The 276,943-nt window shown below is 38.8% G+C and overlaps 5 protein-coding genes and 1 long non-coding RNA gene across 11 annotated transcripts; 2 read left to right on the forward strand and 4 right to left on the reverse strand.

The window, feature by feature from the left end:
* The first annotated feature begins 35,720 nt into the window (after positions 1–35,720).
* On the forward strand, positions 35,721–169,432 carry LOC110965142 (spermatid perinuclear RNA-binding protein-like). 2 transcript variants are annotated; one of them, XM_022214079.2, is made up of 18 exons: positions 35,721–35,911; positions 74,134–74,247; positions 83,162–83,391; positions 87,279–87,444; positions 93,448–93,595; positions 102,502–102,632; positions 111,063–111,158; positions 111,263–111,374; positions 117,246–117,343; positions 121,245–121,338; positions 122,730–122,798; positions 146,771–146,979; positions 148,909–149,061; positions 152,427–152,561; positions 154,268–154,408; positions 154,615–154,738; positions 158,503–158,553; positions 158,647–164,200. In XM_022214079.2, exons 2-18 carry the CDS (start codon positions 74,245–74,247, stop codon positions 158,730–158,732), a joined length of 2,046 nt encoding a protein of 681 aa, XP_022069771.2. In that variant the 5' UTR covers positions 35,721–35,911; positions 74,134–74,244; the 3' UTR covers positions 158,733–164,200. The 2 variants fall into 2 exon arrangements, with proteins under 2 accessions (XP_022069771.2, XP_022069770.2); XM_022214078.2 differs by lacking the exon at positions 158,647–164,200 and adding an exon at positions 164,787–169,432 and having other exon boundaries at positions 35,723–35,911.
* A 27,138-nt stretch (positions 169,433–196,570) lies between these two features.
* Positions 196,571–203,613, reverse strand: LOC110965143 (probable G-protein coupled receptor 21). The gene has a single exon (XM_022214080.2). It carries the CDS (start codon positions 202,710–202,712, stop codon positions 201,651–201,653), a length of 1,062 nt encoding a protein of 353 aa, XP_022069772.1. The 5' UTR covers positions 202,713–203,613; the 3' UTR covers positions 196,571–201,650.
* Positions 203,614–219,252: 15,639 nt separating this feature from the next.
* LOC127534774 (P2X purinoceptor 7-like) lies at positions 219,253–229,366 on the reverse strand. Of its 2 annotated transcripts, XM_051950825.1 has the most exons (4): positions 227,968–229,366; positions 224,996–225,132; positions 224,449–224,556; positions 219,253–223,659 (listed from the first exon to the last, which is right to left on the reverse strand). In XM_051950825.1, exons 3-4 carry the CDS (start codon positions 224,467–224,469, stop codon positions 223,171–223,173), a joined length of 510 nt encoding a protein of 169 aa, XP_051806785.1. In that variant the 5' UTR covers positions 224,470–224,556; positions 224,996–225,132; positions 227,968–229,366; the 3' UTR covers positions 219,253–223,170. The 2 variants fall into 2 exon arrangements, with proteins under 2 accessions (XP_051806785.1, XP_051806786.1); XM_051950826.1 differs by lacking the exon at positions 224,449–224,556.
* A 117-nt stretch (positions 229,367–229,483) lies between these two features.
* Positions 229,484–245,038, reverse strand: LOC110972870 (glutathione S-transferase theta-3-like). Of its 3 annotated transcripts, none has more exons than XM_051950822.1 (5): positions 244,845–245,038; positions 236,452–236,539; positions 235,396–235,546; positions 231,281–231,457; positions 229,484–229,867 (listed from the first exon to the last, which is right to left on the reverse strand). In XM_051950822.1, the coding sequence occupies exons 1-5, from the start codon at positions 244,948–244,950 to the stop codon at positions 229,667–229,669; spliced, it is 723 nt and encodes a 240-aa protein (XP_051806782.1). In that variant the 5' UTR covers positions 244,951–245,038; the 3' UTR covers positions 229,484–229,666. The 3 variants fall into 3 exon arrangements, with proteins under 3 accessions (XP_051806782.1, XP_051806781.1, XP_051806780.1); XM_051950821.1 differs by lacking the exon at positions 244,845–245,038 and adding an exon at positions 237,140–237,320; XM_051950820.1 differs by lacking the exons at positions 229,484–229,867; positions 231,281–231,457; positions 235,396–235,546; positions 236,452–236,539 and adding exons at positions 240,376–240,758; positions 241,983–242,159; positions 243,161–243,311; positions 244,151–244,238 and having other exon boundaries at positions 244,845–245,032.
* Positions 229,484–260,866, reverse strand: gstt1a (glutathione S-transferase theta 1a). 2 transcript variants are annotated; one of them, XM_051950824.1, is made up of 6 exons: positions 260,746–260,866; positions 260,388–260,475; positions 254,235–254,385; positions 251,023–251,199; positions 247,509–247,687; positions 229,484–229,688 (listed from the first exon to the last, which is right to left on the reverse strand). In XM_051950824.1, the coding sequence occupies exons 1-6, from the start codon at positions 260,849–260,851 to the stop codon at positions 229,667–229,669; spliced, it is 723 nt and encodes a 240-aa protein (XP_051806784.1). In that variant the 5' UTR covers positions 260,852–260,866; the 3' UTR covers positions 229,484–229,666. The 2 variants fall into 2 exon arrangements, with proteins under 2 accessions (XP_051806784.1, XP_051806783.1); XM_051950823.1 differs by lacking the exon at positions 229,484–229,688 and adding an exon at positions 240,376–240,579.
* LOC127534775 (uncharacterized) lies at positions 240,480–247,654 on the forward strand. Its single transcript, XR_007943213.1, has 2 exons — positions 240,480–240,629; positions 247,559–247,654. It is a non-coding gene; the product is annotated as an uncharacterized LOC127534775 (long non-coding RNA).
* Positions 260,867–276,943: the final 16,077 nt, after the last annotated feature.

Here is a 276,943-nt window from a genome sequence, read left to right on the forward strand (position 1 = left end):
CTATACTCTCTAACTCTGTATGTGCGCTTTCTTTAGATCATGAATGATCTCTATACATGGAATTATGTCTCTGGACTGAAATGACGGAATGACTGAGTCCTCTGTCAGAGTTTTATTATTAAACTGTTTGATAACACAATGCTGTTGCTGTCAATGTGGAGTAGTTCAGATAAACACTTCCAGCAACTCTGAACAGGAAACTTTGGTTCTTGCTTCCAGGGTCAATCAACACAACGATCACGTTTTTAAAACTCCACAAATATCAACTAACAGACACCATTAGGGCTGCATGATATCAAAAAAATATCGTTTTTCCAATAATGGTAAGTGCGATATCCATATCACAAAGTTGCGCGACAATTTTATGATTATTTAGATGTATAAATCATGCTTTTTGCATGCATAGACGTTTATTTGTGACCAATTGAGCACGACCTTAAACCCACCTCCCCCCACCCCGAATAGCACTTTTGCTACCAGCGCCACAACACAACATGGCAGGACATGAGAAAGACGACTGTTAACGAAAAACTTCTGCCTAAAAAAACAGCACACCTCCAAAATTTGGGAGTATTATGGCTTTAGGAGACAGGATGAGTCACAGACGCAAGAAACTTTGCAAGTCATGTCGAAAACTTGTGGCTACGTTGTGAGGAAACACTACAAATCTGCACAGCCACCTCGAACACAACCACAAGGAACTGCATGCTGTTTTCTTCCAATCTAAAACACCACGAGCTACTCCACGAAGGCAGACAAACGAAAGGCAAGCACATAGACAACAATTGGTGAAAGTTTTTCTTCTGTTACACCATATGAAAAAACTTCCAAGCGCCACCAAGGTTTAACTGCGGCCATTACATGTTATATCGTGAAATGCACACTCTCCATTAATTTCGTGTGCAAAGAAGGTTTTTTGGATATGCTGAAAGAATTTGACCGCAGATACCAAGTGCCATCACAGAACTATTTTCCAAGTCACCATTCCACAGATGTACGAGGCATGCTTGGGGTCTGTAAAAGCAGAGCTTAATAATGTGGATTTCTTTGCAAGCACCACAGATTTATGGTCCAGTCATACTACTGAGCCCTACATCAGTTTTACTGTTCACTTTCTCACAAATGACTTTGAACTGAAAACACGCTGCTTAGAAGTCTCCCACTTTCCAGACTCCCACACCGGTGAAAATATAGCGGCTGCCCTGTGGGATGTGTTGACAAACTGGGGGTTGCAAGAAGAGAAACAAGTGGCTATCACATCGGACAACGGCACTAATATCCAATATCGCAATATATATCGATATCACAGTTCTGGACACCCATATCGCATATCGCACATATTTCCAACATTGTGCAGCCCTAGACACCATATTATGAGCCCATCCTCTCTTCCTCACAATGTGTCTCAGTTCACCGTTAACTATTCACCTGAACACTTCATGATGTTCTACATGTGTAGCGGAGTTAATGATTCCATTTGCCATCTCATATTACATATTTGGTTCCCACGGTGACCACCGGATATGGCGTGGACGCACAACGTCCGGGCCCCTGCAGACTTGGGGTGTGTTCCATAGATATGAAGAGTAGATACGACACGCCCCTCTGAGCGGCGTGCCTGCGGAGACACTAAGCTAGTTGGAGCAAAGTTTCAGTGTTTTCCATTGAAGTGTACGGCACGAAAACTAAAACAAGAAGAATGTCGGCTCACTGTGCTGCATACAGTTGCACACTACGTCGCACGATCAAGACAAGGAAACTTGGAATAACTTTTTGCAGGTAATAATAGTTTTTGGCTCTTTTTTCATTATTAAATCTTGTTGAGAGCTTCCAGTCTATGAGAGCTAGCTAGTTAGCCACTAGCAAAACACCAACACGGGCTAACAGCTGGACAACCAAATACCAGATGATTAATAGTAGCTGCAGTATAGTTGTACAAGCAGCAGTAGTAATACTAAAATTACAAGCAGCAGTAGTAGTAATACTATAAGTTCAAGCAGCAGTAGTAGTAATACTAAAATTACAAGCAACAGCAGTAGTAATACTAAAAGTTCAAGCAGCAGTAGTAGTAATAATAGTAGTAAATTGTAGTAGTAGTAAATTTATATAGCGCTTTTTGGGCACTCAAAGACGCTTTGCAAGACAGATAAGCAGACAGATAGTAGTCGCATTACCATTAATACCACTAATACTACCAATAGTAGTTATAAAGCCTAACTCATATATATCCAGATTACCATCTACAGTGCCTTGTGAAAGTATTCGGCCCCCTTGAACTTTTCAACCTTTCGCCACATTTCAGGCTTCAAACATAAAGATATAAAATTTTAATTTTTTGTGAAGAATCAACAAGTGGGACACAATCGTGAAGTGGAACGAAATTTATTGGATATTTTAAACTTTTTTAACAAATAAAAACCTGAAAAGTGGGGCGTACAATATTATTCGGGCCTCTTGCATTAATACTTTGTAGCACCACGTTTTGCTGCAATTACAGCTGCAAGTCGCTTGGGGTATGTCTCTATCAGTTTTGCACATCGAGAGACTGAAATTCTTGCCCATTCTTCCTTGCAAAACAGCTCGAGCTCAGTGAGGTTGGATGGAGAGCGTTTGTGAACAGCAGTCTTCAGCTCTGCCCACAGATTCTCCATTGGATTCAGGTCTGGACTTGAATTGGCCATTCTAACACCTGGATACGTTTATTTGTGAACCATTCCATTGTAGATTTGACTTTATGTTTTGGATCATTGTCCTGTTAGAAGATAAATCTCCGTCCCAGTCTCAGGTCTTTTGCAGACTCCAACAGGTTTTCTTCCAGAATGCTCCTGTATTTGGCTCCATTCATCGTCCCATCAATTTGAACCATCTTCCCTGTCCCTGCTGAAGAAAAGCAGGCCCAAACCATGAGGCTGCCACCACATAGAACACAAAATTAAAGGTATTTTTTCGATTTCGAAAGAGGTAGAACAATAATAGAGACGATTATATTTAGTCTACAAAACCTTAACGAGCCCACCCTTGAACTATATAGCTAGCTGCTGTTTCAAACAAGATCTCACAACTCAAGACGTGAAACAATAAAATAAGAATGTATAAAAACAGACCAAATAAGATCATCTTGTTGAATTGTTCCACGCCAAGTTCCTTCTGCAGATTTCCCTCTCAGACTAAAAACTGCCTCTTCACTGAACACCTTTACACTTATATATACTTATGACTACCAATAGCTGTGAATAAATGTTTTTTTTTCCTTTTTATTATCTGTATTTGACAGGTAAGTAGAGAGACGGACGGAAAAGTAGGGAGAAAACTTACAGTAGAAAGCCATGAGCTGGAGTTGAACCCGGGCCACTGCGTCGGGTTTATCTTCCTGTTTATAGAGCTCCTGTTCAGTCACCTGAGCTAATGCCCCAGTATATGTGATATATTGAAAGGAATTGGTGTCTTTTCTCAGTGACATGTCAGTTTAGAGCAGTATGACACAACAAAGTTCTGCTGCTGGTTTGGACATGAATGTCCTGTGAATTTTGCTAAATTGCTGCATTTCAAATCCAATACGTTAAATACAGCTGGGTTGTTTAAGTAAAATTTTGACGTTTGTGTTATTTAAATAAGACAGTGTAGCTACAATGTGAGCTAAACCTGCCAATACTGTATCAATATATTAATGTTATACTGCAACACTTCGGCATTCTGTTATCACACGGCTTGGTGAACTTCTTGTTAAATAACGTGCACACCGTGTCCTGGTCTCCTGTCTGCTGCTTTGACAGGAGTAAACAGTAAACTGCAGTAAACAGAGATCGCAGCTCCACTCGTCCCAACCGCGTTTACGTAGTTTTTCTTTCATGTAGCCTGACAGCGCATGACTTTTAAAATGAGAACGCCTCTTATTTCCAGTTATTTTGTTAAGACCGAAATGTATAGAACAGCAGAAATCTCATTTTATAGATGAAGTTGTCCCACTGTTCATTTCCTGGTCAGTAGGTAAGGAGTCCTGAAAAGCCACGCCTATGAAACATCTGTCTCAGAAACCCTGCTATCACCAGTTAATCTTGAACACCGGTTGCTACAGCGCGCTGGCGTATCTACTCTTCATATCTATAGTGTGTTCCAAGGGGGTGCAGCTCTATCTTTTTATCTCGACCTAAGAGAGGATCACGATTTTGTTTGTCCGTTTTGTTTGTGTTTTTAAGTCCTTAGTCTAGTCATGTCTATTTCTGTTTTGTCCATAAATTCGAGGGGGATGAGAACTGAGTTAAAAAGGAAAGGCGTGTTTTTGTTTTGTCAGGGGAAACCAGCAGAGTTTTACTTCATCCAAGAAACGCATGCCGAAAAGCCAGACAATTTATTTTGGAAAGATCAATGGGGGAAAGACAGCTGGGTCTCATTTGGAACAAACAAGTCAGCAGGGGTCGCTGTCCTAAAGGGAAACTTCAAAGGCCAAAGCATTAAACACCTTTCACATGATAAGGAATGGTGGATTGAGTTGTTACTAAACACAGATCACTCACAATCCACCTCCCTGGATTTTTTCATTAATCTTGTTCTATGTGTTCGACGGTCCAGCTAAAAACTGACATTTCTTTTTTTTCCTTTTAACACAAGGGAACTTAAAAACTCTGTCAAGCACAAAGCTATCTTTTTGTACTGCAAGGGGGGGACAAAATTCTGTTCAGTCATTGGACAAATCGTTCGGCTGGAGTTGCCATCTGTTTCAACAGATGTCCTGGTAAAATACTGTGTAATAAGGCAGACGAAAACAGACATTGGGTTGCTTGTGTTTTGAATATCAAAAACATTATTATTATCCTGGTCAACATTTATGGGTATAACAGCGATCAAAAAAACAGAAGCATGTTACATCAAATTTCATTCATTATAAAAGAACTACAGGCAAAATTCCCCACTGATTATATGGTGGCCTTCAAGATGTTCAGGGGAATTCTGGAACCCATTAACGGAAAATTTTATTAACAACAAATTAATAGATATCTGGAGAACCTTGAACAAAGATGCTAGACAATTTACTTGGCACAAACCTAATGGTCAAGTCAGATCTAGGGATGGGAATTTCGACTAATTTCCAAACCGACTAGTCACCAATAAAATTAGCGACTAGTCGGTTCGGAAATTAGTCGAAAAACTTGCAATTTAACCCTTTAAGCGCCAAAGTCGCAATATTGCGACAAGCAACATTGCTGAACATAACAAGCCATAGCTTCAGATATACTGCCTCGTGTGCCTCATGTACTGTACACCAGGAGATGGCGGACATCTGGAACTTCAATCTGAGCATCAGTTGTGGGCGTGTTTTCATTCAAAGTTTTGGAGTTTACAGAGTTTGAAAACCGAGGAGACGAGACTCGCCGTCGGAGCGTATCAGAGCGCAAGACGGCACATTTTAGAGTGAGAAAACTCACCGTACCGAGAGGTCTGCTCAACGCTGACCAAGTACTTTGTCAAGTAATGGCTTACTCATATTCCGAAGAGGAATATTCACCCTCTGATGAAGATGTTCAGTCGTCCACTGAGACAGAAAGTGCCGCAGCGTCTGTGCGTAATGGCAGTCGGTGTGTCATGACAGTCCACGAGCAGCACATACTGGAGCCGATGCTTTGCTTCGGGGTGGCAGGAAGGGACGTGGTGGGTGTAGCTGGAGTGGTCAAAACACCGCTAATGATGAGGGGGATAGCAGGGGTTGAAAAAAGAGACAAGCATATGCTACTGGCAGGATCAACCAGGTAGCCCAGACGGGACGAGCGTGCGGCGCACGGCCGAGCGTAGAGCTGCATGGCGGCGCACGGTCGGGGACAAGGTGCATGATGCTTAACGCAGCGTTTAACCGACTAGTAAAATACTAAACGTTTTATAAATGAGTAGGCGGTTAAACGATTAAATGGCTAGTCGCGCACATCCCTAGTCAGATCACGTATTGATTATTGGTTGAGTTCAAGATCAATCTCAGAACATGTTGCGGAAACAACGATTTCTAATTCTCCCTTAAGTGATCACTGTACCATTAGTTTAAAAAATTTTTAAAAAAGGGATACAAATAATAACTTTAAAGATTATTGGAAACTTAACTCTCAGTTATTAAAGAATGTGGAATACTGCAACTATATTAAAACATTATAGATATTAAAAATGGCGTCACAATAAGTACATCGATATTAAAATGGGAGTATCTAAAATTCAGTGTCAGAAAATACTCAATTGCATTTGGTAAAAAGAAAAGGAAAGGAGAGCAGAAGAAACAAACGTAGTTAAAGAACTCATGGATCTTTACAGCAGATTGAATTATACTGAGGCAGAAAAAGAAAGAATTAATAACTTGCAATCCAAACTTGATGTAATGTATTTGAATAAGGCCAAGGGTGCATATGTGAGGTCCAGAGCCAGGTGGATAGAAGGGGAAAAAAACACGGCTTACTTCTGCAATTTAGAAAAACGCAGACAAGAATATAATTCAATATGTAGTCAACTAATTAATGGAGAGCAGTGTACAGATCCCAAACGCATAAAGCAAGAAGTCTTTGAATTTTACAGTAACTTATATAAATCTTCGTATTCAGAACAAAATGTCACAGCCTTTTTTGATAAAATCAGTAACTTGATTCCGATAATTGATGATAATTTTAGAGAAGCTTGTGACGAGGAGTTATTAATTGCAGAATTTGACTGTGCAATTAAAAACATGGCACCTGACCGCTCACCAGCGCCAGATGGATTAACAACAAATTTCTATAAACATTTCTGGGAAGATATAAAACTCCTGTTGTTCCAAGCTTTAATTGAATGCTTTAATCAAAAAGAACTAATTGAAACAATGAAACAAGGTGTGATAAAACTGATACCAAAACCTGGAAAAGATAAGAAAATTCTCAGTAACCTAAGACCTATAACACTTTTAAACACGGACTACAAGATCCTTACAAAAGTCCTGGCAACTAGATTAAAAACAGGGATCTCTAAAATAATTAGTTCAACACAATCAGGATTTCTTAAAGGAAGGTCAATTCATAATAATATCCGCCTGGATAAACCAGAGTCTTATTGTGCTGGTCCCAAGCCCGGATAAATACAGAGGGTTGTGTCAGGAAGGGCATCCGACGTAAAACTTTAGCCAAATCAATCATGCAAATCAAATGCATGACTTCCATACCGGATCGGTCGAGGCCCGGGTTAACAATGACCGCCATCGGTGCTGTCGACCTACAGGGTGCCAGTGGAAAATTGACGACTGTTGGTCGAAGAAGGAGGGGAGGAAGGTGTGTTCGTAGGAAGAGAGAGAAGAGGAACACCAAGAGTCCAGGACTGAGAGTAGGGACTTTGAATGTTGGAACTATGACAGGAAAAAGTAGGGAACTGGTTGACATGATGCAGAGGAGGAAGGTGGACATACTGTGTGTCCAGGAGACCAGGTGGAAAGGTAGTAAAGCTAGAAGTTTAGGAGCAGGGTTCAAGTTGTTCTATCATGGTGTAGATAGGAAGAGAAATGGAGTAGGAGTTATCTTGAAGGAGGAGTTTGTTAGGAATGTCCTGGAGGTAAAAAGAGTGTCAGATCGAGTGATGAGCCTGAAGCTAGAAATCGAAGGTGTGATGTTCAATGTTGTTAGTGGGTATGCTCCACAGGTAGGATGTGAGCTGGAGGAGAAGCAGAAATGAGGGAGTCGTCATTGGTGCAGACTTCAATGGACATGTTGGTGCAGGAAACAGAGATGATGAGAAGGTCATGGGCAGGTTTGGTATCCAGGAGAGGAACGCAGAAGGACAGATGGTGGTAGACTTTGCAAAAAGGATGGAAATGGCTGTAGTGAATACTTTCTTCCAGAAGAGGCAGGGACATAGGGTGACCTATAAGAGTGGAGGTAGGAGCACACAGGTAGACTACATCTTGTGTAGATGGTGTAATCTGAAGGAGATCAGTGACTGCAAAGTAGTGGTAGGTGAGAGTGTAGCCAGACAGCACAGGATGGTGGTGTGTAGGATGACCCTGGTGGTGAAGAAGATGAAGAGGGCAAAGGCAGAGCAGAGGACCAAATGGTGGAAGCTGAAAAAGGAAGAGTGTTGTATGACTTTCAGGAAAGAGCTAAGGCAGGCTTTGGATGGTCAGGAGGTGCTTCCAGATGACTGGACAACTACAGCAAATGTGATCAGGGAGACAGGTCGGAGAGTACTTGGTGTGTCATCTGGAAGGAAAGGAGATAAGGAGACTTGGTGGTGGAATGAGGAGGTGCAGGAGTGGATCCAGAGAAAGAGGTTAGCTAAGAAGAAGTGGGACACTGAGAGGACTGAAGAGAGTAGACAGGAGTACAGGGAGATGCAGCGTACGGTGAAAGTAGAGGTGGCAAAGGCCAAACAAGGGGCTTACGATGACTTGTATGCTAGGTTGGACAGTAAGGAGGGAGAGACTGATCTGTACAGGTTGGCAAGGCAGAGAGACAGAGATGGGAAGGACGTGCAGCAGGTTAGGGTGATAAAGGATAAGGATGGAAGTGTGTTGACAGGTGCCCATAGTGTGATGGGAAGATGGAAAGAGTACTTTGAAGAGTTGATGAATGAGGAAAATGAGAGAGAATGAAGAGAAGAAGAGGTGAGTGTTGTGGACCAGGAAGTAGCAAAGATTAGTAAGGATGAAGTGAGGAGGGCATTGAAGAGGATGAAGAGTGGAAAGGCACTTGGTCCTGGTGATATACCTGTGGAGGTATGGAAGTGTCTCGGAGAGGTAGCAGTAGAGTTTCTGACTGGGTTGTTCAACAGGATCTTAGATAGTGAGAAGATGCCCGAGGAATGTAGGAGAAGTGTGCTGGTGCCCATCTTTAAGAACAAGGGAGATGTGCAGAGTTGTGGCAACTACAGAGGAATAAAGCTGATGAGCCACACGATGAAGCTATGGGAAACAGTAGTTGAAGCTAGACTAAGGGCAGAGGTGAACATCTGTGAGCAGCAGTATGGTTTCATGCCAAGAAAGAGTACAACAGATGCAATATTTGCTTTGAGGATGTTGATAGAGAAGTACAGAGAAGGTCAGAAGGAGCTGCATTGTGTCTTTGTAGATCTGGAGAAAGCTTCTGACAGGGTGCCCAGAGAGGAACTGTGGTTTTGTATGAGGAAGTCTGGAGTGGCAGAGAAGTATGTTAGAGTGGTGCAGGACATGTATGAGGACTGTAAGACAGTGGTGAGGTGTGCTGTAGGTATTACAGAGGAGTTCAAGGTGGAGGTGGGAGTACATCAGGGATCAGCTCTGAGCCCCTTCTTGTTTGCTATGGTGATGGACAGGATGACAGACGAGGTTATACAGGAGTCTCCATGGACTATGATGTTTGCAGATGACATTGTGATCTGTAGTGAGAGCAGGGAACAGGTGGAGGAGAAGCTAGAGGCGTGGAGGTTTGCCCTGGAAAGGAGAGGAATGAAGGTTAGCCGCAGCAAGACGGAGTATCTGTGTGTGAATGAGAGGGACCCAAGTGGAAGAGTGAGGTTACAGGGAGAAGAGATCAAGAAGGTGGAGGATTTTAAGTACTTAGGATCAACAGTCCAGAGCAATGGAGAGTGTGGAAAAGAGGTGAAGAAGCGTGTACAGGCAGGCTGGAATGGCTGGAGAAAAGTGTCAGGTGTGATGTGTGATAGAAGAGTTTCAGCTAAAATGAATGGAAAGGTTTACAAAACTGTGGCGAGACCAGCCATGTTGTTTGGTCTGGAGACAGTGTCCCTGAGGAAAAGACAGGAGGCAGAGCTGGAGGTAGCAGAACTGAAGATGCTGAGGTTCTCTTTGGGAGTGACCAGGATGGATAGGATCAGGAATGAGTACATCAGAGGGACAGCACATGTTAGAGGCTTTGGAGATAAAGTCAGAGAGGCCAGACTGAGATGGTTCAGAAATGTCCAGAGGAGAGAGAGTGAATATATTGGTAGAAGGATGCTGAGTTTCCCACTGCCAGGCAGGAGGCCTAGAGGAAGATCAAAGAGGAAGTTTATGGATGTGGTTAAAGAGGACATGAAGGTAGTTGGTGTGAGAGAAGAAGATGCAGCAGACAGGGTTAGATGGAGGCAATTGATTCGCTGTGACGACCCCTGAAGGGAAAAGCCGAAAGGAAAAGAAGATTATATTTTTTATTATTATTTTCTTTTCTTTTTTCCTTTATGCAATCTTAATTTAATAGGAGATGTAACTGTTTTCAATTTTTGATGTACTTATGTATACATTTGAGTTTGTCGTGTTCTTGTTAAATAAAGTAAAAAAAAATCTATGGTGTGTTCCTCCACATTGCGGTCTCAGTCTGCTGTGTCCGGTTGCCGTGGTAAGATGACCAGTTTAAGCTCCGCTAGCAAAATGCTAATTAAGTTTAACCTCCGTGCTGAATAAATTGTTTTGTGTTTTTAGCATTATCTGGATGCTACCACGTGCACGACTGTGAGAGTAATATCAGTGTGTTTTACCAGCTCCTGCAAATAAACAGCGGATTTGATGCCAATAGGGAGGATGCTCCCAGTTTGATTATCTACACAATGCAAGAGAGAGTACACAACCACTACACATGCTATAACTGGAATTATTCACCATCAAAACAAATACACACCTATGGGCTGTAAGGAGATCTGTGGTTTCCAGATGACATCCAGCAGTCTGCGCTGACGATCGATCTCCTCCTGGTACTGGACGATGGTTTTTTCAAACTCTGAATATTTCTCCAGCAGCAGCAGTTAGTCTGTCGCTGATCAACTCTCTCAGATACTCAACTGAACACATCGTTACAGTATCGCTGTGATATTTCTAATTCATATTATAATACAGCCGTTTTATAGCTCAGTCCACACAGCAGTGAAGCTAACTCTGCTCATGCTTCTTTGTTTGCATCCGCCGGGTGAAGTTCCGGCAGAAACACTGAGTTACTTTCTTCTTCCTCATTGAATTAGGCGGACTAGACTCATCACTGGCGTATTGCTGCCACCTACTGGATGTTACTCACAGTCCTTAGAGAATCCTCGATATTTTCTTATGCAGTCCTGTGGTCATGAGACAGTTCAGAAGTTTCTTCATATTTGTCCACTCCTCCATGTTAAGTAGAAAGCAAAGATTAAAAACAGTTCGTCCAGCTGCTTCTAGTCTCTAATGTTTCTTCTGTTGGCGTGAGTAGAGCTTACACTTAAGAAGAACATTTCTCACAGTTTCGAGTTCACCACACTCACAGTTCCTATCTCTGTGCTTCCCAATCAAAGCCAGTCCACTTTTCAGACTGCAGTGTCTGAGTCTTAGCCAGGTGAGAACAATTGAGTCTCTTCTTGCACCACTGAAGTGCCTTCTTACTTTTCCCATTTTACCTTGAATAGCAAAATCAGTCCCCCTCTTCTTTTGTTTCCTGAAGCCTCTGCCATATTTCTTTGACTAGTTTGTTCATGACAGAGTCATAATCTGACTTTCCGTGTGCTAAATCAAATTCTATTCTTTCCTCCTTGGTTGCTCTTTGTGCCAAGTTATCTGCTTCCTCATTGCCCTCCACACCCATATGTGCTGGAACCCAAATAAAACCACCTCACACCCTGCTCTGTGGATTTGAAACAGTGCTTGAAATATTTCTAATAGAAAATTGGGTCTGGATTTGGAGTTTGCTTCTTTATTGATGTCAACACGGCTGATGAATCGCTACATAAGACTGACTTGACCAGTTTGTTGTCCATCACCCATCAAAGTGCCAAAATGATCCCTGATATCTCTGCAGTGAATGCTGTCATCTGGAATTCTAAAGCCTTTTCTGATCTTGAAAACTGGAAAGAATAAACCAACAGTGACTTCATCCTCATCAGCGTTGTTAGATCCATCTGAGTAAATTTGTATATGAGAACCCCATTCTTCTTCAGTATGGGCCTTGACGATGTTATTCATGAATTCTGACTCCTTCTGAATTTTGATTCCATTTATATGCTTAATGTGATCATAATACTTTGTACTTTCTTCTTTGTACTTTCGGGCTACCACCATGACTGAAACTTTTCCCGCAGGCTTTACAAGAGTACGGCTTCTCACCTGTGTGACATCTCATATGAAGCACCAGTTTGTCCTGACGACAGAAACATTTCCCACATATTCCACAAGAATATGGCTTGTCCTCTTTGTGAATTGTCCTGTGCTTATAAAGTGTCGATGCGCAAGAAAATCTTTTTCCGCAAGTGTTACAAACATATGGCTTCTCACCTGTGTGACATCTCATGTGGTCAGTCAAACGGATCCGCTGACTGAAGCTTTTTCCACAGGTTTCACAAGAATACAGCTTCTCACCTGTGTGGATTCTGTGATGTATGATTAAATCTGGCTTTTTCCTGGGTTTGGATTTAAGATGCACATATTTACTCGTTTTTCTCATTTTGCAGCAGATAAACTGAGATATTGACTTTTCAGACTAATAGATAACAGGTAAATTCTGCACAGAAACACTCTTTTATGGATAGATTTGTTGTTTTTTCAACATTAAATTTGTTTAAAGACACACTTTCCTTGCAGGTTGTGAGAGTTCATATTATGTTTTCCTGGTTTCGACCACCAGGTGGCAGCAGAAGTCCGGAAAAAAGAGACGTGGTGAAATTGGCTCCTTTTAATTCAAGTTAGTAGAAAATGCATTGCAATTTCAAAATAAAAGCTCAGTTCTGGTGGCTTAATCCCAGTTTAAGCTATAGAGGTGTTTTCTACCTTTCTGGTACTGAGTTCTACTAGCAGAACATACTTTAGACGCACTGTGACACCTGGAGTGGACGTAAAACTGAGTCGGTCGTGGTTTTTAACAGAGCTCAGATGTGTTTTTCATCAAAAATGGGTGAAATAAACATTTAAGTTAACATAATTACAACAAAACATGTCCCAAAGTTCTCAAAATTTCTCCAAAACGACTCGCAAATTGTTCAAAAAGACACAAAAACATTAAAAAATTATTATAAAACTGTTGAAAGCTACTCAAAAAACAATAAAAAAAATGCAGAATTTGTAGAGATCTTTTTGTTGTTTTGTCTCATTTTTGTCATTTTTGTCAATACATGTTTTATTTTCTCTTGTACTTGTGGCTCATTTCAGATTTTTTTTTCATCTTCGGAACAGTTTTGTCCATTTATATTCACTTTGTGTCTCCTTTTTGTTGCTTTGTTCTTCATTGTTTGTATTTTGTGCATTGTTTTCGTTATTGCGTGCATTATTGGCGCCATGTTGTGGTGGTTTTATCTCCACATATTACAGATATTTGACTATTTCCATGTTTCCTCTCCAAACTTTTCCTCTCTGCTCTGCTCATCATCAGTAGAAAGATGTTTCACCATGCTGGATGGATCTCCAACAACTTGTTCCTCTGTTCACTGTTTCTGAGCCATGCCGACTTAATTTTATTCATCCAGTAGATTTCAGGACATCTTTTGTGTTTGTTTTTGGCCGTTTTGTGTTTTGTTTTTGTTGTTTCGTACCTTGCTTTTCTTGTTTTGTGTCCAATTTGTGTCTCATTTCCATCATTTTGTGTCTTTTTTGGGAATTTGTGTCTCGGCTCTGTCGCTTACTTTTTTTTGTTTTCTGTCTCGTTTGTGTCATTTTGTGTCTGCGTGTGTGTCTCGTTATAGTTGTCTCGCACCTCGCTTTTATTGTTTTGTGTCCAGTTTGGGTCTCGTTTCTGTAGTTTTGTGTCTTTTTGTCTAATTTGTGTTTCGTTTGTGTTGTTTTGTGAGTTTTATCTCCACATATTACAGATATTTGACTATTTCCATGTTTCCTCTCCAGACTTGTTCTCTCTACTCTGCTCATCATCAGTAGAAAGATGTTTCTCCATGCTGGATGTATCTCCAACAGCTTTCTCCTCTATCTTCTCATAGATAAACAATATTTTTTTTCCTCCTAATCTCTCTCGTCTTAAATATTCCAACCGAATATTTCCATAATTTTAACTGGTTGCAGCTGAGTCGGTCATTGCTTCTCAGTTGCAGAATTTTTTAGTTTTTTACAGATTCTGAGCAAAAATTCTGAATTTTTTGTCATGTGACTGTTGTCCAAAGCTGAGTCAGTCATGACTTCTTGGTTGCATCAAGGAGTGCAGAATTTTTATCTTTTCAAAGTGTACGGTTAAGGCCAACGGTTTACGTTTGACGGATATTAAAGGATACACTGCCTGCAGTTCATCCGAGAATTTTCTGAATTTTTTTTGGTCCATCGTGACTTTTTGGTTGTGTCAAGGAGTGCAGAATTTGTTTAGTTCTTTAATCAAATTTAGTTTCTGTAAATTATTTATTATGTGGTTTATTTTTATTTTTTCTACACGTGTAAAATGAAAAGAAGAACAATCATAGTTTCTACAACACAAACTTGACTCAGTGCTCGTCCAGCTCTGTTCCAGTCGCTTTCATCAAGAACACAAAAGGCAGCTGACGCTATTTTTTCATCCCTGTTGGGACAAAATCACGCTTCTAAGATCTGTTCAGATCAAGTGTCGAAGTCTCTGCAAAACTCGTCCCTGAAACAATTTTCCAGCCGCCGCCATCTGGCAGCAGAGAAACATGACGTCTGACGTGATGCTGTCGAGGTCTCTTCACCGCAAATAAACAGGAAGAACACGAGGACATCTGGTGGATCAAAATTAAAACGTGTCCCTCAACCGACGACGCCATCTGGCCCGCCGAGCTGCAAACGCGCTAATTTATGATGCTTTATTTCTTTTTTATTTATTTATATTCCTCACGCCGCTCCACAGTGAATAAATCGCTCTGCATTAACTAAACTCACGTCGCCTCTCTGCTGTGGCGAAAGTGATTCTGAATGGAGGATCAGATCCGGATCAATCAGGGAGGATAAAGGAGTGAAAGGAACATTTTTCATGGCTTGGTTCCGTCCTGATCCACTCACTGTGATTAAGATGTGAGCTGAAACAGGGAAAAAAAATACATTTGCATTTAGATTCTTCTCGGTTTTTAAACCTTTAACACATTTTTAACAATCTGACAGGTCATGTTTGCTCTGCAGAAACAGATTTTCAGTCGGTGCCGCCCCAAACCGGGTCAATCAGAACCATTGATGGCTCCTGCTGATCACATGGATGAAGAAAAGGCCTTCTGGAGGAAAATTCTGTGGTCAGATGAAAGACAAATTGAGCATAAATATGTGTGTAGGAGAGAAGGTAAGGCCTTTAACCCCAAGAACACCAAACCTACCATCAAGCATGGTGGTGGCAGCATCATGCTCTGTGGAACTGGAGCTTTACACAAAGTAAATGGAATAATGAAGAAGGAGGATCACCTCCACGTTCTTCAGGAAAACCTAAAACCATCAGCAGAAGGTTGATCTTGGACACAGTTGGATGTTTGAACAGGACAATGAGTCCAAACACTCATCAGACGTGGTAAAGAAATGGTTCCATCAGGATAGAATGAAGGTTCTAGACTGGTCTCCAAAAAGTCCTGACTTAAACCCATCAAGAACCTGAAGAACCAAGCCTGAATCAGAAAGATGACAAATTTAGATGAATTCTGTCCAGAGTTGTCGAAGATAAACTACAGGGTGACCCAAAAGTTTGGAAACAAAGTTTAACTGCAGTGTCTGTTTGAGTTGGGGGTGCATGAATTCACTCTTATTTTACCCATTTTTGTTCTAGCATAATAAAATAACTTAAAAGCATAGTATTTGCCGAGTGCAATAACTCGGAAGAAAATGAATAGAACCATAAGGTCCAGGTATGCTGGAGCAGAACTTCAAAATGCAGGCCATCAGTGTCAAATTTCAAAACTCTTGATGGTAAAGTATCTGACAGTTTTAATTTTTTTTTAAACATCAAAAAGTACTATGAGGGAACATTTACTGACCAGTTTGAGGAACCTTCACAAGCATGAATGAAGATACATTCCAGAAGATACCAGTGTAACCAGGTGGTGGAAACGTTCACAACTTTGTACAAGAAACAAACATGAACATGTCAAAATATGTTTGTTTTACACTAATCTGTTACTCCTCTGAATATATCTGTGGTACTGATTTATTGAAATAACATTATATTATTTGGATTATAGACTTTTCATTTGTTTCCAAACTTTTGGGTCACCCTGTAGAAGATTGGGACTAGAAGAACCAAACTGAGGTGGAAATGGACAGTTATCTTTTCTGTATGTATATTTTTGACCCAGCAGATTTTGTCATATTTCCAGAAGACCTTCAAAATCTATGAAAGATCCAACATTTGTGGTAGTATTTTGTGATATAGATTCACTTTTCAGTGATTCCACCAAAGAAAAGTATACGGACAGTCAATAGAAACTTTGAGGTAGAAATGTAGGCAGAATTCTACTTGTAGGGGGGTTGTAATGATTCATTGTGGATTTACTGATGATCTAGTGCCCTGGTAGTTGAGATAATGATGAGTTGTCATTTTGTCATGATTCATTGCACATGGGTTGGTCACTTTGCAAAAGTGAACCAAATACACACCAAGCAATACTCAGTATCTGCACAATGTGAGAATGGGTTTTGAAGGCCTATATAAAGGCCCAAAAAAGGCCACCATTGTTAGTCCAGTGAGCAGCATCATGCCGCGTCTATCACATGAGCAACGTCTCCGGGCACTGGGTATGGTGGAGGCCGCTTTGAGCTACAGTGATGTATCCAGGCGTATGGGCTGTTCCCAACCCACAATCAGAAGCCTGGTCCAAAGCATGCGCTGACCGATTGCTGCCTGCATCGAAGCAAATGGAGGCCATACTCGGTATTGACTGTTGTGACTTTGTGTTTGGCAGGTGCCGTTTTCTTTTGTGAAATTCTTTATTTTGAAATCATTCTTGAAACTTTAGATTTTTGTTTCTGTATGCTAATATGCTAAACAAGTGATTCATATGAAGAAAATCCAGTTTCGGGCTTCAAAATAAAAATTATGTTGAAAAATATGGTCTCAGAGTTTTTAATGGCTGTCAGTATACAACATAAACCCAAACCAGGATGAGACAACTGTAGTTCTTAGACAAACACTTCAATCAATACTTGGCTGAATCTTTCTGAACACGTAATTCTTATTTTTTCTTTTCTTTTTGGACTCGGCAAAAGCTCAGAAAGTTGGGATCCATCTGAGAGAATGATGCAATTTTTCTGGCTGGTGACAGTTCGTGATTTACGGTGTTCATCGGAGGCCTTCGGGCTGTAAATGTGAAGTGACTGAAGATGTGATTACTTCAATACGTCCATGAAACATTAACTTCTCCTTCAGCTGCTCTTTCTGGGATGAGTTTTTGTAAAAAGCTGCGAGGTTGTGGTACAACTTTATCTGACACTGAGCTGTATTCAGAACTGTTTGCTTGTTTGTCTTCTACAACCTGTTTTCATTACCAGCCTGTTAAACTCTGTGATTTTGTCAAAGCCACTGGTGTCTCCGAGATGCACACAAGGCATCAATATTCAGCGAAGTTTCTCGATATATAGACATACAGACGAGTTGCAAATTCCTTTTAACTACTTTTTTCTTAGTTTCTGAACCTCATAGTGTCATAAAACAGGAGATAGACACGTGATAGTTAGGTTCAAAGGTTGTTCAACATCTGATTAGTGCCTTCCTTTGGAGGATTTTTGGGGTTATCCAGCTGGAAGGTTAAAGCAAGTTTGACCCAAAACTTGACGGACAGGTTATATATCTTATCTGGTCTGGAATTACCTCAGGCCAGATGAGATAGACAACCTATGGTGGACCGAAAACGTGCTGAAGGAGTTATGTATCTCATCTGACCTTGAAATATATCAATCCAGAGGGCATATAGAACCCAGGCTAAACCCAAGACTTGCCAGAGGGGGCATATGTGTCATCTGCCAAGTTTTGGCTTTTGGTCTACCCTGTGTGCTTTATCTTACCTGGCCTGAGATTTTTCCATGCTGTATTTAGCAAACTCAGCAGGGTATTCCCTCGACTTTCCAGATCCTCCTGGGGGAACCCAAGGGGTTTCTAGGCCAGATGACATACATAACTCCTCCAGCAAGCTTTAGGACTGTACAATAGTTTTACTTATTTAACCGACAATTCGAAAAGAGTTGTTTTTACCTTGCTAACATGTTTCGACAGCTTCTGCTGTCTTCCTCAGAGTGTCATCTGATGTTTGGTGACGTGTCCTTTTTATCACGTGGTCGGCTTGACAGATCCGTCAGAATCTGTCAAAACCGACCACGCCTCCCACCATCCGGTGGTCCCAGGTATGCGAAAGGATGTAGGCCGACCACGTGATAAAAAGGACACATCACCAAACGTCAGATGACGCTCTGAGGAAGACAGCAGAAGCTGTCGAAACATGTCAGCAAGGTAAAAACAACTCTTTTCGAATTGTCAGTTAAATAAGTAAAACTATTGTATAGTATACAACGACAAAATGAACCTAATCCAACTAAGCTTTAGGACTACCCTGGGTTCGCTATCTCAACTGACCTGAGATGTTTTCAAGCTTTATTTAGGCTCCAAAGAAGATCCAAAACTTGATGGATGGGTTATATATCTCCTCTGGCCTGGAAACACCTCAGACCAGATGAGATAGAGAACCCAGAATAAACAAAATAGCCCAAAACATTTTCATTAAGAGTCATTAATTTCCTGAAATAGCAGGTGACTGTAGTTTTTATGTAACAAGGAAGTTCCCTGAGGACTATTTTCAAGGGCGGAATAATACTTTTACCTTGTTCTCAGCGTCTTTTTAAAGGATTTTGTCCTGCATATTTGTGTACTGTGCAGCCCAATGCTTGATTTTTTTTGTCCCTGTTGCGTTTACGCCCCGGAGCGTTAATGAACGGTGCCGAGCTCGTTGTGAATAATGACACAGAAACGTCAGCGTAAAGCCACTGGCCTCCTTTTTGTTATCGCTCGCTCTGAAATATTGATGAGGCTTTTTCCCTTCTCGCCGTCTCAGACGTTCGCCTCTGACGGATGAACGCTCGCTTATGTTTTCCCGCCAGATAAAACGGGGACTGTTTACTGTTAACAAACACCGCAGTGCAGGCCGTGTCTTTAAAAAGCAACTATGATGCTGAGCAGTTTGTCACTGTTTTCATCTCAACGCCACTCGTGCCCATTTTTTTCTTTTTTGTTTCTTACCTTCTGCTGCTAATTCCTTCCCCTCCCCTCCTCACTCCTGAGCTTCATTTGCTGTGATTTATCGCCGTTCGGTGGCATCCTGGGTAATTCCCAGGTGATGCTACCTGTCTCAGCGACCGTCCAAAATAGCCGACCAGAAGTGGGCCACAGAGGAGATGTGAGCAGGAAACCTGTGATTCACTAAAAGCTTCCTGAGACAAATGAGTTGGAGGCGGATTAAAGAGGCGTAATCACCTCCAGTGTGATATGAAAAGCCTGTCGACGGTCAGAGCTGCACCTCCATCAGACCAGGTTTTATCATCAGTAATAAAAGGTTTTTCTTCCACCTGGTTTTATTTTCAATTTGTGGCTGAAAAAGATCCAGAGTGGAAACAAGAAAAGCACTCGGAGAGCAGTACTCCACCAAGTAGTCGTTTAATTTCCGATGGATGAAATCTGAAACACCAAACACACAAACATACCAGTTATCAGCGGTTGAACATTTATTTTGATATATTTTTGTGCTCTGAGAATTCCTTTAACCCTTAACCTCCTGATGCTCTGATTCTCCAAACAACACAGAATGTTTAAAGGTAGATTTTGCAGCCGTTAAATCTCCAAACCGACCATTCAGAGCTGCTTCCTGTTTTCCCTCCGTCAGTTTACTGACTTGCCAGCGAACATGCAGACTGTCGATGTTTGCAGCAGATGGATGACTGACAGCGACTTGATTCAGCACAGATGGACCGAAGCCAGGAGCGAGACTGAGGCCGAGACTCTCACTGAGCTGCTTTAAATGCAGCGGAGTCGAGTATCGACGATGCTTTAATCCCAAATCCTACTGATGGATTGATCAGCTGATGTTCCAACGAGCTGCAGATTCTCCATACACCAGTCAAACTATAATAACTACAATCTGCTGCGGCTGGTTTTTCATTCATGCATTGTTATTTAAAAGCTTTTCTCTATTAAAGCTTGCCACATGGGTTACATATCTCATCTGGCCTGGTCCACCCTGAGGTGTTTCCAGGCCAGGCGAACTATACAATCCATCCATCAAGTTTTGGGTCTGCTTCGGCGTCTATCTCATTTGGTCTAAGGTGTTCCCAGGCCAGGTGAGATATGTAAGTCCTCTGGAATTTTCAGTCTATCTTGGATTCTTGATCTCATATGGTGTGTGCCCAGGCCAGATTAGGCAGAGAAACCAGGATGGATCACAAATTTACTTGATGGGTTACAAATCTCGTCTGATGTGGAAACATCTCAGGTCAGATGAGATAGAGAACCCAGCGTGGATCAAAACATGCTGGAGGGGTTATATATCTCGTCTGGCCTGGGAACAACTCAGACCAGATGAGATCCACAGAAAAGATAGAACCAAGGGTAGACCGAAAACTTGCTGGAGGAATTATATGTCTCATCTGGCCAGGAAACACCTCAGACCAGATGAGATACAGAAACCAGGGTAGATCCAAGACTTGCCACATGGGTTATAAATCTCATCTGACCTGGTCTATCATGAGCTGTTTCCAATGCAGATGAGATATATACCTCCACTGGTAGATTTTGGGTCTATCCTGGGTTCTCTATCTCATGTGTTGTGTTGTGTTCCCAGGCCAGACAAGATAAAGAATCCAGTGCGGATCAAAAACCTGATTGACAGGTTATATATCTCATTTGGTCTTGGAACACAACACAATCAATAATTTCCGCATTTATTCATTTCAATCTTACATTTATTATGTTTATCTGAATTTCTACATTTATTTCTAAATTTCAGTTGCTTGATTTGTTTCTACATTTATTTTTTTTCAAAATTTCTATTTATTAATTTCTTTTTTTTTTACATTTCTCTATTTACTTGGTTGTTTCTACAGCAGTTGTTTTTATATATTGATGAATTTCAAATTTTTATCTGACTTTACACTTCTTATTTCTAAATTTAAACATTTATGTCTGAAATTATAAATTTATTTATTTATCAATTTAAACACTTATTTACAGATTTTTATTCTATTTTTTCATATACTTCTATTTTTTCGTTTATTTGACTATTTCTACATCTAACAATTTTGAGAATTTCCACATTTATTGATTTATTCTTAGATTTATTGTGTTTTTCTAAATTTCTACATTTATTTATACATTTCTACTTGATATCTGAACTCCTACATACATATATTTCCAAATTTACACCTTTATGTATTCTACATGTAAGTATTTATTGAAATATATTTATTTCTGTCGTGTGTGTATATTAATAAGAGCAGAGGTTTTAAGCCGAATAATAATAACAATAATCCTGTTTTGGACTGAGATCACGACCACAAATAAATAAAATTAAGAGACAAATTAGAACACATAAAGATCCAGAAATGACCTAAATTTCAGTCGATGTGTGGAAATTAAATTGACGTTAAGGTTTGACTTCAGCGTTTAGGGAACGTCTGATGTCTGAAACACGACTCCAGCAGCAGCAGTGGGTTGGTGTTTGTGAACCTGGTTGTGTTTGTGCTGCAGAGTCTCGTGACCTTGGACGACCATGGAGTTGCTGGAGACGTGCAGCAGCTCATCAAATATTTACGGCTTCATGTGGTCTTTTCTTCCTCTGGCCTCGGGCTGTTGGCCGCCGGCTGCTGGAGAAGAAGGAAAACCACTCTGACACTAGATAAAGCTCCGTTCACACGAGGGTTTCAGGGTTAAAGCTGCAAACCGCCGTCCAGCTTCTGTAATTATAGTTCAATAAAACAATGATATTTTAATACAGACATTATTTCTGCAGCAGAATCTTTCGACCTCGTAGACCTGAGGGAGAAAAAACGAAACTGAGGAAAATCTAGACTTCGGCTGCTTTTAGCCCAATAAGACTCTTTGATTCTTGAGTTTCAGTGATTAAAGATGGTGACAGGAGGAAACAGGAAGTAGAAGTTGAAAGAAAAACCATGTTGATTAGCTTTTAGCATTTAATTCTGGTCAATTATTTTGGTTGTTTTGACAAGCGAAAAGATTCAAAAAACAGTAATCAGATCTTTACTGAAGAAAAATAGAAAATATGTGACCCATGTCATGATGCTGCCACCACCGTGCTTCATGTCATGATGCTGTCACCGCCGTGCTTCACGTCATGATGCTGCCACCGCCATGCTTCATGTCATGATGCTGTCACCGCCGTGCTTCACGTCATGATGCTGCCACCGCCATGCTTCATGTCATGATGCTGTCACCGCCGTGCTTCACGTCATGATGCTGCCACCGCCATGCTTCATGTCATGATGCTGTCACCGCCGTGCTTCACGTCATGATGCTGCCACCGCCATGCTTCATCATGATGCTGCCACCACCATCCTTCACATCATGATGCTGCCACCACCGTGCTTCACACCATGATGCTGCCACCACCGTGCTTCACACCATGATGCTGCCACCACCGTGCTTCACACCATGATGCTGCCACCACCATCCTTCACATCATGATGCTGCCACCACCGTGCTTCACACCATGATGCTGCCACCACCGTGCTTCACACCATGATGCTGCCACCACCGTGCTTCACACCATGATGCTGCCACCACCATCCTTCACATCATGATGCTGCCACCACCGTGCTTCACACCATGATGCTGCCACCACCGTGCTTCACACCATGATGCTGCCACCACCGTGCTTCACACCATGATGCTGCCACCACCATCCTTCACATCATGATGCTGCCACCACCGTGCTTCACACCATGATGCTGCCACCACCGTGCTTCACACCATGATGCTGCCACCACCATCCTTCACATCATGATGCTGCCACCACCGTGCTTCACACCATGATGCTGCCACCACCGTGCTTCACACCATGATGCTGCCACCACCATACTTCACATCATGATGCTGCCAATGCATCAGAGCTCCGTCTAAAAGTTATTTTAACCACTGTCTGCTCAGGAGTTAGTGTATGGGCTTTACAAAAATCATTCTCTGGCTCAAATGTGTAAAGTTTCATGAGACTCTAGCAGTAAAAGTTTTCACTGCTCACGTCTGACTTTACCTTAAACTTCGTGTAATTAATGAAACCTGCTGCACATAGTTTGTTTTTGTCAAAAGCAGCGTTCGGGACATAATGTAGTGTTGACCGTTATTTATCACCTGATAATTCATTGAAGCCTAATTCCCACTTGGCTGTGAAATTATGCTTCAGAATGCATAGATGTAGGAGGGATGTAAACAGTGAGTGTGAAGAAACAGAAGGAACTCATGTAAATAATGCAAACTGGAGAAGACGTACAGTAACTGCTATCTGGAAGCTTTAACAGAATTAGAAGGAATTTATCTTCTATTACTGCAAGTGGTTTGTGCTGCAGTTCTGAGTTTAAATGAATAGAAACAGGAAAGAAGTGCAACAAGGCAGGGCAACAAGTAGTCCGATGACAGAAGAGAAAAAACGAGAAACTTCACATGGTATCTACCATAAAATGCTGTTTTCATGCTAAAAACCTTCAGAAAACTCCTACTGGATGTGCATGAAGGACATGATGCTGCCACCACCGTGCTTCACATCATGATGCTACCACCACCGTGCTTCACATCATGATGCTACCACCACCGTGCTTCACACCATGATGCTGCCTCATCCTGCCACCAAACATCCAATTCTACTGATGTTTGACCCTCAAAAGTCAGTGAAATGTCATCTAAAGACTGTATTTTAGTAGAAATATGGTGGTGACAGCATCATTAGTGAACCATGGTGGAGCACATTCACATACAGATCCTAGAAACAGAGAAACTGATGATAATTCAACACACCATGAATCTCACATTTATTAAAAAAGCAGCTAAATTCCTCCACATTATGTAAAACTGTATATAACACCCAGAGTGTTGAAGGAAAAGGTGTAAAGCAGAGCTCATTCCTTCCGCCTACTTCTCACATATATCGTCTTATATGAATTCATAAAGAAACAGTCTCTCTGTTTTAGCAGCATTTTAGAGATATTTTATCATTTCTACTCTGTTTTTATTGTATTTTAAACTTCTAACTGTACTTTTAATGTCCAAGGTGCAGTTTATGTTCACTGTTTACATCCATCAGCTTTGCAACCAAGTGGAACATAAAGGTGAGGAGCTTGGGGCGGTGGAGGGGTTATGTAGTAAATGCTAAATTACCTTTTTATTATTGTAATCTTTTTCTGATCTTTCCCAGATTGTAGCATTTATGGACAGATGCATGGACTGTATTTACAGACAGATATTGCTAATAAAGCCCAACATGATTCAGAATATCCCAAAAATGACTCGAAGTTTGCCCAAGATGGCTTAAGACATGCCTAAAATGATGCAAAATTTACCCAAAATTATCCAGAACTTGTCCAAAAAAACTCAAAACTTGCCCAGCATGACTCAAAACATGCTAAAAATTACTCTAAATTTGCCCAAAATGACCCAAAAATTGCCCAAAATGAGCCAAAATTCACCCAGCATGACTCAAAACATGGCTAAAATGACAAAAGAATTACCCCAAATTATCCAAAACTTGTCCAAAATAACTCAAAACTCGCCCAGCATGACTCAAAACATGTTCAAAATGACTCTAAATTTGCACAAAATAACCCAAAATTTGCCGTCAATGACTCGAAATTTGCCCAAAATGACTCAAAACATGCCCAACATGAAAGTTGAAAATTAGTTCATTTATGGTGAAACATTATAAAAAACAACAAAAACGACCAGAGTATAAATGTACAGATTTTTCAAGGATACATTATGACCTCTTTTGACTTGTTTTCCATTTGTTTATTTGATCTACAGCCACCTTGTAAGCTTACATTTTTATGTATTTATTAGATTCTATCTGTAATTTAACAAAAGAGGAAGAATCTATATATTAACAGTGAGTTCTTCTGAAAACGTTAAAAACGTTCATTTCTACCATTTACATGCAGCAGCAGAATGAGGAAACATCGACTCATCACCTCTGGTTCATTTCTTGATGTTTCTGCTGTTTTTTTCTCTTCCTGATCCGGTGATTGTGATTCAGCTGGAGGTGAAGATGGAGGCAGATCTGAGGTGATTAATGCTGAGGCTGAAGGTGACGCTGGCAGAAATAAAGAAACCGAGAGAGCATTTTGTGTGATAGAGGAAGAAAAATCCTGTTTTTCTATACGTGGACGAGTTCAGACATCAGAGCCGAGCCGCCCTGCAGGAAATTATTTTTGCTTTATTGTGAGTTTTGTGACCAAGAAGGATGGAGGTCAAACAATCTGTGGAGTAAAATGATTTAGTCTTCTTCAGATTCCAGCGTTTGAGCTGAATGTGAGCAGCTTCATCTGGATTCTTCAGCTTCATCTCGTGGAATTAGATTTTTAGTGTCATTTTTGCATTTTTTTGCAACAGTTTTGCATCTCTTCGTGTCACTTTTGCAGCTTTTTGGTAATTTGGCATCTTTTAATCTCATTTTTGTATCTTTTAGTGTCATTTTTGCATCTTTTAGCATCATTTTTTAAATTTGTAGCAACATTTTTGCATCTCTTGTGATCTTTTGGGTCATTTTTGTATCTTACTGTGTCATTTTTTTTTCATTTTTAGCAACATTTTTCATGTTTTAGTGTCATATTGCATCTTTTAGCAACATTTTTTGCATTTTTAGCAACATTTTTTTCCTGTTTTAGTGTCATTTCTACATCTTTTAGCAACATTTTTTTCCTGTTTTAGTGTCATTTTTGCATCTTTTAGCAACATTTTTTGCATTTTTAGCAACATTTTTTCCTGTTTTAGTGTCATTTTTGCATCTTTTAGCAACATTTTTTTCATGTTTTAGTGTCATTTTGCATCTTTTAGCAACATTTTTGCATCTTTAAGTGTCATTTTTGAAATTTTTAGCAACATTTTTGCATCATTTTTGAAATTTTTTGGGTCATATTTGCATTTTGTTGTGTCATTTTTTTGCATTTTAGACATTTTTTCATGTTTTAGTGTCATTTTTGGATTTTTTGTGTTACCAGTTATGTTGGAAAGTCGAGCAAAATTAAATCAAACTAGTCCAATTAATGACACCAAATTTAGCAACAAATGAGTCAGACACATTTCCATTTTCAAGGTTTCTTCTTTACCCTCAGAATCCCAAAACCAGATCTGAAAAGTGTGTTAAACATCAGGTTTCAATTTTTTGCTATTTTGACAAGAACTCTGTGCAGAATGGTTCAAAATCATCCAAATTTACTAAAGATTTGTTTGAAATCAGAGAAGGATTGTCCAACGTGACTCAAGGTTTCTTTTTTGGTTCCTTTAAGTGCAGTTTAAAATACTCAGAAACCTCAGATTTGGTTCATTTAAAAGCAAAAATCTGCTGTTTTCTTGGAGCATAAAAACTAAAAGCTGCCTCTGATGTTTGGTTTTGACTTTGGGGACAGAAAGTCGACCTGAGATGTGAAATATATTCGGGCAGTAAAGCGTTCAGCTCTGCACAAACATTAAAGAGGTTATTCTTTGAACAGACTGAAGATAAATCACGGTGTCTTGACTCTGCAGGGATAATATGAAATGAGAAAACCTGATCTACAGGAGAATAAACATCTAGAGTCCTTTATATTCTGAATTTGTCACTTGGTGCCTGAATTTGGAGTTTTTCTTTACATAAATAAAGTCATCCATCCATCCATCCATCCATCCATCATCCATCCATCATCCATCCATCCATCCATCCATCCATCTATCATCCATCCATCCATCCATCCATCCATCCATCCATCCATCATCCATCCATCCATCCATCCATCCATCTATCATCCATCCATCATCCATCCATCCATGCATCCATCCATCCATCCATCCATCCATCCATCCATCCATCATCCATCCATCATCCATCCATCCATCCATCCATCCATCTATCATCCATCCATCATCCATCCATCCATCTATCATCCATCATCATCCATCCATCATCCATCCATCATCCATCCATCCATCCATCCATCCATCTATCATCCATCCATCATCCATCCATCATCCATCCATCCATCCATCCATCCATCCATCCATCTATCATCCATCCATCATCCATCCATCCATGCATCCATCCATCCATCCATCCATCATCCATCCATCATCCATCCATCCATCATCCATCCATCCATCTATCATCCATCCATCATCCATCCATCCATGCATCCATCCATCCATCCATCATCCATCCATCATCCATCCATCCATCCATCCATCCATCCATCTATCATCCATCCATCATCCATCCATCCATGCATCCATCCATCCATCCATCCATCCATCATCCATCCATCATCCATCCATCCATCCATCCATCCATCCATCTATCATCCATCCATCATCCATCCATCCATGCATCCAACCATCCATCATCCATCCATCCATCCATCCATCATCCATCCATCCATCCATCCATCATCCATCCATCATCCATCCATCCATCCATCCATCCATCTATCATCCATCCATCATCCATCCATCCATGCATCCATCCATCCATCCATCAATCCATCCATCCATCCATCATCCATCCATCCATCCATCCATCCATCCATCCATCATCCATCCATCCATCCATCCATCATCCATCATCCATCATCCATCCATCCATCCATCATCCATCCATCCATCCATCCATCCATCCATCCATCCATCATCCATCCATCCATCCATCCATCCATCCATCCATTTTCTTCTGCTTATCTTGGGTTGGATCAGCAGGTGGAGCAGGTTATTCCAGACGTCCCTCCTCCCAGCGACGCTTTCTAGCTCTTCCTGGGGGATCCCGAGGCGTTCCTAGGCCAGATGAGATACATAATCCTTCCAGCGGGTTCTGGGTGTGCCTGAGGGTCTCCTCCAGGATGGATGTGTTCAGAATCCTCCAAAGGTAGTCTCTCTGGAGGTATCTGAATCAGGCTGAGTTCAGCCACCCTACAGAGGAAGCTCATTTCAGCCGCTTGTATCCACTATCTCATTCTTTGGGTCACTACTCAGAGCTCATGACCATAGGTTAGGGTTGGAACATGGATGGTAAATGGAGAGCTTTGCCTTGTGGCCCATCTCCCTCTTCACCACGACGGTTCAGTACAATGCCTTCATTACTGCTGACGCTGCACCAATCCACGTGTCCATCTCACGCTCCATTTTCCCATCACTCTTGAACAAGATCCTGAGATACTTGGTTTCCATCAGAGAGCCATGGTCTCGGACATGAAGGTTCTGGTCCACATCCCCGCTGCTTCACACTCGGCTGCAAACCACTCCAGTGCTGCTGAAGGTCTGATGTGAAATATTGTAGCGGATCTAAAATATTGTAGATGAAACTGAAATACTGAACATGACATTGAAACGTTCTACATAGTAAAATGATGTTTCATGTAGTAATTAAACAGTTTACATGAAATTGAAGTATTTCTTTTCAGCTCTAAATAAATCTAACCTCTATAAATAAACTCTGCTAAACCCAGAGGAAGTAATCAGTGTTAAAAACATTAAATCTGGAGTGTTTGTCTGAAAACAGGCTGCTGCTGCAGAGGGAGGATCTCTGAATACACCGTCCACCTGCTGCTACGTGACGCAGACACACAACAACACATAAACACAACAACACATAAACACAAACAAACACACACTGTGTCTCTGTAACCCAGCACTTTGCTGATGCAGCAGAACAACAACAGGCTACTTGAGCATTCAGAGCTCAGAGTGGAGAAACCTGATAAACAGCAACTTCCTGTTTCTACTGATGGAAGGACGGATGAGGGACAACCTGAGGTCTGAGGACCAACTGAGGACATTTAGAGGGACAGCCTGAGGTCTGTGGACCAATGGAGGACATTTAAAGGGGAAACCTGAGGTCTGTGGACCAACGGAGGACGTTAGAGAGACAACCTGAGGTCTGTGGACCAACGGAGGACGTTAGGGTGACAACCTGAGGTCTGTGGACCAACGGAGGATGTTTAGAGGGGAAACCTGAGGTCTGTGGACCAACTGAGGACGTTAGAGAGACAACCTGAGGTCTGTGGACCAATGGAGGATGTTTAGAGGGACAACCTGAGGTCTGTGGACCAACGGAGGATGTTTAGAGGGACAACCTGAGGTCTGTGGACCAACTGAGGACGTTAGAGAGACAACCTGAGGTCTGTGGACCAACTGAGGACGTTAGAGGGACAACCTGAGGTCTGTGGACCAATGGAGGATGTTTAGAGGGACAACCTGAGGTCTGTGGACCAACGGAGGACGTTAGGGTGACAACCTGAGGTCTGTGGACCAACGGAGGACGTTTAGAGGGGAAACCTGAGGTCTGTGGACCAACAGAGGACGTTCAGAGGGACAACCTGAGGTCTGTGGACCAATGGAGGATGTTTAGAGGGACAACCTGAGGTCTGTGGACCAACGGAGGACATTTAGAGGGACAACCTGAGGTCTGTGGACCAACAGAGGATGTTGAGAGGGACAACCTGAGGTCTGTGGACCAACGGAGGACGTTTAGAGGGGAAACCTGAGGTCTGTGGACCAACAGAGGACATTCAGAGGGGAAGCCTGAGGTCTGTGGACCAATGGAGGACGTTTAGAGGGGAAACCTGAGGTCCGAGGACCAACAGAGGATGTTGAGAGGGACAACCTGAGGTCTGTGGACCAATGGGGGATGTTTAGAGGGACAACCTGAGGTCTGTGGACCAACGGAGGACATTTAGAGGGACAACCTGAGGTCTGTGGACCAATGGAGGACGTTTAGAGGGGAAACCTGAGGTCCGAGGACCAACAGAGGATGTTGAGAGGGACAACCTGAGGTCTGTGGACCAACGGGGGATGTTTAGAGGGACAACCTGAGGTCTGTGGACCAACGGGGGATGTTTAGAGGGACAACCTGAGGTCTGTGGACCAACGGAGGACATTTAGAGGGACAACCTGAGGTCTGTGGACCAACGGAGGACGTTTAGAGGGAAAACCTGAGGTCTGTGGACCAACGGAGGACGTTTAGAGGGGAAACCTGAGGTCTGTGGACCAATGGAGGACATTTAGAGGGGAAACCTGAGGTCTGTGGACCAATGGAGGACGTTTAGAGGGACAACCTGAGGTCTGTGGACCAATGGAGGACATTTAGAGGGGAAACCTGAGGTCTGTGGACCAATGGAGGACATTTAGAGGGAAAACCTGAGGTCTGTGGACCAACGGAGGACGTTTAGAGGGGAAATCTGAGGTCTGTGGACCAATGGAGGACGTTTAGAGGGAAAACCTGAGGTCTGTGGACCAATGGAGGACGTTTAAAGAGACAACCTGAGGTCCGAGGGCCAACGGAGGATGTTTAGAGAGACAACCTGAGGTCTGTGGACCCCATGGAGGACATCACATTGAGAGAGTGTGTGAAAGAGGGAAAACAGAATCTTCAGCATCTTTAGTTGTTAGTTTGTGTCTCTTTTCAGTTATTTTGAATCACTTTGTGGCCATTTTGTGTCTCTTTGTTGTTATTTTGTCTCTCTTTGTAGCCATTTTTTTTAATCTCTGTTATTATATTGTGTCAGTTTGTTGTTACTTTCTGTCTCTGTGTGACTATTTTGTCTCCTTGTAGCCATTTAATGTCTCTTTGTAGTTGTTTTAAGGTGTATTTGAGAATATTTTGTCTTTTTGTATTTAATTTGGGCCTCATTGTTGTTATTTTTTTGTCTCAGTTTGGTCATTTTGTGTGTCTTTTCACTCACTGTGCTCCTCTTTCTGGTCTCTATGTGCTGTGATCTATTCTTTGATGTCTCTTTGTGGTCAGTTTGTGTTTCTTTGTGGTCATTTTGTGTCTCTTTGTAGGTATTTTCTGCATTTTTGTGGTCATTTTGTACCTTTCAGTGGTCATTTTGTGTCAGTTTTCAGTCATCGTCGCCCCATGTAAAATAGAAGCCACAGGAGACTAAATAACTCCAACTTTGAGCTGTTTCTCCTCATAATTAAAGAGGAGAAGCTGTGGTGGTGGTTCCTGACGGGGCCAGGCTGAGCTGGGGTAGCAAAGCATCGGTTAATGCGGGAGGCTGAATGTGGTGCATGTCTCAGTGCATTAATCTGCTCCGTGGCGGTGACTCACCAGCAGGATTACTTGGTGTTACCTGAATTGCTTCGCCTTCTGCTGTGGGAGATTCTGAGCTTTTCACCTGAGAGGAGCTGAAAACACAGAGAGGCGTCACTCTGCTGCAGATTCCAGACACCAGAATCACACCTCAGGCCTGGAGGGACTTAGACTGAAGGACATGCAGAGTCTTACAATGAGACTTTTCTGTTTCTGTGTGGTTATTTCATGTCTATCTAGAGTTGATTTGTTTCTCTGTAATTATTTTATGTAATTTCCGGGTTATTTTGCATCTATGTTGGTATTTTGCATCTCTTTGTTGTTATGTTGTGTCTCTTTTTGGCCTTTTTGTGTCTCTTTGTTCTTTTAGTGTCTCTTTCTGGTCATTTTGCATCCTTTTGTAGTCATTTTCTGTCTCTTTGTTGTCTTTTAGTGTCTCTTTGTGGTCATTTTGTGTCTTTGTGGTCTTTTTGTGTCTATTTTTGGACATTTTGTGTCTTTTTTGGTAAATTTTGATCCTTTTGTAGTCGTTTTGCATCTCTTTGTGGTCTTTTTGTGCGTCTTTGCGGTAATTTTTGCGTCTTTTGTAGTTGTTTTGTGTCTGCAGTCATTTTGTATCTCTGTGAAGTTTTTGTGTCTTTTTTGTCATTTTCCATCCATTTGTGGTAATTTTGTGTCTTTTTCTGTCTTTTTGTATCTCTGTGGTCTTTTTGTCTCTTTTTGGCATTTTCCATCCTTTTATTGTCATTTTGTGTCTCTTTTCGGGTCTTCTTGTGTCTCTTTGCAATCTTTTCGTGCGTCTTTGTGATAATTTTACGTCCTTTTGTAGTCATGTTGTGTCTCTTTGTAGTTGTTTTGTGTCTCTGCGATCTTTTTGTGTCTACAGTTATTTTGCATCTCTTTTTGGCCATTTTGGGTCTTTGATCTTTTTGTGTCTCTTTCTAGTCGTTCTGTGTCCCTTTGTGGTCTTTTTATGTGTCTTTTCTGTCTTTTTGTGTCCTTTTTTAGTCATTTTGTGTCTTTGTAGTTGGTGTATATTAAAGACGTCTAACATATGAAACAGTCAATAGCTAATCTCATAGCTAAATGTTAATTAAATGGACGTTTTAACATCAAACAACCAAACAGACCCTCTTTGTCTCTCGTTAGAATGAATAATTCCATGTCAGGATGCAAACCAAACACATGCTTCTCCTTCGTCTGTAAACCTCTAATAGTTGCTGTGAAAATGAAACTTGAACAATCTTCACACCTCGACTGTGAATCTTCACAGTGAACCTGCTGTTCTTTTTCTCTATTTAAATGAGCTCCACAGAGCAGAACAAAGAGACGGTAACGGATGACCTCCACAGTGGATTATTTTATGCTACAGCTGCATATTTATTACTCTGCACTCGCTCTAAGACTTTCATCTGCTGGTTTTCTTCATAGAAACCTGATGCAGATAAATGAGGCAAATCCTCCTAAACACACATAGATGGATGGATGGATGGATGGATGGATGGATGGATGGATGGATGGATGGATGGATGATAGATGGATGGACGATGGATGGATAGATGGATAGATGGATGGATGGATAGATGATGGATGATAGATGGATGATGGATGGATGGATAGATGGATGGATGGATGGATGGATGGATGGATGGATGGATGGATGGATGGATGATGGATGGATGGATGGATGGATGGATGGATGGATGGATGGATGGATTGATTGATTGATTGATTGATTGATTGATGGATGGATGGATGGATGGATGGATGGATGGATGGATGGATGGATGGATGGATGGATGGATGGATGGATGGATAGCTAGATGGATAGATAGATGGATAGATGGATGGATAGATGGATGGATGGATGGATAGATGGATGGATGGATGAGATGGATGGATGGATGGCTAGATGGATGTATGGATGTATGGATGGATGATAGATAGATGGATGGATGGATGGATGGATGGATGGATGGATGGATGGATGGATGGATGGATGGATAGATGGATGGATGGCTGCAGTCACCAGAAACAATGGTTATGAATCAGTACTAACTCCTGTGTGAATCATGGGACTAAAACCAACAGAAAAGAAAACTTAGAATCCTAAAAGCTGTTTTTATCAGAACAATGGCATAGCTACTGGTGGAAGAACTTCACTGATTCTGGTTATTATCAAGAAAACCATGAAAAATGTCTGATATCAGCTCTTAAATTAAATTCTTATATTTGTCCAAACAAATGGACCTCTAGTGGTACCAGACATTAAAATGAACAGAAATAGAAGAAACAAGGCTGGTCTAATCATTTTTTCCATGACTGTAAACGCAAAGATCAAACAGCAGACAAACTTCCTGAGGACTCCTCCATCTGAAAATGAATCAAATCAATAATAAAATAACCAAAAATATTGTGTTAAAAAGTCCAATGTTAGTATTTACAGCGTACTTTTAGTAAAAATTGAAATGTAATTGTAATATTTTTCTGCTGTTCTTCAGGTGAAAATCCATTTTCGACCATAATTTGCTTTTAAATTAACGATGGTTACTATTGTAGAAGTGATGTTTTTTCCATGAAATTACAGTGAGAAAGTGAGTAAATTAACAGCTATTTATTGTGTTTTGACAGTTTTTATTGTACTTTTTGGAACATATTTTTTCAGACACTCTTGCTGCCAGATTTGAACTTTTTTATGAGTCTTATTGCAGTTTTTTTTAAAATTCATCTTTGGCTTATAAAGTATGAAGAAAGCCCTCACTGCTTTGTGGAAACACCTAAACCTGCAGCCCTGAAGCTGTTTTCCCAAACACTCGTCACGTCTGAATGTTCCGCCTCGTTTTCTGCAGACGGTTCAGCGTCTCACTGAGTCACAGAGGTGGTTCTGTTGTGGTCTGGAGTCAAATTAGAGCTGAAACCTCGACACCGTGAGGAGGTCTCAGAGGTCGGTCTGAACACCGTTTAGAAGCAAACGGCAAAACCACAGCGGTTTTCAGATTAAAGGCTGTGTTTCAGCGTAAAAGCCTCGTGTACACAGTGGAGACCCTTTAAATGCATTAAAGTTGTAATTTTGAGCCTGTTTTTAGCACAAAGACGTCATCTGCAGTAAAACTCACCTCTGATTCAGCGACAGGCAGCAACGTGTTCAACAAATCTGACTTCTCTTTCAGTTTAACAGACTTTAAAAGCACAAAATTACCAACAAAACTACGAAAAATAAGGATGTAAAGGGCATAAAATGAATCATAAAAGATTTGTGGATCCCAAAATAAAAGACTGGAGGAAGAAGGCCAGTAAATCTGGTAGAATATATGTAGAAAATATGTAGATTTTTCAGACTAATTGGAACAAACGTGCAGGTTTTAGACATATTTGTAAAATGAGAAATATAGAAAACAAAATCAATCATTAGACGAAAAAGTTAAAAAAAATCATAAAAATGAAAAATATATCATAAAATATAAATGATGAAGATGCAATACACCTAAAAAATATGTACATTTTAGGCAAAAAGCTAAATAGCTGAATAACTAAAATAGTAACAATGATATTAATAATAAATAATATTTTGCCCAGCTGGTCAGCTCAAGGAGGAAATTAAATTAAATATTAATAAAAAAATGATAAAAAATAAAATAAAGCAAGAAGCAAAAAATAAATTTAAAAAATTGTCTATTTTATATTTGTTTGCAATTTTTAAAAATCATTTTATTATTTTTAGAACCAACATGCAGGTTTTAGACTCGAGCCTCGGTCACCTGTTGGACTCATGAAAGGACAAAATTAAAGATCAGGAAAAAGTAAAACAAAAAAAAAAAAAAAAAAATTAAATGAAAAAAAATTTCAATACCCAAATATAATGAGTGGACACAAGGTAAAAATAAAAAAACACACACATATATATAGTTATTCATATATTTAATATTACAACATAATCAAAAGACACACAAATAAATTAAAGAAAATTCTAAAAAATATATTATTTCTAAAAATCTGTTTATTTTGGATATAAACTATAAAATTAGTAAATATCTCTGTCCAGTTTTCTCCGGGCACTCCGGCTTCCTCCCACAGTCCAAAAACATGCTGAGGTTAATTGGTTACTCTAAATTGTCCGTAGGTGTGAATGTGAGTGTGATTGTGTGTCTGTATATGTAGCCCTGTGACAGACTGGTGACCTGTCCAGGGTGTCCCCTGCCTTCACCGAGTCAGCTGGGATAGACTCCAGCACCCCCATGACCCTAATGAGGATAAAGCGAAGTATGGAGAATGGATGGATCTCTGTCCAGCTAGTGATAATGATCATAATGTATCATTATAAAAAATAATAATTATTCCATTGTTGTTAAAAATAATGTTATAAATTATTATAAAATATTAATTATTGTTATTCTTATTGCTATTTAATAATAATCTATTACTATTTAATAATTACCACAACAATAATAAAAAAATAAAATGTGTATATTTTATGTATAAACTATGAAGTTGGTGAACTCTTGACTGGATCAAACTGTGTCTCCATCATTGTCTCCAGATTTCCCCTCGGAGTGATTCACCTCCACTTTATACGATCTGTGTTTTTGCAGTAGCAGCGGCGGTGCGCATGCGCGGCCGCAGCCTCCGCTCCCTCCGCTGCTCCCCTCCCCGCAGACCGATTCCGCCGCCGCTTCAGTCCGCGCTGCGAGCCGCCGTCCGGACAACCGGAGCGGGACTTTAATCCTCTGTTACCGGACACACACGCAGCAGCGGCGAACCGGCCTCCGGACGCCCCTCCGCCCTCCTGCCGGTGCTCCGCGGACAGTCGCTGGAGGTAAGTGGCCGCTTTTGGTGGTAGTTCTCTGGGCTCTGCGGCGCCGCTGTCCCGCTGGGCTCGGAGAACTTCAGCCGGTGTTTGTTGTCGGTCTGCTCCGGGACGGTGTGCTGTGTTCACGGTGTGTTTTAAGTGTTTTTGACCGGAGCCGTTAAGTTTTCCTCCGGTGGACGCACCGCGTGGAGCGGGGTCCTGAGCGAAGCTTCAGCGGAAACAAAGTGCCTGATTCACGGCTGATGGAGCTCCGGTGTGCCGCTGCAGGTGCAGTCCGTCCAGGTGGATGAAGTTTCAGCTGTGCACCTGTTAGCTGGAGGGACAAGTGGACAGGTAGATAGACAGACATGGAGACAGGTCGGCCCTCAGTGCGCAGCCGCAGATTCATCATGTCTCACCTGTTTCCACTGATCATAGTCAGTACTGATCAGCTCCACCTGCTCAGGTTCTCTCTGCTGCTGGAAACTGAAAATGGAGGAAAATCTGATTCTCTACCAGAATATTTACACAAATCAACCACAGTGGAAGAGGATAATTAAATTTATTTGACTTTGCTCTTCAAATTAAAGCTGAAATATTCGTGGAAAATGTTTAAATATTAATTTTTCCAACAAATATTGTGATTCTGTGATATATGTTTTTTAAAGTTTTAGTTCCATTTCTGTTGTTTTTATTGTGCAATAGGAGTAAAACATTAAAATATCTGTATTCTAATGCAAGGAACAAGATAAAAACTGCTTAAAATATGTATTTGTAAATAGTATTCAAGAGACAATGATTAAAACAAAAGCTGTGATTGGGTTAAATTGAAGATAAAAAATAATCATAATAAACACTACAGTGTCAATTAAAAAAAAATCATTTTTACAGAATTTTTCTGTTTCCTGTGAAATTATATATATTAACTGGAAAAATGACCAAAAAATTAGAAAGTTCACATGTTTTCTGTAAATACAAATCAGGTCAAAAACTGTAAATAACATCCAAAATTGATCTTTTTACAAATAATGATTTTTATTTTTGCAACATTTTACTGTACAGTTCCTAACTTTTTATGATATATAAATCAGCAGAAAATATAATTTTACACATATTTACTGTTAATTTAAGGAAAAATTATGTGCATTAAGGATTGAAAAATTATACCTTTAAGTGGCATTTTACAAATTTTCCTCTTTTTGCTCAGTATTTATTTACATGTTTGTTCTTTTACAATGATTGACTGTAAAACTACAGAGCTTTTTATTCTGTATAAACTAGGTGTTTGCTGTTTTTTCAAATAAATATATATTTATATGAATATATTCTATTATCATTGGAAAATCGTACTTGTTAGAAAACTGTTCTGATATTTTACAAATTTAAGTTGTAAAAAAAAAACTTACTTTATGTACTAAAAAAGCCCAAAACTGTAAATAACGTCCACATCAGAAATCTGTGATGTTAGAATGACTGTTACTGTCTTTAAATCTGCTAAAAATAATCAGTATTGTGCAGATATTTGTTGTTTTTCAGTGTTCAGCTTTTGAATGTTAGTGTTGTAAAATTTTAAAATTAAAATAATAATTTTTATTTTTCTGACAGTGTGTGTATATTTTAAACTAGGGCTGCAACTAACGACGCGTCGACGAATCACCTGAGCACGATACGTCATCAAAAGCGGAAGTGAGCGCGAAATGCAACAGAAATCAGTGTTCGACCGGAGCGTGGAACACGGACGGACATCGGCGCTGCATCGTGCATGTATTATGTATGCACGATGCAGCGCGGACATCTGCGATCTATCGTAAACGCGGACGTCAGTGTTTACTATACAGCTGTATCTAAACGCGGACATTGTTCCATTTGCGGCCACAGTTCCAGGACAAAGAGGGAGGTTTGCACGGAAAGACAGAATAGATATTGTAATTTGTGGTATCATTTATGTATATTTTTAAACCCATAGCTTAACATCTATTGTTGTATTTTGTAATATCTGCGAATTTAGCGAGCAAAAGATCACCATGACAAAGACTTCTGTGGTGATTAATGATAACGCCATCATCTTTATGTGCAATGGAGTCAATTTTGTGCCTGAAATTATTTGTCCATCGACTGAAACAGTAATTGTAGCTCTTTAACGTTCATATAGCCAAGGGGCACCATGACAGAGACTTCTGTAACGCTTAATGACTTCCAGTATCCCAATACATCATTCGGACAAAAGTATGTGTCTGCGAACTAAAATGGTAATATTAGCCGAGGACAAAACAGTAACTGTGCTCAAAGTGTGTTACTAATTAATTGATTATTGATTAGGAAAGGAACAGAGAACATTATGGATGTTAGCTTTTTAAGGGGCACCATGAAGAGACTTCTGTGGTGATAAATGACTTCCAGACCAGAGCTAGCGTCATATTATTACATGTGCGGAGCAATTTAGCTTTGGGTGTAAACGGTAATATCAGCTTGATAAAATGTTAACTGTGCCCAATTTGTGGTATTGATTAATTGATTAGTGACTGATAATGTGACCAATTATTCAAATTAGCATCTCTAGCTTCCTGTGTCAAAGTAAACAAAGGACGAATTTAGGTTAAGCCGACACTGATCAGCTAAAAATGCCTTTATTGATCGATTGGATCAGAAGTCCTTATATGGGCATGCGGCCTAGCACCAGAAACCCTTTACTGCTGCGTAGATTTTGAATGCAGGATTGAAGTGTTTTTGAAACTTTTTTCTCATTCTCCACTTCGTCAATCGCTGCGTATTATTGCAGTTTGACAAAGTTCGATTTAAATTATGAATTACTGTTGCTCATTTCTATTTTTTTATTAGTTTTTTCTTCACATCCGTGCATCCACAGAAAGAAAGATCGGTCATTGTAGTGATTTTTCTTCGTCTGTGAAAATATCTTATAAAGACGCAGTAAGAAGAACTCAGTCGTCCGTCTGCAAATGAAATCAGCCGCTCAACTCAGCCATTCATCCGGAGGAACTCATGAGGAATCAGGACATTTTACTGGCATAATAAATACCTTAAATCGTCACGTTAATGAGCAATAAACTTCCATCTTCAGGATAAACATGCTGACGTTGTTTCTGGACGTTTTTCGACTCTAGAAATATCCTAAAAAGTCGAGCGTGTGGTCGTCCTGGGAGATAACTTTGACATGTTTGCTGACGGTAAACAGCAGCTGAAGTGAGTGAAAGCACAGACGCCGAAACGCCCCACGTCGTCAAGGGGGATTTTGAACGCACCATGAATAAGAAAGCTGATTTGGAAGATTTGCATTTAAACTGAGGCAGGTAGTTTTCCTACTGTGTATCAAACAGAAATATGAAGAATATTCAGAACGTGCGGAGGAATTTGGACATGAGCTTTTAAAGGCTTATAAATTAATTAAAACGACAACCGCCGATGCACATTTAACAAGGTTGCTTCTCCAAACAAAAGACACAAAAGCAGACAGGAGAGTAGATCGAGGCCTTATGTGCGTGTTGACTAGCAGGGATAATATTAAATGAGAAAAATGATCCGCGGGAGAATAAATATTTGAAAGCAACACAGAATGTCTGAGAGCCCTCTGTGTTTCGATTCCGTTATATTTGGAACTGTCACCTGGTGTTGTTTTTCCCTCTCTATAAATAAGACGTTTCCACCGTGAATTAGTGCAGGAAAGGAACAAAGTGGTGGATAAGGATGGACCAGAATGCAGGAAATAAGCTTTTAAAACTCAAAATGTCTTGGAGGAAAATGCACAGTCATATCTGCTACTGGAGCAAAACAAAACAGCTCACAGCTCAATAAATACAGTGTTCCTGTGGAATATAATAGATAAAATCTTATTAAAACATATAGGAATACCTCTGGGTTGTTGCCTCTGAGCTGAGTCGTTTAGTATTTCCAACATAATACATACATTAACTTATTTAAAACAATCAAGTGTAGCTGCTGGACAACTTATTACAAAAAAATCTCCATTTCCATTCCGTTAACGCTCTGTAGTTGGTCATAAACTGTCGTAAAAACTCCAAAGATGGAGAAAACCTGTATTCTCAGATGTATTTTAGATCAGCTGTAGTACCTGGTTGTTCCACCAGTGGAGCCTCTTACTGTTTAATCCTGTAGAGACCCAGAGAAGGCGTCGCTCAGGATGACAGGAAGTTCATGTTGGAAAGCAAAGAACAGTGTTGGGGTTGGCTAGCAATGGGCATCATGACAAAGACTTCTGGATGGTTATTTACTGCAGTCACTGCTCAAATTTTGCAATACTAGCTTCTGTTGCCAAGGCGCTAGCGTAGCTGAGCCATTGTAAGGATTTAGATAGCAACGGGGGCACCATGACAACGACATCTGCGATGGTTAACAAATGTCAATGCATACATTTGATAACTTGCTAAAGCTGATTGGGACGACGCTTCTGTAGCTGAATTGCTGGTAGAACTGAGCATTGTTGGGGTTTAGCTCGTAAAGGGACGCCATGACAAAAGACTTCAGACGCTGCTCACATTTTTGAAAACTAGCTTCCGTAGCCAATTTGCTGGTGTAATTTGGCATTGCAGGGTTTAGCTAATGAAGGGGCATCATGACAACAAATTCTGAAATGCTTAATGACCTCTGACCACAACTTTATTTCATATTTATCGGTTTTTCAACGTAAATCATTTGCCCGCTGACTTACATTTTAAATTCTGATGTGATATTAGTTTGTGTTTGGAGGTTTATTTGGTTTATTTACTTTGGACGCCGTATTATTATGTGTGTGTTGCAACAGTTGCAGAAATTCTCAATTTGAGTTCTTTGAAACAGCATTGACTGGTTTGTGGCCACATTTCTGCTGCTGATTTTGATTCTGAGTGGCTGTTGTAATTGGAGACACGTTTAAAGACTTAAAACGTGAACTCTGGTGCCGCTATGTTACGGTCAAACCAGCCGATAACGACTCATGCTGGCAGGCTGTTTACATGACGGTCGGAGATAATCTATGGGTAAAATGAAAGCGGATCCGTCGGTCGGTTCAGCTGCAGAGGCTCTCGGGTGTCACCAGAACCGAGCTGCTCCGATTAGCTGCTCTGGACCTGCAGCCCCTTGAAGCCTGAAGTCTGTATTTGCATTTCCTGCATCAGCCTGAATCCGATAAACAGGTTTCCGGTTTCATCCGAGGTGAGTCCAGTCCGGAGCAGGTGCCTCCTCCGGGCCTTGAGAATGTAAATAGAGCCGGTAACCGGATCTTAATGTCGAAGCCGGGCTAAAAGTGTTGACGGGGGCTTCAGCGCCGGTCTTGTAATTGAGGATCGAGCATGACATTTTGATTTTAGATTAGAGGGGTGCTGGGGCGCGAGTAAAAGTTTACACAAGAGTAAATCCTCAACAGGACCGGAGACACAGGACGGAGCACCGAGTTCTGGTCCAAACACCAAAGAAATATCCGGGTTTTCCTGCTCAGTCTGACCAATAAGTCCAACAGGTAACAGTTTACTCTGTTTCTCCAGCCTGCAAAGTGAAATTAGTAATATGATAATATTAAAAAACGATGTACTTGGTTGTATTTCGACACCTTCTTTAATTAGGCCACCAATATTTTAATTGATCTGCTCAATCAGTGATGAAAATTCTGTTGTGGATAAGTGCAGTAACAGAGGAAAAGCACTTAGTTACTTTTCGCCACTTACTTCCATTAATGCAGCAGTTAGCCAGTTTGTGCGTTTTCAGCAGTTAATTGGGATCGTCTCTGATAAAGGTTCAATAAATTACACACGTGGACAAAATTGTTGGTACCCCTCAGTTAAAGAAGGAAAAACCCACAATTCTCACTGAAATCACTTGAAACTCACAAAAGTAACAATAAATAAAAATGTATTGAAAATTAAATAATCAAAATCACCATCACTTTTGAATTGTTGATTAACATAATTATTTTAAAAAACAAACTAATGAAATAGGGCTGGACAAAAATGATGGTACCCATAACTTAATATTTTGTTGCACAACCTTTTGAGGCAATCACTGCAATTAAACGATTTCTGTATTTGTCAATGAGCGTTCTGCAGCTGTCAACAGGTATTTTGGCCCACTCCTCATGAGCAAACAGCTCCAGTTGTCTCAGGTTTGATGGGTGTCTTCTCCAAATGGCATGTTTCAGCTCCTTCCACATATGTTCAATGGGATTCAGATCTGGGCTCATAGAAGGCCACTTTAGAATAGTCCAACGCTTTTCTCTCAGCCATTCTTGGGTGTTTTTGGCTGTGTGTTTTGGATCGTTGTCCTGTTGGAAGACCCATGACCTGCGACTGAGACCAAGCTTTCTGACACTAGGCAGCACATTTCTCTCCAGAATGCCTTGATAGTCTTCAGATTTCATCGTACCTTGCACACTTTCAAGACACCCTGTGCCAGATGCAGCAAAGCAGCCCCAAAACATTACTGAGCCTCCTCCATGTTTCACCGTAGGGACAGTGTTCTTTTCTTCGTATGCTTGGTTTTTGAGTCTATGAACATAGATTTGATGTGCCTTACCAAAAAGCTCCAGTTTGGTCTCATCGTCCAAAGGAACATTCTCCCAGAAGCTTTGTGGCTTGTTCATTCATGCAATTTTTTGCAAATTTCCAGTCTGGCTGTTTTTATGAGTTTTTTTCAGGCAGTGGTGTCCCCTTGGTCGTCTCCCATGAGGTCCACTTTGGCTCAAACAACGACGAATGGGCGATCTGAACACTGATGTACCTTGGGCCTTGGAGTTCACCTTTTTAATTTCTTTGGAGGTTGCTCTGGGCTCTTTGGATACAATTTCCGACGATCCCGTCTTTCAATTTTGGTTCATCAATTTTCCTCTTGGCGGACCACGTCCAGGAGAGGTTGGCTTACTGTACCCGTGGGTCTTGAACTCTGAAAATATGAGCCACGTTGTCACAGGGAATTCCAAGCTGTTTAGAGATGGTCTTATAGCCTTTACCTTTAAGATGTTTGTCTATAATTTTTTTCGGTTGTCCTGGGGGACAATTCTCTCCTTCGCTTTCTGTTGTCCATGTTCAGTGTGGTACACACCTTTTCACCAAACAGCAGGGTGACTACTTGTCTCCCTTTAAATAGGCAGACTGACTGATTATGAGTTTGGAAACACCTGTGATGTCAATTAAATGACACACCTGAGTTAATCATGTCACTCTGGTCAAATAGTTTTCAATCTTTTATAGAGGTACCATCATTTTTGTCCAGGCCTGTTTCATTAGTTTGTTTTTTTAAATAATTATGTTAATCAACAATTCAAAAGTAATGGCTGTTTTTGATTATTTAATTTTCAATAAATTTTTATTTATTGTTACTTTTGTGAGTTTCAAGTGATTTCAGTGAGAATTGTGGGTTTTTCCTTCTTTAACTGAGGGGTACCAACAATTTTGTCCACGTGTGTAAATTAATAACGAAGCTAATCGTTAATTACTTCCCTGCTGCTGAGCTTCTTGGTCTCCAGAGTTTCACTTTTAATCACCGTCTGACGTCTCGTTTTTTACAAATCGTCCTCAGAACTTGGTGACTCTCCTGTTAGCATTAGCAGATGTTAGCTTAGGCATGCTAGCAGACAGCGGTTCTGCTGCTCCTTCTCTCGGTGTTTTAAATAAACCTCTGCGGTCCTCGCGCAGCGTTTCCATGGCAGATCTGTCTGAGAATATCTCTTATTCCCAGGAAGATTCTCCTCGCAGCTTCTTGAAAATAAAACTTCTACCTGATGTCTTCTGTTCGTGGCTGCAGTTTTGAAAACACATCCAGGTCGTTCTGTGCTCAGAGTTTCTTCAGAGTTTACCTTTTTGGGATCGAAAACAAAGTTCTGTAAAGTGTTCTTGGAAGGACTTTAAGAGTTTCTTATGTTTTCAGGCTTGGGAATTTCAGTATTTTTATGCTTCGGGCCATTTTATGGGTTCAATAACTTCAGAAATTTACCTTCACAGTCATGGAATTTGGTGAAGACACAGACAGAATAGTTTACAGGCTGATTTAAATGACTAACTCCAGTAAAGGACAAACTTTATTTATTGGACCTTGAAAACGGAATAAAGTGCAAAATTTTGAATTGATTCTGGCATTATGTCCCCATTAAGTTCCTATGAGTGTATCCTATATGGATGGATCCATATTTTTACTAAAATGCAGTCCTTGATCAACATTTCACCCAACTTTTGAGGCTCTAACATCAATAGATTTTGATGTGTGTAAAGTCTGACAAGGAAAGATTCCAGTTTTTCAACATTTTGCCATGAAATCTGTCCAGAATGTGTCATAACTGTCCAACATGACAATAAATGATTATCTATTGGCTCCTAAAAAAAAACAAAACATGGAAAAATTTTCAAACAATGGTGATATTGTTTCCTCATAAAAATCCTGTAAGTGTATGGATCCATATTTCTACTAAATACAGTCTTTGGTTGACATTTTCACCAACTTTAGAGGCTCTAACATCAATAGAATCTGATGTTTTGGCAAGACTAATTCCAGTTTTTCACCATTTTGTCACGAAACCAGTCAAGATTTCTCAAAACTGTGGAAACTTACTCAAAGATATTTCAAAATAAGTGAATGATAGTTCAAATTACTTAAAGTTTGTCTTAAATAACTTGAAATTTGCCAAAAATGGACTCCAAATGTTAGTATTTTCACCTACAGGTACACATATTTAAAGCTCAGGTTTACTGTGAGATTTACCTGCAGCTTCATCATTTTAAAGTCCGACTCTGCAGCTTCCAGCTTCGACTTCCTTTATGTCTGTTGGAACAGAGACACAATGTGTGGCACTTGTAATGCAAATGTGCTACCATTTGGTGGGCTAAGGACTAAGCTATGGAAAAGGTTCGGCTCTGGGAGTTGTGTGAAAATTAATGAACACAAGACTCAGAAACTAGGTTACCGGTAAGGTATTAAAAATACATCAAGGCAAAACAATGACCAAAATAATAGAACAGAAAATCGGAGTGAGAATGAATCAAACATTCACCTGTAATTCACTTTTAACAATTAAAAGCGACAATGCTATGTCCAGTTCAACGACAGTTCTAAATTCAGGTGAACGTGGTTCCACTGTTGCCAGTGGTGTTAATCAAACAAGTCCATGAACAAATCCTAACAAAATGAAAACAAATCTAAACAGGGTGAATCAATCTAAGCAAGTCCTACCACACCATTGGGGAAGGGATGAGGCTGTGAGGCTTGATGCCTGCCAGTGAGTGGGGTGGTGAAGGGGTGAATCTAGCCAACTGTTTTCCAGTTCGTTCCTCGGTGGCTCGCCATCAATTCATCCACAGGAGCCTAACCTGTTCAGCAGACAGGCTTCATTATCATCAACATCACCGTCATCAATCATCACATTTTCCATTAGTTTCTCACCAACGTTCAGCACAGTATGGGTTCAGGTGGGCGGCATCCAGAAATCCAGAAGCATGGTTCCAGTGGTGAAGGCCTGTTAGCATTAGCATGATACTAAACAGCTTCCAACATGCTTAGCAAGAGTTTGAACTCACTTCCTCTTTGATGAGTGGTGTGGGGTGATCCTGCTGTGTGATATGCTTCAAACAAAGGAATGGGGTGGATTCCAGGTGGGAGAGAGACTGCTGGTGATTGGTTCAGGTGTTGTGACTGACAGTGAGGAGGTCCAGTAATGTGGAAGTGACTGATTGTGACTGACAGGTGTCTGTTCATGTTGGGAATCTTGGTGGCCAACATGAACTGTTACAGAGTGACTATTGCAGAGTGAGTGCTACAAATGCATGAATAAAACATGCAGGGTAAATAAACCTTTGCTTTTCACGTGTTCGGTCTGTATTTGCTGTCCTCTGTGGCAGCATTAATTAGTGACGACTACATCAGCATCCTGTTGACTCAACCAGCTGCCAGAACTCCTGTTTGTCCTCCTGAGCTGGATTCTGGCTGCAGAATCTGTGAAACCTGAGAGAAGATTTTCAGACTTTCCGGCTCCATCTCGTCTTATTTCATCTCGTTTCACCTGCTTTCGTCTGCAGCGTTAGAGCCTCAGAAATCACCACTCCGAGCAGGAACCCGTCGTCTTTTCGACTTCGCTCCGCCGAAATAAACTCGTCTCCGTCCAGGACTCGGTGTTTTTCTTTTCCCGGCGTCCCTGAGGACATGGGAGCCGTTTGATGTGCTGAAAACAGAAAGCCTGCAGCGGTCTGGATGTGTGAAGTGTTGAAGCTGCCAGGCGGTTTCTTCTGCCAGCGCCGGGACTCGTTTACCATGAAAAAAAAAAACCCTCGTGGACTTTCATCACGAGGCCATCAGCTCGTATTTTCCTCCTAATCCCTCAATGAGCTGCACCAAACGCTCGGCCTTTTACGCTGTTTGTCTGCAGTCATTTGCTAAAAAAACACAAGAATTCTCGCAGATTTTTTGCAAAATAGTGGAGAAAAAAGGCTGAATTTGCAGACGAGTTCTGAGTATCCAACTAATGATTGTTTCCAACTCGTTCAGATTATAATCTATGAAGTGTTTGGTCAATAAATGTCAGAAAATGGTGATAAATGTTCATCACTTTTGAATGTTTTATACCCAAAATGACACAAATTTGATGGTTGCATCGTATCAAATGTGCAAATTTGCTGATTTTTCTTTGTTTCCATTATAGTAAAGTGAATTTGCAGCTTCCAGACATTTAATGATGTTATTTGCACGTTTTTCTGTCCTTCAAGCAGCTGCAACCAAACCAAACAGATCTTAATCCTCAATGGGCTGCAGCTGATGAGCAGAGTAAAGGGAAAAGTGCTGTGGTAAAAATGTAAATGCTTATGTTTCTGTAGTATGTGGGGACACCTTTTTTCCCAGTATTGGGAACAAAACTGTCAAAAAAAGCCACAAAACAACAAAAACAAGAGAAGAAACGACTAAACTAATCCTAACGCGAACAAAAAATGATAAAAACAAGATAAAGAATTACAAAAATTATATATAAATGACATAAGACAAAAAATGACAAAAAATGACAAACAGGAGACACAAAAGACAAAGCAAAAAATGACACTAAATGAGATCAAAACAACACAAAAGGACAAAAACAAGCAAAAAATGACAAAAATGAGACCAACAACACAAAAGGACAAAAACAAGGCAAAAAATGATACCAAATGACAAAAAATATGCATAAATGTCATAAACAAGACAAAACGACCAAAACAACACAAAAACAACACTAAAATGACAAACAGAAGACATAAAATGACAAAAACAACGCAAAATTGAGACAAAAATGCCAAAAAACAAGACACAAAAGGACAAAAACAAGGCAAGAAAATGATACCAAATGACAAAAACAAAAATACAGACAAAAAATTATTCACAAATGACGTAAAGACAAAACGACCAAACGACAAAACAAAATGACAAAAACAAGACAAACATGGGAAAAAAATGACAAAATGAGACAAAATAAAAAAAAGGGCAAAAAATAAGACACAAAACGACAAAAACAAGGCAAAAAAACTTGGGAAAAAAATGACCAAAATGTAGACGACAGTAGAAACAGAATAAATGAAAGCTACTGGATGAATAAAATAAATGCAGCTTGGCTAAGAAGCATTGAACAGAGGAGAAAGTTGTTGTTGATCCATTCAGCATGGTGAAACATCTTTCTACTGATGAATAAACTCAGAGTGAAGCTGGTAAAGCTGCTGATAAATCACTCTTCCACATTAGACACTTAACGTTGTTTAATCCTGATATGAAAGTATTGATCGACGGAGCTGTAGGAGTCAGCAACAGATCAGACGGTCCTGTTGGATTAATAAATAAAGAAGCGTTAGTGCTCCTGTTATTTATTATTTAACAGGATATGTGCTGATGCTGCACAGACCATCCAGTCCTGGCTTTAGCAAACTTTAAACAGCTTCCAGGACATTAGAGAGCCACGTTTAGTTCAGATTTATATCACATTCTGCTGGAAAAAGACACAAAATTAATCCAAAAACTATTTACAGAAAATGACTGTGGATGTTTGGAGTCATTTTTGGCAAATTCTGAATCATTTTAGGTCATTTTGAGTGTTCTGTCCTGCCCAGAGTCGGTACGTTTCAGATTAAACCTTCAAACTTCACTCAAAGCTGATGGTGATTCTCCAATATGCAAATTTTCAGTCATTTTGGAGAGATTTGGAGTCATTTTGAGCATGCTTGGAGTCATTTTGGTAAGGTTTTGAGTGATTTTTGGTTAAATTTTGAGTTATTTTAGGAAACTTTTGAGTCATGTTGGGCAGATTTTTGGTCATTTCAGGCAAATTTTAGTCATTTTTGGGCAGATTTTTGGTCATTTCAGGCAAATTTTAGTCATTTTTGGGCATGCTTTGGATCATTTGGGTTTAATTTTGTGTCATTTTAGGCAAATTTTGAGACATTTTGGGGATATCTTGAGTCACATTGGGTCTAGTTTGTGTAACTTTGGGCAAATTTGGAGCCATTTTGGCCAAGCTTTGGTTAATTTTGTGTAACTTTGGGCAAATTTGGAGCCATTTTGGCCAAGTTTTGGTTAATTTTTGGTCATTTCAGATATATTTTGAATAATTTTGGGCATGTTTTGGGTAAATTTTGGCATGTTTTGGGTCATTTAGGTCATGTTTTCAGTCATTTTGGGCATATTTTAGTTAATTCTGCCAAATATGGAGTAATTTTGTGCAAATTTTCAGTCTTTTTTGGGCATATTTTGAGTAATTTTCGGGATGTTTTGGGTCAGGCTGCGAAAGTTTTGTAGTAATTTTGGCCAAATTTTGGGCAAATTTTGAGTCATTTTGGCCAAGTTTTGGTTAATTTTGAGTAACTTTGGGCAAATTTGGAGCCATTTTGGCGAAGTTTTGGTTAATTTTAGGTCATTTTGGATGTATTTTGAATAATTGTGCTCATGTTTTGGGTCATTTAGGAGATGTTTTGGGTCATTTTGGGAATATTTCCGTCCTGCCCAGAGTCGGTACGTCTCGGATTAAACCTTCCAAACTTCATTAACTGCTGAACTGTTTCTCCTGGAGGCTGTTTTCGTCAGTCGGACACCTGATTGGGTTGAAAAAATGGGTCCCGTCGCTGTCGCTTCCCTCAGATATCCTGGAACGTCTTCAAGCTTCTCTCGGCTTGTGGGAGGACGAACGCTGTAAAAAAAAATGAAGAAAAGAAGCTCCCGCAGAGCAGCAGAGCGCTTTGCCAGCAGTTTCACAGGGACTGAAATATTCACGGCGCATGAAAGGACAGTTTTCTCATTCGACCGACTCCCCCAGGTGAAGAACGGACTCTGGATGAGCATAAAAATGGATTCAGGGCCTGCACTGATATATCGAGCCATAACTGGCTTTAATTTGGCACCGTGCTGCCAAATGTCCCGCAACGCAGCGTGAAGACGGACGAAACCCGCCATGAATCGTCCTCCCCGCTCACTTCGGGCTAATTTATTCTCAACGCAGGAGTGAAACGTCAATTATGGGTTGATTTAAAGAGAAAAGTGTCACCGTTTCCTCTACAGTTCACTGATTATTGACTGTCGAGGAGCTGGAGGCCAAAATTTCACCACTTCCTCCTCCAGACTTTGTCCGGTCTGGAGACGTCAAAATGAAAATCCTCAGCGTCGGAGTTTCTCTTTTAAAACGCCGTCTTTGCTTCACTAATAAACGGTTTGATTCTGGTTAAAACAGGTTTTTTCGAGGAGCAATGAAGATTATAAACCATCTGCTGTCGTTTTGTGTAATTTTGAATATTTTTTCGGCAAATTTGGATTCACTTTTGGCATGTTCTGCGTCACGTTGGGTGAGCTTTGAGGAATTTTGGGAAAGTTCTTGGGATCATATTGGGTCAAGTATGCGCAATTTTAGGCATGTTTTAGTTAATTTTGGGCAAATTTCAAAGTCATTTTTTAGCCAGTTTGGGTAAATTTGGAGTCTTTTCGGCAAGTTTTGGGGTCATGTTGGACAGGTTTTGGGTAATTTCTGGCAAATTTTGAGACATTTTGGGGCAAATTTTGAGGTCATAATCGACAAGTTTTGGTAATTTCAGGCAAAATTTAAGTCCTTTTGGACATGTTTTGAATCATTTTAGGCAAATTTTGGGCAAATATGGAGTCATTTTGAGCATGAGACAGTTTAAACGAGCTTGACACAATTTAAAGCTTAGATTTGGTCATTTTCCTCAGTGGAACTTCCCATCAAACATAATGCGTTCGTAGACCGTTGGAAAGTTGACAGTGGTGATCCATTGTGCAGTTCTATTGGTCAAAATTAACCCAAATCTAAGCATAGAAAGGGTTTTGAAAATCATTTGCAATTGGCACTTTTGAGAAAAGGCATATAAAGTTTTTTTTTTTTAACAACAGTTTGAGTCATTTTAGGCATATTTTGGGCAAGTTTTTGGGTCATATAACAGTCAATTTGGACATGTTTTGAGCCATGTTGGGCAAATTTTAAACTCATTTTGGACATGCTTTGGGTAATTTTGGGCATGTTTTGGGTCATTGTAGGCAAATCTTATGTCATTTTGGACATTGGGTAATTTGGGCATGCTTTGGATAATTTTGGACATGTTTTGGGTTATTGTAGGCAAATTTTAAGTCATTTTGGACATACTTTAGGTCATATGGAGTCATTTGGGGTCAATTTGGACGTGTTTTGAGTCATGTTGGACCATGTTTTGAGTCATGTTGGGCATGTTTGAGTCGTTTTGGGCATGTTTTGGGTCATGTTTGGGCATGTTTTGAGTCATGTTGGACATGTTTTGAGTCGTTTTGGACATGTTTGAGTCGTTTTGGACATATTTTGAGTCATGTTTGGGCTTGTTTTGAGTCGTTTTGGACAGGTTTTGAGTCATTTTGGGCATGTTTTGAGTCATGTTGGGCATGTTTGATTCGTTTGGGCATGTTTTGAGTCGTTTTGGACATGTTTGAGTCATGTTGAACATATTTTGAGTCATGTTGGGCTTGTTTTGAGTCATGTTGGGCGTGTTTTTGAGTCGTTTTGGGACATGTTTTGAGTCGTTTTGGACATGTTTTGAGTCATTTTTGGGCATGTTTTGGGTCAGTTTGGATAGGTTTTTGTTGAAAGTGATTTCAACAAGAGTTCGAGCCATTTGACTCGAAGTTTTTTAATGGTTGGAAGGGCCATTTTTTGTTGAAGTAGGTGAACTGTCTTCCCCAAACGACTAACAAACATCCGCCAAAGCCGACAGGAGAAGAAAAAAAACCCCATAAAGATGAGCTTCATGTTCTCAGTAAAGAATACTAGAGGTGCATGTACAGATATAAGCTGACCTACATGCTCCCTTTAACTTATTTCCAGTCTTATGATAATAGTATTTCCATCCTGTGAGAACCCTTCAGGAATCCCCTCGGTAAACATCATTATTGCTGGTTCATCGTTCATTAAATTTTAACGCCCAACTGATTCAAATTCCTGTCTTTGTGACCGAGGAGCTCTTCAGACCTTCTGTCTTCTCTGCTGCAGGACTCCCGTTCTTTTTTTAGCGCCGCTGTACGTATTTCTGAGGATGTGCACAGAATGAAATTCCTTTCCCAGACTTTCCCGGTGAACCCTGAATAAAGTCCCAGTGTGAGAGGCTAATTATAATAAGCAGCAGCAGCAGCAGCAGCGTAGTATCGGGCAGCAGTCCAGGCAGCCTTCATGGACCGAAGCCCGATTCTCTCCGTCCATTCAGCTCGTCCAGCGCTGGCCGGGGAGTTATCTCTCCGCCAGACTTTTCACCTCGCGGCCCTGCTGCCACAAAACCTGACGCTGCAGATAAAGCTGCTCTTTGAAATCCACTTTCCTCACTGTGGGCTCATTTTTCACTGAAATATAAAGTCCTGGACCTCCGTGGAAACAGAGCAACCACGAGGAAGGAGATAAAACTCAGGATGACTCCAGAAAGACCAAAAAACATTGAAATAAAACAAGCCGTTTGAGCCATTTTGGGCAATTTTGAGCAATGTTTGGACAAGTTTTGGGTCATTTTGAGCAAATTTGAGTGATTTTGTGCATAGTTTTGGTCATTCTGGACAAGTTTTAAGCAGTTTTTGAGTCATTTATAGGCATGTTTGGGTCATTTTGGCAAGTTTGGAGTCTTTTTGAGCAGTTTTTGAGTCATTTTGGGCAAATTTTGAGTCATTTTTTGGTATGCTTTGGGTCATTTTGGGCAAGTGACTAGTCTAAAATGAGTTCAACAATGGTTTGAGTCGTCTTGGGCAAGGTGTGAGTCATTTTGGGCATATTTTGAGTGATGTTGCACAAGTTTTGGTCATTTTGGACAATTTTTAGTCATTTTGGGAACATTTGAAGTCATTTGGTGGCAGATTTTGAGTCCTTTTGGTCAAATGTTGCACAAGTCTTGGGTCATTTTGAGTAAATTTTGAGTCATTTTGACCAGTTTTGAGTCATTTGGGGCAAATTTTGAGTGATGCTGGACAAATGGTGGTAATTTTTGGCAAATTTTGAGTGATATTAGGCATTTTTGTCTGGTTGGTTTTGGGGTTCAGAGGGTTAATATCATCACAAATAAAAACTTTAGTGCTTTGGACCGCTCAAAGAAACTGTAATTTTACTGCAATTTACTGCAATTAATCAATGGATTTTACAAGCAGGAAAATCTGAAAACCAGCGTAATAAAGAAATGGAGGAACCCTTTAGTAATTATGTAGAACTTTAAGCTGTCATTAAATTTCATTTTGTGAGTTATTTGCAAATTAGCTTCTTTCTAGTTGTCATAATTGTAAATATGAGATGTAGAAACCAAAATACTGTTTTGTTTCAAGCTGTAAATGTGTTTGTTTGTGCCATGAAGTCGGACGTTTTTACATGGAGGTCTATAAGGATTGACTTGAGCCTCTGGTGGCCATTTGAGGAACTGCAGCTTCATTCTTTCAGCCCTGCAGGCTACATCTTTCCATAAACCCTCTGTCCTCTAAAATGTCTGGTTGCTCTGAGGAATAAAGCGTAATCAGAGGGCAGTATGTGGAGCCATTTCTTCAAATCAGAAGCCTTCCATCCACACGGAGCTGCAGGAGCCACCAGGGAGGTTAGAAATGTTCTGTAAACCCGTCCAGTCGGTGACCTCTGATTGGTCGGTCGTGCTCGGACACATGATGCCTCCATTACCTGGTTAAAGACGCTCCGACATGAATCCCACCTGCTGCCTGTTCACACCGCAGGCGACTCGCTTCGCGTCCGATAGCAGCTGAAATTGCATCCAGGAGATGATTTGCAGCAGCAGATATATAAGGTCCTTATTTGTTCTGGTCTAATCAGTGGACGGTGGGAGGGCTTCTGGACGTTATAACAACAGACCCCTCAGCTCGCTTCTTATTGCAGCTGAACGCCTCACAGTTTGACTTACTGGAGAATCATGTGGAGGAAAACTTCCTCGTCTCTGAAGGAAATAAATGGACTTCAGAGTGGTAGAGATGGTGTTAGTCTCTGTTTAGGTTGATTTTACTGGGGAAAAAAAGGTGAAAATGTGGCAAAAGCATACAATAAAACCAATGGGAAACTGTACAAAAATTGTTAAAAAACAACTAAAAAACTGTAAATATCTGTAAATTAAATACCGGAAAATAGTGTAATTTTATGGTCACACATTGTACAAGAGCTGATTCTGGAGTAAATTTGGTCCAGTTTCAGTCATTTTGGGTATATTTTGAGTAATTTTTGTCATGTTTTGGGTCATTTGGGGTACGTTTTTAGTCATTTTGGGTTTTTTTTGTCGTTTTGTACGTATATTGGTTTATTTTGGCAAGTTTTGAGTCATTTTGGGCATGTTTTGGGTAATCATGGGAATATTTTTAGTCATTTTGGAAGAATCTGGTCAATTTGAACATGTTTTTTTAGTTATTTTGGACTAGTTTAAATTCATTTGGGGCAAATTTTTGTGTCTTTTTGGGCATGTTTTTGAGTCATTTTAAACATATATTGGGTCATTTGGCAGTTTTGAGTCATTTTGGACAAATTTAGAGCCACATTAAACCAATCTCGAGTCATGTTGGACATATTTTTACTGATTGTGAACCAGTTTTGGGTCTTTTGGGACCAGTTTGTGTTATTTTGGACAAGCTTTGAGTCATTTTTGGGCAGATTTCAGGTGATTTTGCACAAGATCCAAGTCATTTTGGACTAATTTTGAATCATTTTCAACAACCTTTCTGTCATTTTGAGGAAATTGTGAGTCATGTAGGACAAATCTTTAGTCCATTTGGCCAATTTTGAGTAATGAGTAATTTTGGACAGACTTTCAGTCATTTTGGTCACATTTTGAGTTAACGGAGTAAATTTTGAATCATTTTGGGCAAAACTTGAGTCATTTTGGACACATTTTGAATCATTTTTGACAAAATTTTAGTAATTTTGGACAGATTTGAGCCATTTTGAATAAATCTTGAGTCATTTTGGACAGATTCAAGTCATGTTGGAAAAAATTGGGGTCATTCTGACAGGTTTTGGACAAGATTTGAGTCATTTTGGACATGTTTGAGGTCATTTTGTACTAGTTTTGACTCAATTTGGGCAAAGTGAGTCAGAATAAACAAATCTTGGGTCATGCTGGACAAATTTGGGGTCATTTTGGGTTATTTCAGACATATTTTGAGTAATTTTGGACAAACTTTTAGTCATTCCGTACACGACTGGACCTGCTCCTGCATTTCACTAAATATAAATACTTCCAGGAAGCTTTAATTTATAAAATCTGCCGGTGAACTCCTCATGCATGTTCTCTGTGACATAGAAAAGCGGTAGACGTCACAGAAAAGTCTCCTGGACTGAAACAGCGAGCAGACATTAGGTGTTAACACGATGCCGACGCAGCAGAGAGCTCCTTTCAGATATTTCAGCTGATGAGCCGAACGTCCACGGTGGAAATTTACCTGCTCATCTCCCGCGGCGACGCTGGCAAACACAAACACGGGCATGAAATGTAAAGTTAATGTGCTGCGTATAGAAGTTTCCAGCGCCGAGCCCAAAGTGCTTCACAACACTGTAAGGACAATAAAGGAGACGGAACGGTGAGCAATAAAAATGCAAGGCGAGCTTCCTTCTGTGGACGGAATAATAAAGCAGCTCTCTGTTCTTTCTCATAATTTCCAGGCAGAGCTTCTCCTTTGAGCCGCCATCGATACAGACGAGGTTTTTATCTGGGAGACGTAGCTTCGTGGCAATATCCTGACATTCACACTTTAAAAAGAGGAACTTTTAAACGCTACGGAGGAAAGTTTGGCTTTAATTCATTAGAAACCTGCACTGCAGGACGAGACTGTGGTTTTCTGGAGGGTTACTAGTTCAAATCCCAACACCTGAGTGGTTTTTAGAGATGAATCTTCAACTTTTAGGGACACTTTGAGAGGAAATCCTGAAAAAACTCAGACAAAAGTCTTAGAAAGTCCTTCTGACCATCTGCACCGATTGGACTGTACGCATAGTTTAGTTTCAGACCATAACTTTGTTAATAATTTGGTAAATTTTTGACAAAACTTTAGTTATTTGGGCAAGTTTTGGGTCATTCTGGACAGGTTCTGATCCATTTTGGGCAAATTTTGACTCAAAATAAACAAATCTTGGGTCATTTTGGACAAATTTTGGATCATTTAAAGACATTTTTCTGTCTTTTTGAGCAGGTTTTGAGTCAAATTATGAGTTAATTTGGGTAAGCTTAGAGTCATTTTGGGCATGTTTGCTCATTTTGGGTTTGATTTTGTGCAAAATTTGGATCATTTTGGTTAATTTTGAGTCATGTTGGACAAGTTTGAGTGAAACAAATGTTGAGTCATACAGGACAAATTTGGAGTCATTTTAGACAAATTGTCGATAATTTGGGACATTTTATTGCCATTTTGGACAAATTTTGAATTATTTCTAGGATGTTTTGAGTCATTCTGGACATGTTTTGACCCATTTTAGGCAAACTTTGAGTCATTTTGGGCAGATCTTAAGTCATATTAAACAAATCTTGGGTCATGCAGGACAAATCTGGAGTTATTTTAGACAAATTTTGGTTCATTATGGGCAACTTTTGAGTCATTTTGAGTGTGTTTTGAGTCATTTTGGACATGTTTTGAGTCCTAAAAAAACAAATCTTGGGTCTTTTTGGGCAGATTCTGGCTCATTTGGGACAATTTTTTGTCATTTTGGGCAGATTTTAAATATTTTTGGACCAGCTTTGATTAATTTTAGCCAAGACTGGATCAATTTTGGACAAACTTTGAGTCATTTTGGACGTGTTGTGAGTCATTCATTGTACTTCCTCTCAGTTCCTCTCATTATTGATTACTCTAACTCAATATGTATAATAGCAACAGACGCTGGGATGCTCTCTGTTTACTGTGAGATTGATGTTTATCAGTCAATCAGACTTTACTTGTATTCTTTTCATACAAACGTAATGGTACACAAGGTGCTTCACAGAACAAAAGCAATAAAAAACGGGTACTAAAAACAAACCCTCCATCGCTCAAAGCACTACATTATGAATGAAGGACTCAATAAAACAGGAATCATGGTCATAAATAAATGCAACGAGGAAACACCGGAGGCAGGATCTGGATTCGTAAAGGCAAAATAAATCGACAACATCGGTTTCTAACCATAATAACAAAATGCTGCCTCATTTTGGGGTTTGCTGAGGCCACTAATGGAAGATCTGAAGGTTTATTGGATAAATGGGCCAGACCAAGAGCTTTAAACACCAACTAAAGGATCTTAAAATCAAAGCAGAGATTTTAAAGTCAACAATCTGCTGTTCAGTTTTGAGGAAAACCAAACAGCAGACCATTACAATCCTAATAGTCCTAAGAAGAGCTTGTATCAGTGTCTCTGCATTGACTTTAATAAGAACCGGCCTTTGGCTTCAAATGTTTTAGTCGTTTAGATGTGTTTTGAGCCATTTTGGACAGTTTTTGTGTCGGATTGAACAAATATTAAGTAATTTTGGACACTGAATGAGCCATTTTGGATAAATGTTGTGTTATATCGAACAAATATTAAGTAATTTTTAATTAACTATTCACGTTTCAAGTAATTTGCGGACAATTTTGAGTAATTTTAGATAAGTTTCAAGTCATTTGGTTGCACTTTTGAGTTATTTTAGACGTGTCTTGAGTCATTTTGGACAGTTTACGAATCATTTTATAGAAATTTTAAATCACACTGAGTTGAATTTCACATCAATTGGACAAGTTTTGAGTAATTGTGGACATACTTTGAGTCATTTCAGACAAATTTTGAGTCATCTTGGTCAAGTTTTTATTCATTTTGGGCACATTTGAAGTCATTTTTGGCAAATTTGGAGTCATTTTGGGCATGTTTTGGGTCATTATGGGCAGATTTTGACTCAATTAGGGCATGTTTTGAGTCATTTTTGACATACTTGAATTATTTTTGACAGTTTTGGAATAATTTTGGACCACCTTGAGTCATTCTGGACAGTTTCTGAATCATTTTGGACACATTTTGAACCATACTGAAGAAATTTCACGTCAAATGGATACGTTTTGGGTATTTGTGGACATGCTTTGAGTCAGTTAGGCCGAATTTTGAGTCATTTTGGACAGTTTTTTTATGTCATATTATGAAAGTTTGAATCATTTTTGGACAGTTTATGAATCATTTTATATAAATTTTGAGTCTTACTGGGTATACTTCGTGTCACATGGACAAGTTCTGATGACAAGTCTCTTGAAAAGTTCTTCCAGTTTGAAATAAACCAGACTTTTCCTTAGACGTATTTTAGCCTGCAACTCTTCAGCTCAAACCAAACTCCCAGCTGTTTATATAAAGTCATGGTTCAAGTAAAGTTTATTTTAAAAAAACTGCATCCTCAATCTGGGCAAAAAGATGAAAAATGAAAACATGCATCAAGAAATGTCTGTTCTGCTGTTCAGTTTAAGTCTTATCAGTTGGAAAGCTTCAGTTTTAGGCAGCACATGTTAAACACTAAATCGGTGAAATCATGACGGATCTTTTATAACTGCCACGAGGGAAGTGGAGCTGCTGCACGACAGTCAACCCAAACTTCACATCGATTCCTGGCACGCCATTATTCCCAAACTGCACATCAAACGACGTCGAGGTGTCAGAAATTCATCCCCGCTCTAAAATTAGTCGCCTGAGTTGAGAGTGAAACTGGGCCAAACAGAAACTGATAAGTAAGACATGAGTGTGGTTTTTTTTGTAATGTGAGAAAGCATATCTTCTCATTTTATTTTAATTTTACAGGAGCAAAATATGATTAAACGGCATGAAAGAAGAGATAAAGAGCGAATGGAATCCAAGCAGAACAAAACGGCTGGTGGAGAGTTGAAAAGTTGACGTGACTGAGCCTCTGTTTGACAATTTCCTCAAGATTATAATCTCAGGAGTCACAGTCAATGAATATTACTGCAGTAATACCTTGTTTCATACCACGGGCCACTTGTGTTGAGCTGTTGTAGCGTGAATTTACCCAGTGAGGGATCAATAAATCAAATCTTGACTTATCTTAAATATGCAGCACTCCCATTGCAAACAATTAAAGACTTCAAAAACACAACCTCACATCAGGACACACCCTTTTAGTGCAACAACAGACCAAATATTTCAACTTCTTTTTGCACGTAAAGCTTCCAAAAAGTCAATAAATCCACAAAAAACAGATGCACTTTGTTGCACTGCTGGCATTGTTGGCGTTCTCTTAATATGAAATCGTGATTCTTGCAATGCTTCTGTTGTATCTAGCTGCTGTAATGTGAATTTATCCAATAAAAAAATCAATAAATCTTATCTTAAATATGCAGCATCCATTGCTAACAACTGAAAAACTACGCTAGAATTAGCAAAAAACACAACGTCACATTAAGACACACTGTTTTAGCGCAACAACTAATCGATTTTTCCATTATTAAAACTTCTTTATATATATATAAAGCTTCTAAAAAGGTGTAATTCAGCGTTGTGAGAGCTTAGCTAGCAAAAGTGCACCGTGACAAGGATTAATGACTTTTCAAAACTAGTTTCTGTAGCCAAGTTACTGGTGTAATTGGGCATTGTGCGAGTTTAGCTCGTAAAGCGGCACCATGACAAAGACTTCTGTGACCATTAATGACTTCAAAAGACACATCTTTACATCAGACATCGTTTCAGTGCAACAAACCCGTTATTTAAGCTTCTTTTTCAATATGAAGCTTCCAAAACGTCCATAAATCCCCCAAAGCAAAATTATTTTTTTTAATGAATATTATCTTCACGACTAAAACCGCTGCGGTCCAAGTGCAGGTTCCAGTCTTGTGGATGATCTACGGGTTTATTCGCGTTCTGCTTTTGTTCGAGCTGAAGCCACCGGGATGCTGTTTTATTTCCAAACCGACAGACAACTGTTTAAATCTAGAAAAGCTTCCTGATGCACAACAGCGGCCGACTGAAACGCTAAATGTCAGCCTTCCCTCCATCCCCCTCGTGGACTGGCTGCTGCTGCTTTTAGCGGCAGAAAGGGATGAGAGTGTTGTGCTTACTTGGATGTTTTCAGGCCCTCAGCTCGTCCATTAATGCATTAATGAAGGCCTAATCCTCGGCTGGGAGAAAAAATAATAAATAAAAGAGCTGCCGTTTCATAACAAAGCAGCTGGTCCTTCCTGAGCATCCGTGTGGGCGTCGCTCGGCTTCGTCGACCCTCCACCCAAACTTCACCGTCCTGCAGAAAATCAGGCTCGTTGCAGGTCAACCAGCCTGGAAACCTGCTGCCGGTCGTCAGCCGGCGGCTTTATGTTGCTCGGTTTATGGGGTTTATGTGTGCGATGAACCTGCAAAGATTAAAATTATTATTCATCCAGTGATTGACACACACAGTGCAGCTTTTCAGGCAGTTATATCAGCATCTCGGCTGCAGAATCACAGCCACAAATCTGCTTAGAAACCACAGAAAAGACACAACCGCTGCCTCAGGTACATAAAAATAGACGACTGTTTCAATCTCAGTTGTCCAGCTGATTGTTGTCTGACTTTAGAGTAAATGGAAACTTTCAAGGTGCAGATAAAGAACTTTAAATTCAACAGTAACAGGATTGAAGGCTGAAATGTACAGCGTTTTATTTCCTGTAAACTCACCTCAAGTGAACAGTTCTGGAGTTCTACCTTATTTTAAACATCAAGTAGCTCATTTAGAAATTTAATAACTGCTACAAGGAATAACGTACACATTAAACATGGAAATGACTGTAAAACTGCAAGTTTTTTATTTACAGAAGGAAAATTGCGAATTCACATTTCATTTTTTTAAAAATATTTTATGCATCATTGTGCTTCCCTGCACCTTCATCTTTCAGAAAATCATCCAAAATACACATTTAGGTGTTTATTTGCTACACATCTTGTGGATAAAACACCCTTCTTGTGTCATAGACCAGTTGTAGTACCTGGTTGTTCCACCAGGTGGAGCCTCTTACTGTTTAAAACTGTAGAGACCAGAGGAGGCGTCACTCAGAATGTTGTGGGGATTTAGCGAGCAAAGAGGCACCACGATAGAGTTATGTGATGATTAACGACTTCAGTCAGTGCTCACATTTTGAAAACTAGCTTCTGTGGCCAGGTTGCTGGTGTAATCGACCATTGTGGGGGTTTAGCTAGTAAAGGGGCACCATGACAAAGACTTTGGTGACGGTTATTTCCCTCAATGCTTACAGTTTGACAACTTGTTGATGGGGACAACGCTTCTGTAGCATTGTGGAGGTTTAGCTAATAAAGGGGCACCATTACAAAGAGTAATAACTTTTTAAAGCTAGCTTCTGTAGGTGCATTGTTTCTGTTGTCAGACATTGGAACAAGTATGTAACAATACAATAACGCAGCCTATGAAGATTAGAATCCTGATTTTTTTTTAAACCCTGCTTTGTTTCCTGGCTCTTTTCTTTCCCTGTGAAAATCTTGGACTAGCTGCCTTTTAACTGCCGTTTGCTTTCACACGTTAAGATGCTTGATAGAAACTTCTTTGGAGTTCAAAAAGTCTTTTTTTTAAACTTTTGATAGGTTTCAAGTTTAGCTCTACATTTTCCGCTTTATTATGGAGACGACTGTTTCTATTTCGTACAGTTTGATAAAATTTTGCTTTCTTTTGGATTAAAATAGTGTTTGGATTGATTCATTAACGAGTTAACGGCCACTCTAGACGCTCAGATTGTGCTTTTTGCGACCTAACGACTGGTTGAAGGGTAGGTTTTCATTGGTTGCCTGCAGTCCTGATTAGTACACCTGCTTTTCCTGCTGCGACAAGTGAAAATGTGACAGGAAAAAGGTATTTTTAAACTTTACCTCTCGGGGTTTTTCAGTCAGATAAAGGAGGCGACAGTCTGGTGGCTGATCTGTCGCGTTACACAGTGAAAACAGGCGTTAGAACTTCTGCCTTTTACCCCGCTCCGTCTCCAATTAGCGCTTTTCCAGGATGTTTAACACAAACATGAAGATGTAACATCCCGGCTTAATTTGACGATATTTATCACCTTATTTTCACTTTTTTCCCCCCTTTTTCTTCTTCTCTTCATGTTATCTTGACTTTTGAGGGTTTCTGACGCTGCTTTGCTTCTAAAATGCAGATTTTAAAGCACTGCTGCTCTCAGATTCCTCCCTCTTCAACATCCGGCTGTAAAAATCGGAGCTTGCACAGATTCCAGAGGTCTTTGTTGGAGGTAAACACAACCTCCAGCCTTCCTATTGGTGTGTCGCTGCTCCCCGCCAGCTGTGGCTCGCTTATATAATGTTTGTAGTCGGTTTTACGGGCTCTGCAGCAGTCGGACGTCTCCACGAGGAGATCAATCTGAGGTGTGTCTTAACGTTCGGGGTTTTCTTCCAACCTGAAACACTCAATTATCGGCCGCCGTCAAAGCAGGAAAAGCTGCAGAGATTCTGAGTTTATCGGGTCGAGAGCAGCCTTGTTCTTGACGTTAAGCGGACAGGAAGACATCCTCGTATTGCTGACCTGAATTAACCTGAAGTCACACCGAAACCCTGCAAACAGCATGTTTTAGGGCAAATATCGGGTTTTAAAGTCAAAATAAACTGACTTGTTGTGTTCTTCCTGCTCAAATGAGACTTTTGTTGTTTTTTTTTGTCAGTTTATAATAAAAGCAGTGAATCATTATAAGAGGTTTGAGTATTTTTAAATAGATTTTTTGACAATTTACTGTTATTTCTACAGATTTTCCCTGTTTTGCAGCAGTAAAATTACAGCAAATAAGTAGTATTATATGTGCTAACTGTAAAAAACAAACAAACTGGATGTAAGTTCACATCAAAATTTGTATTTTTATCAAATATAATTTGCTCTTTTACAGTGACTGTAAAATACCATTGTATTTGCTTGATTTATATCCGCTTAAAATAGAATAGTTTTTATATAATTGTGTTTTTTTTGGAAGAAAAATAATCCACATAATTTTTAAAAAATATGTAAAATAATTTAACTTTTTTTTAAAATTACGTATCGTATCTAGTATACAATAATATAAAACAAATATTACTATGTATGCTAACTTAAAAACAAAACAAAAAACAAAAATAACCCTGTAAAAAATCTACATTAAAAAATACTGTTTTGTAAATTATATTTTGCTTTTTTACAGTGTAAAATAAAACTGTAATTACCTGATTTATATCTGCTTAGAAGAGAATTATTTTTTTAGATGAAAATGAAAAAAATCTGTATCAATTTTTCATTTAAAAATGTCATCATTTTTTGACTGTTAATTTTTACAGATTTTTCCCGTTTTGTAGAAATAAAGTAGTAGAAAAGAAATATTTTTATGTGCTAACTGTATAAAATCAAACAAAAGAAAAACAAACAGGAAATAAAATCCACATAGAAACTTTTCATGTTTATAAATTATAATTTGCTCTTTTACAGTGACTATATAATAACACTGTACTGCTTGATTTATGTCTGCTTAAAATAGATTTTTTTGAAGAAAAGCAAGTTGTTTAATTTTTTAAATTAAAAATGTTAAATAATTTTTTGACTGTTATTTTACTGATTTTTTAAAATTTCTGATGATATCTAGAAAAACTATATCCTTATTATTCATAGTTTTTCAAAACCAGCAGATATCTGTAAAATATTTTTGGTCATTTAAATGCATTAAAATAGTGTAATATTATGGTCCAAATATTGTAAAGTAATAAAGAATCATTCATAAAATTACAAATAAGAATAGATGTGGTCATTATTTACAAAAACATGTAAATTATTCCTTTTTTATTTTACTATATATTATTTATAAATAGTAATTTAACAAAACAGGGAAAATCTGTAAAACTTGTGATTTAGTTGTTTTTTTTTTTAATTTAAGGGGCCTAATCTCTGTTTTATTGATGCACCTACCTGTGTTTTTGTGTTTTTCTGTTATTTTCTGTTGTGACTGCAGAACAATCCATCCAGTGCGTTTCCTAAAATCCTAAAAACCATTTTAAACAGTTTCTCCTGATTCTCTCCAGCTCTGCTCAGCCTGAGTAATGTGTTCATAATGGAGGATGTTTCAGACGCTCTGCTACAGAGGAGTGTAAAATAATATCTGCTTGGCTAACAACACCCTCAGACGTGTGATCCAGAGTGTTCTGGATGTGCTGCAGACCATAATCTCAGGTTTCTGTCGCTGTTTAGATCCTCTGCAGGTGGATTTCTTGTTATTTTCTATCTGATGCAGAAAAGATAAAACTTCAGGGAGCTGCAAACGAGCTTTAGGCTTTAACTTTCAGTGAGCATCTTTTCACTAATCAGTCAGTAAGAAAACCTGCCAACACCAGAAAACAAAAAACTTTAACTTGCTAACCTTAATTTGCTAACTTTAGCCCACTAACATCTGCTTGCCAGTTTTAGCTCAATCACTTTATCTCGCTAATTTAAGCCTGCTAACTTTGACTCACTCACTTTAGTTTGCTATCTTAAGCTTGCTAACATAAGCTCACTAACTTTTGCTTGCTAACATTAGCTTGCAAACTTTAACTTGCTAACTTTAATTCGCTAACTTAAGCCTGCTCACTTTGACTTACGAACCTTAGCTTGCTAACTTTAGCCCATTAATATTTGCTTGCCAGTTTTAACTCAATCACTTTAGATGGGTAACTTTGACATTCTAACTTTAACTCGCTAACTTAAGCCTGCCTCACTCACTTTAGCTTGCTAACATATGTTCATTAACTTTAGCTTGCTAACCTTAGCTTGTTAACTTTAGCTTGCTAACCTTGGCTTCCCTTAGCTTGCTAACCTTGGCTTGTTAACTTTTATTCCCTAGCTTTAGCCTGCTAACTTTGACTCACTCTCTTTAGCTTGCTAATGTAAGCTTGCTAACTTGGGCTCACTAACTTTAGCTTGCTTCCCTTAGCTTGCTAACTTTAACCTGGTAACCTTGGCTTGCTAATTTTAACTTGCTAACTAAATCCTGCTAACTTTGACTCACTCACTTTAACTTGCTAACTTAAGATGCTAACATAGGCTTACTAACTTAAGCTTGTTAACCTTAGCTTGCAATTTTTAACTTGCTAACCTTGGCTTTATAACTTTAATTCGCTAACTTAAGCCTGCTAACTTTGACTCACTCACTTTAGCTTGCTAACTTAAGATGCTAATATAGACTCACTAACTTTAGCTTGCTAACGTTAGCTTGCTCACCTTAGCCCGCTAACATTTGTTTGTCAGTTTTAGCTGAATCACTCTAAATGGCTAACTTTTGCTTGCTCACTTTACCTCGCTAATTTAAGCCTGCTAAATTTGAGTCAATCATTTTAGCTTGCTTAGTTGAACTTGCTAACTTGAGCTAGCTAATATTGCCTCACTCACTATCATTTGCTAACTTTAGCTTGGTAACTTTGACTCACTCACTTTAACTTGCTAACTTAAGCTTACTAACATAGGCTCACTCACTTTAGCTTGCTACCTTCAACTTGCTAAGCTTATCTTGCTAACTTTAACCCAGTAACATTTGCTTACCAATTTTAGCTCAATCTCTGCCGTTTCAATCAGCAGCGGAAACAAAATGACATTACTACTGATGTTAACTGATGTCATTTTGCTCAGCAGCTGCTAAAGTTCACGGGATTCTCCAGAGTTCTTCCACCAGAGAGCACCAACAACTTTATTTAATTCATTTATACCTCAGGTTTTGAAGTTTAACGCTGGATTACCTTTAGATATACAGTCATCTCTGGGCTGTTTTAACCTCGAAGAATGAGCTGCAGATTAAGAATTAGATGTTTTGTTGGAATGAAACCCGTCACACTGTCTAATTTACCAAGAATATCTCCCCTGCTGTTCACGTTCAGATACACCGAATTCCTGCACCTCGTAGAGCCTTAATGTGCAAGGCGAGGCAGCGTCGCGCTGCACATAAATTGGGTAGTTTCCCAAAATGTGTGTCCATTTTGGAGGAAAGATCTCATTACCTGAAGGTCGGGGAGGAACTCTGCGAACCTGCGTCTCGTGATTCCAGCTCCGTCCAATCAATTTGTTCTGATTTAGCTGCTCGTTTGCAAGTTTCTGTGCACATTTCAGAGCAAAAAGCGGCTGAAACTGTGCCGCTGAGTGTTCCCTTTTGTTGTCAGATCAAATGTTAGTCACAGGAGCTTTGTATCAGAGAACAAGGCGGGTTTTTTTCTGTCTTATTTCCCATCCCGCCTGCTGCTGCTGCTGCACTCTCAGAGCGTTATTTGCAGCATCGTGTGAACATAAAAGCCACCTCATAAAAGTTCCCCCCACAGTGAAAACGACCTAAATAAACACAGCTCTGAAATATAATAAAAAAAGAAAAAAGCCTCCCTGGGTTCGTGTAACCTTCCTGCAAAATGGAGGATGGGGACCGGAGAGGCATTTCGGGCAGCGAACACCTGAGGATGGCGAGGTTTTCTGGCGGTGGATGCTGTCCGGAGAAGCTGCATTCTTTGACCTCTGACTCCTCCGGTGTTTCAGCCCCACCGGAGCTAATGACGCTTCCTGCAAAAAGCCTGTCGGAGGACGTTTTTTTCACATTTCAGTCACATTTCCAGACACATCCCCAAGCAGAGAGGCTGTTTGTTTGCCTGAAAACGTCGTTCATACCTGACTAGCTGCTCATGCAACACTGGCAATCTCTTACAGAGTCTCCAAATTTCTACCTGACAGGAGGGTTACTGCAGCTCCTTGAGAAAATATCCAGTATTTTCAATGTCAAACCATCAGTTGATCTTTTAAGGGATTAGTAGAGTTCATAAAATGTCAGAAAAATGCTGAAAAGATGTTGATAAATGTAGTGTTAGAGGGTACATGTAGTATTAGAGGGTAAATGTAACATTAGAGGGTAAATGTAGTGTCAGAGGGTAAATGTAGTATTAGAGGGTAAATGTAGTGTCAGAGGGTAAATGTAGTGTTAGAGGGTAAATGTAGTGTTAGAGGGTAAATAGAGTGTTAGAGGGTAAATGTAGCGTTTGAGGGTAAATGTAGCATTAGAGGGTAAATGTAGCGTTAGAGGGTAAATGTAACATTAGAGGGTAAATGTAGTGTTAGAGGGTAAATGTAGTGTTAGAGGGCAAATGTAGCGTTAGAGGGTAAATGTAGTGTTAGAGGGTAAATGCAGCGTTTGAGGGTAAATGTAGTGTTAGAGGGTAAATGTAGTGTTAGAGGGTAAATGTAGCGTTTGAGGGTAAATGTAGCATTAGAGGGTAAATGTAGCGTTAGAGGGTAAATGTAGTGTTAGAGGGTAAATAGAGTGTTAGAGGGTAAATGTAGCGTTAGAGGGTAAATGTAGTGTTAGAGGGTAAATAGAGTGTTAGAGGGTAAATGTAGCGTTTGAGGGTAAATGTAGCATTAGAGGGTAAATGTAGCGTTAGAGGGTAAATGTAACATTAGAGGGTAAATGTAGTGTTAGAGGGTAAATGTAGTGTTAGAGGGCAAATGTAGCGTTAGAGGGTAAATGTAGTGTTAGAGGGTAAATGCAGCGTTTGAGGGTAAATGTAGCGTTAGAGGGTAAATGTAGTGTTAGAGGGTAAATGTAGTGTTAGAGGGTAAATGTAGCGTTTGAGGGTAAATGTAGCATTAGAGGGTAAATGTAGCGTTTGAGGGTAAATGTAGCGTTTGAGGGTAAATGTAGCATTAGAGGGTAAATGTAGCATTAGAGGGTAAATGTAGCGTTAGAGGGTAAATGTAGTCTTAGAGGGTAAATAGAGTGTTAGAGGGTAAATGTAGCATTAGAGGGTAAATGTAGCGTTAGAGAGTAAATGTTGCGTTAGAGGGTAAATGTAGCATTAGAGGGTAAATAGAGTGTTAGAGGGTAAATGTAGCATTAGAGGGTAAATGTAGCGTTAGAGGGTAAATATAGCGTTAGAGGGTAAGTTTAGTCTAATTTGTGTTGCAGACGTTTGTCTTTGACTGGAGTTTAATGATGTTAATTGCTGTTTGGTGGAAATAAAAAGCCCTCGCAGGTTTTATGTTTTTGTTCTCGTTGAGGAGTTTTCATTTCTCATAACGTGGGCGTCGCAAAGCCCTTTGAGACCGAAGCTGTGATTAAAGCCGATGCAAATAAACTCGACTCGCGGGAAGCAGGTGTGTTTAAAGTAGGGTCTCAAACATGAGGCCCATGGGCCAAAACCGGCCCTCCAGAGGGTCCAATCCGGCCCCCAAAGTGTAAAAATTACAGAGAAGACTAACTGCAGTTTGTAAAACTATGAATGTAGAATAATTTCTCAAGCAAGACAAATTGTTTTAATCAAATGTTTGGTAACATTTTAGTTGGTAATTATTTTGTCTTGTTTCATTTTTTTGTCTTTTTTTGTCTGACTTTTGATGTTTATCTCATGTTTTTGTGACTCATTTTTGTAATATTTTGTCTCATTTTTGTCTTTTTTGTCAGACTTTTGTCATTTGTCCATTTTTTGTTGCTTTGTGTCTTGTCTTTATTGTTTTTTGTCTTGTTTTTTGTCTGACTTTTGTCGTTTGTCTCATGTTTTTGTCATTTTGTTTCTCTTATTTGTCATTTTCTGTTTGTCTTGCTTGTGTTTTTTGTCGTTTTGTCATTTTGTGTTTCTTTATTCGTTTGTCTCACTTTGTGCCTCGTTTTTGTCTCACTTGTGTCATTTGTCCATTTTTTGTCGCATAGTTTCTTGTTTTTGTAACATTTTGTCTTGTCTTTATTGTTTTTTTTCAGATTTTTGTCATTTGTCTCATGTTTTTCATGTTCTTATGCTCTGATTTTACCGTCCGGCCCATTGGTTTAAAGCATCCGTGTTGTCGGTATAAAGTGCCGTCGGATGGGGTTTTTGAACATCTATTTTTATAAAAAGCACTCTCCTCCTGTGTGCTCTCGCTGTCTGGCTTGCTTCTTTTTTTTATTTAATTGAGCATTGTCTTTTGCTCATGCTGAGCGCACCATCTGCCGCTACTGCAGCACCGTCAACGTCCTCAAAAAGTCATTGCTGTATTCTTAATTATCTCGCTTTAATCACCTCCCCTCTTCAGGGAGATGAAAGGTTATTAGAAAGTGAGCCCACTCGGGGAATTTATTAAATCTGCGGCACTATACTGTATGCTGCTGGTGTGTATATAAATATATATGCAGCCACAGATGTAGGTCCTGTTGTCCTTGTGCCATGTGTTACTGTATTTACAGTTTTTTAATGGCGTTTTCGCTGCATCCCTCCTTGCCCACACTCTCCTCTCTCTATAATTTATAAATTTCTGTCTCCATTTTCCTGTTTAACTTGTCCCCGTCCTTCTCCCGTCTGTCACGTCTTGTTTGTTTGCACAGATTTCTGGACTGTGTTTGATCACTTTGCGCGTTTAATCATGGAAGAAAAATGAAAGAGAGCTGCAGTCAATGTCACCTCACCACTTTAAAGAGAGACAGCACAATAAATATATATATAAAAAATTGCCTTTTGATTGTGTTTTTGAAGTTTCAGTTTCAAACAGAAGCAAACTTTTGAAATGTAGGAGAAACTTTGGCTGCAAAGTGTCGTCAGTAGGTGGCGCTGTTGGCTTCGTTACACTCAGAGTAGAAGAAGAAGCCGGAAACATAAGTAGTTCTTGCCAAATAACCCAGAAAAGAGAAAGAAATGAACAAAACTCCAAGAGAACAATGGACCAACAGTTGAAGTGTTTTTTCTCCCGTAACGCTCATTAGCTTGTTAGAGAAAGTTAAAAACCACCTCAAGCGAGTGTTAAAACCTTTTTGTGTAATTGAGTTGCAGTTCCCATTAACTTTTTTTGAAGCAAGGCATCAAAATGCACATAAAACACTTAATGGAAGCAGTAAAACACGGGAAAATACTTGAGTATTCTTAAAGATTTGTAGCTGAATAATCTGTTTTGTGCATTTATGTTTTCAGTCCTTTAAAAAGCCGTTTTCCGATCTAAAAAGACTAGCATTTGTTGAATGTTTTACTTCATCTAAATGTGTTTTTGTTTATTTTGCATGAGACAAAAACTGACATACACCTCTGCAAAAATATGAAACAGAAATATATAAGGACTTTCTTAGTCAGTAAAAATACAAATACAGCGAGAAAGAAGATAAAAGGTAAAAATCAGATCTGGTATCATAGTCACAGTAGACGCTATTAGACGACTGTGCACAGAGAAGCTAAGTGCATTTATCTATCTGGTCATACAGATTTTATAATACCGACTTGATATGCGACTTGACTGGTTTTTGGTTGTTTTGGATTTTAATGTGCACCCAAAATGGTTGTAGCATTGTTTGTAAACATATTTTTTTGAGTACACTAAGTTGTAAAATCTTGTGACGCTGTAATTTACAAATGTCTCCTAAAGGTCTCACATGCATCAATAGACTTTATTAGGTGACACAGAGAAGCCTCTAGTCTCCACTCAGTTACTGAAGCCCTGTAGATCAGACAGCCATAAGACCAATATTTGTTTAAAAAGATTGAAATAAGATGTTCTAATGTCACGCTTACCTCAGCTGCAACCAGGTGATTTTATCTACCTGGACAGGTTGACCAGATGGACACAGATGGACCTGTTGAATGTGAGGTGAAACCGATGAAAATTTGTAGTAGCACTCGACTGATTTTTGTCTGCATGTGCAACTAAAGTAGTCACACACTTGTTGTAAACACAATTCTTTAATCTATAATATGGAGTACTTCTTTTTCTGAAGCTACAATTTACGGATGGTCCCTAAATGCCTCACATGGATCAGTATTGGACGGCTATGCCCAGAGAAGCTTCTAGTCTCCACTTGGACAGGTGTCAGTCAAAAATTAATTAGAAACGAGTGAAATAAGCTGCTCTAATATCAGATTTATCAAAGTTCAAACTGAGTACGTCTACCCACATGAAAAAGACACAGATAAACTTGCAATATGAAGATGTTTAGTCACACTTGACAGATTTTTAGTTGCACCCTGGAGGCTTCTTAGAAGATTAAAGAATCCAAAAAGTATTGAAGAAGCCACACACACAGGAGTTTTGCTGATTTACAGCAGACAATCAGCATCTTAAAGGTTAATCAGCTTTAGTAAGGATTTGATGAAGGTAAAATGAGGTTATTTCATGGAGAAAAGGGTTTTTGTGTTGGTTTTGGTGATTCACAGCTGAAGAAGTTGTTCGTTTTGGCTGAAATGGTTAATTTTCGTCCAATTATAACTTAATATTTCCCAACTTGTAATTTGCCTTCAGTGACTCAGACTTGTTCCAAATGAGTCAAAATTTGATGAAAGCCATTAAATGTCTGTCTAAAGGGACTCAAATTATGACAAAAGGGGCTGAACATTTGTCTTAAATGACTCAAAAACTGTCCAAGATGTCTCTAAATTTTGACCAAAATTACATTATATATGTCAAAAATTACTCCAAATCTGACCAAAATAACACACAAACGCCATATTTGTCTTTAGTGACTCAAACTTGTTCAAAATAACTCTAAATTTAACTAAAAATCTGTCTACGGGAACTCAAACTTTGACCACAATGACTCAAAAATTGTTCACAGATGTAAGTTGCACATTTCATCCCCCACAAATAACAGCTGTTTGTTTACATCTGTTAAGTTAGAATTTCTCCGTTATTTATTGTCCGAATTCTGATGCTTGACTGAAGAAAATCCACGACCTGCAATCGAAACCACATCACCTTCGTCCGACCTCCATCCCCTCGCCGACGGTCAATCAAGTCACATTTTCCTGGCAGGAAACGAGTGAAGCAGATCAGAGACGCTGCAGAAATTTGGAGTGCAGAGGTGATGCATCATCAGCCTGTATCGGAGGCTTTTTTCCTTCTCTCTCTCTCGGCGTGAGAAGAAGCCTCGTTAGCATTCATGTGTAGCCTCCCTGGTCTCCGGCACGTAGCAGCATCCTCCATTATTGAGCAGTAGTAAACGCTTTGAAGTTGCTGTTTGGGGAGTTGTTCCAAAACAGAGTTGCGTCGGGGACACGAGGCTTTGAAAAGGCAGAAATCTCAACTAGCTATTGTGTCATATCGATCTCCCTCCCTTTTATTCTCACGGTTGCAGCTTCTGTGCTCATTCCTCTGCTAGCTGCAGCGCCGTCATTGAAAACCAGGTCAAGGTGGCAGAGGATCTAATTGACGCCGGAGCTCGACCCCTTCAGGTTCCCCTGGGACGCCCCGCCGCCGCGTAGCTCCACCACCTTCTCTCATTAGCATTTGACCGCGTGGGCAAAAAGCTGCAGCTCCGTCTTAATGCGTTTAGCGGCGGGAATATACTCAGGAGTAATTTGATTAATGTGCGAGTCCACAGTCAGATAAGATTAAAACAAATTTCACAGTGGCATCGGTATCAAAGTGGTCTGGAAAAAATATAGCAAAGAAAGCGAGAGAGCGGCTAGTTAGCGGCTGGTTTATCTTTACTGGAGATGCTTTAGATTAATGCAGCTCAGTGATACGACACATGACTGAAATGTAATAAATAATCTACAAACTGAATTTGTTGGACACAAAGGATTCAGTTTGAATGAACAAACTCAACGTGAAAGCATGAAAACAGTAATGAAGTATTATTCTTTTGAAGATTTCCCCCACTTAAATTTTAAGACCATCAAACTAATTTAAAAATCAGACAAAGATAATCGAAGTAAACACAAAATGCAGTTTTTAGATGAAGATTTAATGTTATAAGGGGGAAAAAAAGCTATCCAGACCTACCTGGCTCTGTGTGAAAAAGTAATTGCCTCCCTTGTTAAATCATGAATTAACGGTGGCTAATCACATTTCTTGGAAAACGACCACACCCAAGCCGGATTACCTCCAGACCTGTTCAAGAAATCACTTCAGTAGAACCGCACTGACTAAGTGAAATTGATCCAAAAGCTGCAACAAAATGGGAATTGGAGAAGGGGGTGAATACTTTTTCATGGCACTAAAACTTGTGCCAGAAATTGCTCAGTAAAAAAATAACAAAATGACATAACAAATGCAGTGTCTAAAAAGGATAAGGAGTACAATGTAATAATGCTGAAATGCAGTAAGGAAACTAAAATTCGGCTGGAATAGAACCACAAAAGTAATACTGAGATATACCAAAGCACTTACAGAAGTCAGTTTGAACCTTCCTCAGCCGAACTGTTGGCAGTTGAGTTGCATTGTTGGTAATGTAGACACTAAGTTATGACATAAAAATAGTAGGGCTGTCCCGAATAGTGGTTTCTGGCCTCCGAATATTCGGGCACTATTAAAGACGAATATTCGAATATTCGTTCCGCCCCGTAACGTCCAACGAGGGGGGGGGGGGGTTTGTGGCGAATATTCGGATCCGTTCTGAAAAATTGCCAAACAGCGGAGGTCTTCCGCATCTTGTCTTGGGTTTATGCAATGAAGTGAAGCGTGACGTCAGAGTCCACAGCCACCCGGTCATTCGGGTGGTGGTAAGAAACACGAATGGAGGAGCCGAGATGAGCCGAACACAGCGGGATGAGCTGAAGTGGGCCGAAGGCGGAGGGAACGTCCGACGGGTGGGGGGGCCGGGGGTAAATATTCGGATACCAAAATTAATATCCGGATACCGCCGTAGTGAACGAATATTCGGATATTCGAGATGTTCGGGTCCAGCCCTAAAAAATAGACAAAATGACTGGTTCTGCTCAGCATATACAGCAATCACATTTGTAGATAAAGTGATTCTAAATATGTTAAATGAGTTCTAAATTTGCATAAAAATAGTGTTTGTAGCTTATTAAATCACTTTATAGTGAAATCAGAAGAACATAACCAAACCAGAAGTTGTTGTTGCAGCTTGAACTTGAACGTTCAGCTGAATTTTCCCAGTCAGAAACTAATTTTTTGGATTATTTCGACACCAGATAAATGCAGTATAATTATTTTAGACCATAGAGTTACATGTTCACTGGTCGGAGGTCATTAAGCACCACATGAGTCTCTGTCATGGTGCCCCTTGACTACTTGCCTTATCCTGAATAATTCCAAATGAATGTAAAAAGCTGGCATCTGTGGTTTATTAAATCACTTTATACTGAAATAATAAGAAGACAACCACAATAAAAAGACTTAAAAGGGGCGTTCAGGTGATTTTTTTTTTCATTTGGAAGCAAATTTTTTGGATTATTTTGACCCCACATAAGTGCAGTATTAAAACTTCAGTAAAATGAGATGTGATTTTATACCATAAATACCTATGTGCTTTGGTCGGAGGTCATTAAACACCACATGAGTCTGTGTCATGGTGCCCCTTTGCTAGCTAAACCCCCACAGTTTATCTTCAGTACTTGAATACTCGCCTCATTACACTAAATAATTCCAAATGAATGTAAAAAGCTGGTATTTGTGGTTTAATAAATCACTTTACACTGAAATAATTAATTGTTTTTCTAACTTAAATGGCCATTCAAGTGAATTTTCCCAATTTTTTGTTTTATTCCGACACCACATGAATGCAGTATAAACAAATGTGATATGATTTTGGACCACAGTTCTTTGTGTAGCCCGTTTGTGAGTATTTAATGTCTACTATTTTAGCTTCCGCTGTAGTGTTGCAGCTGCTGAGATAAAAAACGTGCCAGATGTTCGTGATTAGAAGCTGTGAAACATTCGGCACAATGGCCTGAAGTCTGACGTTCAGGATTATCAGTCGGGCCTCGATAATGCAGCCGTGCATTTAAAGCATTTAGTCCATGTTTATTCAGAGCGGCTTAGAATAAGCTCTAAATCCTGGATCACCCACATCATAAGCAGCGAATTGTACAAATACAACGACCAAAGCCGTATCACCGAGGCCACGTGCACTAAGCGCCGTCCACAGATGTGTTGAAGGTTTGTCGTCTTTTCTTTCTGTTCCAGCGACGCTCTGAGCGACGAGCCGACAGCCGAGCGGCATTGGACTGCATGAGGAGGCCGAGAGACGGGACCCTGGTCCTCAGCTAGACCCTCCTGACCCCCGACTGCCTGGACATGGTGAGGATCTGCTCGTTTTATTGCATTACCAGCTTCTTTAGACTTCTGCTGCATGGTCCGATCACTGGTGCTTCATCCAGCAGCTCATTAGTGAAGCTTCCTGGAAAGAAGCAACAGGGAAAATATGTGGAGGTAAATTCATTTTTTAAAATCTTTAAATACTGTACAGCCACACATATAAGACTGCAACCTGGTTATTCGATGAATTCTTTGTAAAGGTTCTCTCAAGACTTTCTAAATTTTATTCTGATGCCCTTTAGGCATTAAATAAACCTGGTAATAAATAATAATAATATAAAACCAGTTAATAAATAATAATAATATAAAACCTGGTAATAAATAATAATAATATTAAACCTGGTAATAAATAATAATAATATAAAACCTGGTAATAAATAATAATAATATAAAACCTGGTAATAAATAATAATGATATTAAACCTGGTAATAAATAATAATAATAATATTAAACCTGGTAATAAATAATAATAATAATAATATTAAACCTGGTAATAAATAATAATAATATAAAACCTGGTAATAAATAATAATAATGTTAAACCTGGTAATAAATAATAATAATATAAAACCTGGTAAATAATAATAATATTAAACCTGGTAATAAATAATAATAATATAAAACCTGGTAATAAATAATAATAATATAAAACCTGGTAATAAATAATAATAATATTAAACCTGGTAATAAATAATAATAATAATATTAAACCTGGTAATACATAATAATAATATTAAACCTTGTAATAAATAATAATAATATAAAACCTGGTAATACATAATAATAATATTAAACCTGGTAATAAATAATAATAATAATATAAAACCTGGTAATAAATAATAATAATATAAAACCTGGTAATACATAATAATAATATTAAACCTTGTAATAAATAATAATAATATAAAACCTGGTAATAAATAATAATAATAATATTAAACCTGGTAATAAATAATAATAATATAAAACCTGGTAATAATAATAATATAAAACCTGGTAATAAATAATAATAATAATATTAAACCTGGTAATAAATAATAATAATATAAAACCTGGTAATAAATAATAATAATAATATTAAACCTGGTAATAAATAATAATAATATAAGACCTGGTAATAAATAATAATAATAATATTAAACCTGGTAATAAATAATAATAATATTAAACCTGGTAATAAATAATAATAATATTAAATCTGGTAATAAATAATAATAATAATAAACCTGGTAATGAATACTAATAATGTTATACCTGGTAATAAATACTATTAATATAAAACCTGCTAATGAATAATGATTTCAAAGCTCAGGTGAGGTTTCGCTGAATCTAGCCGCTGGTCATCTTCATCTTCTCCTCCTCCTCGTTTCTCAGAGTTGCATCAGAAAGTCTCTAATCATCGTCACTTTCTGCAGCGTCTGATGACGTTTGAAGGATGAATTGAGAATCTGGAGTAACTAAAACATTTCTGAAGTCTTTTCCACAACTTTGATTGCAGCTGATCTCTAACTGGAACTCAGATTTTCAGACGACCGGAGAGAAAACTGGAAATGAATCCAAAAAGAAAAAAAGAAATAGACCAGTCGTGTTTTATTTAGTTTCAGATTTTCACATTGAAAGTTTTGTGTTTTTGTCGATTAAACCTGCAGGAGCGTTTGTACAGAGAAACCCGGTTCATTTCTGCTCGTGGCCTTTGGTCGAGGTTAAAACCTGTTTCCACAGATTCACGCTGAAGGTCTTCGGCTGAGAATCGATGTTTGTCACGGCGACGCTGCTCTTTAGTTTCCACCAAGGTCACATTTTAGAAAAGAATCCGAGGTTCTCACCACATAAAGTCGACTTTTACGCCTCCGGAGCCAAACTCAATTTAAGCTTTCAGGACGCATCGGAGGAAAATGTTTAATATTTATTGGAGTAGAGTTTCAGGATGACCTTCTGAGGAGCTTATTAAAGCATCATCACAGCACAGACGCTGATTATTTACAGGCCGATACACCAGGACTGATATTTACTCTGTTATTCACTGGAATGAATGAAACCCTGCACCTCTGTGGAAACAGAACGACCACGAATAGAAGCAGAAAAACACTGAAACATGGAGTCTGCAGCATGAGACAGTTGGAGTGTCATAAATCCTGAAAAATGAAAAACTGAAGCTAAATTTTTAAATTTATTTTACAACTTTCACATCATCAGTAGAAAGCTGTTTCTCCATGCTGATTGTATCTCCAACAATTTCCTCCTCTGTTCACTGTTTCTGAACCGTGCTGCATTTATTTTATTCATCCAGTAGCTTTGATTTCCCCCTCTGCTCTGTGGAATTTCTGAATTTTTATCATGTAACTGTTGGTCACAGCTGAACCACTTATGGCTTCACAGCTTCACTGAAGAGAGCAGAATTTTTAGTTTTTTACAGATTCTTATTAAAGCCAATAGTTTATTTTTGCGGATTTTTAACTGAAACAGTTAGAATAAAGTGATTGTCATTAAATATCCTGACTTTCAGCTCAGATTTGGTTGTTTTCCAACAGAATGGAGCATTATAGTTCATTTTTGGAAGCTGAAATCAGAGCATTGCTTGTGTTTTTGCAGTCTCTAGCTCTGATAAATGGTGTAATTTGTTTTTGTCGATTTGTATCTTGTCATTTTTTGTCTTGTTTTGGTAATTCTGGGTCTTGTTTTTGTTGTTTTTTGTTTTGATTTGTCGTTTCGTATCATGTTTTAGTTGTTTTTTTGTATTTTTTGGTCGTTTTTGTCTTTTTTTGTCATTTTGTGTCTCATCTTGATTGTTTCTTGCCTCGTTTTGGACATTTGTGTGTTGTTGTGGTTGTTTTGGTCTAGTTTTTGTAGTTTTGTATCTCATTTTTTGTCATTTTGTGTCCTGTTTTCGTCACTGTTTGTCTTATTTTTGTTGTTTGGTGTCTTGTTTTGGTTGTTTTTAATTTTTTTGTCATTTTGTGGCTCATTTTTGCCGTTTCTTGCCTCGTTGTCATTTTGTGTGTTGTTATGGTTGTTTTTGTCTTGTTTTTTGTTGTCTTTTTATCTTGTTTTAGTTGTGTTGTGTCTCATTTTTGTCATTTAGTGTCCTGTTTTGGTCGCTGTTATTTGTTGTTTTTGGTCTTGTTTTTTAGGTTTTTGTCTTGTTTTTGTAGTTTTGTGTCTCATTTTTGCTGCTTTGTGTCTTGTTTTTTGTCGTTTTTGTCTTGCTCTTGTTGTTTTTGTCTCATTTTTACCATTGTGTGTCTCGTTTTTGTTGAACTTTTAGTTATTTTTAAAGATTCTTTTTAAAGCAAGTGGTTCATTTTTCATGAATTTTTAAACTGAAACAGTTAGAATAAAGTGATTGTGATTAAATATCCTGATTTTAAGCTCAGATTTGGTTGTTTTCTAACAGAATGGTGCGTTATAGTTCATTGTTGGAAGCTTAAATCAGAGCATTGCTTGTTTTTTGCGGTTTCTAGCTCTGATAAATGGAGTAATTTTGCTGATTTTCTAAATAATACGACACGCCTTATTAACTCAGCCGGCTGCTTTCAATCTGTGTGTCAGATTTGGTATTCCTCAGTGATTTTACACTGAAAACAAAACACTACAGGAATGATTTCTGTCAGATTCAAGCAGCCCTGCATCGCTATTAATTAAAGCTGCGAGCATCGTTATCTTGTAATTGCCGCCGAACTCCCAGCTGTCTTGTAGCTCGCAAATAAACGGAGCCGAGACGAGACGAGGCCGGGCCGGCGTCCAGAACCGGACGTCTTAATCTTTCATTTAGATCTGGTTCGTGTTTGCCCGGGGGTCGCTCCACACTTCCAAGCCTCAGACGCCCCCGGCGGCTCGCGCAGAGATTAGCCGGGTCGTGATGAACGACCCTCAGCTCCAGCTCCAGCCCCCCGGGATCCACGGCCATGAATTATTAAAGCACCGTCATAAATAACTCACCGTAATGAGGGCTGCTTACCGGAGGAGATGGAGGGAAAAAGGGAAGCGGAGGATGATGGAGGGAGGTGGAGGGTTGACCTTGGGCTTGTAAAAGCAGAGCAGAGCGCCGATCTTCATCTACGAACGACATTTTTCCAAGAGTCAGCTGGTGGTGAAGCACTGGGAAATGACAGAATGGTTCCACACGATGTAGACATTTGGTGTCCTGGTCGTTGTTTGTCTTGTTTTGTATCTTGTTTAGGTCATTTTTTGTTTTGTTTTTGTCGTTTTTTTTTCTCAGGTTTTGGTTGTTTTGTGTCTATTTTTGGTCTTTTTTGTTGTATTGGGTCTTGTTTCGTTTCTTGTTTTGGTCATTTTTTGTCTTCTTTTGGTCATTGCTTCTCTCGTTTTTGCTGTTTTTGTCTTTTTTGTCTTGTTTGTGTCATTTTTTTCTCAGGTTTTGGTTGTTTTGTGTCTCTTTTGGGTCTTTTTTGTCATTTTGGGTCTTGTTTTTTCTTCTGGTCATTTTTTGTTATTTTTTGTTTGTGTCTTGTTTGTCGTTTTGTGTCTTGTTTTTGCCGTTTTGTGTCTTGTTTTTGTAATTTTGTGTCTCGTTTGGTCATTTTGTGTCTTGTTTTGGTCATTTTGTTCCTTGTTTTTGTCGTTATGTGTCTCATTTGGTCATTTTGTATCTTGTTTTTGTCATTCTGTGTCTTTTTTGTCATTTTGTGTCTCATTTTGTTCATTTTGTGTCTTGTTTTTGTCATTTTGTGTCTTGTTTTGTCGCTTTGTGTCTTGTTTTGGTCATTGTTTGTTTCATTTTTGTGTCTTTGTGTCTCGTTTATGTCCTTTTGTGTCTCTTTGTGGTTGTTTTCTCTCCACATACTGTAAATACTGAACTATTTCCATGTTTCCTCTCCAGTCTTTTCCTCTCTACTCTGCTCACCATCAGTAGAAAGATGTTTCTCCATGCTGGATGCATCTACAACAACTTGCTCCTCTGTTCACTGTTTCTGATCCATGCTGACTTTATTTTTTTTTAAATCTAATTTCTCTAACGCGTTGCCTCAACAACATCCCAAAACATGCTAAGAATCTTGCAGGAAAAATATTTTGTTTTCTCTCTGAGCTTCATGCAGTTTTTAGCTGTTTCTTTGCTGCTGTCACATTTTTCCTCATTGTGGGTTCATTTTTCTCTGTGACATAAAATCCTGCAGCTGTATGGAAACAGAACAACCATGAAGGAGGAGAGAGAACTCAGCATGAAACAGAAGGCTAGGTTAGGGCTAAATGTTAAGCTAGCTGCAGCTCGACAGGCGAATTAAGAAGCGACGTGTTCGAGTTCAAAGACGTCCGTCTGGCTTTGGATTCACTCCGCCGCCTCCAGCGAGCTAACAGTCAACAATCTGAGGCTGGTTTGGGTGTAATTACTGCGAGCGAGCGGCGCTTTGATGATGCTGTTTGATGATGAACGATGGGGATGGTGATGATGATGATAATCCGTCTTTGAACCATTAGACCAGTTTTCTGATTGATGACCTTTAAAACATGGCACCCATCAGCGGAAGCAGATGAATAGTTTTTGTTCAGAATCAGATATGAGGCTCATTCGGGGGAATTTGCACTTTCAACGAATGGCCAAAAGTTTGTGGATACCAGAGGGTCGCAGTGAAGCTTCAGTATTGTGATATGAAATGAAATTAACTCAAACATCATCTGACAATCTTTATCTGCTGCTTCTTATAGAATGGAAACTCACAGATCTCATTTTCCAATTTGTTCTAATTTAAAGGCTTTAATTAAGGAGTTTATTTTTTAACTTTTTTTTTACTAGAAACAAAAACTCTTGTTGACATGCAGACGTCTTACGTGTCCAGGAAGGAAACAAATACTGCAAGGGAAGATTTGGTTTCAACGAATCAATTTCAATGTCGAATGAATTTGACCTATTAGCTCTCATTTGATGTCATTAAGCATCACAGAAGTCTTTGTCATGGTGCCCCTTTACGAGCTAAACTCCCACAACTTTGCCTAATTGTGCTTGAGTTTTCATTTCTTTTTTTTTTAAAGAGTTTTCACCCTTTTCCGTGCCAGAAGATTAAAAAAACAGACTCCTGCACACGGTCTAATTTGCAAAGACGCATTTCGTGGTGCAATGTTTCCGTGCACAGGCATGTTTCGAGTCATTTTAGACAAATTTGGCATGTTCTTGTTGGGCGAGTTTTGAGTCATTTTGGGCAAGTTTGACTCCTGCACACTGCTGCAGGAGATGCATTTACTGGTGCAACATTTCAGTACACATGCATGTTTTGAGTCATTTGGGTGAATTTGGAGTCATTTTGGAGCAGATTTTGACTCATTTTGGGCAAGTTTTGGGTCATTTTGGGCAAAATTTGAGTCATTTTGGACAAGTTTTGGATTGCTTTGGGTAAATGTTCGGCGGACTGAAACGTTGCACCAAAAAATGCATCTTTGCAAGTTAGACAGTGTGTTTGAGTCTGGTTTTTATGCTTCATATGCGATCATTTTAGACCTTTTCTGTGTCATTTTGCAGCCTTGTGAAGCATTTTGTGTAAATAAAGTTTAATATTGTTGTAAATAAATTATATCAGCACATTTAGACCAGTTCAGATCCTGCAGATCGAGTGTTTTAAACCCTCCACTGGTTGTCAAGAGACTAGAAGCTTCTCTGTGCACAGTCAACAATTACATAAATAAAGTGTCTTTTTCCTCCAGTGGATGCACTGAATTCAGGTGAAGATTTAAGATGGTTTTAGTTGGGTTCATAGTTGTGCGTTAGCAGGAGTGTTGCTCAACGTGTTGCTGGGAAAAACAGCGCTCTCATGATGTCATATTGATTTAGATTTGTTTTGGTCAGATGTATAGAAATACTTTAGATACAGAAGGGATGATGATGACTAAAAACCGATACTTTGTTGGGAGTGTTTGACAATTTTCCACTCCAATGATTGTTTTTATGCGTAAATCAGCAAAACAAGTTAAATTTGAATGATATCCAATGCAAAAAAAATATTTGGGATGCCTTTGCCAGCTTTACGGCACACGAAAATGGTTCTAAACAGCTTTTTCTCTCCTGCTAAATCCCTTGGATCCTTCTAGACTGGCTGATCTCTGTTTCAGAAAGAATTTTAAGTCATCTGGTGGCAATTTTCAACAAAATATCGCAATGTCAGTTTCTTTCCTCCGAATTTGTTGTGAAGCCCAAATGTTTGTTTCTGATCTTTAATTTTTAATCTGCTGCTTTTAAAAGCTTCTGCTCTCCTGAGACGTTGCTCCATCATCCCATAATTCATCGTAACACCAGTAGAAATGAGACTAGCATGGCTTAAAGGGACTCTTGAGTTCACCTGTGGGGAGTTTGTTTTGACCTTTAGATTAGAAGGCCGTAGTGTAAATACTGCAGTATCTGCTGCTTATATATATCTTCATTTACATAAGTATTTGCAGTAATTAACTGAACTCTGATGATTAGTATAGAACTATACTGGGGCTTTTAAATGTCATTATACGCTCTAGTGTTTAGATTTTGCCTGTTCGGGATCCGTAAAAACAGACAAGTTGATGAAAGTATCAGACGGACCTGCAGGGCTCGTTAATGTCCATGAAATCAGTTTTATTTTTGTCTTCTGAGACACAATGAACCGTCAAACCTGGGACACAGAGAGCACATTTGTGGTTTGATGCATGCTGTAATTCTGCTGACAGATCGGCGATATTCAAACATCATCAGTGCTGTGTAATTTAATTTTTCTTCGTCAGAAGAGTGAGTTATGGAAACCTTGATGTCCTGTGTTATTGTCGATTGGCTGATTGTACCTCCAGTAACTATTAACCCTCCTATCTGAGATGGAACTTTAAACAAAACTTCTTATTGCTGTTTTTGGAAAATTCTAACTTCCTGTAGACGTAAAGATCCGGTGGAACAATGACTGGATTCAGTCTCAAAGGTCGTCATCAGAGCTGATAAAAGTTTTACTCCATTGGAACCTTCTACTTTTGAGTCCAACTTGTTGCATTTCCATCTTTGTACAGAAGCCCAAAATAGCCTTTGAGTGTCCTCCATGCTTTATAGTACTTCAGAAGAAGATTTAGTATCTGTTAATACACAGTATGTCAAATGCAAAATACCATAGAAATCGCCAAAATACCAAAATGTCCAACATCATCTGGTTTCATTTCGCGATTTGCAGAACATGTCATCCTGCACATTCTGACCCATAATCCTTTGCACAGTTGTGTCTCACACTCGTACAGTAAGCCTGTTTCACTTCCTGATTGTACACATACTGCATGAACCACTGTGTACTTTGTGATTGAAGCTAGTAATACATATTTAAAGGAAAAGTATGTGAGTTGGAGTGCAGTCAATGGCATCTAAGCGCTGCAAAATGGCAAAAACTGCACCAAAATGGCGCTGTAAGCTCAAAATGGTGGACATCCTGTTGGACTTTGGGTTTGACTCCAAGAGACTTTTCTGTAAATCTGAACAAGATGCTTGTTTCTACCAAGTTTTATCGATGTTGGTAAAGCCTGATGTCGGGGCTGCATCTGTAAAGTTCTGCCACATCGATGCAATGCTCAAGACTCTCGAAACATCACTTCTTGTTTCCCGTTTGCACCGTTTAGTTGGTTTTTGAGCGCTTTTAGCACCGTAAAATGTCCGATAATGATAATAATGAGTTCCTACAGATGCAGGAGGGCATTGCAGCACTCGAGCCCAATGAGCAGCCTGACATTTATCCTGATTAATGATCATGTCGAGGCAAACAGACCATTTCAAAGGTCATGAGCTGTAAAGGCCAGAAATCCGAGTCCATTTAGGTCCATCAGCTGACACGTTTCCTCCCCGAGTGTCCTCAGGTTTCACCCTGACCTGCTCACCTGCTGCGATTCACGTTTGATATGAAAGAATATAAAGTATTAATGGTGTTTCTCTTTCTCCTCGTTTCACCTCAGAGGTCGTTCAGATCGTTTGCTAACGACGACCGCCATGTCATGGCCAAACACGCCAGCGTTTATCCGGCGCCGGAGGAGCTGGAGGCCGTCCAGTCGCTGGTGTCCACCGTAGAAGGAGCCCTGAAGAAGGTCTCCGACTGGATGGATGACCTCAACAAAACCTCAGGGAAGACGTCCGCTGCCAACGAGGCTGCCGACAATACGACGGAGGATGAAGCTGCCAAGACAAAGTAGGTCCAACTGTGTGCTTCTATATGGTCAATATCCATGTGTTTATTACGCAGAAATCCAACCAAGTCAGACAAAAGTTCCAACCAGACCTCTTCAGAATCATCAACGTTAGTTTATTTATTGAAGCCATGCAATGTTTTGCCTTCTTACTGTGAATGTTTTCAGAGCTTTAGGCCCTCAAAGGTCCAAATTCTCACCTTATTTTAATGGACTTTTTCCATCATTTCTGAGCCTCAGAACTTTAAAAATAAGTATTATTCTACAAGTCTCAAGGCATTTTTTTTCACAAGTTTTAACTTGTTTACGACAAGTTTTGAGATATTTTTGAGAAGTTTTAAGATATTTTCCAAATGTTTTGAGTCTTTTTGAAGATATTTTGGTCATTTTGGACAGATTTGGGTTTGAATAATTTTGGACAGGTTTGGTCATTCTGAATGAATTTTTTGTAATTTTGAACAACTTTCAAGACGTTTTTTTTTTTTACAAGTTTTAATTAGTTGAAGACAATCTTTGAGATATTTTTGAGAAGTTTAAAGATATTTTCTGCAAGTTTAAAGACATTTTTGACATATATGGAGTCTTCTGGGACCAATTTTAGGACATTTTGAGCAAGTTTTGAATTGTTTAGTAGAGGGTTTGAGTCATTGTGGACAGATTTGGTCGTTCTTAACAATTTTTTTGTAATTTTGGACCATTTCTGTGCCATTTTCTTTAAGTTTCAAGACATTTTTTTAATTTACAAGTTTTAAATGGTTTGATAATTTTTGAGATATTTTGGAGGAGATTCAAGATATTTTCTGCATGTTTTTGGAGACTTTTTTGGTTATTTTGGACAAATTTATAGTCTTGTTTGTTTGTTCCTTTGTTTCAGTTTTTACCAGAACTGAGATGTGTTTCTCCTCCTAAATGCCATTTGTCTATCTGCTGGACTGATGAAGTTCTGAGGCTCATGAATGAAGGAAAAAGTCCATTAAAAAGATAAATCTGGACCTCTGAAGGTCTAAAACTTTGAAAATATTCACAGTATTAAGGTGAAACTTTCATTAATAAAACTAAAGTTACTGCAGATGAAGAATCTGATTAATTGTTCATGAACTGACCCGGTATTTAATTCCCGTCCAGTTCTACATCGGACCCCTTCGTGTGTTTTCAGGGAAAGATGAGGTGAATTTATGACTCGTTCTGGTTTGGTTTCCCTCGTGAAGCCGCCGTAGATCTTCTTCAGGCGCGATGATCGGATGATTAAACTCTGCTCGACAAAGACCCATAAATCCTCTGCGTTTTGGCTTAAAGCCTAAACATCCACACAGGTTCTGCATCAGCGAAGCCTTCCTGAGGAGATATAGCGCCGAGCCGGTTCTCCTGCAAATAGAAAGCAGCAGAAAATCTGTGGATCAGATTTATTTCTTATCCACATTTATAGCTCCAACACCTGAGAGAACAAACCAGGCAGCGTGATCTTTAAACCCCTTAACTCGAAACACTTTCTGGGAGATTCTGTCACATTTTTCTTCACTGTTGAATCGTTTTTCACTGTAATATAGAGTCCTGCAGCTCTATGGAAGCAGAAGAAACAAGGAGAGAAAACTCAGACATGCAGTCTTTACACAGCTATTAAACTGTAAATCATTAAAAAGAGAAAATCGGTTGAATCTTTTTGATTATTTATTCAGCAAAAGTTTAAAAAAAACATGTAATCAACATTTACAACACCATTCTATGAGGCCACAGCTGTAACCAACACTGGAAAAAGAAATGGTGACTCCAAATGTTGTCGATATTTAATTATTTCTATTCTTTTTTTTATTTACACTGCCTGCAGTTCATCCGAGAAGTCTCAGAATTTTGGTTGCATGACTGTTTGTCACAACAGAGTCACTGATAGCTTCATGTTTGCACCACAAATTTTGGATTTTTTTATTTATTTTTTTTTTACGGAATCTTGTTAAATCAAAACTCTTTTTTTGGGCAAATTTTTAAATGTAGAATAAAACGAACTTGACAAGTAGTTCAAGCGCTGTCAGAAAGTTGGAAATCTTATTATTCTTCCCTTTTTTCCTCCAGTGTCTGGCTTAAATAATGAGTGTAATTTTTGAGTAACCAGCACTGACAAAGAAATGATGGCTGCACATGCTGTCAGTATTTAATCATTTATATTTTGTACTTTATTCTTACACTGCCTGCAGTTCAACCGAGGAGTGTCTGAATTTTTGATGCGTGATTCTTGATCACTGCAGAGTCACTGATGGGTTCACAGTTGTGCCTCAGATTGTAGAATTTTTTGTTTTTTACAGAATGTTGTTAAAACAAACCTCTTATTTTTGGCAAATTTTTGAACGTAGAATAAAGCGAACTTGACGAAAATGACCGTTACATGTCACAGAAGAGTATTTCAAGCGCTGTCAGAAAGCTGAAAATCCCATTTTTTCAATTTTTTCCAAGCATATTTAACAAGCATAATTCAGTTTATTTAGTTATCTCTGTAAACATGTCATGCCTTTCCACCCTGTCGATGGTATTTGGGTTCAGAGAGTTAATAAAAAGCAAAGAATGCTGAAGGTTGTTTCATTGCAGAGTCAAAAAATAAATAAATAGAATTAATTTGCATTGAAATTAATCAAATGTATGTTTTTTCAGGTTCAAATCATATTTGTGGCGTCTGTGAACTTTAAGCATCTTTAAGGATTTTACATTTTGTCATCTTTGGCTCTTCATCCATTCCCTGCAGACCCCTGAATGCATCACATGTAGACTAGGTTTTTATATATTTCGGCTCAGGATGTAGTTTAAACAGAACTTTATGAACCTTCACAGCCTTTTTTTTTTTTAGCATTTTATCCCAGCATGTCCCTGAGAGTCCTTTTGTCCAACACAAAGCAGCTAAACTGAATGTCAACGGAATAAACAAACAAAAACACCAGAAAACGTGAAACTTTTCCTTCCAGTGTAGGAAGAAATCTCAGGAACATGAACCTCATCAACAAATCAACTGAATCTATGTTTAAGTCCTTGATAAATAATGCAAACTGCGTAATATATGTTTTAAAAGATACGTTTACGAGGCTCCAGAGTGTGTACTGGATACTACATTCCACAGTAATGTGAGGAATTAAACTGTTAAATCTTCTTATTTTAGCGGGTTCTGGTTTTTGGAAAGTAAAAGTAAAGAACAGCACAGTTAACTTGTAGCTTCTACTTATGCTGCAAAATCCTGAAAAAGTAAAAAAAAAAAAGACATGAGAAAATACTTTTGTAATTTGGATGAATCAACAGTTTAGGGTTTAAAAAATGCTTGCATTTTAACTCGGATGTGATTAACAGGAGATTCAGGTTCAATGAGTTTTGAGTAATTTTGGGCACATTTTGGATCAAGTCGGGCAAATTTTGAGTCATTTTGGACAAGTTTTGGATCATTTTGAGTACATCTTGCGTCATGTTATGCATAATTTTTGTCAGTTTGGGCAAATTTGGAGTCATTTTGAGCACATTTTGAGTCATGTTGGAGAAGTTTTGGATAATTTTGGTTAGGTTTTGCGTCATTTTGAGCATATTTTGAGGTAATTTGGATACATTTTGCGTCATTTTGAGGATGTTTTGAGTCATTTTGAGGATGTTTTGAGTCATGTTGGAGAAGTTTTGGATCATTTTGAGTAAATTTTGCTTAATTTTCGGCACATTTTGAGTCATTTTGAAACCATTTGAATCTTGTTTTTATACTTCATAAGTGATAATTTTATGATTGTTCTGTATTATTTTTCATCCTTGTGAAGTATTTTGTGGAAACAAAGTGTAATGTTGTTGTAAATAAGCCATAGCTGCTCATTTAGACCCATTCAGAGGCTGCAGATCGAGTGTTTAAACCCTCCGTCCTTCGTGTCGCCTTCAGGTCCGACGGTACCTCGGTGCTGTGCGGGGTGACTCGTGTCGGCCTGGTGGCCAAAGGCCTCCTGATCAAAGGCGACATGGACCTGGAGCTGGTTCTGATGTGCAGAGAGAAGCCCACCAAGCTGCTGCTGTACACCGTCAGCGCCAACCTGCCGCTGCAGATCCAGGTAGGAACACAAAAAAAAACCCTCGTCCACAGAGGACTTTATGTTCTTTATGTCTGATGAAAGCTCCGGAGTTTGTGACATTGAGAGGAGATGAGCCGACACCCCGAGGAGCAGCGATGCGACGACAGTAATAATAAAAACCCACAGAACAGGAGCTCAGAGACCTGCAGCAGATGCTACAATATTATACAGGAGTTTAAACACAAACAAGCAGTAAAAGTTTGTCAAATATGTTGAGATTTAAGCCAAATAGAGGCTTTAAAAGTCCAAAATATGCACTTTTTAAAATACTTTTCAGTGCAGAAAACTATAAAAGCAAATCAGTCTGTCCAGATCTTAAATCTGAAGTTCTGATGTTGAATTTTATTGTGTTTAAATTATGTTTCTGGGTTTGTTTACGTCTGAATGTAGCTCATCCAAATTTCACTTACTTGTTTTTGCTTTAGTTTTCCGATGCAAGTTAGAAAGTCAACAGCTTTTACATTTATATATGGATGGATCCAAATTTCTACTAAAATACAGCCTTTGGTCACCGTTTCACCAACTTCTGATCCTTTAACATCAGTAGAGTCTGATTTGTGGAAATTTTGACGAGGAAAGGTTCCACTTTTTTGATATATTAACAGAATGGTGATGTGAATTTATTTGTTATTTGGGACCTTAAACTTAGTTTTGTCAAATATTTTGGCTGATTTCTGATAATGCATTAGATGAACCCTCCTGTTGTCCGCATTTACGGGCACCAAAAAATATCATTTCCTTGTCTGAAAAAAATCCAAAAAAATCAGCAAATAAATTCCCCAAATTTCTGAAAATTTGCAAAACCTTCAGGAAGAAAATTCCAATAATTCCTTAAAAGTTTCCCAAAAAGTTTTACTTTAAAAAAAATCCCTTAAATTTGGCAAGAAAATTCTTGTAAATATTTTCAAAAAATGAGTAAAAATTTTCCCAAAAAAATCCTAAAAATATCTAAAGTGATTCCATACATTTCAGTGAAACTTCTAATATTTTCTTTAAGAACATTCAGATAAAAATCAACCAAAATCCAGCAAAATTCGCTGGATTTTGGTTGATTTTTTTATGAATGTTCTTGAGAAACATTTTTAACATTTCTTTTTTTTTCCACTAAAAAATATTCAAAGATTTTCCAAAAATGTTGAAAATGTGGACAGCAGAAGTTTTGCTGTGAAAATATATTTTTTTCCACATTTTCTAACTTTAAAACGGGTCAATTTTGACCCTCAGGACGACACGATGATTACATGTAACCCTCAGTAGTTAAACAGCCTTCATGCCCATCAGTGCATCGGACACAGACGTATCACAGATCTACAGCTTTAATGATATTTTGCATCCATACTAATGAATCCAGTCGTGTTTTTAAAGTCGCCACAAAGAGCTGCAGCCTGAATGGAGCAGAAACACGATGGAGGGTGAAGATGTTTCTTCCTCTTCTTAAAGAGATGAAAGGATTATTTTTAGTCGGCAGGAGAGCAGGTGATGTGAAGTGGAGATGATGTGCTGCTGCTGATGAGACCACACTTGATTTATTTCTGTTTCCTGGAGACGTCTGAGGCCCAAACTGAGGCAGAATATTTCCTCCACACTTCTGACCACCGGGACTCGCTCGGCTTTTCTTTGCTGCTTCAGTCGGATTTGATGAGAGCTCAGCGGCAGCAGCGCTCAGAATTTGGTTTGTTATTTACGACACAAAACTAAGATCTGTCAGATATTTGAATTTCATGTTTTCGGAGCTGAGAATAATGTATGTTCAGCCTCAAAGGAACGTCTTTCCCACAAACATCTTCAGGGTTCAATATCTTCAGAAATGCAACTCCAACAGCCCTGAAATTTGGTAAAGATACATTTAGAACCGTTTCCAGCAGATATAAATCATTAAATGGGTCCAGCAGAGGACAATTACTAACAAAATCGTCCAAAATAACCTAAAATAGCACTCAAATAGTTTGAAACACCTCAAAAATGATTCAAAATGGCCTAAATTTTGTTAGAAATAACAAAAATACTCTCCAAAATTTCTCAGAAATGACCCTAATGATTAATATTGGCTTTTTAGTTTGTCAAAAAGGTAAAAACTTGAACTTGTGTTATCATTCTTGGTACACATCAGATTGTACTGAGCCTCAAAAGTTGGTGAAATGTCGACCAAGGACTGGATTTTAGTAGAAATACGGATCTATCCGCTTATATTTATACACTTACAGGAACTTTATGGGGACACACCACCACTGTTTGAAAATTATCCTTTTTGTCTCATTTTCAAGCGCTAATAATTGGTTGGCAATAAATGGATTCCAAAGTAATGTGTTCTTTTGAGGGAGAAAATAGAAATAGTCTAAAAAAAAACGTGAAATTCTCAAAATTCAACCAAAAATATCTTAACAGACTTAGTTTTGGGTCACAAAACTCCCGTCTTTTTTAAAAGATTTGCCACCAATAAATAAAAATTTGTCATCCTCAGGAGCCGTTCGATCATTTGGATCTGCGTCTTCATCAAATTTCATGGATATAATAGTTATTTTTCTGGAGATATTGAATGTATAAAATGAATTTCCAAGCAAAAACGTGTTTCTGAGGGTGAAAAAAACCCCCAAAACAGGTCTAAAAATCTACAAAATTCTGCCAAAATATTAAGCTCTGAGTCCCAAATTACAAATAAGTGAACTCTGACTAAAATCTGAGATGTTTGTTTTAAATACAATTGCATATTAAAGAAAAACACAACTTAAAATATCTAAAAGTTGTGCATGAATCAGGCCTGTTTGAGTGTTTCTAGTCTCCCCACATCTCTCAGTACTCTGGTGGCGACTTTGCTTTTTGTTTTTTGACGCCAATGACTTTTCAGGAGCTTGTTTTCATCTGGCAGTGCAGAAAGTAGCATCCAGTCGAGCTTTATTCAGCCCAGACTGAGATATAATATCACTTCTACACTCCACACGGTGCATCCCAACGACCCTGAGAGCTCGGCGAGTTTTAACGACCCCGAGCTCCCGAGTTAAATAAATAATCTCATCAGAGGATCTTCTTCTTGGCGTTGGTCTCCAGCTAACGCTACCCAACGAAGCAGCGTGCATCCTGTAGCCCTCGTCTCCGTTAATTACCTGCCATCGCTGCCGCTCCATCATCAGGGGAGGAAACCATTCGAAGCTCTCATTTCCTGGGCCGAGCCGGTAAGATTGACAGGCGGCAGGGTGATGGATGGGGTCGTTTCTCGCCGAGTTGAGATAGAGAGGATGCACTTGAAAACATGCCACCGAAAGGTAGCACGGATCCGGAGGAGAAAAAAAAACAAAAAGCAGGATAGCTTGGCATGCTGGGAATCGACTGGCAATAACAACCAGGGTGTAAATGTGGATGGAATGAGCAGGAAAAGCTGCACGTAAACACCACAGTCTGGGCCTTCTCCTGCTTTGATACGATGCTCGTTACTGACAAGGGGGGAAAATAGCAGGTTTTGTGGGATTTTCTTGTCCCTCTCAGGATCTGAATGTCATTATTTTGGATGAAAACCCATAAATTATAAAATGAAGCACTTATTCCATGAATGCATATCTTCCTCTTTTTGACAAATTCTCTCATTAGTCCCTAATCCTGCCTGTTTTGGGTTTTTTTCTCTCTATAATTAATAAGGCTGTGCCAATAAAAGCCAAGTTACTAATTAAAATCCTACCAGGGATTTTGCCAAATGAGCTCCTTAAATTGCTCCAAAGCCATGAAACCAAGTGGCAAACACCAGGTTTGAAAATTGAAGCTAAATTTGAGTTTCCAAAAATTGCAATACCTCAAATGTCCAATAGGTGGACCTTCAAAAGTGAGTCAATCCCCATAGACCCCCATTTTAAAATGTCCAAGTTGTCCAATATAACTCAAAATCAATCCAAAAAGACTCGTGAATGTCCATATATTGACAGAAAAATGGTCCAAATGGAATAATATTAGCATTGTTGTGTCAGACCCCTAAAGACTGGACACTTGTCTTGTCCACAAGTTAAATCCAACTGATGTTAGAGCCTCAGAAGTTGGTTAAATGTCGACGACCAAAGATTGTATTTTAGTGGGAAATATGGAATGTCAAAAAGAAAGCTCATTCCCATAGACCCCCATGTTCGATTGTCTAACTTTATTTGGCCCAAATTGCTCAAAAGATTGTCCAAAATAACTCAAAATCAGTCACAAAAGACTCACAAATGCCCTCACATTGACAGAAACATGGTCCAAATGGAATAATGTCAGCATTGTCGTGTCAAAACTCACAAAACTGGAACCTGCTCTTGTTAAACTTTCCACACATCAGATTCTACTGATGTTAGAGCATCAAAAGTTGGTGAAATGTCGACTAAAGACTGTATATAGATTGAAATATAGAATGTTAGTAGTAAGTATCTCAAGGAAAACAGAGCTGTAAATTGTCAATATTGACAAAAAAAAATCAGGTTTTGGGGAGTTTTATTGTACCTCTCAGCAACTAAATGTCATTATTTTGTATGCAAACCCATACATTATAAAATGAATCTCTAATTCCATTAGTGCAACAACAGAGTCATGCCATATCTTCCTCTTATTAACAAATTCTCTCATTAGTCTCTAATCCTGCCTGTTTTGAGATCTTTTGTTTGCAATAATTTTTAATAAGGCTGTGTCAATGAAAGCCAAGTTTCTAATTAAAATCCTACCAGGGATTTTCCCAAATGAGCTCTTTAAAATGCTCAGAAACCATGAAACTAAACTTCAAACTCCATTGCTGAAAATTGAAGTTAAAGATGAAATACCAAAAATTGCAGTACCTCCAATGTCCACAGGAGGCTGCCTCCAAAAGTGAGTCAATCTCCATTGACTGCCATGTTAAAATGTCCAACTTTACAGCAGAAATAAACAAAAATTGTGATTATGGTCTCTGTAGCTAATTTGCCTGTTTATGACGACTGTACAGACGGCAAGTCTTTGTATAACAAACACATACTAATTGTATTAAGGCTTCAAGCTCTGCGTAATTTAAGGAGTGACTGCTGAAAGGATGGAAGAGTCCATGCCCTACCTCAGCTCCACCTCCACCAGCTTGTGCTCCACAACTTTGCCTGTTTTGTATTAGCTAGGAGTTAGGAAGAACCTGGCAGTTTTAAGTAGGTCTGTAGTCTCCAGGTGGACCCCCTGACTGGTTTGTTGATGTGCTATCGTTCAACCAAATCTCATCAGACAATTGTCCTACCTGTCCATCCCCTACCTAACTTCCTGCCTACATACCTGGTAATCTACTTACATCAAACCCATCTACCTTAATGCCTACCTACCCACCTACCTATCTACCTGCCTGCTTACCTATTTACCTACAGACCTACCTATATTCGTAGTTACCTAGTTAACCACCGACCTATTTTCCCATCTACCTACCTGCCTACCAACCTACCTGCCCAACAAATCTACGTGTCTACCTACTTACCTACCTATATTCCTAGTTACCTAGGTAACCACCTACCTATCTTTCTGTCCCACTACCTACCTACCAGTCTACCTACCTGCCTACCTGCCTACCTGACCACCCTTTTAACTGCTCAGTGCTGTTGGCTTGCCTACCATTCTCCCTACCTACCTACTCAGCTTATAAATACATTTCATTAAGTGACATATCATATCTTAAACGGGGATCAGAAAACATAAAGTGTGCGCCCTTGTAAAACGCTCAAAGCAACAGCATTAAATCTGACAAGACTTCATTATTGTGCTGGTGGAATTAATTTAGTGGTGTTTGCATTTATAACAAATTAAATCAAGATCAGAAAACCTATTAAATATGATGAACTGGAAAATTATTCCCGTTTCATAGAAAGTCTCTGTGCAGCTTAATGAACTGTATTTATGTGCATATCTTTTATATTATTTGCTCGGTAGGACCGTGAAAGTAGCTGTGCCTTATTCTTTACAAAGAGCAGGAATCGGTGTTGCTGCTGTGATGTTTTTAATTAACCGTGCAGCCCTGCCTTGCAGACAATGACGGACGACAAATACGAGGTGCGGTCGAGCGTTCCTGAGGCGGCCATCCAGGTCTGCAGCATCAAAGACCCCCAACTCACCCTGAAGATCACCTTGTCCTCCTTAACCATGAGGGATGATCCCGGCACCACAGAAGAAGAAGGTACGGAATGCTCCTCCTCTGCTTCCTAACCTCTGTTTTTATTTGACTTTTGTGACAACAAAAGGCTTGAAAAAGGGAATGTAGACATTTAAAGGTGCTGTGAAACCTGAGCCGAAAGAGGGAATAAATTTGTCAGGATGATACACCGATCAGCCACAACATTAAGACCACTGACAGGTGAAGTGAAGAACATAGATCATATTGGTACGAGGTGGTGTTCTGCTGGAAAACCTTGGATTTTGGCATCAGTGTTGATTCGACTTAGACACCCAAATAAACATTATCCCAGAACAAGCACACTCTCTCATGCAAATAACAATCCCAAATGTCACTGACCTACCCCCACAGGAAAATTTACCCCATCTCGTTGCAAAAACATCAAACAATCAGGAACATCTTGGGAAGTATAGCAGTCACTCAAGATGTTGATTTGACCTCCAAACTTGACCCCATTCTGACAAAGCATCAGCAGGTCTTTTTGATGCTTACCTACCTACCTACTCATCTACCCGCTTGCCTCCCTACCTACCTATTTTCGTCAGACCTATCTACCTACTTACCTACCTACTTTTGTCATACCTACTTACCTACTAACTTGCTTTTGCCATACCCATCTACCTTAATGCCTACCTACCCACTTTCATCAAACCTACTTACCTACTTTTTTCATACCTACCTACCTACGACCTACCTACCTACCTACCTACGTACGTATGATCTACCTACCTATCGACCTACCTACCAACCTACCTACTTGGTAACCTACTTTTGTCAGATCGATCTACCTACTTATCTACTTTTGTCATACCTACCTACCGGCCTACCTACGATCTACCTACCTACCTGGTAACCTACTTTTGTTATACCTACCTACCTACTTTTGTCATACCTACCTACCTACCTACCAAGTTGGTAACCTACTTTTGTCAAACCCATCTACCTTAATGCCTTTCTACTTACCTACCTACCTACTTACCGCCTCACCTACCTATCTGCTCAATATATCTACATGCCTACCTACGTACCTACTTTTTCGTGGATACGGTGGAACAAGTTTGATTCCCAGAGGCCCTACTGCACAACCCAGACTACCCAAAGGATCCACTGCCAATGCACTGGTTCCATACTCCGTAAGACACCCTGAGAGGTCCTCTGGTCCAGGACATAGTGCGGACCAACACAATATTAGGCAGACGGTCATAATGTTATGCCTGATCAGTGTACGTGAAGAGGGCTGAAAGCTGAGAGAGGAACAGAGGAAAAAGGAGAAGGGACGATATGGATCTGGGTCAAGTGTGGTGTAAATAGCAGACGGCCGGGGAAGGATGATTTCCGCAGTGTTGGGTTGGGACTGACGAAAAAGGAGATGCCTGTCTCAGCTGTCGGCTCGTATTGTCCTGCAGCTCAGAGAAGAAAAGATTCAGTTGTTTTCCTTTGGCATTAGAAACCCACGTTTCACTGAAATACGACAGCTCAGTTAACTTTTTAAAGTATGAAATATAGATCCATCCATTTCTGGAGACACAATACCACCACTTGTGGAAAATTCTGCGTTTTTTTCCCCATTTTCAAGAGCCAATAATTGACTGGCAATAAATGGATTCCCAAGTAAGATGTTATAGAAAATAGAAAAAATCCCAAGTCAGAAAACTGAAAAAATGTATATTTTTACCGAACTGAGTCTCCAAATATTGCTCTTGTTTAAATAATATGCACTTATTTTCATTTTTAAGTGCCAATAATTTTAAAAATTATGCTCTGCAGGAGCCATTTGATCACTTGGATCTGTGTTTTCATCAAGTTTCATGGTTGTAGTAGATATTTTTCTGGAGATACTGAATCTTTGAAATTCATTTCCAGGCAAATAGTTTTTTTTGAGAGCGAAAATAAAAAGCATCAGCTCAGTTAACTTTACCTCCCATCAGGTGTCTGCATTGTAAGTCAAGAGCCTCCGTTTGTCGTCGGTGGTTTCGCTTTGTTTGTTTTCTCCCTTGCAAATTAAAAATGGATAACAGTCGAGTCAGGGACCGAAGAGCTGGCATTATAGAGCAGCGAGTCCCATTGTGGTTTCCGCTCCCACTGGGAAAGATTGAGTCGAGCCTTCACAAAAGGTAGAAAAATGGATTCTGCCGAGCGGGAAAGAAGCTGCTCCGAAGCACAGCTGTTGAGAGCAGAGTCACAACAAAGGGAGTCATTTTTCCTTCAGGTTCAACATCCTGTCAGCACAAACAAGGACACTGTTTTAGTATTTTTTTTCTTTGTTCTTTTGTCTTACTCGGCCTCGTTATACGCTGTAAAATCCCATAAAGGAGATCGTCCCTCTAAGTCTCACTTAGCAGAGCAGAAGGGACCGTCCTGAAGGGGTTTCATACGCTTTTAATTAAAACAAAATGATCTAAATAGATGACAACAGGGGAGTTCCTTGAAGAAACACCTCACTTACAGCGGCTCTGTTTTGCCTGGGCTGGGTTTCTGTAGCGGTTTACTACACTGATAATGAATCTCAGACTAAATCTTTTCATTAGCAACTTACAAAACACACCACGGAAGTCTTTGTCATGGTGCCTGTTGCTAGCTAAAAGTTAAAAGCTGATAGATGTTATTACTTGTACTGATTATTATTATCATATTCTAAAAGTAAAGTCTAAAATTTGCCTTGCTTCATAAGTTCAAGAGCCCGTATTCTGCTTTTTTGCTTCCCCCTTCCCTTCAGTGTGTTGTTTAGCTGCTTTTTTGTTCATGTAAACAGTCTGCAAACTTACAAAGTCCATGCCAAAGACCGTTATATCTCCTTGAAACACCTGGTTTGAAGTCCAGTCTTTTCTGTGAACAGTGTTGGAGCGATATGATTCATGTTCACAGGATCCGTCATTGCTACGCCTCACAATTAACATCTGTTTAAACAGCCAAGCCATGCATTTTGTGTAGCGCTGCGTTGCATTTTAAGAGGCAAGGCGTTGTTGGTTTTTTGCATAAATTTGAAGTCTGGGCTGCTTCATGCAAGTTAAGAGCTCCTGGAAACGTGAAAACCAGCTGAATCATGAGCTTGCAGGTTATCATTTATTATCTATTGTGTTCGTTTTGTGCTCATGCATCTCTGTTTTGTGTTAGCAGAGTTACTTTCAATTAGCTCAGCTTGTTTGTGTAAAGCTTTCATGAGGTTCCAAGCAAAAAGGTCATGAAGAAAGGTTTTGGTGTTTGCTGGAGGGCTTTTTGTCTTTGGAAAGGTGAACTCAGCATTTCTTATCTCTTAGTATGGAAGCTGATTACAGAGTTAAACTTACAAATGTATGAATATTGTCCAATGAAAAGGGAAAAAGGGTTAGATTTGTTATTCTCGATAGTGTTTACCATAAGAATTTTGCCCTATGCAGTTTTTTGTGTTTTAAGTTCAACAAATATGGCAAATTTCCATGACTTAAACTCTTTAAAAATGTAAAACTTAACCATTACTGGTCTAAAGTGAAGACGTTTATCGCCTCAGATGCTTTCAGAAACACATTTCGGGGAAACTATTGTTGGATATTAAGAGAAAGTTTCCAAACAAAGTTGGAAATTTGAAATCCTGGAGCAGAAAACCCCCGAATGGAAGCGTTCGTCCAATCAGGTGCAGCCAGAAAGGAGTGTTTGCAAGGTTGTAGGAGTGTTTTTCACACCACTACTGTCCCTCCGATGTTTCAAATACAGTCTACCTTAAACTTTCAAGGTATTAGAGTAGAAACATCAACTGTCCAATGCTACTTTTAGTGTCCAGAACCTCCCCTGTAGACTCGTACGAGTCACGATAAGACGTGATGTTATTTGTCTTTTTCATCATGAATCGAGGCGCCATAACCCAGGTCTTTGTGCAGCACAGTGGAATATTAAATTAACCACAACTCCTGCATTAGCTTAGCTTTCCTGCAGCTCCATTGCAGATGTACGAGGGTTCAGTTTTGTCTTTCTACCCTGCAGACGGGCACTTTTATCTCAAAGTTTTCTCAGTCTTCTAGATCTCGTCTCGACTTTCACAGCTCCCCCCTAACTGCCATCTCTTAATGAAATCTGGAAGCACTTTGATATCTTTTTATAGCCCTCCTCCTGTTTGTAGGCATTAATTAGCTTCATTTTAAGATCCCCCAGGCCTGCTGAGTGTTTCCACAAGGTCTGAGGAGTCGAATAATTCATCGGTTTAGGATAAACAATTAAACGGAAGTTTGGGGGCAAACTTTTGCACATGCAGTAATTATTGTTTATTTAGTAGATTTTTACATTAATGAACTAAAAAAATGCGCTAAATGTTTGAAAATGTTTCATGTTTGGGTTGTATTTACGTCTTCAAACCTGAAACATGCGACAGACTGGCGACCTGTCCTGGGTGTCCCCTGCCTTCGCCCGAGTCAGCTGGGATAGGCTCCAGCTCCCCCGCGACCCTAATGAGGATAAAGCGGTGTATAGAGGATGGAAACCTGAAACATCAACAAAATATTTTCAGGCTGTAGCTGCAGGGTTTTCATTAATGGTGTTTTTTCTTCATTGTTTATGAACTAAATGTGATAAGTAGGGACATCCTGATCCAATGAGGGCCGATCAAAGTAAATTTTAATTTATCGGTATCTACATGAGCAAAAAATTCAATCCTTTGTTTACGTCTGCTGTGATATTGTAGCAGGATGTTAGGGATGCAAATTTCCAACGTTTTTTAAAAAATATCAATAATAGCAGTGTTACCAATCAATAATTGACTAATTGATAGTATACATTCTATTTCAGTCAACTACTTCATGATTTTGCCACAAAGTTACACATAAGAACTCTGTCCGGAGGTCATTACGCACCACAGAAGTCTTTGTCATGGTGTTCATTGCTAGCTAAAACTAAAAAGCTGATAGTTTCTGCTATTGAAACCCAGCCCTGTCAACATTGCCTCATCAGGGCTCTTCAGTGAACCAGTTGAGGGATGTTGAATGTGTCCAGAGGTCATGAAGCACCACAGAAGTCTCTGTCATGGTGCCCACTGGTAGCTAAAACTGGTCTAACTGGTTCCCCTGCTGTTTGTACCTCCTGTCGCTGGCCTCTGCTCACTGACTGTTGGTTTTGTTGCCGTAGCTCCGCAGGTCGGCTCGCTGTCTGGATTGAAACTCCTCCGCGGCTGACGAGGCGTCCCTCCCCGACCCGGCAGCAGGAGACCCCCCGGGTACAAGGGGCTTCCCCAACAACCAAACCCAACCAATCCACTCACCCTCTGCCTCAGACATGCTCCTCTACCTCCCCTCCTATCTCCCCTACCCCTCTCCCCTCTGTTGACTGGACTTCTCTCTGGGTCGCCATGAAATTCTGGTCCATGTCTTCAACAAAATCGACTACATTACCCAGCAGCCCAGATCCTTATTATTTGTTGGTTTTTTTGCTGTAACTCTCTCTGCTGATCAATTTGTTATTGGCTCAGAATGACATCCCATAATTTCATGCTGGAAAGACGTTGTTAATTGAATTAATCTGATGTCCTGGTCACTAATCAAAATTCCCCCTAAGCTGATGATGTCGAGGAGACTTTATCGGGGGGGTTGTCCTGATCTGTCTGTGGTCCTGACCCGGGACTGACGGTTCCTTCATGGCCTGCCTCTGGGAAACCAAACCACCAACCAGGAAGTCTACAAAACCAACACACAAATCCTGGTTTTACACAAAAAAATGCTGCGAAAATCTCCAGTGAAGTCATTTCCAATAAAATCCTTTCATTTTGGCCCCTCCGTTATGGAATGTTGAGTGTGCCACCAGAACAACGGAGCGCTAAACGAGCGACCAGCTGGTCAATCAGCTGCTGCCGCCAGTCGAATCTAATTCAATTTGTAGGCGGCGCTCCGTGTTCATGAGTTTAAATGACGGAGAATTATCTTTAAACGAAAACCTAATCAGAACCTTTAGAATAAATGTCAAACCACGAGACGGATTAATCGTGAGACATGGAGAAAAAAGTCAATTTTTTTAACCTTAATTTCAAAGTTGATTGATTAAAGTTAGAAATTTATATGTATAAATGGAGGAGACCAGCAATAAAGATAGAAACTATAATTGAGCTCTGCAGAGGCTTTACGGAGCTGCTCAGCTGCTGAGACAATTAACTTTTTAATTGATTAATTAAGCAGCAGAAAACGGATCTCCAACAATTATTTATTAATCATCATTGTAAATGTTCACCTGAGCTTCTCAAATCAAACAATCCTCTGTTTTCTATCAGAGGAGTTAAATTTGAGGGATATTTATCACCATTTTCTGACATTTATAAACTAAACAAATAAGTAATTATATTTTACATCAAGAGATTAGCTAATGACAATAATTGTTTTCAATTTTTAAATTTAAGAATTCTTTTTCACACTTAGTTTAAAGTCAAAATGATGGAATGCTGCTCTTAATTACTTGTGTTTTAATTTTTAATGTTTTAATGAAACAGCATTTAAAGTCAACTGTCTTTTAGTTTGCAGATTTAATGATGGTGTCTGTTTTTACCTTCATATTTAATAAATTCACCAATTAATTAAAAAAGCAACATCAGGAAAAAATAACTTTAAACTGTAAATTTTGGGTATTTTCTGACATTTATTAAATAAACACTTTACTGAAGATTTAAAAATATAATTAACAGATTAGCCAACAATGACAATAAACTTTATTAAAAAAAAATTCCTTTAAATGATTAAACTAATTCAGAATGACATTTTAATGATATATATTTATTAGTTTTTAACAACAAATGCATTTATAGGTGATGTTTCACAGTTTTTTTTCCTCTAACTGAAGATTTAAGGAATATAATAAACAAATCGGTCAATGATGACAATAATATCATTTTCTTTAGATAATTCATTTTTCACAACAACAGCTTTTAATTTAATATTTTCATAATTCTAATGTTTTCTTTTAACTTTTAAAGTAATGCAATCATTTATTACATTTTTGGCACACTTGGTACTCCGTAGTTTGATTGTTTTTATATCATGGGTGCATTAAAGTTAAAGGTTAAACACAAAGAGAAAATCTTTTAAAGGCTCTGATTTGTTCCCGAACCCTCCAAATGAACCAAAGAGTAGCAGCTAAAATCTGTTCTGTCAGAATATTACCCAGCAGCCCCGGGGGCAGACCATGGCGGTCCTCAGTCCTGTCTGTGGAGGAGCAGCGACTCTCATCAGCTCCTTCGTTTGTCTTCCACCTCCTCCATCCTGTTCAGCTTCACTTCGGTCTCCACGGCGACAGACTGCCGAACCACATGGCGACCCTCAGCTCACAAACTATATCAAATAAATAAACAAATATTTCCGATTCAGACTGACGGTTCGTCTGATTTAACCTGAGTTCTGCAAAAAAAAAAAAATCACCCCCGATTTGATCTCAGCTGCTCGTTGGAAGATCTCTGAACCACAAACGAATGATTCTCGTCTGACACAGATCAAATATAAAGAAAAATATCCAGTCCACAGCAGATTCAGAACCACCACTGGAGAACTGGGAGGTTTGTTAGTGGCCATGACGCGATCTGAAAGTTTATTCCACTCAAAATACTACTTTCTGTCAAAATATATATAGTTATTAAGATTTATTCCACCCAAAACACTACTTTTTGTCCAGGTATTTATAGTATTTAAGGGTTTTTTTCACCAACAATACTATTTTCTAATGAACAAGTTGTAGGCTTAATGGTTCACTCCACTCAAAATACTACTTCCTGTCCAAGTTTTATAGTTTTTAAGGTTTATTCTACTCAAAATTCTACTTTCTGTTCTATTACTTGTAGTGTTAAAGGTTTGTTCCACCCAGATAGCACTTTGTGTAAAAAAAAAAATAAATCTGTTTTTTTCCAGCCTAAATACTATATTCTGTTCACATATCTATAGTTTTAAAGTTTTGCCCAACGAAAACAGTACTTTTAATGACGAAGTTTTGGATTTAAAGGTCTGTCGGACCAAAAACTACTTCTTTAGGTGCCAATAGTTTATTATTTGTTCATTTTGCCAGTGTTTCTGGGTTGGAAAAGTCAGATCCCCTTTTGACTAAAGTGTTCAGGCTCCTCCAGCTGTGGTCCTGAACTTGCTGCTTCCTCTCCACTCATTTCAGGTCTCAGATCTTACATTTCCTCTGATGAACCCGTGAGCCTCGCTGTGCTTTGTGGTCTGCAGTCTGTCCTCCTTTCTTGTTCGTCTGCTTGACCGTCCCACTGTGGACGAACCCTTAGCTGCTCCCGAGAACCAACAGCCTTCACTTTCTTTCCAGGGTGGCGTTCTCACTCTCAGATGTTTATGTTGTCGTCCGCTGTCGCTCTTCTTCTGCTGTCCTTCTCCCATGGCTCGGCCTCGGTCATGGCAGGAAGCTCCCCACAGGAACCCGGTGTGGAGAGACTGTTTCCAAACATAAACATCTGACCGACCCCGCAAGAGTGAAAATACCAGCATGGCGCCTCAGAAAAACACCCCCTCCAAGTGGAGATGTTACAGCTCCCCCCAGTGAACCCTTGTTCCAAAGTGTGATCTGGATCTCCAATCTGGCTCCTGGTCCTGAGTCGCTGCCATGCTCTCATTTTCGTCCTGCGCCGTAACTGATAACACTAATCTGGCGTTCCATCGCCTCCAGCCACTGATCTGCATCTAGAGTGAGACTCGGGCCGGGCGGCATGCGCTCACGTCTCCTCCGGTTCCTCCTGTCAATGTCATGAAACGATCCCGCCTTCTGCATGAGAATCCCCCATCCTTCTCCCAGAAAACTACCAAAAACAAATCACACAATCTCTGCAAATTCCCCCTCCTGTTCTTAGCTCATTGGGTCAGATCAGTGGGTCTGCTAATAACTAGCTGTCTGCTGCCTGTGTGTCTGTGTGGGACGGTGGGAGGCCAACGAGGTCACACTCAGTCTGTCCCGTCTCGTCCAATCAGAGGAAGGCGACCGGGAAGGCGGTGACAAGCGGCGGCGGAGGGAGGATGAGGAGGACGAAGACGAGGACGTCCTGGACCGGCAGCGGTGCCGGGCAGCGCTGGCTTTGCTCCGACACGCCAAATGGTTCCAGGTAAGCACAGCCGGCTTTGTACTTCTAAACATTACTACTTAATAGTATTGTTCAACAAAAAAGTTGTTGATTTATCAATTTATGTCTAGTAATAAAGGCTTATTCCACTCAGAATACTATTTCCTGACCAAGTATTTATAGTTTTTCAGGTTTATTCCACTCAAAATAATAGTTTCTGTCCAAGTATTTATAGTTTTTAAGATTTGTTCCACCATAAATACTACTTTCTATCCAAGTATTTGTAGTTTTCAAGGTTTGTTCCATCATAAATACAACTTTCTGTCCAAGTATTTATAGTTTCAAGGTTTGTTCCAACATAAATACAACTTTCTGTCCAAGTATTTGTAGTTTTCAAGGTTAGTTCCATCATAAATACAACTTTCTGTCCAAGTATTTGTAGTTTTCAAGGTTTGTTCCAACATAAATACAACTTTCTGTCCAAGTATTTGTAGTTTTCAAGGTTAGTTCCAACATAAATACAACTTTCTGTCCAAGTATTTGTAGTTTTCAAGGTTAGTTCCATCATAAATACAACTTTCTGTCCAAGTATTTATAGTTTTCAAGGTTAGTTCCATCATAAATACAACTTTCTGTCCAAGTATTTGTAGTTTTCAAGGTTAGTTCCATCATAAATACAACTTTCTGTCCAAGTATTTGTAGTTTTCAAGGTTAGTTCCATCATAAATACAACTTTCTGTCCAAGTATTTGTAGTTTTCAAGGTTAGTTCCATCATAAATACAACTTTCTGTCCAAGTATTTGTAGTTTTCAAGGTTAGTTCCATCATAAATACAACTTTCTGTCCAAGTATTTGTAGTTTTCAAGGTTTGTTCCATCATAAATACAACTTTCTGTCCAAGTATTTGTAGTTTTCAAGGTTAGTTCCATCATAAATACAACTTTCTGTCCAAGTATTTGTAGTTTTCAAGGTTTGTTCCAACATAAATACAACTTTCTGTCCAAGTATTTGTAGTTTTAAAGGATTATTCCACCCAAAATAGAACTTTCTAATGAACAAGTTGTTGATTCAAAGTTTAAATACACCTAAAAATGACTTGCTGTCTGAGCAGTTATGGTTCCAGGTGAGCACAGCTGGCTGCTGACAGAACCAATCCAGGTGTGTTTTTGTTCTGGCAGTGAGTCTCGACTTTAATGTTCAACGCCGTCTGTTAAAATTGCATTAGTTTGCTTTAATTTGCAGCAGCAATTAGGCTCTGAAGGAAACTTTGTCACCCAGAGTCTGTTTTATTTGAGGATTATTTGATTTCAGATCATCAGGGGTTTTCTGTTCAGCTGTCCCTGATTCGATTGAAACTTTTTAATCATAAACTGTGGATATTAAAAATGGTTTCTATGAAATTTTAGCTTCATATATCAAATCGTTTTTGGGATATAACATGTTTTGACCAACTTTTGGCAGTTTTTTCTCACCCTGAAATTCAAGGAAGATAAAAGCCGTGAAGTTTTACTGTCAGCATGTCATTGATTCAGAATCTGCAATATTGAACATAAACAAGGCTTCTAGAAATGCGGTTTTAAATCTGCAGCTTCCTATATTGCAGAAACATAATATTGCTGGTCAGAGGTCATTAAGTGGCACAGAAGTCTTTGTCATGGTTGCTAGCTAAACGCCCATAATGCCCTCGTCCAGTGTGTAGGATTTCGATGGATGCATTGGCAGAAATGGAACGTTTTCTTTAGTTTTTCATCACTTCACAATAAGAATTTAGTGTTTTTCACTTCAGAATGATCTCTTCTTTTTGTTGTTTTTGAAAACTTCTTGCAGAACTGAAGGTCAGATGTAGGAATTTCCTGATTCAAGTTTTCAAGATCGAGATTTGGGATGATCAAGGCTGGCATTAGCAAGAACCTTTGGCCCAATCCTTTGTGTACATCTGATAACTTTGTCAATTTGATGCAGTTCATTTCAGTTTTATTCATGTAACACAGATTCACAGCATATGCCATCTCAAAGAGCTTAGCATGACGAGGTGCAGACCTTACGAATTACAAACAATAAAAATAATCCACTACTGGGATGTAGAAACACTATCCTAGTTTATCCCAGTTTGTCATAAACTCATGAACTCCAGTCGGAGGTCATTAAGCGGCACACAGAGTCTTTGTCATGGTGCTCCTTTACTAGCTAAACAATGCTCACTACTTGCCAACGTGAACCGCCCTCAGCCCGTCTGACCGCCTCCTCTGGTCACTAAAGTATTGAACAGTCTCCAGTATGGTCATGAATTATTAGCAACAGAGCAGCAGAATATTTTTAAAACAGGCAGAAGAGAAAACATAAAGAAAGGTTCCTGGAAATGCCGTCCTAAATCTGCTGCGTTCAGTGAATGCACGATGAACTAGTATCAAGGTTCTGGCAAAGTTAAGAGAAAGTGCTTGAAGACACTAAGGAGGAGAGATGTCAGACGAGGAGGTTGCTCCATCTGGATGTTAATATAAAAGAAACGACACCGGGGATTAGTTTAATTTGCACAGGATGGCTGTTCATAGAAATAAAGTGGGTCATTTTCCTGAGAGGCAGACGTCATTAAGTGTATCTGCGGTTATTAAGAATCGACGGCTGTTTTTTACCGTCTGAATGCCATCACACTCTGCTTCACCTCCGGGCCTCCAGGGAGCCCTTCACTCTGATCCTACGTGGCATTTAGCTCTCCTTCCCCGAGGGGAGCTGCTCGCTGCTTCACCTGACCTTGACTGGGCCTCCGAGTTCAGGCAGCTCGTCTGAACCCGATTTGGTGAAGAACCTCTTCACGACCCCAAATCCGGCCGAGCTACATCCAACCCATCAGCCTGCACTAAAAAGTATGCTGCTGCTTCACCCCTAATAATCCATGATCTATCTAGAAACCGTCATATTCCACTCTCACTCCTATGTTGGACCCATTAGTTTAAATTTACACCAAAATGCAGAGAAAGTTTTAACTGAACTTCCAGAAAATCAACACAAGAAATTGCAAAAGTTCAATCCACGACTCCTATACTCAGTACATATTCAGGACAACAAAAACATGAAATGCAAAAGATTAGCTTTTTACTAAACACTGTTTTTGCTGAACAGACTATGGTTGTGTCTTTCTTTAACCCTTTAAGACCTACCATTGTGAATTCTGCCAGGACATATTCTTACATTTCTACATACTGTAGTGACATTTTTTTTGGAGTGTTTTTATTTGCTTTACATCAATATAACCCTTATATCCCAAATTTTAATAATATGTATTGACTTCTATCTTAACCACTACAATAAATTGCTTAAAAGTGCAATAAACCTAAAAAAAAAATCTTTTTTTTCCACATATACTTAAAAATACAGAAATTTCATAGCTGTATGGAGATTTGTGGAAAAGTTGCACAATATCCCATGGTCTCATTTCATAAAGACTTTTGTTATGTGCGCTTTATTGTGTATTTTTAGAAACCCATCACTGCAACCAAAAAGTGCTCTGAGACCTGGTGAATGACTGAAATGTTAGTCTGACCCCCCAGGTTTTATATGACAAAAAATAATCACTCTACCTTATCTGGTTTCAGATCTACCACCATTCAAAAATGAATATGCAAACGGCGCTACAGTGGGCTTTGCAGGGTGATAAAGTTTGTCAATGTTGGACCGACTGGCTGCACCCTACTAAAAGAAATGCAAAATTACCAAAAATAACTCAAAATAAACAGTGGTTATAAAGTATTGTAGATACCTGGTTGTTCCACTGTTTAGCACTGTAGAGACCAGAGGAGGCAGTCAATCGGACTACAGTTAGTTCCATGTTGTCAAGCAGAGAACATTGTGGGGGTTTGGCTAGTCAAGGGGCACCATGACAAAGACTTCTGAGACGCTTAATGACCTCCGCTGGCAGTATTATGTATCTGAACTAGGGCTGGGCGATATGGCCAAAAAAATCAAATCTCAGTTTTTTTTAGTCATCTTGGACGATTACGATTTTAATCGATTTTCATTGTTTCTTTGCGGTCTGTTTGCTATGGCTAGTGCTAGCCATGCCGCACTCCCGTAGCTGCAGCATTCTTCCCATTCTTTAGGATGCCTCTGCCGGAGGTGCTGAAAGAGGTTAGTTGTGCTGTTACTCTTTGCTTTCACAGTACTTTTGCAAACCTTGCACATGACTGTAGTTTGCTCTGTGTCAGTCTTGTCAAAGCCGAACCACTTCCATACAATCGATGTAACATGAGGCCCTTTTCTCGCGACCAACACTTCGTCTGCTGTTCTGTCCGCCATGACGGGGGTGTGAGTGTTTTGGCGGAAGGAGATGAGAGGCGGAAGCAAACGCCAGTGCACAAGTCGTGAAAGGCAGAAGAAGAATCTGTAATGTTATATATTTAAGCTCGCCTCGATTTTACGATTTGGCAAATTTCCAAATCGTCAGGTTTTAAAAAGGCGAATTAATCAAATTAATTTGATTTATCGCCCAGCCCTAATCTGAACTACAGAAAGCTGCACATTTAGGACTGCATTTTGAAAACTTGTTTATTTCATCTCATCACTTTTACACAAGTTCATTCCATCCAAATAGTACTTTTTAAGTATTGAGTTGACATTTTGAAGGCATATTCCACCACAGTTCGGTGAAACATCACATAAGGGCTCAGCTTTTTCTGTGCAGAAAGGCACAAAGTGTCCAAAATGTCTGCAAAAAATCATTCGAAGTGACTGAAAAGTCACTCAGAATGTGTGAAAACACACAAAAACATCCTTTTCTTGAACAAAACTTGACTCAAAGATGTCCTAATGACCCAACATCTGTCAAAAAGAGACAAAACTGCGTCCAAAATGATGTCCAAACTATCCAAAATTATTCAAAATTTGTCTAAATGGACAAATATTGGCCCCAAATGAATCAAAAGTTGTATGAAGTGATAAAATCTTGACCCAAATGTGTGTAAACCAGGCGTAAACTAACCGTGACGTCACCCGTTGGTTTCAACGCCAAGAAAATGAAGCCTGGATTTTGCTACTTCCTGGTCGCCGTTTTGGATTTTTTGGAGCCAGTGATGTAAAAAGCGTCATCAAACAGACTGGACCGGAGAGCAACTAGGGGCAGGATTGGCTGAGGACTCTCTTATCCCGCCCACGTTTTACCGCAGAGGCTTCTGTTGCTGTCTATCAAGTATAGCCACGCCCCCTGGCTCCACCAACTTTAACGATTTATTTAAAATTCAGTATTGATTTATTTTAAGATCGGCCACCTGATCTCTCATTTTGACCATGAAAACTAACGGGAAAAAAATCCTGAGCTGTAGAACATCAGTCTATCAAATTTTATTTTTTCCAAAAATGAATTGGGGTCTATGGAGCAAAAGCTTTTTGGAGCCAACCCTAGCGGACGGCGTGATATTGCAAGTTTTTGACACTTCCGGGTTGGCTTCAATTCTGGAGCCAGATGCTACGTCCACTATATATACAGTCTATGATGTAAATATTCCGTAGCCCTATAAGCTGCAGTCAATTCCAGCCATTTTCAGTACAAAAAATCGCTAATATTTTATTTGTAAATAAAAATATGACGAGAAATACAGGGAATATTGGACGCGCATCGCGAGAAGCATTTCCTCGAAAACGACCTATTCGTGGATTATATACCGACTTCAAGACATGTTTTGGACAAAATATCTTACTGGCTTGTGTCGTCTGGATGTCCAAGGTTGGATTATGGCCGTTTTTTGTGGAATATTTTCATCTGTGTGTAATAATGAACCCGGAAATGTGAGTCGCGCTGTGTGCGTTGAAGCCGTGTACAGAGAACGGATGGATGGATATTCGTTGTTTGTCAGACAAATGTGTTTATATTACCTGCTGTGGTAATCACATCTGAAAGTGGTTTATACCGGCGGATTCATGAGAATCTAAGCTTTCCATCGGTGTATAATGTTTCTATCATTGAGTTGGCAGTGTCGTTCTATTTTGAAAAATGCTAATGCAGATATCAAAACAGCCTGCCTGCGGGCCGCTGAACCGCAACGGGTTAAAATAGTCCTACATGGCTCAAAATCTGTTCAGAATGACAAAAATGTGTCCAAAATGTCTGCAAAAATGTTCAAAGTGAGTCTACCATTTAAAGGTTTATTCCGCTGCAGTTTGGTGAAACATCACATAAGGTCTCAGCTTCAGAGCTTCCTGTGTTTGGAAGCTCTGCATGCAAGAATCATACATTTACAATAGATATTTCAGCAGCAATTGGCTCAGAAATCCCCTTCCCACAGCAGAGTGATGTGTGATGTGCCGTATATGTGGTTGAACATAGAATAGGGTCGGAATATGTTCTGTTTTTTTTAGCTAAATAACATCTTTCTTCTTGTGAGGCTGAAAAGTGCTTCAACGAAAAATGTTCTGAACAGAAAAATGAACTGTGTAAAGACCCGTAGATTATCCTGAACATGAATATTCAGGCGGGCATTCCAGTTAATCAGATTTTTTTGAAAACCACATTTCTGTCCTGCCATCGCTGGATTTCTCTCAAATTCTGTTGACAGTTTGTGTCGCCCAGAAAATGAAAATCTGCTGCGAAAAGACAGAAAAACATCATTTTCAGTGATCAGTTCCTGCTGGAATGATCCTCTGTGGTCCACGACAAGATGTTTGAATGTTTAACACGCTGCAGATGTCTGTAATTCAGTTATTTCCAGTCAAAAAGAGCATTTCAGAAACCAACATCATCATAAACATCACTTCTGTTATTCATGGTTCTTGTTACAGATTTGTCATAACTCCCATCTTTTATAAATTGTTCTTTTTAGATTCTTCAATAAAGTTTTAGTTTAGAGATCTTTAACTGTTGAGTCTAAATATAAATGTAGATATCTTGAATTAAAGTTTTGACTCGGTGAAAATGAAGTTGCAGATATCTGTGGTTATGTTAGAAGCTGGAGGCGGTTTGCTTTACAAACATGCTAATATTGCAGCAGTTCTGGATGCATAATTCCTTCTTCAGGAGGGTGAAGATGACATCCATCCTACAACGCCTCCAATTGCCTTAAATCAATCAGTCTAACTAATCATGCTTAGATCATTGGCCAATCAGGTTGTAATTTCCTTCAGAATATTTATCCTCAGCCACCCTGTCAGCTGGAACTGACTAAACTGAAAATGTAAGACTGTTTTTATTTCATATAAATGCACAAAAAAATGCAGATCATTTAAAAAAAAAAGCTTGTATACATACCAAGATCACAGAAGAGTCATGTAAACAAATCAAAACGCTCGGTGTTAAATTCATTCTAAATTTAACATAGAAAGGAAGTGTTTGCAGCAAGTTAACAAATTTAAACCGGCTATTCTATACTGGAATCATAGGACTGTAGAAGGCAGACCGGCTGCACATATTTATGTAGTTTCTAAAAATATATCACCGATTGATGAATATAATTGTGTAGAAAAGACAATAATTTGTCCAAAACAACTGCAAAAACTGCTCAAAATGACTCCTTGGCTATACAGAGTTGCTCAAAATGTGTCTAAACTGACAGAAAATTGCTGAAAATAACTCAAAATTTGTATGAAATGAAAATGTTTAGTACAAAATGACCAAAGCATGCCCAAATTTTCTTAGAAATAGTCCTACATGGCCCAAAATCTGCCCAGAATGACAACAATGTGTCCAAAATGATCATAAAAATGTTTAAAATGACTTTTGTAGGGGTTTAGCGAGTAAAAGTGCACCACGACAAAGACTTATGTGCCGTTTAATGACGTCCTACGTAGCCCAAAATCTGTCCCGAATGACAACAGTGTGTCCACAATGATTGTAAAAATGTTCAAAATTACCTTTGTAGGGATTTAGCTAGTAAACGGGCACCATGACAAAGACTTCTGTGTCGTTTAATGACATCCTACGTAGCCCAAAATCTGTCCCAAATGACAACAGTGTGTCCACAATGATTGTAAAAATGTTCAAAATTACCTTTGTAGGGATTTAGCTAGTAAACGGGCACCATGACAAAGACTTCTGTGTCGTTTAATGACGTCCTACGTAGCCCAAAATCTGTACCGAATGACGTGTCCACAATGATTGTAAGAATGTTTAAAATGACTTTTGTAGGGGTTTAGCTAGTAAAAGGGCACCATGACAAAGACTTCTATGCCACTTAATGGCCTCCTACATAACCCAGAATCTGTTCTGAATGATAACAATTTGTCCAAAATGATTGTAAAAATATTAAAAATTACCTTCATAAGGATTTAGCTCGTGAAGGGGCACCATGACAAAGACTTATGTGCCGTTTAATGACGTCCTACGTAGCCCAGAATCTGTCCCGATTGACCACAGTTTGCCCTAAATGTCTGCAAATATGAAGGAATTAGCAGCACATTGAGATTTCAGGGGCGTAGAAGCATCAGATACTTTTGTGGATTTGTCGTCGGCTTGTTGAGATGCTGAGTCGTGTCCGTCTGTCCCTTCAGGCCAGAGTCACCGACCTGAAGTCCTGCGTCGTCGTCCTCCGGATTCTCAGAGACATGTGCAACCGACTTCCTGTGTGGCAGCCGCTCAAAGGATGGGTAGGGGAATGGGTAGAATCACAATGTTTTGTTGTGTGCCTTGTGTTTTTATTATTATTATTTCCCCTTGAATCGTGACTGTGTTCGCTTTGGTTCGTCTGCAGCCTCTGGAGCTGATCTGTGAAAAGGCCATCGCCACCTGTAACCGGCCGCTGGGTCCAGGTGAGGCTCTGCGCCGAGTCATGGAGTGCATCGCCTCAGGGATCCTCCTACCAGGTCAGACTGCTGCTGCTGCTGCTGCTGTTTTGTTGTCTGAGTTCACACTTTGCATTTTTAATCTCCTGACTAAACGATATGAGGCAGCGGATCGTCCAGAGATACTTTAATCAGTGTGTCGACAGGTTTGTCCTGAATGGAGCAAAATCTGGCAAAAAAGACAAAAATGTGTCCAGAATGACTCAGAACTCGTTCAAAATCCTAACAAAAACACCAGCACCTCAAAAAATTACTAAAATTTGTTCAAAATGACAACAAATTGCCCAAAATATTCCTAGTCTGAGCACTTTGAAGAAGACCAAGCGGTAATAAATTAAGAACAAGGAGGGTAAATTTAGTTTTAGAGGGTAAATGTAACCTCTAAATGTTACCCTCTGACGCTACATTTACGCTCTAACGCTACATTTTCCCTCAAAAGCTACATTTACCATCAAATGCTACATTTACACACTAATGCTACATTTACCCTCAAACGCTACCTTTACCCTCAAATGCTACATTTACCCTCTAACGCTACCTTTACCGTCAAATGCTACATTTACACACTAATGCTACATTTACCCTCAAACGCTACCTTTACCCTCAAATGCTATATTTACCCTCTAATGCTACATTTACCCTCAAATACTACATTTACCCTCCAAAGCTACATTTACCCTCAAACGCTACATTTACCCTCTAACGCCACATTTACCCTCTAACGCTACATTTTCCCTCTAACGCTACATTTTCCCTCTAACGCTACATTTTCCCTCAAAAGCTACATTTACCCTCAAACGCTACATTTACCCTCTAACGCTACATTTTCCCTCTAACGCTACATTTTCCCTCTAACGCTACATTTACCCTCTAACGCTACATTTTCCCTCTAACGCTACATTTTCCCTCTAACGCTACATTTTCCCTCAAAAGCTACATTTACCCTCAAACGCTACATTTACACACTAATGCCACATTTACCCTCAAACGCTACATTTACCCTCTAACGTTACATTTACCCTCTAATGCTACATTTACCCTCAAACGCTACATTTACCCTCAAATGCTACATTTACCCTCCAAAGCTTCATTTACCCTCTAATGCTATATTTACACTCTAATGCTACATTTACCCTCTAACGCTACATTTACCCTCAAAAGCTACATTTACCCTCAAACACTACCTTTACCCTCAAATGCTACATTTACACACTAATGCTACATTTACCCTCAAACGCTACCTTTACCCTCAAATGCTATATTTAGCCTCTAATGCTACATTTATCCTCAAATGCTACATTTACCCTCCAAAGCTACATTTACCCTCAAACGCTACATTTACCCTCTAACGTTACATTTACCCTCTAATGCTACATTTACCCTCTAACGCTACATTTACCCTCTAATGCTATATTTACCCTCTAACACTACATTTACCCTCTAACGCTACATTTACCCTCTAATGCTACATTTTGACTCAGATTTTTATTTTCTTTGTAAAAGATGTTTAGTGTTTTTTGACTGAAAGGCTCCAGATTACTCTCTGCCACTGAGGTCCAGAAAAAAACAAATTAGAGTCAGACTGCTGAAGGACGTTGCCTATTTTCATCTTTTGGTGGAGGTTTGGAGCGTCACGGCCGCTGCTGAGAACCATCCGGACTTTTAAAACCCTGCTGGACTCCTTCATGGAGAGAATCTGAAAGCACAGGAGGAATCATAAATGTTAATATCAGAGCATCTAGCTGCTGGAGGACGTGATGGATCGTGCAGTTTCCTCCTTAACAACAGGCTCAGGCGCTTCAGAAAGAGATGATTCAGTCTCTAATCCCAGCAAAGTTCCTCCGTTGAATATAAACAAGTTTCTAGTGTTCGAGTCTTAATCTCGAATACGATGAATTTCATTCTGGTTTAAATTAAAATGTGGGCTGTCAGAGCAGAGTGAAAGAATCAGAGTGTCTTCAGAGAAAAGAAATGACAGTTTGACACGGACTTTACAAACACTTGAAGGAATAAAAGACTGGATGAGAGTGAAGTCAGGCTGTAATTCAAGCTGATATTTAAGAAAATCCTTTGATAGAAATCTAACGGCTGTCTGAGGGATTTCCATTAAATCGACTTCCACAGAATCATCTCCTCCAGCTGCACTTGTTTAAGGCTAATTAGCAATTGATAGCATGCTAACGTGCTAAGCTAAGATGGCTAACAAACAACAGGAAAAATCTGCACTATTTATCATTCATGTGGCTGGGTTTATTTGGAGTTTGGAGATTTTTTGAGTCATTTTTGACAAGTTTCTGCCATTTTGGATAAAAAGTCATTTTGAACTATTTCTGGATACATTTTTGTAGTTTCAGAGAATGTTTTACTTATTTTGGACATACTTTTTTATTTTTAGATGAATTTGCAATTTGGACAAATTTGACTCGTGTCAGACTTGAGAAGAACTTTTTGTCATTTTCAATTCAATTCAATTCAATTTTATTTATATAGCGTCAATTACAGTCAACTCGTCTCAAGACGCTTTACAGAACCCAAATGCCTGACCCCCAGAGCAAGCCCAAAGGCGACAGTGGCAAGGAAAAACACCCTTTTAACAGGGAAGAAACCTCGAGCAGAACCCGGCTCTATATAGGGGGGACCCATCTGCCTGCTGGCCGGGCGGGTTGAGAAGGACAGAAGAGGGCAAGGGGGAGGGATGGGAGAAGAGGGAGGGGTGGGAAAGCAAGGAAAACACAACACACATTTGGATACATGCATGACAGGATATGTGACACAGACAAAGTATAAGCTAACATTGAAAACTGACTCATAATTTACTCTTATGATGTACGGCTCTGACATTAAACATACTCCATATATAGCTAGCAGTAAAATTCAAACAGTATGTAAGTTAGCATAACAGTATAGTGAAGGCAATGCAGAGTTGACTGGTGGAAAAAGGGAGTTGGAAGCAGAGGGCTGGAGGAAGGTCAGCAACAGCATCCCACAGTGGACATGGTGGAGACTGGACCAGCTGGTGGAACATCAACCGCAGATCTGAAGCATCCAGCTCTGGGACCAGGGACACTCGGAGAAATAGCACAGGGGGAAACAGAGTGAATGTACTGCAATAACGGTATGCATATTAAATGTAAAGGTAGATAGAGAAGGGCTCAGTGCGTCAAGAAAAGTCCCCCAGCAGCCTAGGCCTATAGCAGCATGACTAGAGGCAGAACGAAGGGACGTCCAAGAAGGAGTCAGCTGTGCAAATGAAGACACAAGCCGAACCTCTGTGGGTCACCCAGTCAGCCCCAACTATAAGATTTGTCAAAAAGGAACGTTTTAAGCCTGGTCTTAAAAATAGAGAGGGTGTCTGCCTCCCGAACCCAAACTGGGAGCAGGTTCCACAGGAGAGGCGCCTGATAACTGAAGGCTCTGCCTCCCATTCTACTTTTAGAAATTCTAGGAACAACAAGTAAGCCTGCAGCTTGAGAGCGAAGAGTTCTACTAGGATAATAAGGTACTATCAGATCTTTAAGATATGATGGAGATTGGTTATTAAGAGCTTTATATGTCAGAAGAAGGATTTTAAATTCTATTCTGGATTTAACAGGAAGCCAGTGAAGAGAAGCAAGTATAGGGGAAATATGATCTCTTTTGCTAACTCCTGTCAGTACTCTCGCAGCAGCGTTTTGGATCAACTGTAGATGTTTGAGAGAACTATTTGGACAACCCGATAATAAGGAATTGCAATAGTCAAGCCTGGAAGTAACAAAAGCATGAACTAATTTTTCTGCATCACTCTGAGACAGAGTGTTCCTGATTTTTACAATATTACGCAGGTGAAAAAAGGAAGTCCTACAGACTTGCTTTATGTGTGAGTTAAAGGACATGTCCTGGTCAAAAATAACTCCAAGATTCCTCACAGTAGTACTGGAGGCCAATGTGATGCCATCCAGAGTAACTATTTGCTTTGAAAGCGAGTTTCTAAGATGTTTGGGGCCAAATACAATGACTTCAGTTTTGTCTGAATTTAGCAGTAGGAAGTTAAAAGTCATCCAGGTTTTAATGTCCTTAAGACAATCTTGCAGTCTAGCTAACTGATCAGTTTCATCTGGCTTCATAGATAAATACAATTGTGTGTCATCTGCATAACAATGGAAGTTAATACAATGCTTCCTAATAATATTGCCTAAAGGAAGCATGTATAATGTGAAAAGTATCGGTCCTAAGACAGAACCCTGAGGAACTCCATGATTAACTTTAGTATGCTCAGAAGAGTTATTGTTGACATGCACAAACTGGAACCTATCTGATAAGTAGGATTTAAACCAGTCCAGTGCTGTCCCTTTAATGCCAATTGAATGTTCGAGAATTTTGGAATTTTGGAATTTTCGAATTTTGGAGATTATTTTTTTTGCCAGTTTACAATGTTATGAGTCAGTTTAGATGATTTTTTCAACAATTTATTTTAATTTTGGGTAAAATTTCAGTAATTTTTGGAGAGATTTTAATTTAATTAGCCACTGATAGCACGCTAACTTGCTAAGCTAAGATGGCTAACAAAGAACATGAAAAATCTTCTAAATGTGGCTTTTTTGTATTTTTGGAATTTTTTTTTAGCTTTGATCATTTAAATTTTTTTAAATTTTCCTTTTATGTCATTTTCGATATGAATATTTTTGATTTTTTTTGTCTTTCTGAACACATTTTTGACCACTATCAACAATTTAAAAAATTTCAAACATGCTTTGGTCATTTTAACAATTTTTTTGCCATTTTAGACATTTTGGATGTATTTTGGACACATTTGTGAGCATTTTAAGACAACTTGACAAGGTTTGAACATGTTTTTGTTCTTTTAAACAAGATTTTGTATTTTTGAACAATTTTAAAATCATTTTTGGCACATTTATGTTCTTCCTGGACACACTCTTTGGCCATTTAAGACAATTTTTCAGAGATTTTGGACCTGTTTTGGTCATTTTTAACAGATTTGTGAAATTTTGAACAACAGTGGAGTCATTCTGGATATGCTTTTTCGATTTGGACATAATTTTAGATCACTTTGTCTGTTTGGATGAATTTTGAGCCAATCTGGACATTTATGAGTAATTTTAGACAAATTGGAGCCATATTGGACAATCTTTTTTTTGGTCATTTTGATCAAATTTGAATTCTTTTGAGCCTTTTTGATGTAATTTTATTTTATTTTGGACACACTTTGGGCTACTTATAATTATTTTGATACATTTTGGACATGTTTCAGATGATAACTAAAATATTCTTTATTGTTCTAACACAAAAATATATTAAGCTATAACAACACACTTTATGTGTAGCACACAGAAGTCATTGTCTTTTTGTTTCTTTGTCAGAATAGTGTGTCGGTGCATTCAGTTAAATTCCTTTCCTGCATGTACGTGTTGGTTTGTTGATTCATATTTGTGCCTAAATGAGATTTTAAATATCATTCGCCTGAATACCTGCTGGTGGATGGAAAAGATTGAGTTCGTTTATCGTTCTCGTCTCCAGATTAAAAGGTGCAGGCAGAGCAGCTTTTTGTTTTTCTGGGGTACGTCACATATTATGATGTTCTACTGATCAGTCGTTGCTGTAATAATCAGAAATGTACTTCTCCACCTGGAACTCTTGTATTTTCTGGTAAACCTTCAGCTCGGTGCTGTAGACGATGTGATTGGATTTTTAAAGGCGATCGCTGAAGGCAGGCTGCTTCCTGACGCTCTGAATCATTGATGAGCGAACACAGCGAGAGCGGGAAGCTTGTTTGTGTTGCACCTTTCAGAAAACCAGCTTTTACATAAGACATGAAAGGCCTGCAGACGGCGGTTTGTTTTCTCTGTAAAGATGCTTCGACTGTCTCAGAAATTCTGACCTGGTTTTTCTTCTCAGGAGGTCCAGGAGTTCACGACCCCTGTGAGAGGGAAGCGACGGACGTCCTGAGCGACCTGAACGCCCAGCAGGCCGACGCCATCACACACAGCGCACAGGTCAGTCAGGTTTACGGGAAAATCCAAAGTTAGACCACAAGTGGTCCATCATTGGGCTTTAAAGCTGCCAAAAAGTCCAAACACAACATCCTAGAGTCCTAACAGACGTCTATGTCTAGTTTAGTTTCCTTTCATTTCAAAACCAAAAAAAAACAAAAGAAAAAGTTCTGCAGTCTGCAAAACTGCAATTATGGAATCTCAAAAACATTTTATTGCCCTTAATCTGATCCGAGTCATTTAATATTCAGTACAATCTTACTTCACAAAGATAACAATTATGTGGCCTTAGAATGGGCTAAAATTTGACGAAAATTGGTCACATTTGCGTCAATTTGGGCTGTAAAACTGCCAAAAAAAGTCCAAACACAACATCAAAGAGTTTAAAATCTGATTTTGTTTTTCTTAAATGGCCAAAAATATTACCAAAAAGACAAAATATTCGTCTAAAAGAACTCAAAACGTGTACAAAAACAACAAACTGTGTAAAATAATTAAAATTTGTTCAGAATGACTAAAATGTAAATAAAGTCAAAAGTTGTCAAAAGTGACAAAGACAAAAAGTAGTTCAATATAAATTTGTCTAGAAAGACCTTCATCGCTGGTCTCATTAGGACCATTAGCATTAGCATTAGCGCTGGTGTTTGATTTTGTTGGTAGTGGTAATAGACATAGCGTTGTTGCTGCTGAGTGTAAATGAGGAGGATGTTTCCCACGCTCATCGCTGGTCTCATTAGGACCTTTAGCATTAGCATTAACATTAGCACTGGTGTTTTGGTTTTGTTGGTAGTGGTAATAGACGTAGCGTTGTTGCTGCTGAGTGTAAATGAGGAGGATGTTTCCCACACTCATCGCTGGTCTCATTAGAACCATTAGCATTAGCATTAGTGCTGGTGTTTTGGTGTTGTTGGTGGTGGTAATAGACATAGCGTTGTTGCTGCTGAGTGTAAATGAGGAGGATGTTTCCCACGCTCATCGCTGGTCTCATTAGGACCTTTAGCATTAGCATTAACATTAGCACTGGTGTTTTGGTTTTGTTGGTAGTGGTAATAGACATAGCGTTGTTGCTGCTGAGTGTAAATGAGGAGGATGTTTCCCACGCTCATCGCTGGTCTCATAAGGACCATTAGCATTAGCATTAGCGCTGGTGTTTTGGTTTTGTTGGTAGTGGTAATAGACATAGCGTTGTTGCTGCTGAGTGTAAATGAGGAGGATGTTTCCCACGCTCATCGCTGGTCTCATAAGGACCATTAGCATTAGCATTAGCGCTGGTGTTTTGGTTTTGTTGGTAGTGGTAATAGACGTAGCATTGTTGCTGCTGAGTGTAAATGAGGAGGATGTTTCCCACACTCATCGCTGGTCTCATTAGAACCATTAGCATTAGCATTAGCATTAGTGCTGGTGTTTTGGTGTTGTTGGTAGTGGTAATAGACATAGCGTTGTTGCTGCTGAGTGTAAATGAGGAGGATGTTTCCCACACTCATCGCTGGTCTCATTAGAACCATTAGCATTAGCATTAGCATTAGTGCTGGTGTTTTGGTGTTGTTGGTAGTGGTAATAGACATAGCGTTGTTGCTGCTGAGTGTAAATGAGGAGGATGTTTCCCACACTCATCGCTGGTCTCATTAGAACCATTAGCATTAGCATTAGCATTAGCGCTGGTGTTTTGGTTTTGTTGGTAGTGGTAATAGACATAGCATTGTTGCTGCTGAGTGTAAATGAGGAGGATGTTTCCCACACTCATCGCTGGTCTCATTAGAACCATTAGCATTAGCATTAGCATTAGTGCTGGTGTTTTGGTGTTGTTGGTAGTGGTAATAGACATAGCGTTGTTGCTGCTGAGTGTAAATGAGGAGTATGTTTCCCACACTCATCGCTGGTCTCATTAGAACCATTAGCATTAGCATTAGCATTAGTGCTGGTGTTTTGGTGTTGTTGGTAGTGGTAATAGACATAGCGTTGTTGCTGCTGAGTGTAAATGAGGAGTATGTTTCCCACACTCATCGCTGGTCTCATTAGAACCATTAGCATTAGCATTAGCATTAGTGCTGGTGTTTTGGTGTTGTTGGTAGTGGTAATAGACGTAGCGTTGTTGCTGCTGCGTGTAAATGAGGAGGATGTTTCCCACGCTCATCTCTGGTCTCGTTAGCAGCAGATCTCTGGTCTTCTGAGGCTACTTCTAGGCTGACGTTAGCTTGAACTCCTTTAAATAACCTTCAGGCAGCAGCAGGAACGTTTGATGCAGCCCGGCGGGAGGCTTGGAGGATCGCAGGTTTCCTTAATGATCACGTTAAACGATCGTCTGAGGAGTTCTAGAGCAGGAAGGAGAGTTTTAGAACGAATCGATTCACCTCCAGAGAAGAAACTCTGCTGCTAAACAACGCCGAGGACGATCATCTCTACAAACTACAGTCTCTCTCTAAGATTCTTTCAGTGATTCCAGCTGCAGTTTGAGTTTTTTCAGCTCAGACTTGGTCAAATTTAAAGTGAAGCTCCTCCACCTCTGGGACCAGTTAACCCAGTGAGCCTGAGGCAGCTTCCAGGGCGAATCCTCCACCTTTAGAAGGACCAGTCACACATGATTTATCCTGGTTTTCTATCAGAACACGCTCAGCTATCCACATATTCCATCATCTGATTTAATAATACTTCATGTATTAGTATTTATATCAAGGAATAAACATGGAAATTGACACAGAGCTGTGACAGAACTCTTTTGGTCATTTTTTAAAACTAGACTTTGCCATTTTATACAACTTCAAAGTCTTTTTGGACATTTTTTTTGTTGTTTGGACAAATTTTAAGCTATTTTGGAGGTTTGTGAGTCACTGTGGACATATTTTTTGTCATTTTAGACAACTTTTTTGTAGTTTTGGACACCTTTTTTGTCTTACCAGACACATTTTCTGGCCACGTGGGGCTATTTCTAGAATATTTACACATGTTTTGGTGAATTCGAACAAGATTTTGTCATTTCATACAACATTTTCAGTCATTTGGGAGTTATATTGAACTAATATTTGTCTTTCTGTACACACTGTGGGTACTTTTTGGTCATTTTAGACAGACACATCATTTGAGTCATTTTGGACAAAAGTTTTTGTCATTTTAGACACATTTCAGTTGTTTTGGACATATTTTTGTCTTACTGGACACATTTTATGGCAATACAGGAACATTTGAGCCCATTTGGACAGTTTCCTTTGTCTGTTTAGACAAATTTGGAATAATTTTGGACCATTTGCTAGTTGTATTTCACTTTTTCTTTTAGTCTTTCTGTACATATTGCGGACCAGTTTTGGGTCATTTTAGACAGGCACAACATCTGACTCTTAATAAGCATTTTAGGACAGTTTTGAAATGTTTTAGTGAAATTAAACGGAAAATGAAATATTATTTATTGTCATAATATGAAAATATTTTATTAAAACTAAACTTTTCTTTTGTCTGGCAGAAAAGTAATTATTTTAAATGTATTGTCAAATTGTGATATACATGTTTTTTTTTTTATCTGTAATGAGGTTTAAAATGTAATTAACTTGTACACCTACTTACTACTACACATAATTACGTGAAAAAATTCAGCTTTAAACACATTTTTTCCGTTCTTTCTGCTCTAATGTGCCTCTGATTGGTCGTCGCTGTAATAAACATAAAGTTGTTGTTAGTTTTGCTCTGAGGACGGAGCAGAAATGAAGCGTGTGAATATTTCTGCTTCCTCTGTAATGCACGACGTTTCTCCCAGCAGAATGATCTGGTTCAAACAAACGCCGGCGAGTTTCTCTGATAATTAAAGCCCATTGATCGGGATAAATGGCAGCCTGTTTGTTCCTCTGTGCTGCTGGTTTTACAGCGTTGTGGCCTTATTCTGTCTGCTGTTTGTGTGTTTGTTTGTTTTTTCCAGCATGCGTTACGCCTCCTGGCCTTTGGACAGCTTTACAAGGTCCTGAATATGGATCCTCTGCCGGCCAACAAGCCTTCACCGAGGCTCTTAGAAGGCGAGTGTTTGCCTTCTGCTCATTTTCATGTAAATCTGTGTGTTTTTATAAGTACTTAGTTACTTTTTAATGATATTTTGTTGTGTTTCTTTCTCTCTTTAAGCCTCCCAGTGAAGCTTCTGCTGTTTAGCGATATTAGCCCTCTGAATTCCAAGCAGCTTGTAGTCATTTGTATTTATTCATGTGGAATTTTTGCTCTTTTTCATGGCAAAATAATGTCTTTCTCCTCTGTGGAAACAGAACAAACATTACTAGAAGTAGAGAGAACTCGGAATAATCTTTTCTACAGTTAGTGACTTAAATCATAAAAAAGAAAAAAGAAAGTTTAATTTCTTTGATAATTGTTATTTACAAAAATGGGAAAAAAATACAATTCCCGTGTTTTTTTCCCAGCTGTTACCAATATTGGAAACAACTGTGCCTCTACATACTGTAGGTGTTTAATTAGTCACACATAGACTCATATTTATGACAATTTTACATCTGTATTTAAATATTTCCTACTCGTCTCCTCATGGCTCTGTGAAAACACTGCCTGCAGCTCAATCAAATATTTACGGATTTTTTTTTAAGTGTTTGTTGGCCACATGTGAGTCAATAATGACTTTTCACTTTTGCTGTAGAACTCAGAATTTTTGGGATTTTTGCAGAATCTTGTTACTGTAAAGCATTTTTTTAAAAGTCAGACAAATATGAAATATTTTTGATGAAATAATCACAATTTTAAGCTTAGAGTTTGTAATTTTTTCCCCCACGCAACGGCACTTTTTAAATTTCTCAACTGCACTTTTTTCCCCTTTTATTTCTGTTTCTTTCATATTTTATTCCAGTTGTTTAATTCTTTATCCCAGTGTTTTAACTTTTACGACACTTTTACGTGTAGGAATACACCTTCAATTCCGTTGAACATGTTTAAAAACACTAATGAAGACATTCTATTCTGTTTTGTTCTTTATACATTACAAGAAAGACAAAGCAATGTCTGGGTTTTTGTCATGTCACTTATGTACAGATGAGCCACTTACAGCTCTTTGGTTGCGTCAATTAACGCAGAATTTTTATTATTTTACAGAATTTTGTTTAAGTAAATTATTTTTTGGCAGGTTTTTAAATGAGACATGTAGAATAAATGGATTTTGATAAAATAGCACAATTTTAAGCAAATATTTGGTTACTTTTTCCAATAGAATGGCAGGTCAGGCGTGGTTAGTTCAAAGACTGTATTTTTTCTGTTTTTACAGTTTCTTGCTCTGATAAACGGTGTAATTTTGGTAATTTTTTAAAGGATAACATGCCTCTCCAGCCCACAGACAGCTTTCGGTGTTCAGAGGGTTAATGACAGTAATAACTCGTCTGGATGTCTGATCGGTGGGTTTGTTTCTGCTCTGCAGGCGGCTGTCAGAAGAGGCTTCGGGACGACGTCGGCTCAGATGACAGAGATTTCATCAAAAGGATGAAAGGTGACTTTGACGGTCGACTGGTTTCTTCAGTTTCATGTTCTTCCTCTAAAACACAGGAAACCCAACAGTAGATACCTGAAGCACGTTAAGGTGTCACTAAAAATATCAAACAATCACAAATATTCTGGCTCTTTCACAGATTTATTGAAGGTCTTCTAGAAATACGACAAAATCTGTTGGGTCAAAAATATCTGTGCAGCAACTTGGGGATGTAGAAGGTTGTGTTAATGAAATGTTCTTCGTTTCTTGGTTTCTGAACTTTGCCATGACTGATTATGTTTGACTACAGCTGCTGACTCCTCTGATCCAGTTTTAGATCCACTCATTAGACTCAAACACTCCAGTGGGAAAGTCTGAGGAGATCCGCAAAGATCCGAAAAGGCAGATCATTGACTTTAACAAGTCAGAAAGTCACTTGGAACCATTTCAAAGCGGCTTCAGACCCACAATCATCTGTTTTTTTAGAATAAAGTTCATGGTCCAGTTGTGTTACTGCCAGAATCACTTAAAGAGAAACCTTCTGGAGGAAAGTTCTGTGGTCAGATGGAACAAAAACTGAAGGTGAGGCCTTTAACCCCAAGAACACCAAACCTACCATCAAGCATGGAGGTGGCAGCATCATGCTCTGGGGCTTTCTAGAAGAGCTTCTGGACTTGTTTCAGACTGTATGTTGGACTGGTTCTGGACTTTCTTGGGACTGGTTTATGTTTGGTTCTAGTCTTGGTTCTCCTGGTTTTGGATGTGATTTAAAGTTGGTTTAGGATTTATTTTACTCTGGATCTGGTCCTGGATGAGGACTGGTTGTCTTGGGTGGGTCTTAGACCTTTTTAGGAGTAGTAAAGGTTTGGTTTGGTCCTGATATTGTCCTGGTTTTTGACTTTGTTTTGGAACTAGTTTAGTACTGGTTTCAGACTGGTTTCTGACTGGTTCTGAACATTTTTGGACTGGTTTAGGTTTAATTTTGGGTTAGATCTTTTTAGGACTGTTTTGTGTATCGTTACAGGCAATATTTTGGAGTGATTTTGGGATCATTTTGTGTCTCTTAATGGTAATTTTTGCACTTTTGCAATAATTTTTTGGGGTCCTTTTAGATCTTAAAGTCATTTCAAGTCTTTCTGGGTTCATCTTGTGTCTTTTTGGCGTAGTTTTGTGTGTCTTTAAGGTAATTTTGTGTCTCTATGGTCATTTTGTGTCTATTTATAGTCATTGTATGTCTCTTTTTGGTGACTTTTTTGTCTCTTTCTGTAGTTTTGTATGTCTGTAGGTGAATGATAGGACATTCAGGGTCATTGGAAACTCTAGACTGTGGTTCTATCGATGGTCATAACAGGTGGATGTAAACTTTTGTTTACTAATATATAAAAGTTGTTTTCATGCATGTCCTCCTGTAGGATGATGAGTTGTGTAGAAACGGCTACGTTCTCCTGCGGATGACCTCGTTCACACTGAAAACCAATCTCCCTCCAGTGTGCATATTTGAATGGCGATCAGCAGGCTGATGAATGATGTTGTGTTGCGTTGCGGCAGTTTGACAACCTGCATTAGTTTCCGTTTATTGACACACTGCTGAACATTGTGTTAGTTTGTTGAGTCCAGTCTCATTTTTACTCACTCTGGGATCATTTTTCACTGCGATATAAAATCCTGCACCTCTAATGGAAACACAACAACCATGACTGGACACTCTGTGTCCATGTTTGTGGTGCTTTTTAATGTTTGTGGAAGTGGGTTTTTTTGTCTCTCATTTTATATCTTTTTGCATCTCATTCTAGACAGTTTGCATCTATATATGATCATTTTGTGTCTCACTGATTGTTTTGGGTGCGATTGTTTTGTGTCTCTTTGTTGTCATTTGTGTCCCTTTATACTCATTTTGTGTCACTTTGTGGTTATTTTGTGTCTCTTTATATTCTTTTTGTGTCTCTTTTTGGTCATTTTGTGTCTCTTCATAGTCATTTTGTGTCTCTTTATGGTCATTTCATGTCTGTTTGTTTTCATTTTGCGTGTCTTTGTGGTCATTTTGTGTCTCTTCATAGTCATTTTATGTCTCTTTGTGGTTTTTGTGTCTCTGTGGTTATTTTGCACCGCTTTGTGGTCATTTTTACTCCACCAAGGAACGGCAGGGTTATGTGACGATCGGTGTACGTTTGTCTGTGAGTCTGTCTGTCTGTCTGTCTGTCTGTGTGAAACATAACTGAGAAACGGATTTGGATGAAATTTTCAGGAAAAGTCAGAAATGACACAAGGACCACCTCATTAAATTTTCACAGTTACGCGGCTTATAGTCTGGATCCACGGACTTGTTCACACGTTACATTGTGAGATATAGCTGCCGGCATGGCGACGCTGTAACCATGACAAATGAGCACTGTGTCAGTTACCTGCTGACGATCACATGATTGCAGACAGGTGCTACTGAAGAGAAAAGAACAAAACAAAACCTAAAGCGAACTTTACCCACAAGCTGATGTTAACCTACTGAAACGAAATAACAGACAATTCATGCAAAGTAAGGCCCTAACCAAAAAAAGAATACACAGCACACAGTAGCACTCCTATCCTACAACAAGTTCTGTATAAATTAGACTATACCAAAGATCTATTTGTACACAAAAAATGCTCAACAAACAATGTTCATAAACCCGTTTCTGGACAGCTGAACTCCTGAACTGCTGGACCAATCCATCTTCAGCTTCTTTGAGGCAGGCGGGGCAAAACCATGGGAGCAGGACAGACGAAGATGGACGACAGGTTCGCAGCTGTTGAAAATGGAAATGACAACTGAGGAGGAGGACAACAAAGGCCCAGGACCGTAACAATCATCCAAAATGTATTAAAAAAGTCAGAGTTTAGTATGTCGTCAAAAATATGAAAAAACGTCATAGTTTAGTATGTCGTCCAAATATGGCCAAAAACGTCATAGTTTAGTATGTCATCAACGCCATAGTATAGTATGTTGAAACAAAGTATGATTTTTTTTTAACGTCATAAAAACATGCTACATGATGAAATAATGTAAAGTAGGTTGTAAGAGGGGCACCCATATAGCTCAACAGATTAAGCAGGTAAACCATATATACGGTCTGGTCCCGGACACAATGGCCCGGGTTCGATTCCCACTCGCGCAGCCCGTTGCTGTGTGTCTTCCCCCAAACAGTATGTCGTCCAAAATATGACTAACAACGTCATAGTTTAGTTTGTCATCAAAAATATGACTTTAGTATAACATGAAACACGTAATAGTTTAGTATGTCGTTCAAAATGTGACAAAACCATCATGTTTAGTATGTGGTCTAAAATATGAAAATAACGTCATAGTTTAGTATGTCGTCCAGAATATGACAAAAACATCATGGTTTAGTATGTCGTCCAAAATATGGCCAAAAACGTCATAGTTTAGTATGTCATCAACGCCATAGTATAGTATGTTGAAACAAAGTATGATTTTTTTTAGCATCGTAAAAACATGCCACATGATGAAATAATGTAAAGTAGGCTGTAAGAGGGACACCCATATAGCTCAGCAGGTTAAGCGGATGAATCATGTCTAAGGCCTGGTCCTACATGCAACGGCCTGGGTTCGATTCCCACTCAAACGGCCAATTGCTGCATGTCTTCCCCCAAGTAGTACGTCGTCAGAAATATGAGTAACAACATCATGGTTTAGTATGTGGTCCAAAATATGAAAATAACGTAATATTTTCGTATGTCGTCCAAAATATGAAAAAAACGTCATATTTTAGTATGTCGTCCAGAATATGACAAAAATGTCATAGTTTAGTATGTCGTCCAAAATATGAAAAAAACGTCATATTTTAGTATGTCGTCCAGAATATGACAAAAACGTCATAGTTTAGTATGTCGTCCAAAATATGGCCAAAAACGTCATAGTTTAGTATGTCATCAACGCCATAGTATAGTATGTCGAAATGAAGTACGAGTTTTTTTAACGTCATAAAAACATGCCACATGATGAAATAATGTAAAGTAGGCTGTAAGACGGGAACCCATATAGCTCGACAGGATAAGCGGGCGAACCATGTATAGGGTCTCGTCCAAGATGCAATGGCCATAGTTCGATTCCCACTTGCGCGGCCCATTGCTGCATGTCTTCCCCCAAATAGTATGTCATCCAAAATATGACAGACAACATCATAGTTTAGTACGTCAAAAAAAAGTATGATTTTTTTTTAACATGTTGTAAAAACATGCCACATGATGAAATACTGTATTGTAGGCTGTAACAGGGGCATCCATATAGTTCAACAGGTTAAGCGGGTGAATCATGTATAGATTGTGGTCCCCGACGCAGCGTCCTGGGTTCGATTCCCACTCGTGTGGCCTGTTGCTGCATGTCTTCCCCCAAATAGTATGTCGTCAAATATATGACTAACAACGTTGTAGTTTAGTCTGTGATTCAAAATATGAAAAAACATCATAGTTTAGTATGTCGTCCAGAATATAACAAAAACGTCATAGTTTAGTATGTCATCAACGCCATAGTATTGTATGTCAAAAAAAAGTACAATTTTTTAAGATGTCGTAAAAACATGCTACATGATGAAATAATGTAAAGTAGGTTGTAAGAGGGGCACTCATATAGCTCAACAGGTTAAGCAGGCGAACTGTGTATAGGGTCGGGTCCCCGACGCAACGGCCCGGGTTCGAGTCCCATTCACGCGGCCCATTGCTGCATGTCTTCCGCCAAATAGTATGTCGTCCAAAATATGACGAGCAACGTCATAGTTAAGTATGTGATCAACGCTATAACATGCCGTACAAACATGCTACATGATGAAATAATGTAAAGTAGGTTGGAAGAGGGGCACTCATATAGCTCAACAGGTTAAGCGGGAGAACCACGTCGAGGGTCTGGTCCCGGGTTCGATTCCCACTTGCGTGGCCCATTGCTGTACGTCTTCCGCCAAATAGTATGTCGTCCAAAATATGACTGACAACATCATAGATCAGTATGTCGGCCAAAAACGTCACTATTTAGTATGTCGTCGAAAAAACGTCATAGTTTCGTATGTTTTCCAAAATATGGCCAAAAATGTCATAGTTTAGTATGTCGTCCAGAATATGACAAAAACGTCATAGTTTAGTATGTCATCCAAAATATGAAAAAGTCATAGTTTAGTATGTCATCCAAAATATGGCCAAAAACGTCATAGTTTAGTATGTCGTCCAAAATCTGACAAAAACGTCATAGTTTACAATGTCATCCAAAATATGAGTTTAGTATGTCGTCCAAAATATGAAAAAAACGTCATAGTTTAGTATGTCGTCCAAAATGTGACCAAAAACGTCATACTTTAGTATGTTGTCCCAGATTTTGCCAAAAACGTCATAGTTTACTGTGTCATCCAAAATGTTGAAAAAACGTCATAGTTTAGTATGCCGTCCAAAATGTGGCCAAAAACGTCATAGTTTTGTATGTCGTCCAAAATATGGCCAAAAACGTCATAGTTTAGTATGTCGTCCAAAATGTGACAAAAAACGTCATAGTTTAGTATGTCGTCCAAAATGTGACAGAAAACTTCGCAGTTTAGTATGTCGTCCAAAATATGGCCAAGAACGTCTTAGTTTAGTATGTCGTCGAAAATGTGACAAAAACGTCATAGTTTAGTATGTCGTCCAAAATATGGCCAAGAACGTCATAGTTTAGTATGTCATCGAAAATGTGGCAAAAAACGTCGTAGTTTAGTATGTCGTCCAAAATGTGACAAAAACGTCATAGTTTAGTATGTCGTCCAAAATATGGCCAAAAACGTCATAGTTTAGTATGTCGTCCAAAATGTGACAAAAAATGTCGTAGTTTAGTATGTCGTCCAAAATATGAAAAAAACGTCATAGTTTAGTATGTCGTCCAAAATGTGACAAAAACGTCAATTTTACTGTCTTTGAAAATGCTAAAAACAGTCATCGTTTAGTATGTCGTCCAAAATCTGACAAAAACGTCATAGTTTAGTATGTCGTCCAAAATATGACAACAACGTCACAGTTTAGTATGTCGTCCAAAATATGGCCAAAAACGTCATAGTTTAGTATGTCGTCCAAAATGTGACAAAAAACGTCATAGTTTAGTATGTCGTCCAAAAAATGAAAAAAAACGTCATAGTTTAGTATGTCGTTGAAAATGTGACAAAAACGTCATAGTTTAGTATGTCGTCCAAAATATGGCCAAGAACGTCTTAGTTTAGTATGTCGTCCAAAATATGGCCAAAAACGTCATAGTTTAGTATGTCGTCCAAAATGTGACAGAAAACGTCGTAGTTTAGTATGTCGTCCAAAATATGAAAAAAACGTCATAGTTTAGTATGTCGTCCAAAATATGGCCAAGAACGTCTTAGTTTAGTATGTCGTCGAAAATGTGACAAAAACGTCATAGTTTACTGTGTCATCGAAAATGTTGAAAAAAACGTCATAGTTTAGTATGCCGTCCAAAATGTGGCCAAAAACGTCATAGTTTAGTATGTCGTCCAAAATGTGACAAAAAACGTCATAGTTTAGTATGTCGTCCAAAATGTGACAGAAAACGTCGTAGTTTAGTATGTCGTCCAAAATATGAAAAAAAACGTCATAGTTTAGTATGTCGTCCAAAATGTGACAAAAACGTCAATTTTACTATGTCTTTGAAAATGCTGAGAAAAGTCATAGTTTAGTATGTCGTCGAAAATGTGGCAAAAAACGTCGTAGTTTAGTATGTCGTCCAAAATATGAAAAAATCGTCATAGTTTAGTATGTCGTCCAAAATGTGGCCAAAAAGTCATAGTTTAGTATGTCGTTGAAAATGTGACAAAAACGTCATAGTTTAGTATGTCGTCCAAAATATGGCCAAAAACGTCATAGTTTAGTATGTCGTCCAAAATGTGACAAAAACGTCAATTTTACTGTCTTTGAAAATGCGTAAAAAAGTCATAGTTTAGTATGTCGTCCAAAATGTGACAAAAACGTCAATTTTACTATGTCTTTGAAAATGCTAAAAAAAGTAATAGTTTAGTATGTCGTTGAAAATGTGACAAAAACGTCAATTTTACTATGTCTTTGAAAATGCTAAAAAAAGTAATAGTTTAGTATGTCGTCCAAAATGTGGCAAAAAACGTCGTAATTTAGTATGTCGTCCAAAATATGAAAAAAACGTCATAGTTTAGTATGTCGTCCAAAATGTGACAAAAACGTCAATTTTACTATGTCTTTGAAAATGCTGAAAAAAGTCATAGTTTAGTATGTCGTCCAAAATATGGCCAAGAACGTCTTAGTTTAGTATGTCGTCCAAAATATGGCCAAGAACGTCTTAGTTTAGTATGTCGTCGAAAATGTGACAAAAACGTCATAGTTTAGGATGTCGTCCAAAATATGGCCAAGAACGTCTTAGTTTAGTATGTCGTCGAAAATGTGGCAAAAACGTCGTAGTTTAGTATGTCGTCCAAAATATGAAAAAATCGTCATAGTTTAGTATGTCGTCCAAAATGTGGCCAAAAAAGTCAGTTTCGTATGTCGTTGAAAATGTGACAAAAACGTCATAGTTTAGTATGTCGTCCAAAATGTGACAAAAAACGTCATAGTTTAGTATGTCGTCCAAAATGTGACAGAAAACGTCGTAGTTTAGTATGTCGTCCAAAATATGAAAAAAACGTCATAGTTTAGTATGTCGTCCAAAATGTGACAAAAACGTCAATTTTACTATGTCTTTGAAAATGCTGAGAAAAGTCATAGTTTAGTATGTCGTCGAAAATGTGGCAAAAAACGTCGTAGTTTAGTATGTCGTCCAAAATATGAAAAAATCGTCATAGTTTAGTATGTCGTCCAAAATGTGGCCAAAAAAGTCATAGTTTAGTATGTCGTTGAAAATGTGACAAAAACGTCATAGTTTAGTATGTCGTCCAAAATATGGCCAAAAACGTCATAGTTTAGTATGTCGTCCAAAATGTGACAAAAACGTCAATTTTACTATGTCTTTGAAAATGCGTAAAAAAGTCATAGTTTAGTATGTCGTCCAAAATGTGACAAAAACGTCAATTTTACTATGTCTTTGAAAATGCTAAAAAAAGTAATAGTTTAGTATGTCGTTGAAAATGTGACAAAAACGTCATAGTTTAGTATGTCGTCCAAAATATGGCCAAGAACGTCTTAGTTTAGTATGTCGTCGAAAATGTGACAAAAACGTCATAGTTTAGTATGTCGTCCAAAATGTGGCAAAAAACGTCGTAGTTTAGTATGTCGTCCAAAATATGAAAAAAACGTCATAGTTTAGTATGTCGTCCAAAATGTGACAAAAACGTCAATTTTACTATGTCTTTGAAAATGCTGAAAAAAGTCATAGTTTAGTATGTCGTCGAAAATGTGACAAAAACGTCATAGTTTAGGATGTCGTCCAAAATATGGCCAAGAACGTCTTAGTTTAGTATGTCGTCCAAAATGTGGCCAAAAACGTCATAGTTTAGTATGTCGTCCAAAATGTGACAAAAAACGTCATAGTTTAGTATGTCGTCCAAAATGTGACAAAAAACGTCATAGTTTAGTATGCCGTCCAAAATGTGGCCAAAAACGTCATAGTTTAGTATGTCGTCCAAAATGTGACAAAAAACGTCATAGTTTAGTATGTCGTCCAAAATGTGACAGAAAACGTCGTAGTTTAGTATGTCGTCCAAAATATGAAAAAAACGTCATAGTTTAGTATGTCGTCCAAAATGTGACAAAAACGTCAATTTTACTATGTCTTTGAAAATGCTGAGAAAAGTCATAGTTTAGTATGTCGTCGAAAATGTGGCAAAAAACGTCGTAGTTTAGTATGTCGTCCAAAATATGAAAAAATCGTCATAGTTTAGTATGTCGTCCAAAATGTGGCCAAAAAAGTCATAGTTTAGTATGTCGTTGAAAATGTGACAAAAACGTCATAGTTTAGTATGTCGTCCAAAATATGGCCAAAAACGTCATAGTTTAGTATGTCGTCCAAAATGTGACAAAAACGTCAATTTTACTGTCTTTGAAAATGCGTAAAAAAGTCATAGTTTAGTATGTCGTCCAAAATGTGACAAAAACGTCAATTTTACTATGTCTTTGAAAATGCTAAAAAAGTAATAGTTTAGTATGTCGTTGAAAATGTGACAAAAACGTCAATTTTACTATGTCTTTGAAAATGCTAAAAAAAGTAATAGTTTAGTATGTCGTCCAAAATGTGGCAAAAAACGTCGTAATTTAGTATGTCGTCCAAAATATGAAAAAAACGTCATAGTTTAGTATGTCGTCCAAAATGTGACAAAAACGTCAATTTTACTATGTCTTTGAAAATGCTGAAAAAAGTCATAGTTTAGTATGTCGTCCAAAATATGGCCAAGAACGTCTTAGTTTAGTATGTCGTCCAAAATATGGCCAAGAACGTCTTAGTTTAGTATGTCGTCGAAAATGTGACAAAAACGTCATAGTTTAGGATGTCGTCCAAAATATGGCCAAGAACGTCTTAGTTTAGTATGTCGTCGAAAATGTGGCAAAAACGTCGTAGTTTAGTATGTCGTCCAAAATATGAAAAAATCGTCATAGTTTAGTATGTCGTCCAAAATGTGGCCAAAAAAGTCAGTTTCGTATGTCGTTGAAAATGTGACAAAAACGTCATAGTTTAGTATGTCGTCCAAAATGTGACAAAAAACGTCATAGTTTAGTATGTCGTCCAAAATGTGACAGAAAACGTCGTAGTTTAGTATGTCGTCCAAAATATGAAAAAAAACGTCATAGTTTAGTATGTCGTCCAAAATGTGACAAAAACGTCAATTTTACTATGTCTTTGAAAATGCTGAGAAAAGTCATAGTTTAGTATGTCGTCGAAAATGTGGCAAAAAACGTCGTAGTTTAGTATGTCGTCCAAAATATGAAAAAATCGTCATAGTTTAGTATGTCGTCCAAAATGTGGCCAAAAAAGTCATAGTTTAGTATGTCGTTGAAAATGTGACAAAAACGTCATAGTTTAGTATGTCGTCCAAAATATGGCCAAAAACGTCATAGTTTAGTATGTCGTCCAAAATGTGACAAAAACGTCAATTTTACTATGTCTTTGAAAATGCGTAAAAAAGTCATAGTTTAGTATGTCGTCCAAAATGTGACAAAAACGTCAATTTTACTATGTCTTTGAAAATGCTAAAAAAAGTAATAGTTTAGTATGTCGTTGAAAATGTGACAAAAACGTCATAGTTTAGTATGTCGTCCAAAATATGGCCAAGAACGTCTTAGTTTAGTATGTCGTCGAAAATGTGACAAAAACGTCATAGTTTAGTATGTCGTCCAAAATGTGGCAAAAAACGTCGTAGTTTAGTATGTCGTCCAAAATATGAAAAAAACGTCATAGTTTAGTATGTCGTCCAAAATGTGACAAAAACGTCAATTTTACTATGTCTTTGAAAATGCTGAAAAAAGTCATAGTTTAGTATGTCGTCGAAAATGTGGCAAAAACGTCGTAGTTTAGTATGTCGTCCAAAATATGAAAAAATCGTCATAGTTTAGTATGTCGTCCAAAATGTGGCCAAAAAAGTCAGTTTCGTATGTCGTTGAAAATGTGACAAAAACGTCATAGTTTAGTATGTCGTCCAAAATATGGCCAAAAACGTCATAGTTTAGTATGTCGTCCAAAATGTGACAAAAAACATCATAGTTTAGTATGTCGTCCAAAATATGAAAAAAACGTCATTGTTTAGTATGTCGTCCAAAATGTGGCCAAAAAAGGCATAGTTTAGTATGTCGTCCAAAATGTGACAAAAAACGTCGTAGTTTAGTATGTCGTCCAAAATATGAAAAAAACGTCATGGTTTAGTATGTCGTCCAAAATGTGACAAAAATGTCAATTTTACTATGTCTTTGAAAATGCTGAAAAAAGTCATAGTTTAGTATGTCGTCCAAAATATGGCCAAAAACGTCATAGTTTAGTATGTCGTCCAAAATGTGACAAAAACGTCAATTTTACTGTCTTTGAAAATGCGTAAAAAAGTCATAGTTTAGTATGTCGTCCAAAATGTGACAAAAACGTCAATTTTACTATGTCTTTGAAAATGCTAAAAAAAGTAATAGTTTAGTATGTCGTTGAAAATGTGACAAAAACGTCATAGTTTAGTATGTCGTCCAAAATGTGACAAAAATGTCAATTTTACTATGTCTTTGAAAATGCTGAAAAAAGTCATAGTTTAGTATGTCGTCCAAAATATGGCCAAAAACGTCATAGTTTAGTATGTCGTCCAAAATGTGACAAAAACGTCAATTTTACTGTCTTTGAAAATGCGTAAAAAAGTCATAGTTTAGTATGTCGTCCAAAATGTGACAAAAACGTCAATTTTACTATGTCTTTGAAAATGCTAAAAAAAGTAATAGTTTAGTATGTCGTTGAAAATGTGACAAAAACGTCATAGTTTAGTATGTCGTCCAAAATATGGCCAAGAACGTCTTAGTTTAGTATGTCGTCGAAAATGTGACAAAAAACGTCGTAGTTTAGTATGTCGTCCAAAATATGAAAAAAACGTCATAGTTTAGTACACACGTGGACAAAATTGTTGGTACCCCTCAGTTAAAGAAGGAAAAACCCACAATTCTCACTGAAATCACTTGAAACTCACAAAAGTAACAATAAATAAAAATTTATTGAAAATTAAATAATCAAAATCAGCCATCACTTTTGAATTGTTGATTAACATAATTATTTAAAAAAACAAACTAATGAAATAGGGCTGGACAAAAATGATGGTACCCATAACTTCATATTTTGTTGCACAACCTTTTGAGGCAATCACTGCAATTAAACGATTTCTGTATTTGTCAATGAGCGTTCTGCAGCTGTCAACAGGTATTTTGGCCCACTCCTCATGAGCAAACAGCTCCAGTTGTCTCAGGTTTGATGGGTGTCTTCTCCAAATGGCATGTTTCAGCTCCTTCCACATATGTTGAATGGGATTCAGATCTGGGCTCATAGAAGGCCACTTTAGAATAGTCCAACGCTTTTCTCTCAGCCATTCTTGGGTGTTTTTGGCTGTGTGTTTTGGATCGTTGTCCTGTTGGAAGACCCATGACCTGCGACTGAGACCAAGCTTTCTGACACTAGGCAGCACATTTCTCTCCAGAATGCCTTGATAGTCTTCAGATTTCATCGTACCTTGCACACTTTCAAGACACCCTGTGCCAGATGCAGCAAAGCAGCCCCAAAACATTACTGAGCCTCCTCCATGTTTCACCGTAGGGACAGTGTTCTTTTCTTCGTATGCTTGGTTTTTGAGTCTATGAACATAGAGTTGATGTGCCTTACCAAAAAGCTCCAGTTTGGTCTCATCTGTCCAAAGGACATTCTCCCAGAAGCTTTGTGGCTTGTCAACATGCATTTTTGCAAATTCCAGTCTGGCTTTTTTATGAGTTTTTTTCAGCAGTGGTGTCCTCCTTGGTCGTCTCCCATGAAGTCCACTTTGGCTCAAACAACGACGAATGGTGCGATCTGACACTGATGTACCTTGGCCTTGGAGTTCACCTTTAATTTCTTTGGAGGTTGCTCTGGGCTCTTTGGATACAATTCCAACGATCCGTCTCTTCAATTTGTCATCAATTTTCCTCTTGCGGCCACGTCCAGGGAGGTTGGCTACTGTCCCGTGGGTCTTGAACTTCTGAATAATATGAGCCACTGTTGTCACAGGAACTTCAAGCTGTTTAGAGATGGTCTTATAGCCTTTACCTTTAAGATGTTTGTCTATCATTTTTTTTCGGATGTCCTGGGACAATTCTCTCCTTCGCTTTCTGTTGTCCATGTTCAGTGTGGTACACACCTTTTCACCAAACAGCAGGGTGACTACTTGTCTCCCTTTAAATAGGCAGACTGACTGATTATGAGTTTGGAAACACCTGTGATGTCAATTAAATGACACACCTGAGTTAATCATGTCACTCTGGTCAAATAGTTTTCAATCTTTTATAGAGGTACCATCATTTTTGTCCAGGCCTGTTTCATTAGTTTGTTTTTTTAAAATAATTATGTTAATCAACAATTCAAAAGTGATGGCTGTTTTTGATTATTTAATTTTCAATAAATTTTTATTTATTGTTACTTTTGTGAGTTTCAAGTGATTTCAGTGAGAATTGTGGGTTTTTCCTTCTTTAACTGAGGGGTACCAACAATTTTGTCCACGTGTGTATGTCGTCCAAAATGTGACAAAAACGTCAATTTTACTATGTCTTTGAAAATGCTGAAAAAAGTCATAGTTTAGTATGTCGTCCAAAATATGGCCAAGAACGTCTTAGTTTAGTATGTCGTCCAAAATATGGCCAAGAACGTCTTAGTTTAGTATGTCGTCGAAAATGTGACAAAAACGTCATAGTTTAGGATGTCGTCCAAAATATGGCCAAGAACGTCTTAGTTTAGTATGTCGTCGAAAATGTGGCAAAAACGTCGTAGTTTAGTATGTCGTCCAAAATATGAAAAAATCGTCATAGTTTAGTATGTCGTCCAAAATGTGGCCAAAAAAGTCAGTTTCGTATGTCGTTGAAAATGTGACAAAAACGTCATAGTTTACTATGTCGTCCAAAATGTGGCAAAAAACGTCATAGTTTAGTATGTCGTCCAAAATATGACAACAACGTCACAGTTTAGTATGTCGTCCAAAATATGGCCAAAAACGTCATAGTTTAGTATGTCGTCCAAAATGTGACAAAAAACGTCATAGTTTAGTATGTCGTCCAAAAAATGAAAAAAAACGTCATAGTTTAGTATGTCGTTGAAAATGTGACAAAAACGTCATAGTTTAGTATGTCGTCCAAAATATGGCCAAGAACGTCTTAGTTTAGTATGTCGTCCAAAATATGGCCAAAAACGTCATAGTTTACTATGTCGTCCAAAATGTGACAAAAAACGTCATAGTTTAGTATGTCGTCCAAAATATGGCCAAAAACGTCATAGTTTAGTATGTCGTCCAAAATATGGCCAAAAACGTCATAGTTTAGTATGTCGTCCAAAATGTGACAAAAAACGTCATAGTTTAGTATGTCGTCCAAAATGTGACAGAAAACGTCGTAGTTTAGTATGTCGTCCAAAATATGAAAAAAACGTCATAGTTTAGTATGTCGTCCAAAATATGGCCAAGAACGTCTTAGTTTAGTATGTCGTCGAAAATGTGACAAAAACGTCATAGTTTACTGTGTCATCCAAAATGTTGAAAAAACGTCATAGTTTAGTATGCCGTCCAAAATGTGGCCAAAAACGTCATAGTTTTGTATGTCGTCCAAAATATGGCCAAAAACGTCAGTTTAGTATGTCGTCCAAAATGTGACAGAAAACGTCGTCGTTTAGTATGTCGTCCAAAATATGAAAAAAACGTCACAGTTTAGTATGTCGTCGAAAATGTGACAAAAACGTCAATTTTACTATGTCTTTGAAAATGCTGAGAAAAGTCATAGTTTAGTATGTCGTCGAAAATGTGGCAAAAAACGTCGTAGTTTAGTATGTCGTCCAAAATATGAAAAAAACGTCATAGTTTAGTATGTCGTCCAAAATGTGGCCAAAAACGTCATAGTTTAGTATGTCGTCCAAAATGTGACAAAAAACGTCGTAGTTTAGTATGTCGTCCAAAATATGAAAAAAACGTCATAGTTTAGTATGTCGTCCAAAATATGAAAAAAACGTCATAGTTTAGTATGTCGTCCAAAATGTGACAAAAACGTCAATTTTACTATGTCTTTGAAAATGCTAAAACAAAGTCATAGTTTAGTATGTTGTTGAAAATGTGACAAAAATGTCATAGTTTAGTATGTCGTCCAAAATGTGGCAAAAAACGTCGTAGTTTAGTATGTCGTCGAAAATATGAAAAAAACGACATAGTTTAGTATGTCGTCCAAAATGTGACAAAAACGTCATAGTTTAGTATGTCGTCCAAAATATGAAAAAAAAGTCATAGTTTAGTATGTCGTCCAAAATGTGGCCAAAAAAGCCATAGTTTAGTGTGTCGTCGAAAATGTGACAAAAACGTCATAGTTTAGTATGTCGTCCAAAATATGGCCAAAAACGTCATAGTTTAGTATGTCGTCCAAAATGTGGCCAAAAAAGTCATAGTTTAGTATGTCGTCCAAAATGTGGCCAAAAAAGTCATAGTTTAGTATGTCGTCGAAAATATGAAAAAAACGTCATAGTTTAGTATGTCGTCCAAAATGTGGCAAAAACGTCAATTTTACTATGTCTTCGAAAATGCTGAAAAAAGTCATCGTTTAGTATGTCGTCCAAAATGTGACAAAAAACGTCGTAGTTTAGTATGTCGTCCAAAATATGAAAAAAACGTCATAGTTTAGTATGTCGTCCAAAATATGAAAAAAACGTCATAGTTTAGTATGTCGTCCAAAATATGGCCAAAAACATCATAGTTTAGTATGTCGTCCAAAATATGGCCAAAACAACCCGGTCTCACGGGGATTCGTGAAACTGTCACGTAAATTTTTGTTTCGGTTTCGTGCGCACCAACACGATTTCGTCATGTTTTTCGTGCCGCTCACCACGAAATGTTTTTCGTGTTGCTCACAACGAAACCCGCTGTGGTAATCACATGTGAAAGTGGTTTACACCGGTGGATTCATGGCGATCTAAGCTGTCCATCGGCGTATACTGCTTGTGTGATCGCGTTTGCGGCCATCGGACATTCTTTAAATTCCTATGCAAATTGGTAAGTGTACCACCGGGTTATGGTTAGGTTATGGTTAGGGTTATGGTTAGGGTTTTGGTTAGGGACGATGTCATGCAAAAATAGCGTTGGATTCGCCACGGTTTTCCATTAAAAATATAATATACCCATTCGTTTGAAATACGTTCTGAGTGGCACGAAAAGTCCGCCGTTTAAAATACATTGGTGCGCATTTCGTGGTGAGCGGCACGAAAAACATGACAAAATCGTGTTGGTGCGCACGAAACCGAAACAAAAATTTACGTGACAGTTTCACGAATCCTCGTGAGATCGGGCTGGCCAAAAATGTCATAGTTTAGTATGTCGTCCAACATGTGACAAAAAATGTCATAGTTTAGTATGTCGTCCAAAATATAAAAAAAACGTCGTAGTTTAGTATGTCGTCCAAAATGTGGCCAAGAACGTCTTAGTTTAGTATGTCATCGAAAATGTGACAAAAACGTCATAGTTTAGTATGTCGTCCAAAATATGGCCAAGAACGTCTTAGTTTAGTATGTCGTCGAAAATGTGACAAAAACGTCATAGTTTAGTATGTCGTTCAAAATATGGCCAAAAACGTCATAGTTTAGTATGTCGTCCAAAATGTGGCCAAAAACATCTTAGTTTAGTATGTCGTCCAAAATGTGACAAAAAACATCGTAGTTTACTATGTCGTCCAAAATATGAAAAAAACGTCATAGTTTAGTATGTCGTCCAAAATGTGGCCAAAAAAGTCATAGTTTAGTATGTCGTCCAAAATATGGCCAAAAACGTCATAGTTTATTATGTCGTCCAAAATGTGACAAAAAACGTCGTAGTTTAGTATGTCGTCCAAAATATGGCCAAAAACGTCATAGTTTAGTATGTCGTCGAAAATGTGACAAAAAACGTCATAGTTTAGTATGTCGTCCAAAATATGGCCAAAAACGTCATAGTTTAGTATGTCGTCCAAAATGTGACAAAAAACGTCGTAGTTTAGTATGTCGTCCAAAATATGGCCAAAAACGTCATAGTTTAGTATGTCGTCCAAAATGTGACAAAAAACGTCATAGTTTAGTATGTCGTCCAAAATATGGCCAAAAACGTCATAGTTTAGTATGTCGTCCAAAATGTGACAAAAAACATCGTAGTTTACTATGTCGTCCAAAATATGAAAAAAACGTCATAGTTTAGTATGTCGTCCAAAATATGGCCAAAAACGTCATAGTTTAGTATGTCGTCCAAAATGTGACAAAAAACGTCGTAGTTTAGTATGTCGTCCAAAATATGGCCAAAAACGTCATAGTTTAGTATGTCGTCCAAAATGTGACAAAAAACGTCGTAGTTTAGTATGTCGTTCAAAATATGGCCAAAAACGTCATAGTTTAGTATGTCGTCCAAAATGTGACAAAAAACGTCGTAGTTTAGTATGTCGTCCAAAATATGGCCAAAAACGTCATAGTTTAGTATGTCGTCCAAAATATGGCCAAAAACGTCATAGTTTAGTATGTCGTCCGAAATGTCACTAATGCCCACAAACTATGGGGGAATGCGCAGCCTTGGAAGAAGATTCTGAGTGCTTTTCTAGTTGTCTTTGTGGTCATTTTTCGTCTCCTTCTGGTCATTTTTTGTCTCTTTGTGGTCATTTTGTTGCTCTTTCTTGTAATGTTTAACTGCAGTCATTGTGTGTCATAATTTTTTGTTGCTTTCTACTTGTTTTATGTCTTTATGCAGTCTTTTTTGCCTCATTATTGCTATTTTGTGGCATTTTGCAGTCATTTTGTTTCACTTTATTTTCATTCTGTCTCTCTCTCGTCTTGCATAGAAATTTTATCTAAAGAGAATTAAAAGAATCTTTTGCAACCTGCTGCTGTGTTTTGGGGTTCTGACTGTTAAAGCTGTGAATCTTTCATAAAGCAGAACATCAGCAAAGGATGCTGAAGGTCACCTCTTTGTGAGAAACCCGGCCGGTCGGTCGGCATGTTTTCTCTCTAACAGCAGCTAAGTGGATATTGACAGAGACAAAAGGTTGTGTTGTCAGTTGTAAACAAGCAGCTTTCTGACAGACTCGGTGCAAAAGCTGGAAAAGTGAGTCGGTGGAGCTGAAAGAAACGAGCTGATGGCTTCTCAGACAGCAGAACCCCGCTGGGAGAGTGGACAGTCTTCACCTGGTAATAACCCCACTCTACTGAGTGGGGTCTCTGTGGACCGGTTCTTCCACTATTAGAGGATGAATGGTGTCGTCCTGCTGGTGTCTCTGATGGCATCGGTCTGCCGATGTGTGACCGAAGCAGAAAATGATGTCAGGTTATCAGATTTCCTGCTGCGGTTTATCAGGAATCAATCAGCTGTTTCAGTTCAGTTTAAAAAGGTCTGAACCAAGCAGAGTTTAACAACCGTCCCCATCAGGACAAACTGAAGCTGTTAGTAATCAGGTGTGTCTTTTTGGGGTCATCTTGTGTCTTTTTATGGTCGTTCCATGTATTTTTGGGGTCAGTTTATGTCGTTTTATGTCTTTCTGTGGCTCTTTGGAATCGTTTTACATCTTTTATGGGTCAGTTCATGGCTGATTTTGTCTTTTTGTGGTCATGTTGTGACTTTCTGTGGTCGTTTTATGTATTTTATAAATGGTTGTATTTATATAGGGCTTTTATCCAAAGCGCTTTACACGATACGTCACATTTACCCATTCACACACTGATGGCGGAAGCTGCCATGCAAAGCGCTAACCACGACCCATCAGGAGCAATTAGGGATTAGGTGTCTTGTTCAGGGACACCTCGACATGAGCACAACGGGCCGAGGATCGAACCGGCAACCTTCCAGTTTCAAGACGGCCACTCTACCCACTGAGCCATTTTAGATCTTTTTGGGGTCATTTTGTGTCTTTAGGGTTATTTTGTGTCTTTTTGGGGTCATCTTATGTCTTTTTGGGGTCGTTCCATGAATTTCTGGGGTCCGTTTATATCTTTTGTGTCGTTTTGTGGTTATTTTAGGTCTTTCTGTGCTCATTTTGTGTCTTTTTGTGGTCATCTCATGTCTTTCTGTGGTCAGTTTACGTCTTTCTGTGGTCATTTTACGTCTTTTTGTGCTCATCTCATGTCTTTTTGTGGTCATTTTACATCTTTCTGTGGTCATTTTATGTCTTTCTGTGCTCATCTCATGTCTTTTTGTGGTCATTTTACATCTTTCTGTGGTCATTTTACGTCTTTTTGTGGTCATTTTATGTCTTTCTGTGGTCACTTTCTGTCTTTTTGTGGTCATCTCGTGTTTTTAGTGGTCATTTTATGTCTTTTTGGGGTCATTTTGTATATTTTTTGAAACATTTTACATAATAATGATGTATGCAGATGATTCTACCACAGTTTTAAAACCTTAGCACCATTGCATTGATATGGATAACGTTGAGGAATCCTTTGCTTTCTGCCGCCCACAGACTCCAGTCTTTGTGTCGCAGTGAGAACACTAGAAGGTGTTAAAGTGAGGCTCTGGCAGCCACTTAACACTCGGTCTGAATGTGGATGTGAAGGTGCTGATGGACAGCTGCCGGGTTAATGCTCTCAGCGTGTGCAGAACCACATGTATGACGCGTGTTCAGCAGCAGCAACATTAATCCTCTGAGCTGGAAGCAGACAAGAGTGAACGTCCCACTGAGGGTCCATTTAATTACTGAGACACCAGCAAACTCACAGAGCAAACACTGATTGGTTTATTCTGCAACTATTAACTGTCAGTGCTCCGTAATCTGAGAGTTATTTTCCATTTTAATCAATAGAACGTCAAAAACAGCCCATTGTAACGTCTTTAAATGTCCTGTTTTAATCATACATTTATAAAAATATTCAGTTTAGTTTCAGACGTGACAAAAAAGTGCATAAAGTTTTTGAATTTCTGAGGCTGAAACCAGCAAAGAAACCAGGTAATATCAGAGTTTGTCAAAAAATTGCTCATTTGTGAACCAAAACTAAGTTCTGTAAAACATTCTTGGCAGAATTTAGAGAATTTTTCTTTTCAAACCTGAGAATTATTTTTGTTTTCATCAATTGCACCACTTTCAGGGTTCAGTATCTCCAAAAATAAAACTTCCACAGTTTGGTGAAGACACATGATTGAAATGTTTAAAAGGCACCAGCAAAGGACAAATTTGTAATAATTGGCCGATGAAAAAGGAAAAAAAGTGCAAAGGTTTGAGCTATTTTGTTATAAAAATCGGTCCAAGATGATTTAAAATAGTCAAAAAGTACGAAACATTTCCTCAAAATAAGAACAAGATTGTCCAAAATGAATCAAAATTTGTTGAAAATGACCCAATAAACAACAATGAACATTTATTGGTCCCTAAAAACGAAACAATGCAAAGTTTTTCAAACAAGGTTAATATTCTGGCACCTTTAAGTAGATACACCACCTGTCAGAAGTTTTGAGACAGATTCTAATTTATTTGAATGAGAAAGTGTCTCAAAACTTTTGACAGGGGGCGTACATCTATGGATGGATCCATACTTTTATTAAAATACGGTCTCTGGTCGACACGTCACCAACTTTTGATGTGGGCTTTTTGGTAGAACACTAAACCTGGTGTTCTTAGACGTCTACATGTCGGAGTTACATGTTCAAAGTTACAAGATGCTTCCAAGTCAAATGAGCTGATGGCTGCAGCAGAGACCTTTTTTTTTTCTAAATACTGGCTTGTTACAACCCAGCTCGTTTTGGGGAAAAGGGAAGTAACATAAAACCATTTGAATTGAAGATATTTATTAATAAAAGAATAAAATTATGACAAACAAACACAAGTAGAAGGAGGCAATAACTAAATGAGAGCTGGCAACTAAAATACAAAATGAAAAACAGAGAGACTCTAACCCAGAGTTTTGTCCAAAATAAATCCTAACAATCAAAATTAGCGTGTGTGACAAACAACGAACGAAAAAGACGAGTGCCTCCAAATATACAGAGTTTTCTACTATCTAACAATGTTCAACTAAGCCGACGCACAAGAGCAGGGCTGGTTACAGCAACAAGCTGCCGAGCTCCAGGCTGGCCGGCTTCTTATACTTGATCCAGCAGGCTCCAGATTGGCCGACTTCGGTTCAGGTCAGCTGTTCCAAATCAGACTCCAGGCTTCGGGTGATGAGGATCAGCTGCAGCGGCAACCTGAGAGCGTATAGAAAGAAGACACAAGCACAAGCACAAGCACACACACACACACACACACACACACACACACACACACACACACACACACACACACACACACACACACACACACACACACGCAAGAGGAGGAGGAGCCCAGAATACAGCGGCGCCCGTGACATGGCTGCTGAAAATGGAAAACAGTGATAAAAAGACAACACGAACACATCAGATTCTACTGATGTTAGAGCCTCAAAAGTTGGTGAAATGTCGACTCAAGACTAGATTTTAGTAGAAACATGGATCCATCCATAAATACACACAATACCACCCTTAAAAGCATTATGGAGGATGTTTTTTTTTTTTTGTTTAATTTGTCTGATTCACATAAAATGAATATACTGACCTTTAGTGGACTTGTATGTATGGTCTCTAAAAGAATAAAAATAAATAAATAACTGTGGACATGGCAGGACCTGAAAAACATCAGCCAATCAACGCGCTCAGACCGAGGCGTTTGGTTTGCTCCCTTTCCTGTCAATCAAAAATCTTCCGGCTCAGGCCTAGTTACGTAGATTACGTACGCCTTGGACTTACGTGTTTTCTGTATGTGTTGCTTTGGTATAGCTTCGTAGTTAGCTGGAGACTTGTTTTGCTCATCTTTATTTACATAATGGCAGATAAAGATCCAGGGGGACCCAGCCGTAAAAGACAACTTCACGAGTCCTACGCAAGTTTCTGGAGGGTCTTCGTAAATGTTAAGAGGGGGGAGGGAGAGGTTGTATGTGCGCATGCTACGTTCAAAGTCGTAGGAAATTAAATCTCCTCTAATGCCTTTAATAGAAAATTTTGCCCTTTTTTTCCATTTTCAAGGACCAAAAACTGTGAATGTCGCCTCTGCCGGATCCATTTAATCATTTAGATCTGAAGGAAACTTTAGCGTTTGTGTCCTCACCAAATTCCAAGGTTTAGTTCTGGAGATATTTAACCTTTAAATGGCGTCTCTTAGGGTGGAAATACAAAAAAAACATCTGAAATTTTAAAAATTGTAGCCAAAATATTATTGTTAATTAACGTTATTTGTGATGGATTGATTGTTCTTTGGTCAGAAAACGGTGAAAAATGCCAATCAGTCTGTTCCAAAGATGATAAATGTCTTTTTTTGGGCCAAATATATTCAGTTTACTGTCACAGAGGAGGAAATAAAACAGAAAAGATCCACATTTAACTGACAGTCTCCTTTCATAATGACCCATCAGTTGGTGATGAACTCAGCCGTCGACAGCTGATCGGTTATTTCTTGCGGCTCTGATGAGATTCAGGCTTTTTCAACATTTTACAGATAAATAAAGCAGTTTGGTCGGTTTGTTTGTGGCTTCTTGTGCTCCAATCATCCACAATTAAGGGAAATGTGAGTCTTTGTGGAAAAGTGATGAGTTTGAGCAACAGACCTGCAGGAAATCTGTTCGTGTTTCTGACTCATTTTCTGCTTCATTCGGCTCCGATACGAGAATTGAACTGTTTTCTATTCATTTCAGCTTCTGTCAGATGTGATTTCACTTCACCTCCCTGCTCGTGTTTGTTTACAGACTGAACAAACAGAATAAATAAACATTTTCCAGATGACAGTTTCAGAATCGATCAGCTTTCAGATTTTATCACAGGTGTTTTCAGCTTCTTCACTTTAGTGCGACTTTACACTTAAACACTTTATTTTCTTTATTTGGCTGTAGAGACGCATTTTATTCTAAAATCAGACGTTTTCTGTCTGCAATGTAAAAACAAAATTGAAATGAAAGAAATACCTGATTTAAAAACAGTAAAATAATGAATTATTACTGTGGACATTATTTACAGTTTATTTCTATATTTTTTTCTAAATTAAAATGAATGAAATGTAGTTCATTAATTCAGTTATTTTTTTTATTAAAATTTCAATAATTAATTTAAATAAATAAAAGATTGAGGAATTTCTTTTTCAAATTTGTAATTTTAAAAAAATGTCTTAAAATTGAGATAAATGTAAAAACTGTAATAAAATTAATGATTTCTTCTTAATTTTTTAAAATCGAATGAATACGTCTAAACTCTCTGATTTTAGCTTCTTTTATTGTGAACAAATATTTATTAAATTTGAATGATTTCAAGATCAAAGTCTGTATTTTTAGCAGGAAATATGAAATTAATTAATTTTGAATTAAGATTAATTAAATAATAGTGTTGTGATTTATTTAAATTAATTGATGACAATTGAATTCATTAAAATAAATTAAACAATATTTTAATTATTTTTTTTAATTCTTAAAAAATTAAGACAAAATTATAAAATTGATCTTAATTTTAAAAAAGAAAAAACAAGTAAATTCTCTGATTTCTGCTTCTTAAATATGAATATTTCCTGGTTTATTGTGAATGAATATTTAGTAAGTTTGGACGATTTAAAGACCAAAGGAAATATGGAATTAATAGAATTTGAATTAATTAAAATGAATCAATAGTTTTATTTTAATTAATTTAAATTTAATTAATGACAATTGAATTAAATAAAATGAATTAAATATTCATAACTTTTTTCACATTTTTATGTAAAAATGAAGAAAAAAATGATAAAATGTCTTAATTTTTATTTTTAGAAAGAAGATATCTGCTTCTTAAATGTGAACATTTTCTTTTTTCCTCTTTCTTTATGACTGAACATCTTTGGTTTGTGGACAAAAGATCTTTTAATACGTCGTCTTGGATTTTAGATTCACTGATCAACATTTTTTTATCCTTTTCTTTCTTTTTATGAGCTAAACAGCTGAATCTAACCCATAAAATAATCTTTAGTTGCCGTCCTGTTGTTGAGAAACTAGAAAATGTTGAACTTCCTGCAGGTTTTGTGTAACTGATCGTGTTTTCATCCTCTCTTTCTGTCCTCAATCTGCAGCTTTATGGAGATTTATCGGAGCTTCGGCTCACCGTTCAGCTGTCAGGAAACTATTTCACTGTTTTACCGTCGGCAGCAGCAGCTGGTTTCAGCTAAAATAAACCTCCAAAAAGCCTCTTCACTGCAAACAGAGGAGCTGCTGAGTGTTTAGCAGCTACAGAGGCAGAATGTTGGCTCCATGTCTACGACCAGGGTGTTGAGTTTGGGCTTTTTCTGCTCGCTGAAGTCCTTTCTAGATCCGTCTCACCTCTTTGTCCGTCCTTTAGTCCTGGACTGGAGGATGACGGATCCCAACCACCCCATGAACGCTCTGATGCGTCTCAACCAGATCCACCCGGGCCTCCAGTACCGCCTGCTGTCCCAGTCCGGTCCGGTCCACGCTCCGGTCTTCACCATGTCCGTGGAGATCCAGGGAACCAGCTACCAGGCCACCGGCAACTCCAAGAGGACGGCCAAGCTGCAAGTGGCCCTGAAGGTAACGTCACGACCAGCGCCAACGAAGGTTTAACTATGTACATGAAACACTGCCAAGAATGAACAATTACTGCCGTTCTGGACAAGTTTTACGTCATTTTGGACAAAAGTTGAGTGTCTTTGGTCAGATTTTAGTTGTTTTTTGACAAGTTTAAGGTCATTTTGGGCAAAAGTTGAGTGTCTTTGGTCAGATTTTAGTTGTTTTTTGGACAAGTTTAAGGTCATTTTGGACAAAAGTTGAGTGTCTTTGGTCAGATTTTAGTTGTTTTTTGGACAAGTTTAAGGTCATTTTGGACAAAAGTTGAGTGTCTTTGGTCAGATTTTATTAGTTTTTTGACAAGTTTCAGGTCATTTTGAACAAAATTTGATTGTCTTTGGTCAGATTTTAGTTGATTTTTGACAAGTTTCAGGTCATTTTGGGCAAAAGTTGAGTGTCTTTGGTCAGATTTTATTAGTTTTTTGACAAGTTTCAGGTCATTTTGAACAAAATTTGATTGTCTTTGGTCAGATTTTAGTTGTTTTTTGACAAGTTTAAGGTCATTTTGGGCAAAAGTTGAGTGTCTTTGGTCAGATTTTATTAGTTTTTTGACAAGTTTCAGGTCATTTTGAACAAAATTTGATTGTCTTTGGTCAGATTTTAGTTGATTTTTGACAAGTTTCAGGTCATTTTGGGCAAAAGTTGAGTGTGTTTGGTCAGATTTTATTAGTTTTTTGACAAGTTTCAGGTCATTTTGAACAAAATTTGAGTGTCTTTGGTCAAATTTTAGTTGATTTTTGACAAGTTTCAGGTCATTTTGGGCAAAAGTTGAGTGACTGCGGACCAATTTTAAAGGATTTAAAGTAAAAATATCTAAAAAATGGAACCTTGTCTTGTCAAACTTTCCATACATCAGATTCTACGGATGCTAGAGCCTCTAAAGTTTGTGAAATGTCGACTAAAGACTGTATTTTAGTAGAAACATGGATCCATCCTTCTAAATATTCACCTACAGGAACTTTATGGGGACACGTTGCAATCATTGTCTGAAAAACGTGCACTTTTTTTTCATTTTTAAGGACCAATAATTATTCATTATTGCCATTTTGTACAGATTGTCAGTCCCTTTGGACAGTCCTTATCTCATTTTAAACATCATCAAATTTAGATGATTTTGAGGTTTTTTTGGACAGATTTCTTGCCAAAATAGCAAAAGAATGGAACCTTGTCTTGTCATTCATGCCACATATCAGATTCTACTGATTTTAGAGCTTCAAAAGTCGGTGAAATGTCGACCAAAGACTGTATTTCAGTAGAAGTATGGATCCATTCCTTCAGAATTCCAGCTCAGAAAACCAGGATAGAACACTTGGAAGATGGGGGTGCTGTTTAAAACACTGTGGGGTTGGAACAGATCAGCTTAGACTGTGGAAAAGGACACGACTTGTCAGGCGAAAAGGGGAAATATTCAGCATATTTAGGAGCTAACGGACAAACTCTGGCTCGTTTCCACTTATTGCTGTGTTGATTAATGAGCCTCCTTCTTGTCAAACTGATGCATAAATCAACACTGAAGGTTTCTTCTTTAGCCTCACCTTCCTTTAAAAATACGACAGGTGAAGGTGGAAAAAGGTTTGAAGGCAGCCGAAGGTTCAAAGAGCTTTCAGAAGCAAACCGTCCGTCATTCTGCAGTTTGACACTCGCACAATGAAACTTTGGAGAACAGAGGATGCTCTTTCTCTGTCCAGTTTGACGGCTCACACTTTGTCTTCTTCACACGGCATTTATTCGTTCACACCTCCAGGACGGCCAGTCTTCCTCTTGTTGTTGTTGTTCACTTCGCTGCCTTGCTCAACGACGCCTCAGTCATCGCTGACGGATGTGAAACTGTGACTCAGCTGTCGGAGGAAAGTTTGTCGCTTCTCTCTAACGAACTCCTGTCGTGGTTTTCAGGCGCTGCAGGCTCTCGGCTTCGTGCTCGGCGGCGGCGACGGCGACGTGGACTCGCTGAGCGCCGACGAGAAATCGGACGGCGAGGGGAAGAACGACCGGATGTCCAGCAGCTCCAGCTCCACCTCCATCACCTCCTCCACCGACGCTCCGGAGGTGAGCAAACAGTCCTCAGCAGCAGACGGAGCCCCTCGCTGCCAAAAACACAAAGCTGAAGTTGTTTTCTGTCGAGGTTGTCGTTTGGTTCGCTTCACACATCCGTCCTCTGCAGCTCCAACTCAAGTTTCCTTCATTATTCATCTGTTAAATCATAAGCAATAACAGAAGATAATCACATGAGGAGGTTTTCAGGATGCACCAAACAATCTGTGTAATGTCAGCATCTTTTTTCTGAGATTCTGCAGGTAAAATGAAAAAGTCTTTCCTAAAATACTCCACAGAATAATCTGTGTTTTATAGAAAGAAAGTAAAAAAATAAAAGAGCACAAACCAAGCATTCAGTGTAAAATGAACATTTCATAAATTGGTAATGTTTTGGTGTAAATCCTTTTTGTTTGAAATAATATTCTAATTCTACTTTTTAAGATATTTTGAGATAAAAACACTGATATTAAATACAATACTTTCACATAATCATTATATGTCATGAGTCACTTTGCACCAATCAGTCTGCAGGTAAAACTAAATGTGAAAAATCTATAGAATTGATCAAATACTGCACATATAAATCTGCTTTGACTGAACAGAACATCACTGTTTATTTCCTTTTTTACTCGTTCAGTAGAAAACTGAACGCTGGACTTTTTATTTGACAGTATTTTACTGGGATGGAGTAAAAAAAGGAAGATTTTAGCACTTCTTTAAACACATCTTTCTTTGTCCACAGTGATGCAGAGATTTTGCAAAACTGATATTTTTATCCACGTTTCATCCCCTATTGTTCAGGTTGTGTTTTTGAAAATGTGGAAAAAAAACAGTGAAACTTCTGACGTCCACATTTTCGACATTTTTGGGAAACTTTAGAAAATTTTTTGGTGGAAAAAAAAGTTTAAGAACATTCACAAAAAATAAACTAAAATCCAGTGAAATCCTGAAAGAAAACAGAAGTTTTACTGATATATATGTGGTCATTTTCAATATTTTTAGGATTTTTTTGGAAGATTTGGACTCATTTTTTAAAAATATTTACAAGAATTTTTTTGCTAAATTTGGGGGGTGTTTTTTTAAAATAACAAATTTAAGGGAAGCTTTTAAGGAATTATTGAAATTTTCTTCCTACAGGTGTTGCAAATTTTCTTAAATTTTGGGAATTTTTGGTGGCCGTAAATGAGGACAACAGGAGGGTTAAAAACAGCAGTTACACAGCAGCTTCTTTATATTTGGTTAATGTCTTCATCAACTAAAACTTCTGCATCTTCTGGAACCAATATGTCAGTTTTTGGTTAAAAGTCCACAGAAAAGATGAAACGACCAAATGTTCTTGCTCGATTTTATTTTTGTTTAAAGGAGCAGGAGGATACGCGTCCATAAAAACAGAATCAAACCCTCAGTATCCGTGTGAAGACGGCGCTGAGAGAACTCTATAAATAGGAAGTCTATTTTCTTAATCTCTGCGGTGCTGACAGCAGAACTGATAACGCTTTATTGATCCTTCAGTCTTTAATAATTTAGACCCGGAGCCTCTTTAATTCCAGGTTTCAGGATCCATCTCTGGTGCCGCACAATTAATTAAACATCAATCCTGACCCGGGCTCCAATGATCAGCTGCAAAAATCCACATTTAAATGCTGCGTTCATGAACAGCCCGTTTAGATGAAACGCTGAAGCACGTCTGACATTAAAACTCCTTATTTCACCGTTTTCTAACTATTTTAGGTTCAAATGGAGACGAGAAGCGTTTGTGTTCAAAGCCGACCAAATAGGTGAGGCGTTTAGGGAACATCTGTAAACTGCAGCATCTATCAATAAGAAGATGTTCAAGTATCAAGTGAGGAGTTTCTAGTAGGTTTACAACAACACAACATGTGAGCAGAAAAATCACAAAGTCTGTCTTTAGTTCAGCTGAAAATATGAGTTTTTGTCTTTTTTATTGACCAAACTTTTCAGGAAGTAGATGAAGAATTAAAGCTCTCATGTAGAAGTCCAACTTCTTTTGGATCCTTGTGGAGAGTTTAATCTTAGAGTTTGTAAAGCTGTTGACTTTTTAGAGTCACATGGAATGTTTTGACCTTTAATAGAGTTTAGTGTCTGATTGTAATTCTGTTCAGTGAAGGGATCATTTAAGTTATGAAGTTATGTTTTGTTTTTGCTTCAGCACTTTTTATTGTTTAGTTGCTGATGTGGTCAACTTGAAGCTGTTGAGTGCATTAAAATCCTCCAAGACAAATGTTACAAAAGATTTTAACACGACAAAAAGCTCTTAACTTACACCAGAATGCAGGAAATAGGATCAGTCATTTTCTTAATTTTCTAGGGGAGGACCCCAGACCCCCCCATCAGCATCACACACAAACCAAACCTCACTCCAAGGTCACAAGTTGGCAGCCCTGAATTATTGTGTTGTGACCTAAAACATTTACACAGTAAAGTATGTCTGAGTAAATCTAAATCTGTCCAAAAAGTGGAAAAGCAATTTATCAGTTTTTGTTAGCTGTTTGTGAAATTAAACATTCCCTCACATCCTGTGCATCTCCTGGGGGCTAAGAACCCCCGTCCTCAAAACCTAGTGACGGCCCTGTGTTTTAATACTATAAAATACATTTTAACACTGCAAGAAATACGTCCTACCGCTAGAAAATATGTCTTAAGACTGGAAAATACGTTTTAATGGTAGAATATGTCTTAACACCAGAAGAAATTCATCTTAACGCTATAAAATATGTCTTAACATTGGAAAACACCTCTGAATGCAGTAAGAAATCCGTCCTACCACAATAAAACTTCATCTTATCGCTAGAAAATACATCTTGAGGCTAAAAAAAAATAGAACTTAACACACCAATGCGTCCTATCACTGAAAAATGTCTCAATACTATAAAATACATCTTAAGGCCATAAAGTACAACTTAACACTAGAACAAATACGTCCTATCACCCAAAAATACGTCTTGACATTATAAAATCCATCTTAACACTGAGAAATACTTCTTCAGGCCATAAAATAAAACTTAACATGAAAACAAATACGTCTTAATACTATAAAATGTCTTAATGCTAGAAGAAATACGTCCTAATGCTAGACAATACTTCTCAATGTTATAAAATACGTAGAAAAAGACAGTAAGACCTTTTTTCTCCAAGAGAACTGCTGCTCACTGGATATTTTCTCTTTTCTAAAAGTGTATTCCGTCGCTGTATGCTGAATCCTTTAAAGCAGAGTACGAGTGGGTTTTTCACATTCTGTCAGTTTTTCCTCCCTCAGCCCTCCTGTTCCAGCTGGTAGGGCTGAATCCTGAGCTCCTACAGATCTCTAACTCCGCTCTGTGAATCCCTGACCTGATTCCCTCCCTGTGTGTCTCCAGTCCAGAGCTCCGGGTCCGATCCTGACGGCGGGGGGTAAAAACCCGGTGATGGAGCTGAACGAGAAACGCCGCGGCCTCAAATACGAGCTGATCTCTGAGAGTGGCAGCAGCTACGACAAACGCTTCATCATAGAGGTGGGAAGACAAACGTTCTGTGTTTGATGTCGCTGCTTCCTGAGTGTCCAAACGTCTTCAAATGGCAGCAAAGACGGCGAACACGAAACCGGTTTATGAGGCTAAAAGTGAAGCAAATAAAACAATCTGTCTGCCGTCTGTTCAAAACAAACAAGAGCTGTCAAAGTTTCTGTTCTTGAACCATTAAGTGAGAACAAAACGATCTGGTTTCCAGTTGAAAATTAAACATTTATTCAATATTTTAGGTAAATTTACACTTTTATTGAGATTTTTTTTTAACTTTTAAAGGAAAAAGTAGAGGAAAAAATTTAAGTTTTACAGTACCAACACTGTTTGTTTAGCAGCTGAGTCTTTCTGCAAAAGTCAAATAAATGTTTTAGTGTTTTTAGATGAAACATTTAAAATTAAAGCTTTGGCACCAAATAAAGTGCTTTTCAGTTTGAAAAAAAAACACGATTGGTGATAGAATTAACCTAACAAGTTAAAATATTGGGAAAAAGACTTTATAATGTAATTTATGGTGTGATTCTAATTGAGAAATGTACATATTCAGGATTAAAACCCTCCAAAAATGATCTAAAACACTATTTTACATCACTATAAATACATATTAAGCCCCGAGATCCTACAGTTATTAAATATAGAGATTAATGTAACTAATGTAATCATATATCTGAGACTCTTTGGTGTCATTAATCAAAGAGATTAACCCAACTAATTAAAATATTAAGGCTAAACCCTCCTAGATAATCATTGATTATGGAGATAAACCTTCCTGCTGTCATAGAATTAAAATCATTTGGAATTACTAATTACGGAACTTATTGGTGATGGAAGTACTTTAAAATCTGCATTTTCAGTTCAATAAAAAAATGTTTTCAATGGAAATTTCAGTTTACGTTAAACAAAATAGCAGCGTTCCCATTAAGCATTGGTGTTGTTTGTATGTTGGTAGGCTTCCATTAGCATAAAGCTAATCATAGCATCACAGATCTAGTAGCATGAGCCAGCTGTTTGAAATCATATTATTTATGCTGACAATCGATTATTGATTAACATGAACAACTATCTGTTATGGAAACTGTTCAAAATTTGACTAATATTGCGTTATGAGTCACAACCTTAGCAGGAAAGTATTTTTAATTTCTTTTCCCCTTAAATAAATACAAGTAGCGTTCACGTTACAGCTGACGGATGGTCACTAGCTTGGTCTGACCAGAAGTTAAAGTTTTTATTTCCTTCTTCAGACATGAAAAAAGGAAAATAGGTTACCCATTTGTTTTATGTTGATTGATTTAATTCAGTCAGTTAATTTTGGAGCTGGAGCTAGCAGGCTAATACGGCAACCTTATTAGCATTGTTGTTGGTCGTATGTTGGTTTGCATCCATTAGCATGTAGCTAATCCTAGCATCACAGAGCTGCTAGTGTTGGACCAACAGTTTGAAATTATGTCTATCTTATGCTAACAGTCGATTATTGATTAGCACGAACAACTATCTGTTAATGAAGTTGTTTACAATTTGACTAGTATTGCATTATGAGTCACAACTTTTGCAGGAATGTTTTTTTTATTTTTTTCCACTAAAACAAACATGTTTCCTGATGTCTGTAGAGTATACCAACATTAGGCTAACCAGAACTCTGTAGTCTGATTCTGGTTTTTTTGGTATTTAACTGAAGAACCTCCGTTTATCTGCTGGGACAGGTGGAGGTGGACAAGCAGGTGTTTCGGGGGACGGGTCCTAATAAGAAAGTAGCCAAAGCTAGCGCTGCGTTAGCCGCCCTGAATAGTTTGTTCTCCGGATCCAAGTCAACGACCAACAAGAAGAAACGGCCCAACCCTCCAGTAAGTAGAAAACAAGATATCTGAATCACGACGGTTTTCTTGTTTAACTTCATTTATTTGTGAAAGTCAACAGTAACACAAAATAACCCACTGTAACACACAGCTGCGATGTGTAATTCAAAGCGTGGGAACTCTTTTTTTTGATGGACTTTAAGTGGAAATCAAGGTAAATGTCCAGTTCTGATCCAGTCTTTGTGTTCATGCAGCCAAAGCGACCCGTGGCCTCGGTGTTGACCCTCCCGGCTCTCGCTGCCAGACCTCCTCGGGTTCCTGTGATCCCCAGAGCTCCATATATCAGCACCCCGCCCACACATGGATACATCCCACCAGGTAAGTCACACCTGGAGGAGAGCCCAGGTTAGACACCGCCTGCTGTTAATGTGATTTATCAGCAAGTAATTATAGAACCTAATCAGAAGACTCACAGTGAGAATCTTTCCTATCGTACATGGGGAATCGTATGAACAGCTGGTGTCGGTCCAGTTAAGATCATTATTCACTTTTTAAGGCAGACAGTGTCCAGCTGAGCACAGCTGCTCTGCCCAGCTGCAGCTGGACATATAGTTATTATATTCAGACCTCTGCTGCTGCTGTGGTGCTTCTATAACAGATGTGTTTATTTAAGAATTCAGGATATAGCAAAACTATCACAGCAAGCACGCTAACGTTGCATGTAGTCGGAGCTACGACCATTAAAAACAAACATTCTGCAGCTAGAATCACTGCAGACACATTTTCATAGAAACATTCAGCAAATTTATAGCAAACTTTTAGAAAGTTGCCAAAAAAAAGTTAAATTATACTGATTTTTATTAGCTGCTCAGGAGTGAATAAACTAGGCTGCATAGTGTCAACAGAAAGTGGCTCTATAGCAGAGTCAGTTTGTTCTTGTTAATGATGATAAGTTAGTTATGGGGTTCCACAGGGTTCTGTGTTAGGACCAATATTATTTACTTTGTATATGCTCCCCTGTTACAACTTGGCTCCACTGTACTGTGAGCAACAAATGTTTATTGCTTGGTTGAACCCAATTCACAATGCCATCCAAACCTGACACCAAAACCAACATGTGAGGCTGGAGCTCAGCAGACACAGCGTTTCTGTCAGCGAGACCCACCTGACTGGGAAAAAGGGAGCAGTTAAATGCAGTTCTGATTGCAGGTGTGCTCTGTCGGGTGGCAACCCTCGGCTCCTGATCAGGCACACCTGGTGTGAAGATAGAGGGTCGTTGGCAATACTATTAGGAAGCACTGCATAAATATCCATCATTCTGCAGATGGCACCCTGCTTTATTTATCAATGAAACCAAACGAATCCAATCATTTAGTCCAACTCTCACATGTCTGAAGGACATAAAGGCCCAAATGACTTTAAAGTTTCTTCATTTAAACTCAAATAAAACTGAGGTTATTGTATTTGGGCCTCAGAATCACACTTTCAAACCACACAGATAATCTAGATGGCATTGCCTTGGCCTCCAGTTCAACTGTTAATGACCTTGGAGTTATTTTTGATCAGGATACTTCTTTCATCTGCCTCATATTAAAAAAAAAAATCAGGAACATCTTGTCTCAGAGTGATGCTGAGAAATGATTCCAAAGTTGTCCAAAATATTGCGAAACTTGTTTAGAATGACAAAATCTGTCCAAAATTACTATCTACTAATCATTTCAAAACGTGTCCAATACTCTAAATTTGTTCAAAATGACCCAATCTTTTTTTACCAACATGATTCAAAAATTGTCAAAAATGAGGAATCATGGCTACAAGAAGAGCATCCTATCAAAATTTAGGAAATATGAGGAACTAGTCGACGCATTTGTAACTTCTAGGCTGGACTACTGTAATTCCTTATCATCATGTCCCAATAATTCTCTTAAAAACCTCCAGCTGATACAAAATGCTGGCAGGAACCAGTAACAGAGATCATGTTTCTCCAATATTAGCTTCTCTTCATTGGCTCCCTGTGGAATCCAGGATAAAATGTAAAATCTTGCTTCTAATATCTTAAAGACCTTAATGTGCATATTGAAGTATTGCAATAGGAAATGTTTATAAGAAGTTGCCAAATTTTGCAAGACCATGTTTTAAAACTTGCTTCTAAAAAAGATAACGCACTTCAAGGGAGATGGAAACCTTTTCTGAATAAGTTCTGACAGCAAACTGCAAAATCTGACTAAATACAATGGGATACAATAGTATTTTTGGTATACTACATTTGTACTATGTATTGGTGACGTACTAAATGTCTTTCTGGCATAATGGGAAAGTCTGGATACTGGTTGGAATGCAACCCAACTGTTTGTCAATTGCTAAAAAAAAAGCAGAAGAAACTTTTTGTACAAGTTAAAAATGGGCAGAAGTCTTAATTGCTAAAAAAAAAAAAGCAGAAGAAACTTTTTGTACAAGTCAAAAATGGACAGAAGTCTTAATTGCTAAGAAAAAAAAACAGAAGAAACTTTTTGTACAAGTCAAAAATGGACAGAAGTCTTAATTGCTAAGAAAAAAAACAGAAGAAACTTTTTGTACAAGTCAAAAATGGACAGAAGTCTTGAGGAAAGATGTAATTACTCTTTCATGTTGTTGTGCCCTGTTTGGAGTCTCGAGAAGCAGAAACAGCCAATAAGTTGTCTAAATTAAACATTCACTGTGTCAATATTTGGTCAGAAAAGGTGTTTCTATCTGCCATGAAGCTCTTTGTTAACTGTTTTTTAGATAAAGTCTGCCTCAAATGCGCATAGATGCCCCTTTTTTCCCCTGATTTTGCAGTTTTTCTAGGGCAGTATTTCAAAATGTGCATAAAAATATGTCATGGAAGCAGAGCTAATGGCTACAGTGATAGATATATCATCTAAATCCTGCAGTCCTACAGTGAGTCTCTGCAGCAGTCAGTAGCAGATGTGCTGACCCAGCTTTCTCTTTATTAATGTAGTGGTTGCAGACCTGAGCCTGACAGACACAGCTGAGGGTGCGATGACTCCCTGTGGACTGCATGATACTGTATCATAGCGCAGCTCGTAAAGATGTGACATCAGTTTATTGTGGTTGTAACTCCGAAAACATGCAGTAGTAATGGGTTTGCTAGGTGAGGCTTGACTTGAAGCAGCTGTATTCCTGAACTATTCTGTTACAGAAACACTGGACAGTATCACAGACGGGCCTTTTAAAATGCATAAAGTCTTTCAAAGTAGAAACTCAAGCAAGTCACGTCACCTTGGTTTTATCCTTTAGATATGCCATGCCTTGGATATGGAGGTGGGCAATTCAATGATCTTATATCGAGGATGATCTAAATTTGGAATATGACTGGCCTTTCAGGGTGCTATATGTCTTATGTCTGCAGAGTCTCAGTCATCCAGGCCATGGTAATCCCAGGAGCTTCAGTAGAAAGCAACTGGACTTCATTTATCGGTTCTTGAAGACCTCACATTGAAAACATCTTCAAGAACCGAAAAGAAAAACCCAGTTGCTCTCTATTGAAGCTCCTATGGCTGTCGATCTTTATATTTTTAAGCTGGAGTGCAGCTAACAAGCTAGTCCTGTCCTATCTCGATTCCCTACCTGCTAGTCCTCAGTGTCAATCAGCTGCCCTTCTAAGGAGTCCCTTGTCCAATGGACTGCTACTATACTGTGTTGAACTGCAGCTAGCAATGGGTAGACTTTAGCAAGAGCATTGCAATGGCTGCCTTTACCTAGCTCCAGTCCAAGAAAGTATAGTCGCAGTCTATCGATGAGACAAGGGAGTCCCTAGAAAGGCAACTAATTGACACTGAGGACTAGCAGCTAGCAGGTTGGGTATCAAGATGATACAGGAGTAGTTTGATTTTAAAAATTATAAGGTAGGAGTTTCAGTAGAAAGCAACTGGACATTTATTTTTGGTTCTTGAAGGTATTTTACCGCTCTCGAATATGAGATCTTCAAGAACCTATAAAAGAAGTCTGGTTGCTTTCTACTGAAGTTAGCAGTGATGCTAAGATTTGTGCATTGGTCCTTCAGCTTCAAGAGTTGTGCTTCTACCTCAAAACATCGCCCACTCCTACCTGGATGATTGAGAACTCTCCAAGACTTACTGACTTCCTGTTTCCCCTCATAGGTTTTGGTGCTCCTTACGGCTACAGCCCTGCAGGCGCCCTCCCTGCTTACAGTAAGCTCCCACTTCCTTCATCCCATCAATTATCCATCCCTTAAATCTGCTCATCACCAACATTTGAGTTTGTTTTTCTTCGCTCTTCCTCAGGTTTTCCCTCCAGAATGCCCTCAGTAGTTGTCCCAGTCATCCGAGTCCCTCCAACATACCCCATCACCCACCTGTACCCCTATTAGGACCCTCCCTCACCCATCTCACAGGAAATCACTTGTTAAAGGAATATCCTTGCTGTGCATTCGCATAAAAAAACAACGCTGCAATCCGACCGACTTCTGAGCATTAAATAAGGCAGAACTATTGTTGCACAGCGTGTTCCCTCCGGGCTACAGCAGCAATCAGCGAGATTCATTTCAGCTGTTAGAAAGTTGCGCTGGCCTCGTCTTTTGCTATCCGTGTGAACACAGAGTTTGACAAATAAGCTCTTTGATCAGCAAACTGTTATGCAATGAGGAAAAAAAAAAGGAGCTCAGCATTTAGCGAGGTGCAGTGTGTGAAAGACTGCTCAGGAAAATATTACAAAGCAGGGAGCTGAACGTCTACTGTCGGGTATTAAATTTACAAGGGAAGTCATTAACCTCAGAGCAACGGAAACACCAACCATCCGTCGGAGTAAGTGAACAAAACAAACAGCCACTAAATGGACCTGAAAAGGATTATTAGCCAGTCAGGACTATTAAACATCGTCTGCAGGGAAAATAACCCAACAACCGCTTTAGAACAGTAAAGACACTAAAAAATAGCCACTAAAGTACAGCGACTCCTAAATGTGCAACGTAGAAAACTGAATAAATAACATATTGAGGAAGTAACAGTTCCCCTACTGTGGCTGAGGCTGTTTCTGTTTGCACTGTTAATTTCCCTAAATATCCACCATGAAGACAGCACTGTAGGGAAATAAAGCTACCGGTAATAGCAGTAACAAATAAAAAAAGTCCCAAACTAATACATGTTCCCACAATGCTTGAAACTGGACAATATTCACTTGAAAGAACAAAACATCCGCGATTGTAAATTAGAAAGAAACTATTTCACCACTGTCTTCTAGAAATTGCCAACTGCTGGATGTCCGAAGAAGAATAAAACATGATCTGTAGAAAACTAAAGAACCTACTGACCACAGACCATCTATCAAAGATCTACAGTACGGAACCAAAAAACAGATACCTGTAAATAAAGAAATTCAAAACCACTTTAAGGAACTAAACATAGTTTGTTTTTGATTCAAGAAACTAAACTGTTGAACTTCAAATATCTTGTTAGGGGGAACACACTACAAAATAAATACAGTTTGAAACCAAAAGGAAAACATCAGTCATACACCATCAACTTTAACAGAGTACAGGGAACTAAAATGTAGAAACTAGGGAACTCAGTGTATATTAACTGAAAGGAACTAAATAAACATATTTTAAAGAGAACTAAAGAACTTACTACCCACTATTACCAAACGACCGAATATCTTGGAATATACAACCAATGGAAAACACCTGCAATATACCAACAACTTTATACAGAGTACAGGGAACTAAAAGATCCAGGAAGTAAACGTGCTTTGTTTCAAACCTAAATGAAACTATCCACCACACAACGACAGAATAGTTAGAGCACAGAAACAAATAGAAGACATATACACCCCGTCAAAAGTTTTAGGACACTTTCTCATTCAAATAAAGTAGAACCTGTCCTACAACTTTTGACAGGGGGTGTATCTACCAAACTTGGTACACATGTGCAGCACATCAGGCTGAACAAAAAAGTCAGTGACAGCCACATTCCAAACCCAACAGGAAGTGAGCTATTTGTGTTGAATGTCGGATTTTGCCCATTTTTCATTTTTTCTAGAGCGAACTCCTCCTAGGGGGAAACTCCAATTCACCTCAAATTGGGCCAGTACATACAGGAGGCCTTAATGATCCAAAGTTATTAAAATCTTTTTTCCAAAGTCAAAGGGCGTGTCTGTGGCGGCCTGTGGAATTTTGATTCTTCGCCATGAAATTTCAAATGCTGTGTAAATGCCCTGACCATGCTCCAATCTGTCTGACACTTTACATGTATGATCAGAGTCCTGTCCTGATCACATCCATGTGATGAAATACACCCCCTGTCAAAAGTTGTAAGACAGGTTCTACTTTATTTGAATGAGACAGTGTCCTAAAACGTTTAACAGGGGGTGTATACACCAAGAGCGAAACAAACCAGCTATTTATAAGTTAAAAAGGAAATTAACAATGACTTCAGGGAACTAAGCTAACACTCACTGCTCACTAAAGAAGCTTAATTGTTCAAAGTAGGGAACTAAATAAACAAAACATCTTCTGCAGGGAATTAAAGAACTACAAACCATACGGCCTCTTTAGGGAACCATAAAACAGCTACGATAAACCAACAGCTAAATAAAGAAATTATTTAGCAGGGAATTGAACTAAAAAGCATACACTACTACAGACTAAATATTAACAGTGCGGAACTAAACAGTCTCTTCAGGGAACTAAAAAATAGATACCATGAACCAACCGCCAAATACAATGCAGGGAACTATACAAACTCTTTAGGGAATTAACAAACAGCTACTACACAGCTAACTGAACCATTTTTTTTAAAAAAGAAATTAACAACCACTTCAGGGAACTAAATTGACACCTGCCGCTTATTTACAACAAAATAGCCAATGTAGGAGAACAAAAGAAACTAAATTGTTGCCACTTGGGACTAAATAAATATATTTTAAAATCAAAACTACAAATTACAAACCATAAGCGACCAACAAAATACTAACAGTAGGGAACTCAACAGCCTCTTCAGGGAACTAAAAAACAGCTACCAGCAGCTAAATAAAGCAATTATTAAAAAAAACAAAACAAATATACTTTAAAACCAAAACTAGAACTTATAAACCATACAGCACCAACAAAACAGTAACAATATGGAACTAAAAAGTCTCTTTAGGGAACCAAAAAAGAGCTACCGTCAAACAACAACTAAATAAACCCATTATTTTAAAGTAAATAAAGAAATTAACAGCCACTTCAGGGAATTAAATGAACCCCTACTGCCTATTTCCAACAGCACAGCAATGTAGGGAAACTGAACAAATGTAGTTTAAAATCAAAACTAGAACTTACAGGCTGTACAATACCGACAAAATACTGACAGTAGGGAACTAAAAAACCTCTTTATGGGAACTAATTCAACACTCATGGTAGAACATTAAAACCAGTCATTGTAGGGTAGCAAAGAAACGTACTGTCACTTTAGGGAACTTAATAAATATCAGCTTTAGGGAACTAAATAACACACAATATGCAGGTAGGGAACTGATCAGAGCTTATTTGTCAGACGGCCGATTATTCCTTTAACAATCTCTCATGGATGTGAACATTTTGTTTTGTATTTTGATTTTTTCTCTCCGTTTTCTAACGCTGTTTTGAGTTTCTGTTGTAAGAGAGAAGAAAAAAACAGGTTTACACAAATCGGTTGCACTGAAAAACATTTTCCTTTGGATATTTAATGTCCGAGTTTACAGTTTACTGTTGAGCCATTTTTGTTTTTCTTGTTGTTGTGTTGAGTTAAAAAGTACTTTCTTTTCAGAGAGATGTTTTATTTTGACCAGTTTGTGGGTAATATTCTTTTTAAATAAACAAATATTTTTGAGTTCGTGTCGTTGTCAGTGTTGTGTTGGTCTGTTTTTACGTCACTCGTCCTGATTTCTAGATGTTTTTTGCGCATTTTCTGCTCTGTTCTGTGCTCATCTCCTTTCGTTTCTTTAATTTAAAGTAAACAAGCTTCGTTTATGATGTTTTTCTAACACTACAAATCCTTATTCCACCTCATGTGTCCACTGAGAAGCTCTCGACTCTGGTTTCTCTTCACAAGTTGTCTGTGAATGTTCTCAGTCGTCCAGATTGTGAGATATCCAAGTGCTAAAACCATGGCGACTGGACAAATCCACTGTTTCTATAAGGAATAATAAAAAAGATGTACTCACCGAGCAGGTTGATGGAAATCTAGAAGCACGAAAGAACAAATTAATTAAACACGTCAGTCAATTATTCTCTGCTTAACTTTTGATCTGCAGTACATCTGTGGATAATTAAAAAGGTCAATTACTGAGGTTATTTCTAGAATTTGACACCATATTTCAGATATGAGCCACTTTCCAGACCCCACATTTCCTCGTAACCTTGAATTAATCGTCCAATTAAACTCAAAGCTAATAAAAAGATTTAATTAAGGCTTCCAGAGGTGTGAAGGTTTGCATGAACTGTCTTGTTTGTATGGAGGATATCAATATTGATCCTCTTTCCTGACGCACATAAGTGTTAGATTTCCGATCCTGAGGTCTTTAAAAGGCAATAAAACCCTTTAAATCTGATCTGTCTGCACATATCCTGTTACTGTAGACAGTCTGTGGACTCTTATAGACATTTTAACCCTCTGAACCCCAAGTAGATTGATTTTTATTTGCTCCTGATACATTTTTCTTCACTGTGGGCTCATTTTTCTCTCCAATATAAAGTCCTGGAAACAGAACCACCATGATCGGACATATAAAGAACTCAAAAATATCTTCTGATGCAGAATGAAACAGAACGTTGAATTTCTGATTGAGACATGTAGAATAAAGGTCTTTCTAGGAGGAGAGAGAATTTAGAAACGTCTTTTGTTCAGTACAGCAAAGTAGGGCTGGGCGATACGGCCAAAAAATAAAATCTCGATTTTTTTAGTCATCTTGGACGATGATTATTTTAATCAACTTTTGTTGTTTCTTTGCGGTCTGTTTGCTATGGCTAGTGCTAGCCATAGGGTTGCCACCTTTCAGAAATGAAAATAAAGGACACCCACCACGACTCCTCGGGGCCACAGTTCAGTAAAACTGAAAAGACATTCACAGATTCAGACGTCCGGCAGTGATTCTATTGACACTACAGTGTATCAGAATGAGGTTATTGAATATTTGTGTCTTTCTTTGCTGTTGCAGCAGTTTTGCAATTTGCAGGCGGTACAGCCGGCTGCTCAGAGACGCCAATGTTATTTCTGCAACTTGAAAGACAGCTACTTTTGATAAAAACTGGGCTTGTCGCACAACATCTGCCTTACAACGATGGACAGAGGCATCGTTTATGTTTTGACAACCTACATCTAATGAGTTATTGATGCTGGAAGTCTGAATCTGTGAATATCTTTCCAACTTTACCAAACGTGGGGCCACAACCACCCAATGAGTGGTTTAATTTTGAAAAAAGCATTGAGTCATACTTAAAGCTTTAAGTGCTTTATTAACACAAAACTAAGAGTTCTGTATTGTTTTATGATCACAGGTTCTGTCTAAAAAGATGTGGCATCATTTTAAACAGTGAAACCAAACTAATAACATGTAATGACCAACCAGTGTGTAATACTGGATTCTGCAAAAAACTGAATGCAGAATACTGGACAAAGAAATTCTCTACAGATACTTTTCCCATCTAAATCTTTTCTTAACACAATGAATGTATTAACTTATTTATGTGTGTATGAATGTATTTACTGATTTATTTATTTAGTACCGTTAACATATCAGAGTTCTGAGTGAGTTTTTCTTTAGACAGGCAAAGGCCATTTATTGATCACATATAGGCTATTAAATAAATGATATTGAAAAAAATAAAAAGCATTAAAATACTATTAAATACTAAATACTATTAAATTAGATACTATTTAAAATACTATTAAACAACTTAGTTTCTCTATTTTTTTAAATAATTTTTTCTATATTTGGGTTTATATCTGTAATTTTTTGGTTTATTATAATATTTTTTTCTCACTTTTTTCTATCGTTGGCTTCATATATATATATATATATATATATATATATATATATATATATATGTTTTTGCTGTTTTTTTCTATATTTGGGTTTGTATATATATATATATATATATATATATATATATATATATATATATATATAATTTTTTTGCTTTTTTTTTTTTTTTTGCTTTTTCTATAATTGGCTTCATATGTATATATTTTTTTTCCTCACTTTTTCTATAATTGCTTTATATGTATACATTTTATTTGTTGTATTTGCTCATTTTTTTCTATATTTGGGTGGGACAGGGTTAATATCGAGCCGTGACTTTAAACTTGCAGCTTTTTGTTCGTTCTGTTTCTCAGTGGCCACATAAGAGGAGGTTTTTCCAGCGATAATGACTCGTTGTGTTCTCGTTAACCCTGTCTCCTGTCCGTAGGCGGCCTGTACATCGACAGTGCCTATTACCAGCCGCAGACCATCGCCACGCCGATAATCATCCACCTCGGCCCTCAGGACCTTTTCTGACCCCGACGGAGCACCGAGGCCCGACTCGGCAAAAAGACTTGTGATTATTAAACTCTGGCTGCTGTCCACACTCACGGCTGCAATACTGACAAGCAATATGGACAGAAGAAGAAGAAAACACCACAGAAGAAGGTGGAGGCTCCGTTTGACCCAATAACACCAGGAAGCAATACTCCGACTGGCCATCAGCACATTCAACCACAATGTGACCGACTGTCTGTAGACATCTGTACATATGGATGTATGTGTGTTTTCAATATATATATAAATATAAATATATAAACATGTTAATAGGTTTGAATATGTACAAGCAGCAGCAGCTAAAGAATCCTATTTATAATATATCTCTGAATGTACATACAGTAGTGACTGAAGTAGCTTTGAAATATTACGTACGTTTTACAGACCGTCTGTAGAGCTACGTCGACCGCATTTAATCCAAATTAAACACGTGTAAGTAGGTTAAGGTTTTCCAGTTTGAAGGCAGAAATCATCTGCTGTGGTTGTAAACCAGCGGTTCCCAACATGTGGCCAGAGGACCCACAAGAGGTCGCAGTCAGGTTTAACACAATTATACCCAAAAACAGCATAAATTTAATAGGGCTGGACCCGAATATCCGAATATTCGTTCCCCCCCGCGTGCTCTGACGTTACCGGGCGGAAAGAATATGCGGCGTTACTGTCTTCCCTTCGCCTTCGGCCCACTTCGGCTCATATCGTCGTGTTCGGCTCATCTCGGCTCCTCCATTCATGTTTGTAAACACCACCCGAATGGCCGGGTTGCTGCCGACTCTGACGTCACGCTTCACTTCCTTCATAAACACAAGACGAGATGCTGAAGACCTCCGCTGTTTGGGAATTCTTCAGTTTAACTGAAGACAAAACGAAGGCAACATTTGGACCCGGGAGACCAGACGAATGGATCCGAATATTCGGGCCGTCTCCGCCACAAGCAGCACCCCCCGTTATGGGGCGGAACGAAAATTCTGATATTCGTGTTTAATAGGGCCCGAATATTCGGAGGCCACAAACCACTATTCGGGACAGCCCTAAAATTTAACCTGTTTTACTGCAACTAGTTGACCAAAAAAAAAAAAAAAAAACAGAAACCTGTTTGTCGTTGTCGTTTTTCGAGCAAAAACAGTAAAAAGATACTAAATATTCACATTTTCCCACCTGAGCCGATGAAATTTCTCGTCTTTCTTCCTTACTGTGAATTAAAATAATTAGCATTTTTAAAAGTTTAAGTCATAAAGTTTAACATGTAAATGTCATCTCTGGCCTAATTTGATGACAAAAGCCCTCTAGCTTTCACTTTGTCATTCTTGAAATTGAATTCTAACGAACTTGGAAATGAATTTACTACACTGAAACTTATTTCTAAAGAACTTGGAATGGAATTTATTAGACTGAAATTGAATTTATTAAATTGAAAGTGGACTCTAATGACCTTGAAACTGAATTCGGGATAATTTTACCTCTAATACGATTCAAATATAAGAACGTTGGGAGTCGCTGGTTTAAAAGGACGTAGATAGAGCAAAAGATGTCAGCTAATTAATAAAAATGACTTTTCTGTCACATTTATGGACTAAAAGCCTTTATCACGCTGTATGTGATTTTATATACGGCAGTTATGAAACGGTAAATATTAGAGATAATCAACTGAGACGCTGTTTATAGGTTTTAAATAAAAGGAATGTCTTTTTGGCTAATCTGGTAAAAATTAATAAATATATTTCATCACAGTAAAGCAAAAAATGTCTGAGTGGTATGGTTTATTTTTATTTGAATACATTTATTTTTACATGTAAAACTAAATTCTAATAAACCTGAAACTGAATATACTAGAATGAAACTGAATTTATTAAGATTTAAATGGGTTTTTAGGTTAAAAGATGCAACAGAAATCCAAGTTTGACGTGGAATATGGACAGAAATTGGTGCTAGTCGAAACTTAAATTTAATCATTTTACATTTGAAGTGCTCAATTTTTCAACATTTGTACAGGAATCCCTTAATTTGATTAAATTCTACAAAATAAATGCCGATTTATATCTAATTGGAATTTATGAGATTGAAACTTAATTGTAATGAACTTAAAACTGGCTTTTTTTTTAGATTGAAATTGAATTCTAATGAACTTAAAACTGAATTCTGATGAACTTGGAACTGAATTTATTAGATTTAAACCGAATTTATTAGATTTAAATTGAATTTTAGATTTAAACTGAATTTATTAGATTTAAATTGAATTTATTAGATTTAGACTGAATTTATTAGATTTAAACCGAATTTATTAGATTTAAACCGAATTTATTAGATTTAAATTGAATTTTAGATTTAAACTGAATTTATTAGATTTAAACCGAATTTATTAGATTTAGACTGAATTTATTAGATTTAAACCGAATTTATTAGATTTAGACTGAATTTATTAGATTTAAACCGAATTTATTAGATTTAGACTGAATTTATTAGATTTAAATTGAATTTATTAGATTTAAACCGAATTTATTAGATTTAAACCGAATTTATTAGATTTAAATTGAATTTTAGATTTAAACTGAATTTATTAGATTTAAATTGAACTTTAGATTTAAACTGAATTTATTAGATTTAAACTGAATTTATTAGATTTAGACTGAATTTATTAGATTTAAACCGAATTTATTAGATTTAAACCGAATTTATTAGATTTAAATTGAATTTTAGATTTAAACAGAATTTATTAGATTTATTAGATTTAAACAGAATTTATTAGATTTAAACAGAATTTATTAGATTTAAATTGAATTTTAGATTTAAACCGAATTTATTAGATTTAAACAGAATTTATTAGATTTAAATTGAATTTCAGATTTAAACCGAATTTATATTTATAAATTTCTTTGACAAACTGAATTCCTGACATTGGACTTCAGTTTTTTCCTTTCTTCCGCCAGAAGAATCCCACAGAAAACAGTCAGAGTTGATATTATCTGTTTTACCTGTTGGTTCCTGTCTGAAATATTTGCGTTTCTTTATCTGAACGGGGGCGTTTGAACTTGAACTTTATCGTGTTCTCTCATCTCCTTTCACTTCGTTCTCGTAAACACCACCAGAATTCTCGCCCTTTGCTGAGTGAAACCCAAACTGCTCGTCTGATTCGCAGCAAATAAAATTAAACACAAAGTGCAACATGAATGGAGGAGGCATGAAAGCAGCCGTAGAAATGTTGTTTTTATTACTCGCCTCTTCTTCTTCCGTCGGTCTTCCTGCCGTCACGCTCGGCTGCCGGCGGCTAATTGCATCTGAGCGAACACAAAGCAGAGTGAAAGGAACGTCTGATTACACAGCGACAGAATCAAACAGGACGTTTAGAGCAGCTGTTTGTGGGGAAAGCTGCAGCGCTAACGAGCAGGGAAGTGTTTGGAACGCCGCAGGAAGCGTATTTCAGCCCCAGATCTCACCTCGCTGCTACACGACACACAGCGGCAGAATGAAAACACAATTAACACGTTTTAATGTGACAGAACAGCAAACCAGGAGACGATTAGCGGACGGTTTGTGTGTTTAAACGCAGGAGAAAACACACAAAACAGTCAGAGTTGATGTTTATTAGAATAATATGACAATGAATGTCAATTTACTGAACTTTCACTTCTCTTTAGAGTTGGATGGAAAATATGGACACTTAAAACTGAACTTATTAGATGGAAACTGAACTTTAATGAACTTGAAACTGAATATATTAGATTGAAACTGGATTTAATTAACTTCAAACTGGATTTATTAGATTGAAATTGACTATTAGATTGAAACTGAAATTTTACATTGAAACTGAATTCTAATGAACTTGAAATTTAATTTATTTGATTAAAAATGAGCTTTAATAAACTTGAAACTGACTTTATTAGATTGAAACTTGGTTTTAATTAATTTGAAACTGACCTTAATAGATTGAAACTAAATTTTAATGAATTTGAAACTGACTTTATTAGATTAAAACTGGATTTATTAGACTGAAACTGGATTTAATTCACGTCAAACTGACTTTATTAGATTGAAACTGGATTTATTAAATTGAAATTGACTATTAGATTGAAACTGAAGTTTTACATTGAAACTGAATTCTAATGAACCTGAAATTGAATTTATTTGATTAAAATTGAGCTTTAATATACTTGAAACTGACTTTATTAGATAGAAACTGAACTCTAACCAGCTTGAAGCCAAACTTGACATCTTAAACTGCATTCAGCTGCTTTAAATTGAACTCCATCCTCTTCTTCCTCCTCTTCCTCAGTGAATCAGAACCTGAATTTTAAGGATCAGATTGGGATTGTGAAAACAGACGAAAAGCTCAAACAGACGTTATCAGAAAGTCTGAACATGTCTGAAAGTTTGTTTGTTTTTTTTTACAGGAAAACACTGAACTATGAAACCTTTACCTACAAGTGAACCGTGAACATGTTGTTGCACAGAAGCATTTTTATGCGACTTATAATCAGATATTGATTAAAAAAACGACACTGGATGCTCCGTTTTTGGTCAATAAAGCCTAATTACGGTGTGTATCTGTGTGAGTAACTGTAAACATGTGATAGCAGCTATTCAGTCCTTCCTCTGAGGTGAATTAAAGCGCTCGCTGCTTCCTGATAGGAGACGACTAACTGCCATCAGCGAGGGCGGCATGCGCCCACGTTGCGTAATCCAACACCTTCTGGCTTCTCGCTCGCCGCTAAAAATACCAGCAGGATCCGGACCTCCATCTGATACCGTCCTCACCGTCTGCACCGACACAAACACGCCGATTCCATCTCCCAGAGAGGCGTCCTGCTGTCTCCGTTTGTCCCAAAACAAGACGGGAAAGTTCCCATCCGGACTCGGTTTTTTAGCTGCTGAACCTGATCGGTGCGATTTCAGCTCGTCTGTGAGGAAACTCTGGGCTGATTTTTAAGATCCAGCTGCCAAAAAAATCATGACATTCCCGCTCCACCATCTCTGATTAGCTGGAAAGTTTTAGAGCACAGATTATAGATGCTTAAAGCTGCATCTGTGAAATTTAACCGTGATTTATGAGACACAAAACTTTAAAAACCCACTTTCTGCAGGTTTTATTGCACATTTACATCTACTTAAATCTCAGGAGATAAAAAGCTGAACACATATAAATACGAATCCATGCAGTGATGTCATTGTTACAGTGATTTTAATGTATTTTAACACGACTTATATTCAGATTTTACCAACATTCCAGCTAAAGTATGAAGAAAAAAACAAAAATAAAGTTTTTTTTTAATGTAGAATATTGTTGAATCTTAACTTTAATACTTAAATTGGTCTCAATTTGGTTTAGAAAATAATTTAGTAGGTTCTTAAAGTTTTATACAACAATGTCGTATTTGAACCGTAATAAGCACTGTGAAATGTGCTGGATAAACAACAGGGACTTTGACTATTTTTATGTCACATTTTTGGACAATTTTATATCAATTTATGTAAATATTTATATATCTTTTTATCTCAAATTATTATTTAACCATCTCTGATTAGAATGAGACTTTTATAACATAAATTGTACATATTTAAAATGTCATGTGTGAAATTTAACCTTGATTTATCAAAACTTTCTGAGATAAAGAACTTTAAAAACCCACTTTCCACATTTAATTCTATTTAATTGAGAATATCTCAGAGGATAAAAATCTGAACACAGATAAATATGAACCTATGCAGTGGTAAACACAATTTAACACCATTTTTAATACAATTTCATCATCATACCAGCCAAAGTATGAAGAAAAAAAACACCACAAACACTGATTTGTCCTGTAGAATATTATAATCTTAACCTTAATATATTAAATTAGTCACAGATTTTGGTTTAGTTTAGAATTTTATAACCTAAATATTCACTTTAGTCACTAAAGTTTAGATAATATTGGAGTGTCTATGTTTTTATATTCAAATTTGTTGAGTAAATTTGTAACATTTATGTTTTTTTTATTTAATGTTGGCTGTTTTAAATTGATTTATGTCACATTTTTGGAACTTTTCCACCAATTTCTGTACTTAAACCCCATCAGCCATCTCCTCTGCAGCCATCTCTGATTTGGTTGAAACTTTTGAATCGTAAACTTCAAATATTTAAAATTTGCAGATATATATAAAACACTTCCGAGATAAAAGTTGGTTAAAAAATTGCCTGTCGACCCACTTTTAGTGCATTTTTTTGCACATATAAAAAGGCTGTTAATTTATTTAATTTTATTTAAAAAAAAAGGAAATCTCTGATTCCAGCTTTTCAAATCTGATTATTTCAAATTTTTTAAGACAAAAACTCTAAACTTTAATTTTTCAAATCTGATTATTTTATTACATTTTTCAAGAAGAAAAAGTCTAAAGTCTTTATCACTATTTTAATTTATTTAATTTTTCAAGAATAAAAAAGCTGAATTCTCAGATTTCAGCTTTGCAATTTTTAAAAAAAACATTTTAATATTTCAAGAAGAAAATTTTAAATTCTCTGATTCCGGCTTTTTAAATCTACTTATATTAATTTTAGATATAATTTTTTTTAAAGAAAAGAAATTCTCAGATTCCAGCTGTTCAAATGTCATTATTTTAATTTATTTATTTTTCTTAAAGTCTAAATTCTCTGGCTCCACCTTTTCAAATCTGATTATTTTAATTAATTTATTTAATTTTTCAAGAAAATAAAGGTCTAAATTCTCCGTTTCCAGCTCTTCAAATCTGATTATTTTCTACTAATTTTGTGTTTTTTTCCTCCTTAGCGACAGTAAATTGAATATCTTCGGTTTTGGACAAAACATTTCACATTTGTCATCTCTGGGAAACACATTTTATAGACAAAATAAATAATGGATTAATAAAGAACATAAGAAGCCTGACATATTAATCAACAATGAAAAAAATCACACTAAATATTATCAGAATTGCTTTCAGACAAACAAAAAGCCAAAATCTGTGCAATAAATCTGTGATAACTTTCTTAAAATACTAATTCAAGTTCAATATTTCTTTTCTATTGACTTTCTCAGCTTTAGTTCCTATTATTTATGAATATATATATATGAACTCAGAGTGAGACCAGGAACCAGAATCTGAGCTTCAGAAAGTCTTCATACATGGCGTTTTAAACATACAGGAAGTTTAACTGCGAGACAACAGCGTCCTCTGCTGGTCGATTTAATTATGAGTCGCTCACTGACGGAAAACTGATCAGGAAACAAAAAAGGAATGAAAGAACAACAATACGAAAATATTAAAACAGCATGAGAGGAAAAAGTTTAATGGATGCAGAAAAGACAACAGGAGAAAAGAAGGATTAAAATGAGGAAGAGATAAAGTGATAAAAAGAAAAAGGAAGCAAAAAGATTCAGTCTTGTATTAGAGAAAAAATATTTCTAAAAACTAAGATTTAAAAAAAATATTTCACATAGTTTTGCAATAAAGTTTCTATCAATCAAAATGTGAATTAAATGAAGACAAAGTGAAGGAAAGAAGGAAAAAAGTACTGAACAAAGAAAGACAACGTAGAAATAATGAAAAGAGGAAGAAGCAGAAAGAAAATAAGAAAAGAGGAAGAAGAGGAGAAAAAGAGGAAAAAGAAGAATAGGAGGAAGAAGAAGAAAAAGAAGAGGAAAAGAAGAATAGGAGGAAGAGGGAGGAGAATAAGAAAACAGGAATAATTAAATGAGGAAGAATAAGAAAAGAGGAAGAAGAAAAAGAAGAAAACGAAGCAGAAGAGAAGAAGACAAAGATGATGAAAATGAGGAACAAAAAGAAGAAAAAGGGAAGAAAATAATAGGGAGGAAAAGAAGATGAGAGGAAAAGAGAGGTGTGAAACAACAGAAAGAAGTGAAGTCAGAACAGAAATAAACCGTCCTCCAGCAGATGTCCAGTAGAACCACCAGATGGCAGCAGAGTCCTGGTAGTTTAACTGACCTGAGATCAGCTGCAGTTTAAAACACTGTCTGCTTTGTTTCTCACTGTTCAAGCCCTGAACAAAACATGTGATTGTTTCTGCCAAATTTATGGTTTCATTATCAGGGGGTTTGTATTTATTTTGGTCTCAGTGAATCAGTCAACTCTGTTCTGGTTCTAAAAAGGTACAAAGCTACAGTTTGTTTTAAACTCCAGCCGTAAACAGCTCAGCATCACGAGAAACCAGGCAGCTCTACAAAGGTTAGACCACCCAGTAGCTGTAGTTTCACTTCTCTGTAAAGTCAGAAATCTGCACAGTGCCCAGGACGCCAAACTTGTCCAAAATGTCAGAAAACTTCTCCAAAATGACCCCCAATGCCTCAACACTCAACTGATATGACATCATACTTTTTCCAAAATTACTCAAAATGTGTATCTTGCAAATTCTCAAAATTATCTTAAAGCTTGGCCCAAACAATTCAAAACTTGTCTGAGACTCCAATTTGTCCAAAATGACCAAAAGAAAACTGGAAAATATCTTGAAACTTCTCAAAAACATCTCAAACTTGTCCTAAACAATTTAAAAATAGTCCAAAGTAACATGAAACCACAGGAAAGGGTCAAGACGGAACTTTTTTCAATTCTGACTGCAGGTTTAACGGAACACAAAAGTGTTTTTTGCTACATCTTGGTAGCATCCAAACACGCCTATATAAGTCATTTATAGACACATAAATAAGTAGAAATCAGACAGTAAATTCAACATCTTTGGGGTATTTTTTGCAGTTTTTCAGCCAAAACAACCACATGTTTCTCTGGGGCCAGTTTTCTCACATTTCACAGATCAGTTAATTCCGATGATGATCTTTTATTTTTGTTTTCATAATAAATTAAGGTCCATGTGACATTTTTTTGGCCTCAGAGTGGTTCCGGTTGAGTATTTTTGCTGTTGCACCTGCAGATCATGAGACAGACTTAAGACAGAGCTGCCGTCTCTTCCTCCAACACTGGTCTTTATTGTGCTTCAAGTAGCCGCAAGGAGACCAACCAAGGATCTCCAAAAAACTTAGACACGTTCTTCATCAAATGACTGAGTCTGGGGGAATTACCAAAAGTTGCTCAACAGTGTCTTTGTAGTTTTCTCACTGAATCCCTGCATTCTGAGGTTTAGTTCCCAGAGAATCGATTTGACTTTATTGTCCCTGAAGGAAAACTGGCTTTGGGCACGGAGCTTTAATACGAGCTTGAAAGAGACACCATAATTTGTCCAAGACTCCAATTTTGTCCAAAATGACCTCCCCCAAAATCTCACACTTGTTAAAAAGGACTAAAAACTTGCAGAAAATATCTTGAAACTTCTCAAAAATATCTCAGAACTTGTCCATAATCTTTTAAAAGTTCTCCAAAATGACCCTAGACCTCTTCAACATGACTCAAAATGTGTCAAAATGTCTTGACACTTCTCCAAAGTAACTCACAACTTGGATTAAACAATTTAAAACTTGACCAAAATGTCTTGAAACCCGTCTGAAATTACTAAAAATGTGTGTAAAAACCTCTTCAAAATGGCTCAAAATTTGTCTAAAATTATTTAAAACATTTCAAAATATCTTGAAATTTCTCCAAAACAACTCAAAACTTGACCTAAACTATTCAAGACATGTCCAAAAAGTCTTAAAAGTTGCAGAAAATATCTTGAAACTTCTCAAACATGTCTCAAAACGTGTCCTATAGAATAGACAAAATATGACAAGACCAATGTGTTGTCATATTTTGAGACATAAACTGGTGTTCACAGGCGTCTATATGTTGGTCTTACATATGCAGAGTTACAGGATGCTTCCATGTCGTCTTCATGAACGCCAGGTTTTGTTTCCTACCAATGAGTCCACATCAACATTTAATCTAAATATCTAAAAAGTGGAACCTTGTCTTGTCAAACTTTCTATACATCAGATTCTACTGATGTTAGAGTCTCAACAGTTGGCGAAATGATGACCAAAGACTGTATTTTAGTAGAAACAGGGATCCATCCATATATATACACACACAAGGCCACAAGAGCATCTTTCTTTGAATATTTTGCTTTTTTCCAATTTCAAGAGACTATTCTGTGCGAGTCCTCACCAAATTTCATGGCTGTGGGAGTTACACTTGTGGAGCTATCAGACCTTTAAAATGGCTTCACAGGTAAGACGTTCTCTTGAGAGGGAAAATACAAAACTTCCAGCTGTGGAGACATGAGAAATTTTCAAAATTATTACCAATAAATCAGAGCCTCGACAGTTGAGCCACCACTGCCTCCTAAAATCAAAACTATTTTTTGAATTCTACAATAAACTCTGAATTGAAAACCATATTTTCAGAGCAGTCTTCGTCTTTGAGTCTTCAATCCGTATAAAAACAGTAGATCTGTGCAGTAAATCAAAGGCTACTGCTTCTGAATAAGGTTGAATATCGAGGGTTGAGCATAAAGGAGCTTTAGCTTTTGTTCGAGGTACACAAAATGCAAATTGGACCCAGAACTGACGTCTCCGTTTCCTCTCCAGCAGCAGGAGGACCTGAGGCGGCAGCCTGAAATATTAATGCCGGTAACGCTGCACAGGAGCTCTAATGGCTGGATTTCACGTACAGAACGAAAATACAACTGAATTTATGAACTGTAGAAACGACAAAATGAGAACAGACAAGAACCTGGTCAACGAATTAAATGAGTCAACAGTGTTGCACCGAAAAAAAAAATCCATCCGTCAAGAAATAAAGGAGTAAACGCCAAAAGGAGAGGAACATCTTTTCAGTTTTTACTTACAGCTTAGTGTGGATTTAGTTCATTTCTACTAAAAAACATAAGTTGGCAAAAACACCTAAAACAAGGCAAAAACTGGAACAATGTCGTCCAATACTAGTGATGTTAGAGCCTCAACAGTTGGTGAAATGTCGACCACAGACAGTATTTTAGTAGAAATATGGATCCATCCATATATATGTACACTTACAGGAACTTTATGGGGACAATACCACCAATTTTACACTTTCCCTCCATTTTCAAGGGTCAATAAACATCAACTATTGTTATTTTTGATCCTTTAGAGTCATTTTGGACAATCTTTGTTGTATTTAGAAGAAGTATTTGATAAATTTGGATGATTTTGACTCATTTTGAACAAATTTCTAGTAATTTTGGGCAACGTTCTGAGTCATGTTGGACAGATTTCTTGCCACAATACCAAACAAACTGGAACTTTGTCTGGTCAAATTTTCCACACATCAAATTCTACTGATGTTAGAGCCTCAAAAGTTGGGGAAATGTCGACCAAAGACTGTATTTTAGTAAAAATATGAACCCATCCATATAAAAATACATTTTCTCCACTAATAAAGGACAATAAATGCTCATTATTTGCAACTATTTTCTTGTTTTTTGTCTGTTTTTGTAGTTTTTTTTGCTCATCTTTGTCATTTTTTGCCTCCTTTTTGTCATTTTTTGTTTTTTTGGTTGTCTTAGGGATTTTTTTTAAATCAAACATTTTAAATTAAAATGTTACTTGATGCATTTCTTATATTTCTCTCCCCGCGAGGTCCATACTTTCAGTTTTGTGTACTGCTACACCCATCTACTTGGCATGTAAAATGTAATCTGACTTGTAGAACCAATGTGACTAAACCTCGCTCATTTATTCTGCAGTAAATGATAAAAACACGACAGTTTGCTGCTGCATTGCTCCTCATAATGAGCCCACTGGTTTACTTGATGTTTGTCTGTTTATTCCCATCAAACGGAGCCTCATGGAGAAGCTTAACAAAGTTTAACAAGTTCAGAGCTGCTTCCAGAGCCGTCGGTGTCATGAGGAGAGCCACGTGTCTCCACAATATGAAATGAAATAATTACTCCACAGAGGAGCTGCTTTGTTTGGAGGGTCGGTGCAGCTGCAGCATTTAATAAACCAATCAAATCATAAACCCTTGATCACTTTATTTCCCCAAATGGAAAACAGAAACCCCGTCCTGTAGGGGGCACCGAGTCCTCCGTTAGCATTAGCTTCCCACACTAATCCTGTCATCATTCCAAACACATTCTCCACAGAGCTCCATAGATTAGACTCCTGCTGCTTTCAATGATTAATCGGCTGCCGGCTCCATTATTGATGTCTTGTTTATGTGCAACAGAGAAAACCTTCCTGAATAATAGATTAAACTTTGCTGCTGCCGAGGAGGAAGGTGGAGATTAAAGGAAGCAAGGAGGCAGGAGACGAGCCCGGAAGGAACGTTTTAAAACCAGAAATACTCAGCTTTATATTTGTTTTCAATTTCTTCTTTTATGTGATTTGATTCATTTTAGTCTCCTCCTAGTAACTCCTTCAGAGGACTCACAGGTGTCTTGGTTCTCTCCCTTTCTAGTCTTCTTCATGTAACTAACTTTCAAAGAATCATTTTCTTGCAGTATGCATGTAAACGATTATTAACCCTCTAACGCTACATTTACCCTCTAACGCTACATTTACACCCTGATGCTACATTTACCCTCCGAGACTACATCTACCCTCTGAGACTACATCTACCCTCTGAGACTACATTTACCCTATAACGCTACATTTACCCTCCGAGACTACATTTACCCTCCGAGACTACATTTACCCTCAGACTACATCTACCCTCTGAGACTACATTTACCCTCTAATGCTACATTTACCCTCAGACTACATTTACCCTCAGACTACATTTACCCTCTGAGACTACATTTACCCTCTAATGCTACATTTACCCTCCGACTACATTTACCCTCAGACTACATTTACCCTCTGAGACTACATTTACCCTCTAATGCTACATTTACCCTCAGACTACATTTACCCTCAGACTACATTTACCCTCTGAGACTACATCTACCCTCTGAGACTACATTTACCCTCCGAGACTACATCTACCCTCCGAGACTACATCTACCCTCTGAGACTACATTTACCCTCCGAGACTACATTTACCCTCCGAGACTACATTTACCCTCAGACTACATCTACCCTCTGAGACTACATTTACCCTCTAATGCTACATTTACCCTCAGACTACATTTACCCTCAGACTACATTTACCCTCTGAGACTACATTTACCCTCTGAGACTACATTTACCCTCTAATGCTACATTTACCCTCAGACTACATTTACCCTGAGACTACATTTACCCTCTGAGACTACATTTACCCTCAGACTACATCTACCCTCTGAGACTACATTTACCCGCTAATGCTACATTTACCCTCCGACTACATTTACCCTCAGACTACATTTACCCTCAGACTACATTTACCCTCTGAGACTACATTTACCCTCTAATGCTACATTTACCCTCCGAGACTACATTTACCCTCAGACTACATTTACCCTCAGACTACATTTACCCTCAGACTACATCTACCCTCTGAGACTACATTTACCCTCAGACTACATCTACCCTCTGAGACTACATTTACCCTCTGAGACTACATTTACCCTCTGAGACTACATTTACCCTCTAATGCTACATTTACCCTCTAATGCTACATTTACCCTCCGAGACTACATTTACCCTCCGAGACTACATTTACCCTCCGAGACTACATTTACCCTCCGAGACTACATTTACCCTCCGAGACTACATTTACCCTCCGAGACTACATTTACCCTCCGAGACTACATTTACCCTCTGAGACTACATTTACCCTCAGACTACATTTCAGTATCCTGGCAAAGCTTTAGGTTCATGATCATTTACAGAACATGGACTTGCACTGCAGAGTCGTTCAGTTGTCGAGCTTACACAACGGATTGATTTTAATCAACGTTAACATACTTGATGTGTGTATTATCTATGAAAATAGCATTAGATTGCAAATTGGTATCGGCAGATATGAAATATTAAATTAGACGCAGATCGAAGGCAAAAAAATTTGATCAGGACATGTGGAATTATGCATCTATGGAAGGAATTTCATAGCAGCAAATGTTGACCAAAGTGCTTCATGGGAACATTCGATTACAGGAACGCGTTGAAGATCTGATGATTCCATTGACTAAACAATGGAAACACGACAGAACATTGTGATCTGACGTGTTCTTTGGTTTGTAGATAACAATAAATATGGAAAATCTAATGATAGGTGGAGACAAGCGGTTCAGACGCCACAAACTAAAGTGTTTTTAAATAGATTTTCATTGTCAACAGCAAAGAGAGGCCAGTAGAAGCAGCACTATTTTTTTCTTTTTACGTGTGATTTTTTTGTCAGTTTGGTGTTGTTTTGTGTGTGTCTTGGGGACTTCTATTTCTCATCGTGGCCATTTTGCTTGACATTTTGTCAATGTGCACCTCTGTTTTTCTGTTTTGTGTTGTTTATTGCCTGTTTATTATCATATTGTGTCTCATTTGTCTAGTTTTTGTGGGGTTTTCTTTTGCTTTCTGTCTAGATTTAGCCATTTTGTGTCGTGTTTAAGTCATTGTGTGTGAAGTTTCGATCGTTTTGTTTGTTTTTGGGGCAGTCATAGGTGTCTTCTCTCGTTAGCCTCTATCTTAAATTCCTTCAGAGGAGTCATAGTAGTCTTGGTGGCCTCCTTTGCTCGTCTCTTTCTTGTTTTTACTTTGCTTTCCACCTGGTTTTTATCATTGTGTCTCATTTGTCTTGTGCTTTCTTTTTGCTTTGTGTCTCGTTCTAGTCATTTTGTGTTTGCTTTTCTGGATTTGTGTCCTTTTTGTCGTTTACTGAGAAGTTTCGATTGTTTTGTGTGTCTTTGGGGCAGTTCTAGCCTCTTTGTTGGAGAGAAAATTAACAAAAAAACAGATTTAGTGTTTAGACTGACACCTGGATGTAAAAATCTGCTTTGTTTGGTGATTTTGCAACATTCTCATTTTTGTGTCTGTTTTTGTTGTTTTATTCTCACGTTTGTCATTTTATGTCTCCCTTCTGTCATTTTGTGTCAGTTTTTTGTAGTTTTTTTCTCATTGTGGTAATTTTGATTGTCATTAAGATAATTTTGGATCTCACTTTTTCAGTTGTCTTGTTTATTGTTTGATTTTTGGTGTTTTGTGTCATGTTTTTCTTGTTTTGTGTCTACATTTAGTAATTTTATTGTTTTATTTTTCTTGCTTTATGTCGTTTAGTGAGAAGTTTTGATTGTTTTGCGTGTCTTTGGGACAGTTCTAGCGTCTTTGTTGCAGAGAAAATGAACAGAAACCAGATTTATGGTTTAGACTGACACCTGGATGGATTTAAACCTGTTTTTTTTTCTGTCATTTTGCGACATTTTCTTGTTTTTGTTGTTTTTTGCTCATCTTTGTCATTTTTGCAGTTGTGGGTTTAACTTTTAGCGCTGCCAAAATACAGATAACTTGCACTCGTGTTTAAACACAGATAAAAAAAATCAGCTGCTCTTCTATCACGGTGCTTCAGTCCTTTATTAAGAGCAATAATTTTCACGGTTCAGGCAATTCAAGTCAACTTTTTATCCTTAATAATAACAATAATAATAAAGCACAAGTATTTGAATTGGATTGGACTTTATTTTTACACAATCTGTGGAGCTGCAGCCGACAAGCAGCTGACTGTTTAATGACCCTCGGCTATCAGAGGGAAAAACAATGAAGTGTTGCTGGAAGTGGAACTGTTTTCTGAACATGCCTTGCGGTCAGATGAAGCGAGGAGTGTTGGCGAAAGGTTTGGGTTTCCCGCAGTTCTAGAAAATCATTTAGCAGCATTACATCCTGATATCCTGTTGTTCAAAATAATCGAAAATTTGCCAATAAAACGACAATAAGCAGCAATTTTTTGGCCCCCAGAAAGTCTCTGTAAATGTATACATATGGATGGATCTATATTTCTACTAAAATACAGTCTTTGGTCGATATTTTACCAACTTTTGAGGCTCTAACATCAGTAGGATTTGATGTGTGGTAAGTCACAAGACGAGGTTCCAGTTTTTGTACATTTTGGCATGAAACCAGTCAAAATCGTCAAAGATTAGAGTAAGTTTGTCCAAAATGTCTCAAAACCATCCACATTTAGAAAAAAAAAAAAGTCAAAATGAGATCAGGAATGTCCAGTATGATCAAAATTTGTCCAGAATGACACAAAATCTTTCTATCATGACAAAAATGAATATATGTGGGCCTTAAACATGAAAAGAACGCAACATTTTTCAGTGACAATGGTATTGTGTCTCTATAAAGTTCTTGTAAGTGTACATATTTATAGCTGTATCCATATTTCCTACTAAAAATATGGACTTTCATTGACATTTCACCAACTTTTGATCCTCTAGCATCTTGCGTAAACTCCCGGTTCGAGTCGAAAAGGAAAACAAACAGCGGGGCGGCTAATGTGGTTTCTCAGCAGAAAAGAGCAGCACCGAGCGGACTTGGACGGTGTCGAGTGTTATTACAACATTTATTCAGATCAATTCAAAGTGAAAACAGCTTTGTTAACGTGACAGCTGCGGCCAGTTCCTGCCAAAACTGCACAACAATCTCATTTGTCGAGGCTGGCAGGAGGAATGTGAGTTTAACAGCGATGAAAAGACTCTCGTTATGAACCGCCGAGAAAACCCTTAAAGGGCAGTTGTCCCGGCTATGTCTGGCTCGGCGCTCACCCCGGCTGTTAATTTGCAGTGTTTGTAATTTGGCAGCGTGTTTTCCCATCAGCTCAATGAGTGTTTATCAGACTTCCACATGTAGTTGCAGAGGACACACTGAGTTTGTGTCTGTTTTTGTTCACTCCACAGTGTGATGCCATTAAGGGATTGGGTTGCATTTTCTCAAACTCTATTTTGCATTTTCATTTTCTTCTACTGAGTCAATCCGTGGTAATTCAGACAGAAATCAGGAAATATGTTGCTGCTTTGTCTTGGATTTTGTCCAGAGTTTACTTTTAGGCACTAAGAACTAAGCTCTGTAAAATATTTTTGGCTGAATTTTGAGAATCTCGTATGTTTTGAGATCTGGCAATTATTTTTGTCTCACTTAGGAAGCCTTTTTAAAGTCTTCAATATCTCCAAAAAATTAACTCCCACTGCCATGAAATTTGGTGAGGACACAGAGTACTTTATAGTTCATGAAAATGATCAGATTACATCAGCAGAGAACAAGTTTGTAATAACTGAGCTTTGAAATGCAACAAGTGCAAAATTTGCCAACAAAGGTGGTATTGTGTTCCCATAAAGTTCCTGTAAGCAATGGATCATATTTCTATTTTTATAATGCAGTCTTTGGTTGACATTTCACCAACTTTTGAGGCTCTAACATCAGTAGAATCTAATGTGTGGCAAGTTTGGCAGGAAAACGCTCCAGTTTTTAGCTATTTTGGCATGAAATCTATCCAACCATCCAAATGTACTGCAATAAGATAAGATAAAAATTGTCCAAAATAATTTTGAAAAATTGCCCAAAATGACTCAAAATTTGCCTGAAGTGACTTACGCATTACATTGGAAAATGACATCTGCTTGGAGCTCAGTATCAGCAGACAATAAAAATAAAATGACTTTGATCAGACGGGACAAAAACATTTGATGGTTAAAATCTACCGTTCAACGGAATAAATTCTGCATGCCCCTCATCCACCAAAACAATAAAATATCTCAACTTTATGGGAAACACTGAAGCAAGATAAAACAGCAAAATTACACATTCATTGCCAAAGTACAACACTTTGACATTCTGATCTAAAACATTTTTAAAATAGCAGAATGTCTCCATGAAACTCATCCTGTGTGAGAAATTATAACAAATTTAACTTTACTTGTAAAACAGCCAAACAAAAGACTAACTTTGAGTAACTTAAAGATCATCCTGACGAAATAAAAAAGCACTTATCTCCATTTATTTGTTTACCTTAATTTACATAATGTGTTAAAAAATTACCGATGTGTACGAGAACCAACCAAAAGTAAAACGTATTATTCTTTCTTGATCACCATTAACTGACATCGGTATCGGCCCTAAAACCAAAAAATCATGTGAAGCATGGTGGTGGCAGCATCATGATGTGGGGATGCTCCTCAGCAGCAGGTCCTGGAAGGCTTGTAAAGGTAGAGGGTAAGATGATTATGGGAACGTCTAGAGAAATCCAAGAACTGAGACTTGGAGACGAACCGAAGCAAACAGCCAAAGATCCACAGAAATTGTTTGAAGACGACATCGGTATCAGTCCTAAACCCGCCGCATACTGGCCAATTCCTAATCCAGACTCTTGTTTTTTTACCTTTCAAATTTGGACTTTTCGATGCCACTAAATGCTGAATACTCATTTTCACATGTGCAGGAGATTCTCCAAGATCTGGAAATAGATGTAGGCGTACCAAAATATGCAGTAAAAAAGTTTTGGATGCTCCTAAATTATGACCTCCTAAATGAAAAAGTTAGACAAACTTTTTTTGAGTATCTTTATTGTTAAACAAGTAGAAAATTCTGATATTTCTACTTCGACTTTCTACTCTGTCAGAGCACCACTTCTACATCAGCGAAAGATTCCGATACTTCTAGAAGCACTAGCAGTTTCTCCACGTTTCTGCTTATTTAGCGTTAATCTGACAAAATGTTATTGCCTGAATTTCCTTCCTGCGGCTGGAAACAAGTGACTGAATCACTTCCACCCACTACGATATTATCTCGTTTACAGAATGGAGCGCTTGTTCGACCTATCTGGTCCATTGAATCCTCACATGTCATGCCACATCTTCTAAAAACCACAGAGAACATCAATGCTGATGGAATTAAACATCATACCCTCATGACTGCATTTTAAATCCCTGTCGCTGTGCTCACATGCTCCGACATGTGTTTGTTTCTATGAACTGAAGGCTGATGAGATTTTAAAACAAAAGCAACAACCAGGAAGTGTTTGTTTGTTCCTGGAAGGCCGATAAATCGGAGATATGATTTGATAAGAAGCAGGCATGTGACCGGAAAGCTTTTTAAAGCGGCCGTGGTGATCGCTTTGATGGTAACGGCCTCCACGTGAACCGCAAATCAAGAAAAAAAACAGCTCAGATGTTTGGAATATTTCCATGACACATCAACATCAAGTGTTTCTGCATCCTTCAGCTTCCTAAAATGGCTTGTTGGAGATGTGAACACGCCTCATTTAAACCGAGAGTCAGAAGCAGCCGCTGGATGTTAAAACCAACTACAGTTGTGTTCAAAATAAGAGTAAAGCTCAAAATCCTTATATTTCCATAGACGCAAAGCATTGGAAACACTGCACTTTCCATTCCAAACCATAACATATTAGTGCTTATCAGATTTCCACATGTTTGTGTCTGCCTTTTTCATTCCACACTGTGATGATATTAAAGGACTGGGTTCCATTTTCTCAAATCTTCCAGTCTATTTTGTATTTTTATTTCCTTCTACTGGGTGTCAATTTAGACAGGAATCAGGAAATATGTTGCTAAATTCTCTTAGATATTGTCCAGTGTTTATTTTTTTGTGAAGATCTGTACAATATTTTGGCTGAATTTTGAGAATCTCGTATGTTTCTTGAGACCTGGGAATTTTCGTCTAACCTAGGAAGCCTTTTAAAGTGTTTGATATCTTCAAAAATTTAACTCCCACAGCCATGAAATCAGGAGAGGACAAAGGCAGAGTAATTTCTAACTGATGAAAATGATTAATGGGTCCAGCAGAGGAAACTTGTGTAATTACTGGTCTTTGAAATGGGAAAGAAAGTCCAAAATGTGTCAACAAATCTGGTATTGTGTCTCCAGGAAGTTCCTTTAAGCGTATATACATAGATGGATCCATATTTCTACTACAATACAGTCTTTAGTCGACATTTCACCAAGTTTTGAGGCTCTAACATCAGTAGAATCTGATGTGTAGCAGTTTGACAAGACAAAATTCAAGTTTTTCACATTTTGCCTTGAAACCAGTCCAAGATTATCCAAAACTACTCAAGGTTTGTCCAAGACAAACTCAAAATGACTGGAAATTTGCCAAAAATGACTCGAAACTCATTCAAAAGTCTTGAAATAGTCAAAGATTACCCTTCAAAGTGGGTAAATAAGTGTATATGCACGGATCCATATTTCTACTAAATGCAGTCTTTGGTCGATAATTCACCAACTTGAGGCTCTAACATCAGTAGAATCTGATGTGTGGAAAGTTTGACCAGATAAGGTTCCAGTTTTAAGATATTTAACTTGAAATCATCCAAAATGTACAAAAAAAATCCTTCCAAAATGATATAAAGACTGTCTAAAGGGACTTAAAACCTTCACCGAATGACTCACAACGGACCAAAATAACAACAATGAATAATTACTGATCCTTAAAAATGGAAAAAGGTGTACATTGTTTTTTAGCAAGGGTAGTATTGTGTCTCCAGAAAGTTTTTGTAAGTATGTATATATGAATGGATCCATACTTCTACTAAAATCCAGTCTTTGGTCGACATTTCGCCAACTTTTTAGGCTCTAAATCTATGATTCTAAATCTTTAAGGCTTTAGAATCTGATCTGTGATGAATATGGCAAGACAATTTCTTCTTATGGCTTCCCCTCTCCAATCAGCTGCTTTATAGACCCGTTTTTCTGAACTGTCTGCAACGACCCATTTTCCCAGATTTTCAGACAGAAATGCACTTTAACCAACAATTATTTGCCATGTAGAAATATAATTTCTACCAAATACAGTTAGCGCTGTTGGACTGCTGTTATTTCAAACAAGTCTATTAGCACAAAACACCTAGTTTGATCAATTCAACCCTCGCTTGTCCTTCTGTCTCCTACTTGTTTGGTAACTCGCTCTAACGGGATCAAGCAGACATTGAACATACACCAGAAACTCGTTAAACAAATCTGATTTTATAACAAGACATGAAAGCAGTGGGGTGTTTATGTGTGACTGTTCTTACCCGAAGAGTAAATACCAGTGACTAGAACTTCCTGTGCTTCCACGAATTATCCTATTTGACTAAAAAAAGGAAAGCTATTGGTTTAGCAGGGAATTGTGTTTGAGTGTACAATCATCTGCTTTCATCTGATGGAGGAACAATTTTTTTTCAGAGATGAAACAATTGTAGAAATTCTGAGCGCATTATGCAGTATTTCAAGTGGGAAAAAAACAGAAAAATTTAATGTATTTCCACAGCATCTCTCTGCAAAAACAACAGCTGCACAGCAAATGTGTGAACAAACACGCGATGTCGACAGACTGAGCCGTAAGAAGAAGAATGACAGGAAGTGAGGGTAATGAACAGAAAAAGGAAGCCGAGGAATTTCAGCTTTTAGTACTCAGATGTTCTCACCACAGACCCGCAGAGCTCAGATGCTACAGGGCTAAAAACTACAATCTTTTAACGGGATAGTTGGGTTTGTATAAAGCTGGGCTGGATGAGATAATCATCAGTAGTCTGACCACCTAAAATAATCAGAACCAACAACGAACGACAACGGCAATTCACATGAGGAAACAGAACCACAACACAATCTAGTCATGTAATATTTTCTACTTTTACTAGCCGTGACAAACTACAATAAGTCTATTTTAAAAAATCTGCCGTCCTTACGCAAACTTATCCACGCAACTTCCTCCTCTTCACAAAAGATTAAATCAAGTTCAATAATTACTGATTTTGACAGTTTAGGAGATTTAGTGCAGATGCAACTTGTCAAGTGTGAAAAATGGGACTTCCAGTGAATGCTACAGGTGTTGCAGGAGTACTGGGAGTACAGTATTGCTGCACAAGCTTTACTTTAGAAGGGACTGAGGTCAAATTTAAATCAGCTAATTTTTTGCTTTTTATTGGCACTTTATGAGCTAGTGAAATCGGACTTGCAGGAAATGTTACAGGTGTTGCAGGAGCACTGAGAGCGGAGTATTGCAGCACAAGAGGGGTATTTCAAAGTAACTGGAGGTCAAATGTAAATCAGCTAATTTTTGCTTTTTATAGGTAGTCTTGAAACTCTCGGATACCATCTAAACAGCCCACCTCCCTCATACAATGTTTTCTACTTTTACTAGCCATGACATTTATGGAATAAAGTGTAATAAATCTATTTTTAAAACCTGCCGGCCTCACGTAAACATATCCACCCAACTTCCTCCTCTGCCCAACAGTTGAATTCAAGTTCAATAATTACTGTTTTGACATGGTTTAGGAGATTTAGTGTAAATGGCGCTTGTCAAGTTTGAAAAACCGGAGCATTATAGGTGTTGCAGGAGCACTGGGAGCAGAGTATCGCTGCACTAAGAGGCTACTTAGAAGTAACTGGAGGTCAATGCTTAATCAGCTAATTTTGACACTCTGTTAGCATCTGAACTAAACTCAGCCCTTTGAATCCTTCTTGCACTCTCTGCTGTCTTCACAAGTCATTGCATTTATACCCTCTAATAATAAATGCAGACCTTATTCCAACATAAAAACGAAGCCACATGACATACAGCTGAGAAAGCCTCCATTTATGTGCTCTACATGTTGTTACTAGGGACAAACAAATGAGGTTTTCCTTCAGCTCTTTGGCGCCAGGACGGTTCGGAGGTCAACGGCACAAATTAGCAGGTTAAGTAACACATCTGTTGTTTCACTGTGATTATCGCCGAAGCCTTAAAAGCGACTCGTTTCAGGAAAACAAGCATTAGCCGCATTCCTGCTAAAAATAAGCCTCAAACCAAAACATCATTACAGCACCGTTCAAGCAGCTGGAGTAGCCGGGGCATATTTCGAGAGGACGCAATGTACGTCTGACTTTACAGAGATCGTAATATTGTCCTGAACTTAATGTGGAGACGATTTATGGATTCAGGAGCCACTTTAAAAGATCCGACTTTTTCCTACTTTTTGTACAGTGTTCTTTGGCAGCGATAACCATCAGTGTTTATATTGTCTCTATTTCTGGTTATCAGGGTCACACACACAAATACACAGACCCAGATTACATCATGCTGCTTGTAACGACCTCTATTTTTGCCACCTGAAAGTCGGCAAAGTTCTACTCTGAATTTCACCCATAATAACAGCATCTTTTACTCTTAAGAATCAGCAAGTATTATGGATGGATGGATGGATGGATGGATGGATGGATGGATGGAGTCAATTTCATCAAAAACAAAATCATAGAAATACTTGTTGACAACCCATTTTTAAGCTAAAAATAAAACTAAAGAGTAAAAAACATGACAACAAGGCCAGAACCATGAGGAAATGTTTAGCATTTTTCGTCAACAATTAAAAACTAAACAAAAGTGCTAAAAACAGATGAAAGGACAGACACTCAACACGGACGCAAATTTGCAAACTTTTTTAACCGATATTTTGCAGCATTTTTAATCAAAAACGAATTAATCAACAACACTACATGAGAGCAGTGGGCATCACTACATGTCGCTAAAACAGCCACAGGAATGTTGCTAGCTCGAGCAGTAAACATGAAACATAAGTCTTTGTCATGGTGTCCCTTTACTAGCTAAACACCCACAAGCTGAAACTGCTGTTTCAGTCAACAGACAAATGACTTCAGATGCATAACTGACTCCATTACACATAATAAATACAGTGTTAGTTCTGGTTGGAGGTCATTAAGTGCCACAGAAATCTTTGTCATGGCGCCCCTTTATAGTTGCCAAACGCCCACAATGCTCTCTGCTTGCCAACATGAACTTCCTGCAGTTTGAGTGATGCCTCCTCTGGTCTGTACTGTGTCAAACAATAAGAGGCCCCACCTGGTGGAACAACCAGGTACTGCAGCTGATCATGATATCTTTTTTTCTAATTTGCATGTAGACAATACAAGTTTTCTAAATCTTTTGGAGCTTGTGGGGCCACAGTGCATCCCATCATCTGACATTACATTTCAGAGCTTCACAACAAGCTTCCAAATCAATTCGGTAATACAAAAAAAAACAAAAACAAAAAAAAAACGAAAATAAATTTACAAAAATTCTTAATGCACTGCAGATCTACTCAGTTTTCAAGCATATTAAGTGGATAACCCTACATAACCCCTATAACCCTATATATCAACAGCGATTAATTGATTAACTCACACTTTCAAACCTGGGTGCACTCATGAAACTATAATGTAAAAGCAGACATGAGTGACTTACAGAGCAGATATATGCGTCATAACAGACAAAAAACTGGCAAAGGATCATGTTTATAAAGGGAAAACTCCACATTGTGGGTAGAAATGTCACTTCAAGCCTGAAACGCTGTATTCAGGCTCACCTCATCCGTCCAGCCTCTCAGAGACGCTAACGTGGCTGCAGCCGTCATGTCTGCTGTCTGTTCGTACACATCTGAATGTCCGAGTGTGTGACGGCAGTCAGGTGAGTCGTGGCGGCTCCAGGCTCATTTCCTCGGCTCTAAGAATAAACCGGCAGCATGAACGGGCTGTTTTCACTCTCCTGATTGCAGATAGGACCTCCCCCTCCTTATCGCTGAGAACATGCCGAGCACATACCAACAATTCGGCCGCTCACAGGACCACGCAACAAAAAGTAAAACCCTCGCAAGACCAAAGCCACACATTTTTCATGCCGCATTCCATCAACACCGACAGATGTGGTGCTTGACCATTTCTGTTCTGCTGGTTTTCTTTCAAAAAACACATCTGATATTATTTACTACATATGTTTTTTGTTTTGGCCTGTTTTGGTTTTTTTTCAATAATAAAGTGTATATTTATACTTCTTGCTGAAAATATTTGCTTTTTTTGTCTGTAATTCAGCTAACGGCAAAAATAATCTGTAAAATAGCATTTGTTAGCAGATGGAAATACATTATTTAATTTAGTAGCTTTGCAAAATAATTTATTGTTTGTAAAACTACAGTTTTTTTAATTGGACTGTATGATTTATGAGAGTAAAGGGCAGCATGGCTCAGAAACAGTGAACAGAGGAGGGAGCTACTGGAGATACATTCAGCATGGTGAAACTTTAGAAATCGTTATACAGGTGATGAGCAGAGACTCAAAAGTGGACTAAATATGGTCCAAGGGGACAAAAAAAACTTGTCCACAATTACTCAAATTGCTCAGAACCATTTTGAAATTTGTCATTTGGAAATAGTTTGAAGTAATTTTGGACAGTTTTATGTTATTTTAGACAGATTTCAAGTTATTTTAGATAGGACTTGAGTAATTTTGGTCAGTTTTATGTTAATTTGAGACTAGAAAATGCCAAAACTCCACCATTTATGATGGGCAGCAATCACCAGAGTTTGAACTTTCCAACAGTACAAAAACTTAACCTTTAAGTTTACGTCCCACACATTAAGTTAACGTGTGGGACATGTAGTCCAGAAAAGGAACCAATTCTAAGCTTAATCATGATTCTGCTTAAAAATAAAAATAAAAAAATTGCCAAGACTAGACTGCTTTTGGTAAATTCTGTTAAAAAATAAAAATTCTGCGCCTTTCAGCAAAACTGAAGAGCCAAAAGTGACTCAGCTGTGACCAACAGTCACGTCACAAAAAATGTGAGAGTTTTTGGTTGAAATGCAGCCATGAGACTGAGAGTAAAATAAAACCTACTGGATGAATAAAATAAAAGCATCATGGCTCAAAAACAGTGAAGTTGTTGGAGATACATTCAGCATGGTGAAACATCTTTCTACTGATGATGAACAGAGATACAAAAGTGGTCCAAACTGACAAAAAACTTGTCCACAATTACTGAAATTGCCCGTAACCACTTTAAAATTTGTCATTTGGAACTTGTTTCAAGTTATTTTGGACAGTTTTATGTTATTATGGACAGATTTCAAGTTATTTTAGACTGAGAGGAAAATTAAAGCTACTGGATGAATAAAATAAAGTCAGCATGGCTCAGAAACAGAGAACAGAGGAGGAAGTTGTTGGAGATCCATCCAGCATGGAGAAACATCTTTCTACTGATGAGCAGAGTAGAGAGGACATGTTTGGAGAGGCTGGAAACATGGAAATTATTTATAATTTATTGCCCAGCATTGGTAACACATTTGGGCACTTTGAAAAAGTTGATTCGAGTTTCACAGCTTTCATTTTTTTCCCTCAGACTTCTGCAGTTACATCTGCATCATTCTGCACATGGACAGATTATGAACGCCTGTCGGCAAACTTTCTGACACCTGCTTATTGGAGGAATTTCCAGGAAACTAAACACTGAAACATCACAGCAGAATTTATGACCTGCAGTGTTTCACCACTTGGTTTCCAGTAAATTCCTAAACAATCGTTCATCAAGCTGTGGAATCATCTTACCTCTGTGTGGTGATTCTCATTTGGACGACGTGTTGCTACGATGGACATTTTTACAGCGGACAGACGGTTGTTTCCAGAAGAACCCAGCAGATGCAGCAGATGTCTATCAGTGAAGCAAGACACACAAGACCGGAGAGCAAGAATGACCAAAAACAAGATTACTGTAATCTAATTAAAAACTGATAGGTGTTTGAATGAACAGAAGATTCGTGATGAAACATTAAAGTAGAAGGTCCAGATGGAAGGAAAGCTACAAACCGCTGCAGTGTTTTGTTTTAGACTGATGGGAAACCAAACTCAAAACACACAAAAAAAAAAATCATTTCAGAATAAAAGGAAGAATAAATGTCAGAGTGAGATCAACAGAGAGTTATTCAATCTTTCTAATGTCCAGATTTAAACATTTCGGGAGAACAGATTTGGTATTTTGATGTTCATTAGATCAGATTTTAGTTTTTTGATGTTTCTGTAGATCAGATTTGGGGTTTTTTTGATGTTCCGGTAGATCAGATTTGGGTTTTTTCATGTTTCGGTAGAACAGATTTGGGTTTCTTTGTTGTTCCGGTAGATCAGATTTGGGTTTTTTCATGTTTCGGTAGATCAGATTTGGGTTTTTTTGTTGTTCCGGCAGATCAGAGTTGTTTTTTTTTTAATGTTCCGGTAGATCAGATTTGGGTTTTTTCATGTTTCGGTAGATCAGATTTGGTTTTTTTTTGTTGTTCCGGTAGATCAGATTTGGGTTTTTTCATGTTTCGGTAGATCAGATTTGGGTTTTTTTTGTTGTTGTTCCGGTAGATCAGATTTGGGTTTTTTTGTTGTTCCGGTAGATCAGATTTGTTTTTTTTTTGTTGTTCCGGTAGATCAGATTTGTGCTTTTTTGTTGTTCCGGTAGATCAGATTTAGTTTTTTTGTTGTTCCGGTAGATCAGATTTGGGGCTTTTGATGCGTCGCTCCCATCATATCTTGTTTTTTGATGTTCTCGTGTATTAATATTCAGGTTTTTGGCATTTTGGTGTAATAATCATGATTATTAAAGATGTTTCGATGTATTAATTTCCAAGTTTTAACATGTGGGTGTGTTAATATTCAGGTTTTTGATGTTATGGTGCACTACTATCCAAGTTTGTAACATTTTGGTGCGTTAAAATTTATTTTTTTTAATGTTTGGTGCGATACTATCTGGATTATCGATGCTTTTGGGCCATCATATCCAGTTTTTGATGCTCTAGTGCGTTAATATTCAGGTTTTTGACGTTTTATTGAACTCTTGTATTGACGGTATAGCAATATTTTTTTTTCGTGCCACTAGAGAAGGAATCTGAATCCTTTACATTTGAAATTCTGAACTTGAAGACAGTTATAGCAGTTTTCTTTATAGTAAATAGCAAAAAATTGTGAAAGATATCTCCTAAAACACAGACTATGAGATGAAAACAATAATATTAGAGGCTGCCTTCATGCCAGAAGACGTCACATTTGTCAGATCTCACGTTGGAAATGATAGTACGAGGGCGGATTAGAGCAGAGCCAAGCCGTTCCAAGATAAATATATTAAATCTCACCCTCTTCTAACCTTAAATCCCCCCCTCTTCTTCTTCTTCTTTTCAGTCCTGGTCCAAATTTGGCCTCTCAGAAAAAGCATTTCCCCCGGAGACGGCAGCTCGGCGCAACTCTCGACAACATGGCGACTTTCCCACAGGAAAATAAAAACGCAAACTCTGACATAACATGTTTGTAAATCGAGGAGATCAAAGAGGTTTCGTGGGACTCATAAGCGCCACCGACAGACTGGATGTGAAGGGAAACCAAGTCCATGAGGGATTGGAGAGTAGTCAGAAAGTACAGTCACACACTCAAGTCAGAAAAACGGACAAAAAATCCATCCAAAACTGTAAGACAGGACCACCTGGAGCCTTTGACAAGTTCTGAATTGTTTAGTCGAGGGTTTGAGTAATTTCGGACAGATTTTGTCATTCTCAACAAATGTTTAGGCATTTTGAACAAGTTTTAAGGTACTGTGGATGAGTTTAAAATTGTTTAAGACAAGTTTTGAGATGTTTTTGAGACGTTTCTAGATGCTTGTTCAAGTTTTAATCTTTCAGGATATGTTTTAGGACATTTTGAAGTGCTTAGTTGAGGGTTTCACAAATTTTGGACAGATTTAGTCATTCTGAACACATTTTAGACAGGTTTGAAGGTATTTTGGACTGTTTTTGAGTCATTTCAGGAGTTGAAATTTTGTGCTGATTATTTTTTCATCATTTCTGAGCACCACTTCATCAGTAGAACAGATAGACACATGACATTTTAGGAGGAAAAACACTTAAATTCTGGTAAAAACTGATAATAAAATTGCAATAATTCGTTGAAACTCTATTTGACAGCACAAATATGGGTCAGCCTTACGTAAAAAGTTGCTGAAGTCAAAAACAGTTTTATTAGCTTGGAGATGTTCTGGTGTTTTACCTCTCAAGTTATCCATCCACACTTCAAAATCCACTTCATTCCAAACCTCCTGAATCCTGACTGATGCAGTCGCTTGTTTCAGGTTTAGTTGTTGATCGTCACTCGACTTTATCCAGATCAATAACTTTCATGTGAGCCCAATCAATTGCATCAAACTCTCTCATCATGTGGAGGCGGCAGCATTGTTTGGCTGGCTGACGAAAAGAAAAGCGTCATGTGAAGAAAATAAAGCTGGACTTTCTGTAGAAACCGAGACGACAACTCGCAGACTTCACACTGCAAAAAATATAATAAAATTCTCCTTAAACCTCTAATTAATGGATTAGAAACATTTCAATTTTCTTTCTTTACATGCTTGATTTCAGATTCTGGTAGAACAATTTGAAATAACTGCTGATTTTGACATCAAAGTTTCCAAAAACAAGCAAGAATGCAGAAATCTGCTCCTGTTTTATTTAATAATTTGTCTATTTTTGTTTGTGCACTGGTCAGCGTGTCAAAAAAAAAAAAACAAGAACAACAACTGCACAGTGACGTTTCTGTTATGTTTTCACATAAATCCCAGTAACTCCAGCTTTTGTCAGTGGAAAATTTTACTTCAAAATCACCAACTTCAGCGAGATATTGGATCACTGGAACATTTAATTTAACTAAATCATGTGAAAAGCTTTGAGGGAAAAAAATCAGAGTTTGGAAGGAGATGTCAGAAATGTGACTGACTAAAAACTGGTTTCTGGAAGACACCAAAAAAAGGCCAGAAACCACTAAACCCCCAGAACAACAAACCCCAACTGTGGACTTTAAACGTATATTTTCTTTTTTAAAACACCAAAACGCCACCATTTATGATGGCCAGCAATCAGATTTTTAACTTTCCAAGAGTGCAATGAACCAATTTAAAGCTTAAAATCATGATTCTGCTTCAAAATTTAAAAAACAAATTTGCCAAGACGAGACTGCTTTTGGTAAATTCTGTAAAAAAACTAAAAATTCTGCGCCTCTCGGCAAAACTGAAAACCCAAAAGTGACTCAGCTGTGACCAACAGTCATGTCACAAAAATTCAGCGTTTTCGGTTGAAATGCAGCCATGAGACAGAGTAAAATAAAACCTATTGGATGAATAAAATAAAAGCATCGTGGCTCAAAAACAGTGAAGTTGTTGGAGATACATTCAGCATGGTGAAACAGATCTATGGTATGTGTAGACAAAACCACCACAAAGAGACACAGAATGACAAAATAAGACAAAAAAACTAATAAAAATAAGACAAAAAATGACTGAATTAATCCTAACTAACAGAAAATGACAAAACCAGACAAAAAATAACAAAAAATTACACAAAAAAAAACAAGAGACACAAAAAACCACTTCATAAGTGACTTAAAATATGACCATAATTCATAAATGTCTGTCCCAAAGGAGTCGAAATTGGCACAGAATGATTCAATATCGTTTTATAGTAGTTCCAAATTCTACAAAATTGCGCTAAATTTGACCTAAATGGCTCAAAATTTGGCTGAAGTGACAAAAAAAATTGCCAAATTATTCAAAATTTCAACACAGCGACATATTATCAGACAACAAGCAGCCAGTTTGACAGTTTTCCAACATGTTGGCTTTGATTTGCATCATGAGATGATTTCCTCGTGGGCCGGTAGCGGCACATTCCACTAATTAAAACAAACTCACATCTTAATGTGCTGGCTCACTGGAAGTGATTAACAATTGATAAGAAATTAATATTTCACAATGCAATTCATTAGTTATTGATCCTGTCTGATACACTTAAAGTCAAAGCTAGATTCTTGTTGTCTCCTCTGAGGTTTAGCTCCATAATGTTGGTAATAAAAGCATTTTTCCAGGTTAGACACTGAGCAGGATTAAAGTCAGACCCCAAATGACTTAAAACCTGAACACATTCCATCTCATCCAGGTTGTTTTCTTCTACTAGATCCTTGCTTGTGTTGTTTCTACTCTCAGATGTACGCTGATTGGATAAAAGCTAAATTAATTTGTAGAATTGCAGAACCTGGTACATTTAAGCGTGACAAATATACAAAAAAAGAAGACTTCTGTGGGGGGGCAAATACTTAATTGCAATTTTTAGAAATATTTTGTAATCCACGCCTCCCTGTGGTACGTGGAGACATTAATGGACTAATATCAGTGTTTTGTTGACAAAATGAGTCCTACTTTTGACTTTTTAATTTATAATTGAACAGAATCACATTTTTACATGTCTCGCTAACCTAGCACTAGCATTAGAATTAGCATTAACTACAACATTAGTCATGGACTAAAATCTTAGTGTTTTGTTGACAAATGAGTCTGACTTTTGCCTTTTTTCATTTATAACTGAACAGAGCCACTTTTTTTGCAGGTCTTATCAACCTAGCATTAGCATAAGCTGTAGGGTTTGCGTTAGCATCAGCTACAAAATAGTCATGGACTAAAATCTTAGTGTTTTGTTGATAAAATGAGTCCCACTTTTGCCTTTTCAATTTACAATTAAACAGAACCACTTTCTTTGCAGGTCCCGCTAACCTAGCATTAGTGTTAGTATTAGCATTAGCTACCACACTAGTCGTGGACTACTACCTTAGTGTTTTGTTGACAAAATGAGTCCTACTTTTGGCTTTTAACTTTACAATTAAACAGAACCACTTTCTCTGCAGGTCCCGCTAACCTAGCATTAGCCTAGCATTAGCATACGCTACCACATGGACTAATAACTTAGTGTTGTGTTGACAAAATGAGTCCTATTTTTTTATTTTTTTTGCTTTTTGATGTATAATTGAACAGAATCACTTTCTTTGCAAGTCTCACTAACCTAGCATCAGCATTAGGGTTAGTATTAGCATTAGCTAACATTAGTCAGACTAATATCTTAATATTTTGTTGACAAAATGAGTCTGACTTTTTAATTTCTAATTGAACAGAACCACTTTTCTGCAGGCCTCGGTAACCTAGCATTAGGGTTAGCTTTCGGGCTGAGAAGCCATGACTGATTCATGACTGAATTCTGTAATATTCGGCTGAACTGCAGGCAGTGTTGGCGCATTTTGAGGATTTACTGGAAGGAATGGAGTCGACAGACAGTAAACGGAACGTCTCGTTTTAATCAGACAGTTACACATTGGTATTTACAACAATCTGCAGCAGATTTTCAAAGTTCAGGTCACATGCTGAACAACAATTAAAGCCCTTTCCTTCAGATTTCTGTTTATTGTGGTTTGAGGGAAAGCTCTATTGTACCAACTCGATGCTGTCGAGGAAAAACAACACAAAACTGCAGTACGTTAACCGGCACCTCTGGTGTCGTATTTGTCAACCTGATTGTTGCTTTAAGCTAATTTTTATGCAGATTTGCGCGATTTTGTCTGACAGAAGAGGAACCACAGGCAGACCAGAGGGTTTTCTGTAGGTCATTCTTGTTTTGTGAGCAAACAGGAACTCTCTGCTCTCATAAAGGAAAACGTTGAGCCGTTACGTAACAGTAGTTAGGATATTAAGACAACGAGTGCAGTCAGTAAATTTCTCTCAGTAGCATCATGAGACAGAAAAACGCTGATCCAGACCGAACCAGAATCATGCAGATAGAAGTCGCGGAGGGGAATCAAACCGTGTCAACATCTTTGCAGGAAATTACATTTTCTGTACATAACAGACACCGTTACATAGGTATAAAAAAAAAAAACGTGGTATAAATAGCACATAGTGGTGGAAGCAGGGTCGGTTTGTCTCCACAGTTAAACCCTGACCTCAGCCCAACCTCCGAAAACGTGTTTGTGACTCAATTCTGCACTTCTTCTAACGTCACAGTGAAATAAAAACTATCACCATCTCATCTGAAACATCTTTTCCAACCATTCAATACACATTTAATAAACTGTGAGGACTTATTTGATACCACAGTGACCAAATATTTTTGTTTGCTTTACAGAAAAACATATTCAGGGCACAATACTGACCAAATAAAAGCATGAAAACTCAAATATGTTCAGGGTACTTTTAACTTTTGATACACTGTCTATTAATTACAGATAAATCAATGTTAGGACTGTAGTGTGCAGGCTAACCAGTGAATTGATTTGTCGATACGTTGAAATATGATCAAGAATCTACAAATAATTGGTCTTCTTATGTGATAAATTACAAATGAAATTGCGACCAACTGGTTGAAATGTGCAGACTTTTCTTTATTGTCAATATGACAGATAAATGCACCAATTAGGTGTCTGCTATGGTACCAGTTTTAGCTTCTGAAGGAGTTATGAACTCACCTTAAAAGCTCCATTGGTTGTAAAAATGGGACAAATTCCAACAAATGTAACATACTAAATATTATAGTTGGTCAACTGGTGAATTTATTGGCCATTGGTTGGACAATCGCAAGAGAAAAGCAGCAAAGTCCTACAAATAACTGGTCTTTTTATGTGGTAAATTACAAACAAAACTGTGGCCAACTGATTCAAACGTGCAAACCTTACTTTATTATTGATATTAAGGTTAAATGCATCAATTTGACGTCCGCTACAGTGCAACTTCTAGTTTCAAACTCACTTTGAAAAATCCATTGGCTGGAAAAAAGGTCTAAATTCCCAAAAATCTAACGTACTAATAGGGATGGGTATCGTTAGGTTTTTCATGAATCCGATTCCGATTCTGCTCATCGATTCCGGTGCCAAACGATTCCTTAATATGATAATAATACGGTAATCGTATTAAGGAATCGTTTGGCACCGGAATCGATAAGCAGAACCGGGATCGGATTCATGAAAAACCTAACGATACCCATCCCTATGTACTAAATGTTATAGTTGGTTGACTTGTAAATGTGTTGGACATTATGCTCCAATACGACCAAACGGTTATTGATTGGACAATCGCAAGAGAAAAGTAGCACAGTCTTACAAATCTTTCCATGTGGAAAATTACACATAAAATCGCGGCCAACTGATTGAAACGTGCAGACTTTGCTTTGCTATCAATATTACAAATAAATGCACCAATGAGATGTCCGCTACAGTACCAGTTTTAGTTTCTGAAGGAGTTTTGAACTCATTTTTAAAGCTCCTTTGTCTGGAAAAATGGGACAAATTACAACAAACATAACATACTAAATGTTATAGTTGGTCGACTGGTGAATTTTCTCAGTCATTGTGTTGTGGTTCAGCCAAATTCTCATTGACTGGACAGTCGCAAGAGAAAAGCAGCAAAGTCCTTAAAATAACTTTTTTGTGGTAAATTACAAAGAACATTGTGGTAACTGATTCAAACATGCAGATTTTTCTTTATTAGCAATACTACAGGTAAATGCACCAATGAGATGTCTACTACAGTACCAGTTTTAGTTTCTGAAGGGGTTTCAAACTCATTTTTAAAGCTCCACTGGTTGGAAAAAGGACAAATTCCAAAAATACTAACATACTAGGTCAACTGCTGAATTTTTTGGTCATTATGCTCTGATTGGACCACATTCTCATTGGTTCTACAACCACTAGTGTTGCATAAATAAGCATGAAGCTCTACATTACAAGCCTCCCTTCTAAGATCAATCCATTATTTTTGGTCGCAATAGGAGCGAACTATCTGTAAACACTTCCATGTTTTCATAGCTTTGAACTGACCCAAACTAATGGGTTTAATGCACGTCTATTCGGCTCCAAGTTAAATGAAAATGTGTTAAATAAATTAGTGCTGCAGCATTTTGTTCAAAGTCATGGACAGAAACTCAAGTGTAAACTTCACAAACTGCACTTTGTGTATCTCAGCTCAACAACCGAGACATCAGATCATCTAAGAACAGCAGCTAAATTAATTATTTTACATTCTTGAACAGTTTTTGTGCTGCATCACCAGTTGGAATAGTTCTATTTTTTAGGAAATTGTATGAATATGAGCAGCTGCAGCATAACATAATCAGATATCAAATTATTTAATTTAATGCAAACAACAAGATTTACATGTTCAATACTTAGGCTTAAAGGATTAGCCATAAATTTGGTTAGCTTTTCCCTCCGATCAATCGATTGGTTGAAGCCACCAACATCTTTTTTTGGTTGACTACAACCTTAATATAATAAATTATTTAAATTGTGATTTAAAAGTAACTCAATCACAATAAACCAGGTGAATTCTACTACAGGTAACTAGCCTAGCTAAATTTAGCCGATGTTGCTTAGCCATTGCCTCGGTTACTATCAAGTATGTTGATTAATTATTGAATCCAACATTCAGAATTAATAAATTGCTGTCTTTTCTTAATTGACTGATGATAAAAATAGATTTTAAAAATGATAAATCAACAATTTGACTGGCTATACGTTAGCGCTAACAGCCAATCAATGCTGGAGGATAAATGTGGGAAAGTTCTCCTTTTATTAAATATTAAAAAAAAACCTAAACCAACAAAGTTTTGAGCTGAAGTTTGTGTTATTCTATCTTTCCGTTTTAGATGTCGGGCCTACAAATCCCATATTGATCACCCTCAAAGATTCATAAAAAGGACCTTTTTTGCATTTACACACAACAGCAGAGGATAAAACTATAAATAGAGCTTTCGCTGAGGCTCATCTGACGGTTTCTTCCTGACAAACGGTTCGGTGCATCGAACAGCGGGTCCTTCATCTGAACTCATAGCAGCTGACTGTAAGTTCACCGTTTAACGAACCCATCGATAAATAAATAAATCACACCACACATCCAACAGTGCAAAGACTGCGGTTTGCCCTTCAGTTACTTTTAGTCTTGTGATTTACTGCATATTCTGCATGCTCATATCGAGGAAAATACGGATTTCTTTCAGCATAGTGGTTTGATAGAGAGCAAAATGCATGATTTAAAAACCAAGCCTCCTCTTAGGATCAAAAGAGCCCAAATCATGAAAGACAAACGGCACAGAAAGGCCTGGGCGAGCTTTTGATCCACAACCTTCACTTTCAGCTTCTTTTGCTGAGTAAATTCAGGAGCAAGACGCTCTCAGAAACGTCATTTCATCGTGACTTTAAAACCAATATCTCTGTAAATGAAAAAACAGGTTTGAGTGCAGCGCGTCAGACCTCTTGGCTGCGACAAATAAATAAATTTTAAAAAAAAAGCAGATCCAGGAGATCATCTGGAGTCCTGGAGGTGGACTACAAACCCCCACCGGGACCAGACAGCCACACTTCAAACACCGATACTCTAAGTGTATTTACAAGCTCTCAGAAAAGTGCTTCTCTTCTGCTTTAAAACCGATCCGAGCAGTGACGACGAGAGACACGTGCAGTGAAGTTAAAGAGACGACTGAAGTTTGCATCAATTCAAGTTGATTATCTTACAACGCTACGTGGCTTGTGATTTAAGAGTGGTGCTCTGTTTCAGCCGAGATAAAAATAAAAAATAAAAAAAAGGCAAGAGGCTTAAAAAGACCCACAGATAAACCTGAGGATGAAGCACGACGGAGAGGAAATCTCTCTAAATAAATACTATTTATTGTCTCTTTCACGAGAGCCGTGGAAAACTCGGAGAGTAAAGCTAAATCAACATTTTTTCAGCGGAACCCAAAACCGGGCGATAAACTCGGAGCCTCGACTTCACAAGCGAGGAATCCTTTTAATAAAACCACCAGAAGCTTCCAAATAAACCTCAATCTCCTCTCTGGGAAATGAGCTCCGTCTCTAACTCACTCACAGGCTCATTATCAGGATGATTTCTCAGCGAATGACTTTTTACACAATCATGGGCATCTGGAGCTCCCTAAAGGAGAAACAGATCCGTTTCATGATTGTTTTTTTTGCAACACCTAATTCTACCCTGAAAGATTTTTGACTTTGCAGATTTTTCAGTCTTTTTTTGCATCTCAGTGGGTCGGACAGCGCAGTGTGCTTTCCTGTTTTGTTTTGGTTTTTTTGCATCTGGGAGTTCTGAGATCAGAGCAGGCAGGAGAGTTTATTAAATCCTCCGAGCTGACGCAAATCAATCATCGATACTCCGTGTCGAGAATTCATCCTGGGAGGAACTTCACAGCTTCCACGAACATCAGCCTTCGGAAAGGACCGACGGGCATCAGCGAGGACGTCCCGGTGCTCCGTGGAGGGTCCTCAACACGCCTCGGGACCAAAAAGGCCTTCTGTCAAGCAGCCGAGAGCAAAGCAGGAACCGAAACGACCGAACCGGATCCAAAAGTCCAGTCACACCTGGCAGCGGGGGTCGGGTCGCAGGCTGACGGGTGTCGGCGCCTTCTTTGCGTCGGTGCAGCCGAGGCAGGAGGGGAACAGCGGGCTGAAGAGGCGGCCGAGGCCCTTCCGGAAGACGCTGTTGGAGAGGCTGTAGATGAGACAGTTGCAGAAGCTGTTGCTGATCGCGAGCCACGTGGTGAGGAAGGACGCCACCATGTGGTGATAGAGGCCGGCGCTCTCCAGCAGGAAGTAGAGGATGTATGGCATCCACAGCACATAGAAGACGCTGGTGATGCGGAACAGCACCATGGCGTAGCGTTTGTCCGGGCAGCCCTCGCAGCGCTCGCCTTTATCGCCGTCTGCCTGCGAGCTGAAGCGGGCGTGGCGCTGCGTGATCTCCCTGGTGTGCTGCCGGCAAATCTTGAATATACTCCCGTAGGTGAAGCAGACCGTGAGCGCCGCCGGGGCGTACAGTAGGGCCACGATGAAGGTGCTGAAGCCCGGGTTGGTCTTCCACGAGTCGGCGCACCACTGGAATATGTCTCCGTGGTAACCGGGCTTCCCCCAGCCGAAGAAGGACGGTAGGAAGATGAGCGCGGAGTAGATCCAGATGAGGACGATGCACACCCGCAGGCGGCACGGCGTCACCAGTGTGGCATACGACAGCGGCCGGGTGATGGCGATGTAGCGGTCCACGCTGATGCACGCCAGCGACGCCATGGAGACGCTCTTCAGCACTGACACCATGTAGCCGAACGCCTTGCAGGTGAGCTCCTCATTGAGGCCGCGGAGGTAGTGCAGGAGGGACAGCGACGGCACCAGGCAGCTGACGCCCACCAGCAGGTCGGCGTAGGCCATGGTCTGGATGAAGTGGCTAGTGGTGTGGTGGTGCAGCAGCGGGGCGCAGTGGAAGACGAAGATCACCACCAGGTTCCCGGCAATGATGAGCACGGTGAGGAAGAGGATGACGACCACTTCCAGGACGCAGGTGTCCAGGCTGCGGGAGTAACCCACAGCACCCAGCAGGCAGAACGGGGGAGAGTCGCTTTGGTTGACGTCAGAGGAGGAGTTCATGTTTGGATTGGAGAAGGGGAGGCGGCCTCAGCTGGACGCCGCCGCCACCATCGCCGCCATCCTGTCGTCCGCTTTCCTTTTTCTCTCTCTTTATCGCTGCTAATCCAGAAGTTGCTCCAAAAACAAAGCGCCCGTTCTTCTTAAATCAGCATCTTTTGTGGCTCAGCGGGCAGAGCGGCTTGTCCTTAAAGTAGCAGGAAAGCGTCGGTGCAAGCAGAATGCAGCCGGGCTCTGCTGCTGCTGCTGCTGCATGTGTGCAACCTCGACAGGCAAGCGGGGGGGAAAAAAGTAGAACAAGAGATGCCAGTCTGATGCTGCAGTGCAACCCGTCCTCCCCTCGCAGCTGCTTCTCACGCCCCCCTCCCTCGACTACAGATCCTGAGGTAAGCACTTCGCTCCGGCGCGCAGCCACAAGCAGCCATCCAAAAACAAAAATAAACAAAACACAGCAGCTCCGGCGCTAACGCTTTCCCGTCAGGACTGCCCCGCCACATCTGGAGGCTTCACATTGACTGCAGATGTTTTCAGGCAGCATCATGAATCCAGAGGTGAAGCCGGCAGGACGTGGAGCTTCTGGAGAGGCTGCTGGCCGACTTCCAGTGAGACTGAATGTGGACCTCCTCTCTGCTGTAGCGGCTCTATAGTGATGATGCAGCGCTGCCACCGCCGCCTAACTCTCCACCCCCTGCTCGATCGCCTGCCTCTCTCTCTCTCCGACACACACACACTCGCACTCTGGTGTTCCCTCCCCTCTAACACACACTCTTCCTCCCCTCCTCTTCCTCCCTCTATTTGAATTTTTCATTCCCTTCCTCTGTATCTCAGAAACCCTCTTCAGATGAAGCTGCACAGCAAAAACAATGAACCCAACCTGGTTAAACACACCGTAAAAATATAAACGTTCCAGTTTTGGTAAATTAGAGAGAATTTGAGCGAAATAACATAAAAACATAAAAAAGCATAAATTTCCTTTCAAAAGAACTGGCCCAAAGAGTACAATACCAGGCAAAAAAAGGTGTTGTCCCTTTCAAAAAACAGGTAGAAACTGTAAAATAACCAAAAATAAAAAGAATGAAACTACATGTTAACTCTAAAAAAAAACAGACTAAAACCGTAAATTAACAGAAAAATAGTACAAATTCAGACATTATCAATTAAAAAAAAACTGAAAAAAAGCAATAAATTAGACGTTATCACTTAATACAAACTAGAAACTGTGAAATTATAGAAAAACAGCAAAAATTTAGATGTAATTTAAAAAAAATACAGGTCAAAACTGCAAAATAACAGAAAAAAGCACAAATTTAGATGTTATTCTTTAGAAGAAAAACAGGCAAGACTGAAAAATAACTTTAAAAAAGCAGGAATTTACACATTAACTATTTGAAAAAAAAAAGCCAAAATCACAAATAACATAAAAAGCATAAATTTAGATGCTACTCCTTTTAAAAAAAAAAAAATGGCATAAACTTTAAACTAAACTAACAATTTCTTTTTAATTCTTATTTTTCTTATTTTTAATTCAAAACTACACATAATATGTAGCAAAAATCACAGAAAAAAAACATGAATTTATTTGTTGGCTGTGAACAAAAAAAATAAAAAAATCTTGTTGTAATATAAATTTTAAATTAATCTTTTACAATTTTTGACTGTAAAATTACTGCACTTTTACTGTACTGAAATCAGCCCAAATTATCATCATCCCAGTTTTGTAAAATTACAGATAATATCCAGTAAAATCACAGAAAAACACGATCAAATCAAAAGCTAACCTCTAATTATTTTTAAAGTATTTAAATCAGCAAAAAAATCCAAAATTTAAATATATATTATACAATATAGAAATGCAAATTAAAAATATAATAATAATATATGATAAAAATATATAATATAATTTTGACTACTAATGATGTGTATGGGGATAAAAATCCCTGATTTTGTGTAATTTTCTTCATTTATTTCTGCTCTCTACTTCATCCTTCATCTCGACCAACACTCACTTCCCTCCCAACAGGAAGCCCCGCCCCCTCCACATCCACTCAGCCAATGAGCACCGAGCAGGTTTCCCCATCTCCACAGAGACGGTTCACACCCACCCACGTGCTGCGAACACACACACACACAGCCACCCCTCGCATATGAGGAGAAGACACAGCAACACGCACACACGTGTTGGGAGACACGGCGGGGAGCGATCACACATGAAGCATCAGAAGCAGAACGTGAGGAGAGTCTTCTGATCATCGGAGGAGGAATTCCTGCAGCGACCGGAAAACCAAGGATTCAAAAGCTCCTTTAAAATGTTTATACCAACCCACTGAGCACAAGTGTGGAGTTAACACGGATAATACTTAATTAAATTCAAATAAAATAGAGTTATTAGGATCATTTAAAATACAAATATTAATACAAATAAATATTTTTAAATGTATTGATTTAGTTAATTTAGGACAAAACAATAGGAGGAAATTTAAAGATTAACAAGTGTTTGACACTAACGTGTCTATGTCCGCCGCCACACTGTTTAACAGATGTTATTGGAAAAAAATGTTAGTAATAACAGACAATGAGTGAGTGAGTGAGTTGTTGTTTAACGCAGTTTTGGCAGTATTTCAGCCATTAACAGCAGGTATAACAGACAATGAATAATGAAAATCAACAACAAGAATGAAGAAACAAATAACAGAATTAAACTGAAAACAACTTGTGAAAGGTTTTATTATTTTAGAAAACACATGGCCTTAAGGCAGAATTCATATGAAACACAAGGATTTCAAAGTCAACAAACGCTCGGTGTGACCTTGAAAATTATGCGAAGGTCACCCAAATCGAGTGGTGTCGGGAGATCATCCTAATACATGTTGACATCAAATTTGAAGAAGATCCGACAATTCCTTCATGAGATATCGCGCAGACAAGGATTTCAAAGTCAAAGTCAACAAATGCTCGGTGTGACCTTGAAAATTATGCGAAGGTCACCCAAATTGACTGGTGTCGGGGGATCATCCTAATACATGTTGACATCAAGTTTGAAGAAGATCCGACAATTCCTTCATGAGATATCGCGCAGACAAGGATGCGGGACGTACAGACGTACGGACGTACGTACGGAGGTGAATACTAGGTCCCCCGCTTCTCGCGCGTTCGCGCAGCGGGGAACAAAAAGCCTTTTGCTTAAACTATTTAAGAAAATATATTTTAAAAAAGACTGCTTGAAACATAATATGAAGAATGACAGTGTTGATGGGTTTTCTTAAAACGTAAATATACAGTTTAATGCAAACGCACAGAAACGTAACTGGTAGAAGTTAAAAAGTTTAACTGCATCCTTCTATTTTTTACAATTAACACGTAAATACTTTTTCTGTACTGCATTAAAAACAACCAGATAGAAAACACAAAACACCACTAGGCTCGCAAATGACCTCTTTAGGCTATCAGCTAGCATCCCAAAGTTAGTCACTGGAATCCTTAGGCAAACAGTTACCATTCCCAGGCTGGTCACTGGCATTTCCAGGCTAACAGCTAGCATTCCTGTGCTAAAAATTGGCATTCCTAGGCTAGCAACCAAAGTTCCTGTGTTACAAACTAACATTCCTAGCTTTGAAACTACAATTCCTAGGCTAGCAAAATGAATTTTTTAGGCTAACAACTAGCCTTCATAGGCTAACCGCTATCATTCCCAGGCTCATAATTTGCATTCCGAGGCTGGCCACTAACAATTGAAAGCGAGCTACTAGCAGCCCGTGGCCAGCAAGTAGCATTAATGGCCTAAGAACTGTCATTCTGAGACTAGCAATTAGCAGTCCTGGGCTAGCAACTAAAGTTCCTGTGGTACAAACTAGCATTCCTAGCTCAGAAAATACAAATTCTAGGCTAGCCAAAGGCATTTTTAGGCTAACAGCTACCCTTCATAGGTTAAAAACTGGCATTTCTACAGTTCTACAATTTCATTTAGCAGACGCTTTTGTTCAAAGCGACGTACAACACAAGCAAGAATTCAGACATAAGGAGAAACCTGTAGTAAGTGCAAAAAGTGCTTCAAGTGCGATTGGTCAAAGGTGTTGCCATCAAGTTTTTTTTATTTTATTTTTTTATTTTATATCCCTTATTAATCCCACGAGGGGAAATTCTGATTTAAGTTGCAGAAGTGGCAACCACTCCCCCCGTTTCTTTTTTTTTCCAACTTTGTCAGTGCTAAATAAGTGCTGGGTTTTGGACCACCTGACTTATTCTACCCCTAAGGTGGAGTCAGATTAAGTGCCTAGGTGTTCTCTGAACAACTGAGTCTTCAATTGTCTCTTAAAAGTAGGAAGGGACTCAGCAGAACGCACAGAGTTTGGTAGTTTGTTCCACCATTTGGGAACAACAGAGGAGAAGATGTGTTGTAAGCCAGGAGGACAGTTTTCAATTTGATTCTGGCTGCAACTGGAAGCCAGTGAAGGGAGATGAACAGGGGAGTGACATGAACTCTTTTGGGCTGATTGAAAACCAGACGTGCTGCTGCATTCTGGTAGCCTAGCCGCGCTAGACAACCCACGGCAACAAATTTAATTCTCTGCCAGGGTGGGTCTAGTTACCCTCCATAAGGCTCGAGGCTGGATTCTCCTAAAACTGGCCGGACCAATCACCATGAAGTGTAGAGTTAGAAGGCGGGCGTAACGAAGTGACGACAGAGGCGTGACGATTCTGACAGAAACAACCGGCGCACAATAAACAGTTACCTTTCGACTCGGCTTTGGCCACAGTCCTTAAAGATTTGAAGCTAAAATTCAACTTGAAAGATAAACAAAGGACGGCACTTAAGTGTTTCATTGAGAAGAAAGACGTATTTGGACTTATGCCGACGGGATATGGCAAATCCTTAATATACCAGTTGGCTCCGCGGTTCCGCTGGTTGGGAAGCTAATGGGACTTAGCCACAATCCGCCGGTGCTCTCGGAACCACGTCAGCCTATTCGTTGCGCTGATTGGTTGTATACCTACCCAATTGCTGCAGAGGGATTTGATAGACAACCTTTTAGCCCGCCTCCCTCCCTGTCGAGCTTCCCTAGACCCTTGTGCCGTCAGAAACATGGGTGTAGCATGGCTAGGCTAGCATTCTGGATCATCTGTAGAGGTTTGACTGTACATGCAGGGAGACCTGCCAGAAGAGAGTTGCAGTAGTCAATGAGTGACATCACAAGAGCCTGAGTTGTGTGGCCTGTTGGGTCAGGAAGGGTCTGATCTTCCTGATGTATTTCTAGACTGGCAACTAGCAGTCCTGGGCTAGCAATTGGAATTCTAAACTGAAATGATAACTGGAATTCCAGAGTTACTAGGCTAGCAACTAGCATTCATGGACTAGCAACTGCAATTCTACAGTTACTAGGCTTACAACTACCAATCCTGAGCTAATAGCTACCATTCCTGGGCTAACAACTATCATTCCTGAGCTAACAGCCACCATTCCTGGAAGTTCCCGGCAGAGCTCGGCTGGTTTCGGTCAGTCCGTTGTTCTTACGGTTCTGTAAGCGTTACCACCAGAACACGCTGTCTGCTGATTCACCACATCAAACCACAGCTCTCCTGTGATACTCGGAGGTTCTAGTGGGGAACCGGAGGGCAGAACGTCTTCCCCTTCAGGGCAGCTGGAACAGAGACACCATTCAGCTGCTGCTTGTTTTGTTGCCGCCGTACGGTATCCTCCAGGTCAGAGGTGACACATCTGCTCGGCTAATGAGGCCTGACGCCTGAACAAACGGCCGGTTTGTCCGACCAACAGAATCTCCAGCACCTCCGCCATAAAGCCAACACTCTCATAAACAGCATTCAGCCGATGGGAGGTTAAAAAAAACACCTTGTGACTGATAAAAAAGGAAGCTTGTGATGCTGCAGAGAGACTGAACACCTGAGGGTCGGAGAGTCGGCGGCGAGAGGAGCTAAAAACGGATCCCGCTACAGGAAATCACATTATTCTGTAATTACAAAGCCGACATTAAGATCAGGATTTCGGAGAAAGTTAGGACGCAACTGAGGATGACTCATCGGCTGTAAATGCTCTGTACTGCTACCTAATAAATACATATTAAAACAAATACATTAAATAACTGCAGAACCATTGATTTACTAAGAGAATTATGAGAAAACCACTAATTTGGAGTATTAAAAATAGAGAAATAGTGGTATCCAAAGGTGTTTTGTCAGAAAAACACCCAGTCGAGGAGAAAAACTGTCTTTAAAATGGACTTTTGTTTATTTCTAAAGGTAGAAAATCATTCCTGACCCCAAACTGTGACATATTTGTGCTGCTAATTTAAATAACGAGATGGCTACTTGTCAATTTTCAATAAATTCTGGGATGTTGTGACAGATATTTACTATTATTTCAAAAGAAAAACATAACAAGGATAAGAAATGGTAAACACATTTTTTTAACTGTTATTGTACAGATTTCCCTGTTTTTCCCTCAAAAAAATCCATGTACATGACAACTTTTTTTTAACTGGCAAAAAGTGTGTATAATGTGCACATTTAAGAAAAATTGTTCTTGACTACAACATGTGACTCTAAAATAACCGCTTTACTGCATATAAATCAGCAAAAATATTAATTTTTTAACAGACATTTTGTGGTTATTTTTAAAGAAAAACAATGCATAATAAGGATAAGAAATTATAAATACATTTTAACTGTTATTGTACAGATTTCCCTGTCCCCCCCAAAAAAAAATCATTAAAACATAATAATTTACAAGTCAATTATTTCTAAAAATAGCAAAAACTAAAAATAATCTCCACATCAAACATCTGCATTTTCACAAATAATAATTTGTTCTAGTGACCACCATGTGTGACTAAAATCCCTGTTTTACTGCATATAAATCAGCAAAACATGTTATTTTTTGCAGGTATTTGCTGTTATTTTAAAAGAAAAACGCCAAAAAACAAGAAATGGTGAATATATTCTTTCACATTTATTGGACAGATTTCTGTGTTTTGCCCCCCAAAAATTCATTTCAACATATTCGCTTGTGACCACAATGTGGGACTGTAAAATCAGCCAAAAATGTTATGTTTACAGACATTTGAACCAAACCCATCCAAAGAAAGCCTGACTATGGTACCTGATCTGAAAAAACGTTGTAAACACTAGAAAAGCTGCTCTGGGTAAAACAGAAGCATCACATTTAAAATCTTTTAGACTTTATTGATTATAGATCCGTACAGGATGAACTCTGGGTCAGTTAGTGATCTATGTTGTGGATTAAACGAAGCTTCCATTCAGAGAATTTGGCTTGGAGGAATTTTAGCAATGAGATTACTGTAAAAACTGGAAGAATCGTTTCAGCCCGATCGATTCTAAATAAATAAATATAAATAAATTCCCACCACTTCCCTCAAACAGCAGAATCTCTCTAATCAAACACCTCTGAGCTCTACATGCAGATACCGTACGTTCACCGCCTTTGAGGAAATGCAAAAACGCTGCGAAAACATAAAAGCACATCCCTAATAATCAGCAGAGAGCAGCTGGAGTCGAGGTCAAAGCATCACCGGCGTTCACAGCAACAACTGCTGATTCTCCAGCTCATAAAAGATGAAATAGGTCACATTTTCTGATTATAACCGCAACAAAAACCCTCAGTCGAATTCCAGGAGCTCTAAAGATCATTTGGTTCTCATATCCTGGGCTTTTCTTTATCAAGAAACTTGTGATTGTTCTCATAAAATAAAATAAAGACGACAGAAAGGAGTAAATAACATCAGACTGTTAAATACTTCCACAAGGAAACGTCTCTGATAATAAAATGTCATTTACGATTACTTTTTGTGGATTTATAGCAATAATTAAAATGGGAAAATGTCTTGTTTTTGTCCCATAAACAGCTAAAAACCAGCAGCAAACAGAAAAACAGCAAATCCTCACATCATATTAATATAATAAAAGATTAATGATCATAAAACGAGCAAAGCAGAGCGTTTGACTGACTAGAATTAATGACACCAAAATATGCTTCAATAGCTATAAAAAAAAGACACAAAAGGATGCTAAAATAACTAAAAGATGACTCAAAAAGATGCCAAATTTAGCACAGAAATATAACCAAAATGTCAAAATGATGCTTAAATAACATTAAAATGAATGACAGACATAAAAGGATGCTTAAATAAACAAAAAAAAGACACAAAAATGACAAAAGAATACTGTAATAACCCATAAATGACAAAGCAATGCTTAAATAACTAAACAATGACTCAAAAAGACAAAATATGACACTAAAATAACACAAAAATGACAAAACGATGCTTAAATAACACAAAAGGAAACAAGACACAAAAAGAATCTAACCTAGCTAAAAAAAATTACACAAAAATTACACAAAATTATGCTAAAATAACACACAATATGACATTTTATGTATTTAAATCAACAAAAAACATTTTACATAAAAATACAAGGATTTTAAATAATTTTTTAAAATAATTTTTGAACTGTTATTTTCCATCTTTTGTTAAACTATGACTGAATAAAACAATAAAAATTTGCAAATCAAAGATGTACATTTTTTCACAAATCTTGACTAGATTTTAAACATCCATTAACTGTAAAACTATATCACTTTAAATACATTTAAATCAGCAAAATATTAGTTTATAATATATATATATATATATATATATATATATATATATATATAAAGATTTAAAAATAACATTGTTTTGGTTGAATTACAGATAATTTTTACAGAAAAAAATTAGCGGATTAAAAAAACTGTCAAAATCTATTGCAAGTATATTTAAATTTTTTGATTTATCAGCTTTTATTTAACAATGAGTGACCATAAAAATTCTGCTTCACGGTATTTAAATCAGTTAAAAATAATATTTTGTAGATATTTGCGAATTATTTTTAATTTTGTCAGTAAACTTTACAGTTTTCAGCATATTTTCTATCACCAGATTTGAACTCTTTCTTCCTTTTTTACAGCGTACTATGCATTTGATTTGGTGTCAACGCTACATTTTTCGACTTTAATCGTCTTTGTCCACTGCGAGGACACGCTATCAGCCGTGCAGACTCGCGCTATAAAAGCTAATTGCTGCTGGCACCAGGCAGGTGTCCCCCTAACGAACCATTGGCCTGAGGTTAATTCAATTTGGACGGCGGCTCTCGCAGGTCACAGCGTCTCTCTGGATAAAAAACACGTTCTGGTTGGAAATGGGGCAAAGACATGAACACATGAAAGATGCACGACGTCTGAATTATGCATGACGCTGTCGGGTGGCGGACGGCGACCCGAGTTCAATATGTTTCTGCTGTGAACGTTCACACATCGTGTCCCTCGTGGTTTCAACGTTTTACTTTATTTACTTCTGACCACAAAACTGTTTAATAGAGACATTTATTAAGGTCTTGTGCTTCTGCTAAAAGCCAGTATTTACAGAAAACACTTGTTCAATCATGTCTGGACGCCTCAGGCCCAGTTTAACTGCTGGAAAGCTGAATAAACCAGCGCAGAGTGATTTATCAGTTCTACACAAACATTATAAAACATTATTGAATGAGATAAGATTTATATCCTAGCGGCTCAAAATCAGACTTTTTATTTTGCATCACTACTTCCCATCATAAACTGGATATCAGTGGTTTTGACTGTTCCTGAGAAACAACAGGAAACTTTCTACAGACTTTGCTGTATTCATTTACCCTGAACATCATGATGCTGCCACCACCGTGCTTCACATGATGCTGCCACCACCGTGCTTCACCTCACGATGCCGCCACCACCGTGCTTCACGTCACGATGCCGCCTCCACCGTGCTTCGCATGATGCTGCCACCACCGTGCTTCACATGATGCTGCCACCACCGTGCTTCACCTCACGATGCCGCCTCCACCATGCTTCACATGATGCCGCCACCACCGTGCTTCATGTCATCAAGTTCAAGTTTCAAGTTTATTGTCATATACATTAGGGTACAAAGTACCATAAGCAATGAAAAATGGTTTGCCCTCGGCACACTGTCTGCAAATTAATACAATAAGCAAAATCATAGTTCATCAAAATAAAGGCGACTAAATCCTCTCATGGTGCTGGGACATTAATAGCTCCAGTGCTACCAGTCCCACAGAAATACTGCAGCTAATCCACAATACATTTTCTGACATGTATGTACCTCGTACTGCCTACTCAGTTATCACCTTTTAAACCTGTTAAGTCAACAATTTATCCATTAATTTTTGTTTAAAACAGAAACGTACTATGTGGAGATGAGCTTTTTTCTCTTTAACCGAACTACAGTAACCCGATGCAGAGTGACCGGCTGAAACTCAAAATCCTGCAAAAATCAGACTAAAACACAGTCGCCGGCGCTACAAACACCGCTCTTTCCAGGCTCCACTTCCTCTTCACCACGACAGTCTGGTAAAACAGCTGCTGCTCCGTCGCTGCCAACGAACGGGTTTCATGTCTGTGTTCGTGTTTACCCAACAAAGTGATTTATTTTAACAAATTGCAGCAATTAAGGAAGATTTTCCGAGTATGGGGGTTAATTAAGAGCCGCCCCTTATATTTACAAAGAAGATTAATTCACAAAAATACAATTTGAAGCATTTTTTCAATCAAAAATACTGGAAGCATTCAGAGGTTTGGAGTTTGTGCCCCGGTGAATAATTTAATTTAATCATGCGTTAGAGTTTCCAACTGCTCACCGAACCGTCACAATAACTCAATGATGACAATTACGTTCCATTGTTCAAACGCAGGGCTGCAGATTAGCAGCCTCCCGTGTGAGTTCAGATGCTTTCCAGCAGATTTACGAGTCAAAAAAGAAATAAATAAAAATCAGATGAGCAGCCAAACACAGACGTACAAAAGCTGGCTAATTTTAGCTCTTAATTAAATTCTCCTCCTTTAGAATTTGTGATTGCAGACAATGTGGCGTTGTGCTAATCGGCTCCCAGATATCGGATCAGAAACACCTCGGCTGGTCCCCCCCCCCACGAGTGATTTTCTCAATTAGCGCAGCCAAGGTGTGCAGCGATCGGAGGGCAAGATGCGAATGGCAGCGAGCGACGGGCCCGTGTGAATAACCAGAATCCGTTTTTAGCAGTAATCACATGCGCCGTCATGTGTTCATACCACATGCATGGATGTATGGAGGGCTCACACGCCTTCACTGCAGATCGTCATCCAGCAGAACGATTTCACAGCTTTTACAACCTCGTTTAGAGTCAAGATCAGAATCAGGAATATGATCAGTTTGACCCCGGAGTGACTGAAGAGATTAAGGTTTGATAACCGACATGTGACTGCAGACTGTGGACAAACAAGGCAAATATGAAGGAGTGGAGACACGAAAAGAGGTAAACAGGTTCTATAAATGGAGCTAATGAACATTTAGCATCCGTCAGTCAACGCAGCAGAAAAACAGTAAAGAACAAAAGAGATGAGGCTGATTTCCAACTGTAAAAATAAACTAGAGGTCAATAACTACAGTATTTTGTGCTAAACTGCAACAGAATTTCTTGTAAAACTACTATAAAATAATGTCAGATGTAAAAGCATTACTATTATAATATAGTGTGAATTTAACTAAATTAATTAAATACACTACTCTACAGTAGAATATGAGGCTTATTGTTGAATACACATCATGATGCTGCCACCACCGTGCTTCATAATGATGCTGCCACCACCGTGCTTCATAATGATGCTGCCACCACCATGCTTCATAATGATGCTGCCACCACCATGCTTCATAATGATGCTGCCACCACCGTGCTTCACAATGATGCTGCCACCACCGTGCTTCACAATGATGCTGCCACCACCGTGCTTCACAATGATGCTGCCACCACCGTGCTTCACATCATGATGCTGCCACCACCGTGCTTCACATCATGATGCCGCCACCACCGTGCTTCATAATGATGCCGCCACCACCGTGCTTCATAATGATGCTGCCACCACCATGCTTCATAATGATGCTGCCACCACCATGCTTCATAATGATGCTGCCACCACCATGCTTCATAATGATGCTGCCACCACCATGCTTCATAATGATGCTGCCACCACCGTGCTTCACAATGATGCTGCCACCACCGTGCTTCACAATGATGCTGCCACCACCGTGCTTCACAATGATGCTGCCACCACCGTGCTTCACAATGATGCTGCCACCACCGTGCTTCACATCATGATGCTGCCACCACCGTGCTTCACATCATGATGCCGCCACCACCGTGCTTCACATCATGATGCTGCCACCACCATGCTTCATAATGATGCTGCCACCACCGTGCTTCATAATGATGCTGCCACCACCATGCTTCATAATGATGCTGCCACCACCATGCTTCATAATGATGCTGCCACCACCATGCTTCATAATGATGCTGCCACCACCATGCTTCATAATGATGCTGCCACCACCGTGCTTCACATCATGATACTACCACCACCGTGCTTCACAATGATGCTGCCACCACCGTGCTTCACAATGATGCTGCCACCACCGTGCTTCACATCATGATACTACCACCACCGTGCTTCATAATGATGCTGCCACCACCATGCTTCATAATGATGCTGCCACCACCGTGCTTCACATCATGATACTACCACCACCGTGCTTCACATCATGATGCTTCAGAAGAGCTACATTTGACTAACTTTGTTGACTAAGTTGTTCTTAAAATCATTTATTTGCACTTTTATTACTGCTTATAATTATGATGATAGCGTGTAATGAAATTTATTTACCACCAAAAGAAACTAAATTAAGTGCTGGTGCATGCAAACGAAAAATGAAATCAATAACCAATATAAAAACACACTACACAGAATTGTACTATTCAATTTAAACTATAAAAAGTGCTTTTGGTGCAAAGAAAAACTCAAACCAACTGTATAAATATCCGTTTAGTGTGTTTGTTAATATTTGGCTCTGGAAAGGTTTCATTCAGGATGACTTTAATCCACCTTATACAAGCGCTGCCATCTCACAGAGTGACACCCAGCCATGTCTAACCACTGTGTTCATGTATTCCATTTAACTCGATAAGGGGAAACCAGACATCTTTCTATCATATCCACTCAGTTTTCACTAAAGAGGTCACTGAGCAAACGGAGGCAGCGACACAGAGTCACATGTTGAGGAGAGACATTAAAACACGGAAGCAGCATGTGATATCATTAAAATGCAGACTGGAGGTCGCATTGACGGCCAACACAACACAACTCATGGCTCTGAAACATGAGATGAAGGCAATGGGAAATGTGGCACTGGCAGTAAGAACAACATAGAACGGTCCAACCAGAGTGATGGAACGAGAGAACAAACTGCCAAACCACACCCCTCCTTTTACCTTTTTAATTTTTCTAAAATCCATTAGCGCTGCAGCTAATATTTTGACTGAGGTCATTTTTATGTAATTTTTTGGAAACAAAGTGCAGAATTCTGTGGTTGCAGCTCAGGTTTTTGTCACTAAACTGAATATATTTGGATTTTGAACTGAAGGCCGACAAAACAAGACATTTAAAGACTCAGTTTGGACTCTAGAAAAACATTTTTCACGACATCTCAAAGAGAAAACAGTTAGCCAAGAAGGTAGTAGGCAGAAGCAACAATGGAAACAGCATTTCATGTCACACCTTATTCTCAAAATATTTCACAGATGCACTTTTGCACAGTCGTCTGATCTTCATCTCACGAGCAGAGGTCAGTTCCCAACACAATATGGAACGCTAACTGAAAATCACATCATCCCAGCAAGTATCGAAACACAGCTAATGCCAACAGAAACAAGACACAAAACAACACAAATAAGACACAAAACAACACAAATGAGAAGAAACAACACAATCAAGACATAAAACAACTAAAACCAGACACAAAACAAGAGAAATGAGACAAAGTAACACAAAATGACAAAACAATGCAAAACAAAACACAAAACACTGACACAAAACAACACAGACAAGACACAAAAACATACAAACAGGAAAAAATAATAAAAACTAGACACAAAACTATATAAATGAGAAAAAACAACACAAATGAGACACAAAATGAGGAAAACAACAAAACAAAAACCCATCACATAAAGACAAAAAATATATACAACACAAGCGAGACACAATACCATACCAATGAGAAAAAAACAACACATATTTTAAGGAAACATCCAGCTTCTACAAGGGAATTTGCCATTCTTTTACACAGAAAATCATCTCCAGCTCACATCCAACACCAGAAATCTGCTTTCAGACTCTGTTTCACACCAAAAAAACAAATGCAAAACATCACTTTTCTTTTTTTTAATAAAACAGCATCACACAGCAGCAAGATCCAGACTGTCTCCACACAACAAGGAACTGTGTGTAACTTACACAGCTGGTACAGCCGTGACCTAAACGCTTATTACAACCTTCTGATGTGTCATTGTGATTATACAAGGCTTCATTAACTGTTTTCTGTGAGCAACTTTCTGCACAAATTCAATGCTTCTACTGTGGCATTTAGCCTTGAGCTCAGGCTGAATCAGCACCATCAAGACTGTAGATATGATTTCATATTTTAAGCATATCAAAAAAAATGTTAGTTTCCACAACAGCAGCTCTATTACCTTGTCAAAGTCCTGCAAAGGGCATCCACTCTTTCTCTCACACTGAATAAAACTTAATATGCTCATATTTCTTTACTTTTAATTGCTGTCTGTTCAGTGTAAAGCATTGGCAGCGTTTGCCTCCAACCTAGAGATTCTGTGATTTCTACATATAGATATACAAACAAAACACAGTGGGAGACAAAAAATTACGAGCGTTTCATAGCAGCTTCAACAGGCGCCCATTTTTGTATTCACATATCCTACTTATATCTATAACTAATGCAAAAACAAATAGCCAAAAAGTCATTTAAAAACACGTACCACTGCTGTGAAGTCACCTCTTGGACTCTTAAAGCCTCTTCCAATCATCCCAATGAGTAAATATTCCGTCCTCTGAGGGGAAAAACGACTGTTGACTCGTTTCAAAGCTGTTTCCGCTTTGTGACCAAATCCAAGATGGCGGCCCTGCATCGAAAGCAACAGTTAGCGCCGCAAAGCTAATGCATGCTAACGGCGGCTAACAGGGAGCTAACTCGCATTTCTACGGTCATAAAAATGATGCAGAAACTCAACAACGGTTCAAATTAACGCTACAGCACGACGCATACTTATATAATGTAGTGAGATGTCCAAGGTAAAGTTTGCAACGACGTTAAACAGCGAGGGGAAAATCGCTTTGTGAAGCAGCTGCAGCTAGTTAAACAGCGCTTACCTAATATTTAGCTCAGCGTCTTCTGGTCCTTTTGAAACAAATTAACTCCGTTTCGCTGTTTCTCTCGTGTTCGTTGCATTTTCTATGGTTCATTTTTGATATTTGCTGCGTGTTAAGAGCCTGAACTCAGTGAATAATTCTTTGATAACTCAGTGACACCTGCTGCTGTCTGCTTTGTGACTCCTGAACTTTGACCTTCAAGTGACGTCAGCAATTAAATTCAGTCAACAAAAAGTTAAAGAATTAGTTTAAAGTGTTACAAATAAAAAATACTGGAGGCAGAACAATTATGAAATAGAAAAGTAAATCCAAAAATACGCTGACAGTCAATAGAAACTTTGAGACCATATTTTTCAACATAATTTTTATTTTGAAGCCCGAAATTGGATTTTCTTTATATGAATTATTTGTTAAGCATATTGGCATACAGAATCAAAAATCTAAAGTTTCAAGAATGATTTCAAAATAAAGAATTTCACAAAAGAAAACGTCACCTGCCAAACACAAAGTCACAACAGTCAATACCGAGTATGGCCTCCATTTGCTTGGATGCAGGCAGCAGTCCGTCGGCGCATGCTTTGGACCAGGCTTCTGATTGTGGGTTGGGAACAGCCCATACGCCTGGATACATCACTGTAGCTCAAACCGGCCTCCACCATACCCAGTGCCCGGAGACGTTGTTCATGTGATAGACGCGGCATGATGCTGTTCACTGGACTAACAATGGGGGCCTTTTTTGGGCCTTTATAGAGGCCTTCAAACCCCATTCTCACATTGTGCAGATACTCACTGAGTATTGCTTGGTGTGTATTTAGTTCACTTTTGCAAAGTGACCAACCCATGTGCAATGAATCATGACAAAATGACAACTCATCATTATCTCCACTACCAGGGCACTAGATCATCAGTAAATCCACAATGAATAATTACAAGCCCCCTACAAGTAGAATTCTGTGTACATTTCTACCTCAAAGTTTCTATTGACTGTCAGTATATTTTAAAAATGAAAAAACTGAAAGCAGTAAGTCTTTGCATTTGAGATTTTAATCTTTATAAATAACTTTATATATATATAATATATAGAGAGAAACATTCTTATTTTTCTTTTTGTTTGAATTACCCTACATTTTATTCTTTCATTGTTCGATTCTATAGTTAATGTTACCCTCAATTTGAATATTTCATCTTCATTTAGTTTATTTTATAGATATCGACAAAAGCTTCAAATTCATTACATTTCATTTTTATTTCTCTTTCCCATGACAACATTACGTTTGGCACCAAAAATGCAAAATACATTCTTAGAATAAAACAAAACTGGATTAAATCAAAGCAATCAATGATGAGAAGGTGGAGTCACAGATTACTGATTTAAATGTTTGTTTCTCAGTTAATTTTCTATTAATTTCAGACTAAAACCAACGAGAAATGAAGCAGTTTTCCATCTTAGGCGTAGCAACGTTAAACATGCAGCCTCAGACTGAACTCGCGTCCTAAAAACCTCAAACCTGGTTGCATATTTTGCATTGATCTGTTAAATCCCAGCCGCTACAGAGAGGCTGACACTTTAAATCAGAGTCTTCTTCAGGTTTCACGTCTCCGTACTTCATCTGAACACGTCTGCTCCAGCTGATGGATGGTGTTTGCGGAGCGCTGATGGATCTGGTGGATTGTTGTGTCTTTACGTTTTATGAAATCATAACAGATTCGTCACAGAGAGTCTGCAGAGATGACCTCCTCTTCCAGACAAAAATCAACCTTTATTTTAACAGTCGGAATAAACGGAGCGAAAACAAACTTCCAAAAGTGTGTTTCTAATGTTTTCACTGAAGCGCTCACACTTACTCTGATGCATCGTCTGTCTGTGTTGACTTTGGAACAGGAGTCTGTTCTGTATAGTCGAGGGGTTTTTGAAAGATAAAAGTGAAATATCTGTAAATTTTATCAGTCGACCAACTGGAGACAAACAAATAATTGAAGCTAACATTAAACGTTTGTAGAGCTACATATTCAACCTGAAAACTGGAAAATACTCACATTTTGCTCCATTAGATTGGACATTTCCAGCTAAATGTCTTTTCTTTTGAGCTCATATAACATAGTTTAAGGGTTAAATTAATTCATTAAATTTGGAATTTAGGGTCATAATTTACCAAACCAACACCATTATTTATTAAAGGAGACTTGAAGCTACCGTTTGTGACCATAAACTCATCTGGAAAACATTTACCGAGGAAACAAATCAAGTGAGAAGTCATTTTCTCATTGACTTCTATAGAATTGTTTGCAGAGGAGTCGCCCCCTGCTGGTTTGTTGAGATAAAAGTGATTTTTAACCATTGTGGCAAGTTAAGGGGGTAGTTTTTGGTTCCACTTAGGAGCGACGTCACATTTTGGATCATATTTAGAATCGTAAAGAAGTACTATACGGTTCTGTTTGAGGAGGAGCTGCCCCCTGCTGGCTGGTAGAGCAAATGCGGGGTTAAAAGGGATTTTTCAACTATTTTGGTGAGTTAAAATTGTAGGTTTTGGTTCAACTTAAGAGTAACATCTCCTTTTCTTGTCACATTTTGGATTGTATTTAGAATAATATGTATGCACGTTTGCAGAGTCGCCCCCTGCTGGCTGGCAGAAGGAATGCAGGTTGAAGAGTAATTTTCAACTACTTTGGCGAGTTAAGAGTGTTCAAGTAGGTTTCTCTTTATGGATAGTTGCAATGTTTACATGAAATTTGTGTGGTACAAGTTAGTTTTTCATGTTTTATTTTGTCATTAATGAATTTAGATCATTTTTATGACCACATATAATTGTTTTTCAGACAAGTAGCGGCACTGTTTTCAGTTATATCGAGCTGTTTTTGATGTGTACTTTCAGTTTGTGCGTTTGTACTGGACCATAAACATTTAACGAGGAAACAAATCAAGTGAGAAGTTGTCTCATTTTCTCATCAACTTCTATAGAAATCTGTTTGCAGGAGTCTCCCCCTGCTGGCTGGTTGAGAGAATACAGGTTTAAAAGTGATTTTTAACTATTCAGCCAAGTTCAGAGTGTAGTTTTTGGTTCTACTTAAGCGCAACGTCACATTTTGGATCATACTTAGAATCGTAAAGAAGTACTATATGGTTCTGTTTGAGGAGTCGCCCCCTGCTGGCTGTTACAAAAAAAGCAGGTTTGAGAGTAATTTTAAACTATTTTGGCGAGTTAAGAGTGTTTTTGTAGGTTCCTCTTCAGAGACAGTTGTAATATTTAGATGGCAGAAGTTAGCTTTTCATGTTTTACTGTCATTAATCATTTTAGATTTAATCTTATGATCACATAGAAGCAGAGATGAACTAAATCGGCATTGTGCTGCATTTATATTGAGCTGTTTTTGTGTGTATATTTTACCTGAACTAAATCTGTGTTGTGTTTTTTTCTGTTTTCTCAATAACAGATCATTTCTAAGCTGACAAACAGGATTTATCCATTTTTAAACAAACAAAAACAGATGTTTTACTGAGTTTACGTTGAAAACTCCGGCCACAAAGCTTGTTCTGCTTTTTAACAGATAATTCTGTGTGTAGCTGCAGCACAAAGGTGTGTTATTTGATGTCCCGGTTGATGTACGACCTCCTAATCCTCCCGCCGTCACACCGAAACATGTCCTCACCTGACAAATGGAGCTTCTTATCTTCATCTTTACTTACTTTGGACCGACTGAGTTCAGCTGAAACTGAATCTTTCGACACGTTAAAGAGTTCGTCTTGTTTATCAAACAAACAGGTGCATGATGGGGGAAAAGAAAGAAAGAAGCGGTTTAAAGGAACAGATTTGGGAGAAAAAGCTCCTTCGTTTGCTGGTGTTAAATTAAAGGAATCAGTTGTACATTTGGGACTTTAATCTTTGAAAATGTAAGCGTTTCATTCTTGCAAATTAATGACATAGTTCTTAAAATATGGTTTTTTTTGTAAATCTGTGAGTGATCTCGCAAATGTAAAACTTTAAGAGAATGTTCCAGTTTTTTCTCGTAAATCTATAACTATTATAAGAGTATCTTAAAATTGTCTTATTTTTTTCATTCTGGTCAAATTTACAGATGTTTTGGACCTGTTTTTTTGGAAATATCTGGATATTCTTGGAGAGATTCTGGAAATTCTCAGAAAACTGAGACATTTTGGACAAATTCAGAATAATTCTGGTCAAATTAACAGTTTTAAGTCATTTCTGGTTTGGTTTTTGGGTCATTTTAGACATGTTTTGTTATTTTGGTCAACTTTTGAATAATTTATCTTTTTTTTCAATATCTGTGGGCAGATTTTGGGTTATTTTGGTCAAATTGATGGATGTTTTGGGCAACTTTTTTGGAAATCTTTGGGTAATCTTGGAGAAATTCGGTACATTTCTGGACAATTAATAAGACATGTTGGACAAATTTTGAATAATTTTCTCGATTTTTTGAATGACTATGGACAGATTTTAAGTCATTCTAGTCAAATTAACAGTTATTTTGGACAAGTTTCATGTGATCATGGAAATATTTGGGTAATCTTGGACAAATTCTGTACATTCCTGGACAACAGACATTTTGGACAAGTTTTAAATTCATTTTTTTAACGGAACATTTCCCCCAAACTTTGGTTCCATTATCTAGTGAGGGTGTTTGTTTGTAAGTATAAAAGAATTCCCTCCAACACTTCTGAGCAGGTTGGTTGATGTCATTAGAAGGAAAATAGTTTTAGTTTAGTCTCCTTACAGCCTCGATGGTCCTGAACCGACACAGTTCTTCCTCCTGACTTTACCCAGAATCCTCATGTTTTTAGATTTAGCAGGCAGACAAAGATCCTCAGAGCTGCTGATGTAGATCTTGTCAGGTTAAAATCAGGTCTTGTTGGTGTTTTTTCTCTCCTCTCTGAAGGAAGCTCCTCATCACTCCAAATGAAGTGACAGATGTGAAAGTTTCCTTCAGTCTGCAGCTTTTTTCTGTCCTATAAAGGCAGAAACTCTGAGATTGATGGACTCTGGGAGGTTCTCCTTCACGTCTCGTCGTCGTCTGAACTCCTGCCGACAGAAAAGTGGCTGATTTCCATTTTCCGCTGGGCTGGGTGAAGTTACTGCTTTTTTTGTGACATAAAAAGGGGGTTAGTGGGTCAGCTGTGGTTCTGAAAGCTCACGGCTCTCCGTTAGCGCTGCCCTGCATGGTGACGGTGGTTCTGACGGGCCTGAAGCCTCGGTACCGTCCGTCCGGACTCGGATATTCCTCCCGGATTCTCTGGATGCAGCAGCTGGGGACGGCCGGGTGGCAGCCGGCGGGCGGCGACCCAAACCTCCAACTGATGAACTGCTGGTAGGCGCAGTGATGCAGGGCGGCGGTCCAGACCCGGTCCAGCAGCGTCAGGGGGTCCCGGTACGGCAGGACGGCCTCCAGCAGGGGGCGCCGCAGAACCAGCTGATGGAACAGCGGAGACGAGGAGATGCAGCCGCCGGAGCTCCGCCTGCAGCACAACTGTTCCTGAGGGAGGGAGGCAGGAACGCAGCGGTCGCATTTACACCAGCAGGGAGCAGCGGGTCGGGGGTTCTGGTCAGCTTTACGGTCCTGGTCCTGGTCCATACGGGGCTGCAGGAGGCAGAGGACGGCTCTCAGGTGTCCTGGATCCTCCTGGTGGGACAGAAACAGCTCTTTAAGAACTTTATTCATCCTCAGAGTGAGAATTTAAACACAAACGCAGCTCAGATTTAACTAAAACAGCAGAAAGTAAAAAATAATTCACTGAAATCCATTTAAAATAATAAATAAACGTGATACTGACTGACATGTTTGTTCTCATTGTTTGCTTTGTAAATTAGACAGATAATTAAATGAAAGATAAACTGCGAGCTGTGCTGAATAAACCATTGGAAAGCTTCTGCAGTAATCCTCCTGTTGTCCTCATTTATGGGCACCAAAAAATATTGTTTCCTTGTCTGAAAATAATCCAAAAATTCAGCAAAACAAAAAACAAAAACTGCCAAACCTTCAGGAAGAAAATTCCAACAATTGCTTAAAAGTTTCCCTGAAAAGTTTGATTTAAAAAAATCCCCCACATTTGGCAAGAAAATTCTTTAAAAAATGAGTAAAAATCTTCCAAAAAAATTCCTAAAAATATCTAAAGTGATTCCATAATTATCAGTAAAACTAATATTTTCTTTAACAACAGTCACAAAAGAAAATCAACTAAAATCCAGCGAAATTCACCGGATTTTGGTTGATTTTGTTGTGAATGTTGTTAAAGAAAGAACATTTATTGTTGAGTTGGACAAGTTTGAGGTGATCGTACAAATGAAAAATACTGAAAACGAGACTTGGAGATTCTCAGGCGGCTTCTGAAGCTTCTTTTTGTCTTCGCTCTCTAGTTTTTGTGGCTTTATTTTCGGTGGGTTTTTGCGGTAAACCGGATCTCGTCTTTACCCGTCGAGGCAGAACCGACATGGGCTTGACGTCCTGTAAGCTTTTCTTCTGGGATCTCTTCACCAGTCGGAGGTCGTTCTCGTCCACGTAGGAAACGCACAGGATGACCTGAAACACGGGAACACATCAGACTTGTTGAAGCACCAAACGTGTGTCTGCTGAGCGTCACATCGAGCCTCTGGTCACCTTCTGCCGGTCCTGGATGTCCTCCACCTTCCTCTCTGAGTAGTTCTGTCCGACCTCTGCAGAGTAGCAGCTGGTTCCGATCAGCTTGTCGATCAGCACCATTTCTGTCCTCCTATTGCACCATTTCTGCAGTTTTCAACTCGTTTCTGACACATTTTCATTGTTTATCTGCTGTCTTTGTCTTGTTTTGAAACTATTCTTGTCTTTGCCCCATTTTAGTCTCACTTTCCCAACATTTTATTGTTATATTTGTGCCGGTTTTGTCTTGTCTTGCTTTGTCTTTGTGTCTCATCGTGTTTTATTGGTTACTTTTCTGATAATTCCTGTAATAATCTCCACCGTCCACCTCTGACCTTCTCACCTGAAGTTGAGTCCTGGATAAAGCGTTCTGTTGCTTTCTTTCTCGTCCAGACGTCTGAAGGAGTATCTGGGGAGGCAGCGATGCATCAGCGGGTCCGGGTTACAGTCCCACTTGATCTGGATGCAGATGACGCCCCCCTGTGGTCGACAGAGGGAACCACAAGACAGTCGGGTAAGAAAAACTTGGCAGAGGGAAACCCAGAAGAAGCTTTTTGTTTCAGTCCAGAATCCAGACTGAGGTCAGCTTTTGTTGAATTCAGTGTTTAGTTTTTAATTCAATGGGACTTTGATCTTCAGCTCCGCCACATTTAAGACGGAAATATTGAATAAAAACAGGACAAAGAGAGCACAAAAGAAAGAATAAAATAGGCAAAAAACATGAGAAAAAAGAGCACAAACAAAAATAAAATGTTGCAAAAACAGACAAAAAGCTACATAAAAGACAAAAACTGTTTCAAAACAGGATGAAAAAGCAAAGCGACAGGATGCAAAAACAACAATAAAATGCTGCAAAAACGAGGTAAAAACAAGAGCGACAAAAACAGTTTCTGAACAAAATGGTGCAAAAATAAGATAAAATAGTTCAACAACAAGATCTATTAAAAAAAAGCGTTAAAATAGCACAAAACAAAGAATGAAACTTTGCAAAAATGTAGTAAAGCTGTTTCAAAACAACCACAATGTTGCAAACACAAAACTAAAATTCTACAAAAACCAAACTAACAGGAGGCGGTAATGGAAAATAACTAATGCAGTCGCTAAACTTCAAGAGCGCCTCACTCCACCACATTTCAGAGGTATACACACGTGGACAAAATTGTTGGTACCCCTCAGTTAAAGAAGGAAAAACCCACAATTCTCACTGAAATCACTTGAAACTCACAAAAGTAACAATAAATAAAAATTTATTGAAAATTAAATAATCAAAAACAGCCATTACTTTTGAATTGTTGATTAACATAATTATTTAAAAAAACAAACTAATGAAACAGGCCTGGACAAAAATGATGGTACCTCTATAAAAGATTGAAAACTATTTGACCAGAGTGACATGATTAACTCAGGTGTGTCATTTAATTGACATCACAGGTGTTTCCAAACTCATAATCAGTCAGTCTGCCTATTTAAAGGGAGACAAGTAGTCACCCTGCTGTTTGGTGAAAAGGTGTGTACCACACTGAACATGGACAATAGAAAGCGAAGGAGAAAATTGTCCCAGGACATCCGAAAAAAAATGATAGACAAACATCTTAAAGGTAAAGGCTATAAGACCATCTCTAAACAGCTTGAAGTTCTTGTGACAGCAGTGGCTCATATTATTCAGAAGTTCAAGACCCACGGGACAGTAGCCAACCTCCCTGGACGTGGCCGCAAGAGGAAAATTGATGACAAATTGAAGAGACAGATCGTTGGAATTGTATCCAAAGAGCCCAGAGCAACCTCCAAAGAAATTAAAGGTGAACTCCAAGGCCAAGGTACATCAGTGTCAGATCGCACCATTCGTCGTTGTTTGAGCCAAAGTGGACTTCATGGGAGACGACCAAGGAGGACACCACTGCTGAAAAAAACTCATAAAAAAGCCAGACTGGAATTTGCAAAAATGCATGTTGACAAGCCACAAAGCTTCTGGGAGAATGTCCTTTGGACAGATGAGACCAAACTGGAGCTTTTTGGTAAGGCACATCAACTCTATGTTCATAGACTCAAAAACCAAGCATACGAAGAAAAGAACACTGTCCCTGCGGTGAAACATGGAGGAGGCTCAGTAATGTTTTGGGGCTGCTTTGCTGCATCTGGCACAGGGTGTCTTGAAAGTGTGCAAGGTACGATGAAATCTGAAGACTATCAAGGCATTCTGGAGAGAAATGTGCTGCCTAGTGTCAGAAAGCTTGGTCTCAGTCGCAGGTCATGGGTCTTCCAACAGGACAACGATCCAAAACACACAGCCAAAAACACCCAAGAATGGCTGAGAGAAAAGCGTTGGACTATTCTAAAGTGGCCTTCTATGAGCCCAGATCTGAATCCCATTGAACATATGTGGAAGGAGCTGAAACATGCCATTTGGAGAAGACACCCATCAAACCTGAGACAACTGGAGCTGTTTGCTCATGAGGAGTGGGCCAAAATACCTGTTGACACCTGCAGAACGCTCATTGACAAATACAGAAATCGTTTAATTGCAGTGATTGCCTCAAAAGGTTGTGCAACAAAATATTAAGTTATGGGTACCATCATTTTTGTCCAGCCCTATTTCATTAGTTTGTTTTTAAGTAATTATGTTAATCAACAATTCAAAAGTGATTGCTGATTTTGATTATTTAATTTTCAATAAATTTTTATTTATTGTTACTTTTGTGAGTTTCAAGTGATTTCAGTGAGAATTGTGGGTTTTTCCTTCTTTAACTGAGGGGTACCAACAATTTTGTCCACGTGTGTAAATGTTGGACCAGAATGGTGCAAAACCAGCAACAAAAGGGTGCAAAAATACGATAAAATGGCCCAAAAACAAGCTTGCAAAAACAGAAGTAAAACTGCGTTGCAAAAACATGGCATAAACTTTGTAAAAACAAAACAAAAACGATGCAACAACTGCATAACAACACAATAAAAAAGGTGCAAAAAAAACCAGCCACAAAGACGGGCAAAAAATGGTGAACACCTGTGGAAAAACAGAACGAAGACGCAAAAACACGAATAAAATCGAGCAAAAATTGCAGAAACGACGAGGCAAAAATGATGCAAAAATAAAACGCTCCAAAAACAGGCTTGCAAAAACAGAAATAAAATTGTGCAAAAGCAAGTTAAAAAAATGCAGCAAAACCAAGAATAAAATGGTGCAAAAACAGCTGCAAGGAAGGGCAAAAGGTGCTTAAAGGTGCTTATCGCTTTTCTTTAACAGAAACACAACTTTAACAGCGTACAACTTCTGCAGCCAGAGCTGAGTAATCGTGTGAAGCAGCTTCTCCTTCTGACCTGATGAAGTTGAATGCCTGGAACCGGATGTTGTTCTTGATGAGGACGGTGAAGTTCTCAGCTGCTGCCAACACAGCGGGTCTGCAGCCACAAAGTAAATATAATCATGAGATTACTAGCAGGAAACAGACGATTATAAACACCATCAGATACACAACGGCTCAGTGCTGCCACCTGGTGACCAGAGTCTGGACCAACAGCCGACGTTAAACCACCAGAATAAGTTGCTTTAATGCTCAGAAATCACTTTGTTCTTGTGTTTAGTCTGAATAGTCTGGGTGGTTGATGGCACTCATTGATGTTGATGTAGTTTCCAGACCTACCAGCAGGGACGATGAGGGTTATGATGAGGGTGCAACTGACAAATTCTCCACACCAGTTGTAGCGTTCAGATCTCGAGAGTCTCGAAAGTCTCTCGAAAGTTTGGTGTCAGTCCATGAAGAGTCTGAGCCCCATAAGAGATCCTCTTATGAGGACCCAACGACTGAACTGGTCGCTGCTCCAGAACTCGTCGCTTCTGCTAAACCTCAGGTCGGAACAACACTTGAGAGTTCCCACCAAAACATGGATGCCGTCAGTACTCTGCTGATGAAGGTGATATCAAAATCCATACATAAATCCTGGGTGTTGTTCACCACACAGGACATCCAAGACTGACTGTTGGGCCTGCTGGACGACATCCACATGTCACCGAAACAAATAACTGAAATAACCCAGAAGATGGACAAAATGTCGAAGGCCATGTCGAAGGACCTTCACAAGATGTTTGGCTCTGCAGAAAAGCTGCTGGAGGCAGCGATGAATGTATAAGATCCATCTTTTGATGAAGCTGTGGTGATGGCTTTGAACATTAATTTAAAAATCACTCCTCGACCAAACAATTTGAAGTCTGGAGTCGCCAAGTTCTTCTCAGTGGTGAGAAGAGCCTTCACCAAACCCTTAAAGCCACGAACCTAGATCAGAATTTTCGCACTTTGAAATTTTTTTTTCTACTTTTAGCGTTCGTTGACCTTGAAGGAAGGTCAACATTCTTTCACTTTCTTTTTTCTTTCACTTTCTTTTTCCATACTTTTATTGCTCCACTTGTGATATTTTCTCACTCTTTGTCCTTATTCTTCCTTCCAGACCTTTTTTTATAAACCTTTTTTGATAAAAATAACGACCCCTTCTGCCTCCTCTCTCCTCACCTCTTCAACCTGTCACCATCATCCTCTCTATTTCTTCCCTTTCCTTCCATCTTTTCCTTTCTCTACTACTCTCTTTCTATTCCTCCTTTCCTTTTCTTTCCTTTCCTCTCCTGTCGTGTGTCATGTCTGTTCTTAAATAATAACATTTCCTTTTTCCCCAACAAAAAATGTTCAAAAATTTCCCAAAAATGTGGAAAATGTGGACGTCACAAGTTTCACTGAATTTACTTTTTTTCCACATTTTCAAACTTTAAAACGGGTCAGTTTGACCCGCAGGACGACACGAGGGTTAATGTTAATACGGTGCTGAAAAAAATAAAGTCCCACAGTTTAGATTTAGCAAATTTATAGATTTTATTGCACGAAAAAAAGATTTTTTTAGCTGTTGGTGAATGAAAAAGTCAGATCAGATAACCACATACGGAAACTTGTACATTATTTCTCGGCAAGAATTTTGCAGATCAGGTGAAGCGTGGAACACGTGAAGCTGTGTTTTCCGTGTCCAAACCTCCTCAGCCGAACATCTTCTTCATCCTGGCTTTGAGCATGTCCAGGCCTTTGAGCGCCTTCAATTTCGGCGCCAGGTTGCTGGGCGTTCTCACAGCGTCGTGGGATTCGTCAAAGAGCTTCTCTCCGATCTCCTTCCTCACTCGATCCCTCCAGGCCTGCAGCTTCGGAAAGTCTTCAAACAAGTCCACACCGGTTCCGAAGGGCTGCAGGACAAACACAGCGTTCAGGCAAAGTCTGCAGCTGAATGTGGATTAAAAGTCAAAGCCAGGGTTTAGGGTCTCTGATGGGTCAGTTCGGGTCGAATTGGACGGGATTCAAGAAATCGTCTCAGATTTTGCTCAAGCTTCATGAATGTGGTCACTGGGGTCACAAACGTTTGGATGAATTTTGACAGTTTCATATGTGGTCCCACCTGTTAAATTCTCTAAGAAGCCATTTTAAAAGGTTCAGTATCTCCAGGTATAAGACTCCCACAGCCTTGAAATGTGGTGAGGACACATAAAGAATAGTTTCCAGCAGATTGAAATGATTAAATGGCTCCACCAGAGGATACATCTTTAATTATTACCCCTTGAAAATGGAATAAGGTTGGTTTTGAGCCCCACAAAGTTCCTGGCAAGACAAGGTTTTGACACAGAAATGCTAGTTTGGACATTCTGTGTGTCAATGTGGACATTTACATTTTGGGAGCCATTTTGAACTGATTTTAAGTTATGATAGACAATCTTTTGAAAAAGTTGGGCAAAATCTTTAATTATTACCCCTTGAAAATGGAATAAGGTTGGTTTTGAGCCCCACAAAGTTCCTGGCAAGACAAGGTTTTGACACAAAAATGCTAATTTGGACATTCTGTGTGTCAATATGGACATTCACATTTTTGAACTGATTTTAAGTTATGATAGACAATCTTTTGAAATTTTTGGGCAAAATCTTTAATTATTTGCTCTCAAAAAGGAAAAAAAATGCACAAAAAAAACCCTTTAAACATGGGTGACATTATGGTACCAGAAAGTTCCTGAAAGTGTTTATATGTTGATGGATCCATATTTCAAATTTGGGGGATTTTTTAAAATAAAACATTTAAGGGAAACTTAAGGAATTACTGGAATTTTGTTCCTGAAGTTTTTGCAAATTTTCAGAAATTTGGGGAATTTTTTTGCAGATTTTTTGGACTTTTTTCAGACAAGTTTCAGACCATATTTTTTCGTGACCGTAAATGAAGACAAGAGGAGAGTTAATCATCTCAAATTAGGAGGTTACATGGAAGCAAAAATCTATTTTTGAGTAAAAAAGTTTTTTTTAGCATATCTGACTTATTTTAAGAGCCCTAAGCTTGACAATCCTGGTAAAATAAAATACAGCTTAAAATAAGTTTTCCCAGCTAATTTTAAGATCTCAATCTTCTAAATATCACATCTTATTTCAAGAAATCTTACCGAGCCATTTTTCATCCGTTCTATTGGCAGATTTTCACTGATTTCAAGGTAAAAGTTCCTTGAAATAAGTTTTTTGTCTTGTTTTGAGAGGAGCACTTTTTCCAGTGCAGCAGTAGTAGCTCCAGCTACTAGAGGTTTTACTTCCCAGTAGCAGTAGAGATCGTAGTATTACTATACTACCTGCATGATCCACATTACAGCCACCAGATCGGCCGCAGAGATTTTGTCGCCAATGATGAACGGCTTGTCCTGGAGAAATTTATCCTCCAGCAGCTTCAGCGACTGCTTCACATCTGCCAAGACCTCGTCCATCTTCTCCTTTGGGACCTCGATGTCCGTGACCACGGTATAAAAAGCCTGACAACAGAGAAAGACTATTTGGTACCAGAAGAAGCAGGTGATGGTCTAGTGAGGTCCTAGCAACAACCGATGCAACAAGAGAAGCACAATAAGAAAGCAAAGATGGCCGCTGTTCATCCGTTCTCCTTCAAACAAATGATGAATTATAATTTTTTCAGTTAAAGCAACAGATTTGTTTTTATATTAAGAGGAATATATTATATTATATTAAGAGGAAGCCATTTCCACTGCAGTGTTAAAACACACAAAACACTCAAGTTTTAAATTGTTTAAGACAGGTTTTGAGATATTTTTGAGAAGTTTCAAGATATTTTCGTTAGGGCTGGCCCGAATAGTGGTTTCTGGCCTCCGAATATTCGGACCCTATTAAAGACGAATATCCGAATATTCGTTCCGCCCCGTAACGTCCGACGGGGGGTGGGGGGGGGGTCCCGTTCGTCTGGTCTCCCTGGTCCAAATTTTGCCTTCGTTTTGTCTTCAGTTGAACTGAACAATTTCCAAACAGCAGAGGTCTTCAGCATCTTGTCTTGTGTTTAAGCAACGAAGTGAAGCGTGACGTCAGAGTCGGCAGCAACCCGGCCATTTGGGATGAGCCGAAGTGGGCCGAAGGCGAAGGGAAGAGACGAGCTCCGAATATTTTTGTCTGGGGGAAGGAAGGGGTGATCACATAGACATGTGTTGTGTATATGTCATAGACATATGTGTATATGTTTATGTGATCACACGACGAGATGAGCCAAGATGAGCCGATGTGGGCCAAAGGCGGAGGGAAGACAGTAACGCCGCATATTCTTTCCGCCCGAAGGGAGCGGGAGCGGGGGTTGGGGGGGCAATATCCGGATACCGTCACAGCAAACGAATATTCGGGATATTCGGGTCCAGCCCTAATTTTCGCAAAGTGTAATTTCAGTTGAGTGTTGAGGCATTTGGGGTCATTTTGGACAAGTCTAGTGTTCCTTTTAAGAAGTTTCAAGATATTTTCCGCACGTTTTGAGTCTTTTTGAAGGTACTTCTTGGTCATTTTTGACAAATGTATAGCCTTTTGGGACAAGTTTTGAATCATTTTAGACACTGACTCCAGATCTCAGAACTTCATCAGTCCATGTGTCTAAATGATATTTAGGAGGAAAAACACATCTGACTTCTGGTAAAAATTGAAACCAGATCAGATGGTCAGACCAACTTAGAGCAAATTAAAGGTCTTATTTTATTCCTACATTTTGATAAGAAGCTCTTTCTGCAGCAGTGATTCATTCTCTCTGGTTTTGAGTCCTTTTGGACCAGTTTTCAATAGCTTAGAACCAGTTCTGAGTTATTCTGGAGAACTTTCAAGATGTTTTTGACAAGGTCTGAATCTGTTTGGACGAAAGTTTTGTCATTTTGAAGATATTTTTGAGTCCTTTCATAAATACTGAAAACAGTCAAATGAAGTTTATGGGGTGTTTCATAGTTTATACTTAGGGTAACGCGGGGCTATTCTGGACCCTGCTGCATGAAATGGGCTACCGGGACTGTGTCACAGGGGATTTCCCCAGTAAAGTACTGGCATCTTTTCCCCTGTGTATCCTGTAATATGATAACTTAAAGTAATCTAGTTCAGGCATGCACACAGTCCCAGTAGCCCATGTCATGCAGCAGGGGCCAGAATAGCCCTGCGTTACACTACACCATTTAAGAAGTTTTAAAGGACTCAGTTATTTTTAATCATTTTTAAGTCATTTTGTATGATCTACATGTCCTTTTGAACAATAGTGGGTAGTTTTGCACAAGTTTTTGTGAGATTTTTAGGATGACTTTTGTGTCACTTGGAACGAGTTTAAGTAACTGTCAACAATTTTTGAATAAATCTAACTAAAGAAGGAGAAAACTACAAAAAAAGTGCATTCTGGGTAAACTTTCAATTCTCATGTCAGCATGTGTGGTTGGTGAGAACGAGTTACAGAATTTAGTTTGACCTACATTTGATGTCATCAATAATCAAACACTGATTACACTGGGTAACAAAAAAAATTTTTTGAAAAATTGTCTCGAGTTTTTAAACTGATTTAGGGGGATTAATCCAAAAATGACATCCGTTTTACTCTATCAGGTCAGGTTTTGAAGCTATACAAATGACCCAAGTATGCTGATCATAGAGAATTTTTTCCAGCACATACTTCACAGCATCATATTTCTCCTTCAGTGTAGTTGAGTGAGCAAGAGGCACAGATGCAAATTTGTTACCATTGTGCGGCAGAACACATTTGAGGGATCGCTTACTGCTATCAATGAACAGTCTCCAATCTGTGGGGTCGTACTTTGGCACCCCTAACTTGTGTAGGAGACCCGCAATGTCTGAACAATGCACCAAATCATTCTCCTCAGAGAAAAAACAGAGGTATTCAGAGGTGTCTGTTTCTGTAAAATGTTATGCGAGTACTGTCTGCAAGAAGGTTCTTTTCCTTCAGTCGGGAAGCCAAAAGCTCAGTAGAGGACTTGGACAAGCTTAGATCACGAACTAGATGAATGAATGGACTTGCTCTTATATAGCGCTTTACTACTCATCAGAGTACTCAAAGCGCTTACACAACAATTGCTTCCATTCAACCATACGCTCACACATTCACACTCTGGGGTGGACGGAAGCATGGCTGCCAATCTGCGCCTACGGCCCCTCCGACCACCACCAACATTCACACGCATTCATACACCAGAGGCAAAATGGGTTAAGTGTCTTGCCCAAGGACACAACAGCACATGACTAGGCAAGAGTGGGAATCGAACCACCAAACCTTCGATCATTGGACAACCCACTCTACCACCTGAGCCACAGCCACCCCTGAGCCACAGCCGCCCCAGATCATTTAGCTCTATTTGTGTGAAAGGATGTGGAGCATCATCATCAAGAAACACCTGATCCTCTTGATCTTCATGGTCACTAGAGGAATCTCCCTCACTAATATCTGGAAGCTCTCCAAAGACAGGTACTGGGATTTCATCACATTGAGCTACAGGACGACGTGCTGATTGAAGATCAGGATATGTAAGGCTGCCCCTGTTCTTTCTGTTAATCCCAGTTACATCTACAGCACAGAAGTAGCAGTCAGTGACATGGTTTGCTGGTTCTCTCCAAACCATGGGAACTCCAAACTTTAGACAACTCTTCTTGCCCTTTGTCCATTGACGCAGATACTCAGTACATGCTTTGCACACCATATGTGGGGCCCAGGCTTTATCCTGGTCACCAAGCTTTATACCAAAATAGGCATTATAGGCACGCTTTACGAAGCTTGTAACAGAGTTCCTGTTAGGTGCCAATGTGTATTCACCACAGATGTAGCAGAATACATCAGGTTGATTTTTGCAAGCTCTTCTGCGAGAAGCCATGGTATTCACCTATGTGCAAAGAATAAAAATAAGTAATTTACTGAAGATATTTCAAGAAACAAAAACTGGGTATCATCCAAAACAACATACGATAGAGATATACACCAAAAATATAGTGATTGTAAGTTGTAGATGCGTAAACAATAAAGCAATCATACGCATATATATAAAGAAAAGGTGAAAAACAACAAATGGTCATAGTTAAAAAAGTTGACCTGATAGAGCAAAACTAATGTTATATTTGGATTCTGCACCCCAAAATTATCTTAAAACAGCATTAAAACCTTAGACAATTTTTTTTGTTGTTGACCAGTGTTATTGATGCAGTGAGAGAATAAATTACTACATTATATGAAGCTATAAAACTAAAATATGTCATATGTTTGTCTTGTTAAATAAACTCAATAGGTAATTAGTGCTGGAGGGGATTCTGCCTCAGTGTCTATAGCTTGCGATGATTTAACTTATGCAACTAATTGGTTCAGGGCCAAATAAACAGAGTGAGGTGGAGTGTGTTCAGGAGTCAGACAGATAAAGTTTCAGCTCTGGGGTGAACTCGGGACACGAACCCTGAGCAGGAAGACTCTTGAACAGTGCAGTGCGATGTTCATCGGCTGCCAGTTCAAGTATTCGGTGAGACGAGCTCGCTGCTGCAGCTCGGCCGGACACCAGTGGTCGGGCGCCAAGTGTTTCTGAGCCAGGTACTCAACGATGGCCGCACTGCAACAGACGAGAAGAAACCACCGTTTAAAACACAGCAAACGGGACAGAGGAATCGTTTCACATCACAGCAGTCATTAAGGTGGATCAGGGGTCTCAAACATGAGGCTCAGGAGCCAAAACTGGCCCTCCAGAGGGTCCAATCTGGCCCTCAAAGTGTAAAAGTTACAGAGATGACGTTAACTGCAGATTATAAAACGATAAATTTTAAAAAAATTCTACATCATGACAAGTTGTTTTGATCATAAAGTCAAATACTAGATTGTTCTTTTGTCATTTTGTGTCTCATTTTTGTAATATTTTGTCCGTTTTGTTTCGTGCCGTTTGTCTCATTTTGCGTCTTGTTTTTCTTATTTTGTGTCTTGGTGTGAAGTTTCGATCATCTTGCTTGTCTTTGGGACAGTTTTGGCATCTTTGCGTTTTAGAAAAAGACAAAAAACAGGATTTAGTGTTTAGATTGTGACACATGGATGAATGTAAAACTAATTTGTTGGGTCATTTTGTGACTGTTTTTGGAACTTTTTTTAAACTCTTTTTTCGCCCCCATTTTGTCATTTTTGTGTCTTTTGGATGTTTTATTCACCATTGTGGTCATTTTGTTTATCCTTTTTGTCATTTTGCATCTCTTTTTCTGTTTTGTGTCTTGTTTTATAGTTTTTGTTATTTTGTGTCTTTTTTTAGGTCACTTAGTGTGAAGTTTCGATTGTTTTGCATGTCTTCGGGGCAGTTTTAGCCTCTTTGTCGTGGAGAAAATGAACAAAAACAGATTTAATGTTTAGATTGTGATATCTGGATGGATGTAAAACTGATCCGGCTGCTGTTTCTACCAGAACTCAAATGCTTTATGCAAAAGTTCTGAGTCCTTTTAAACAGGTTTGTGGTAGGTTAGTCGGTTTCTACTGTACCTTTCTGTCAGGATGAAGTTTCCATCTTTCATTACAGGAATTTTCCTCACAATGCTGACTTTTCCAAATTCCTCGCTGAACTGCTGCCCTGAGGAAAACACACAAAATAAAGATTCATAGGTGTCTTAAAAATCAAGAAAATGTGCTTAATGTCACCAAGTTGCACACATAGAACATAATTGAGGTTCAAGTATTGCTTTGAGATAAAACACTAAATTATCTGTCCTGTTTTCTTTCCTCCCTGTTGTGCTCTGAAACACTCTTCGTTTTCTTTCTCCAGCACGTCTGTTACAGCCAGAAGGAGTGGGCATCTAAAGGTTAACTCACTCCTCACCTCGCCATCGGCTTTCTGGGTGAAATGTAAGCCGATAGCCCCGAGGCAGGGCTTGATTTTTTTTTCAGATTTTTAAATGTTTACGGAACAAGTTCACACCCCGCGGGACGTTCGACTCTTGCAAAATGAGCTGCCGGACTCCAGGAGAGAAGGAAACTGCAGATTTCTGTGCAACAAAACTTACGAGTTTCTGCTAAAAAAAACAAACAAACCCAAAACATAAATTGCGGTTTTAAAACATGCCTGTGTCGATTCTCAGTCATACAGCTTCAATAGAAAGCAGCTGGGGTTCTCTTTTAGCCTCCAAAAACAGAGATCCAGCTGCTTCTAGTGGGATTGAGAAAGAGGGATTACCTGACGCGAGCTCAATCAGCTTGAACTCGAACGGGATGTTGAGCTTCTTGGCGAACAGGTAGACGAAGCGGCAGGGCGGCGACATGAGGTCCAGGTAGAGCTCCATGGTTGCAGAGAGTCCAAGGCTGCAGACGCTTCCTCTGGTTCCGCTCCTGTCCTGCAGAGCCTGTTATCCTCGGTCTGACTCCGCCTCTCCTCACTGCTTTCTAAACCACGCTGACAGTTCAAAGTGAGTGAACGTTGCGGTTGGGCGGTCGGAGCTTTGGCCTCAGACGTTTTGTAAACACCGCCTTTCTGTCAGCCCTGCATGACCTCAGCTTTTCTTTCCCTCTGGGTGCGGTTTGGTGATTGTTAACGCTGACTACAGGGCACTCATTTGAAAGAAACTCAACCAAACTTAAAAAATTTACCTCTTGACCACCTCAGAATCAGAGCATTTTTTTAAGCAAAACTTGTTCGATCAACGTGATTTGTGAAATCATATAAGTTTTGTTATGTAACTTTCTTGTCTCTTGTTTTGTTTGTCTTATTTCGTTTGTTTTTGTCTTTTCTTGTCTGAAGCCGCGTGTCCACTACATGCAATTTTTCCGCACGTCAACGCACCGCATCTGAAAAATCACACGGATGGTGGGCGGTCACGAGCCGAACACAACGTAGTGACATGACCGCGCTCGAGGAACAGAGGGTCGCTACGTGGTCACATGAGAGCGTTTTCAGCTTGACGGTCTGGCAGGCATGTCGGATAAACACAGCGGCTCGGCCACAAACTTTCTCTTTTATTTCGAAAACACTTCAGCTGAATCTGCTCATCATCAGTAGAAAGGTGTTTCACCATGCTGAATGTATCTCCAACAACCTGCTCCTCTGTTCACTGTTTTGTTTTCTTCGTTGTTCTTGTCTCTTCTAGTATTGGTTCCACCTGCTCCTAGTAGTGTCCTCCATCCTGCCATCTGCACTGGATTCAGGTCTCCGTCTCAGGAAGATGGAAAATCTCCTTCCGTGGCTAAGAGTTATTAGATGTTTGTCTTAGTGGTTGTAGTTCCTGGCCACTAGTTGTCGCTGTGAGGTTTTGGAGCCTATTGTCTCCTCTTCCGTTTCTTATTGTAGTTCCTGTCTTGGTTTGTAGTTTTTTGGAACTTCCGTAAATAAAAATCTGTGTTGCATTTAAGACCAACTGTTCATGTCCTGCGCCTGAGCCACCCGAATCCTGTAACAATTAACACATTAAAACACACAAAAAAACGCATTAAAACACTAAAAACAAGGACGGTCAACGAAGGTTAATTTTACTTTCTTTTTCCGTACTTTTATGGTAGTGTCTACAGATACGGACCCGTACCCGTAGCCTGTGGCCTACGGATACGGCACTTTACCTTACTATAAATATTAATGAGACGTACATGAATATTAATGAGCCGGCTGATGAACGCGCTTTGTGATTGGCTGGTAATCCGACGTACATAAATATTAATGAGCCGTTTTGGTAATCCCAGTGATGAAGGCGCTTCCGTGATTCGAGGTGAATCTGCGTGCCGAGCCTGTCATGTCAGTCATCTGCTGTTCTCTTTTCTATCATGCATAATGTCTTATAAATATCATTATCTGACTTTTTCACGGACAGCGATTTGGGGGTTGAAATCAGCACTACTATTAAAAATAGCAAAACTTTTTATTCACGTGACCCTGTTCTAATAAAGCACAAACAGCAAACAAAACAAATGGCGGAACTAACAGCCAGCAAACTACAAGTATTTTTTTACCTTCAAAAGTAGCGACAGACTATTACATATTAACAACCTAAACAAAACCCTGACGTATTTTCTACGTCTGTCAACACAGACACTGTCACAGTCACTTTAATGTTAGCGGACTCTGTTGAATGTCTAAGTTACATCACCACAAACAAATCTCACAATATCACAGTAAATCGAGTTTGTGTTTTTTTTTAATTCATGCCGAATTAAAGAGCTGCTCCTCACCATTCACGAGTGTTTGTTTCATATTCGACATCCTTAATTTTATCTTGTAAATTAGTGTCCGAAATTAAATGGGAACATTTGCAATGGAGTTCGTCAGCCGCTTCCACCACTGAACGCGGTAAACTAATTAATAGGAGCTGACTTCAAACAATTTAGACACGGCGTCTAAAAGCGTAAAAACTGCAATGTCTAAAGTGTGAGAGGAGACGGTGTATTTTTGGTTAAATTATACAATGTTCGCCGTCAAAGTCATTCATATAAACTGCCTGTAATGTGCAGCAAATAGTAGTTAACCATCGCCAGCTCTTCAGTGACCTTAACGGGTCCGTACCTCTAGTACAGATGCTACGGTACGGGTCCATACCTGTAGCATCAACCTACTTTTATTGCTCCACTTGTGATATTTTCTCACTCTTTGTCCTAATTATTACTTCCAGACCTTTTTTAAATAAAAATAACAAAATTTAAATCAACTAAACCACACACTTATTAAATTGATTTAAGTTTTGCTGCCATACAAGGCACTAACCATGTCCCATCAGGAGCAGTTAGAGGTTCAGTGTCTTGCTCAGGGACACCTTGACATGAGTTCTCCAGGTTAAGGATTGAACCAGAGACACTAGAGTTACAAGACGGCCACACTACCCACTGATCCATGGTGCAAGAGATGATAAAAACAGAAATGTAGCACTAACTAGAGATAAATGTGACAAAAACAACAACAATGTTGCAAAAATTGAACAAAAGTAGACAAAAACAAGACAGTGTAAGACGACAAGACAAAGCTGTGCAAAAAAAAGCAAAAATTATACTGAATGTGCTAAAAACTGCAAAAACAGCACTTAAGATGAAAACGTTGCAACAAGAAACAGAGAAACTGTCGTAAGTGTAGAAAAATGCAAATAATGTGCAAAAAACTGACAAAAAACCGTGCAAAAATTGCGCACAAATGAGACATATGGTGCATGAAACGATAAGAACAGAAATATAGCGTAGACTAGAGATGTACATAAACATAAAAACGTGCTAAAACAACAAATTTAAAGAACATAATGTTCTTAAATAATAACATTTCTTTTTTCCCCCCCAACAAAAAAAGTTCAAAAATTTCCCAAAAATGTGGAAAATGTGGACGTCACAAGTTTCACTGAATTTACTTTTTTCCACATTTTCAAACTTTAAAACGGGTCAATTTGACCCGCAGGACGACACGAGGGTTAATGTTAATACGGTGCTGAAAAAAATAAAGTCCCACAGTTTAGATTTAGCAAATTTATAGATTTTATTGCACGAAAAAAGATTTTTTTAGCTGTTGGTGAATGAAAAAGTCAGATCAGATAACCACATAAGGAAACTTGTACATTATTTCTCGGCAAGAATTTTGCAGATCAGGTGAAGCGTGGAACACGTGAAGCTGTGTTTTCCGTGTCCAAACCTCCTCAGCCGAACATCTTCTTCATCCTGGCTTTGACCATGTCCAGGCGTTTGTGCGCCTTCAATTTCGGCGCCAGGTTGCTGGGCGTTCTCACAATGTCGTGGGATTCGTCAAACAGCTTCTCTCCGATCTCCTTCCTCACTCGATCCCTCCAGGCCTGCAGCTTTGGAAAGCCTTCAAACAAGTCCACACCGGTTCCGAAGGGCTGCAGGACAAACACAGCGTTCAGGCAAAGTCTGCAGCTGAATGTGGATTAAAAGTCAAAGCCAGGGTTTAGGGTCTCTGATGGGTCAGTTCGGGTCGAATTGGACGCGATTCAAGAAATCGTCTCAGATTTTGCTCAAGCTTCATGAATGTGGTCACTGGGGTCACAAACGTTTGGATGAATTTTGACAGTTTCATATGTGGTCCCACCTGTTAAATTCTCTAAGAAGCCATTTTAAAAGGTTCAGTATCTCCAGGTATAAGACTCCCACAGCCTTGAAATGTGGTGAGGACACATAAAGAATAGTTTCCAGCAGATTGAAATGATTAAATGGCTCCACCAGAGGATACATCTTTAATTATTACCCCTTGAAAATGGAATAAGGTTGGTTTTGAGCCCCACAAAGTTCCTGGCAAGACAAGGTTTTGACACAGAAATGCTAATTTGGACATTCTGTGTGTCAATATGGACATTCACATTTTTGAACTGATAGTTATGATAGACAATCTTTTGAAAATTTTGGGCAAAATCTTTAATTACCGTCTCTCAAAAAAGAAAAAAAAAATGCAGAAAAACCCCCGAAAAACTAAACACGGGTGACATTATGGTACCAGAAAGTTCCTGAAAGTGTTTATATGGGGATGGATCCAAATTTCAAATTTGGGAGATTTTTCAAAAAAAAAAAAATTTAAGGGAAACTTAAGGAATTACTGGAATTTTGTTCCTGAAGTTTTTGCAAATTTTCAGAAATTTGGGGAATTTTTTTGCAGATTTTTTGGACTTTTTTCAGACAAGTTTCAGACCATATTTTTTCGTGACTGTAAATGAAGACAAGAGGAGAGTTAATCATCTCAAATTAGGAGGTTACATGGAAGCAAAAATCTATTTTTGAGTGAAAAACTTCTTTTTAGCATATCTGACTTATTTTAAGAGCCCTAAGCTTGACAATCCTGGTAAAATAAAATACAGCTTAAAATAAGTTTTCCCGGCTAATTTTGAGATCTCAATCTTCTAAATATCACATCTTATTTCAAGAAATCTTACCGAGCCATTTTTCATCCGTTCTATTGGCAGATTTTCACTTATTTCAAGGTAAAAGTTCCTTGAAATAAGTTTTATTTCTTGTTTTGAGAGGAGCACTTTTTCCAGTGCAGCAGTAGTAGCTCCAGCTACTAGAGGTTTTACTTCCCAGTAGCAGTAGAGATCGTAGTATTACTATACTACCTGCATGATCCACAGTACAGCCACCAGATCGGCCGCAGAGATTTTGTCGCCGATGATGAACGGCTTGTCCTGGAGAAATTTATCCTGTAGCAGCGTCAGTGACTGCTTTGCATCTGCCAAGACCTCGTCCATCTTCTCTTTCGGGACCTCGGTGTCCATGACCATGGGATACAAAGCCTGACAACAGAGAAAGACTATTTGGTACCAGAAGAAGCAGGTGATGGTTTAGTGAGACCGTCATCTACAAGGTTCAAGACTATCTGCACAAGTTTTAAATTGTTTAAGACAGGTTTTGAGATATTTTTGAGAAGTTTCAAGATATTTTCGTTAGGGCTGGCCCGAATAGTGGTTTCTGGCCTCCGAATATTCGGGCCCTATTAAAGACGAATATCCAACGCCCCATAACGTCCGACGGGGGGGGGGTTCAGTTGAACTGAACAATGGGCTACTGGGACTGTGTCACAGAGGATTTCCCCAGTAAAGTACTGGCATCTTTTCCCCTGTGTATCCTGTAATATGATAACTTAAAGGAATCTAGTTCAGGCATTCATACAGTCCCAGTAGCCCATTTCATGCAGCAGGGGCCAGAATAGCCCTGCGTTACCCTACACCATTTTAGAAGTTTTAAAGGACTTAGCTATTTTTAATCATTTTTAAGTAATTTTGTATGATTTACATGTCCTTTTGAACAATAATGGGTATTTTTGCACAAGTTTTTATGAGATTTTTATGATGACTTTTGTGTCACTTGGAACGAGTTTAAGTAACTGTCAACAATTTTTGAATAAATCTAACTAAAGACGGAGAAAACTACAAAAAAAGTGCATTCTGGGTAAACTTTCAATTCTCATGTCAGCATGTGTGGTTGGTGAGAACGAGTTAGAGAATTTAGTTTGACCTACATTTGATGTCATCAATAATCAAACACTGATTATTGATGCAGTGAGAGAATAAATTACTACATTATATGAAGCTATAAAACTAAACTATGTCATATGTTTGTCTTGTTAAATAAACTCAATTAGTGCTGGAGGGGATTCTGCCTCAGTGTCTATAGCTTGCGATGATTTAACTTATGCAACTAATTGCTTCAGGGCCAAATAAACAGAGTGAGGTGGAGTCTGTTCAGGAGTCAGACAGATAAAGTTTCAGCTCTGGGGTGAACTCGGGACACGAACCCTGAGCAGGAAGACCCTTGCACAGTGCAGTGCGATGTTCATCGGCTGCCAGTTCAAGTATTCGGTGAGACGAGCTCGCTGCTGCAGCTCGGCCGGACACCAGTGGTCGGGCGCCGAGTGTTTCTGAGCCAGGTACTCAACGATGGCCGCACTGCAACAGACGAGAAGAAACCACCGTTTAAAACACAGCGAACGGGACAGAGGAATCGTTTCACATCACAGCAGTCATTAAGGTGGATCAGGGGTCTCAAACATGAGGCTCAGGAGCCAAAACTGGCCCTCCAGAGGGTCCAATCTGGCCCTCAAAGTGTAAAAGTTACAGAGATGACGTTAACTGCAGATTATAAAACTATAAATCTAAAATAATTTCTACACCATGACAAGTTGTTTTGATCATAAAGTCAAATACTAGATTGTTCTTTTGTCATTTTGTGTCTCATTTTTGTAATATTTTGTCCGTTTTGTTTCGTGCCGTTTGTCTCATTTTGCGTCTTGTTTTTCTTATTTTGTGTCTTGGTGTGAAGTTTCGATCATCTTGCTTGTCTTTGGGACAGTTTGGCATCTTTGCGTTTTAGAAAAAGACAAAAAACAGGATTTAGTGTTTTTGGAACTTTTTTACTTTTTTTCCGCCCCCATTTCGTCATTTTTGTGTCTTTTGGATGTTTTATTCACCATTGTGGTCATTTTGTTTATCCTTTGTCATTTTGCACCTCTTTCTGTTTTGTTTCTCGTTTTACAGATTTTTGTTATTTTGTGTCTTTTTTTAGGTCACTAGTGTGAAGTTTCGATTGTTTTGCATGTCTTCGGGGCAGTTTTAGCCTCTTTGTCGCGGAGAAAATGAACAAAAACAGATTTAATGTTTAGATTGTGATATCTGGACAGATGTAAAACTGATCCGGCTGCTGTTTCTACCAGAACTCAAATGCTTTATGCAAAAGTTCTGAGTCCTTTTAAACAGGTTTGTGGTAGGTTAGTCGGTTTCTACTGTACCTTTCTGTCAGGATGAAGTTTCCATCTTTCATTACAGGAATCATCCTCACAATGCTGACTTTTCCAAATTCCTCGCTGAACTGCTGCCCTGAGGAAAACACACAAAATAAAGATTCATAGGTGTCTTAAAAATCAAGAAAATGTGCTTAATGTCACCAAGTTGCACACATAGAACATAATTGAGGTTCAAGTATTGCTTTGAGATAAAACACTAAATTATCTGTCCTGTTTTCTCTCCTCTCCCTCCCTTTTCCTCCCTGTTGTGCTCTGAAACACTCTTCGTTTTCTTTCTCCAGCACGTCTGTTACAGCCAGAAGGAGTGGGCATCTAAAGGTTAACTCACTCCTCACCTCGCCATCGGCTTTCTGGGTGAAATGTAAGCCGATAGCCCCGAGGCAGGGCTTGATTTTTTTTCAGATTTTTAAATGTTTATGGAACAAGTTCACACCCCGCGGGACGTTCGACTCTTGCAAAATGAGCTGCCGGACTCCAGGAGAGAAGGAAACTGCAGATTTCTGTGCAACAAAACTTACGAGTTTCTGCTAAAAAATAAACAACAAAAAAATGCGGTTTTAAAACATGCCTGTGTCGATTCTCAGTCATACAGCTTCAATAGAAAGCAGCTGGGGTTCTCTTTTAGCCTCCAAAAACAGAGATCCAGCTGCTTCTAGTGGGATTGAGAAAGAGGGATTACCTGACACGAGCTCAATCAGCTTGAACTCGAACGGGATGTTGAGCTTCTTGGCGAACAGGTAGACGAAGCGGCAGGGCGGCGACACGAGGTCCAGGTAGAGCTCCATGGTTGCAGAGAGTCCAAGGCTGCAGACGCTTCCTCTGGTTCCGCTCCTGTCCTGCAGAGCCTGTTATCCTCGGTCTGACTCCGCCTCTCCTCACTGCTTTCTAAACCACGCTGACAGTTCAAAGTGAGTGAACGTTGCGGTTGGGCGGTCAGACCTTTGGCCTCAGACGTTTTGTAAACACCGCCTTTCTGTCAGCCCTGCATGACCTCAGCTTTTCTTTCCCTCTGGGTGCGGTTTGGTGATTGTTAACGCTGACTACAGGGCACTCATTTGAAAGAAACTCAACCAAACTTAAAAAATTTACCTCTTGACCACCTCAGAATCAGAGCATTTTTTTAAACAAAACTTGTTCGATCAACGTGATTTGTCAAATTATAAGTTTTGTTATGTAACTTTCTTGAATCGTTTTGTTTGTCTTATTTCGTTTGTTTTTGTCTTTTCTTGTCTGAAGCCGCGTGTCCACTACATGCAATTTTTCCGCACGTCAACGCACCGCATCTGAAAAATCACACGGATGGTGGGCGGTCACGAGCCGAACACAACGTAGTGACATGACCGCGCTCGAGGAACAGAGGGTCGCTACGTGGTCACATGAGAGCGTTTTCAGCTTGACGGTCTGGCAGGCATGTCGGATAAACACAGCGGCTCGGCCACAAACTTTCTCTTTTATTTCGAAAACACTTCAGCTGAATCTGCTCATCATCAGTAGAAAGGTGTTTCACCATGCTGAATGTATCTCCAACAACCTGCTCCTCTGTTCACTGTTTTGTTTTCTTCGTTGTTCTTGTCTCTTCTAGTATTGGTTCCACCTGCTCCCAGTAGTGTCCTTCATCCCGCCATCTACACCGGATTCAGGTCTCCGTCTCAGGAAGATGGGAAATCTCTCCAGGCCATCTCAAACCCTTGGGCGTCTTCTCCACTCACTTGTTGTCTCCGCTTTCCCACCACCACCTGGCCCGGCCCTCTGGCTTCCTCCCCTGTGAACCGTCCTGAGCATCACTATAGTATTTGTGAGTTATTTTGTTTGGCAGTAGATGCTGCTCTCTTATAGAGTATCGTTCAGAGTATTCTTAAGTCGTAGTATTTCCTTGACCCTTGTTGTTGTAGTTATTCGCTTCACTTAATAGCACCTAGATATTACCTTCCGTGGCTAAGAGTTATTAGATGTTTGTCTTAGTGGTTGTAGTTCCTGGCCACGAGTTGTCGCTGTGAGGTTTTGGAGCCTATTGTCTCCTCTTCCGTTTCTTATTGTAGTTCCTGTCTTGGTTTGTAGTTCTTTGGAACTTCCGTGAATAAAAATCTGCGTTGCATTTAAGACCAACTGTTCATTTCCTGCGCCTGAGCCACCCAAATCTTGTAACAATAAACACATTAAAACACATTATAAACACATTAAAACACACAAAAAACACATTAAAACACTAAAAACAAGGACGGTCAACGAAGGTTAATTTTACTTTCTCTTTCCGTACTTTTATTGCTCCACTTGTGATATTTTCTCACTCTTTGTCCGAATTCTTCCTTCCAGACCTTTTTTTAAAATAAAAATTAAAAAAAAAAAACTAAATCAACTAAACCACACACTTGTTAAATTGATTTAAGTTCTGCAGCCATGCGAGGCACTAACCATGTCCCATCAGGAGCAGTTAGAGGTTCAGTGTCTTGCTCAGGGACACCTTGACATGAGTTCTCCAGGTTAAGGATTGAACCAGAGACACTAGAGTTACAAGACAGTCACACTACCCACTGATCCATGGTGCAAGAGATGATAAAAACACAAATGTAGCACTAACTAGAGATAAATGTGACAAAAACAACAACAATGTTGCAAAAATTGAACAAAAGTAGACAAAAACAAGACAGTGTAAGACGACAAGACAAAGCTGTGCAAAAAAAAGCAAAAATGATACTGAATGTGCTAAAAACTGCAAAAACAGCACTTAAGACGAAAATGTTGCAACAAGAAACAGAGAAACTGTCGTAAGTGTAGAAAAATGCAAATAATGTGCAAAAAACTAACAAAAAACTGTGCAAAAATTGCGCACAAATAAGACACACGGTGCATGAAACGATAAAAACAGAAATATAGCGTAGACTAGAGATGTACATAAACATAAAAACGTGCTAAAACAACAAATTTAAAGAACATAATGTTCTTAAATAATAACATTTCTTTTTTCCCCAACAAAAAATGTTCAAAAATTTCCCAAAAATGTGGAAAATGTGGACGTCACAAGTTTCACTGAATTTACTTTTTTTCCATATTTTCAAACTTTAAAACGGGTCAATTTGACCCGCAGGATGACACGAGGGTTAATGTTAATACGGTGCTGAAAAAAATAAAGTCCCACAGTTTAGATTTAGCAAATTTATAGATTTTATTGCACGAAAAAAAGATTTTTTTAGCTGTTGGTGAATGAAAAAGTCAGATCAGATAACCACATAAGGAAACTTGTACATTATTTCTCGGCAAGAATTTTGCAGATCAGGTGAAGCGTGGAACACGTGAAGCTGTGTTTTCCGTGTCCAAACCTCCTCAGCCGAACAGCTTCTTCAACCCGGCTTTGAGCATGTCCAGGCGTTTGTGCGCCTTCAATTTCGGCGCCAGGTTGCTGGGCGTTCTCACAGCGTCGTGGGATTCGTCAAACAGCTTCTCTCCGATCTCCTTCCTCACTCGATCCCTCCAGGCCTGCAGCTTTGGAAAGTCTTCAAACAAGTCCACACCGGTTCCGAAGGGCTGCAGGACAAACACAGCGTTCAGGCAAAGTCTGCAGCTGAATGTGGATTAAAAGTCAAAGCCAGGGTTTAGGGTCTCTGATGGGTCAGTTCGGGTCGAATTGGACAGCAGGGCTCCAGACTGCGACTAAATGTTCGCATTTAGCGACCAAAATTTGAGCGAGTGCGAGTAAATTTTTCATCTACTCGCGCATGTGCAGCCAGTAAATTTGCCGATTTATTTTTAAATTATTATTGAATATTTTTTGTTACTGACAATCGTCTGCTCCACACTTCAGCCCAGTATACAGTAATGGTTGATGCTAGAGGTATGGATCCGTACCCGTAGCATCTGTACTAGAGGTACGGACCGTTAAGGTCACTGAAGAGCTGGCGCCGGTTAACTACTATTTGCTGCACATTACAGGCAGTTTATATGAATGACTTTGACGGCGAACATTGTATAATTTAACCAAAAATACACCGTCTCCTCTCACACTTTACGTAGACAATGTAGTTTTTACGCTTTTAGACGCCGTGTCTAAATTGTTTGAAGTCCAGTTCCTATTAATTAGTTTACCGCGTTCAGTGGTGGAAGCGGCTGACGAACTCCACTGCAAATGTTCCCATTTAATTTCGGACGCTAATTTACAAGATAAAATTAAGGATGTCGAATATGAAACAAACACTCGTAAATGGTGAGGAGCAGCTCTTTAATTCGGCATGAATTAAAAAAAAACACAAACTCGATTTACTGTGATATTGTGAGATTTGCTTGTGGTTATGTAACTTAGCCATTCAACAGAGTCCGCTAACATTAAAGTGACTGTGACAGGGTCTGTGTTGACAGACGCAGAAAATACGTCAGGGTTTTGTTTAGGTTGTTAATATGTAATAGTCTGTCGCTACTTTTGAAGGTAAAAAAATACTTCTAGTTTGCAGGCTGTTAGTTCCGCCATTCATTCCGCAGATTCACCTCGAATCACGGAAGCGCCTTCATCAGCGTCGCCGGCTCATTAATATTTATGTCCGTCGGATTACCAGCCAATCACGAAGCGCGTTCATCAGCCGGCTCATTAATATTTATGTCCGGCTCATTAATATTTATGTTAAGGGAAAGTGCCGTATCCGTAGGCCACAGGCTACGGGTACGGGTCCGTATCTGTAGACACTACCAACAGTAATGGGCAAATGAGCTGGTTTAACACTAAAAGAAGAAGAAAGAAGAACACCAAAGAAGAAGAAGGCGGGCCGATGTGTATGAGGGCAGGGGGTGAATGACGGTGAGGCTCCTGATGTTTCACAAAGCCTTAATTTACGTTCAGCCTTATTTTGACCACAAATTCACCTTTCTGTCTTGTCTCCATTCCAGCTGTTTCTAAGTTTAGACACATCCTTTGCTAAACAGCAACAGCGTGGAACCGTTTTCTTTCTTCTTTACCTGAATTTTCGGACTTTTCAGCGGCGTCGTCGTCATGTCAAGAAACCTCTTTTTAGAGAAGCACTTCCTGTGCCGCTGGAATGGTTACATAATAAAAGCCCGTAGCATTAAAAATACGCCTTCAAAATAAAAGCCTGGATAGAACGGTTATTTTAACAGTAGCAAAACAAAGTCTTGCAAAAAGTGATGAATTGATCAGCAGACCTTGATAAGAGTAATTTACACGTGATTTGGTATAAATACATAACGTGTTCATGCATAACACATGCCTGTACTCGGCACAAGGTCATTTTTATTAAAGATTTCATATGTCGGAAATGATACATCAACTGAGTAGCCCTGGTGGAGTACTGCACTCTGAGTGCTTTTCTTGTTATGTTTTGTCAAGTGCTGCACAATAAAATGTGAATTGAAAACAGTTTCTGCATTTACTGTGCAAGTATTTATCAGTAATATAGTCAAAATGAGAGGAAATGTGAATATTTACTTTGCAAGTCGATTTTGGTGTGCGCACCTAAATTTTCTGCTTGTGCTCCTAAAAGTTTAAGTTAGAGGCCACTGTGCTCTTAGGGAAAAAGTTAGTCTGGAGCCCTGGACGGGATTCAAGAAATCATCTCAGATTTTGCTCAAGCTTCATGAATGTGGTCACTGGGGTCACAAACGTTTGGATGAATTTTGACAGTTTCATATGTGGTCCCACCTGTTAAATTCTCTAAGAAGCCATTTTTAAAGGTTCAGTATCTCCAGGTATAAGACTCCCACAGCCTTGAAATGTGGTGAGGACACATAAAGAATAGTTTCCAGCAGATTGAAATGATTAAATGGCTCCACCAGAGGATACATCTTTAATTATTACCCCTTGAAAATGGAATAAGGTTGGTTTTGAGCCCCACAAAGTTCCTGGCAAGACAAGGTTTTGACACAAAAATGCTAATTTGGACATTCTGTGTGTCAATGTGGACATTTACATTTTGGGAGCCATTTTGAACTGATTTTAAGTTATGATAGACAATCTTTTGAAAAAGTTGGGCAAAATCTTTAATTATTACCCCTTGAAAATGGAATAAGGTTGGTTTTGAGCCCCACAAAGTTCCTGGCAAGACAAGGTTTTGACACAAAAATGCTAATTTGGACATTCTGTGTGTCAATATGGACATTCACATTTTTGAACTGATTTTAAGTTATGACAGACAATCTTTTGAAAATTTTGGGCAAAATCTTTAATTATTGGCTCTCAAAAAGGAAAAAAATTTGCAAAAAAAAAAAAACCTAAAAAACTTTAAACTTGGGTGACACTATGGTACCAGAAAGTTCCTGAAAGTGTTTATATGTTGATGGATCCATATTTCAAATTTGGGGGATTTAAAAAAAAAACATTTAAGGGAAACTTAAGGAATTACTGGAATTTTGTTCCTGAAGTTTTTACAAATTTTCAGAAATTTGGGGAATTTTTTTGCAGATTTTTTGGACTTTTTTCAGACAAGTTTCAGACCATATTTTTTGGTGACTGTAAATGAAGACAAGAGGAAAGTTAATCATCTCAAATTAGGAGGTTACATGGAAGCAAAAATCTATTTTTCAATGAAAAACTAATTTTTTTTAGCATATCTGACTTATTTTAAGAGCCCTAAGCTTGACAATCCTGGTAAAATAAAATACAGCTTAAAATAAGTTTTCCCAGCTAATTTTAAGATCTCAATCTTCTAAATATCACATCTTATTTCAAGAAATCTTACCGAGCCATTTTTCATCCGTTCTATTGGCAGATTTTCACTTATTTCAAGGTAAAAGTTCCTTGAAATAAGTTTTTTGTCTTGTTTTGAGAGGAGCACTTTTTCCAGTGCAGCAGTAGTAGCTCCAGCTACTAGAGGTTTTACTTCCCAGTAGCAGTAGAGATCGTAGTATTACTATACTACCTGCATGATCCACAGTACAGCCACCAGATCGGCCGCAGAGATTTTGTCGCCGATGATGAACGGCTTGTCCTGGAGAAATTTATCCTCCAGCAGCTTCAGCGACTGCTTCACATCTGCCAAGACCTCGTCCATCTTGTCCTTTGGGACCTCGGTGTCCGTGACCACGGGATAAAAAGCCTGACAACAGAGAAAGACTATTTGGTACCAGAAGAAGCAGGTGATGGTCTCGTGAGACCGTCATCTACAAGGTTCAAGACTATCTGCACAAGTTTTAAATTGTTTAAGACAGGTTTTGAGATATTTTTGAGAAGTTTCAAGATATTTTCGCAAAGTTTTAAATGGCTTTGGGTGAGTTTTGAGTCATTCTGAAGACGTTTGGTGTCATTTCAGTTGAGTGTTGAGGCATTTGGGGTCATTTTGGACAAGTCTAGAGTTCCTTTTGAGAAGTTTCAAGATATTTTCCAAAGATATTTGCACATTTTGAGTCTTTCTGAAGGTACTTCTCAGTAATTTTTGAGTCTTTTGGGATAAATTTTGACTTGCTTAGTAGAGAGTTTGAGTAATTTTTGACAGATTTTGTCATTCTGAAAAAGATTGAAAGTATTTTGGACAAGTTTTGAATCATTTTAGACATTGACTCCAGATCTCAGAACTTCATCAGTCCATGTGTCTAAATGATATTTAGAAGGAAAAAACACATCTGACTTCTGGTAAAAATTGACACCAGATCAGATGGTCAGACCAACTTAGAGCAAATTAAAGGTCTTATTTTGTTCCTACATTTTGATAAGAAGCTCTCCCTGCAGCAGTGGTTCATTCTCTCTGGTTTTGAGTCCTTTTGGACCAGTTTTCAATAGTTTAGAACCAGTTCTGAGTTATTCTGGAGAACTTTCAAGATGTTTTTGACAAGGTCTGAATCTGTTTGGACGAAAGTTTTGTCATTTTGAAGATATTTGAGTCCTTTCATAAATATTGAAGACAGTCAAATGAAGTTTATGGGGTGTTTCATAGTTTATACTGATATCATTTAAGAAGTTGGACTTAGTTATTTTTAAGTAATTTTGTATGACTTACATGTCCCTTTGAACAATAGTGGGTAGTTTTGCACAAGTTTTTATGAGATTTTTAGGATGACTTTTGTGTCATTTGGAACGAGTTTAAGTAACTGTCAACAATTTTTGAATAAATCTAACTAAAGACGGAGAAAACTACCAAAAAGAGTGCATTCTGGGTAAACTTTCAATTCTCATGTCAGCATGTGTGGTTGGTGAGAACGAGTTAGAGAATTTAGTTTGACCTACGTTTGATGTCATCAATAATCAAACACTGATTATTGATGCAGTGAGAGAATAAATTACTACATTATATGAAGCTATAAAACTAAACTATGTCATATGTTTGTCTTGTTAAATAAACTCAATTATTGCTGGAGGGGACGCTGCCTCAGTGTCTATAGCTTGCGATGATTTAACTTATGCAACTAATTGCTTCAGGGCCAAATAAACAGAGTGAGGTGGAGTGTGTTCAGGAGTCAGACATACACACGTGGACAAAATTGTTGGTACCCCTCAGTTAAAGAAGGAAAAACCCACAATTCTCACTGAAATCACTTGAAACTCACAAAAGTAACAATAAATAAAAATTTATTGAAAATTAAATAATCAAAATCAGCCATCACTTTTGAATTGTTGATTAACATAATTATTTAAAAAAACAAACTAATGAAATAGGGCTGGACAAAAATGATGGTACCCATAACTTAATATTTTGTTGCACAACCTTTTGAGGCAATCACTGCAATTAAACGATTTCTGTATTTGTCAATGAGCGTTCTGCAGCTGTCAACAGGTATTTTGGCCCACTCCTCATGAGCAAACAGCTCCAGTTGTCTCAGGTTTGATGGGTGTCTTCTCCAAATGGCATGTTTCAGCTCCTTCCACATATGTTCAATGGGATTCAGATCTGGGCTCATAGAAGGCCACTTTAGAATAGTCCAACGCTTTTCTCTCAGCCATTCTTGGGTGTTTTTGGCTGTGTGTTTTGGATCGTTGTCCTGTTGGAAGACCCATGACCTGCGACTGAGACCAAGCTTTCTGACACTAGGCAGCACATTTCTCTCCAGAATGCCTTGATAGTCTTCAGATTTCATCGTACCTTGCACACTTTCAAGACACCCTGTGCCAGATGCAGCAAAGCAGCCCCAAAACATTACTGAGCCTCCTCCATGTTTCACCGTAGGGACAGTGTTCTTTTCTTCGTATGCTTGGTTTTTCAGTCTATGAACATAGAGTTGATGTGCCTTACCAAAAAGCTCCAGTTTGGTCTCATCTGTCCAAAGGACATTCTCCCAGAAGCTTTGTGGCTTGTCAACATGCATTTTTGCAAATTCCAGTCTCGCTTTTTTATGAGTTTTTTTCAGCAGTGGTGTCCTCCTTGGTCGTCTCCCATGAAGTCCACTTTGGCTCAAACAACGACGAATGGTGCGATCTGACACTGATGTACCTTGGCCTTGGAGTTCACCTTTAATTTCTTTGGAGGTTGCTCTGGGCTCTTTGGATACAATTCCAACGATCCGTCTCTTCAATTTGTCATCAATTTTCCTCTTGCGGCCACGTCCAGGGAGGTTGGCTACTGTCCCGTGGGTCTTGAACTTCTGAATAATATGAGCCACTGTTGTCACAGGAACTTCAAGCTGTTTAGAGATGGTCTTATAGCCTTTACCTTTAAGATGTTTGTCTATCATTTTTTTTCGGATGTCCTGGGACAATTCTCTCCTTCGCTTTCTGTTGTCCATGTTCAGTGTGGTACACACCTTTTCACCAAACAGCAGGGTGACTACTTGTCTCCCTTTAAATAGGCAGACTGACTGATTATGAGTTTGGAAACACCTGTGATGTCAATTAAATGACACACCTGAGTTAATCATGTCACTCTGGTCAAATAGTTTTCAATCTTTTATAGAGGTACCATCATTTTTGTCCAGGCCTGTTTCATTAGTTTGTTTTTTTAAATAATTATGTTAATCAACAATTCAAAAGTAATGACTGTTTTTGATTATCTAATTTTCAATAAATTTTTATTTATTGTTACTTTTGTGAGTTTCAAGTGATTTCAGTGAGAATTGTGGGTTTTTCCTTCTTTAACTGAGGGGTACCAACAATTTTGTCCACGTGTGTAAGGTTTCAGCTCCGGGGTGAACTCGGGACACGAACCCTGAGCAGGAAGACCCTTGCACAGTTCAGTGCGATGTTCGTTGGCTGCCAGGACAAGTATTCGGTGAGACGAGCTCGCTGCTGCAGCTCGGCCGGACACCAGTGGTCGGGCGCTGAGTGTTTCTGAGCCAGGTACTCAACAATGGCCGCACTGCAACAGACGAGAAGAAACCACCGTTTAAAACACAGCGAACGGGACAGAGGAATCGTTTCACATCACAGCAGTCATTAAGGTGGATCAGGGGGTGTCAAACATGAGGCTCAGGAGCCAAAACACACATACGGACAATTTAGAATCACCAATTACCCTGAGCATGTTTTTAGACTGTGGAAGGAAGTTACACTGTTTGCACGGAGAAGGAAAGACGGTTCTGTCAACTTGGCTAGCATTAGCCATCGTTGGGCCCAGCTAGCACTAGCCGTGGAGCTTACTTTTCGCTAGCAAAAGCAAAACAAGCTTCCTACCGACAACGGAGCATGCCACCACTCACCTCTCCACCTGGCCCCTGCGATGGCTGTTTTCGGCTCAGTCAAAAAGTCGCCGAACTGGAAACCAGGGTCTCCCTTCTCCATCAGATCGGGGAAGATGAGCGCCTCATTGACTCTTTGCTAGCGCAGGGATCCAGCGCTCCTGGAGCCGGAGGAGGACCCCTGGACGACACCGTGCCATGGACCGGCTCGCCCACCGGGGACCAGTGGGCACCTCTAGGAGCCGAGCCCAAGTCTCTCCGGTGCTCTACTCCGGGGCAGCCGGCCCCATGGCGCCCAGTTCACCGCCGCGGCGGATCACTGAGGCTCTCACCACCCTGTCCTCCTCCACCAGCCCAGGATATCTGCCTGTCAAACAGGTTTGCTGTCCTGGATGAAGAGGAATTCCCACCATTGTCTCGTGACTCGCTGCGGCCGCCCGGGCGAAGACGGTCTGCTCCCCCCTCGGCACTGCACCGGAGCACAGTTTCGGCAGCGGCTCACTCTACTCTACGAAAACCGGCAGCTTTTGTGTTCACCCCGCGGCCAAACCCGACTGCGTCTGGTCCATCCTGCCCTCTGGTTCTCAGGAGCAGGAGCCCAGGGGAAACTTTACCAGACCTTGGGATGGCCACTCAGCCCGCTCCGGTAAATGCCACCGCCGAAAGGCCACCAGATGCCATCAGGAGTCCACATCGTCGGGTGATCATCGGAGACTTCACCGTCAGACATGTGAGGTCTCGCCTCTCCACCACGCTGTGCTACCCCGCTGCCACAGTGAATGACATCGCCACCAAGGTCCGCGAAGTACTGGAGGCACACCCCTCTATCAAAGCCGTGGTCGTTCACGTGGGCGCAAACGATACAAAGAAACGACAATCAGAAATCCTTAAAAATGATTTCACCCGGCTCTTTCAGGCCCTAAAACAATTTGATGTACTCACTTTCATCTCTGGTCCTGTGCCGACTGTCGGCCGCGGGTTCGGCCGCTTCTCCAGGCTCCTGAGCCTCCACACCTGGCTCTCCACCGCCTGTCGCCAGCACGGTGTGTTTTTTATTGACAATTTTAATCTTTTATGGGAGCGCAGGGACGCTTTTAGACAGGATGGCCTCCACTTGAATCCCCGTGGCGCCTGGCTGCTCTCCTCCAACATTCACTTCTCCCTCAATAACCACATGGTCAATCACCATCCACCTGTTCAGCTCGGATCATTATCACTCACGTCACTACCACCTTCTTCTTCACGTTCCTGACTCCAGACGCCACACGACCCAGGTACTGTCACCACCACTCACAACACAACTGGCTCCACCTGCAGTCTCACCGCTGACACTCTCTACTCATCGATTCCCGTCATCATCACAAACAGAAATAGTATCAGACCCAGTTGTCGCAGCATCAGAACTATAAACAAGGACAATCTCGCCTTCCCACCACCCATCACAGATCAAAAGACAGCAGTAACCATAAACATGGCACTTTTAAATTCACGCTCTCTTTCCAGTAAAACTTTTATTATTAATGAGTTGATTTTAGATAACCATGTTGACTTCTTGTTTTTAACTGAAACTTGGCTGGGGGCAGATGCATCAGCAGTTCTCGCAGAGGCCTCCCCACCAAATTTTAACTCTGTGTTTTCATTAAGGCATGGTAGGAGAGGTGGTGGCACTGCATCAATCATTTCTGGTTTATTCTCAGTTAAAGAAATTTTATTTGATCAGTACACCACTTTCGAATACCATGCCTTTACTTTTAACAATCCCTCAATTTTTTGCATCACAATATACAGACCACCAAAACAATGTGCTGCTTTTAGCAATGAATTCTCTGAGTTTTTAACAATAATTCACAGCACGTATGACAGGATCATTATTACTGGTGATTTTAACTTACATGTAGATAAGCTGTCAGATCCTATATCTAAAGATTTTATTGATGTTCTTAATTGCTTGGATTTTAGACAACACGTCACACAGCCGACTCACAACAGGGGACACACTCTGGACCTGGTCATTAGTCACGGTCCTCTGTCCATCAGTGTGTCCTCTGTTGTTGACTTGGCTGTGTCCGACCATTTCTGTGTGTTTTTTGGAGTCACTGGTTTTATCCAACAGGAGGCCCCTGTGAGAACTGTGAGGAAGCACTATTTGACTTCTGAAGTGGCTGCAAATTTTTTAGACATTTTAGAGAAATATCCTCCGGCTTTTCTACCAGCTCCCTGCGATTTTATTGTTGACTATTTTAACTGTAAACTCAAGTCAAGCCTGGACTCAGCTGCTCCCTTTGTAACAAAACAGATACATATAAAAAACATACCACCATGGAGGACTGAGGAAACAAAAACACTGAAGAGGAAATGCAGAGCAGCGGAGAGAAAATGGAGGAAAAACAAATTGACAGTAAATTATCAAATATTTCGTGATCTAGTAAAAACATACAACAGTGCACTTAAGCAAGCCCGAAACAACTACTTCTCAAAACTGATTGCCAGTCACAAAAACAATACCAAATTTCTTTTCTCAACCATCGACAAACTACTTAACCCCACTTCCAATAATTATAAGGGCTTCATAAGTAACACACTCTGTGAGGAATTTGCAGTCCACTTCGGAAGGAAGACAGAGTCGATTAGATCTAGCATTTTATCAAATCTGAAAACTGCCTCTACTTTTACTGCCTCTGCGACTCTGTCTTCAACTGAGGAAACACTGGACAGTTTTGACCTGGTTGATGCAAGCACATTTGGTGGAATTTTATCCCAAATGAACCCAACAACCTGTCTTTTAGATCCCATCCCCACTTCATTTTTTAAGACATATTGTGGGCATCTTGAAGACGAGCTTTTAAACATCATGAATTGCTCCCTTCAGACAGGGGTCTTCCCTGCTGCTTTTAAAACAGCAGTGGTGAGGCCCCTTCTGAAGAAGACTAATCTGGATCCTGCTATTTTTAATAATTACAGACCAGTATCCAACTTACCATTTTTAAGCAAAGTTTTAGAGAAAATTGTTTTTACTCAGCTGAATGCTTTTTTAAAAAGACACAATATTTTAGAAAAAATTCAGTCAGGTTTTAGGACAAACCACAGCACAGAGACGGCTCTGTTAAAAATTGTTAACGACCTCAGGAGTAATTTAGACTCCCATAAACTTTCTGTTCTGGTGCTACTGGACTTAAGTGCAGCCTTTGACACAGTAGATCACCCAACTCTTTTATCTAGACTTAAACACCTGGTCGGCCTCTCTGGGACTGTTTTAAAATGGTTTTACTCCTATCTCTCTGACAGAAGTTTTCTGGTAAGTTTGGATACATGCTCATCAGATGTCCACAAAATGAAATATGGAGTGCCTCAAGGCTCAATTTTAGGTCCCATTCTTTTTAACTTATACATGCTCCACTTGGAGATGTCATCAGGAGACACGGAATCAGTTTTCACAGTTACGCTGATGACACTCAACTTTACATTGCCGTGTCTCCTGATGACACAGGGCCAGTCGATGCCCTTTTTAACTGTATTTTAGACATCAAATCTTGGATGGCAGAGAATTTCTTGCAGCTCAACCAGGACAAGACTGAGGTTTTAGTTATCGGCCCTGAGGCCAAGAGAGAGAAACTTTTATTAAAACTGTCTTCGCTATCTTTTAAACCTGCTGGTTCTGTAAAAAATCTGGGCGTCATTTTTGACTCTGAGCTTAATTTTATACCTCATCTTAAACAAGTAACTAAAACAGGTTTTTACCATTTAAAGAATATAGCCAGAGTCCGCCCATTTCTCTCTCTTGCAAACACAGAGATGTTAATGCATGCTTTTATTTCTGGTAGAATGGACTACTGTAATGCCCTGCTTTCTGGTCTTCCCAAAAAAAACTATTTCTCACCTCCAATTATTGCAGAACCAGAAAGTGGGACCACATTACACCAGTTTTAAAATCACTGCATTGGCTCCCTGTGTGCTTCAGGGTAGATTTTAAAATTATTCTAACAGTTTTTAAATGTATTAATGGTCTTGGGCCTTCATATTTATCTGATCTACTTTTACCTTATGAACCCTCACGGACCCTCAGGTCCTCTGGCACTGGCCTTTTAACAATTCCCAAGGTGAATACAGTGACACATGGCGAGGCAGCTTTTCAACATTATGGCCCTCGCCTGTGGAACAGCCTGCCAGAGGACCTGAGGGCCGTAGAGAACGTAGAGACTTTTAAACGCAGGCTCAAGACTCACCTTTTTAAACTGGCTTTTACATAATGCTTTTATTTTATCTTAAGGCCTTGATTTATACTGTTTATTCCCTGGTTTTGCTTTTATTTCTATATTTATTTTATTATTTTGTATACTATATTATTATTTCACTATTTTAGTATTTATTTTACTATCTATTTTACCATTTATTTTACTATTTATTTACTATTTTACTATTCTCCATCTTTTAGTAGCTATTTTATTCTTCAATTTTTAGTTTTTACGTGTTATTTTTAACACGCCTATTTTAGATTCCAGTGTTTCCTCAGTGGGGAGCCGTCTGCATCTGGGGCTTTGGCAGGGCCTGGGCCTAATGGCCCTGGAGCTATCTGGCCTGTTGGCCCTGACGGGGCCTGCTGCTGCCCCGGGTGCGGGCGGCTCTCATTGATGGTGTTTCCTCTTTCTGGTGCTTCTGCTCTCAGCCAATAGACACTATTATTTCTTTTACAATAGTGTGCGTGTGCGTGTGTGTCTGACTGTCTGTGTGTGTATGTCTGTGTGTTCTTAGGAAGTATGTTGTGGGGCAGGGTTTGGGAGGGATGTGGGCCATTGTCTTTTTATTGTTTTTTATTGTTTGTTTTTAACTTAAGCACTTTGTGCTACTTTTGTATGAAAAGTCCTATACAAATAAACTCTGATTGATTGATTGATTGAAAACTGGCCCTCCAGAGGGTCCAGTCTGGCCCTCAAAGTGTAAAAATTACAGAGATGACATTAACTGCAGATTATAAACCTATAAATCTAAAATAATTTCTATACCATGGCAAGTTGTTTTGATCATAAAGTCAAATATTAGATTGTTCTTTTGTCATTTTGTGTCTCATTTTTGTAATATTTTGTCTGTTTTGTTTCGTGCCGTTTGTCTCATTTTGCGTCTTGTTTTTCTTATTTTGTGTCTTGGTGCGAAGTTTCGATCATCTTGCTTGTCTTTGGGACAGTTTTGGCATCTTTGCGTTTTAGAAAAAGACAAAAAACAGGATTTAGTGTTTAGATCGTGACACGTGGATGAATGTAAAACTAATTTGTTGGGTCATTTTGTGATTTCTTGTTTTTGTGTCTGTTTTTGGAACCCCCATTTCATCATTTTTCGTCATTTTTGTGTCTTTCGGATGTTTTATTCACCATTGTGGTCATTTTGTTTATCCTTTTTGTCATTTTGCATCTCTTTTTCTGTTTTGTGTCTCGTTTTATAGTTTTTGTTATTTTGTGTCTTGTTTTGGGTCACTTCGTGTGACGTTTCGATTGTTTTGCATGTCTTTGGGCCAGTTTTAGCCTCTTTCGTGGAGAAAATGAACAAAAACAGATTTAATGTTTAGATTGTGATATCTGGACAGATGTAAAACTGATCCGGCTGCTGTTTCTACCAGAACTCAAATGCTTTATGCAAAAGTTCTGAGTCCTTTTAAACAGGTTTGTGGTAGGTTAGTCGGTTTCTACTGTACCTTTCTGTCAGGATGAAGTTTCCATCTTTCATTACAGGAATTTTCCTCACAATGCTGACTTTTCCAAATTCCTCGCTGAACTGCTGCCCTGAGGAAAACACACAAAATAAAGATTCATAGGTGTCTTAAAAATCAAGAAAATGTGCTTAATGTCACCAAGTTGCACACATAGAACATAATTGAGGTTCAAGTATTGCTTTGAGATAAAACAAAAAAAAAACCCATAAATTGCAGTTTTAAAACATGCCTGTGTCGATTCTCAGTCATACAGCTTCAATAGAAAGCAGCTGGGGTTCTCTTTTAGCCTCCAAAAACAGAGATCCAGCTGCTTCTAGTGGGATTGAGAAAGAGGGATTACCTGACGCGATCTCGACCAGCTTGAACTCGAACGGGATGTTGAGCTTCTTGGCAAACAGGTAGACGAAGCGGCAGGGCGGCGACATGAGGTCCAGGTAGAGCTCCATGGTTGCAGAGAGTCCAAGGCTGCAGATGCTTCCTCTGGTTCTGCTCCTGTCCTGCAGAGCCTGTTATCCTCGGTCTGACTCCGCCTCTCCTCACTGCTTTCTAAACCACGCTGACAGTTCAAAGTGAGTGAACGTTGCGGTTGGGCGGTCGGAGCTTTGGCCTCAGACGTTTTGTAAACGCCGCCTTTCTGTCAGCCCTGCATGACCTCAGCTTTTCTGAGTCTGGGTGTGGTTTGGTGTTTGTTAACGCTGATTAGCGTTGATTAGCGCTGATTAGCGCTGATTACAGCTCATTTGAAAGAAACTCAACCAAACTTAAAAAAATTTACCTCTTGACCACCTCAGAATCAGAGCATTTTTTTAAGCAAAACTTGTCGGATCAATGTGATTTGTCAAATTATATAAGTTTTGTTCTGTAACTTTCTTGTCTCTTGTTTTGTTTGTCTCATTTGTTGTCATTTCACTTGTTTTTGTCTTTTCTTCTCTGTAGGGCTGGACCTGAATATCCCGAATATCTGAATATCCGAATATTCGTTCGCTACGGCGGTATCCAGATATTAATTTTTCGTATCTGAATATTCGGACGTTACCGGGCGGAAAGAATATGCGGCGTTACTGTCTGCCCTCCACCTTCGGCCCACATCGGCTCATCCCGTCATGTGATCACATAAACATATACACACATGTCTATGTGATCACCCCCTCCTCCTTCTTCTTCTTCTTTTCCTTTCGGCTTTTCCCTTCAGGGGTCGTCACAGTGAATCAATTGCCTCCATCTAACCTTGTCTTCTGCATCCTCTTCTCTCACACCACCTACCTTCATGTCCTCTTTAACCACATCCATTAACCTCCTTTTTGGTCTTCCTCTAGGCCTCCTGCCTGGCAGTGGGAAACTCAGCATCCTTCTACCAATATATTCACTCTCTCTCCTCTGGACATGACCCTAAGTACTTAAAATCCTCCACCTTCTTGATCTCTTCTCCCTGTAACCTCACTCTTCCACTTGGGTCCCTCTCATTCACACACAGATACTCCGTCTTGCTGCGGCTAACCTTCATTCCTCTCCTTTCCAGGGCAAACCTCCACGCCTCTAGCTTCTCCTCCACCTGTTCCCTGCTCTCACTACAGATCACAATGTCATCTGCAAACATCATAGTCCATGGAGACTCCTGTCTAACCTCGTCTGTCATCCTGTCCATCACCATAGCAAACAAGAAGGGGCTCAGAGCTGATCCCTGATGTACTCCCACCTCCACCTTGAACTCCTCTGTCACACCTACAGCACACCTCACCACTGTCTTACAGTCCTCATACATGTCCTGCACCACTCTAACATACTTCTCTGCCACTCCAGACTTCCTCATACAAAACCACAGTTCCTCTCTGGGCACCCTGTCAGAAGCTTTCTCCAGATCTACAAAGACACAATGCAGCTCCTTCTGACCTTCTCTGTACTTCTCTATCAACATCCTCAAAGCAAATATTGCATCTGTTGTACTCTTTCTTGGCATGAAACCATACTGCTGCTCACAGATGTTCACCTCTGCCCTTAGTCTAGCTTCAACTGCTCTTCCCCATAGCTTCATCGTGTGGCTCATCAGCTTTATTCCTCTGTAGTTGCCACAACTCTGCACATCTCCCTTGTTCTTAAAGATGGGTACCAGCACACTTCTCCTCCATTCCTCGGGCATCTTCTCACTATCTAAGATCCTGTTGAACAACCCAGTCAGAAACTCTACTGCTACCTCTCAGAGACACTTCCATACCTCCACAGGTATATCATCAGGACCAAGTGCCTTTCCACTCTTCATCCTCTTCAATGCCCTCCTCACTTCATCCTGACTAATCTTTGCTACTTCCTGGTCCACAACAGTCACCTCTTCTACTCTTTGTTCTCTCTCATTTTCCTCATTCATCAACTCTTCAAAGTACTCTTTCCATCTTCCCGTCACACTATTGGCACCTGTCAACACACTTCCATCCTTATCCTTTATCACCCTAACCTGCTGCACGTCCTTCCCATCTCTGTCTCTCTGCCTTGCCAACCTGTACAGATCAGTCTCTCCCTCCTTACTGTCCAACCTAGCATACAAGTCATCGTAAGCCCCTTGTTTGGCCTTTGCCACCTCTACTTTCACCTTACGCTGCATCTCCCTGTACTCCTGTCTACTCTCTTCAGTCCTCTCAGTGTCCCACTTCGGCTCATCCATTCGTGTTTGTTCCCACCACCCGAATGGCCGGGTGGCTGCCGACTCTGACGTCACGCTTCACTTCGTTGCATAAACACAAGACAAGATGCTGAAGACCTCCGCTGTTTGGGAATTCTTCAGTTTAACTGATGACAAAACGAAGGCAAAATTTGGACCCGGGAGATCAGACGAATGGATCCCAATATTCGGACCGTCTCCGCCCCCAAACCCCGGACGTTACGGGGCGGAACGAATTTTCGGATATTCGTCTTTAATAGGGCCCGAATATTCGGAGGTCAGAAATCACTATTCAGGCCAGCCCTACTTGTCTGAAGCTGCGTGTCCACTACATGCGAATTTCCCGCACGTCAATGCACCACATCTGAAAAAAAAAACAAAAAAAAACAACACACAGATCGCGGATGATCACGAGCCAACCACAACATAGTCACATGACCGCGCTCGAGGAACAGAGGGTCGCTACGTGGTCACATGAGAGCGTTTTCAGCTTGACGGTCCGGCAGGCATGTCGGATAAACACAGCGGCTCGGCCACAAACTTTGTTCCACAAACTTCAGCAAAAAGTATTTCTGAAAACATTTGAGGCTTGAAAAAGGCTGCAGCAGCTGAATCTACTCATCATCAGTAGAAAGATGTTTCATCATGCTGAATGTATCTCCAACAACCTGCTCCTCTGTTCACCGTTTCATGCTGACTTTGTTTTATTCATCAAGTAGCTTTCATTTTTATCTGTAGTCTAAAGTCTAATTTAAAATTGTCCAAAAATAATTTGAAACCTGTCCAAAGTGACAAAAAATACTTGCAGCGCCCTCCACAATTATTGGCACCACTGGTTAAGATGTGCTGAAAGCCTTAAGGTGGTAGTCTGCCCTAATTTATTAAACAACTTATTTTGTTATGTCTAAACAATGCAACCAATCAACACGAAACTTGGCACAAAGAAAGATAGATTTAGTAGAAGCATTGTACATTTAGCTAAAGTCTGCCACATTTTATAGTTTCCATGGTAGCAACAGATTTGGCGAGATACAAAAAATCTTGTGGAACAAATATCTTCAGAAGGAAAATAGCTATCAAGACTAAATTTGGTGTGCCGACTCCTTATGTTATTATGTATGTTTTAAGTAGACAGATTTTTACTTCAACTAATATTTCTGCTGAAATAGAAAATAAAGGACTCTTTTCATCGTTATCATTCAAGTATACAAAAATAGGAAAAATTGTCTACTTAAAACATACATAACATCAGCACACCAAAGGTGCTGTCTTGTTGGCAAAAGGGGGTTGTACAAAATATTAACATCAGGGGTGCTAATAATTGTGGCACACATGATTTGATGTAAAAGAATTATTTCTTTAGGTGTGATTTTTTTCCCCCCCACTGAATAAATGCACTTGAATTAAAGATTGGATTTTGCTCTTTTTTTCATTGTGGTCCTATCTTATTTAGAAAACAAAATGAATGGATTAAAAGCTAAAGAACACATCTTAACCAGGGGTGCCAATAATTATGGAGGGTGCTGTATATTAACCCAAGAATCATCCAAAATAACTCAAAAAATGTCCATAATTTCCATAATTTGGCTGAAACCTGTCCAAAATTACTCAAAATTTGTCTAAATCAATATTTTTTGCTGATTTTGGACAAGTGTTATTTTGGGCATCGTTTAATCTAATTTAAAGTCACGACAGGAAAAGTGTAATTTCCCGAAATGACCCAAAACTCATCTAAACCCATGTAAGAATGGCCCAAAATATCTTAAAGCGAGTTTAAACTGACTGAAACTTTATTAAAAATCAAATTTAGTCCAGCCTCTCCATTCGTTTTGTGTCTGCTCTGCTCATCATCAGTAGAAAAATGTTTCTCCATGCTGAATGTATCTCCAACAACCTGCTCCTCTGTTCACCGTTTCTGAGCCGTGCTGCACTTTACTCTCAGTCTAAATTGTCCAAAATGAACCAAACCTTGTCTGAAACAACTTAAAATGACTTAAAACTTGTCCAAAGTAACACAAAATTGTCAGGAAGTAACTTCGGCCTGTTAATTCCTCCACAGTTAGACTCACTTGATGGAAGATGCAGGTTTACTGGCTGCTTTCACACTGAAAAATTCAAATTTGGCCACACTTGGATCCCTACTTTTATTGCAATCAGTGCTTAAACAGTTCCACCTTGGCTAATCATATTTCTATAATCTATATTATGCCAGAAAAAGATCGGGTTTGTCAGATGCTATGAGACCAAAAAAACACCAGGACGTCCACCTACATCTGGTCAGATCTGCAGAAAGCAGCCACAACTCTCTGCACATGTACACCCCTGTCAAAATGCTTTCTCATTTATGTGAATGAGACAGTGTCTCAATACTTTTGACAGGGGGTGTATGTCACATTGGTCACGGGATCTCATGAGCAGACAGACGGCAGCTTATTTCACACCACAGACCAAAGTTTAAGGAACATTACGACAAAGAAGTACGTTCGAGTTGTACACAGACTGAATGAAAACAGCTGCAGTATGGAGTTAAAGTGAAAAGAAAAATATGCAGTCTGGTTTTTGTCTTGTTTTGTGTCTTTTTTTGTATTTTTTGTCTCCTTTCTATCATGTTTGTCAGTTTTGTGTCTTTGGGACATTTTTATTCCCCATTGCGGTCATTTTGTTTGCCGTTTTTATCTTTTTGCGTCTGTTTTTTTCTGTTTTGTCTCTTTCTTTTCCTGGTTCTTGGTGTTTTGTGTCTGAGCTTTTTTGTTTTTCCATCTAGATTTAGTCACTTTGTGTCCTGTTTTTCCTGTTTTGTGTCATTTAGTATGAGGTTTTGATTGTTTTTGGGGCAGTTTTAGTCTCTTTGTGACAGAGAAAATGAACAAAAAACAGACTTAGTGTTTAGATTGGGACACCTGGGTGGATGTAAAACTGATTTGTTTGTCATTTTGCATCAGTTTTTTTTGTTCTTCTGTGTCTCTGGGACATTTTTTTCTCATTCTGTTTGTTGTTTTTGTCATTTTGCATCTGTTCCTGTTTTCTGTCTTATCTTTGGTTTTTGGTGTTTGGTGTCTCAGTTTTCTTGTTTTGTGTTTCCCTTTTTGTGCTTTGTGTCTAGATTTAGTCATTTTGTGTCTCGTTGTCCTTGTTTTGTGTCGTCCAGTGTGAAGTTTTGATCATTTCGCGTCTTTGCAGCAGAGAAAATGAACAAAAAGCAGATTTTGTGTTTAGATCGTGACACCTGGATGGATGTAAAATGGTTTTGGTTGCACTTTTCACCAGAACTCAAAGGCTTTATTGTAAAAGTTTTCAGTCATTTTAGTTATGTTTAACTGGTTTCCAATAAATCTGGACAGGTTTATATCATTTTGGTCACAGTTTGAGTCTTTTTGGGTCACTTTTGCATCATTAATTGTCATTTTGGGAAGGTTTAGAGAAAATCTGGATATGTTTAAGGTATTTTGGACAACTTTGTTTGTTATTTTAGACAAATTATGAGACATTTTCAACATTTTCAGAGTAATTTTGGCCAAAGTGAAACAGAAACACATCCGAATATTACGACAAAGAAGCATGCTCCAGCTGTACACAGACTGCAAGAAACAGCTGCAGTATGGAGTTAAAGTAAAAGGAAGTTCAGCCGTCCAGGCTGAATATTTATTCAGCCTGGACGGCAGCCTTCGTCCAGCTGCCAGAAGTGTTATGCAACTGTTTCCCTTGTAGCATTCCTAATGTTGCTTTATAATCTGGCCTTGGCTGTAAATATTTCACTGCTAACTGTTCTGTGTTTGTTTTCTGGGATTTAGTGTCCTCTTTATGAGCAGACACTAAGGACAAGAAAGCAAAGTATAACTGCTGTCTTGTCCTCGCATGAGCTCCAATAATCCAACTTTGAGATTCTAGATGCGCTCTATACACAGAAAACTATCATTCTTGTCAATGTTAAGTCGGCCTGAAAAGTAAAAGTGCTTTAAAAATATGATATTCAACTAATTTAACAACCAAGTAATGTCATTTATCAAGCAAAAATGCAGAATATTCTCTGGTTTAAGTGTTGGAAATGTAAGAATTGTCCCGCTTTCGAGTGTTTTATTCACTATAAATAAAATATGTTTGGGTTTTGTTCAGATTTATGACTTAAGTTTGGGATCTGAGAATTTTTTGTAAGTAAAACCTTTGTGAAATAAACCTAATCATTTAGCAAACAGAACATTTCTAATATTTAAAAACTGATGTGTAAATATTGCAATGCAGAGCAGCAGTTGTCTACAGATTCTATGATCTGTAGTTGCAGGTGAAGCAGGATAAAAGTGACTGACGTGTTTATTAAGACGAGGTGCTGGTGGGACGGAAACGCTTATCGTCCTCGGTGCTGGTTTCGGTTGAGCGTTCTGCAAAGGTGGAGGCTTCTGATTCTAAATCGGCGTGTTGAGGCATCGGGTCGACGGAGCTGCTTGTCCTCAAACCGTCGAGTTTCCTGAGAGACGACGAGAACAACGGCATTTATGCAAGAACACTTCAACGCTGTACCTGCAGATTAAGGGACGTTGCATTACAACGCTCACTTCAAACACTGTAATGGAATTTAAACCCTTGTGTTGACAAAATGTAAACATCATGACCACCTTATTGAAGCACAGAATTTGAGTAATTATGGGCACTTTTTTGGTCACTTTGGACCATATTTAATCCAGTTTTGAGCCTCTGTAGTATTATCTGTAGAAAGATGTTTCACCATGCTGAACGCGACTACTTTGAACGAGAGGTTCATCTCTAGCGGGATTCAGTTTGCAGCCAACTGTTGAGAGGAAACAGCTGCTAAGTGTTCAGGGTTTTTCTAAATAAGCAGCTCTGCCAGCAGATGTGACGCCAGGAATGTAAACTTGTTTTTTTTTTTTTATTGTCTCAGATCCGAGTCATTTAATATTTAGAATCTGCCAATACCAAGACCCAGTCTGATAGCTTTTCCATCGATAATAAACACTTCAAGTACACTAAAACCTATTAAAATGTACCCAATATGAAAGGTAAATGTAGCTTTAGATGGTAAATGTAGTATTAGAGGGAAAATGTAGAGTTAGAGGGTAGATGTAGTGTTAGAGGGTAGATGTAGTGTTAGAGGGTAAATGCAGCGTTAGAGGGTAAATGCAGCGTTAGAGGGTAAATGTAGTGTTAGAGGGTAAATGTAGTGTTAGAGGGTAGATGTAGTGTTAGAGGGTAAATGCAGCGTTAGAGGGTAAATGTAGTGTTAGAGGGAAAATGTAGAGTTAGAGGGTAGATGTAGTGTTAGAGGGTAGATGTAGTGTTAGAGGGTAAATGCAGCGTTAGAGGGTAAATGCAGCGTTAGAGGGTAAATGTAGCGTTAGAGGGTAAATGTAGTGTTAGAGGGTAGATGTAGTGTTAGAGGGTAAATGCAGCGTTAGAGGGTAAATGCAGCGTTAGAGGGTAAATGTAGCGTTAGAGGGTAAATGTAGCATTAGAGGGTAAATGTAGAGTTAGAGGGAAAATGTAGCATTAGAGGGTAAATGTAGAGTTAGAGGGTTAATGTAGTGTCAGAGGGTAAATGTAGTGTTAGAGGGTAAATGCAGCTTTAGAGGGTAAATGTAGCATTAGAGGGTAAATGTAGAGTTAGAGGGTAAATGTAGTGTCAGAGGGTAAATGTAGCGTTAGAGGGTAAATGCAGCTTTAGAGGGTAAATGTAGCATTAGAGGGTAAATGTAGAGTTCGAGGGTAAATGTAGTGTTAGAGGGTAAATGTAGCGTTATAGGGTAAATGTAGTGTTAGAGGGTAAATGTAGAGTTAGAGGGTAAATGTAGAGTTAGAGGGAAAATGTAGCATTAGAGGGTAAATGTAGAGTTAGAGGGTAAATGTAGTGTCAGAGGGTAAATGTAGTGTTTGAGGGTAAATGCAGCTTTAGAGGGTAAATGTAGCATTAGAGGGTAAATGTAGAGTTCGAGGGTAAATGTAGTGTTAGAGGGTAAATGTAGCGTTATAGGGTAAATGTAGTGTTAGAGGGTAAATGTAGAGTTAGAGGGTAAATGTAGAGTTAGAGGGAAAATGTAGCATTAGAGGGTAAATGTAGAGTTAGAGGGTAAATGTAGTGTCAGAGGGTAAATGTAGAGTTAGAGGGTAAATGCAGCTTTAGAGGGTAAATGTAGCATTAGAGGGTAAATGTAGAGTTCGAGGGTAAATGTAGCATTACAGGGTAAATGTAGCATTACAGGGTAAATGTAGCGTTACAGGGTAAATGTAGTGTTACAGGGTAAATGTAGCATTAGATGGTAAATGTAGTGTTAGAGGGTAAATGTAGCATTAGAGGGTAAATGCAGCTTTAGAGGGTAAATGTAGCGTTAGAGGGTAAATGTAGAGTTAGAGGGTAAATGCAGCTTTAGAGGGTAAATGTAGTATTAGAGGGTAAATGTAGAGTTCGAGGGTAAATGTAGTGTTAGAGGGTAAATGTAGCGTTATAGGGTAAATGTAGTGTTAGAGGGTAAATGTAGTGTTAGAGGGTAAATGCAGCTTTAGAGGGTAAATGTAGCATTAGAGAGTAAATGTAGTGTTAGAGGGTAAATGCAGTGTTAGAGGGTAAATGTAGTGTTAGAGGGTAAATGTAGAGTTAGAGGGTAAATGCAGCTTTACAAGGTAAATGTAGCATTAGAGGGTAAATGTAGAGTTCGAGGGTAAATGTAGCATTACAGGGTAAATGTAGCATTACAGGGTAAATGTAGCGTTACAGGGTAAATGTAGTGTTACAGGGTAAATGTAGCATTAGATGGTAAATGTAGTGTTAGAGGGTAAATGTAGCCTTAGATGGTAAATGCAGCTTTAGAGGGTAAATGTAGCGTTAGAGGGTAAATGTAGAGTTAGAGGGTAAATGCAGCTTTAGAGGGTAAATGTAGTATTAGAGGGTAAATGTAGAGTTCGAGGGTAAATGTAGTGTTAGAGGGTAAATGTAGCGTTATAGGGTAAATGTAGTGTTAGAGGGTAAATGTAGAGTTAGAGGGAAAATGTAGCATTAGAGGGTAAATGTAGAGTTAGAGGGTAAATGTAGTGTCAGAGGGTAAATGTAGTGTTAGAGGGTAAATGCAGCTTTAGAGGGTAAATGTAGCATTAGAGGGTAAATGTAGAGTTCGAGGGTAAATGTAGTGTTAGAGGGTAAATGTAGCGTTATAGGGTAAATGTAGTGTTAGAGGGTAAATGTAGAGTTAGAGGGTAAATGTAGAGTTAGAGGGAAAATGTAGCATTAGAGGGTAAATGTAGAGTTAGAGGGTAAATGTAGTGTCAGAGGGTAAATGTAGAGTTAGAGGGTAAATGCAGCTTTAGAGGGTAAATGTAGCATTAGAGGGTAAATGTAGAGTTCGAGGGTAAATGTAGCATTACAGGGTAAATGTAGCATTACAGGGTAAATGCAGCGTTACAGGGTAAATGTAGTGTTACAGGGTAAATGTAGCATTAGATGGTAAATGTAGTGTTAGAGGGTAAATGTAGCATTAGAGGGTAAATGCAGCTTTAGAGGGTAAATGTAGCGTTAGAGGGTAAATGTAGAGTTAGAGGGTAAATGCAGCTTTAGAGGGTAAATGTAGTATTAGAGGGTAAATGTAGAGTTAGAGGGTAAATGTAGTGTTAGAGGTAAATGTAGCGTTATAGGGTAAATGTAGTGTTAGAGGGTAAATGTAGTGTTAGAGGGTAAATGCAGCTTTAGAGGGTAAATGTAGCATTAGAGAGTAAATGTAGTGTTAGAGGGTAAATGCAGTGTTAGAGGGTAAATGTAGTGTTAGAGGGTAAATGTAGAGTTAGAGGGTAAATGCAGCTTTACAAGGTAAATGTAGCATTAGAGGGTAAATGTAGAGTTCGAGGGTAAATGTAGCATTACAGGGTAAATGTAGCATTACAGGGTAAATGTAGCGTTACAGGGTAAATGTAGTGTTACAGGGTAAATGTAGAGTTAGATGGTAAATGTAGTGTTAGAGGGTAAATGTAGCCTTAGATGGTAAATGCAGCTTTAGAGGGTAAATGTAGCGTTAGAGGGTAAATGTAGAGTTAGAGGGTAAATGCAGCTTTAGAGGGTAAATGTAGTATTAGAGGGTAAATGTAGAGTTCGAGGGTAAATGTAGTGTTAGAGGGTAAATGTAGCGTTATAGGGTAAATGTAGTGTTAGAGGGTAAATGTAGAGTTAGAGGGTAAATGCAGCTTTAGAGGGTAAATGTAGCATTAGAGAGTAAATGTAGTGTTAGAGGCTAAATGCAGTGTTAGAGGGTAAATGTAGTGTTAGAGGGTAAATGCAGCTTTAGAGGGTAAATGTAGCATTAGAGGGTAAATGTAGTGTTAGAGGGTAAATGTAGCGTTATGGGGTAAATGCAACATTAGAGGGTAAACGTAGCGTTAGAGGGTAAATGTAGTGTTAGAGGGTAAATGTAGCTTTAGAGGGTAAATGTAGCGTTATAGGGTAAATGTAGTGTTAGAGGGTAAATGTAGTGTTAGAGGGTAAATGTAGAGTTAGAGGGTAAATGCAGCTTTAGAGGGTAAATGAAGCATTAGAGGGTAAATGTAGAGTTAGAGGGTAAATGCAGCTTTAGAGGGTAAATGAAGCATTAGAGGGTAAATGTAGAGTTCGAGGGTAAATGTAGTGTTAGAGGGTAAATGTAGCGTTATAGGGTAAATGTAGTGTTAGAGGGTAAATGTAGAGTTAGAGGGTAAATGCAGCATTAGAGGGCAAATGTAGTGTTATAGGGTAAATGTAGCATTATAGGGTAAATGTAGTGTTAGAGGGTAAATGTAGAGTCAGAGGGTAAATGCAGCTTTAGAGGGTAAATGTAGCATTAGAGGGTAAATGTAGAGTTCGAGGGTAAATGTAGCATTACGGGGTAAATGTCGGGTTATAGGGTAAATGTAGTGTTCGAGGGTAAATGTAGCATTAGAGGTTAAATGCAGCTTTAGAGGGTAAATGTAGAGTTAGAGGGTAAATGCAGCTTTAGAGGGTAAATGTAGCATTAGAGGGTAAATGTAAAGTTAGAGGGTAAATGTAGTATTAGAGGGTAAATGTAGTATAAGAGGGTAAATGTAGAGTTAGAGGGTAAATGCAGCATTAGAGGGTAAATGTAGCATGAGAGGGTAAATGTAGTATTAGAGGGTAAATGCAGCATTAGAGGGTAAATATAACATTAGAGGGTGAATGTAGTGTTAGATGTAAATGTAGAGAGTACACATGGCATAATTCCGATATCACAAAGGCCTTTTCTGTCTGCACCTAACAAACGGGCACCATGACAAAAGCTTCAGTGATGCTTAATGACCTCCGACCAGAGTTCATGTGTCAAAGACAAACTTGGATTGACCAGGACAATGTTTAAATATCACAGCGACATATATGACAGATTTGTGGCCCAAATCATGTCTGTTTTTCACTAATTTATTGTTGACTGATGACGCCGCACTTTATTAACTGAGGAAACAATTCAAAATTTTGATTCCCAACGTACTTCCAGGAAAGACAGGCGGCGTAAACAAAAGACCCCGAGTTCACCACACACAGTCCAGAGGAGAGTGACTCCAGTACCTGACTGGTCTGGGGGAGACATTGCAATGTGTCACAAACCAAAGCCACAAGTTATAAACAGCCATCTCTAAACAAAGGACAGGGTTTGTGACACTACCAAGCACCGATTCAGAGTGATAAAGCCTGAAAGTTTCACCATCAATAGCATCCTGACTTGGCAGATTTACCTAGCCTAGCCGCGCTAGACAACCCACAGCAACGAATTTAATTCTCTGCCAGGGTGGGTCTAGTTACCCTCGGTAAGCCTCAAGGTTGGATGCTCCTAAAACTGGCCGACGAATCACCATGAAGTGTAGAGTCAGAAGACGGGCGTAACTAAGTGATGACAGAGGTGCGACGATTCTGACAGAAACAACCGGAAACAACTAGCCTAGCCACGCTAGACAACCCACAGCAACGAATTTAATTCTCTGCCAGGGTCGACAACAAAAACGACAACAGTCGTTGAGCTCCATTAGCACCGAGTCTGAATAACCTTTCTGTTAACATGTCTGTAATATACTTGAGCTTCACCCATTGACTGTATAAATAAGGCTTCACCGAACTACCACATCCTCTGATTTCCGGCGCTCTAGGAACTACGTCAGCCTATTTGTTGTGCTGATTGATTATATACCTACCCAACTGCTGCAGAGTGATTTGAAAGACAACCTTTTAGCCCGCCTTCCTCCCTGTGGAGAGTTCCTAGACCCTTGTGTCTTCAGACCTGGGTCTAGCGCGGCTAGGCTAAGGTTTACCACCTTTGTTGTGCAAATTAGCAGCTCCACTACCATTATTACTATCGCTGTTGGTGGACCTTCAGGTTTCACAACAATTCACACCTTGAGGCTGTGAGTCCAGGTCATTAATGGACCATCAGCCATGTGAGCTCGCTGGAGAGGGTATAAATCCTGCATCTCCCCATTAGTCAGTTAGTCGGTTAAAGGTGAAATTAACCTACAGGAGAAGTCTAGCTGATTTCTACAGATGCTCTAAGAGGGATTTGCTCTGCTGATTTATACACAGCAGCAAAGTGATGCTGATTTACATGAGAATTCATAGTATTAAAGGTTAAACCATGAACACAGACCGGCTACAAAGCGATCTTAAAGTTACCCTGTCATAAAGGGAATTATGGCAAAGGTGCCTGATAACATTTTAATAAATCACTGAGTTTATCTTTTCCTATATTGACCGAAGGTTGTACAGAGGGCTTTGGAAGGCTGCAAATAAAGATCTTCTACACAACACACTGAGGCAAAGAGAAAACCCCAAAAAGCCTCATGTGAGCTCTTTAACCCTCCTGTTGTCCTCATTTACGGGCACCAAAAAATATTGTTTCCTTGTCTGAAAAAAATCTAAAAATTCAACAACAAAAAATTCCCTAAATTTCTGAAAATTTGCAAAATCTTGATGTAGAAAAATCCAATAATTCCTGAAAAGTTTCCCTTAAAAACTTATTTTAAAAAAATCCCCCAAATTTGGCAAGAAATCTCTTGTAAATATCTTTCAAAAAATTCCTAAAAATATCTAAAGTAATTACATACATATCAGTAAATTTTTTAACATTTCTTTTTTCCATCAAAAAATGTTCAGAAATTTTCCAAAAATGTGGAAGTTGTCACTGAAAATATATTTTTTCCCCCCACATTTTCAAAGTTTAAAACGGGTCAATTTTGACCCGCACGATGACACGGGGGTAAATGAGGATCCTTCTGTTTTTCTTGCAACACTGGATGTTTGTCTACTGAGAAGGTAAAGCGAACATCTAACCTCTGGAGTACAACCAGCTGAACTGAACAATAACCAGTAAATCTCCCCCTCTGTGGACTGAAGCTCCCACAGACATTTTGTTGCTTCACAGCTGCAGGAGCTGGACTGATAGCTCAGAGCAGGACTGCTTACCATCAGGATGAGTCCGAGGATGATGTCTGCTTCCTGCCTGATGCCTTCCAGCTCAGTCATCCTGCTCCTCTTCCTCTGCAGCTTGGCCTCCAGCCGATCGAACTTGGGACGATTTTTGATTAAACATCTCGGACGTCGAGTTCACACGCCGTCTGAAAAAGCAACGGAGACAAAAGACTGTGCAGCAGAAACAGGACCAACCATGTTGAAACTCTTTGGGATGGATGGATGGATGATGGATGAATGGATAGAGGGATGAATGAATGGATGGATGGATGGATGGATGGATGAATGGATGGATGGATGGATGGATGGATGGATGGATGGATGGATGGATGAATGGATGGATGGATTCTTTAGGAAGAAAATTCCAATAATTTCTTAAAAGTTTCCTTTAAAAGTTTTATTTTAAAAAATCACCCAAATTTGGCAAAAGAAATCTTGTAAATATTTTCAAAAAATTTGTAAATATCTTCCAAAAAATCCTAAAAATATCTAAAGTGATTCCATACGTATCAGCAAAAGTTCTAATATTTTCTTTAAGAACATTCACAAACATTATGAAACATTTTTAACATTTCTTTGTTTCCACCAAAATGTTCAAAAAATTCCCAAAAATGTTGAAAATGTGGACATCAGAAATTTCACTGTGAAATTATTATTTTTTTTCCACATTTTCAAACTTTAAAATGAGTCAATTTCAACCCGCAGGACGACACGAGGGTTAATTAGAAGTGGTAAAAATAGAGTTTGATAGGGGAAACTTTGGCTTTAACAATAAAGTGCACCTTACATGACCACAACTCGATCTTTAGACGGTAAACAGAGAAAAGAAACTTCTACCTGAGACCTTCTGTCTGGTCCAGTGTGAGCTGCAGGGCCACGCTACCGTCTTTTATCTCTGCTACCAGCTGCTGGTATTCCTTCTTGATTTGCTCCAACTCCTGAAGAACAGAAGGTGGTGAACGAATCCGGTGATTTTCATTTTAACTCCAACAAAGGAGGTCAAGGGAAACAAGCTTCTGTTGCTAACTGTACAACTGTATTAGAGGACTTCTCTTTCCAAATATCAGACAGATTCATTTTTGACAATGTTTCAGATCTGCAATCAGAGGATTTTCACTTCCGGTCATAAACGATGCCAGGCTCTTGTAGGAAAATGAAAAATGATTAATTTCGGATACAAAGATATTACAAACTTAAATGTTCGCTGTGATCACAACTTAAAATTTTCACCTTTTATTACTCAAATATGAGCTCCCATTTCACAGAAAACCTTACTAAAATCCAGTACCTTAACCGTTTCAGTAGTAAAAGTAATCACTCAGCACTAATAGACTGGATTGTGTCTGTTCTCTGATATCACCTTTTTACTTTAGAAGCGGCGCTGAGATTGACACTTCACTGTGATCTTGGTATAATAAAGGTTTGTCAGCGATAAGTCAGTGATACTACGGGTTAATGATTACCACATTATCTGCACAGTGAAAGTATTATCACTAAGTCAACACAGGTCAACTTCTATTGGTTTTCCTGCCCTTCTCTCTTTCACTGAAACTACTTTGCCCCGTCACTGTTTATCTTTTTTCTCCCTTATAGCAGAAAACTAGTGACGTGTCGCCACAGCATTATGTTCTGCTGAGCCCGACCAGCTAAATCCTGACCACAGCTTACTGGGAACAAACCACAATTGCTGCTCTTTGAAAGTGCTTCGGCTCAGAGGGCGGAGCTACGAAATGAGTTCAACACAGCCGGGCTTTATTTGTGTAATCTGGCTCAATTAAAAACTAAATCCTGGTCAGAGTTGAAGGGTATCATGCAGGTGGTTATCAAATTCTTTATCAATTCAGACTTCAAACTCTGCGCATGTTCACATGAAAGGAGCCATTTAATGCATCATGTGACTCATTTTCTGCGTAAAATGAACCGATGGTGTTCAGTTGCTTTAGTCAGCAGGTTGTTCTAATGGAGACCTATGAGGAATATAAAAATTTATGAAGGCAAAAAGCTGCTAGTGGAAATGATGTAAGACGGGAACGCTGGTAGAAAACCGACAGACAACAGACAGCCGCACAATAAAACTATCAGACTTGATATATTCAAACGTGACCTTGTATTTATTGCGTTGAAGTGCAAGTAGGTCTGACACTGTCCCATAATGAAGGAAATCACTTTAATTTGTGGCCAAATCAAAGTAAAACTAAAGCTACTGATTGAATATTCTCTGCAATAAAAACTAATAAACTAATCAATGTTATAATCTGTTTCTAACAGTTGTACAGTAAATGGACTCAGCAGCAAATCAGGATCAAACTTTATATATTTATAGGATTTCTGCATCACCAACTAAATACATGTAAGGTTCCCATGGCAACGTGATGCATACAGTGTGTAATACTGTAGCTACACGGCTTCATTCAGTGGTTTTAGTAACTGTTGAAGAATGGTAAATAAACTGGT

This window comes from Acanthochromis polyacanthus, chromosome 7 (genome assembly GCF_021347895.1).
Source record: "Acanthochromis polyacanthus isolate Apoly-LR-REF ecotype Palm Island chromosome 7, KAUST_Apoly_ChrSc, whole genome shotgun sequence".
Taxonomy (NCBI): domain Eukaryota; kingdom Metazoa; phylum Chordata; class Actinopteri; family Pomacentridae; genus Acanthochromis; species Acanthochromis polyacanthus.

Excerpts from the sequence above, each read along its gene's own strand:
- LOC110965142 (XM_022214078.2), top strand. Across the intron at positions 93,596-102,501 it reads CGGCACCACAGAAGAAGAAG|AGGAAGGCGACCGGGAAGGC; the intron begins GTACGGAATGCT and ends TCGTCCAATCAG. Across the intron at positions 154,409-154,614 it reads AGAAACGGCCCAACCCTCCA|CCAAAGCGACCCGTGGCCTC; the intron begins GTAAGTAGAAAA and ends GTGTTCATGCAG.
- LOC110965143 (XM_022214080.2), bottom strand. The coding sequence starts at position 202,712 with ATGAACTCCTCCTCTGACGTCAACCAAAGCGACTCTCCCCCGTTCTGC.
- LOC127534774 (XM_051950825.1), bottom strand. The coding sequence starts at position 224,469 with ATGTCGGTTCTGCCTCGACGG. Across the intron at positions 223,660-224,448 it reads TGTCGGTTCTGCCTCGACGG|GAGGATCCAGGACACCTGAG; the intron begins GTAAAGACGAGA and ends CTGTCCCACCAG.
- LOC110972870 (XM_051950822.1), bottom strand. The coding sequence starts at position 244,950 with ATGGAGCTCTACCTGGACCTCGTGTCGCCGCCCTGCCGCTTCGTCTAC. Across the intron at positions 236,540-244,844 it reads GCTGATTGAGCTCGTGTCAG|GGCAGCAGTTCAGCGAGGAA; the intron begins GTAATCCCTCTT and ends TGTTTTCCTCAG. Across the intron at positions 235,547-236,451 it reads AACTTCATCCTGACAGAAAG|TGCGGCCATCGTTGAGTACC; the intron begins GTACAGTAGAAA and ends CGTCTGTTGCAG.
- gstt1a (XM_051950824.1), bottom strand. The coding sequence starts at position 260,851 with ATGGAGCTCTACCTGGACCTCATGTCGCCGCCCTGCCGCTTCGTCTAC. Across the intron at positions 254,386-260,387 it reads AACTTCATCCTGACAGAAAG|TGCGGCCATTGTTGAGTACC; the intron begins GTACAGTAGAAA and ends CGTCTGTTGCAG. Across the intron at positions 229,689-247,508 it reads CTGGACATGCTCAAAGCCGG|GATGAAGAAGATGTTCGGCT; the intron begins GTTGAAGAAGCT and ends GCTCAAAGCCAG.